Source organism: Tinamus guttatus, unplaced genomic scaffold (genome assembly GCF_059628265.1).
Source record: "Tinamus guttatus ecotype Peru unplaced genomic scaffold, ASM5962826v1 Tinamus_guttatus_pri_ptg000150l, whole genome shotgun sequence".
Taxonomy (NCBI): Eukaryota; Metazoa; Chordata; class Aves; order Tinamiformes; family Tinamidae; genus Tinamus; species Tinamus guttatus.
Window position 1 is genome coordinate 8,260,597 of NW_028288684.1, and position 267,501 is coordinate 8,528,097.

The window sequence follows — 267,501 nt, forward strand, 5'->3', positions numbered from 1 at the left end:
TTAAATTTTGGTCTGTCTTCTATAACAGCTTTTGACATCCTATGCATAAGCAAGCTGTCATGGCCAGCAACACCAGATGTTTATCATATTTGTGCCTGTCATTTGTTCTTCTTATTTTGCCTCCCTGTTCTAAGTTCTGATTCTTCAGTTAGTCCCTGTGAACTGCCTAGAGATTCACTTGTGCCCTGGAGGATTATCTGAATTCCAGATTCTCATAAATTTTCAATCCACAATGCAGAGCATGTTGTTTTTGTTACTTCCTCCCAGCTCTATGATCTAAGTCAATGTTTATACAGCAACACCATGGATGAGGACTCTGGTGAGTGATTATTAGGACTTAGCCCTTATAATAATCTTTACCAAGAGCTTGATAAAAACAGAAAAAAAATGTTCCATTAACTTCAGCAAACATTTTGTCTGTCTCAGAAGGCTTAAAATGGTAAAAGCCCAACCTTCCATGAGAAGACTGCAATGAAGGAAGAACTTCCTCCCTCCTTTTCGCTGGGACTCTGGGCTTAAGTCAAACGTGGTGGAGTTGTAGCTGTGCCCTTATATTCTCATATAGTTAATCTCCTTTGTATTGATTGCAGCAGAGCTTTCATCTAAAATTAATATAACTAATAATTTGGGATACAGTAATAAGTGAATTAAAATTATTGTGTATGAGAAATATGAGGTCTCATAATTCATTATAAATTATTAATTTTTGTCAGTTAGGTTTTGAAAATGATCTTGGAATATGTAAATCTACTACTAAGAAATCTGTTGGCATTTTAAGAGATGAATGTAATATTGCATTAAAAATTCTCTTTGTGATTATTCACAGAATAACCCCGAGAAATGTAGTACAAAAATCCATTTTTCTTGGAATTAAAGTCCTCTTGCAGAGTTATGACACAGATTACACAATTACTCTCCACATTCTGCTATCCTGATAGGAAAAAAAAAGAATGCAGCAGTGAAGCTGGAAGCTGCTATTTCTTCTGGGAAGAGGGGAAGACCAAACCATGTTCATGACTTTGTCTCCTATCTACATAGGAGGGAGGTGTGCAGTCCCTGCTGACACTGAAGAGCATAAAGCAGGAGCAGTCTCTGTTCTGTGTGCGATGCCAAACACAGCTTAAATGGGGATGCCCAGGATCGTGTAACTGCTGCATCTGGACACCAAGGAGAAAAAGCAGGGAAACACAGGCCCTATCTCCTTGGCAGGTGCGAAACTGCCTGCTTCTCCTCACTGTACTGTTCTGCCCCGTGGTAATTCAGCGCGGTGCTGCCAGTGCCGTTTGCACACAGAGTTACTTTCCTGTGGTGCTTTGCAGCCTTCAAAGCCAAAATTTAACCTTTTGGCCTGTGTCACTCATTGCAGTATGTGACCAGGTATGATTTTGGCATTTAAATCTGCTGCTGACAGACGCAAATACTAGAGCCGCAAGGTGAATTTTTAAGGTTTCTTGTTTGCTCTTCTTTCAGTTTTTGCAGATGAGTATTTAGTACATGCCAGTTTTTGCTCTCCATTCTGTCCACGCTGTTAGATGCATCTTGCACCGGGAAGACTCCAGCCAGTGATAAGCCAACCACAGGCTGCACCATCTTTAACTGAAAGCCTCTGCTTGCAGCTTCAGGTTATTGGCTCCTCAACTGCTTCATTTTACACGCACCAGAACACTGCCCAAACTTCTGCTTTTCTGTGGTCAATATGTAAGAATTCTGCATATGCGACGTCCGAGCACAACGCGACGTTAGTGAAATGCCCGTGCCGATATGCTTCCTTGTTGTTACAGTTATTTTAAGTGTATGTTTAACTTGGTGATTTCACACACTGCTGTGTAGCCGTTTGTTATATATTAACTTGCGACGCAATCCTGCCAGGTGCTGAATGCTTTCGGATCGTTCTGAGTCCCTTTCACTCCCATTGGGCTTGAAGGGAACACAAGGCACTCAGCACCGGCAGAATCCAGCCCCGAATCCAGGCAACAAAAGGTTCTTTCAAAAACCAAACAGGTTTTCTGGAGCAAGGTTCATACTGTAACTGCAATATTTTGTGCAATGGATTTGCATACGGTTAGATTAAATCCTCTGCAGAGCAACAGATTTCTTAGTTAATGGCTGCTGGAAGACATAAACATTTTAGGTATGTACAGTCTTAACTGATTATATTTTGCAATTATGATTTTATTAGTTGTTCTGGTGCAAAACTGTTCGACTGCAACCAAAATTTGATCTCTGGAGGGTTGGTTCCCGCGTGCCTTGTCCCTGTGCGGAGGAGCAGGCGGCGCTGGCCGCGGCGGATGGTCTGTGCAGTTCAGCGCCCAGCGCTACCGCGGCGCTGCCCGGCGCTGCCCGCACTCGCCGCACAAAGAGCTGCTTTGTACAGGATGGGTGAAGTTGATTCCACTGGCTTTTAAACCAGGTAGGAGGAAGGTTCCCCGGAGTTAACCCTGCTTGCTGGAGGCATTTGCATGATGTTTTTTTGGCAGTCTGGTCACGAGAAGCCCATCTGGCTGATCTGCCCAGTTCCTGGGGCACTTAGCGGCGCTCGGTGGTTTGGTGCTTTCCCCTTGGTGCCCTGCGAGAAGCCGTGGGGAGGGCTCGGAGAGGAAGGCGCTACCCAAGGGCGCTCAGCTGGTCGGCTGCTTCCAGGCGAGGAAACTGGAATAAGCAAATACATCGTGGCAAAATGTACTTTAATGGGCTCAGGATGTTGCATGCCCTGTGCAAATTCCCATATTAATCATTAGTCTTTCTCTGAACCTTGCTTCAGGAGGAGAGCTTGGCAGTGGCCAAGTTATAAATGCAGGTGTATTCGATACAGTAGATGTGCTGGAATCCACTGTTCCCAGAATGCTATTCTCACTGTTTTATGTGGAGATGAAGTCCATAATCTTCCACTGCTTGCAGACTCCTTTAAGCAATGGGTTTTAATTCCACTTATAAGCAAGAAAATTCACTTCCAAAGAAGCTGTCCCTCTCTTATGTGTTAATGGGCACTGCCAAGACTTAGCCTGCACCGAGGCAGCCCCTGCCTTTGGCCTGGGATTACTTCCTAAGTGCTAGTTAGGAGCTAAAACCAAAATGCTACTGTCAGACTTAAGCTTGGCCAGAGGCAGAGGAATGGTTCTGCTCTGGGGGCTGCTGGTGGAACCTGCCCTTAGGCCGACCATATCTGTGTGTTAATAATTATAGCTTTCCAAAATACACTCTCATGCTCTTGGTCTTTGCCCTGCAAGTTAAATACCAATGGCATGAACACTTTTGAGTGGATTATCTCCTGAGAGAGGGGAGATGGCAGGCATGGAACCACGCTTGTAAAATGTGAGATTGCAGCCCCGTTTTTAGGCTTTACCTGAAATCAGCGTATGAAATAGGGATGCATGCGGATTGCTGGTGGAGCAGCCAGGTTTCCTGCAGGAAAGTTTTCCAGGCAGCCAGCCTGGCCGCTGTGTGAGCCTGGGAATGGCCAAAACCCAAAGCGCACGAGGGTTTAGGAGCCTTTCGTACCTTCCATGTAGCTCGAAGCACCAGTAGCTGAGAAGTTGAGAGTGGTTTTGCCCTCGCAGGAAAGTGGGGCACTAGGTGGAAGTGTATGTGAGCCGAGGGGGCTGCTGATGCCAATGTGGTATTTTCCAAACCTTTCTGTGTGGGATGAAGGCACCACATGACTCCTTTATAAGAATATCGCAGCAGAAAGCAGTCACAAGCAAGCAATATCCTCCCTGGGAAAACAGCCCCTGTATTAGGGTAAATGAAGCCGGGGCTGTTTGCTAATTCTCTTTCATTAGTCTGTGCTAACAAAGCTGTGCGCACGTTTAATACGTTCTGTAAACCCTGGATTTCCCTTTCCTCTCATTTAAGACCAGGTTAAATCTGGAATAATGAGCTCTGAAAAGCTTAGAGGTTCCAGTAAAATGAGATTTGCCTATAAATCGCCCGGTGGTTTCCAGTAGTAACACTGTTGTAGCACTGGTGCTCTAGGCAATGAGGAGCAAGGTCTGTAGGAGAAGAGAATATACTTTATTAGAATATCAAATGATAAAATAACATTTGCTACTTCTTATTACAAGCCTTATATAGAATTTCCTTCTCTGAAGAGTCTGAACTTCCTCTCTCCTGCTCTGTTAGACCTCAGATCTATGAAAAATTTAACAGTCGAATTCGAACTATTTCCAAGTGTTTCTATGACATATTTTAAGTGCTGGAAAGATGTAGAATATTGTGCATGGAGCATGGTAAGTTATTTAGAGGGTTTCGTAGGCAGAAATATCCATGATTTGGGAGGCTGAACACTGGAAATTGAATGGGAACAATTTATCAGTCGAACAACAACCAGCTTTCAGATACATTAGGCATCTCCTCTTGAGCTGGTGTGGTAATGTATAAGCATGACACAGCTGTCAGCTGAAACCAGCTCGTTAAAATGATGATTAAAATATATAAATATATATATATGACATGTATTTATCTATGGGTCTTGGGACTCCTGGGGTTAAAATTTTCCAATAAATCTTGCGTGCGCCAGGAAAATTACCCGCTGCTGACAGGGGGTGTCACCAGCGCCGCGGCGGAGCAGGTGCCGCACGCGGCCCGGCTGCGCTCGGGATGATAGAGACTTGGTTCCACACATTGTTCATCCTGCCGAAGCGGACAAGTTCCTGTTCAAGCATAGGATGAATACCCACTGAGATTTTCTCTGCATTAGGAAAAAAAAAAAAGAGAAGGAATTTTAGGTGGCTTCTTTACGGAGTTACATTATAAATGGTGCCTCCTGAGGCACAGCAATCCCAGTATCCTTGCAGTGGTGTCTTATGTCTGTTGGAGGCTGTTGAGACTGGAAACTGCAGACGCAGAGCCCCAGTTTCAAGACACGACACTCGTGCAACGCTCTGGGGCTCTTGCACATCCCAGCACCCTTCCCCTGCACAGCACCCGCTCCCTGAATGGATTTTCTTGCCCTGAATTTTAACCAGGCCTTCAGCAAAGGGACAGTGTGAGGGACAGGAGCCGGCGTGCTCCTTTTGCAGCTTGACGTGTTTAAGCCGAGACAAGCTCATCAACATAAATTAACTTTAATTAAAAAATATAATAAAGGGAAATATAATATTTTTGTTCAGAGCTACGTTGTGCTCTTACGAGGCATGAATTATTAGTCAGCTCTGCAGGCTCCAGTTTAGAAAATTAATAGACATTGGCAAAATAATAAAAAAGGCACTTGAGTCTTAAAACAGGCACTTTGGTCTGAACTCTTTTTGAAAGCTGAACTTCAGCCTTTGCCTGCTGCACGGATAATGGGTTATTTTTCCATTTGCAACCTTTTTACAGCTCTCATCACCCTAAGTATTGAGGTGCCAAAGGGGCACTGATGGATTCATCCTCATGGGCCTATAGGTTATAAAGCATTACTGCTATCTTCAGATTTTTTAACATGCATGGCACTTAAGCTGAGAAAAACATGCTCAACTGCAAAGGTCAGAGAGACACAGACTCCAGAATTCCTCCTTCCCAGCCTCCATCGTAAAGACAGCTTTCCTGCCTGACATGCGGGTTTCACTTTTTCAGCTAATTTAACATCACTTTGGGGGTTGCTGAAATCCAGAGTTGTTTAACCTCTAGTCAGGTTTTAGGGAGCATCAGCCAGGAGCCATAAAGACCCCTGTGTCACTGATTGCAGCCAACCCATATTCCAGGCATCATGTCACCCAGTACCCTGGATGCCCTGGATATACCTAACAAACTCCATCTTAGTGTACTTAAGTGAGCTTTTCTTTCAGGCTGTTATTACTGGAAGAGCATCATTTCATAATTCCAATGTTCTGGTCTTTAAAAATCTTCTTTGGATTTTCCAGCAAAAGCTCCAACGCTTGCACAGAGCTTCACTCATAGAGTGGATGAGTATTAACCATTTCCCTTCTCTTTCAGGCAGCTTGTCAGCTTTGTCACTTTGAAACAGGTCAAAAAAAAAAAAAAAAAGGACACTTACAGAAATGTACACACACATTGAAACTACCCATTGCTTTCTGTAGGAAATCTGTGGTGACACTTCTCTACAGGCTCCTGTAGCTGTATCATGCTTCCCACACCAGATTTTGAGCCCGTCAGGGGGAATCTCAGGCTCTTTGGCTTTTTAAGGACTCCAGTGATAAGGAATGAGCTGCGCCAATATTACCAACACCCTCCATTTACATCCTCAGTGTATCTGAATGACTAACTTGTGCAGCTGCAATACCTATAGACCTATAGTAATATTTGTACTGCTTCTTAGAAACACATTGTAATATCACAAGGAAGTTATCAGGCTGTAAGAAGAGATTTCCTTTGTTACTGCTGATAAGGTATCTAATGCAATATTATTGGCTATTTCTAATGGGACCAGTAAGGTGATCCAAAATTTGCAAATTTGAGCATAGCTGATTCCATGTCCAGACAACTAAATAATTTTTCTGATGTGTAGCATTGCGTATTTTTTGTATTTTCATTCCGTATTCTCATTGTGTATTTTTAAAATCACGTAGCTGCTTTCTTGCCAACATAAACAGATGTTTGCTAAAATGCAGTCATCAATGTTTTTTAAATTACTCTTCATTTTAGTGTTACTAATGTAGAAAGTAATTAGTTACTACAGCACCAGCAAGACAGAGCGGTGAGTATTAGCTAAAGTTTTCTCAAAGCTCTAAAATTTTCCAACAGGTTAAATTCAGAGCACATCTTTCATTGCAAAAGCCTCAACATTATTGTCGGAGATATTCCTAGCACATAAATGTTGTAGCACTTCATTCTTATCCCTTTATTCTAATTGCATGTTTTTGTCGCTTTTCCATTCTACAAGATTTTTTGATAAATTAGATTCCCACAGAAAGTGGAAGTTATTGACAAACCAGGGGTAGAATTAGCCAGAGGATTTTTTTTTTCTGAAGAAAGAGAAGCATGGCAGAAATGGTAATTCAATCTTTCAGCACAAGAAATGTGCCCATGAATGTTAATTTTAGTTTAGACTGTAACAAAGACAGCAAGGTTGCCATTGTACGAAGCGACTAAACAAAGAAAGGTATTGATGCTAACTGAGCACAACTGAGGGGTTCTTGAGGCATACGAATGAAGATGGCCTGGAAGCACAGAAGCCTCCACAAATTAACAACCCCCCCCAAACCAGCAAGAAAAAAACCCTTCTCCTCCCAGATGCCATCTGTTTCTTCTTTTCTTAATATTGCTTAATGTACTTCATGTAATAAGAATGTATTCTTAATATTTTTAATGTTATTCTTCATGGACGTATTGAAAGCTGTAATTTCCCAGAGCTTTTTGCCCTTGCCACCACGGCGCTGGCTAAGTAAACAGCCGCACCGCAACCTGTTGGGTATTGCTGTTGCGTCACCCCGCGCCGGTTAAGCTCCCGAGACCCTGTCATTTGGTGGTAATAAGCATCAGAAGCAACTTGCTCTTGTATAACTTTGTATAATCCTCACGCGTGCGTCATCATCCCGCTTGGAGCACACCTGCACTGCGAGGGGTGCTGCCGTCTTCTCCCATCTCCGGTAGACGTGGGACCTCCGCGGTGGTGGCACCTTCAGCTGGGCTGGATGGTCTGAGCAAGGGCCAAGCGTGGCAGGAACATGGAGTTCCCCCCTTAAGGTCAAATCTATTCTGGCATTTATCTATTTTGGCTTCTTGGGGAACCGAGCAAGGCACCTTCATTTCAATAATTCATTTCATTAATTTAGGAAGGCCTCAATTTTAAATAGCCAGGATGGGATAGTGAGGTAATTAAGTAGGTGGGAAGCAAAGCTGATGAGGAGCTCTCACTAGTCACTTCTGTATATGATTATATTAAAAAACAAAACAAAACAACAAAAACAGCTGCAGGGCAGGCAGCCATGGTGGTAAGGGGTGTGATATATGCAGGGGGAGCAGATACAGCAGAGATGAGAGAGAAGACAAACGGCTACAGAGAGGGACAATTTCCTCTCTCTTTCCAAGTTTGTACACTTTCCTCACAGTGAGTCTGGATTAATTTGATGTGCATCTAACAGAAATTCACATTTTTCTCCTTAAAAAAAAGAGATGCATATGGTATAGGAAACTTTAAATTTTTGACTAATCCCTTTTCCTTCCTAGTCCAGCTTTGCATCTCCGTGGCCATTCTCCTTCCCACTTCTTATGCTTGCTGAGACACAAAACAAAGGTGGGATTGGGCCTTCCTAATTACGAAGGGGAAGTCGTCTTTGTGCTCAGGCACAAAGATGTGTTTATTGAAAACTGCTCTTCTGTAGTACCAGCTGCCCCTCCGGGTCACGCTGTCCCCTCTCGAGGACGGGCAGAAATAATAGCAGCACCGTGCGGCGCCGGGGGGCCGTAAATCGCATTGTCCGGCCTCAAAGGCCGCGGCCGTCGTTAAGCCGCGTGCAGCTGGAGCGGGGTAGGTAGGTGGGGATCATGGCAACGTGGTACACGGCGAGGGTCATTTTTCACTCGGGGAGAGCGTCAGTCCGCCGGACTGTTGTGCTGTCCTGAAATCAGATCTCTGTGGGGCTGAGCAAGCGCAGGGAAACATCCACGTGAGGATGGGGAAGGAGTAGTTGGTCGCGTTGTGTTTTGCAAATCGGGATGCATTTTTGTCACTTTCCTCAGTAATGGCCCTTAGCTATTGCACCACTGAGTTGAGGTCACACAGTAAAGTGAATGCAACAGGAGCTGGCCTTTAGTGAAGACCTAGGAAGTAGCACAGCAAGTACCTACAAAGCTGACAGGGATGACTTGCATTGGTCAGGTAAATAAGTTAATCCAGCATTTTAAACCAAGCTCTTCTTTGCACATTTTACTAGAAACATGATTCATTGTTTCTTCTGTAATGGATTCTTTTTCAGTGCCAGAATGCCAAAGTTCTTGAATTTGGAATATCCCTTCCAATTTATTATTATTCCTTTGGTTACAAATGCATACAGATGGAAAAATCTTCCATGAATTTGGTTTATATATTAAAAACAGCAACAACAAAAAACAGATTAAAATAATTAGCAGCATATGTTAAACTTGGATACACAAACATACTACTTTTCCTTAAATTCTGCACTGTATAAATTAAGAGCTTGATCCCCCTGCCATTGAAGCCAGCGGGGGAGATGCCTTTAACTTCACTAGATATATGACTCAGCTTAATTCCCCCAGAGGGGCCTGTCCGTGTGTAAAGATTCCCGGGAGGTTAATTGCTTGCAGGGTGAGAGTCTTTGCCCGCCATGGAAAAGGAGCATGCGAATTGCAAAACTGCAGCATTAACCGAATACCGGAAAGCCGCCCAGAAAGGACATTGCTATCCAAAGCAAAAGGATCTCTTATGGCAGTAATTCTGCATCTTCAGAATTAACTACTGTTGCTATCTACCTTAGAGTGTTTTTTGCAAATTGCCCTCCCCTGTCATCTTACCCAATAGCTTGTAAAATATGCCAAATGTTTCTGTCATGTGTTCCTGAGATTTTTTTCCTTGTGATTTTTTCTTTCTTCCTTTCTTCCTATCCACTGGAGAGTGTATTTTTAAAACCACTATTTGAAAATAGACATTTTAAAACTATTTACTGGAGCACCACAAAATAAAAAAGAGAGTTGTGGAGTGGAAGAGTTTTTCAGACTTCTAAGATTTAAGGGAATGATTTTCTTATTACATGTTAACTCCTAAAATGTACCAATTAATATTCTAAGAAAGCTAAAAAGAGATCCCAATTAAAACTCCGGCTTTTTATTCCTTCTGCAGCAAAACTCTTTATATTTTTTCTCCCATATCGCAGTTGTTATAATCCTTTCCCACCTATATTACACTTTGAATAATCCTTCTCATTCCTTGTCACATGCGCATTAAACCTCTTTTACATCACAGATCCAAAGCTTCTAAAAGACACATTTTGTTTTTGCTGTTGGGAGGGTGGGGACCCTTGTTAGGCAGTTCTTACTACTCTAATGCATATCCCAATCTACAATTTATTCTTAGAGCTCTTCTGTTCATAAACTGGTGTACTTCCTCAACCATAATTTATAAACCTGGCACAGACCCAGAATCAATGACATCCCTCTTACACATCTGGAGTTAAACAGTTAAACTATTAACTGTGAAATAACAGGGGATAATTTAAGTTTTTCTTTTCTTTTACTTCTAACTTTTCAAGCAATGGCACATAATGTCAATCCTCTCAAGAAAGGAAAAAAAAAGTGGGAAAAATGGCCAGTTTTCCATCTACATCTTGTTTTTCTTGAAAAATGTAAGAAACAGAAAAGTGATTCAAATTTACACCCAGAAGTTATCTGCCTTCTTTCCCATGGCAGCCCTGTAAGTAAATTTAGCTTTGCAACGTTTTAGTGAACCTTGGTGTAACTACACTTGAGCACTGCATGCAATTCTAGCTCTCAGCCTTTAAAACACATATTCGGATTTAGAAAAGAGCCACTTAATGATTCGTGCCCGTGACAGGTCCATGACAGGATGCAGCACTCGAGGCTTCTCCTGCACAGGGAAGGGCAGGTTTGGATTCAGTAAAGCTGCCAGAGCAGGAGGTGGGTTTTAGCATGGCCAGCAGTAGAATAGCTACCACATACAGGTCTGGAAGATGCAAACAGTCACATCTACTTCTAGAAACTATACTACATACAGCTATGGTTGGCTGAGTGAAGGGGAGACCTGGATTAGTGATCCAGCTCAGTGCAAGCTCCATAGTTTTTTTCTGCTTTGTCTGCTTTGCAGACAGAGGACACGGCAGCACCCGGGGGTTCCCTACTCCGAGGGAGTTAAAGGAGGATATTCAAAATGAATGTGGTGGGTAGAGCCAAGATGATTACAGAGAGGAGGGTCTGGTGGAAATCAGGTTTGATTTAAGGATGTTAGAAAATTTTTAAGTGACCCTAAAGATACAGATGTTCAGGTAAGGAATGTGTAAAAGAAGTTTGCAAAAGCAAAAGTGCTTTTACAGCAGACTTCTGATTTACATTTTATCTCATATAAATGAATGATATCTCCCTTATTGGTGCTGCTAAACTCGTTCTCTTGGCCATTTCACTAGTCTCCCTGGAGACTTCCTTCTGTCCCAGACCGAAGCAGATACTTCTTGTGTGCACTCCCCCAGGGTGTCCCCCACTGCCACACATCCCGGGGCCGGGTTCCCCACCGACCTTCTCCCCACTGTATCAGCATTTCCAGCCTTCCTCTCCATTTCCTCTCTTAACGGTTGCATCTCCGTGGAGAGACCGCGCTGGCAGCCCTGGATCCTTCCTGATGGGAGCTCCTGGCCGCACACCGAATTGCCCTGTTTTCATTGCACCTCTGACCGCGCTGTGCTAAGCGCGGCTTAGTTATGTCCACAGCCCCGGTGCAGAAATGCTCCATGAAATAGCGCCTCCAAAGCGCCCTGTTAGGCAAGGTCCACCAGTTGCTACGTGTCTTTGCCGGGAATCAGGACACGGCGCATGCGAGAAGGTCTCACAGGCGTTTTTCTGTGCCGTACGAGCACTACATAAAAACGCTAAATAAAGCGCTGCTCTCCGCGCTCGCCCCGCGGGCCGGGGACAAACGCGGACGCCCCGGCAGGCTCCTTTAACGGCGCCGCCGCCTCGGAGCTGGACGCGGCGGGTCCGGGGGGCGGCCCGGCCGCGGCGAGCGCAGCCCGGGCCGCCCCGCTCCGCCCCCCGGCGCTGCGCGGCGGCTCCGCGGCGGCTCCGCGGCGGGGCGGCCCGCGGCTCCCCCAGGTAAGGGCGCTGCGCACCGGCGGGCGGCCCCGCGCGAGCCCTCATTCCTGCCATCTCCTCTGGATATTCTCTTTTTCTTTCTTTTATTTTTTCTCCCCCCCCCCCATTTTCTCCTTCTTTTTCCTTCCTTTTTTTTTTTCTCTCTTTTTCTTCCTTTTTTCTTCCTTTCTGCTCCCTTCCGCCGCCTTCCCCCTTTCCCCATCCCCTCCGCCGGCGCGGCGGCGGTCTCGCCAAACGCCGCTTTTTTCCAGCAACTTTTGTTTTTCCCTCCCCGTCGTCGCCTTGTGCCGCCCCCCTCCCCGCGCGGCCGCTGCCCGCGGAGCGGCGCGGAGGGAGCGGGAGGCGGCGGCGGCCGCGCGGAGCCCCGCGCTGCGGGGGCCGCTCCGGCCGGGGCTCTCAATGAGGGGGATTAAGAACTGGCTGCGGACATTGGAGGCGCCTCATTGACACGCACCGGAATCCTTTCATCGCAGGAGGAGAAGAAGCTTCTCACCCCTTGCGAAAAAAAACCCCAAAAACTAATTTTCAAGCAAATCCAGAAGAAGGGACCAGGCTCACTCCAAACGGGATCAGGCTTCCAAATTCCGAGGGCTTAGTGACTCTGTGGTATTTGGTGCTTGCTTCGCGTGTGCCGCCGCGTGCTGTCTGCTGCGTGGGGCCTTGTTACCTGCAGCTTGTGGCCACGGAAGCCCCTCATGGGCTCGCGCATCGCCGTGTGTCGCAGGAGAACAGGATAACGGCTCCGGGAGCAGGCAGCCCCCTGGCCCTCCCTGCCACCACTGCGCTACCTTCTCTCCCAACTTTTACAGCGCATCCCCGGCACAGATGCTCCATGTCATCCTCCTGAGTTCAAGTTTTGCATCACGCGATCACCATGGGATAGGTCATCCTCTAGCATCTCATGTTTTTGTTGTCTTCGGCTGGGGAAAAACACTTTGCTGTGCCCATAACTCTGAGGCTTACCTGCTGGGAGGGCACCCGGGAGAGCTGTGGTCATGCTGCTTTCAGCAGCAACAAGTTACGGGAAAATGAATATACATGTATCCTTCTGCCTCCCCTGTGAGGATTTGGTGGCACTTGATGGGCATGCGCCGTTGGTGGGACATAGACTTGTTCTGTTGTGCATCTTGGGGGTCAGTGTTTGAGGAAGCCTGTGCTGGGGGTTGCTAGTGTGCTTTTATCTCCAAAATAATGTGGCTGGGGATTTTATTTAGTATTCTAATGTAGATGTGGCAATAGCAGCACTGAATTTAATAGCTTATTAGGCATTAGAAAAACAAGTACGTATTGAAATCAGGCTGGTCTCCTAAAATGCTAATGAATGCCATTAGACTTGGAGAGAGTTATTAATGTCTTCTCTTCATCACCGTGTCATGCCTTTGTTTGGCTAAAAAGACATTCTTGATTTTGTGGATGTATTTATTTCTGCCAGTGGACCCCAAGCTTCTCGTAGTTGGGGCCTTTTAAGGCAATTTCTCTCATGCTGCCTTTGCTTTCTTGATGCAGGCGGTGCAGTCTGAGGAGCTCGGTGCTGCTGGTCAATGCGAGAGCAAGCCAGAACACGGGGAAGCCCATGAAGGGCAGGCACCGAGGTCTGCCGACGCCGAAGGAGACAGCAATGGAGATCTGAGCTGTCACAGCCTCCGCCTGCATGCGTACAGCATCGAGAGCATGACCACGGCGCAGAATGGCTGTGGAAACGGCACCACCCTGACTTGCATAGTTATGGATAAGAAAGAGCCCCAAAATCTCACTACCGCTGTTAGTCTTAATGGGGGATACAGCACCAGCAGTAGCCATGAGGAGGAGGTACAAGGTGATAAGCTCAGCCCTTCAAAACTCATGCGCTTCTTCTCAACCCCTAGGAAACGGGCTAATTCCAACTCGGAGAGGCCTCGTTCTCTGATTTTGATGGGCAGTTCTTCCACGTGGAATGCTTTGTCTTCCATTAGAAAAATGGGATCTTTCAAGAAGTTAAGATCTTCAGTTCTCCAAGGAATTCAAACTAGGGAATGTCCAGATATCTTAAATGAGAACAGCACAGGAAAACATGACTCAAATGGGGCAGTGGTGAGAGTACAGACTAACAGGTATTCCTATTCGGGGCCTTTACATGATTTCCAGGATGCAGTGGATGGTTTAGCTTCTGATTGCTCCGATGCCGAGGAAGGTGATGATTCTTTCCTGAGGAATACTCACCGCTCACGCAGCATCAGGCGGGCTTATGGTGTTGGCCGCATAAATTTGTTAGACACTGATAAAGCTCAGAGCAATCACAAATGTACTAGGCCAACATCTCCTGCCGTCTCAGAGCCAAAGATCTGTGAGATTTTAGTGAAAGATTCTGAAAATAACAGGATCATCTATCGGAGAAGCAAAAGTTCAGACAATTTAAACTTCCTGAAAAAAAGCTCTTTCAAACGAAAGTCCACCTCAAACCTCACTGACCTCAAGGCAGCAAATGAAAAGCAAATGCCCCAAAGGACAGTAAGTGCTACTTCCGCTGACTCGGACAAAGCCAGTGGAAACGCTGAGAGACGGTCCAAGCGATGGAAGAGCCCTATCAGGGCAAAGGATTTTGACCGAGTTTTGAAGCTTGTAAGCAACGTTACGGATGTGGCATGGAAGAAGGATGGCCCTAAGAGCACAGGTCCTTCTCCCAGCGACCAGTCCCAGAGAACCAGGCCAAACAGCAGGCTGCACGATGACTATTCGCGTAGGGTTTCCAGCAGCACGGATCACGACAGGAAGAGGTGCACCTCCCCAGCACCGAGCCCCGACTCCACCTCGCCTGGGACACCTTCCCTGCAAAGCCCCACAGTTCCTGCCGGTACCCAGGCTGCAGTGAACGTGGCTGCCGCTGAAGACAGAAGTATCAGCGTATCATCAGGGATCCTAGATTCACCTTCTCCAATTGACATCGGTCCTCTCCCTAATGAAGTGTTCTATACGGACTCAGATGAACTGAAAGCTACTTCCCAGTTTGCATATGAAGCTGAAAATCCTCACGTTCCTGCCAGGCCAACTGCTCCTAAACCACAAAGCCCCAGTGCAGAGAAGGTCAAGTGCAATATGAATTTCCAGTGCCCAAACCACCACAGTACTTTGTCTCTGAGCTCGATGGAAAGCGAGGAGAGGATGGAGGTGCCTGGGCCAAAGCTGGGGAGGAATCCTGTTTGCTTCCAGGACTCTGTGCAGACCGTGTACTATGACGATGGAAATGAAGACAGTGGCATAAGCAGCCACTCTCAACTGAGCCTCAACTTAGCCTCTGGTGCTGAAGAAAAGAAGGAAGAGGTAAGAAAGCGAGCGACCTCCTTTAGAAGTTATATGTATATGTATCGGGTTTTGTCTTTATTAATGCAGAACAATGCAAAACAACCTGGGAGCTGATGGATATTGCAGCTCGTTATTGCTAAAATATGCTGACAGCAATTATTTCTTTTAATATATTCTCTCTGGAAGCTAATGTCAAATTATTTTCCTTTGTGCATTAATATCAAAGCAAGTTTTGGCAGCAAAGCTACTCATGTACGTTTTCAAGGGCAGTTTATAACCCCCTGCAGTTACACCATCTTGTCATGTGGTCTTGACAGATTTTACCAGCCTAAGCAAGGTCTAGCTGTATTTCTTCTAGGCTGAAAGATCTCTAAAGAATCTGCGGATGCTAAAAGTGGTGTTGATCCAGCATATAATACATCTTCTGTAGAATCCTTGCAGGATGTGGTAATATTTGTAGAGCAGCACGGTGTGCAAGATACAGAATAAATCAACTACTGGGCTGTTAGCGGTGTTATCCCTGTGCCCTGATGGCCATGCTGGGTCTAAGCCATTTGGATGCTTGCCTGCATATTTCAAAAAGCAGTGCTCTACATGATGGGCTTAATATGTTGCCACTGACAAGCTGGAGAAAATGCCAGCTTTTCACTGTGCCTCATTTCCAGTTTCACGCTGTGAGTAGATGCTAGATGTACTGCAGCATCTTGGGGGCAAGTTCAGGGAATGAACCTGAATCTTCCTCTAAAAACACTGGGGAAAAAGCAGGTGGGTTGGCCCTGCAGAAGGTGCAATGATTTGTCAGTGCCAGTGAAGAACTGTCACTAGTGTCCTGCATGAGTTTAAGCGACCACGGCTCGCCTCAGGTTAGCTAAATGTATCTCATATTCCAGGTAAAATGAGAAAAAAAGGCTATTATTACTCCTGTTGTTCAAACTTCAGCCTTTCATGCTGTGTAGTCTTACAATGTTTGTGAAGCCATCTTACCTTTTAAAGCTTGGTGTAGTTTTTACAAACAAAATGCAAACAGTTATAGAATTTATAAATATTGTCATTCTGCTGGAGAAAACCAAGTTTATTTACTAGGATGCCTGCAACTACAGTAAAATTTGAAAAATATACCAAAATATTCATCTGGGTTTGAGTTCTGCGATTACTCCTCATCTGGGGTCTCACAGTTGCCACAGCTATCTGTCTTTCTTTAAAAACTTACTTGAAGAGTATATGCAAGAAGATGCTTTTACATTGCCAGGGGAGCCCTAGTGTGCCAATTGGATTTCTCAGCAATAAAATGGGGAAATAGTTCCCTGGTAGAATTAATGCTACTCACCTACCATCTAGTGGTGATCTGTGTTCATGACACAATCAAGCAACATCCAGCTTGTCCCTCCCCTGCTCTCCCAATAAATCAGCGCTGCCTTTCAGAAGTTTTTAAGTGGTTGCCTACACTGGTTGAAGGAAAATTTCCACGGTTTTAGCTTAGCACTGCATTCTTTTATTAGCCAGCATGGACTTTAACTCTCTCTTTCTATTACATTTTGGTCGAATTGTCAGGACATTGTATCAGTGCATCTCTGAGCTGCGGCCCTCAGGGGTATGGACTGGAGAGCGCTTTCTCCTTTCATTTCCTCAGAAGGTCTCCTTGTTCCAGGACTCTTCCCTGCATCTCTAAGCACGGGGGTACCTTTGTACCAATGATTCCATCTCCTTATGCCCGGGTATTTTTCTTTTCACGGAAGTTTATTCAACTGCAGGCACTTCTGTGAATGCCGCATATTCATATAATGAGGTCACTGGGGTTTAAATGTTTGAGAATGACTTGTTTTTAGCTCTATCTCACACTCGCATGCTACAGAACTGTTTGCATCCAGAAAATTGTTTTTGCGACAGTCATTCTGGGCAACCGTTTGAATGGTAATACTGAGGAATGCAAATCCAAAACTTAAGACCTTATTGGAACCTGAAATACATGATGTTCATGAACAAATCTTCAGTTTCCACATTTCACGCATCATGTTTCATATGTATTCTCTGTAAAAACAGCCTGTAGTGCAGCGCAGCTACTGAAAGCTCTGTGGCTCGGAGACCTGGTTTAGTGCAAAGGTTCCAGTGTTCCAGTCAGGCTCAAACCTGCTCTCCTTTAAGGACTGGCTGCAGCTGGAAGCAAAACTGGTGAATTCCTTTGCCCATTTATTTAGTAGATTAGTTGGCAAATGAAGTTTTGAGACTTTGCTAATATCTGTATATTCCCAAATGTGGAAACTGTTTCCATATTGCATTCCTTCACCAACAGTGTAAAGCCGCTTTTGCAGTATTCACGCATATATATCCATTTGCCTGAATTGCTGCTTTTTTTTTTCCCAATGTAATTTGGGCTTGAGATCCAATCCCCGCTGTTATTTCGTTGGCTTGTTTTGTTGGAATACAAGATGTACCGAAGCAGCGTTGGTGCTCATCCATCCCAGGCGCTGGGCTGCTGGAGGTCGCTTCCCAGCCAAGAGCCAACTGAAGGCCGCAAGGGTCCCTGCCCCAGCTCTCCTCAACATGAGCTCTCCGGTGCCATGAGTCACCACGGGCTGCCACGGTCCATGTCTTCTCCAGCTTTGCTTCATGCCACATGCAACATGTTGGTTTTAAATCACACCAATTAAGTGCAATTTTTGTGTTTAGACAGTTTTTCCGTTGCCTTTGCTTTCTCAAAGAAGAGCCCCATATTTCTGTGAATCATGAAAACTTAAAGCCTCTGCTTTGGCCTGGCATGTGCCAGATGCTAACGTGACCTAAACAAACCACTCTGCTGAATGTGTTACAGAAAAGATAACCAGATTTTTTGATATATTGCTTAGATTGTCACAAGCTCTTAGAGCACCTGACATTTAAGTTGCCTTGTTGGCATCTGGCTTCATGGTACACCAGACTTTTTATAACTTTAATGCAGCACTGTATCTGCAAATGATAAATTTAAATTATAGTGGTAATTTAAGAGGTAACTGCTGTAATTAGAGTTGAGTCATATTTTGCTTGCAGACTGTATATTACGTCCTGTGAGATCTACCTGCTGACTTATTTATTATGTTCATGATATTTGAAAATCAGTAGCCCCAGTTAACCCATGTAGTGCCATCGCTGAAGCTCAGCAGTTTCCTGGCTGTCCCAACGCCCTGTCCCAACACACTGCTGGGCTCCGGCTGCTGCTCTGCTCATTCCCATGCAGGTCTCCAGGCTGGAGTGCAAATGGGTTAACTGAGGGAGAACTTGTGAAGGAAAGGAGGAAGAAAAGCTGTATGGATGGCATTTATGGAGATGATTCATCCCTATCCTCACTACTTATCCTCCCTACTTGCTTTGAAATATGTCCTCACAGTGAAGGGGAAGAGTGGAGAAGGCTGGGCATGATCATGTTAAATGCACACAGCATTTAACACACAGCAGCCAGGAGCTGAGAATGGGCATGCTTGGTGCATGATGCAAGCTCCCAAGCGCTCCAGGACTAGGCATGAGCAGATTTGCTGATGTTTAGCAGTTTTCACCTCTTAGAACTGTCTCTTTTTGGATGTGTTCATCTCCAGGTTGAGATCCTTTCCTTTCTCTGCCTTTCATCCAAAGGTGGATCCATCCACCTTTCTTGAATTAAAATAGGTGACAGGCATATAAAAATACAGGAGAACACTTCATTTTAGGAATATGGAGCCCATAATACATACAAAAAACCTTTGGAGTAGTTTTGGGATTGCCCAACTTCATCTGAATTTGTATAACTGAAAATGTGATAAACTGTGAAGGGTGATCGGGAAAAGTAAGTCAGAGTGAGATCTTCCAAAACTGAATTTCCTACTTGTAATTTCGAATAGCATCACTTAGGGCTGCCCTAGTTAGTGTTTGCAAGCCAGGGTCTGGGAAGGGAGCAGAGGAACACCGTGATCTGCTCTCAGCACCTTCCCTGAGGGCCAGTGAACATTTCATTCAGACTGAGTGACACCAGATTCACACTCAACCCTGAGCTACTCTGTACCAACCAGGGTGCTCTCACACCATTGCTACTTCTTACAGTGGCTCAAAGAAATACTTCCAAGAGAACTTGCCCACAGCAAAACGAGAAACCGCTGGGTATTGCTGCAAACCCAAACAACGGGACTGATCACTGAGATGATGCAGAACAGAGCCCTCAAAGGACACATTTATCTTCCTTCTGTCCCAGCAAAATAACTCTTCCAACCAGAATGCAATCTCCCATTCAGTACAGCCTGTGCTAGGGAAAAGAAAAGCCCGAAGGCAGTGGTGACAACTATCTGAATTTCAGATGAACTTGAATTTTAGACCCGTGAATGTGCAGTGCTGAATGAAATTGGCCATTGCTGAGCAGCAGGAGAGTGAGACAGGGCTACTGCCATCCCTGCAAAGCATCTGTGGATGCTAAAAGGGGATATTCAGAAAGATGCCTTTGCAGTTTGCTCTGAGAAAGCTACTTCCTTTACTCATTACCTTCACGCTCCTCTGCCTTTCCAAAGAGCATCTGATATTTGATTCTGCTGTAGCTCCCCGCCGACATGTCAGTAATACCCAAGTGCCGCTCGCCCTGTGATCCTGCGTGGCGGTGCCTGGGGCTTCTGGCTAACGCGTAGAGCAGGGTGTTGAACTGTCTGTACCCAAAATCCCTCTCAACTTTCAGAGGTTGCAATGTCCAAATGGAGCATCGGCAGCTTTACTGCTCTCCTCTACTGCATCTGGAGGCAGCTGAGCTACTTCAGAGCAGGGTGTTGTGCCATGCTGGAAGAGTGGCCAAACGCTGGGAGTGGATGGAGCACAGCAGGCTCAAATCTTCCTAATCCCGCCCCAACCACAGCAGCCTCACCCTTACACCATAGTGTAGGAAGCCATAGTTTGTAGATATAAAAGCCCAAGGCAACTCCACCCCGAGCACGTGGACCTGCTGGTGCCTGGGCTTGGGCTGGGATGAGGAGGCCGTGCTCTAGTGGATAACGAGAGGGGGAATCAGAGGACCTTGGCATTGGAGACACACTCAGACGTGGTGTTTTGTGTGTGCTTTTTTATACATAAAGCTCCATTTTCAGCCTGTAGTTATCATCTGGCTTTTGAGGTTGCCCAGCGGATGTTAGAAAGACAGCTGGCAGCCTGGAAAAAATAAAATGTTTTACTAAATGAAAAAAAAAGGAAAAACATTTTTTTTAGTAGTGTTACATGATTAGGGATATTATGAGTCTTTTTTAAAACTTATTTAGGGATTATTAATGCCTGTACATCTTCTAAAAAGAGGTGGTGCTACTTCACTCAAAACAGGCATTACTACTTCACTATGTACATACTTGTTGTTCTAATTTAGGTATCACAGAAAGAAGAAACAGGGCCAGGGCATCATCTAGCAATCCTCAAGTTTTAGCAGGATTGCATTTCCACGTGACTGACGAGACTTTCTGCAGAGCAAATCTATGTCAGAAGTATGTCTCCCATAGGTCAGAAATATTTCTTAGCTACACTTGTTTGGGGAAGAGAGTTAAATAACAGAAGCGAGGATGAAGGAAATCCTTGAGGTTCAAGAACAGATTTGAGAGTCATGAGATCCATGTGTCATTTCCAGTTCAGCTATATGCTTCCTGTGTGACTTAAGTTGCTTAACTGCTTTGTGTCTGCTCCTTATCTGTGAAATGAGAATATTATGAAGGTGAACTCGTTAATCTTTGTAAAGCACATTGCTCGGATGGAAGGCATTATGCTTGTTGATTGAGATAAGCATGCTTTCAAGGATCAGGTTAAATGAAGCAAAGCTGCATTAAAATTGCCTTAGAGATCCAGTACCAAATTTTGTTTGTGCTTGTATCCATATAATGCTATTTTTTAAATGATGTTTTATAGGTCTGTTGTTAGTTAAATCACTGCAATTGTTTTTATGTCAACAAATCCCAAGGGTAGAATTAGGTGTATTTTTTTTTTCTAAGTGAGGGCAACTTTTAAAATGTGTTTTTTACAAGAGTAACACGTTTTGCTAATGAGAACTGATTTTACTATATTGCGAGCATACTTTTTCCTGCATCATATGGCATACATAAATACTTATGCCATAGGTCATCAATAAATGTATTTAGTGTATTCTCAAAGGCTAATAAAAATAGAAGTTGTTGATGATAGAGGAGACACAGGAATGGGAAGAAGAAGACATAGTGTAAATTGCATTCAGATAGAAAGGAATGGATGACGAATTTTCTTCCTGTAAGTGGACTGATTTAATAATTCTGGTTAGCTTGTGACAGGAGATGCAAACACTGACTGGATGGCTGCATTTCTATACCATCATTTCTACAGTAACAGTTGTTTAGATGATATCACTATTGAAAATTGTCAGTCTTAGTGGATCAGCAGGGAAATACCAGGCTAAAATGACAACACTTTAGGATGTTTTTATGAAATCTAAAAGGAAAGCAATAAATATTTGTTCTCTAAAAGAGAACAAATTGACTGTATTGTAGCCAGAGTTTGCTAATCTCTGTATCTGTCACAGTACTGTGTGCAAATAAAAATATTGATCGTGTTCATGAAACATATAACAACCTTCTGACCTCTGTTAGTGGTGATGATAAATGAGCTTCAACTCATGTTCCCCCACTGCTGTTTGGCAACAAGAAAAAGTGCAAAGGTTACCTTTTTATCATGTAACTGGGTGGAGACATGTTCCCTGAACTTTTACTGCCTTAAGTGAAGGTGATAAAATTATTTATGACCACTAGGTTCACAATCATTTACTTGGTCCTTTACATTTTTGCTAACTTATATGAGTTGAAAAATCAATGATATTCCTACTGATTGTCTAATGCTTATCCATTCCTGTTTTATACAGAAACATCAGTTATTTAATAGTCCCAAGTTACAATACTGGTGTGTATTTGTCATTGCTAGCATAGTTAATTCGTATGTTTTTACATAGATTCCTGAATGCACACACAAAAATGTGTATACATGTTATCAAGTACGGAAATATCTACATGAAATAGCACAAATACTGTTTCTTTCTTTTCCTATTAGTACTACAGTTTCTGTTTTTAAGTCTTGTCATTTTTGGAAGAACGTGACTTGATTATCCATCGTAAGTTTTCACTGAAAATATGTAGTAATCAAGGCTCTAACTTCTCAGTCTACTCTTACTTTTTTGAATTTTCTATTTAATTTGTAACACCTTTTTATAGATTGCATTAGGAAACTATAATGAGATTGTTGTTATCTCTTCTTTGAATTAGAAAAGGGCTGCTGTACTTAATGAGGGGAAATACACAAAAGAAGCAGCAAATACAGCTTATTATGGAGCTTAAGGGCATGGGGCGAAAGCAGAAGCTCTAGTGAGCAACGGCTTCAAAATGTCCTTGAGCAGCAGTTGCACAGCCCCTGCTTTGTGGGCACCTGCCTGCCAATTGCTAGCAGATGGCCAGGTAGAAACTTTGAAATTCAAGCAATAACCTGTGTACTGTGAGAGTCAAAGATAAATGGCTCTATAAGAAAATCAACTTTTTGAAGTAGGATAATGAATAAGCCTGAGGAACTGCCAATAGCTGTGGCATAGACAAAAAAGGCCCCGTTGCATTTACCTATGCATCAAGGAAAAAGACTTTCTGAAGAGATTAATGTGTCCCTTCATACTGCAAGACTTATAAGTTGTAAATGTTAATTGTCTTAGTGCAGTTAGAACAAGAGAGAGGAATAAAATTAAAAAAAAAGAAGACAAATGAGTAGTGGTAGAAGTGGTAGAAATGCAGATTTTATTGGGTGTGGAGCCTCAGTAATGTGAACCAGCATGAGCACATTTATAGAGCTGTAATTTTATTTTCATTAGGGAGTTTATTGGCATAACTACATTAGCAAAAGGTCGCACAAGTATCATTAGCTGCCAGCATAATGATGGCACCAATACATCAGCCCTCGCAAACAGCAGTTGGAGCAGCGGTAGTCTGTGTGCAGGCTCAGATTTAGGGCTTGGGCTTTTTCTGCAGTAGAGCTTTTCAGGTGCGTGAAGAAATATCATTCACGTTGATATAGCTCCATCAACAGACGTTCCCCCATGCACTTTCAGGTACCTTCAGGTACTTTCAGCTGCTTTAGAAGACAATTTTTGGTGCAAATTTATAAGATACACAGTATAATCTAAGAAATAATTGCAGAACTTGGCTCTCATCTGGCTATAAAAGCTGAACTAAGAGTTCAGTGTTTAAATACCTACTGATCTTGCTTACATTGGTATTAATGAGTAACAGGGTATGAGAGCAGCAGTAATACTCCATTAAATGCAACAGAGTTGTATCAGTGCCAGATCAAACTGAGTGGGATCCTAATGAAGTCCTTGAAGCTGCTGTATCTTGGTTGTGAAATCAGCCTGGGTTCAGAAAAGGGGAGATTGGGTCCAGCTGGTTTGGAGTCCCACTGATGTCACTGGCTACTGGTGAGCTACCAATGAAATCTCCTACCTCACCCATAAAGATGTAGGCACTGAGCCAGTTTTTAATGCCAATTATAATGAACCTTTGGAGATTTCAACTCTCCTCCAGCTGCTACTCTAGAAACCTTGGGGCTTCCTGGGGGCCATGGGAGTGTTTTGACAACCCAAGACATCACAGGTAGCAGCTGAAGGGAGCTTGAATCAGCAGCATCACTGGGGCCTGAAGAGCATACCCTAAACTGCCTACCTAAAAGTGGCACCTGGAACTGAATTCAGGCTGCTGGAGATGTGGAGTACATTAAACAGCCACGCAGAGTTGGTAAGTATGGTATGAGACTGGTGGGAAACACCCACCTTGCTGGAGTGGCTGACGACGCCAAGCAGGATTCCCTTCAGAGCCTGGAGAACACTTTGGCAACTGATTCCTACTGATTCCTGAATTGCTCTGTAGACTCTACTGATCCCCAAAATGGGAGGTTCAGTTCAGTTTTGTGATCATAGGTACCTGGTGCTATTTGGGATACCCTGGGATACCCCTCATCTGCAGATGCTGCTGCAGAAGGGCTCGAGGCTCCTGTAGGGCCTGCATCATATTTGCGTAATATATGATATGTGTAGATATTTTAGATCCCCTAGATCATTTGAAATGGTACCAGGTACCTATGTTGATATAACCTTGATGCAACCTGATTTTCTCAGCCTGATTTTCCACTGACTGCAAAGACTTAGTGTCAGTAGCTAGTGTATAGAAACCTGTATTGTAGACATTGAAATTCAGGTGCCCGAATCAGGAGCTGAATCTCATCCTAAATGTTAACAGTGAATTATTACATAGGAATAATAGCAAATGGAAGTGTAGTGTGGATCTAGGTAAATCTTCATTTAAATTGATTGTGTTTGTAGATAAGTGCTGTCATGAAAAGAAAGCTGTTGAAATACAACACTTTAACCAATACATTATTTTAGGAATGTATATGTCCAAATAATATTTATACATCTGCATATAGAGCCTGTAAGTAGAGCTGTCTGTGTTTGCAGTCTCATAAGAATCTTAAATAGGTGCAACTGGAATGAATAATTTCAGTTTTCAGCATAGCTGTACTATACATAGCTGTAGAGCATCAACAGATGCTGTGCTGTTGCTAGACTAGGAAGTGTGAATTTCAGAAAATTCAGTGTGGACCCAAATTAGACCTTTACTTGTCAAGACTAAAGAAATTCCTTGAAAATTTTGATCAGCGGTTTCAATGCATGGGTCAGGGCACATTTTTGATTTCATCTCGCATAGAGTGTCATGTCCATCTCAACACATGTCTGTAGATGTTACCAGTAATAACTGTAGAACATAAACTTCATTACACTTATAACGGATTCCTCAAGAGGAGGTTACTTGAGGTCAGTGGAACTGCCCCAGTATGATAAGGGAAAATATAATGATGTATGCAAAGATTCCCAATATTATTTGTTTGTCCGACTTTTTTCCAGTGATTTTAAGAATCACACCTATGTTTGTTTAAGTGTTTGCAATGTTGGAGCCTGTGAGTTCAATGCTGGATTTATTCCGGTTAGTAACTTGAGCAGGTCCTCCTGCTTGAGGAGGTAGGTGGTCACTTGTAGGAATGTGAGGTTATCGGTGTGTTTTCCTTCATTTTTTTCCTTGCGAGGATTATATTCCCTGCTTTATTAGTATTTTTTAAGGCAAACTAAATATCTAAGCTTAAAAATAGAGTCCTTCAGACCTGTTTATTAGAAAACAGATGGATCTCTCTGTCATTTGGATCAGCCAGTGTAGGTGGAGTGCTGCAGACGGAGAACAGTCCTCTCTTTGCAAATGTTATTGCTCAAGATAAGGGTGTAAAAAGCAGATTAGGCGATGACATGTGACGTGTCCTTTCCTCAGTCTAAAAGTACAAGATCATGGGATGAACTTTGTCTGACTGGTTATACAGAAAGTGCGTTCGCATTTGTAGTTCCTGAAGAAAAGACTTTCCAAAACAAAAATATAAAATGACTCTAGTGAACTCCATTCTTAGCCACTGTGTGTGTGGAGATCCTTTACCTGTGTCTGATTCTGAGGTAAGAACCTTATGTAATGTGCGATTTGCTGCTCGGATTCTTGAGGAACTGTTTTTAGAGGCTGATTCTGGTGGAGCTGTGTTAGTGAACCAGCTAGACAGTTATTCTAATGAATTGCTTTAGCTATTAAAAACAGCCATGAGCTAAAACCTGCACAGGGGCTGAAGTGTTACTGGGTGACAGGTGTATGCAATAGAGTCCAGGATTTATGCAGTTGTTCTATTTAGAATAAATTTTGTGTTGTAAGTAGAAGAACTTAATGTAGAATAGTGCACAACTGATAATTTTTCATAATTTTTCATATCTTAATTTCAGTAAATATATTAAAATGCTGAATATTTAATAACTCTGCCTATTAAAGTAGTGCATACAGTGCATTTTGTCCTATGCTGTCAGGCAAAAAACACCCCTGCAAAATCAGCCCACTGTGAGATGTCTTTCTAAAAAAAGCTAATCAGAGTTAACTAGCCTTGCTGAAAGTGGCATGCACAGAAGAAGGTGACAGAAGAGAAAGCATCTTTTTACAGGCTTCCTTGCAAAAGGCTGATTCTAGGCTATGACACTGCTGAACGTGCAGTGCTTGAAATGCCTTCATCTGGTCTAAAACAGGCGAACAAAGTGTAGCCAAGCAGCAATCAAAATGATGCCTCTATTTCTGGAATATATCCTGGCTTTGATGACATTATCATAAATGCACTTGTGCAGTCTGAAGATACCATAATAAAGAACAAGCTTGTTTTGTTTTATTTTTTAATACAGAATAAGTTCATTCACAAATGCAATGTACATTCAGAATGCAATGAGAATTTTATGAGAATATCAATCTGTACGAGACATTACAGCAGGGTTCGCTTGCTCAACAGTGCCTTGGAGTTTGTCACTCATTCCATCAGGCATTCATGCAAGCTGCCACCCAGCCCAGAAACACCCATCTTCCTCTTTCTGTTTGCTTTCTGCCCTTAATAGAGGAGCCAGGAAAAAAAAAAAAAGTGAAGGAAACACTGAGATTTTGGAAATTTGAGGGAAAATTGAATGTAAGCTTTTCTGTAGAATAATTTTCTCAATAAAAAAATGAAGGAATGTTGCTACAAAAAGTTTTAAATTAGATTAACCCAGTGCACTGAAATCCTTCAAAATATTCTCACTGACAAGTATTTCAGCTGTGGTTACTTTACTAGCCCAGTTAGGACACCTATGGGTATTAAACCTCCTCAGGCCAGATTTGCAGTTAGATAGAAATGACATCCTAATTTTCAAGGAATGCTGTCTAAAAACACTAGCTTTTCCCTGTGTTTCTTTTATAATATTATGGCCCTATTCTACTCGGTATGGCCGAAACTTCCCTCTCCAGAGCAGCTCCGCTCGCTCGCCCGTCCCACCCCTGGCCACACGCGCTCCGGATGCATCCCGGGAGCGCATGCGCTGGGAAATGGGACGGCCTCTTTTGGCACCAGCTCAGGGTTACGCAGGATCGTCAAACAAGCAGCTCAGGCTGCAGCCGTGCGTCTCTGCGGTGCTACTGATTCTCCTCGCCAAGCAGAGCTAAAGCAGAGGAACACATGGTGGTTGAATCTATTAAAGATGTTACACTATTCCTTGCACACATGAACAAAGTCTATGTGTACCGGAAGAGTCATTACACATACATTATGCAATGAATTCAGTGTTTATTATAGGGCTAGTGGCTCCTGCATAGGTTCATGATAGTCTTGTTAATTAGTGGTGCTGTTTGCCTAGGACATGTTAATGAGCAGGTGTTAACCTTAGCACAAACTGCATGTCTGTCCCTTGCAGAGCTACTTGCCTCCTGAATTGTCATTTGTTGTATTTAATGAAACTTTCCTTCTAGCAATGTTAAATTGAGCTACCATATCAAAAACTCACAAATGCTTAAGTGTCAGAAAAAATCTGTGGCTTATTTGACTTGTTCACGTTTAAAAAGGTTGTTTCTGATGACCACTGGAAGAGGTCCCCAAGCCAGGAGGAAGAAAAGAGGGACACCCAAAAGGTCACCCCCAGGAGATGGGGCTCTGGAAAAAGATCTCGGCCCAGACCTCTCTCAGACTATGGCCAAATGTCAATCAGAAGTTTCTCTATACCAGAAGATGCGGTGGCCATGGAGTCTCAGAAGACAGACTGCACGGATGCAGAAAATCAGCCAGGACTGGCCTCTGTGGGGTCTGTGGTGCAAAGCAAAACTCTCGGCTACCACAGAGGACGAAAAAGAAGACCCATCTCGGTGATAGGTGGGGTGAATTTCTATGGAAGCAGTCCTGCAGAGGAAATAGAAGGTCTGCTGACACAAGTAAGATAAGAGATGTGCTCTCTGCAAACTGCTCAAGACCCTTTCACTTCCTTGTCTCTGTCTTCAACGTAGAAAATAGAATGGATGATTCCTTTTCTCTCTTCCCTGCTGCCAAGCTGCCGTCATGTACTTACACTTCTGCTTTCCTTGTCACTAATTACTTTGTCTTGTTGAAAAACCAAACAGCATGGAATAAAACTGATACTGACTTTGGGATAATCTTCTTTGGATTGTAAATTAACCTTATTTCTTTCTTGGAATGCTCATTATTTCTAGTTTCAATTCATAAGAACTTGTTTGTTTATAGTGAAGCTGTGTTTAGCCATCCTACAGTGTGTAGGTCCTGAGGAACATATGACTACAAACAATGTGATAAATATGAAATCTGATTATTTAAAATGCTCCAAAAATAGGCCTGATCAAAATCTATGCTGTTAGCTGTGGTATTCAGAATGTTGACTCAGCATATCAAGCACACTTAAAATTAATGCAGAATATGCTTGAGAAAATTAGTGATATGAAATTAAGAAATTAATGAAATAAAGAATATAAGAAAACTGGTAATATAACAAATAAATGGAGTCTTTCCAGGACTGATGTTGCTTGTTCAGATGTGCTTGTTCGTATACCCCTAAACTGAGTTTATCTATGGAACACAGATAGTCTGTAAGAAAATAATTAGTGGTTCAATTTGTAATTGATGGGTGCCTGTATACCTACTTTCCATCTCTGTTGCCTTTGCTAAGAGACCAAAATCTAAAAACTTCAAATCAGGATAAAAATAGCTCTCTTTATTTACTTTTTTTTTCCTGGAGTCTGGAGGCAGCCCTGGGCTGGTAAACAGTGTGTAGAGAAGCCTCCCTCTCTGCTGTGGCTAGGGATGGACATGGTTTGTCCACAGAGCTTTGGTCTCAAGGGCTTGGTAAAGGTGCCGTGCTCAGAAGTTCTCCACTTTACTGACAGGCTGGAGGGCTCCTACCTAAGCAACTATTAAGTTGATTAAACAAGCAAGAAAAAAACAGTATTTACATCCTAAAAGATTGTGAAGTTGTCTGATTCCAGTGGTTCCTAATGGAATTTGAATCCTCTTAATCTTCCTCATGCTGCTTGGCCTCCTGCTGGGATCATTCATGGTACAATATTCCCCTGACTGAAATCAAATGGTGACACAATGAGAGGGTTTATAATCTCCTTTGGAGAGTTTTTATTTTTTAACATGAACATTTTTCTTGTGATATTGCACATTTTTCTTTATACTACCTTGATAAAAAATGGATCCTGAAGTCTATACCACTGAAACTCTCAACTCAAACCAATGAAAGTTTTATTACTAAGTAAGAGGCCGTCTCAATCAGAAATAATATATGGGTTTCAAGGGAAGGTTCTTCTGAGATTGCTAGAGCAGTCAACCAACTGTGAAAACCCAGGGGAATATTTAAAAAGTGTAATGTTATTTCTTTCTTTATTATGTTTTGTTACAGTCTAGCATCTTAGCTGTGAACAAGTTTTCAAACAATACTAAATCACTGGTTTCATAACAGAGCATCCATGTATGGTTCATAAAAAGAAAAACCTGATGTTTCAGGTTATTTCCTTGAAGGGCCTATGGCAACTGAAAGACTAACGGAATATCCGAAGAAGATTTTCTCTGCATTATATGAAGAGCTTTTGATATTTAATGTGGAATATTTTGCAAGATTATTAAATCTGGCTAATAAGAGAGTAGTTCAAAGAAAATGTAAAATTAGACTCAGCTTGCAAATTCCAGTGGCAGGTTCTCTAATCAAAATTAAACAAATGAAGGGTTTAACTAAAGAAAATGGCTTCCAGATAAAGTTATGAGTAAATTTAATAGCATCTTTTCAATGAGACTCCTGGGATCTTCCGAGCAGAGGACCATTTAAACTAGTTTTGGCTTTCTTGTAAAATATACTTATTTTGCTTAAAAGCAAGGCATTTATTTGAAAAAAGAAAGCATCCCAGGAAATTAACACAATTTCCTGCTATAGAATTTTGGTCATTCGTATGCAGTTTTTGGTTATTTTTTTCATTTTGGAGTTTCCCGCCAGTTGCAAATTTATAACATTGCTGTGCTTTGTGAAAACCGTTCTGGAAGCAGTTAGATCCCAGCGCAGTTAGGCATGGATTATTACAAGCTGAAAACTATTGGAATGTGTCCAATCATAGCAGAAGGCTGGGGAGATTTATTAAGACAGAGAACAGTAATGTTATTTCATTGCACTGCAGGGATGATGGATGTGCTGCACAGTGCTTAAGCAATGCTACAAGTGCTTCAGATAAGGATGTTTCCTGCCTCTGTAATTAGCTGAAGCAACCTCGCTTCCCAGCGGCGTCTTGCCCAGCTGGGCTTGCCCGCAGTATTGGTTATTAATGCTGGCTTTTGCGTTTTCTCTGCAGCCGGCCGCGCGGCCGCCTGTGCCGGCGCACCAGGTGCCCCCGTACAAGGCGGTTTCGGCCAGGTTCCGCCCGCTCACCTTCTCGCAGAGCACCCCCATCGGCCTCGACCGAGTTGGGCGACGGCGGCAGATGAGAGCGTCTACTGGTAAGATGTGCAAGGCTCCATACCCTTCTAGAACTCAACTTTGCAAGCCAGCTTGGTGAGGAAATCCATTGCACGGCCATGTAGTACACCATTTAGTTGCCTTTTCTCTATAGCTTTCTTATTGGTAAGTTTTTCATGTAAAATCCATTTATCGCATCCACTGATTGACAAATTTGTGTGGGTTATTCTATACAGTTTGCAGGCCTTTCCCACTTTCTGTTTTTATAGACTTGCCTTTAGATAGTTATAGAATATATAAGACCTAAAACACTTTAGTTCATACCCAAGCAATGCACATTTTACCACTACAAGGAAGTACGCTCACACCACACAAGTTATTTTTTCTTTTCGTTCATTCAGCTTAATTTCTTCGATAGGAAAGTATTAAATAATCAAAGCGTTTGCTCCAGAGAATTGTATGCAGTTGCAGGTGCTTACTGAGGGTGAATATGGCCCAGCCAGGTTGCTAGTACATGAAAGATGGATTCTTGGGAAAGATTGCCTCTTTGGAAGCAGTACTTTTCATCTGACCCTCCGATACAGCCTGTGTATTTTTTCTTTTATTCTACTTACTGTTAGGAAGCCATGGTATATGAGTCAATAGAAAGGCATACCTAGTATTGGTGGAACATTTCTTGGCAGATGATACCAGAAAAAGCTACGTTAATTCGATTTGTCTTCTTCTGGACCACAGCAGGCATCATCTGAAGACTTACTAATGTTTCACTGACAAGGGCCAAAAATAAAAGCTAAATTTTCCTTTGAGATCCTTCACTGTAAATAGTGAACACAAGACTAATGGAAACCTTCAGTTTGCTTCTCTGTGCACAGAATCAGCAGGGAAGTCTTCAGTTGCCATTACTGAAGGGAGAAACTTAACGAATAGTATTTTCAGTGTTTCTTTACTTAAATTAAACAGTTAAATTTACTAAAATTGCTAGTTAATAAAATTATTAGATCAGGCTTATAAGCCAAGTTTTAGAGGTAAAGATATCCATATTCTTCTGAAAACATCCCTCAATTGCAAATGAACTGACATTAGTTAACCTAGAGAACTGCCTGAGACTAATTTATTTCCTAATATTTAGCTTTAAAGCGACTAGTTTCCTAAATGTAGGCGTTACAGATAAAGAAAGCAAGATTTCTGATACTTTTCAAGGCAATACCATCAAAGCAATATTGATTATACTAGATGTGACTTTTGTAACTCATAATAAATGCAGAAGTGGAGTAAGAAAAAGTTTCTTGAATCAGAGCCCTGAGAGCAAGTGGAGAATAACATGGACTTCATAGTCTAATGGCAGTTACAAAGAACTTCTGAATAACTCCAGTGAAAAATAATATATTAAGTGACTAGTGCCACACATTCTGGTCTCTTTCCTTTTTCTTTCCCTTAAATTCATGAGGCATTTCCTTGTCTTTTAACATGTGTGAGCTTTTTGTTTGCTCGTTTACAGAGAAATTTGATAACACAAAAGCTATTTATTATAGAAAGAAACTCTAAACTCTAGCATTGAAAACTAGAAATATCTTACTTCAGTTGCTTGCTAAAGCCTAGTGCAGATGTTATCTGTCTACTTTTATAACAACAGGAGGTAGAATTTGAGATCTAAATTGTTAGAAAAATGGCTATTAGAAGACAGTAAATCATAATACTGCAGAAGACAGAGTAACAGCCAGCCAAGGCCTGAGGGGAACTTCTTCTGAGACTAATGATGCTACTGCTGTGCTTGAAGGATTACAAGTTCTCAATATCCAGTGTCAGACAGAGAGTTTATCAGTAGAGCAAACTTTTATATGTTCCTTAAAAAGTAACCCATTTTTTTCATGGTGCAAACTTAAATTTGGTGAAAATCTTTGGTGAACTCCTGTAGATTGGCTCAGCTCCAAGTGAATAGGTTGGAATTCAGCTCAAATTTAAGCCACCTAAAATTAGTCTAAGTGTAGGTGTCCACATATGAGCTGAACGTTTGAACAGCCACTACAGGCAGTGGAGGGCTAGAGCTAGACTCAGTTACCTGACCCAGGTATCTAAAGCTGTGGATAATGTCTGAGATATTTACATGGAGCTTGCCCATGTATGAGGAGGTGTGAGATCCATTTCTTTATTGAGTGGCAGCTGGAGGATGGTGGACTACCCAAAATAGTTAAAATGGTGCAGAATATCATGTTTAAATGACTGATGTGTGCCCCGTCCATGAAGCTTAGAGTAGGTGTCTGCTTTAGGATGAGATGAGATGAATTGCTCTCTCAGCTGCTTTGACTATGGCAAATCTCTGTTGACCATAATGAGTTTAGATGCGTAGTTCAAATGTGGATTCTAGCATTTAGATTAATTCATAAAATTAAATTTCTTTAATTCAAGCAGTGTCCTTTCCTGGATGTGTGCCTGTTCTGTTAAACTACTGCCCAAATTTTCCCAATTTATCTAGGCTGGGACCCAGAGTAGACATCAGCTTGTGCTGATCACAGCTCGGAAACTGAGCAGCAAAAAAAATGGCTGTCGTGGATAGTTAGCTCTCAGGTTCTCCATCTTTGTCACTGACCAAAACAATGACAACACATAGATAGGTTATTAGCCATGGAAATGAATAAACAAAAGTTATTAATTGCTCCTCTAAAGAAAATAGTTCCCTGTCCTTGCTCCCCCTACCCAAAAGAGAGTGGATGAAAGTAGGACAAAATGCAGGAAATGCTATTTCCACTTTATTGCACTGAGTATGGTATTTATGATTGCCAGCAGTTGGGTGGCCAAGGTGGTTTCTGAAGAGCTCAGGAGACAGAAAGACTCATCGACAGGAACTTAAAGGACATCAGAAAATCCACTAGCAGAGGCTAAGGCATTACAGGATTGCCGAGGATGAGAAAAGTCTCTGCCAGACGATGGCCACATTATCCCATAGGAGGCATGGTAGTGATGGGTTTACGGTTTCACTTGATGAACTTGAAGGCCTTTTCCAATCATAATGATCCTATTGCTCTATGGTTCTATGATCTCTGCAGGGATAGGAGTCTCAGCTGATAGGGAGGGAACAACTCTTGTGGTGGGTAATGTGGTTGCTGAGTTGTGTCGCTAGCATGGCCAGGCCGGTGGAGCAGACAGGACCGAGCAGCCGGGGCATCACAGAGATGAGCGCTGGAGGCAGAACTGAAGCAGTTGGGTGAAGCCTAAATACCAGGAGCTCCATGGCAGTCTGAATTGCTCCCCATATAGTGTGTGGTGTCAAACAGAGACCTTCAGGCACAGTTAAGAAAGTTGTGCAAATAAGGAGATTTAGATTGGTTATGAATTGGGAAATGTTTGATATAAAAAGATCCTTCATTTAATAAAGGGTGTTTTCTAAACCAAAACAAAGCAGGTTGCTGACATGGACATTGAGATTATAGTATAATTTCTAAGCAAAAAAAAAAGAAGCTGGCAAGGTGAAATAATATACCGTTTGGGACAGTGCCTCCTTTACGGACAATGTTGATAAATCCTGCATCCTCAAATAAAGAAAGAGGCAGAAGTGACAAAACTCACAGCACAAATAGTCTGTAGCAGTTGTGCAAACCCTGTTTAAAGGGGATGTAGAAAAATAGGTGACTCTGCCAATCATAGTAGAAATTTAAAAGGCAAAATGGAAAAATATACCTATTTTTAAAGAAGCTAGTTGACATAACGCATATATCAGAAACTTAATGGAAGGAAGATAACCAGCGTACTACCATTGTGCAAGCCTAATAACAAAAAGGTTGTACCAGTGAAAGAGTGCCTGTTATATTTTAAAGAAAAAATACGAGTCGGAAGAGATAAGTAAGGTGACTGTATCAGCAAGTGTCACAGGATCCATGGACTGGAATTCCATGCTTACACGGGGAAAGTAGAGTATTAGGATTAAATTACAAACCACCTCAGATCACCAGGTTGGTGTTAGCAAATGTGGCATACTCAGGAAACCACAGAGGTTGCAAAGACAGCAAGCACAGTCATAAAAGGAGACTTAAATTGCCTTTGTTTGTACCAAGTCATCGAGCTGTATGCTTGTAGACATATTAGATACTTAGAGCAAATTCATTCCTATCATCTATCAAAAAAGACTTTGGAAACACCAAAAAGGATTCTGTCATTAAACAGCAAGGATTCTGTCATTAAACAGCAGGGGAAAGGAAACTATCGGAAGAAAATAAAAAGACCTCCCTTGGATTGTTGATTTGTATCCAAATAGAAAAAATCATAAATTCTAGCAAAGTAAAAATGCAGGAAGGTAGATAGAATTTACTAAAGGTATAAAAATGTATGTCCTTTCTTCAGAAATGTTAGAAGTAGGTAGACTGTCATGCAGGGAAAATAAGAGCATAGTCATGTTATATAGTCTGTCTACAAATGAAATATCAGCTGAAGCTTTAGAATATTAAATTAGACTAGAAACAATTTGCTAGAACAAGACTTCTAAAGGGATTTAAGAATGAAATTGCTTAGCTACTGTCTCTAGCATGGAATTTATTCTTTAAAATTGCATCAGTGCAAGAAAACATGAGGGCAGCAGTGTGATGACCAGTTCTGAAGCATTGGGAGGAATCTGGTGAGCCTGACCTATCAGTACATAGACTGTATAAAAATATATATAGGACTTATCAACTGTAACAGAGAATAACATCAACAGATTGATGGGTCCTTATAGAATCTTAGAATCATTATGGTTAGAAAAGGCCTTCAAGATCATGAAGTCCAACCGTAAGTCCCTCAACACCCTGCCTGTTAAACCATGTCCCTGAGTGCCTCGTCTACATGTTTCTTGAACACTGCCAGGGCCCGTGACTCCACCTGGGCAGCCTGTTCCAATGCTTGACTACTCTTTCCATGTATCATAAAAAGGAGTCAATATGCTCTTTGTAGAGGAAAGTTGTGCCCCACAGATCTATTAGGTTTCCTGGAAAAGTCACTGAGGATGTGATTGGGATGATTCAGTAGTGTACTTGGATTTTCAAAAGACCTTTGACAAGATTTCTTACAAATGCGTTTTAATAGGGGCTGGGAGGGGAGATCTTCTCATGCACTAACAAATGTTAAGCACTAAGAAACAAGAAGGAGGAAAGTGCCAGTTTTCTGGAGTCCTATGAGAGACTGTTGCTCTTCAGGTGTTTGATGTTTTCACAAATGATGTGGGGGAAAGAGAGGTATAGAATGAAATTATAAATTTTGCTTATGTGATAAATTATTGAGTGTAGTAAAATCACAAGCTGAGAGTCGCAGAGTATTTTGCAGTGCCAAGAAGGAGTGCAGTATGGTGACAGGTGAAAATATGTGTTGATAAATGGAAAGCAGTTTATGAGGGGAAAAAACGTGGCTAGTATGCTTACAGAGGATTTTGAACGAGATTCTGCCACTGAGGAAAAAAAAGAGATCTTGAAATTCTACTGTGTCATTAAAATGTCACTTTGATGCTCAGTAAATAGAATGGCAGGAATTTTGAGGAAGGGGATAGAGAACAAAACAGCCTGATTGTACCACTGTCATTCCATGGTGTGCTAAGCAGGGAGCATCTCCCCAGTCCTTTCTATATAGATAGGCTTTAGTAGCACAGAAAAAGATACAGAGAAGAGCAAAAAGAGTAAGGGAAATGGCTCAACACTTCTGTGTGAGAAATGACTAACCAGGCTAGGGCTCTTCAGCTAAGAAAAAAAGGCAGTGGGGGAGAAACACCTATAAACTGATGACATAGGAAAAAATGAGCAGCTAATAGTTATTCAATGTTACCAATAGTGTAGGAAATAACTGAAGTGGTCAGATAGCAGGTTCCAAACAAAAGATAGGTTTCATATGCTGTAAAACTAAATTAAGAAGCTAATTGCTACACAAGATATTTCCGATACCAAAATTTTACAGAAATTCAGAATGTGATTTGAAAAATTCCACTCATTAAACATAAAGATATCACCTCTGCCCCAGGAAGCATGTGAATCGGATCCGTGAGCAGATGGAATTTGGAAAAGTATATCAGAAAAATACCATTTACATGCCTCACCTATTTTTATGCTCTTTCCCTGGCATCTGCTACTGGCCGCTGTCAGCGAGTGCTGGTTTGGAGGGACCTGGTCTGCCCATGCGTGGAGGATCCTGCGTTACTTTCTTCTGTGAAGTCCCGTTAAGATATTGAGGAAAGGAATAAAATAGGATTTATTGTACATTCAGACTATACTTACTGCAGTCTTAAGTGGTTTGAAGAAAACAAAAACTATTCAGGCTTTCCCTGTGTTTGGTTGTCAAAGCCACTAGAGAGATATCTAGAATGAGATTGTGTTGAAGTGGTAAACTAGCTTTTAGCGTTGCTATTTTAGTGTCTGCAGCCTTTCCGAGTGTCCTCCAGGCTGGATAAGCCAGCTCAGCAGGCGTTTGGACGCTGTGACTGCGGACTCCCACTACAAAGGACAGTCTGCGCTTCCTCCTGTCCCTGGCTGATCCAGCAAGGGAACAAACTCGCCACCAACTTGCCCAAAATAAGCACTTTTTGCAATGGTTCGGCTTATGGCTGCACAATTGCTGGATGTGACCGTGCAGAGGAGGGAGAGCAGCTCTCCCCATAGCCCACAGATAGACGGCATTAGTCATCGTGCAAAAGCACACATTCCCTGCTGGGCTGCAAAAAGACACAAAACAACTGCTTTTCAGAAATTATTTTTAATGTCTCTTCTATAAGAATGATATGGGGTTTGATCTAGACATCCTTTTGCAATACAGCTATTTTTTCCCCTGCAAGTAGGAATTTGCCATGGCAGGGAGCAGACTGAAAGGGTGAGCCACAGAATCAGGAGCAGCTATGTCCCCCATGAGGAGAATCTTTTCCTTAGCAGGTTTATGTTTGCTGGGGTTGCTTTTACTGCTTTGTGCCTCAGAGAGTAGGTTCTTCTCTGTGTATAAACTTCTCGTAATATAATATAAACTTCTCATAATACGCAGTCACTTATTTTTCCCATGCTACCCAACGAGTCTCTGTGCAGCAAGAAATAATAGGGAAGTTTGGGGCTTTAGGACAGAGCTCCTATGGGTCTGCTCTCAAGCACAGCAGAGACTGGATGTTAGTGGCAAGAAGGCATTAATATTGCAACGTGATGGCTGGCATTTCATTTGCCTCCTGCGGCAGCACTCCGGGAAGCCGTGTGATATCAGTGGGTGGCGGGAGGCTGCTGCATGCAAAATGCCTCAAGGGTTTCGTGATCGTCTTGCTGGAGGAGGCAGTTCCCAGTTAAAGGGCAGGCCAAGTTGGGCAGCACAATTTGCAGGTAAAGAGTGATCTATAAAGGCTCTCCTAGTCCTAAGTGCAGAGCTGTGCTTGGAAGCAGATGTGGCTCTGCCTCCAGGAGCAGCTCCTGCATCTGCTTCCAGTATGTGGACAGAAGCGGTTTCCCAGCAAAACACTGAGGGATTCAAAGGTGCTCTGTGCTGAGCTCAGGTGAATGATTGAGCCAGACTGGGTCATTTCTGGTGTATGGGTGAAGGCTGAACTATTTGGATACTCCTCTAATTTGTTCCCTGTTTTCTGGTTCTGGTTTAAATTAATAACTTGAATGAGAAATTAACTCCATCCTCTCTCATTCCCCTCAAGGGATCTGTTGCAGCCTTAACATTTAGGCTGCTGGTGTCCTTAGTAAGGAGATTACATTTTTTGCATATAACTATGTAAAAAAAAAAAAAAAAAAAAAAAGCTTAATCTTTTATTTCCCCTGGCATTTTTATTGCTACAATCTAGCAAGGCTGGGCTGCTATTCACAGTGGTGTTGCAAAACAAGTAGCTCCCGGTTTCTTCCCCTGCAAACTGCAGTGATTTGAATATAGATCGAGATCGCATTAAGGTGCTTTAATGAGCAGCAAATGCACTCGCTGGCGTCCCGCGCCCGTGACACGTAGGTGCTCTTGCTCTGTGCAGGCTGCGCCTCCGCGCAGGGCTCGGTTCTTTTCCACCGCTTCCTCCCCGAGGGCCCCCCATGATGTCAGCGCGGCGCCGCGCGCCCGGCCAGCCCCAGCGCGCGCCGCTCGCCCTGCCCGCGCCAGCAGCCCCGGCGCCCACAAGCGCCTCCCGCCCGCGCCGACGCTCGGGGCCCCGGGATCCTCCGCGAGCCGCGGGACGAGGCTGCGCGGGGCTGCGGAGCCGGCAGCATGGTGGCCCGCGGGGCCATGGCGCGGTTCTGGAGCCTGGAGAGCCTTCAGATGGGTACGTGCGCGCAGACCCTGCGCTCTTTTTTTTTCCCCTTTGCAGCCTTTCCAGCTTGAAGTGATAAATCGTGGCGGTGGGGAGGGCGGTGATCGTAATGGCATTTCTATTCCGGACCCACCGGGGAGTTTCGCTGGTGACAGAAGTGCCAGCGGAGCAGCGTCGCTCCCACGCCGTCCTTTAAGTTTTTGCATGCCATTAGCACACCCAGGAAAGTCCCGATCCACCTATTCCTGGGCGTAAACAGCAGGCGAAAGGAGGCAGAGTGCCCGGTACAGGTTTCGCTCGAGTCTGGTTACACAGGCAGTGCAAGCTGGTTGCTTTGGGAAAGAATCATGAGCAGCCATCAGTGCCGAAATGAGGGTCACTTTTCACTGTTAGCTAAATGACTTAGGGAATCCTGGTGTGCTGTCGTTACCACAACCGACCCACAGACAGTGCTGACATTGCAGTGGGGTCGTAAAAAAGATCCCCAAGATGATTTTTTTTACTGGTTCTTAAGCTAAAAATTGGTTTAATGAATTGTTTCTTCACAGATTTTAATTAAAGGATTTTCAGTAAGTTTTACAGAAGCATTTTTAAAGTATATCAGTGTTCTGATTTAAAAGCATTTGTGGGAAAAACTTTATTTTTTTTAAAATAGAAATTAATCATCTTTTCTGGTTAGATTATGCCATTCACGTGAGTGTATATTAAAATGCTGAGGAACAGAATAGGAATGTGTAATAACCATGTCCTTTTCTATCAAGAACAGAAGATTCTTCTGAAGAATAGAAAATTCTTTTGGTATTCTAGTTAATCTGTGCTGCAGACAGCTTGGATTTCTTTTAAAGCTTAATACCTAAAATGAGTAAAGATGCTAGCTATGGTATGAGCACCCACAGGGAGGGGGTCAAAATGTTTCTCCCTATATGGTAAATAACTGGTAGGCCGCAGTGTGTGTAGGCACCTGCGCTGGGAGCTGCGTGGAGTAGAGCAAGGAGTCATCTCTCTGCAACCTGCTTAAAATGCGCTGAAAAAGAGGCAGGCCCTGCTGCTGTGCCTTGTGCTGAGTGGGAGTGGGAGGTTGAGGAACTCAGCTTAAAGATCCCTTCCCGTCACTCGGGACGCTGTTGTCCCTCCCACAGGCTGCGTGGGGACTCAGTCTGGGGCACGGGAACCATTAAAAAAGGAGTTTGGTGCCAGTGGCTTGTTGAGAATCTTGTTCGTAATTGGATTCAACATAATCAAAAATATTTTTGAGCGCTGTGTGTTCTCAAACTGTTTGATATTGATAGCGTGGGCTGGCTGTATGAATATGTTTTTTGGGATGCATAAAGGAGGAGCAGGGAGTGACCTGCAGCTCTGCACGGCTGGCCATGGACGTCTCCGGGTTCTGAGCTCATCGGCAGCTCTGTTTGGGAGCCCTGCAGCCAGCTGTCCAAGGCAAGGCTGCTACAGCAGGGGCTAGCTGAGCAGTTGGGCTGTGTTATTTGGCCTGGCCCTGCTCTGTGTTGGCCAGTGCAAGGATAGCCAAAAGTGAGCTGCATCCAGGGACGTAGTCCCTCATGTTTCATACAGTGACTCTGGGTTTGCGTAGGGCTGTGCACTTGAATCACTTGGTCTGTGTGGATGCATAAATAAAATGAAACTCATCTTGGCTCTGGCCTGTGTTTCTTTACAAAGCTATTTTTGCAGTTGGAAAATGTTCAGTTGTCAAACCAGTATTTTTTTTGTGGTTGGTGTAATTAGAACAATTTGGGGTTTTTTTCAGAAAGTTCTGTCATGTTCAGCCTGCCCTACCTGTTCCCTCTCTCCATCTTGTCTCTAAGTGATTTCATAGAATCAAAGAATCCTAAAATCCTAGAATCATTATGATTGGAAAAGACCTTCAAGCTCATGAAGCCCAGTTGTAAACCCATCACCACCATATCCTTTAAACCGTGTCCCTAAGTGCCTCTTCTACACATTTCTTGAACACTGCCAGGGATGGTGACTCCATCACTACCCTGGGCAGCCTGTTCCAATGCTTGACAACTCTTTCCACGTGGAAATTCTTCCTAATAACTAACCTGAACTAACCTGGTGCAAGTTGAGACCATTTCTTCTTATCCTATCAGTAGATTTCAAAGTCTTCCCAGCACACAGGAGCCCTGGAAGAACCTGAACTGGGGCAGTGATGCTGCTTGGGCAGCTCCTTTGATGGTCACCTGCATCCAGGGGCCAGTTGCAGTTGGGCCTGAGGAGGAGGTGTCGAAAACGTCACAGCAGCACCCGGGGACAAACCACAGCCCATTTGGGTGCTGGGGCCTGTTATAGCTCCCACATTTGCAACGTGGGAAACTGCATTAACACCTCTGTTCTCATGCAGATTATTTTAGGCGGGGGCGGAAAAAATGGTTGTAGTGTTTTTCACACACAACAAGAGAAGACTGTGTCAGTTTTGTCATATACTAAATGCGGATTTTACAAAGAAGCATAAAAATATATATATCAGATGTGAAAAGTGATTTTCCTAAGAGCTCTGTTCTCACACACACTTGCTGCTATGTTCATAAGAAGAAAAGCAATTCCTAAGTGATTCCTATTCTACTGTCTTTATGAATGTGCCCTGGTATAAAAATGATTATTCAAACAACGGTCCCACCTCTCTTCTAGCTGCTGCAGATGGTGGGACTGAATCTTCAGCTTTGGTGGATGACAACGGCAGCGAGGAAGATTACAGTTATGAGGAGCTCTGCCAAGCCAATCCAAGATACCTGCAACCTGGAGGTGAACAGCTAGCAATTAATGAGGTAAATCCTGGGTGACAATCTGGTGTGGTGAATCTGTGCAGTTCTATAGTGATGGTTTTTGGCTGGTGTGAGGACTTGTGTTAACAAAAAGCGTGGTGACTGTGGCCATCATAACTAAGAACCCATCAGCCACAGCATCCCGGCTCTAAGAGGGCCCAAGAGCAGATAGATGCCAAGAGATAGGTGCATAACAATACAGTTTCACATCTCGACTGGGACTAATCTGGGGGTTTAGCTCAGCTAATGGGCATAGTGTAGGACTCTAATTGTTCTCAGACTAATAAATATATACAAAAATTTCTGAAAATCCAGAATTTTGGTTTTATCCTGTAATGGGATTAATCTTCGATTTTGAGTGATACATTTTGATCTACTAAGTAGTTTGTAAGTAGCGTGTTGTTTATCCTTTGCTCATCACAAACAACTCTTTTATTTTCCATCTCAGCTGATAAGTGATGGCAGCATCGTCTATGCAGAAGCTCTCTGGGACCATGTGACTATGGATGATCAAGAATTGGGCTTCAAAGCTGGAGATGTCATTAGAGTCCTAGAAGCTTCCAACAAAGACTGGTGGTGGGGAAGAAATGAGGACAAGGAAGCCTGGTTTCCAGCTAGCTTTGTCAGGGTTAGTAGTTCTGTGCTCTTTTGCACCAGTGTCACACTAGATTCCTAGCAGAAATAATGCAGCAATAACTGTAGCATTACACTTAAATGAAGGGCCTGATCCACAACATCTTTGCCTCTGAATATCAGTGCTCCTAATGGCTTCACAGAGGAAAATGCAGGAAAGAATCAGAGCCCAAGCTCCTCTGTCACATCCTTCTTTGTCCTTCTTTCTTTGTGTAGTCCTTCTGTAACCAAAGGGATTTCATAAGAAACAAGGGTAGAAGAAAACTCAGCCAAGAGAAATCAATGTACACAAAAGGGACATAACAACTTTCATAAGAGAGTGGGAAAGGCTATGCTGCAGGCTATTCCATTCTTATATTGCAGTTTTCTTGGTAAAATAATGTTTAACCTTTTATCTCAACTTTCTGTAGGAATCTGGTTCACAGTGAACTCTTTAGCAAGACTTCAGTCAGATTATCATGCCAATATAACGCTTGAGGGGTCTAAAATTGAACTGTATTTTATAAGTTAACTTAAAGTACTTTTTGAGATCCTAGTGAAACTTAGGTTTTGCTATATTAAGCACACAAAATGCACAAAATTCTAGAAGCGGTTCCTGCCCTTATCCTGCATAAATTTCCAAACAAAATTGGCAATCAGTCAAAAATGGAAAAAGGATTTGCTGTTATCCACATTGTACAGATAAGGATCTGAGGCAGAGGGAAAATATTTAAAACTATCTGAATGACTTGGCAACATGGAAATTTTTGCCTGTAAGCTGACTTGCACAAAACTACATATACACTATTAGGGTGAGAAATAAGCATAGGTCTGCAAAAATACAGGCAACACAACATGGTGTCTCTGAGATGCTGTCAGTAGAAAGCCATGCTTTGATCAGCTAGACAGAAATCTCAAGACTTTATTTGAATAGCAAAGGCCAGCAAGATCAACCTTGTTGTGGACCCCTCTCGATAAAGTAGGAGTGGGAACATTTCTCTAGCCCGTCCTGTGGGAAGTTCGCATCAGCACTCCCATGTTTTGTGACTGTTGGTGATCCGCTCTAGTTTGCCTTGTTTGTTCTGACTGCAGCTGCGAGTTAATCAGGAAGAACTGCCAGAAAACTGTGGTAGCATCCAGGATGAAGAACAAGACGCAGACATGAGCAAGCATCGCCAGAAGATGGCAGAAAACAAAGATCAGATGAGGACCAATGTTATACAGGAAATTATGAACACAGAACGAGTCTATATCAAACATCTCAAGGACATTTGTGAGGTATGTGCTTTAACCTGGGGCAGTCTACTGATCTAATGGGAACAAAACTTCCCATATCAGTTGAGAGCCAAAGTGTTTTCTCTTATCAAAATAATCCCAATTCCATATGTGAGGCTGCCAGTGAGAACCATCCTGGGTGCTGTTCTGACTCTCTTTTCTGTAGATCGACACAGGGCATCGCTTGCTTTTTAAAAAACAATCCACTTCTCACTTGGAAAAAGTGCTTTGCTTATCTGACCACTATTTCCTTAGACAAAAGATAGAGGAAGTCCAGTTTATTTAGTACATTTTACCACATGGTTTTGATAACATTTTTTACCACATGATTTTGATAAAGAAAATCAGTATGTTTAGTAGATTCTCTTACACTTCAGAGATAAAACATTTGGAAAGTAACCTGGAAGGAGAATTTTTGGGGTAGGGATTTTTTGTGTGCTTAGTACCTATGAAGAAGTCTTTAATCCCTTTCCTTGTTTGAACTATAAGATATCAAGAACACAGTGTTTTTCTTCTGTTCTTTTCTCAGTTTTTCCTGGAGGATCACCCTAGGGCCAGGAGCTTCTTAAAACTTTCTCTGAAGTTTGCTGCTTCTGAAAGGGACTGTGATGCAACTGGGCTGTCTTGAGGCTGGTTTTGTGATTTATAAAAGTCCAAGGAAGGGTGCTAACCAGCCTGTCAAAATATTCCTTCAACTCTCATTTTGCTGAGGATATTTTTGATGTTGTCATCTTTTGTCCACCCTTCATCATAAGATTTTTAATGGAAAACAAAGTAGACAAAAGGTGAACTTCTTATACCAGAGGACAAAAGTTTTTTTTTTTTTTTTTTTTTTTTTTTTTAAGATCAGAGCTTTTCTAAGGGATCTTGAAGGAATAGAAAGGGAAAACAAATGAAAGGACAACATTTGTTGTTAACTTGTGGGCTATTCCTTAAAAATTGTAAATGTGAATTTTGTCATTTGGATGCACTCTTCTGCTAGAGTAAGTTTAGAATAAGTTTTCTCAAATATCTGAAAGATCACAGAGGAATTTGTACATACAGGTGTGTCTCCGTCATGGTTATCTGGGTTCTAGGACATGACTTTCATCTTCTACTGAACTGCTAATTCTTAACTGGTATTAATTATTAAACTTGTCTAGTATATTTATTCTATAACTCTTTTTAAAAGCTGATATCCCTCTGAGTTTAGTAAATCGGAGCTAACACATCTTTCCAAGTGGAGACATGATGTTCCACATTTAACTTGTGGGCAGAGAAGGAATGGCTCTCTGCAGCATGGAAGCAGGATGAAAAGCAGGATGGAAGGCTGAAAATACACTGAAGAAAGACTGAGTCAGAAAAGATATTCCAGATGCTAATGCAAATTTGCAAGCTCTGCACCAGAATGAATCACTAGGGCTGGTGCTGTCAGGATCATAAACCTGGAAGGATATGCAGATAAAGATTTGAAGTTCAAAAAATTACCTGCAGTCCACATTTACAGGAGCTGCACAGATCATTTTCCATGTTGGTGTCTTCCTCCTAAACAGTAGTAAACTCACTAGTTAGGTTGTGTACAGTGTGGTGGCTCTCAAAGCAGATGCTTGGGGAGAAGACAGGCTTTTCTTTCCTGCAGTCTGCACTGGAAGGGCTGTGGGAGAAGCTTGTCTGAGAGCCGCCCCACGGAGGAGCCTGGCAGATAACCCGGTGCACCAACCTTTGCACCAGCTGCTACACGAGAACACGAGCAGAGCTGATGCTCCTCGACCTGCAGCTCCTGCACCTCTGCTCTTGGCTCCAGCGACAAGGATTAAGGACTCGGGGCTGCATGTGGTGGCTGCTGCTGAGGACCTGAGCCCCTTAGAGCCCCTTAGAGCCCTTTATCTTTCCTTAGCCCCATAGCTGTGTAAATGCTGATATGATCTAATGTGGAGTACCGAATGCAGAGCAGGATTTGCCCGAGGGCGTTTTAAAAGTGGAGCACTTGACCAGGTAGCTTCTGAAGGCTGGTTGCAAATGAAATGAGCTGGACCCATGTGATGTCCTTACAAGCAGAGCTAAAAAAGTAGAGAATCTGATCTTTTTTTTCCATGCAGTCATGCCAGTATTATTAACTCCTGATGATGTGATAAGGTTTTTACCCAACAGTAGCAAGTTGTATGTGTTGTAGCATGTTTTTAATTTTGCTTGCTTACATACCACTAAGGAATCAGCGCATTAGCCTTGGCAGAGCTGTTTCTACGTTAACTGTTTAGGATTTGTTCTTACTCCCATAAGGAAAAATTATTAGAGCACAAGTGTATTAGAAAGCAAAGCACAGCAGCTAACCTAGAGCTACACAGGGGACTCATGCCAGGCCTCCCCCATTCATAACAGGAAGATGCCAAGGAGCTGTATATATTTTGAAGGTACCATGGTTCTCTGCATCATACAGTGAAACAGAGGTGCCATTAGCAAAAACAGCTGTGTACGATTTGAAGCTGAAATCTCTCGTCCAGGTTTGTGTGCAGGGTTGGGAACCAGAGTCCTGCCCTGAGACTACAGCCCCCAACTCCTGCCAAGCTAAAGGGGCTTGTTCGGAGCAGGACCCGCGTGTGTATCCTCAGACTCGATAAAAAAGGAGGTGCTCTCCTTTCATTTCCAGGGTTATATTCGGCAGTGTCGCAAACATACAGGAATGTTCACCACGGCGCAGTTAAGCACCATTTTTGGGAACATTGAAGATATTTACAAATTCCAGAGGAAGTTTCTGAAGGACCTTGAGAAGCAGTACAACAAGGAGGAACCTCATCTAAGTGAAATAGGATCGTGCTTTCTTCAACATGTATGTTGCAAACATTTGTTTTATTTATGACATGAACAAAATACGATAAGAAAAACCTAAGTTACCAGATAAGGAGATGATTTTACTAACTTATCAAATATTAAACTATGCATGGAGAGTATTTTAGAATTCAGAGTGTTTACAATTAAAGAATTACTTACATGTTTTAGATTTCTCCTCACTCCTTAGTAAGAATGTTTCTCTGTACACATTTAAGTTTCCTTTTCAGAAATAATCACAGATCAGCTGGACCATGTCCAGTGCTCTCAAATTGTTTAAATAGACATGCAAAAATGGCATAAAAAGAAGAAAACAAACAAGGAAAGGAAGTGCAAGGGAAAGGCTCTGTGAGTCCATGAGAGACACTTACTGAAGTCATAGCCATCAAGGTTTTCTAATTTCCAAGATTCCCCAAAGAAAAGGACTTTTTAAAGTGACTTTGATTATCCTCAGTGGAACCTCCATTTTTGTGTTCATACAAAGAAGGTACATAGTTTTAACGGTTGCAAAGCAGATTTTTACATAGTTTTAAACATGACTTTTTCTTCATTTTGGAAACAGTGTAGGAAATGAATTAATATAACTGCATAAAAATAAACGTTATAAAGCATCGCACAATTTTTATATGCAAATAAGTTTAAGCTTTGACTTTTTTTTTGTAGCAAGAAGGCTTTGCTATCTATTCAGAGTATTGTAACAATCATCCCAGTGCCTGCATTGAACTTTCCAAGCTAATGAAACAAGGCAAATACCGTCACTTCTTTGAGGCCTGTCGCTTGCTGCAGCAGATGATCGACATTGCCATTGATGGTTTTCTTCTCACGCCTGTTCAGAAAATCTGCAAATACCCTCTGCAGCTTGCTGAGTTGCTCAAATACACCACTCAGGAGCACAGGTGAGAGGATTAAAAAGATTGATCCTAAACAGTCATAACACCGAATTACTCAAGATTTCAGACAGAAATAGGCAGCCCTGAACCACACTGAGTCTTTTCAGATCAGGAACAAAACTCCACCTCACTGCTATAGAGAAACCTGCCTCTTGGAGCCATAAAAATATTAACAAAAATAGTATCTGAAGTGTAGCACAGGGGAACTGGGAAGGTGCCAGAGAAGGAGGAATAAACAAAGTGGGAGGAAGGAAAAGGGCGCTGAGAAAGAACTGGAGAGAGGAATATACAGAAGAAAGGGAGAGGCTGCATGATCTCATGGACACAAGAAAAGGTGAAGAGGGTCTTAGAACCAAAACACAATCTGAGTGAATTTGAAACTTTTTTTTTCTTTGAAATTTTAAAGCAATGAAAGCTGCAGGAGAAAAACAATGTCACAGGAAATGAATTTCTTAACTCCAGTAAAAAGATAGCTAGAAAACGTGGGAATGTAGGGAGAATGAAGAGGGGAGAAAGCTAAGAGAGCTATCAATAAGGGGAGAGAGAAAGTAACTGAAAGTAATTTTTGTAAGAAAACATTAGCAAACTGTTCAGATACCAGGGTATTTATATCTTCTTATCTTCTAATGAAAAATACCTCTTAACAATACAGACATTGTCCAGCAAAACTCCCAGTAACTTCATGACAAGTACTCATCCCCCTTTTCCCAAAATACAGAGTACAGAGTATTTTGGGATCATCTGACTTTGACTCTAGTCGTGATCCATATGGATAATCAGCCATATCCAGGATTTACATTGTTACCACATTCCTGCTTAGTTCTTTCCCTGTGGATGCTTTCCTAGGGTTGTACTGAGGTCCCTTCCCCTCCTGTTTTACCCCATAATTTCATGAGGATCACCACAAAAAATTCCATGAGAATCCTTGTTATCACTTCCTTGCAGACCTCTTTCTATCTGAGCCACTTGTCAAGTTCGTATGAAGGTCCCAGCCCCTCAAAACTCAACGTTCATCTCACCAGGACAAAGCACAATGTTCCATTTTATCTCTAAGTTGCGTCTTTATCACTGATTGTAAATTATGAAAATCAGAAAATACAATAAATCTAGGTGGAGTAGGTGGAGACCAGAGCAGAATAGGGAAAAAAAAAAGTGCTTCTCAGTAAAGACAAACTATTGATTTAAAAATTCTTCCTTCTAAGTGATTAGTACACGGACTTCTGTTTACGCAGTTAATATATATAGCACATATACTGTTTTCAGGTATTAAAAGTTAAGTAAATATTACCATAGACCAGAAAACAGCATAGACCAGGAAAACATTATTCTGAGTGTGTGTGAGACACTGTTACCATAACACCTAAAATTCAGAATTTGATTTTGATGGGACTTTTTGTTAATTTAAGAAACTAATGAGTTCCACTCCATGTAATTGTAAAAACAACCCAGAACCAGCCGAAGCTGAGCTGAAATTCAAGTGACCAGTTTTATTATGAAAATATGTTTTTGTTTTGTGTCTGCTAGAAAGCTTGGCATGCTGGAAGATAAAGGGAAACTTAGTTTTCTTCTTTTGCTCCAAAATACTTTTTTGCAACAAAGCCCAGATTTTCAGCTGGGATAAAATTGAATTGCTCCACTGAAGTTACAGGTTCTTAGCCTTTCTGGTATACCCGTGGGCTGATTCGCGCTTTGAATAAATTAAGATTTTATCTCTAAATGACTGTCTTTTACCTTGCACGACTGCAAGAAAAATGTTCCACTGTGACCCCAGCCATGCTCAAAGTCCAGATGCTGCCTGAAGCAAAGTTTCACGGGCCAAAGTCTGCACTTTTTTAATCTTGAGAAAGCTCCCCTTGGTAACAGTGTTTTCTCTCCCTTTTTTTTTTTTTTTTTTTTTTTTTGCTAGGGGCTGTGGTTTAGGGCATGAAATACTGGTATTCAGGAGCGTAATGCCTCCATTCAGTTCTGCAGCTGACAGGGTCCAGCAACAAGTACTGACATTAGTGGTTGTTCCACTGCTCGTTGTTTTAGGAAGATTATGCAGCGAGCTGCTAAGATAGATAGTGACAGCAATGTCTGACCACCCCGTGCTGCTTGGTTCTGCCTTTGGTGGCACTATGCACGGAGATGCCTTCAAAAACACACAGCTGGCCTTGGTAGAGCTCCAGACAGCTTGTTTTGGAATATCTTTTCTTTTGTTTTCATACTGTGATTAAAGACTCAACGTGCACTGCCTGCCGTGAAGGCCACGGGTCATGCAACAAGTGAGGGCTTATGCACCCACCAGCAAAGAAGGAACTGAGATAAGGAAGGGCGAGAGTGACCACGTTAATATCATGCAGTTGCACTGTGGGACATCTCCCTGACATCAGGAGGATCCTGTTATTGTTAATCTCACTTTTTGTATACAGCGCCACCGAAAAGAGTTTCCAGAGATATAAATAAAAAGAGAGTAACACTCAGGGGAGAAGGGAAGTGCATCCATCAGCAGCAGCAGATGAAAATAGGAACTGAGACAGGAGTAGATAAAAAGGCCAGTGAGGCTGACCCTCTGCACAGGATTTATTTCTAGCTCATGCTATTTTCTCTCCGGCTCCATTCCTGATAAAGGAGGGGGCTGCAATGCTGGGACTCTTAAGGCCAAAAATAAGTCTGTTTCCTTCCCAGTTTTCTGTTCACATTCATGGACTCAGGCTTCAGGAATGAGAAAATACAGGTGTAAAACACAATTAAAGTGAGAACCTTTCCAATAAATTTCCTCTAAAATCTTCCTTATAGATGAGTTCCTTTGGTGAAATGCATGTGTCACTGAGGTTGGTGAGATTTTTACCAGGGTCAGTGTTTCAATTCATAAATCTACCTCCCTGCACTGGTTTAGTGATTTGCTCCTGGACAAAGCGTAGCAGTATAGTAGCACTGAGTTGTACAGACTACTATATGTGCTTCAAGTTCAAGTATATGTCCTCCTTGACAGTAAGGGTGCCAGAGCCCTGGAACAGGCTGCCCAGAGAGGCTGTGGAGTGTCCTTCTCTGGAGATCTCCAAAACCCACTTGGATGCCACCCTGTGCCACGTGCTCTAGGTGTCCCTGTGTGTGCAGGGGGGGGTTGGACTGGATGATCTCTAAAGGTCCTTTCCAACCTGAAGGATTCTATGATTCTAAGTTAGCTGAGAATCAACTATCTTATTGAAGAAGAGGCATCATTGGGTAGTAGAGGCAAATATACTCTTAGTTACTTGCATCATATCCACTGCATAAGTGGTGTTTGACATGTGTCTGTGCTTCACAGGGATTATAACAACATTAAAGCTGCCTATGAGGCTATGAAGAATGTAGCTTGCCTGATCAATGAGCGAAAGCGGAGACTGGAAAGCATAGACAAGATCGCGCGATGGCAAGTGTCTATAGTAGACTGGGAGGTAAGCGTCACTTGTCCCTTTGGTGGGCAAAGGTCCTGTGCACGGTACCTCCTGTGCTCTGGAGGACGTGCCTTGCTGTGCAGGGAGTTTATAGTGCCCACATTTTAACTGGTTATTGCTCAGTTAAAAGTCCTGTTGCCTGATTTGCAGTGACTGCGTTACTGATTACCTCGTTCTGTACTCAGGAAGAGCAGCAGATATTGTATGTACACATGCACTTGAGATAACATGGGCATGTAGAAAATGGACTTTTTTATCTTACATCTGTAGACTCTTGTTTTGACTTCTAGAAGTTTTATCAGAATTAGAATGTGCATCACTGACTTTATAATTAGAGTTTCCTCTTGATTTATGCAGAGATAAAGAACAGAATCATGCTCGCTGAGTTTGTCTGTGTAAGATTATCTCTCTCAGACACTTTCAAATCTTACAATAATAATATAAGAAAATTGAATGAACATAAGACTAATTAGTAAAGTGAGAACGGTAAGATCTTAACATATTATTTACTTACTATTATATAAAAATATGTATTTTTTTCTAGGGACCAGATGTGTTAGCCAGAAGCTCAGAACTGATCCATTCAGGAGAACTGACTAAAATTTCAAAGCAAGGCAAAAGCCAGCAGAGAACTTTCTTCCTTTTTGACCATCAGCTTGTGTTCTGTAAGAAGGACCTGCTGCGAAGGGACATCTTGTATTACAAAGATCGTATGGACATGGATGAGATGGAACTTGTGGACACTGAAGATGGCAAAGACAAAGACTTCAACATTAACGTGAAGAATGCTTTTAAGATTGTAAACAGAGCAACAGATGAGATTCATTTGTTCTGTGCAAAAAAACAGGAGGATAAGAAGAGATGGATGGAGGCATGTGAAAATGAGAGGAGGAGAGTTCGGGAAGACAAAGAAATGGGTGAGTGCAAAGTTTCCTCTCAAAGGCTTCCTTTTAGTATGGTCAATTTCCCAGTGAAACAAGTTTTCACTGGGAAACACACATAATAAGAATAATAGTAATAATAGTAAAAATAGTAAATAGTACTTTTACTATTATTACCATTTTTTGCTTTTCAAAAGCAAGTTTGTGTGCATGTCTCTCTGCTGGCTTGTGCACAAGAACTTCTCCTTTTTATAACATTACCTATATGAGGAAGAGAATAGCAGAATTCATAAGTAACACTTTTCAGGCTTTAGCTGGCAGCAGGTTAAAGTCTTTAGTGCTCTGAACTGGATGACATAACTGAGAAATTATTAACATTTTAAAAAGTTGGCAATCTCACATTCCATGTTCATTCAAAACATCTGTTCATAAGAAAGAAGACAGGAATAACCCTTAGGCAGCAACTGCTGATTTTAGTGGCTGGGTATTATTAGTTCCTAGCTCCGAAGTTATATTTCTTTCAGTTCATAAGGATAAACATTATGATCAAGCCATCATTCAAAACTCCAAGAATAATAATGGGAATGCTTTCAGATTATACCAAGTCATGCTCTAAAGCCAGTCTAAAACCCTTCCCATTGCACAAAGTGTTGCAGTTAATCCCTGTGAACTTGTGTCCAGAGTAAACAGTGAAGCAGCCACACTTAACCTTTCCCCAGGCTTGTTAAAACAGCCCTTCCTCCTGTGCTGGACGTGCCCCTGCGGCAGTAGGAGCCGGTGGGGCACAACCCTGATGGCTTTTCCTGTGTGCTCGCTGCTCAGGGCAGTGTGTGCTGGCTGCCTTCCCCAGTTAGCCTAGACAGAACCCTAAAAAGTGGCTGCTGCAAAAGGGTGATGGTGATTGGAAGGCAATAAAGCAATTTATTTCATAGGATCCAGTGATCCAGCTATCTCACTTGTCATAACAAAGCTACTAAAAGCCGCAGCTCCAGTGGAGAACAGTGGGTCAGTTACACCGAAGGGCAGGAGGCCCTGGCTGTACAAAGTGCAGTGTTCCTCCTCCTGTCCTATTCCTCCTCTGCCATCTCCCCAGCTCCGTGGCTCACACCTATCTTTCAAATAATGCATACACACTTTTTTTGAATGTGGCTGAGCAGAAGAAGTGCAATCATTTTCCACTACTGATACCTTGTGAGGAGCTCTCCTGAGTTCTACAACTCTGTTGCTCTCCACCTTCCTCTGCCGCAGCTCCTCTCTAGAGCACTGGGAGAGTTGGGTTACCCAAGTGTTGGGCTACCTGCTCATGGTAGCAACAGGTCTGTCAGGTACAGGCAGTGCTGTGTGACCATTCAGGTGATTCTCCCCAGAAAGCTCCACGTATGAGGAAGCTACAAAGGTGTAACAGCTACAACCTTAAATATAAATATTATATAATTTTACAGGGAGGTCATGAAATCAGGATAGTCACCCCAACTGAGACCACCCTCAGAAGGGGTGGCGGTTGCACAGTGCAGTAGTAAGAGATCAGTAACTAACCCTTATTTAAGGCTAGGTCACAAATTTCCGTGATGGTGAGTGCAAAGATTGCGAGGGAGGTCCTCAGTGCTTTCTCTTCTTACGGCAGTTTGTGATATAATGGAGTAAATCACTGCACGCTGACAAAAAGTGTTTCTTATAATGTCACATATGCACATGCAGCTGTTTGTGTCCCTGAATGCCTGTGCAAAATCTTGTGGAAACTGTTGCTTTTCATGTGTTGCAACTGATTATTCAGATTTAAGATTCTCACATCAGTATCTTGAACCAGAGAAAAGATAATTGAGTTGTAATAGCAAATGTCTGTCTGGTCTTGCAAGACCCAGTGAGTGGCTTCGATGTTTTCCCCATTACCCAGCAGACCCAGATTTGATTTTTTGGCATAGCTGAACATTTCTGTTAGCCAAAACCAGTGGAAAGGTGCCAGTATTCTCAACCTCAGGTTTAAATTTATCTCACTGGTTCTGTAAGCGATCTTGCTGGAATTCACAGGAAACCTCTAACCATCAAAGAACAACTCTTCAAAACTCAGAATTGCAAACAGCTTTTTGCTTCTATTTTTAAAGATGCTTTGGTGCAGGCCATTGTCTTCCAAACCATATCAAGCTTTTCTTAGCTTCTATGAATGTAAGTGAAAAAAGGCCATAGCTAAAAAATCACTCCCAAACCACTAATGGTAAGCCTAAGAAAATGGCCTGAACTTTGTTGATGAAATTGCTTTTTCCTTTTTTGTTTTTTTTTTAAATTTTGGCTATGTTCTTATTCCTATGAAGGAAAAAAGATGCAGAATAAAAGAGAATCAACTTCTGCAACCCTGAAATTACAGCTAAACACTGTTGTATTATATGATTTTGCTGATTTGTAATATCTTGTTTGTAAGTCCAGGCTAAAGAAGAAAAAATAAATAGAATTTTGAAAGTATAGATAAGTGGAGGAAAATGCAAAATGGATCTCAACCAGCAGCTTTGTTCTTACGACTTTGCACAGCAATTTCTGTGCTGCTCTATTTGCTGCTTCTCCTAGCACATCCCCAAATCACGTGTGCTGTGCACATGAACTCATTAAACACAGAGCGTGTAAGCAGTGAAAATGGGGAAGGAAAATAGGAAGTTTCTTCTTACTGAGCAAGATGAAGGTTGCAATAAGATTGGGTATTTCAAACATGAAGATATCAAGAGTCTAGTTTCTTTTATACCAAATTTGCACTACTGCAGTGCCAGTGACTTCAGTTTGTTAATGCAAGTTAGAGCAGAGTAAATGAAAAGAATCTGCATTTTTTTATCTAATACTTGATGGCATGTAACTTTTAGAAGTGTTAATTTATTTTTTTTCTATTTATCTGGATTTATCTATAAAAGAACATTATCACTAGTTAGCTCCCCAATGATCACCACTTCTTGGAACAGGAAAACAAACTTTACCCACTAATCAATTGGCAAGTTAACGTTTCTACCATTATTCCAGTGAAAAAGTTTGAATCTTCAAATTTATTTGACAAAGCAAAACATGCTTTTGAAAAGTACACTGCTAGTAAGATTTTCTTAAAATTAGTTAAAATAGTTTATTTACCAGTTTTAATTGAATGTAATCAAATAATAGATACAGTGTTTTTTATACTGGTGCCCTTATTTTCTCTTTGATGTAGGAATGGAAATCTCAGAAAATCAGAAGAAACAAGCCATGCAGAATGCCCGAAAATCAAGGCATGGAAAAATTAAAGGTGAGTATTTAAGAATTGTTTTACATTCTTAATGTACTCTACCCTCTATTATGTTAGGAAGTAAAACAATCGGACTATGGTTGAGTCTTTTTATTTTTTTTTAAAAATCATTGGTTTAAATAGAATTCAAATCTCCCTTAGCCTATGTTTCAATTTCAAATACCTTTATAAACTATCCACTGTTGGCTTGCCAATCTCCTTCAAGTAGGCAAGTCAATATTATCTCTGTCAAGGAAGAAACTTAACAGATAGGGTAAGTGGTTTATTTAAGGATATAAGGAACTGTATGCAAACTTTAAATTAGAAATTAGAGTTACTCTTTCCTTGCACTGCTCTTAGTTTGACATCTTGCTCTTCTTTAGTGTACTGTAGCGGTCTTTCTGGGAGACACATGTCGCTGCATTGGTAATAGCACACTCTACACGACTTCTTTTTTATCCTCCTTCCAATTTGCTTAACATGCACAGAAATGTTAAGAGAGTAATTGACTAGAGAAAAATGGGGGAAAAAAACCTTTTAATTCCTTTTCTGTCTTAGAAAGTATGATGATTTTGTCCTTTTCAGTTTTTAAAGTCAAATTTGCCAAGATGTCTAGTGTATTGAGGGAATAAATTGAGAAACTTATTTCTCATAACATTGAAACAGAAGCAGAACATCGAAACAGAAGACTCTGTTCTTAAATTAAGTCTGAATTTAGGAAAAAAAAAGTTGGTATTAGGTAGTTCTCTGCTTCTGTTTCAATGTTATTAAAGCAATAATTCTTCTTCTCTTTATTGGTCACTAGATGCCCATAAAAAAATAGTGGATTATGAACCTGTCTGGATTGTTGAGGCTGGAAATAGAGATCAGGATGTGCAAAGGCCAAAGTCTGAGAATGTTATGCTGGAAAAGTATTCTCCAAATTGAAGGAGGGCATTTTTATTGTTAGAAACATTTTGCCCAGGCTTACCCAAAATTTGACTACAATGGCAGCATGTATTTTCAGTGTCTTTCATTTGAATTAACAAAACTAACCTGTACAAACAATATTGCTAGGCTTTGTGAAACAGCTGCTTATCTTTCTGATAGTTCTGTAACGTTATTTGCACTGGTATAATTCTATCTTCTTCTCGAGCCAACTTCAAGCAACAACAAAAAGGTCTGAAATTAGAAAGGGTAACATCTAGTACTGCTTCCACTCAATATTATGATGGATTTTGCACTGACTTTACTGACCATTGGATTTGTCCTGCTATCGTGATTATTTTTTCCCGGTTACTTTGCCAGGTGTCTCATAGGTGCCTGTAAACTGTTCCTTCCGCAGGTGTAAGCTATAACGGGTGCCCGATGCCTCCTCCACACCAAAGCCTGCATCCCATCCACCAGCGCCACATCACCGTGCCCACCAGCATCCCGCAGCAGCAGGTTTTTGCCCTGGCAGAGCCCAAGCGGAAGCCGTCCCTCTTCTGGCACACCTTCAACAAGCTCACCCCGTTCAAGAAGTGAGAGGCCAAGGACACCAGCGTGGGGGAAGAGTTATTCCAGAGAAGACCTTGGAGCTTGGTTAAGCTTATTTGCGCTCAGTGAATCCTCAGGTTTAGAGGGAAAAAACTTAGGCTCCCTTGAGCCAGAAATACCACCTTTGTCTGGAAGAAGAGTGAGGTTCATCACCACTGTTTGGAAGCAATGTTGGCGGCATCCATGAGCATTGCTGATGAAGAGCAGAGTTCCTCCTGACAAAGAGAAGCTGCTGTTGTTCTAAAGCGGCGGTATTTCATCTCTGTTTCCTTGTTATCTTCAAATAATGATGGAATTATTCAGGTCATTGTAACATTTCATTTTTCTTGATCTTATACTAACGGCCAAATTTAGGTTAAGGAGGAATTTTTCCCTAAAGTTGTATCAGCAGGGAATCTTAGGGGAGTTTTCTCCTTTTTGGAGCACTGAGCAGGGACCACATATTAAAATCAGGTGGAGAGATCCCATACGATTGAAGTACTGATGCAGAATTTGACAGGCCTTAATCCTTCCTGTCTTTTTCTATTAAGTTGCCAAATGGCAGGAGAAAGTCCCGCAAGGCCTTACCATATTCCAGATTGGAACAGGGAAATTTTGTTCTGTCATATAGAATCATGAACAGAGTGCAAAATGGACTATATAAAGATTTGTGCATTTATTGCATACAAGTCAAAACAAGAGGAGCCCACGACATCTCTGAATACTTTCAGTCATAGCAATATACAGCATGCATGTACGCTCTTCAGTATAGAGCTTTTATATCATTTTCTGTGCACTTCTTTGCCTGGGAGATGCTTCTTTATACTTCGGATACGCTTATTTCTCAGTGTAAAAAGTTTTTTATTTTTTAATGGAGATAATGTGAATGTACAAATTTAGAGGTGACCAAGTATGAGCAACTGCTGGCACTATAGTTGGTGTTAAATAGTTCTCGCTCTTTGTACTTCCTTCTCATACAGCTTCACTTAAAAATGAATGAATGGTAATATAAATCTCCATTAAGTTCCTGGAGAGGTTTGAATCTGTGCTACTTACACGCTGTCAGCTGACAAGAGGGTTTGACCAGTTGTTTCCTCACAAAGAAAGAGAAATCCTTACTGGAATGGACCGAGAAACTGTGTGGATCAGAAACGGATTTTTGTGTGTAAGAAAGACCGTCATTTTGTATTGGGAGGGGAAGGACCTGTCTTGACTGAGGTCATCTCTGTCCAGCGTCTGCAATATCTAATTTGCCTATAACATGAAGTTGATTTGGGAGAATAACTTTTAAAAAGCCACCAGGAGGAAAGAGGATCTTGACTTATGGAGCACAGATAATTTCTGTTTGATAATTCAAATTAAGGATGGCAAGACTGTTGTTAATATGGAAGGAAAGAAAGACTGCAGTTTCAAAACTGATTTGTTATGAACGTCTTTCAAATATCATATGCTGCTGATTAGGGGCATTATCTGATGATAACGATTGACCCAAGAGTATTCTTTGACAATGGACACAATCAGCTTTGTCATGAACATGTAATATATGAAGAACAAAAAGGGGCTAGAGGCCAAGCATCTTACTAACAATGTTAAAAAGAAAGCCTTATTTTAAACATGTATTTGTTTCTACTACTGTTGTTACCTCTGTATTTTTATTTATCAGCAGTGTTGTGGACCCACTAGTCTGAAGATTTTGTGGTTTGATAACTCAGTGGCAACTTCTGCAAAGCCTGGGTTTATAGTTTTAATTTTAATGACACCCGACAACCGTACATTTCAAATGCCTTGTGTATATAGCTAGCTCCGCAGTGATGCGAAGTCTGGTGATGCTCAGTTGCGTTGGTCACTGTGAAGTGAACTCATTTGCTTGTGCTTTTCCGTTGTGATGGAAGATGACCTGAAACAGTTAAGAATTGGAATATACATTTACATTTCCAATAACCCAATTGAAAGAAAGTACACAAGCAAGTGAAACAGCTGGCTGGGTTGTGTGCTCCTTTTGATGTTTAAAACAAGCCATCTCTCTTCAGAGTTTTTGAAAGATAGTTCCAAATGTTCAATTTAAACACAATGAATGGACTTCCAAATGAGGGCAGGGATGCATGTTCCTCCTCTTACATGACCAACCCTTTTTTATGTGTTTCTTGCATACCCATTTTTCTGGGTAGTTGCCATGTTCAGGTCTGCAAACCAAAGCGGTGCACATACCATGGAAGGGGAGAATATTTCATAATCACATTTTGAAAGATTTGTTCTAGATTTGTAAAAAGCTCTGAAGTTGTTCTGCAGTGCCCAGCCGGCAGCTTTCCCAGCTGGTCGGGTTTCCCCGCCCCGCTAAGCGGGCCTGACTCCACACTTACACACGCACTTATCTTTGATAAAACCTTCTCCATTTCAGGGCTGGGTCCTGTGAGATTCTTGGAGAAAACACAGATTTTTGGCATGTATCTTCTAACATGTCAGTGCCCACAAAGGCTCTTTCCATATAGTAGTGCTGGTGCCTTAGCCCTAAAAATGAACATAAATGTTTGCATGTGGTTTCAGATGGATCGGGTTTATTCCGAAGAAAACGTAATTTCAGAGAGATGAAAAGCAAGTGTTTCATTGTGCAGATTACTCAGGAAAGTTCGACATACAATATCCCACATGTAGATGTGGTTGTTTATAATATTCTCAGTGTCTTTATTTGCAGTGTGATTTTGCAACAGGTTAAGAAGAGACCAATACAATGTGCATTTTCAGTGAATGTGCTGGCTAAGCAGGGAAGGCTGAGAAAATATAACAAGACAGGACAAATTTAGACTACGCCATAATCTTTTGAACAAATAGCACCTAAATGAAAACACTCAATTCCATTAACCAGAAATTAAAGAAGATAATTACTGGTAGGTTCAGCCTAATTTTAGAGTCTGTGGAGAAAACAGTTGCAAATAAAACATAAAGATTTGTGTTTAGCAACTGCTCCCTTCAGCAAAACTCAAAAGTCTTCATCCTACTTCTGATGACAAAATTTCATATCGACAAACAAAGCGTGAATGCAACAGCTGTCCTTTTCCTCTTATTTTCACAAGCTTTAAGTGGCTAAAGTTGCTGTCAACTGTTCTAGGGCAACTACTAAGCACAGTTGTGCCTCATGTAGATAATGCACAGCCAGAGCCTTCCTGATGGCCTGCTGAGCAGATAACCTCAGACTTTAAGCATGGGATGCAGTAAAACATAATTGTCCTCAAATGTGTCCTACTGGGTTAGGATAATGCCAAACCATAATTGCATCTAACTCAGAGCATCTGATGTACAAAATAATAAGATTGTTTTACAAGTGGCTCTTGCCATGCTAAATTTCACATTGAGTTTTAGTGGTCAGTGTAATAAAGGAGTTCAAAGACAGACTACTCGAATGTTCTGCATTTTAGTTGTTTTTTGAAAATAATCATTACAGAGTTTTGGAGCCAAAGGTCTTTAGCCATAACTAATACAATACCTTTCTTTGACTGCCTTTCTCCTTTGTTTTTTCTAAACATGTGGCATTTGTATGTAGGAGATGCCTCCTGAATGTGCTCTAATTTAAAACTATTTGTTGTAAATACTAGGGACGAACTGCATATCTATTTTATTTTGACTAGTGTTTTGTAACATTTTATCTCGTGTACATTGCTTTGTGCATCTTGCCATCTGTGTGCTGTTACACATGTTGTGAATCAAGTGCTACGGCTACAGAGCAGACGAATTGGCTGTTGACAGCTGATGTACATGTATAGGACTGCAGTAACTTGATGTGCATTTGTTCTGAATTGCATTACAAGGTTTATTTACTCTTGGAACATTGTCAAATGAATCTATTTTCTGGAAATACGTACAAACTCACATTCCCATTACTTTTACTGTACATGCTTTAATTAAATAATATACAAAGCTGGAGTTCCTCAGCTGTGTTTTATAAAATTTTATTGTGTAGTTTTAATTTTTTTAAATTAATGTCCACAAAATCTCTTCCGTGAGGCAAAATTATATCTAATGTCATATTTATTTTATTATTTTGAAGCAAAAAAATCGCACTTTTTTTTTTTCAGTAACAGCTACAGTACTTCCCAGCACTAACTCATTTTAATAAACTACTTAACCTGCTTCTGGGGTTGAACTGTTCATCCATCATTCAGGCAAAAATCACCCTTGTTAGTGTCCCAGGCACAGCCATCTATCATTATTGTGCTTGTCCGCTTCCTGGCAGGCAGCTCCTAAGGACCTCCTCGCAAATAAATGTACATGCAGCTTCTTGTATTAATAAAAGTATTGCTAAACTGAGGATGGTGATTTAAGTTCCATGATTTAAGTAAGGAGGTTTGAATTTTATTTTCTTTGAAACAAAAGCAAAACCTTTCAGAGGGTTCACCCAAATGGCTGGAGATTCAACTTGCTGCTCCTGAGTAAGAAAAAAAGTTGATTTCGGATCATTCTGACAGAGCAGGGGACCTGACTTGCTGCATCTGAAAAGTATCCATGTGTCCTTCCCGCCAAAATTGTGTTAGAAAATGTGTGTTTAAAACAAGTTAGCTTTAGCAAAATGGCATTTTTTGCTAAATTCTTTTTATCAAAAGTATTTTGGCAAGTTCAAAAGTATTTTGGCAGGCTAGCTGGGCTTGCACATTCTTTCAGCTTCCTTTCAATAGCTAAGCTTTTACTTCCATTTTTTGGTTCACCCCACAGTTCAGAGTTTCCCAGGCCTCCCAACTGCCATGGCTGGAGCAAGGTTTGTGTTAAGTGCTCTGATATCACGGGCACACTGCGAACACCCGAGCAGACTGGATGGCTGAAAATTAGGTGTTGAGAGAACACTGGAGTAGGATGTGGTAGTGAGCACATTTTCTAAGCAGGCTGAAATTCATCTGGCCATGATGAGCTTGTTCAGGCATTTTATCCCATATTCTGAAATTCAGGCTCAATCCTGCAGACTGCTTGATATTGTCAAATTCTTGTTGACTTATTGTCAAAGAAGGAGACTTGGGAATCCTTCTTTGGAGATTTTCAAAGCCCACCTAGATGCTACCCTGTGCCATGTGCTCTAGGTGTCCCTGCTGGAGCAGGGGAGTTGGACTAGATGATCTCTAGAGGTCCCTTCCAACCTCAGCCATTCTGGGATTCTGTGATTCCACGCTCCGTAAGAGCAGATCTTCTGTAAGATCAAGCAGCTGGGGCTTCTCATTAATGCAGACATACACAGCACTGGTTGGGTTGGGTTTTATTTTAGAGCCTGTATGATTGTCTGTGGTGGGTTACACAGACAAGGATTCAGCCCTTTTTATGTCACAATATCAAAGTTAAATGAAAAAGAGATGAAAAATGGCATAGTATGTGATCTGTAAGGAAAACAGGTATTGTGTTTCTGAATGTTTTCCCAAATTTAGTTATTCTCTCCTGACTAGCTGAAGAATCTATAGTGAGAATGATGAGAACATGTCAGAACTGTACCAACTGGCAGCACAACCAGGTATTTTTTTAAATCATAGATCAGCGTAACGTTTATATATATATATACATATATATATATATATACATATACATTATATATATATATATATATACACATATATATATATACATAGATACCATTTATATCAGCATGGCACCCCCGAATATGACTATGCTGGCACTTTAGTGATAACTTGATCCGTACAGACTCTCACCCTCCCTGTGTTTATGCTACATCTTCTATTTCAATTGTGAATCTTGCTATGGAAGTCCTAGGCAATGTTCTTCCTGAATCACGCTAATCTTTCAGGCATATTCAGAGGGGAGATACCTACCCATGAAGGACAGAAGAACGGTCTAGAAGATGCTCTGCTAGCAATGTTGGGCACATCTTCTCAGCCTCATGGTCCTTACTATCCTTTCAGCTCCTCCCAAAGGTGATCAGCACAGGAGTCAATGTAAGTAAAAAAAAAAAATGTTGCACTTTCAGTCACTCAGATGCAATGGTTTAGGAGCAAATGATGACCTCCTGCTACTGCGTAGTTATTTCCAAGATACTCTTCTGTGAGGACACCACTGTTTGTCTTCAAGGCACACAGTTCCCACAACACAGGTTTCCTGATTCCCTGCTAAAAGTCATCATACTGGCCTAACTTCAGACAAAGAGTCCATCAAGATAGATGTTATGAATGATTTATATCATCGAGTCCTCAAAAAAGCCAAGAAGGAGGACCCAGGCAACTACAGGCCAGTCAGCCCCACCTCCGTCCCTGGAAAAGTGATGGAACGGCTCATACTGGCTGTTGTCTCCAGGCACATGGAGGACAAGAAGGTGCTCAAGAGTAGTCAGCATGGATTCACCAAGGGGAAATCTTGCTCGGCTAACCTGATAGCCTTCTATGACGGAATGACCAGCTGGATAGATGAAGGGAAAGCAGTGGATGTCATCTATCTTGACTTCACCAACGTTTTTGACACTGTCCCTCACAACATCCTCCTGGGCAAGCTCCGGAAGTGTGGGATAGATGAGTGCACAGTGAGGTGGATTAGGAACTGGCTGGATGGCAGAGACCAGAGGGTGGTGATCAGCAGTGCAGAGTCTAGTTGGAGGTCTGTAGCTAGCGGGGTCCCCCAGGGTTCAGTGCTTGATCCAGTCCTGTTCAATCTATTCATCAATGACCTGGATGAAGGCACAGAGTGCTCCCTCAGCAAGTTTGCTGATGATACCAAACTGGGAAGAGTAGCTGATACCCCAGAGGGCTACGCTGCCATCCAGAGGGACCTGGACAGACTGGACAACTGGGCGGTGAAAAACCTCATGCAGTTCAACAAGGCCAAGTGCAAGGTCCTGCACCTGGGGAGGAATAACCCCAGACACCAGTACAGGCTGGGGACCGAGCTTGTGGAGAGCAGCTCTGCAGAGAAAGACCTGGGTGTCATGGTGGACGACAAGTTGACCATGAGGCAGCAGTGTGCCCTCGTGGCCAAGAAGGCCAATGGGATCCTGGGGTGCGTTAAGAAGAGCGTCTCCAGTAGGTCGAGGGAGGTGATCCTGCCCCTCTACTCAGCCCTGGTGAGGCCACATCTGGAGTATTGTGTCCAGTTCTGGGCTCCACAGTACAAGAGGGATGTGGAGCTGCTGGAGAGAGTCCAGCGCAGGGCTACAAGGATGATCAGGGGCCTGGAACATCTGCCCTATGAGGAGAGGCTGAGGGAGCTGAGCCTGTTCAGCCTGGAGAAGAGAAGGCTGAGAGGGGATCTAATCAGTGTCTCTAAGTACCTCAAGGGAGGGAGTGAGGAGGATGGTGCTGGCCTCTTTTCAGTGGTGGCCACCAACAGAACTAGAGGAAACGGCAGAAACTGAAGCATCAAAAGTTCCACAGGAACTTAAGGAAAAATTTCTTAACAGTGAGAGTGACAGAGCCCTGGAACAGGTTGCCCAGAGAGGTTGTGGAGTCTCCTTCTCAGGAGATCTTCAAAACCTGCCTGGATGCCACCCTGTGCCACGTGTTCTAGGTGACCCTGCGTGTTCAGGGGGGTTGGACTAGATGACCTCTAGAGGTCCCGTCCAGCCTGAAGCATTCTATGATTCTATCCTTGTCTCTGCGGGATAGACTACGGTTGTCTGCAAAATTCACTGCCTTTTTTTGGGCCTATTTGCATGCATCGCTGAGACCAGAGCACTAAGCTGCAGGAATAGGATATTTTAATGACTCAGCTTTTAAAGTGTGAACAGAGACAGAGGATTAACAACCACACAACATTTCAGATGATCCCTATCCAATAGATAAAGAGAAAAGGGGTATCAGTCATTGGCTCCCAAATCTTCTTATTAGCAAAGTAGTTAGACTAATTTGCCTAGAGAAGTTCTCCCAAGGAGAGCAGCCTATGGCTGCACATTGTGCATCTCTTCCTCGGTGCACAGTACATATAATATTCCAGGTACAATCCAGGGCACCATAAAGCCTGCAATATTTTTTATTACCACAGGGTGGTGGTGAAGACCTTGGTGAAACTACTCACTGCTCAATCCTAACCTAGTTTTTCTTAGTAGTTTTATACTACTGAAAATTACATTGCCTGATATACAGGTCATACTTGTCCTGTCCCTGCAGTGTGGGGCTCTCCTTGGACATGGCACTTCCAGGAACGTCCACCGACCGGGTGAATTAAGGCCACTTCTTGTAACACATTAATTCCTGTTTTATCCGCCTGCTTTAACCATTAATGTTCATGATCAGCATTTATGGAGCTGCTGTGCCTTACTTCTACTGCCCCTTAGAGACCAGCAATTGCATTAATTTCAAGAAGATACAATTGAGAATCATTTTATGGCTTCCTTGAATTTAGTCATCAATAAAATATTTAGTAGCATGACAGCTTTAGCCGCTGCATGAATGGCTAGGTGAGTATCCTTAGAAATAGGCACTAAAAGCTCTTTGTCATTCAGTTCTCTTACTTCAGTTCAGGGTTGTTTCTTTTTTGGAGTCTAATATTTGCAATGGTATTTTTATATCATTTTAGTGTTTTTAATTTCTTTAGCCTCTTTGTCAGGTCTCCCTCAGCTTCCACTGTAAACTGCATTTTAACTTTTTTCTGATTTTTGAAGCACAGTATTGGCATGATACTTCTTTCTGTCCTATAGACGTATATAAGTCAAAAGCTAACATTTGTGCAATGTATGTATGTAACTAAACAAGCAACTCAAGCCTTGTTAATCCATTTTAACAATTTTCTTCTACCTACCAGTGGCAAAATCCAAAGTGCAGAGCGCTTCAGCATAGTACTGGAATAAATAGAAAGATTCTTGTTTAAACCTCTATTTTAATTATTGAACAGCTCACAAAATTAAATCACTGACCTTTGAGAATTTAGTGACCAAACAAGTGCGTGTCCAGACAGCGCAGTTGGTGCCTGCATTCCTTTACATGAAAGTTTCCACCCTGGAGAAAGATGCCGAAGAATAGCACAAGTACAAAGTAAATGAGGTAAGACCAAATATCCTATATATGATGATGATAATGATGATGATGATGTCATCTTGTGAGTATGAGGACCAAATGTCTATTCCTTAGGTAAAAACCACTCCCTTAGACGACTGGGAATGGATTTTTCTGTCAGGAGATGGTAGCACACTTTTCCATAGGGCATATCACACCCTAACCACTTTCTACAAAGCACTTTTCCTTCCTTTTGCACTCCTACACTCCTCTAGAGTCTTTTGACTAAGGTAGCAAATATTTACATAGCACAGAAGTAGTAAGAAATTGTTTGACCTATTTTCAACTTCCTTCTTTGCAAATTAGCATTAACAAAAAGGGATTTCGCTGATACATGATCAAGTATCTCTTTGTAGACCACTGGAAAAGTCACCATAAATAACATTTCCAATAATTGTTGTAAAATTGGGAATGTTTTTGGAAACAGAATGGAATATTAAGGAAAGTGTCCCAAAGTTGAGAGCTATTTTGTATAAATCAAATTTAAAAAATACTGAGGTTGAATATTCCTAACAGAGTTATTTTTATTGAGAACATACAAAGGTATCTCTCTTTTTCCATGGTATCCTGTCTTCTTTGTTCTGTAAACCTGAGAAATGATGGTGAACAGACTAAACAGAAGACAAAATTTGCTTAGTCAGTACTCATTAGTATTTCAAAAGAAACATTGATCTTACTATTTATTTCAAATTAATGACAGAGCTGATTTAAGCCAATTATGTGAAATTTACTCATTCTGACCATCACTTTTACTAGTGTGAATAAGTACTTAATCTACATCGTCTGAGCTGAACATTTGAGATGTTTATGCATATTAACTCCAAATAAAATAGGCACTCATTTTGCTTCTACTTGATTTTTGTCTCTGAATCTAATCTTTTCCCATTAGTTGCTCTTATATAAAGTGTCATAGAAAAGCCCAGAAGTATTAATGTACTTCAGTGGGCCTCTATTAAAGGCTATTAAATATGACAGAATATCTAATGAAAAAATAAATCTAAGCTGGCTTTATGCTGTTACATGTGAGCCAGCCTTTTACCAAAAAGCTCCTTTTCTTGATTCCTCACATCTTTCCGCTCATCTCACTCTACTCAGGGTCTGACCCTCTTTGAGGCCACGCAACTTATTAACCCAGAAGACTATTTTGACAAAAAAAATAAAAAAAAAGGACTGTGACTTTTTTTGCGCTGAATTGGTGAGTGGACTCACCTTAGCTCACCTCCTGTAGGCACAAGAGCCAGCTCCTGAGGGAGCAGCAGTGCAGTGTAGCCCTGAGCTGGGAGAAACGTGCATGGAGCAGTTGGCATTAGGACCTCAGCTTCTTCATGGTCATGAGCTGTTGGGATGCCTCCATTATCTGACCTTATTTTATTCTTAAAGAGCTGTCAGATGCATGGTTCTGAAAGGAGGCACTGGCTGTGAAGCAGCTTTTCTTTGGGTGCAGGTCTGGCTGGAGGAGTCCATAAAGAGATTCCTGAGGAAGGAGAATGTCTGAACATTATACAAGTTAAACTGCAACTCAGAGAGACAGGACCTGTACAGAAACCTTTTGTATGAGTAAAGCATCACTGAGTCACCTCAAAGAGCTGACATTTTAACTGTCAATGCGGGTTTAGAACAGCAGTAACTTGTTGCTAGCACTCTTTGGTATACACTTGCCGAGATAGGGTTTTCAGGATATTGGTCAATGTAAATCAGATCCTTAAAAGTTCTTTGCCAGATATCTGGTGCAGCTATAAATTCCTTGCTTTAATTGCTGAAAACAAAACTGATGATCATTTTTGTTTAAGTTGCCATTCTCTTCTGCTCTTTATGTTTGGACTGGGTTCAGCAAAATCTATGAAATCTGGACTTCATCAATCCACTTCTGGTTTAGATAGAAGACAGTAAAACTCTGTGGAATATGCCAAGCTTTGCTGACTAGATCCCGTGGATACCAAGGGTCACTCTAATCCTCCCCAAAGCTTGCATGGCTTCTAACTCCTCACCATTTATCCATGTACAAATTCTGTTTCTTTGCAGTTACTTTCACAAGTCACACTACGTAAGAAAATATGAAGCAGAACTTGATCCTCCCAATTAAGAAATGTTTTAAATGTAATTTTTTACATTTAAATGTAAACGTAACATGTTTTAAATGTAAAGCATTTGAAATGTAAATGTAAAATGTAAAGCTGAGTTAAAGTCTCAAGAGTCTGATGAAACTGTGATTGATATTCCTATTAAAATAATATCTCAAATAGCACTCAGCAGTCTCCAGGATTGTATCTAACACTATAAACAGACCTATAAAAAGGGGGGGACGGACGGACGGACAATCCATTTCCTTCCCCCTACCCTGCATCCCCTTCCTGAATTCACAAGCTCACAGGCTAAATATAGGAACAGAGACAATGAGGTAGATACAGGCAGACCTACTTTTCCTTTCTTAAATCTTTCAGCCAAAATTACACAATTATCTAAAGAATGAAAAGCTGGATCATACTGCTGGCTATTGTAGTCAGCACGGAAGAAACACAAAAGCAGGACATGTGTACCCGAGGGTATCCTGGCATCCCTGGCAATCCTGGCCACAATGGCATACCTGGACGGGATGGACGTGACGGCTCAAAAGGCGACAAGGGGGATCCAGGTACTGTGTTCAACATAAACAATTTAATGTGTGAAATTGGGCGCCTTTAGTTGCTGAAGCTGCCTGTAGTCACAGCCCGTTAACAGGATTATTCTGCCCAGCCTTCAGAGCACTTTTCACACAATCCTCTGTTTCCTTGTTTGAAGAAGGAAATGTAAGACAAGACTTGAGAAAGAGAGCAAGACAGCAAATACTATTGAGAGGTCAAGTGGAGGAGACAAGAATAACTTAAGAAAGAATTTATCTTCTATTTTGGGGATATTTTCAGATCTGTCTGAGAATTTTGAAGTCTTCAAAGTTGCTATTACATTTGCAAGACTGCAAATGCAATGATCTTTCAGTAAAGCACCTTTGCAACAAACTTCACATTCATAAAACACCCCCCCCCCCAAAAAAAAAAAAAAAACCACCAAACAACTGATTTCTTCTTTGGTATAATAGGAAGGGGTTTTCTGTTTCTCTTTCTCACCTAAGGATTCCTTTGTCTCCAAAAGCCCTGGTCTCAATACTCTTTCCATGCTCTCTATTTCCCTGTAAGATGTAAGTTTCAGTAGTGGCATCCAGTAACTCTTCTTCACATCACTGTTAACCAAGGCTTGCAGATGAAGGATCACAGCAAAAATTAAACCCCAGTTCTGCAGCAATGTAATTGTTTAACGAAGATCTGTTTTTCTCTTTTTTACTAGGTGAAATGGGAATTCCTGGATCTCCAGGGAAAGATGGTGCAAATGGAGAGAAAGGAGAACGAGGTGAGAGAGAGTTTCAATTTACTAGTTAGCTTCACACGGGGCCTCAGTAAAGAATCTCACCTGTTCTTAGTTTCTTGCTGCTGTTAAACACTCTCAGTAACTTCAAGAAGGTCAGAAGTAATGTAAATAGTGTAATGCAAATTTTTACTGCCTAAATCTGGGAGTTTTATGAAAGAATTATCAGATGCTTTTGCTGAATGATAACAATAGAGTATGTGAACATTATAGTAGCTTCTGACAGACAAGTCTATCTCCTGCTAATTGCCCTTCCCATTGTAAGACCTTCACCTGGGAATCTCCACAGTTATCAGTGGCTTTTCAAGGGTTCTGGACTCAGGTGCAAGAGTGAGTGAAGCATAAATGGAGCATGTTGAAGAAAAAAAAAAAGGACAAAACCCCTTTAGCTACACTTTGGTAGTATGTAGGTATCTCAAGCTAAGCCCCACTGTGTAGAAACTGCATAGAAGCAAGTGCTGGGTGTCACCTTGTGGGCCAGATGCCTTCCCCTTCCATCTACTAGGCTGTGAACCAGCTACTTTGTAGACCGAAAGCTGAAAGCAGTGTCTGGATACACAACATTTCACATAATCTGAGCTTTCAGGGTTATTATCAGCCTGCAGACAAAGCGGGTAGCCACCCATTCCTGTCTCTTGCTGTTCCTGGGAGCTGCTTTTTAAGGCCATAGCAGACTCATTAGACGCTATGTTTATGCTACACTTATAGGTATGGGGTACTGCATATGCAGGAGTAGGCAGTGATGACACATATTTACACACCTATTTTTTTTTGCTGAAATGCATGTTTTGCTTCACTATGCTGGTGGAAGATCACAATACAGTGTCTTCTTTTTTTCATTTAGGAGCCAATGGGACTGTTGAAGAAAAAGGGAACAAAGGAGATAAGGGAGAAAGAGGAAGACCTGGGAAACTTGGACCAAAAGGAGTTATAGGATCAGTGGGTTACAAAGGTCAGAAGGGAGAGCTGGGACTGCAGGGGCAAAAGGGATTAAAAGGAGACATTGGGCCCATAGGTCCAAAAGGGACCAAGGGTGAGATTGGCCATCCTGGAAGAATTGGTTTGCCAGGGCCTATTGGTCCAACTGGTTATCCAGGTCCTAAAGGAAGTGCTGGTGACTTGGGGCCACAGGGTAATCCAGGAGTTCAGGGGGAAAGAGGCTTGAAAGGAGACAGAGGAGATAAAGGGAACGTCGGTGCCACTGCAGTCCTGCCAAGAAGTGCTTTCAGTGTAGGCCTCACAGTCTCCACCAAATTTCCCCCTTCCAACCGTCCCATCAAGTTTGACAAGGTCCTCTACAACGGCCTAAATGATTACAACCCAACCACTGGCAAGTTCACCTGCAAGCATCCTGGCGTCTACTATTTCACCTACCACATCACCATCTACTCCCGGAACGTCAGAGTTGCCCTCGTGAAGAACGGGATCAAGCTGCTGCACACTGTGGACATGTACCAGGGCGCTGAGGACCAGGCCTCCGGAGCCACCATCCTTGAACTCCAGAGCGGAGACGAGGTCTGGCTGCAGGCGCACCCTGGAGAAGCCTTCAACGGGCTGTTTGCCGACGCAGACGACGACACAACCTTTACCGGATTCCTACTATTTAGTAACTCCGACATGCTGGAGGCACCACTACCTGCAGCGTAAACCCACGTTCTATTATTCTTTGACCTGTTGTTTGGTTCCTACCGAGCTAGGTTTTGGGATGATATAAGCCACAAAGGTGCTGCACTATAAGCTACACCGCTTTACATCTTGAGAATGCTTCCCGGTCTTGAACTTCCGAATAGTAATTCCTGTTTGCATTTTGAGCGTTTTTTTCCTAAGGAAACAAGACCTATCCACGAATGCTGTATGTCTCTGTCCCCTAGTTCTCCCTTATAGAATTTTAATTTCCTGGCCAGTTTCAACTGAGTTCAATAGACAACAGAAAACACACAGGGCACTACAGCAAAGGCTAAAATGGAGAGCAAGGAGCGCTCGCCTTTTTCTGTCCAAGGCTTTGAGCAAGGTTGGGAGCAGGTAGAGATTTCCCTATAAGTTTAGTAAAACACTGCAGTTTGGGAAAGAAAGCATGTCACAAAATATATGATTATTTATAAACTGTTCTAATCTGCGGTTGTCAAAATTCTTTTTTAAAAGATCTAAAATAAATGGGCTTGTACTTTTTTTTTTCCTGCAGTGCCAGAACAATCAATTTAATGAACAGCTTATGCGTAATTAAGTGCAACTCTTGTGTCCACAGCACTGGGCTTGATGCATTACTGGTTTGGTAGCCTACTATGAGCATTGACCAGTGATACATACACTAGTTCTGAAGGACCAAATTTTCTCATGCTTATCAAAATATTATGGTACCTTTTAAATATATTTTACTACCCATATCTGAACTTATGAATGCGAGTCTTCTTTAGATTCTTTGTCTTTGACTTTAATTGGATTTCATGCACCACAAAAAAATCTCCTTTCATATGTCCTTGTCTAGGACAATTTTTACTCTTCTGGCAGCATCAGCTGTTCAGAAATCATTATTCACCCTCTAAGCGAACTTGGATTCAGATGTTCAGATGTACATATTTTTTTTTAGAATACCAGTATTTCACATTTCCAAACTTCTAAATTTCTGCACTTTTCTAATTCCAGCAGCTGGAATTAAAGAAAAACACTCTTGCAAGACCTGTGATAAAATTGCACGTGCTGGCAATTAACAAGTCTGTACATTATGCAGTACTTATTTCCAAGCGTCGTGGTACCAGTTTTTATCTTTCCAGTTGGTACGTGTTGAAAGTAGGGTGGTTTGAATCATCTCAAAACACGTTTTAAACTCGGACTTTAGAGGAGTTTGACACCTCGACACAAGTGGCCTTTTGGGCCACGGATCAGTTTTATTGCAGCGGCTCTGAATTTTTAAACGAAGCTTTTAAACACGGTTGTCTGGGCTCTGCTTAGCTGGAGGTCTGAACCGGAGCAAAAGGGGGGCACAGAAGGAAAATCCGCGGCACGGGCACCGCGGGGGCGGCACCTCCGCGCGCGGCGGCCGCCGAGCCCCGCGCGGCTCCGCCCCTCGCGCCGGCAGCCGCGGCCCTCCCCGGAACTGCGCTCGGAGGCCGCGCAGCGCCGCGGCCGCCTCTGTCGCGCTCTCCCCGGCTCGTTCCGCCATGCTGGCCGGCTGCAGGCGGGCGCTGCCGGCGGCGCTGGGCCGCGCGCTGCGGGGCCGGGCGGCAGCGGCTGGCGGAGGCGGCCGCCGGGCCGTCAGCACCAGCTGGTGCCCCGTGGGGGCCGCCTTCGACGCCAAGCGGCAGCGCGGCCGCGCCGCGGGCAGCGACACGGTGAGCGCGCGGGCGGGGCGGGGCCGCGCGCGCGGGGCGGCCGTTGGGCGGGCGGCGGGGCGGGGCCGCGCGCGCGGGGCGGCCGTTGGCGGCCGTTGAACGGCCGCGCGCCCTGTCACGGGCAGGGGGAGGGGCGCCCTGGGCTGCCGGCAAGGTCGCGCTTTGCTTTTTGCCTGTGAGATTTTATTTATTTATTTATTTTTCTTTATTTTCCCATATTTGCGCCTCGGTAGGTCGTGTCCGCTGTGCCCTGCTCATTCACCGGGCAGCGGCCTGTGTTTAGAGGCTTGCGGTTGTCCAGGTGATTCTTTCTTTAGCAAGTAATAAACTTACTGTTTTCGAAGCACTTCTGCCATGTCACATCCTTAAAAGATATATAGTGCCTGAGGGGTGAGCTGTGCAGAGATGGACTTTGCTGATAAATTGGCGTTGGTTTTGATTTTTGGAATCATGCACGATTATTAGTAACTAGCCAGGCTATATAGTCTCATGGTCCCCAAGGAGTTTTTTACTCCTTTATTCTGACCGCTAACCTTGTGGGAAAGGAGGGAGCCCAGAGGAAACATGACCGCTTGTCACTGCACGCGGTAACTTTAAAACCAGGCATCTCAAATGCAGCCTTGTAGCAGTTCTGTGTGTGAGAGGATCTTACTGGGAATTAAGGGCAAGGGGAGCAGAGAAATGTGGTCATTTTTGCCATTAAGTCTTTTAGAGTAATTGTTTTCTGACAAGCACTTCTGAAAGACATTACATGGTGGATGCTCTACGACTGGTAAAGTTGGCACTGTGAAGCTTTACCAGCAAACCCCATTTTCCATCCTGCCCCTGACTGTTTTCTGAGCCCTGTCAGTAAAACCAAATCGCTGCTGGTCAATCTGGACAAGTCCTTTAAGATACACTTTCCTTGCATGGCGCGAAGCTCACAAATAAGATGTGTACTTACAACACCGGTATGATCCTGAGTACCTCCTCTGACGGTTGTTCCTGCCATGGTGTCCAGACTGGCCACACTTGACCTCTGGGACTAAGGGGTTCAGTGCCTACAGATGTGACCCCTGTTTACAATCCACCCATTTGTTGGGATATTATTTTCATGCGCTCACACTTTTGTGACAATACTGACAGGGGTCTTATTCCAGGAGGGGAAAAAAAAAAAAAAGGGATAAATACTGTGTGTTTGCTTGGTCTGGGGCATATATCCCATGTTTGCCTGGTCTCAGGGTGTAAATGTTGATGCCAAGCACAGAGAGGAACGCTGTGCAGCAAGTTAAAGAACAGCTAAAGCCAGTTAAAGAACACAGAGAACTGCACTGGACTTCTTTTAGTTTTAATGACAAACCTAGTAGCTATGGAGGAGGAAGTCCATGACTGATTAACCTCCAAGAAGAGAAGTTTCCTGATCAGAGAACTGTGTGCCAAGGAGGAGCTTGCTTGGGAGGGCAAATGATGGTGCGGGGCAGCAGGAAAGCCGGGAGCTCTGAGGTCATTCGGAACCAAGATCCTCAGCTGGATGAAGGAAAGGCCTGAATGCTTTAAATAGCTAGCATTAACGAAGGCAATATGATATATGTATAAACGTGTGTGTGATCACAATAACTTACATATATATATGCTTATATATATATACACATGCACGCATAAATATATGCACACACATATATAAAATTTTTTACTCTGTTTTCATTTCAGTTTACTTCCTGTCCCCACATAACAAATGAATGAGAAATGCAAGCCAAGGACCTTAGGGTAGCCAGCTTATATTAAGAGCATTAGATAAGACTGGTAATTGTTGCAACACTGACAGAAAGAGAACGGGGAAAAATCAACACAGTTCATCCCAGATACTATTTTTTTGTTTGTTTGATGCTTTTGCTTCAGAATGCATAATTTTGGAGATAAGCTGTCAGTTTACAGCTTTTCAATTTATCTGGATAAACACTTGCAATTTACATGCCAATAACTAACCAGTAACTTAACACCTATAATACAAAAATATTGCAGAAGTTGCATTCTAAAATAACATATATGCAGCTTTTCAAGTCCAGATTGTGATTTTTAGATGCTGTTTCTGTACTGCAGGGTCTGTTCGGTGTCCCAGAACTGAGCTGCCCAGAAGGATTTCAAGAAGCACAGGACAAAGCATTGCAGGAATCGGAGCAGCTGGTGCAGAAGGCATGTTCAACACCGCCTGGGCCTGAGATTGTAATGATATTTGATCAGCTTTCAGATGCTTTATGCAGGGTAGCTGACTTGGTAAGTAGTTTTTTTGTTACCTGAAGCATTCTCTCTTTTTTAACTGGCTTATTTTAATAGTTTATGCCATGTTGTTCTGTTTTATGATTTTTCTGCACTGCCATAAATTGTGGATCAGCTCTGTGGAATTATATATTAAGGCAGAAAATTAAAAAGGCCTTCCTAACTGAATGGATGTTAGTTACAGAGGCTGAATGATCAATAAAGAATTCAGGATTAAAAGCAGGTAAGTTAAATAGAATAATCTTTTATAAATACAGAAAACAATTCATTTGCATCTCCTAGGCTTACTGAATTAGGACACGTGGTCTGACATTCTGTGTATCACAAGACATTCAGTTTTATCAAGTATTGCTCTATAGAAACTGTTTGTCCTAAGCACATATTTTTAAAAGCATCACTCTTCGTTTGAAGAGAACAGTCCCAGCCTTCACCTCAATTGTTAATAGTCCTTTGAACATTTTGTCTTTTTTGTTCTACTTCTGTATTTCTCTGTATGATTTTCATTTTCAAATACTGTTTCTTATCCTTTGCTAAACTGCAGATCCAGGCACTTTTTCCATATGAAAATATTTGTACACTCTGTCAAGTCACCCTTTCTCTCTTACTATATTTTTTTATATGGACTACAATTAATTCCTCATTTTAATCTGTCAATCTCTTAACTAAAACAAAGTTTTTATACTGTGTTTTCAGAGACTTCTAAAAATCAGTATCAACAGGAGTGAAGCAAAAAACTTATTCCAAATCCAAAAGAACTTCTGTATTTTCTTTTTAAACATATTTCTTTATACTGAGTAATGATCTCAAAGCCTAACGACCTTTTTTACATAATTTACACGCATTTGGTGTTGTGCTTTCATTTTAACAACTAAACCTCACAGTTCAAATATTTTATAACAATATTTAAGGACATCAGAGCATTTCTGTGTTGGAAGGATCATTTCTGTAAGATACACATTTAGTAAAATAGTTTCACAGAATGTATAAAATTTATTTTAGAAAAAACCATAAAACATTCACCACCACATTTGTAAGTTGTCAGCATAGTTTCCCAATAAACTTAATTTCTGAGAAAGAAGTCGTGCCTATAGATTACACAAAACTGTAGGAAAAAGCGTCAACGTAAGTGGAATAATTTTAAACTCCACTTTATAAGACAAGGTATTAAATTTATCTTTTTACCTCACAGTCCTATTCTTCCTTTTGCCATGTTAGGCTGATTTTGTGAAAATCGCCCATCCTGACTGTGCATTCAGAGAGGCTGCTGAAGAAGCTTGCAGGAACATTGGTACCATGGTAGAGAAGTATGTTTTCTTCTTTATTTCGCAATTACCATGTACAACAATTATAAATTGCTGTTTTATTCATATATGATAGTAGCAGTCAAAAAAGAAAAAAAGGAATTATTGGCATGTGAAAACAAAATATTACTCTAGTTACTATGTGTATTTAAAGATTAAGCTTCATTACAGAATTTCATAAAAGATGATTTTATTTTGGTTTCAATTTATATTTTGAAGAGAATTTAAGTTACCAGCTAAGCCTATGTTGCCGAATCCCATCAAAGACTCAGGGTTACGTTTTTTAAGACACGAGAGTTAATTTGCTGCTGTAAAGGACATATATTGCTAAATTGTTTTTACGATTGAAGTCTTTATAAATCACAAAGCTTTTTCTTCCTGGTGTACTGACCTCTTGAATTCCAGCTCATTAGCAGCATATGTGAAAGAAGAAAAGGACAGTCTCCCACTAAATAGCATTTCTAATGTGTTATCTAATAGTGTTTCTATTCCTGTTTCTGAATAGTTTATATGTAAGACTCTGATAGATGGCTGAGCTACCCTAGCATGTGTGTGTGCTCTTTTAAAACTCCGTTTCATAGAAGATGTTCTTGAAATTCGGAACGTTTTTTTTTAATCTCAAAATCTCTTCCTGAAAGTTACCTCTGATACTCTTGATCAGTGACTTGAATTACCTCCCTTCTCCTCTTGATTGCAGAGAAGGTGGAAAGAGATGATCCTTACTCTTTCAATAATGTGTCCTTTCAGAATTTCAGTACCTTCCCTTTTCAGGGCATTCAGGAATAGCCTTCTTCAGTAAAAACTTTGCCAAGCAGCAGTGTTTGAAGGTGACCCAGACTGCTGCTTCTCTCAGGGTTTCTAATAAGAGAAGAGGGAATGACTGGTCCAGCTGTCCCAAAATAAGTTGCAGAGACAGTGAAGCCTTCCCCCGTCTATGGGGGACAGCAGTAGACCAGTTTGTCTGGTAAGCTTTGTGACTAAAATGACTGGCTAAGAAAGGAAGAATTCTAATACTAAGAGTTGCTTTGGTTTAACTCACACATTTGGAAGCCTTTCACTTGGATTTTTCAAGACTTTAAGGTTGAACGTGTCGTCTGCAGCAGAATGAACTTAATATTTGAATGCTGCTTCAGATAAACAATTTGTTGAAAGAAGAAAAATATTCAGAAATTCAGTCTGATTTTTTGAGACTTATAAATTGCTAAATGTGTACAGAACTAGATGTTGCTGAATGTTCCTTTTCATGGGCTAATGGTATCCCTCAGGAATTATTCTTGTTTAATAGTAAGACTTTTTGGCATTTTGCAGAAGAGATGACTAGGAATAATATAAGAAATCTGTAGAATCATGAGTAGATCTGATGAAGGGGAATAGTGTTCAGTTGTATATTGCATCTTCCCAGGAAAGAAATGAAGGAATGCAGACTGAGAGCAAAGAAAAGAGGTGCTTTGTCATACACAGTCTCATGAAACCGTGAGACTTCTTGGAAGTGTTGTATATGCTACATTTTTCTTTTTCTAGTCTGAGTTAAAAGGAAAACCAGGGACATTTCTTGGAAGAGTGGCTGGTTGAAGATTACTAAATACACGATGTCCCTGAGTCATAAATTGAGGGAGAATTAAAATTTTTTGAGACAATATTATGTATGTTTACCTGGGTTTACTCACTTCAGTGAGCATCTTGACACTTCTTGACAGGATGCTGGATCAGGGGGACATTTAATGTGACCTAGTATGCTTTTTGTTCATATGTTCTTAATTACCCCCTCGCGTACAGGGCATTTTCTTTTGCATGATCTGATGCCTCCATTCTGTCTCTGAACTGTATATTAGTAGCAGCTGAGCACATTTCACAAAGGGGGATGCAGAAGCTTCCTGCTCCCCATCTGATTTAAGAAATTAGTGCTCAGAGCTGCCAAGCTGGGGGATGCTGTCCCCCAAATCTGCTGGTGTATGTGCAAGTGTGTAGTTCCTTACCCTGGATGAGACCAAATAATCCAGGCCAAAATAGGTGTCTGTAAGAAATGTGAAAGGAAATGTGATGGAAGTAGTATTCTCTGGTCAGGGGGAAGTGATGAACAGCTGGAAGTGTTCTGGAGAGGGTACAGTCTTACTCTGCTTCTGCTCTTTCCTTTAATGGAATTGGAATTCCCTCACAGTAAGGATTAGAAAACAGTTCTCCCACCCCTGCGCACTAACCATGATTTTCATTGTACATGAAAAATATTGCTCATATTTTCACAAAATTCTGTCCAGAAGTATTTTGCTACTCAAGACCTGCTTCCATTCTAGTTTGTCTGCACATCCTTTGTATATTATTTTTGTAGTTTAAGTGTGATTTTGAGCTATAAATCATTTTTAAAATACTATTCTTAGTTTAGAATATTGTTTCAATAAATATCAAGCTCTGCCTTTGAGCTAGTAATACCAAGGGACAGAAATAGTAATGTTTGATGCAAATGCTTGATTCTTTTTTTTCTGTATCTTTCCAGATTAAATACAGATGTTGAACTGTGCAAGAGTTTGAGACAGCTCCTGGCTGACAAAGTTGTTATGGATTCCCTAGACCCAGAAACCAGGTACTTAGTAATGCTATGCTATGATGTTTATGCTTCAGATGTTTAGTTAATTCAAATCACTCCTTATTGCATTTTTGCTTGTGTTTTGTTAAATTGGTTAATAAAACTGCATAACATACTGGGTGTCTGTTACTGATTTAACTTAGTCACTACAAAATTACCTGTATAAGAGTTAGGAAGTTCATGGTTTTGCAATCTTGGAAGATGTGTCTCTGACTGTAGAGCATGATGTAAGTTTAAGATACATTACTGAGATCTGCAAAAATAAAAAATGACTGTCAAATTTTCTGTAATGAACACCAGCTTGATAAAATTAGTTATACTCTGGTATATATATCAAAGTAAATATTTAACAAGAAAAATAGGAAATAGACTATATAATTTGATTTCTATTTATGCAAACTGAAAGGAGAGGGCTTTTTTATTCATTCTGAGAATACCAGGTGTAACTCCTGATTTAGTCTAGAATGTACTAGAAAATTTCATAATCACCATTACTACAGAAAAAAAATTATTTATTTGTTCTTCTTGTGAGATCTTGCAAGGTGAATTTTCATCTTCTGAAATCAGCGTATTCATTTAAATCTTTGTTTATGGTTCCAGTAGAACATTTTAGTTGCTACTTATTCAGTTAGAGATTTGAATAATTTATTTCCTGACATGGTAAGACTAGATTAATGCCTAATGTTTGCCTGTGTTATGAGTAAATTACTTCCTTCTTCCTCCTTTAACCACAATCAAAGATGTTAGAACTGAAGGGCTTTTTTTTCTGATCTGTTAGAATAAATGATGCATCAAACTAAAATTGTAATATGCATAAATTAGTTAAACATATACGCTAATGTGGCAGAATTATTTTCAAGGTTATTTTCAATGCAGATAACAAAGGAAAAATCCTATTTCACTGAGTTATCTTGTGACAGAGTAAAACATAGAAAGGCTATGTCCATCCTGAATATACTGATAGAAAGGTTGGAATAAGTAATTGTCTCAAGCCAAGGTATAGAGTGTAAAAAAGATGTCTAACCTAAGTAAGTGCTAAAGGCAAAAACTGTTAAGAAAGTGTTTGCTATGAAATGAGGCTGTTTTAACGGGGATTTACTATATTTTTAGGCGAGTGGCGGAACTTTTTATGTTTGATTTTGAGATCAGTGGCATTCATTTGGATGAAGAAAAGGTAATTTTTGACTACAATATGTGAATAGACGTTTGCCTTATTATGAAAGACCAGATAATGAGATATCTGGTCTTTCATAATGACATGAATCATATGACTCTGTGCCCATTCATCCTCTGAAATTCTCATTGACTCAGTAAAATTCCATCTTCTCAAAATATGGTTAATTTTGTCTATTTAAATTGCTTATGTACTTTTTGCTATTATCTTAGATATTAATTGTCAGTTAGTTTCCCAGTTTGGCTTCAAAACTCCTTTCATTGTTCAGGAAAGTTATTAGCTAACCTGGGAACCCACTTCTTTTGGCTCGTGTCTGGCTCAGATATTTTAAATAAATGCATAGCTGTCTGAACAACTTTTTACAGAGAGGGTAATGTTGCACCCCATGCACAGTGATGACAGTCTACTCAAGTATTTTACAAAAGGACCAGTATATGTCCAGACTATGCCTTTGGTGCTTATATAACTAGAAGTTACAAATTTCAGCCACCTTTGAATGTCTGGGCATGGTTTGAAACCTCCTTTACAGTCCTTGACTCCTTTTTGTGATAGTTAGTGATGGATTAGCCAAAATCAGTAGCTTTCATTTTGGTTTGTGGTATTGGTGCTATGTGGATTGCTGTTCATAACACGTTGTCTGCATAGGGCAAATATTTTATTTAACCCAACAAGATCTGTACAAAAGCTCTTTTACCATACTAGATTTAGGTGATAAAGTCACTCTGAAGAGCACTGCTGTGACGCAGCCTGCAGGTTTGCAACCTGGAGAATGCTTCTAGAATGCTTTTTCTTACAATTGCTTTGTACAAATAGCACAAAATTTGGACTTCAGACTTTATTTCTGATTCATCACTTTTTTCCTGTTTCTATTAGCTCTATGCTACTTCCTCCCCTCCCAATTACAGGTTCTCTTCCCCTTATATCTTGCATGTTTCCTTCTTCCTTCCCTGCCTATTTTTTTCATTTTCTCTTGCTTGCCACTCAATGTTTCTTTTTTTTTTTCTCATTCCAGACTGCAGAATCTCATCACTATCTCAATTGAAACTTTCTTTCTCTGTTATAAAAAATTGCTTAATTGCTTTCTCTATTATAACGTTTTGCTTTTTATAATAAAACCAAAAATGTGCTCAAGTGATAAGAGTGGGAGAGACTGAGATTTGCAGTTTTTGTCATTCTCTTCACTTGCAAGCTGTACGTTGTTTCTGTTACGACAGCCTTTTCTTTTGAGCTATCAGACTACAGAAGGTGGAGAATATACTTAACTGACATGAGCAAGCCCACTGAATTAAATGAGGAATTTACAGTAAGCTTAAACATCTGAAATACTGGCGTGATGGAAATAAGATCCTAAATTAACAAATTTTCAGGGAAAGGTTAAAATATTTTAAGTGCATTACTGTTTTCAGAAAATAGGACAATACAACAGTAACAAGAATGTTGTAATTCTGTATCTGCTTAAATTTATTTAGGGTATTAGTAGGATTTATCCAGCTTGAGGATGATCTTTTTTTCTCCTCAATATTTTACAAGACAATCAGATTAAGTTATAGTTTTATAAGTTTTATACTTACTGAGTAGATAGCCATTTGTGCGTATTTCTTACTGTAGAAATATAGACATTTTCTTTCAAAATTAAATCCCCTATGAAATTACGTATATCCACGTGCGTCTGATTTTTCTCCTGTTGACTTCAGCCCTCCATTAGGATTTTGTTGATGCTGCAGGTCTAGTCATAAATGTACTACTTTGTGCACCACTTCTGCCAAAAATTTTTCAAGATTTTACAAGGTATGAGGCCTAATTATGCTATGTCTGAAAATATTAGATGTATTGTGCTTTGTTTTTCTTACAGCGTAAAAAGGCAGTCAACCTCAACATCCGAATATTGGATTTATGCAATGAATTTCTGGCAGGAGCTCACCTTCCCAACAAGATTGACCAACATGTTTTGCCAGAGCACATTCGGTATAATTTTACAACTGATGGCAATTACTTACAGGTTGCTGGTCTACATGCTGATTGTCCTGATGATCTGGTGTGTATTCCCTGATTCTCGTGTGTGCTCTATAGTAAAGGTGCAAATCAGTTATTTTAATTGCTATTGAGGCAAATGCTTATGATTTATGATGTTTTGACAAGCGAGGCAGATCCGTTTGAGACATGATAATCAATGGCAGTTTTGGCTCTGGCAACTCTGAAATAGTGAAATTGAGGGTCCCAAAGGGAATCAAGAAGAGGAATAGCTAGTTACAGACCCTGAACTTCAGGCAATCAAATTTCAACTTATTCAGGAAACTGTGGTAGGTTGGATCCTATGAGAGGCAGCTCTGGAGTGTAAAGGGGCTCAAGAAAACTGGCAGGTCTTTAAAGACAGCATTTTCCAAGCACAAGAATATTCCCTCCTGATACTCAGGAGAAATGGATGGTGTCAGGAAAAAGTTCATCTGCGTTTGAGACTTGCAAAGAAAGTCAGCAACAAGAGCTTTTACTGCTGCACTAGTAGTAAAAGACTGAAAAATGAAAATGTGGCTTCAGTGCTGAGCAGAGTGGGCATCATAATGACTGCAGACACACAGGAGCTTCACTGACAAGATATTTCAGGCCTCTCCTCTTAGTGAAAGAGTTAAAGGAGAAGAAGAATGACCAGCAATAAATGAGGATCTGGTCATAGATTAGTCAAGAGAACTCAACCCTCACGAGTCCATGTGATCAAATGGGTTGCAGCCAGGTCTGTTGAGGGAACTGCCTGATGTCCTTCCAAGACTGTCCTATATCACCTTTGATAGGTTGCACAGATCAGAGGAGAGCCCTGATGACTGGAAGAACTAATGTGTTTCATTGATCTTCAGAAGGGCTAATAAACAATCTGGGGAAATTCAGTCTATCTTGACTTTACTCTGTGGGAAATTCATGGAGCGAAACCTCTTGGAAGACACTCTTGGGCACATGAAGTAAAAGATGGTGATTGGGAGCAGTCATCATGGTTTTGCCAAGGGCAAATCTTGCCTGATCAATCTGAATGCTTCTATGATAATGTGATTGGGTATGTGTGCAAGAGGACAGGGAGCAGAGAATGTCATTTACTACTTCAGGAAGACTAGATAAGTTAAAGAAATGGATGGTCAGGTTAGAGGATAGTGATTAATGCATCATACACTATCTGAAGGCTGAATTGCAGGATGTCTATCCTGGGACCTGTTCTGTAATGGTCTAGAGGAGGTAACAAGAGAATACCAGAATGGGAGAACAGTGATACACTGAAGGACAGGGATGATATTTGGAATAGTGTAGGCACGTAAGAGGAATGGTCCATCGAGAATTTTATGAAATTCAAGATGGACATGTGCAAAGTCCTGCACCTGGGAAAGAACCCCTGACAGTAGAGGCTGGGAACTGCCTGGCTAAGGAGCAGCTCTACAGAAAAGTCCCTGGAGATTTGGTAGATAGTAAGAGATGAGTAGGAACCAGCAGGGTGTCTTGGCATCAAAGGCCAATAGCATCCTGAGCTATATGAGCCAGAGCATAACTAATAAATATGGGGAAGTAATCATCCCCATGTACTCAGCACTCATTGGCACAGCACAGTTAATGCTGAGCCCAGTACCTATACTCTAGTTCATAGAGCTCAATAGGCTGTTGGCCCTTGCTGCAAAGACACACTTCTGAATTTTGTTCAAGGAAGAGGAGTGGATATCTCTACCTCACTTACTGTATGTGCTTTTATTTTTATCTCAAAACCCAGTTGCAGAGAACAGGTAGGAAATGACAATGATTTCTTTTTTTAAACCCAGGACTTGCATTCCTCTTGAGTATACGATCCAGGAGGAACACTTGCTGCAAAGATAGCAAATTTAAGTTGTTGCTTGATTTCTTAAGCCTATTCAGAGTGTAAAAAATAAAGATTATTTTTGACTGATTTGCAAAATACATATACTGCAAAAAACAATTTGACTTTCTTCTGTATTTATTTTGTAATCTTAGTGAGTTAAAGCAGCACTAGAATGGTCTGGGAACCACAGATGTTGGCACAAGGATAGTGGCAGGTATCAGAGAGATGCGGTGCAGACAGGAGGAGGGAGTAGGCCCCTTGGGTAGTCTGGAATGGTTAGGTTGTCTCGCTGCATTTCCTCACTCCCTTTGTAATGGAAAAGAAAGTGATAATTGGCAGGCGGTAATAATTAGCATTCTTAAGAAACGTTTTAGCCATTTTCTTAACAATATCAGTGAAATACAGCTGTAATGTGAGATATTTTATTGATGCTTTATTCCTGTGTGAATTAGCTGTAGTAATGTGATCTTTCTATTTTTTCCTTTAGGTGCGAGAAGCTGCTTACAAGATTTTTCTTTACCCAAATGCTGATCAGTTGAGTCGTTTAGAAGAACTACTTGCTAGTCGAAACAGTCTGGCACAGCTGGTTGGATACAGCACCTTTGCCCACAGGGCTCTTCAAGGAACAATGGCCAAAAATCCAGGTAGATGCCGTGTGGTGGGATATGCTGAGAAATGAAATGCCCTCTGCTAGGCATGGGGGTAGTAAGTCTTAGTCTGTTCTACCAAATTTACAGAATGTCATTCTTCTGGTGAAATATCTTATTGCTAGTTATGTTTTGCTACAAAAATAATTGTGTTTTCTGTAAACAGCAGTACTAGCTGGGTAGAGGCTAAGCTCTTTTTATCCAGAATCAATGTTCAATCCTTACACTATGAAATTGCTGTTATCCGAACATCTGTCAAAGTACTTGCATATTCTCTTGTGTGATAGCACAGTGGTCAACAGATCAGTTAATATCTCTTGTTCTAAGAGATCTCGATTTGCTGGGGATGTTTTATGTAAACTAACACCTTTTGAAGAAAGGAATCACTTTTTTTTTTTTCCTTTCCATTTTATTTCTAGAGACAGTAACACAGTTTCTGGAGAAGCTTTCTGACCAATTGTCTCAAAGGTGTGTCTTTTCCACTAAATAATTTTTCTAAATACACTTTTTTTTTTTCAAAAATGGACTTGTTCACTAATAAGTAAGTCAGAACTGCATATTATGTTCTCTGATGGAAAGCAGAGCTAAAAAGTAAGACTGAGTTTTGAGAGGAACTATCAGTCAAAAATAAAATTGGTGGTTATGAGCAGAGAACACCTGAGAATGAAGTCAACAAGTGATATATAAAGAAATGCTGGTGACAGCAAAGAGGAAAACTTTAAGTTCTAATGCACCTTTCCAGGTCATATCCCATATGCATACTTCCATATATTTCACATCTATGAAAAAATTTCCTGCTTCTCCCATTTGCTTCCCTTCATTCTACACAGCACAAAGAGTTTCGTTGCTGAATATGGCTGGGTGTATTGCAAGAAAAAGTGCTTTGGAAGTGCATGACGAATGTAAGTGGGGCTTGATTTGGAGGCACCTGAATGAGAGAAGCTGAATAGAAAGTGCTTTTATTGTGATCTATGAGCCTGTTCAAACTATTCTCTTCTGATTCTTACTTTCATATGAGAGAGCATTCTTGCATGCCATACTCCATTGCTCAAAAAAACTTTAATGAACACTTTCATCATAAAAATATTTTGCAGAACACAAAAAGATTTCGAAATGATGACGAAGATGAAAATGAAGCTTAAACCCCAAAATTCTGTAAGTTAAGTGTTCATGTGTGGTTTTCTGGCTTTTTTTTTTATATATAAAGTGTAAGTTAGCAATGGTATACATGAAAAATAACTCAACTTTAATATACAACATATAGTATAATAACAGAGAGAAACTTTCCATCTTCTGTCTTCAAATGCTTTTTGATTTCTAAGGTTGTATTAGCATTAAAGCGAAACACTGAGTGTGAGATAGCTGATACTGTGCTAGCCAAAACCTAAAGTGGTGAAAGTGAATGTTACTTTGATTTGAATTAATTGATGGACTCACTGAAAAATGAAGGAGGTACTAAATAGGTGTATGTCTAGTTTGCATGCCATCTTGCATACATCTTAATGCCATTTGTAATTATGCTTGTCTCTTTATTTTGATTGTGTATTTCTTGAAATCTGATATGTTGTCCCATATGTATTTGAATAGGAAAGGCCATCTTCAAATAAACATTAAAACAGAGGATTAAAGTTGTGGCATGTGATGCTATTTCTGATGATGATGTATTTAGCACTGAATGTTTCCTATTAGGTCTTCAAGTTCTGCAGCTTGTATAAGCTTCAATATATGCTAAGAAAAAATGTTTGCTTCGTTTGCTTCGGGTTCACTTGCTGTCTGTTACTGCAATTGTAAAATGGAATTCTCTTTCAGAAACTGATGCCGTGGGATCACCCTTATTACAGTGGTGTCCTGCGAGCTGAGAGGTAAGCTCCTTATGTTGGTTATTGTAATGTAAATGAGCGTCTTTATTTCATCTCTCACAATAAGGATAATGAAAGTCCTCAATGTAAACAGTTTTTCCTTCTCTAAAGATGTATTTCAATGAAGAAAAAATAAAAGAATATCTGGAGGGGCACTAGTGTGTAACATTTCTTAGTCACTGCTGGAATGCTTGTAAAAGTTTTTGGTTCTTCTGTTTTACACTGAAACAGTGTGTCCTCTTTGAAGATATAAGAGGATGAAACAGTTTCAGAATAGCTACAAAATCTTCATTCTAATTTTGCTTTTAGCTCTTAGCTGAACTGCAGTAATGTTTAGAAATAAATCTTCGTTACTTGAATACAGTCCAGCTCCTCTTATTACTCTATGTTGCTTCTTACTGAACTTTCATTCCCTGTCGCAAACTTGAAAGGGAAACTTCTTGAGTAGACTTTCCTTGTTTCACTGGGTGGAATACATTCCCATCTGTTCTGCAAAGGCTGGGGGTAGAGCCACAACAACACAGACTTCGACAGTGCTCAAGAATGTTGCACATAATGAGATACCAACTGTGAGAGTCATGAGCCCTGCGTGTTGCCTTTATTAGATCAGCAGTGGTGACCTTTTTGGTCTGGATTGTAAAAGATACTTTAAAACTGTTTTTTTCTCACAAGAGGTTGGGGAATCTTGCCTTCACTGCAGATTTGTAGCTTTTTGTTTTTTAAACAAACCTAGACTGGAAGTGTCTGATTAAAGAAGTTTGCCTTGCATCAGAAATGTATAAAGGTATAAGCATGGTATTATGGAAGCCATGCCAGCAGTTGGCCTGGCCGTTTCACTGCTTTCTTGTGCATTGACACTGAGACAATGGTTTTAGGAGCAGCCTCTCTCATGCTGGGTTTCTCTTAAGATGCTGCATGCCAGGATAGCAGTTGATCTATGTGTGTGTAGCACCATTCGTGTGCTGGGAGCATAGCAGGGATCTGATCAGTGCATATAAATTTCTGAAGGGAGGATGTAAAGAGGATGGGGACAGACTCTTTTCAGTGCTGCCTAGTGACAGCATGGGAGGCAATGGGCACAAACAGAAACACAGAAGCTCCATCTGAACATAAGGAAAAACATTTTTCCTGTGGGGGTGACAGAGCACCGGAACAGGTTGCCCAGAGAGGAGTCTCCATCCTTGGAGATACTCAAAGCCCACCTGGGCAGGGTCCTGACAACAACCTTGGCCATTCTGTGATTCTGTGACCTGTGGAGGTCATCTAGTCCACTCTGCTGCTTAAGCCGGATCAGGTAGACCTGGTTGCCCAGGGCCATGTCTAGTCAGATTCTGAATATCTCCAAGGATGGAGACCCCACCATCTCCCTGGACAACCTGTTGCCAGCATTTGACAACTCCCAAAATAAAAAAAAAAAATCTTTTTTATTTTGTTTACTTGGAATTACTGGTCTATAAGGCTAGGGGAGGTGGGAAACAGTAAAAATGATCTATTTTGTTTTTGTAAGATCCACCCCACCTCACCTGCTCTTTTCCAGGTTAAACAAACACACCTCTGTCATCCTCTCCTCATATGTCAGGTGCTCCTTAATCATCTTCATGGGCCTTCAGTGGACTTGCTCCAGTGTATCTGTTTTTTTTTTTTCCCCTGATAATTCTTTCAACCTAGTTCATGTTGTTTATTAATGTTGTTAGTTTTGAGTGTGAATACTGCATCCGTATTGCTATATAGGAGAGGAACAGGGAGGTGCTCTGGTATTGGACTGCTGGTCATCTGCAGTGTTTAATTATTAATTTGATCCTGATAGTTTCTTGTACTCCCCACCGAAGAAAACCCTGACATCCAAGACATCCTGCCAGGCACAGTTTTGGAAGTAGCATGCACCAGGGACTAACACCAGGAGTCTGTATGAGATGGTATCACGACACCGCCACTGACCAGCAGCACAGCCCTTGTTATGGCAGGCTTTTGGAACGGAAAAAATGACCAAAGAAACGGGTGCTGCCTTGGGACATGGAGCAGACATAGGACAGTGTACAGTGTTGCTGCTTGTCCTCAGGGCTGGAGAAAGGTCTCTGGATGTAGGTTGAGCAGCATAGAACGCTGTTGTCTTGATTGGGCTAGTTACCTGTGAGCTGCACTGGTTCAGTCCTGTGTATCCCTAAGCTTTGTATGAAAAAGTTTTTTTGAGGATTGTGTTTAAATGTTCCAGCATACAGAGAATTGCCTTTTTACCCTTTCCACATTTTTGCCTTACTACTTACACACTATATCAGTGAGGAACTTAGTGTTTATTTTGCCCTTTTGAAAACATAAGCAAGCATTAGATAAAATAATCCTGGTGTGATATTTTTACTTCTTTCTTCACTCTCCGGATTTTGATCACTTGCATTATTTTGTCTCAAGCAGAACTGAAACTCATGGCTTATTCTGTAGAATTACATCTTGTCAAACTTAAGTATTTATTCTGTACTAGAACAGTATTAAGGCAAGATGCTTTTGTCAAATAACTTAAGATTAGTTTTAAGAGATGAAGTTCTGAATATATATTCAGATAATTTGAGGAATATGGAGCGTTCGCATCTATTTGGACTGTTGAATTCCAAGGACATTTCATGTCAAATCAGTTGTCTGTTTTCACTGTTTCTGCAGCCGTCTGCGGACATTAGTTCAGTTTTGTGGCTTGAACAGCAGGAGGAGCTCCAGACTCAGTTCACAGAGTATGTTTTTCTTTCAACAAACTCATTCACAATAATTTTATTTTTTGTCAGTTTTCAGCAAGTTTTTTTCCCTGGAAACTTGATCCCACTTAAAAAACAGAAGTCTCCTATTCATGGTAGCAAGACAGTTTACTTCAAAAAAAATTTTTTAAATTATATTAAATAACCTCTCTGGCTTTAAAGCCCCATTTTTGAAAGCTTAATGTTTTTGTAGCTATAGTTTAAGTGGCAGAGAAACCGACATCAGTATAAATGCACACTTAGAAGAAACCAGAGAAAGAAAGTCTGAAATGCATGATTGTACTATCTTATAAGAAGATAGAGTAATTAGGAGAACCTCAAGAATTTTGGCAGGCTGTGGGTAGTAAAGCAGAGAGTGCTAGAACATGCTTAGCTTCTAACAAGTAAGAAGATGTCTAATATGTATATTATAAAAAAATGATAATACTCCTGAGTTTCAGTGCAAGCAAGCACCATAGTATTAATTAAAATCTGTTACTTCTCAGGGAGTATTGCTGCAGATGCAAAAAATTCTCAAGGCCCTGATTCTGCAAAGATGTAATGGCTTTGCTCAACTATTCTGAGTTGAAAAAAAATGCTGGAAGAGACCTTGGCAGATCAACTATATGTCTTGAAGGTGGGATTGACTCTACCTGAACTGCTTCTGGCTGTTAGAGACACATCACCGTTCTTGAGAACTGCCAGTGATGAGGTAGCCTCACTGATGCTGACTCCTGTGTTCCTAACCTTTGTTGCTCCTGAGCCCGGGCTGGCCTCTCTGGCTATAACTCACTGTTGGGATTTTTGCCAAACTGTCAAAGATTTTATCCAAGTGGTGATGGGGATATTCTTGTAGCACTCTGTGCTGGTCAGTCTCTTTGGGGCTGCAGAACTAAATGAAACTGGCCTTAGGGATGAGCAAATCAATGGAAAATAAGCCCTGTTCCTGCTGTATAGCAGAAAGAAGCCACCAGAGCAACTAGGCATTTTGGATCCTGGACGGAAATTAGGGAATAATTCATTGACTTTCTTGTGGATAGGCTTTAGATAGGTCTTTGACTTTTGGGGGAAACACAGGACTTTAGTGTTTTTTTGTAGGGGTGGGGGCAATACACTTCTAGCTCTGGGGATATTTTAAAGACAGCTATGCTAATCTACATCTAATAATTTGAGGTATGTAATTTACCTGTAAATAAATCAGTTTACAGCTGTTTTTTGTTAAATTATGTGTTGGCTTGGGAAGGGATGTTCTCTCTTGAAAAGACGATGTGGAAAAAATGGCCCAGACTTTTTGTGGAATATGTGAGAAAAACATTGCTTTGGTCCAAATTGAGAACTGAAATAGAAAAATTGCAAGACTTAAAAGATGAGGGTATCTTTCAATCATGATGGAAGGAAAATATCCTAGAGAGATATCCTGTAGAGAAGGAAAATATCCTATAGCATTTGTTTATAAGCAAGGAGAGACATATCTTTTACTAATCAACTTATATATATACACAAACACACACACACACACACATATATATGTATATGTATGTTTATATATATATATATATAAAAACCCAAAAAACACACATAGCAGTCATAAAGCTAGTGGGCTGAGTTTTTTGCAGAGAAACCTGGAAGGGCTTGCTGGATTTCTGGAGAGAGAATGGTTGTCTAATAAATATGAGCTGTGCTTGTGAGAAAGATTTAGAAGTATGAGTCTTTTTTGTATTCAAACTTGTGCTGTTTACATAGAAGATACTGCTAATAGTTGATGATATATATAAAATGTTTTAAACTACCATAGTAATGCAATTTCACAAATAATGTCTTAACTTTTTTCTTCCTAGTGTTACTCAGTACTTAGTTTAGTATTTTCTGGTTAAGTAGAACAGCCAGAGCATAATATATATTAAAACATTGTAACAAGTCTTAAAATCAGTAAGTATTGTTCCTGGGTTTTAGATATTTTGCTTTCCTGGCGAGTAGTTCAAAGCAAAAATTAAGTTTCAAGGATCATCTGTTTATGAATGTGGGAATATTTTAAAAAATGTTGATTTGAAACAAAGTTAGATCTAAAAGTTCCATAAAACTTTGATAGCAAACCACTCATCTGAATTACCCCTGACCCTCCTCCAAAAAATTCTATGAAGTACAATTAAAAAGAAAAAAGTAAAGTAAGAAACAGGTGCTAATTTATGGCTGATGAGAGTACAAAGGTTTTCTATTATTATTATTATTATTGAGAAATCCAGTCCTCTATAAATCATGGCTAAGAGTCTCCCTTCAGGTAAAGACTTTAAATTTCATAGTCTGGCATGTAGTGAAAATTGGAAGGGGTTTTCCTCTCTATGATCTCTTGAGGTTAACCCGAGGGGTTCATCTTGCTTTTATCTTACATTAATGAGTTTTTCTTTTCAAGTCTCTTTGAAAGTTTTGAGAGAGTCTATTTGATTACATATAGTTAATAGAGATATTCTGTATTTTTATGGATGTCTACAGGAAAACAATTTTCCTCAAAAAAGAATTGAGATTGTCAGGACCTACATTTAATAGCCACCAATAAGAATTCTTGCTAAGCACCTAATTTGCAGTTGTTAAGAATCTGCGTGCTTATGCTTTAAAGAACAATGATCCTTACTCAAATATCACTAATGTCCAAGTTTATTAAGAGCATTCTTAATAGAACAGATGAAAGTCATGATACACAGAAGAGTCTTAGTTTCTTTACAAACACACAGCTTAAATGAAAGTGATTTTAGAAGTCTGCATTTTGTTTAGACTCGGTGAAGTCATACAAGCCTAGAAATAATTATTTCTAATGACATATTACACCTTTGTTCTTCACTGGAACACAGCTTTTTTGTTTGAAGCCCACTGTTCTTGAAGAATAATCAATCTTCATTGTCTCAGTTAACTTCTGTTTTTAAATTAGTTTGCCTACATCACTTCTTTTTAAAATAGTGTCGAACTGCATACTCTGAGTAAGGTGTCTGGATTTTTTTAATGTTGTTTCTCCTTTAATATAATACAGGAATTTACATAAAAGACATTATTGCTTTCTTTGGCATTTTACTTTCTTTAAGAGAACACTGAGATTTCTCTTTGTGAATTTTCTGAGTTCACGTTTTGACATAAAGTAAATATGAAAATTTTCATTTGTTTGTGGAGTTTGTTATAAATGCTTTGGCTGTTGAAATCAGACATTCAGAGTGAATAACACACTGGAACATATTTTAAGATGTAATGAAAGTAAACCAAGCTCCTTTTGTTCATTTTTTTGATTCTTTGTTATTTAGAATTTTGGAAATTCTGAGCATGCCCTGTGTTAAGATATTCTACAAGAACAACAGAATAATTTAAGGTTTGCTATTGCCATAAAAGGGATTGATTTTAACTCTTAGATTTAAAAAAAAAAACTTTTAGTTAAAAAGTGATAGTTGGCATAGAGAAAAATACTATTTTTCCCCAGCAATTAAGTCTTTATACAGTAATTGATGATGCTTGTAATATGTTTAGATGCTCTGTGCCCTTTATTTTTTTTTTGCATAGATGAAACCTGATATTTTCCTTCATCTAAATTAAAAGCAATCAATTTTTAATATATAATTCTGTAAAAAAAATCCTTCTTAATTTCAGGAAGTTGTATTTTGTTTTCTGGTGGGTTTATCTGTAATAAATAGAAAAGTGTGGAGGGGTTTTTGTTTTGGGGTTTTTTTTCCTTCTTCCTGGTCTTCTAAAAGGGCATTCCGCTCCTTCTACACAAAGTTTTTAAGTTCTACATAAAGACTTAAGAAAAAGGGCGTGCTCAGATTCTAGGGTGGTTCAGAATTCTTTTTCCAGCACTGTGGGTTCCAAAAACCAATCAGAATGTGAATTTTAGTACCTTGTAGTGTACAGAAACTCCCAGGATCAGAAGTCTTAGAGTGGGGCTGTATAGCACTGCAGAGTTTTCTTGTGTTTCATTGTGCCACTATTGCCTGGATTTTCAAAGGCATCTGCCTTTCACAGGAAAGGCTCTCACCTTCATCCTCTTGGGATTTGGGTCTGTGCCATGCAGTCCAGTCAGGGAAGCAGAAGTTCCAGAGAGAAGCAAGAGCACAGACATCGCCAAGCTTGACCTTCTGCTCTGAGCACTGTGCTACACATGCAGGTTACATGGTACCAGCACCTGCGTTTCCCCAGGGACATGCACGCCCGTGGTGCCTGTTTTAGCTCTCTGAATAACCTTACTGGGTTTAAGAGCTCACCCTCTTGGTGATGTGACATGCAAACAGGGCGGTTGATTCTTGCTCCTGCTTGCTGGACTGATCTGGTTCCTTTCTCTTTCTTGCTTAGGAAGTACTGCAACTGCTTCCATGGATTTGGGAGCTTTACACCCGCCTGTTATCTGTTCTGATGTTAGTGATCCGTACACACCGAGCTCCCCACTGAATTCGGCCTGTCTTTTCAGCTGGTGTAAACAAGCTGCAAATTACAGCATATAAGGAAACGCAAGGCAGTTGACTATGGTTTTGCTGCCAAATGGCACTCAAATTGTTTGCTGCTTTCCAACATAGATTTTAGCTGTCTGTCTTCAGACCATTAACCTTTCTTGCTAGTAGCAATAACCCTTAGCAGAAACTTTACTGCTAGCAAAATGCCTGTTAGTTTAGTTCACTTTTGGCCCTGATAACTTTCGTTCTGATTTCTTTCCCAAAATGCTTGGATGCATTTCCTGCTGGAGATAAAAAAAAAAAAAATGTAGCTTGGCTGAATAAATCTAGAGGCAGCTTGCCAAAGAGTGACCAGAAAGAATGTGTTTATATTAAAGCATCTGCTTCTTGCAGTTTTTTTCAAATTTTACATTAACTACTTGTTTTAAGTACAAGGAACAAAGCTAGACCATTGAGTCCACAGCTGATAACAGCTTGAAAATTTTGCATAAAATGATTCTCAGAGTGGTGACTTTCAGAATGCTCTTTTAACATCTGATATAGAAAGATGCTCAGCAGGGTCATCAGCAGTTACTGATATGTAGATTATGAAAATTGCCTTGCTATGATGAGTGAATAGTTGTTGTGCAATCTAAACTGAAATACTTTTGCAACTGTGTTCTATCTTATGCAGGATTTTGCTCTGTGTCAGTATTCATTACTATTTTTATGTTCTTTCATCCTCTCAAGAAATATGTGCAGTGGAATGCCTTGTTCTGGTGGAGTTTTGTTGGCAGGCTTTTGTGTGCATTTTCAAAAACACTTGGTTTCATATTTGAAACAAAATAATCAAAGACGTGCCATATACCCAAGATAGACCGCGATGAACTTTGTGTTTCCCTTTTAGCTTCGGGAGAAACTTATTTTACGGCCTTGGATTGGTCCTCAAAAAGGCTCCGCATTCTACACAGACAAGCTCTATCTTTGTTACAGAGCATTTTAAAGTGCTGAAAGGGTGTATTGATAAAAGGCTTTGTAATGAGTTTTATGTGTTCCGTTAGAAAACCTGGGCTTGGTCACAGAGCATTTTTGAGATAAAATCTGAGACTCTTGAGCTGGGTTAGAAATTTCATTCAGAGCCTCTGAGGGAAGAGAAGTTTGGCCTGCTATCGCGGTCTCTTTGCCTTGCTGCCAAGTAGTTGTGCTGCAGTGTTCTAGGTCAGCAGGAATTTAAACGCTGCAACAATGTGCCTGGGATATGCCGTGTTCTTGCTTAGGTGACGACGCTGTGAATCACTGAGCTTAGGTAGTCGTTTGTTAGCAAACAGATGGTTTTCCTGTCATCTGGAAGTGTTGCAGCTGCTACTGTCCTGCCTGGAATCAAGAAAGGACCTTAAATAAGGGAGCATGTAGTGGGTCCACAAGCTCTTCCAAATACTTTTCTGCCCACACCCTCCAGCCAAACTGCAGTTTTGCAGAAGTCTGAGGAAGATTGTGAGGTCGTCTGTTTTGCTCATTGAATATCCTTTTGTGGAAGGATTCCAGTCTTTTAAATAAATTTCTTCTCTTTTTTCCCATTGTCCTCCAAAATTATTTAGTGCTACGTTGTTCATTCTATAGTCAGTAGCATTCGATTTTGAGGGTAGGGGCTCAGAAAAGGGTAAGTCAAATACTTGGTCTTCCCGCTGAAAGGCAAGATCATCTATTAATGCCACTATAATTATTCAGGGAAATAAATTTCTGGTTATATGATATCAGTTGCAGATAGCTGAGGCTTTGGCTAATTTCTATTTCAGAATAAGCTCAAAGCAAAAGTTTTCCTGGAATCAATGCAAGTTTGGGGTAAGGCTTTCTTCAGTTATAGCTGATCTTACTCAATTAAGTAAGAGAGATTTCATATATGAAACAGAACTGAATGAATAAGTTTTGGATTAAAACTCTGTTTTGGTGTCTAAAAGGGTTAATGGTTGATACAGGTGGGTGTTGAAAGCAGATTTTTGAAGAGATCCAGTTCCTAGCACAGTAGATTTGTTTCAGCACTCAATACTCATTTTAAAGTACCTTAGCAATTATTACTGTCTTAATGCACGGCACAGTAATGTCTTAGCCACTTTTTGCCCGACACCTATGACATTGCAATGGCAAAATAATTAAATAAATAAATAAAGCTTTTGATGCCAGATAGCCCAGCTGCTGTCAGGGTAGCTGACTGCTCTCAGGGTTGTCCAGAAGTAATTTAAATATCAGACTGGTGTCCCTAATACTGTTTGAGGATTTTCAGCATCCACATCTTTGATCGTTGTTTACTGATTGATTCGTACAGAAATAAGTGAGACCAGGATCAGAAATTGTTGTGTATGTTGTGTTCTCTACCTAAAATGTTGTTTCTCAGAAGCTTTGGCAGTTTTGGTGGCAAGAGGGTTATTAACATGAATCTTTCATTAGATATGCAAGAAGTTTGTTCTACCAGACGTGACTGACATTAATTCTGTGTTGGTATTAAGGAGTTTTTTAACCAAGACCTCTTTATACTCTAAATGATAGATTGTGACATCTAAAACATTAGCTGTAGCAGGGGCTCTTTCTCCTAGGGAGTCTGCTTCAGACCAGTGTAGACTCTTCTGTTACAGTTATTTCCATCTGTTACAGCTATTTTCATGTATGGGTGGATAAGGATTCTGTTTTTCCAAAAGACAGAACTATGACAGACTGATTTTTCTCCCAAATTGGAGAGCTAGAGTTTATTACAAAGTACTGACAGCAAAGCCTTTTCCTCACCCTCTTTGTAAATGGGTAAGTTCACTGGGACAATTCACACCTTCAGAAGTGCTGGAAATGTGGAAAATAGTGGCATTTATTTATCTCTCTATAATATTCCAGCTGTTCTTTCCTATGAAGAAATGCCTCTAGAAGAAATGTCTCCTGCTGGCATGTATCTGCTGTTGGGTATTACCTAGAATTGCTTTAACAGAAATAAGGTGAAACATAAAGTAGTCTGAGTCTCTTCTTCCCTCCGCTGGCAAATATGTTAATGCAATATTTCAGTTGCATGTGGGAATCCTTTGCAGTTAGGATGGAACGCACTGTTCTCCTCTGATATAGCTGAAATATCTCATGTCGCAGTTACGCGGTCTTGGTCCTGGCTCCGTGTCACCTCTCAGAAAATTCGGAGCAGTCTAGTCTCTCATGATATTGCCATTCTCTCTCGAGTTTTTCTTGGTTCCTGCTTAATTTCATGCATTCTTTCCAAGGGTGCTGTTCTTGATTTTCTTACCATATTCATGCCGTAGTTTCCCGCTCTGGCAGCTGAAATCACTGGTAGGAATTACACGTTTTAATTTCCTGGAGCTGTGGAAATGGGAGGTCTGCTGTGCCTGCGAGCTGCCGGCAGAGCTGTGGTTTGCCCTGCTCAAGTGCGTGTTTGTAGGAGGGTGCCAGATGGCATCTTTCTCACCATATCTAATACAGCAGCTCTCTTCCCCCAGCCCACAGGGAGGAAGTGGCAGGAGAGAGGAGGCTGGAATATTTTACGTGGTGGAAACCCTTGGTGATAGGGGTTGTTTGCGGGAGGGGGATCTGAAGACGCCAGATGGACCTTGCACGGCATCGGTCCAGTTCCATCTGGGTTGATTAAACCAGTCTCTACAAAGAGCCCTTGAGGAGGCAGATCTGCTCCCCATGGAACCCCTCGAGTACATCCGTGTTGCTTCCCTAGGTCTGGATGGGGCTTGAGCTTGCACGTGTTGTATGATGCAAATGCAGAGCCGGGCCTGGCCTTGGGCTGCACCCCAGAGCTCAGATCCCCAGAGCTCATAGAGCAGAACTGAGTCACTGCACCGGAACCAGCAGGGACCAACAGGGCTGAAACAGAGCAGGGCACACAAATCCTTGCCATCTGAAATGGCTCTGTGGAGATTCAGCTCAGTACCGTATTATCATATAATTTTTGCCATAATTTAATTTGAAATAAATACTGTGTCTTTTTTTTTATGCAAGGATAAGCACCTTGGAGGTGTGTGCATACTGTAATCTTTTGTTCAGGTAGTACTTCTATAGTGAGTTTTTAATTTATGGTCAATCTTTAGTTAAAGAAGCAATTATTCAAATTATAAATGGGAGACTTGGCCTAATATTCATAGTAGCATGTGAGATAGTAGTTTAAGATTTTAAAATTATGTGGAAAAATCAGTCATGAACTATTATGGAGGTTCTTACAATGACTTGTCACTGGAAGATGGGATTTTCTTATTTTATTGAGAGAATAATTTTAACAGACCTTACAGTCTGTAACCAGGAAAGCAGGGAGACTGCAGTCAGTTTGATAAGCAGGAGGAGTGAAGCACTTAGAGGTGTTTTTATATTTTCATAGAAACTTTCTGAAGAGGATTTGGCTGTAAATACTGAGATTCATTTGCTACAATTTGCGACAATGCTGCTGCTGGAGGAGCAGCACTGCCTGGGAATTCCTGACTTAAACATCTCAGGATATTCAGCACATACTCTGTAATTTTGTACTTCTAGGGGGCTGTGCATGTAGAGAGACACCAGTATCCTTTGTACTCAAAATTTCTATGGCTTATTACAGGAAAATTAACTCTTGTATTCTGCTTTCTTTAAGAGTTTTGTTTGCAGTCTTTTTATGTAATATAGTTTAAAATGACTTTTAGCATGTTTAGTTTTGTTCTTCTGGTTGGGTAAGGAAGAAAATAAGTTTTATTGCAGTGTGCAGAGTACAAATTCGAGTGTCGCAACTCATCTTGAAGAAATATTGATAGTAATGTCAGTATGGTAGAGTCAGAGAGTGGTTTGTTTTTTGCGTTCAGATAAAATGAAAAATAGAATTCATTTAATCAATCTCTGGCTTCTTGCATCTGTGCTGTGAAAATATGCAAGATGCTGGAGCTGAACATACCTGCAGTTTTCAACCAACGTTGACATAGCAGTTGCAGGAGGCTGGCAGTGCATACACTGGAAATGGGATGAAGGGTAATAGAAAAATAAAGCAAAATACAATGAAATGTTCAAGAACAGGTGCAGTGGCTTAGGGAACTAATCCTACCCTGCTGTGCATCACAGTTTAGTGAAGTTGTGTGGTGAATTGTAACTGCGTTTGTAAGCAGTGTTTTGCCAAAATGCAGAATTCCAAGTCGACTTAGTTTGGGGGCCTTTCCTTTTGTGCACGGGGGTGGAAAGGCAGGAAGGATGGGGGAGAAAGTGTCGAGGGACTCGCCAGCTCTTTCACAACTTGTCTCGAAGCCTTTTGATCACAGGCCTTAAAATAGTGAGGTTCTAGTGTTTGATGTTCAGCCGTTGTAGTTTAGCTCATGCGTGTTTAAATGTCAGTGAGTAGTTACTCTGCCATTAAAAAGCAAAGCACAAGAGTATGAAGGAGGAAGGGAAAACAGCAGGGGCTGTCATCTCCGACAATTAGGAGAACAGTTTTATGCTGAACCCCCACAAAACCTAACACTCCTTTTCAAAGTTTGTATGGGAACTAAGAGAGCAAGATCATTTTTGTCATTTGGGGTACATGCACAAAGTACAAGCAGATTGTGCTTCGGGTTTTGCCAGTTGCCACAGAATTGCAAAGCCATGGCCAGCTTGGGTATGCACAGACTTTCCCCAGCATTTATCTGTTTGGCACTCTTGTCGTGTTTGATTTTTCAGGACAGTCTCAGGAAGCTTAAGCCTGAGTAGAGGCCGCATACATGCCTGAATTACTTTTGTAATTGCCTTTTTTTTTTTTTAAACTCATTTCTTGTGTGTGCATGTAAGTATGTGATGTCCTCCTCCTGATATGCATTATCTGTGCTATGCTGGCTTGAAAACATTTCGCTGTTTCATGTTATGCTCAGAAGCTTGGTCACCTTTGAACTATGAGTCACATACTAAAATCTTAGCCTGGCTTAAAGCCAGGATACTGTGTATATGGTTCAGAAAGTCCCAGGAGCTTGAGGCATGATCCGTGAGGTGATAGTGTCTCCCCGGTAGTCCTATTGCCCCAGTGAAGGACAAGACTGCAAGGTCAGCAGCTACCAGGGGCTGGTTGCCTCCCCTAACTTGGGACTTGATTTACAAAGCAGCCAAAGCAGACACGTGTTTTTATTTCAGTCATGTGGCATAGCCATGTAACGGGCAGTTGAGGGTCAGTGGCCTCCTGTGGGTCAGCAGCTACAGCTTGGCCACCCACACTGCTCCTGGGTTGAGCTGCGCGCTCTACATTCTCCATGTTCTCTGAAAATTAGTCACCATCTTCTGAATTTGGCATCTAAAAATAAAAAAGTAACTGTTATTTGGTGCAGGGCCATACCTGGACTACAAATTAGTTTCGCTATTTGAAAAACAAAGGCCTCAATAAGGCCTTGAGAGGATCTTCAGGGCTTTTTTGCCACATCTTACCACTTGGTAGTGGTGAATACAAACAGTCCATAGAGATGTAATTTGTGCCTATACATAGCTAAACTGACTGGTTTGGGATTCTTTTATTTTCTTAGGTATAACATTGATCCTGGTTTGTATTGTCCCTTCTTCTCCCTTGGGGCGTGCATGGAAGGTTTGAACGCCTTGTTCAGTCGGCTCCTCGGAATCTCCCTTTATGCCGAGCAAACCCGGGCAGGAGAGGTTTGGTCTGAAGATGTTCGCAAGCTGGTAAGCGTTCCTGCTCCCGGCGTCAGAAGTGGCAAAGGGAAGGTTGGGCACGTTTGTTTGCCCCCTCTAAGAGCTGTGAGTCGGATTTTGCTTTTAAATTATTTGAGCACCTATGCCTGGGATTTCAAAATGCACACTAGTTGTCTCATTTTAGTTGAAGTGAGGCCTCAAGGGCTTCATACTCTTAAAGTCCCTTTATATGTTTGGCATTTAATGGCGTTTAAAATATGGCTCTGTTTAAAGGATGTGTAAATCGGGATCAGTTTATTTTGAGAGATTATTGTTGTGCTTTTCACCTGGCTTTTCTGAATCAGCCCTTTTAGTTCTAACTTGTAATGGCTATAGATGACTGGAATATTATAGGTATGTATCTTAACTGTGATCTATCTTTTCTTTCTTTGCTATTCTATGTGTCATCTTTACCACTGATTATTTTTTGCTTATTTTCTGCCCTCTTTTTAGGGGAGGGTAGAAAAAGAAAAAGGCAATTATTTACTCATCAGTTCCCAGATTCATCTCTTGTCTTCCCTCTTTGTATTCTCCACCATTGTCTCCAGTGAAAGCTACTATTCTTTATGTCCTACGGGCCAATACATAGTTACTGCTTACTTTTCTTATTTTTTAATTCTATGGTAAATTAACTGTTGTCACTCTTGACTTTTGAGAAGTTATTTAGGGACTATGGACAGTGTTTATTTTACTAGTCTTTGACAGTAGTCAGTTTTGTATGAGATGTAGGAATGGCTGCAGTTTGAAGGACAGGATCTGAGTCCTGTGTATTTATTTTTTCAACTAAAATAAGCAACAGATTTTACATTAGAATCATTTCTGGATTATTTGTCATATACGTGTTATAAATCTTTGAATTTGAATAACATTCCTAGTTACAAATCAGTGCTTTTACTGTGGAAAAAATATCCTTTTTTCAGGCTGTTGTTCATGAAAATGAAGGTCTATTAGGGTACATCTATTGTGACTTCTTTCAACGACCTGATAAGCCACATCAGGTAATATCTGTGATCTGTTTTCAGAGTTGTACATGAATAATGACTGCAGTGTTAGGGCTGTATGTATTCAGCATAAGTTTAGGAGATGTCTAGGTATAATTTAAACAATTTTAGATATGAAAAGACTGTAACTTCAAATGTAATTTTAGGTAAATGGTTTTTGTGAATAACTCTTCATTTTGAAAGCATCACCTGGTAGGCTGAACTCAAACTGTTTGTATTACAAAATGGTAGACACTGTGAAATCTCATATAGTTTTGTTTAGAGAAGTGTTAAGTTTATAAACTAATTTTCTGGCCTGCCACCTAGGAGTAAAAACAATTTGATACTTAATGCCCTCCAGCTTCAGGTGAAAACTCCATGTGAAAACTAGGTCTTATTCAAAATTATTCTCAAACCATAGATGTTTCCAACTGTTTATGCTCACTCTCTTGCTCACTCCTTTCCCCCACTCACTCACTTTAATGCCAATATATCAACTGTATAATGCAATACAACAGACCCTTCTCTCTGGAAATATATGCAAATTACTACTAGTAACTATTGGTACTAGAATTTTAGAAACTCTATTTTAGAAAAATGGAGTTTTGATACTTGTAAAAATCTCTAAACTTAATTTTCTAAAAGAAGCAGTCTTTTTGTGATGGATTGTGCCACATGCTGTAGGTGTCCCTGTGTGTGCAGGGAGGTTGGACTAGATGATCTCTAAAGGTCCCTTCCAACCTTAATGATTCTATGATTCTATGATTAAAGTAGTTTGCTTACAAATATGAAACAAGTAATAGAGTTGAAGAAAAATTATAAAGATTTTAATTCAAGCTTCTCTTTTGCTATTGAACATTACTGTTAACTGAATTAACTTGTGTAACTGAGTATCTATTTAGGTTTGATTTAATACTGTCACCATTGCTTTGGTGTTGTGCATATAGTGATGTGGGTCACCCATCTGTTTGCTTTCTACCTTCAAAAGGATTGTCACTTCACAGTTCGAGGAGGCAGGCTGAGGGAAGATGGAGAATACCAGCTGCCTGTAGTTGTTCTCATGCTTAGTCTGCCCCATTCAACGAGGAATGCACCAACACTGCTCAGTCCTGGCATGATGGAGAATCTCTTCCATGAAATGGGACACGCTATGCATTCTATGCTGGGCCGAACCCGGTACCAACATGTCACTGGTAAGGACCTTAGAATACTGATTTTCTTTGTTGTTTTAGTTAAACTTTTAATTTATGAAAGGAGGAGACATTTTTAAAAATTATTAACCAGACATGATAGAGTCATGATGATAATTCTACATCTTTACTGACTTGGAAAATTACAGTATCAGATTCCCAAATACTACCTAAAAAACAAAAAAGCAGCATTTGACTATCTTCCTCCCCTGATAAAAAATTGGCTTTTGTATTTCTTCTTTCTGCACAACTAATCTTTTTATCTAGTCATGTTAAATACTATCTTGTAAGTTTAGTACATGGCAGTTTATAATAATGGAATAATGGAAGGGCTGAAAATAAATTGAGCTAAATTTGTACCCAGCGTAAAACCACAGTGAATCCTGGGTTGGAAATGATTTTAAAAATCTAACTAAGAAAAGTTAATAAATTCATTTTCTTAAAGGGTGCACCTGGGCAGTACTCAGGCTCTGTAACACCAGGCCTTTCTAGCTGATTCTGATTAAAACAAGCTCATAAATTAGGCATTTACTTTATCTGCAAGTATGATTAACTGGTGGACCTTCTTGTCATAGGCAGGTGAACATGGACGAATATGCAGTCAGAGCTAGGCAGAGGCACACAAAAACAAGGCTGTCATTTTTCATTTCATCATTCTTCTGGGGACTGGAGCATCTATCATATGAGTAAAGACTAAGCAAGCTGGGCCTGTTCAGCCTGGAGACGAGAAGACTGAGAGGATCTGATCAATATGTATAAGTACCTGAGGGGAGAATGTAGGGAGGATGGGGCCAAAGTCTTCTCAGTGATGGCCAGTAACAGGACAAGGGGTAATGGGTACAGTTTGCAACCCAGGAAGTTCCATCTCCATGTGAAGAAGAACTTCTTTCCTGCGAGCGTGACAGAGCCCCAGAGAGGCTGTGGAGTCTCCTTCTCTGGAGATCTTGCAAAGCCGCCTGGATGCCACCCTGTGCCACGTGCTCTAGGTGTCCCTGCTGGAGCAGGGGGTTGGACTAGGTGATCTCTAGAGGTCCCTTCCAACCTCAGCCGTCCTGGGATTCTCAAGCAATGGCAATCTATGTATTGGTGAGCAGGCTGCCCTGGCCTTGTTCTGCGTTAATGTGCCAAATGGGTCAGAGCTGTGTCCAGCTTAAAGCTTCTTTGCAGGCTACTTTTCTTAGACAGCATGGCATGTCTTCTTATGTGGTTGTGAGCTCAAAATGAAATGATCAGAAAAGGAATTTATTTACTTATTTATTAACAAAATTTTTTAAAAAAACCCTCAAATGAAATAATAACTCCCTTGTGTGAGGGACGGCTTTTTGTTATGCCCCTTTTGCACTGCACTGATGGTAATAAGGAGGATCCATGTTAGAGAGACTTGTTACCAATAGATACATTGCACACAAAAAACCCACCAAAGAATATTTCTTAAGTCTTCCACTTAATATTAAAATAAGCCTATTTCTGTATATATGTGTTACTACTGGACATTCTTAAATCAAATAAACACTGTATATGCTCTTTCAGTGCAAGATCTGAGTTAGGACTCAGACCTTGAGCTATTTAACTGCTCCCTCCCAGCCCTTTCTCACATATGGCCTCCCTCCTCTTGATCTCCAGGGCATTCTTGGTACTTATATCCCCAAAGTAACTGCTTTAGTGGGGGTTCTGCTGGTGTGGTGAGAGTATCGTATGCGTATGCGTGCCAGAAGGTTTTGAAGGGGGAGGAAATTGCTGATTTTGAGGCTCAGACATTCCAGGAGCCCTTATGTATGGTTTCAGCATTGCCTTAACTGCAGGCTGCCTTGCTTCCTAGGGGATTTCAGTCCTGATCTAGTGTTGCAAAAGCAGCATCAGAGGCCAGTCGTGTGTTTCTCCAAAGAACATTTTTTTTTTTTACAGTTTGGAATGTGTGATAATCAAACGGCTCATCCCAGACATGTCTGTTAGCGGCCATCTGCTCTCCTTAGGCACTAGCATAGCAAAGTGTGGAAATCAGGTGATTACAGGCTATTGTGAGACAAAAAAAATGTTAAATTCCAGTTGTGAGGAACTGAATGTTTGACAAACTCCTTGCTCTTCTGCCCTCCCCCCATTTCTTTTGATTCCATGCAGGAATATTCAGGAATCAATTATGCTAACACTAGGCAAAACTAGGATGATAGTGGATATAGGAAATTTATGAAATTTATATGCATCTTCTTCTGCTAATCTTTCATTTTATTATACAAATATATTGTTTTCTTACTGAATTCCTATGTAAAGAAAAAAAGATTCTTAGGCTTGTTTTTTCTTTTTGGCCTGGGTTCAGTTTTAATTTACAGTACAATAGAGGATAGCTACGTTTGTTTTACAGGAGGAATAGCTTATCCCAGGTAACTGTCTGAACTTTTACCTTTCTGATTTTAAGGCAGGATAGTTTTCAGAAGTCTTTCTAATGGTTGATAAAAGATTTTTTTTATTAATATAGTATTTTATTTATTACTTTTTATTATTCTCCTTTAATAAGGGCAACTGGGAAAGTATCATGGCTAGAGAGGTACCAGTGAGGCACTGCAGGCGTGCCTCTTGGGACCAGCGTTGATTTAGGTTTTCATTAACATTTTTCCATCAAAAGAGAAAAATGCACTAATGAAATGTAAAGGCATGGTTGTACAAGAAGAATCGGATGGCTGAATACTGAAGTGTTAGAAAAAAAAATGCGACTCAGAATTGCATAATGCAGATGATGCAGCCAAGGAACACACAATTCCTGCTGTCAAATGAAGCTCATCATTTAGTAGTGGTGGAAGAACAGAAAAAGTTTTGTGTGTTAATGCAAAGGTATAAATAGCTGATCTTTGGTGACTGTGAAAGAAGGGAAGATCTGAGACCGAATCAGAGGTATTTTTATTAGGGATAATAAGTATTAGTATGGTTAAGAAAGATGCTGCTGAAACCGTTTGTATTTCTGGGCTCAAGGTGAATTCCACCTGAAGCAGGTGCATAGAAGACCTACAGGACAACAAACAGGCTTTGGGACTTTATTTTGCTTTTCTTTTGATCTATTATTTTACCTTAGGAAATGATGTTCGAGAGAGAAAAGGATTTTTCCCATTTTAGGAGATAAATAATTGGGAAGGTGGTGTTAATACTACAGTGTAGCATTGGTTTGAAAAATTGATTACAAATAGATTATGAAATAAGATTAAAAATTAAGAGAAAGATTTTTAAATTCAAAGAAATGATTTTCACAAATAGTAGAAGCAAAAAACATAATTTCATTTAAAACAGTTTTTAAATGTTGATGTTGTCTCCTGTCTAGTTCTAGAAAGGAGCAGAGGTGACAATCCAATAGATCTCTGTTATTAAAACGACAGCTTTGTTCATCCTTAAACTTATATAGAAATTAGAAATGCAGCTTAGATTTGGTCATGGGTTACCTAATGAAAGTTACTGAGACATGGAAAGTGCTGGTCAAGAAAAGAATAAAGGTTTTTGAGAGTGCTTTTTTGAAAATACTGTCTGCAAAATGCTACTTCATTGCACTTAGAACTTCTCTTGAGTCTGCAGGAGTTTTCTTTGGATGACTGACTTTGTATTGTAAAGTGATGTTAATATGAAGCATAAGTAAGCTCTGCAAACAGATGGAAGGTAAAAATGGTTATTGTGAATGGCATTAAGGCAGAGTTTTATTTACATTGCAGTTTGATTTAGATTTAGGACAGCTAAAGAGATTTGGTGTTTCATGTAGGGCCAGTTTGGCCACAGTCTGGTTTAGTTTAAAAAAGGGTGTGATCCGGAGCTTTATAAGGTGCTTCACCCAGCTGTTCAAATACTTTGTTTTACTTTGTGATTTATAATAAAATGTGTAGGATTATAATGAAGCTTTTCTGGCAATATGTACAATAATGCTATGGAAATAAAATATTGACTTAATAAATGAAAGAACATTACAGTTCACCAAAAGTCCAAACTGAAAGTTGCAAAACCCTTTGGGAAGAGTTAACTATTTCTCTTAATGGAAATATGACTATATGTTAATATGTTCAATTATCCTACCTTTAGGAACCAGATGTCCAACTGATTTTGCTGAAGTTCCCTCAATTCTAATGGAGTACTTTGCAAATGACTATCGAGTAGTTAACCAGTTTGCAAGGCATTATAAAACTGGTCAGGTAAGGAGTATTAAGATGTAAAGTATTGAAAATAGTATTAAAGTTATTCAAGAAAAAAATCTAATTTTCATGTGTTAATTGTTGGTAATGCTTGAAGTTAGGGATATACGTAATTTTAATTATTCAGAAAAAATGTTACTACTGTCATTGCAGAAAAGATAAACATAATCTGTAAAAGAATATCTGCTCCTTAAAATATGAAGTTCTGAGTTTCAACATTTCTTTCTTCGTCAACCAAAATTTAGTCCAGTAGGTGAACAACTGTTCTGTAAATTATGTCATGTGAAATGTTTAACTAAATAGACAAAAACTGACAAAGATAGTAATTCAGTGTCAAACTATGCAAAAAATGTCCTAAAGCAAAGCATAGGCACCAAATCATGGATGATATGTTTGATAATGATCTGCAATGTTTAAAAAAAAAGAGGCACATTTCAAAGTGCTCAGATCTTGCAGTGACTGAAGAACAGACTGCAGATCAATGTGAGAACAAGAAAGCTCTTTCTTTAAACGAGAAAGTTCTTTAAAATGCATAATCTTACACTTCCTGTAAGCCTTTTATCCAGTACTAAACATTCATCATATTTTAATACTATGAAAGTGGAATTATGTTTGTCTCTGCTGTAACTGTCCAGTTAGTTAGAAAAATCATTTGCATAACTTCTACTTTTATAGATGTTATTGGAGAAATTTGCCCTATAGAGCTGCTTTCTTGCAGAGCAATCAATCTTGCAGAGCAGTAGGAAAGTCTGCTGGAAAACTGGGAGTTACAAATACTCAGTTCGGGAGTGTTCATCATTTCTAATTTTGAACCTGTGCATTAAAATACTTTCTGTATTTTCTATAAAGTTCATACAGTGTTTAAACGTTAAACTGCTTGCATATGAATTCAAAGAACGAGCTTGAGTAAAACATCTGAAAAAGATTTGTGCAACATTATTTATGGCTTTGTGTCTTCAAAGTGGCTTAACAAATCTAAACTATGTTTTGTTACAGTGCAAAACCTAAGAACCAGGCACTGTGTCCCATTTGGCACTTTTAAAAAATTTCTTTTGTTTATTGGTGGTGAAATCTTGGCTTTTTATTGAATGAGCTTTAGTGTAGAAATTCAATCTTGAAGAGGGACAAGAATGGATTATGCTGGAAGATTAGGAAGAGAGCCTGAAACTACTGTGTGGCGCTTGAGGGTTTTAGACTGTTTCCTTTTAATTCCCTTTTTTTTTCCCCTAAGAATTTATAGTGTATTTTTAAATCATTATCTAGCATGTATAAATCCACTTTTGCTTATGTTGATTGATCTAAGCCAGTTTTAAGAATTTCTGTATCTGCGATCTAAGTGCAAGTAGATTTAAGCCTTCTTTTCTGTTTATGAAATTTTTATTGTTACATCAATTACTTTCATTCATTGTGTGTAGAGGTATTTAGGTTGTAAAGTACTTGGAATAGTAAATTCCAACTTAATTACCTTTAAGACTTCGCAAAAATCCATTTGGGGCTTATGTTTTCAGTTTGTTCCCTGAATCATTTTTTGGTATGCATATAGAAAGTGTAAACAACGTTTTCTTCTCCAGTTTTTAGCGCTTTTGAAAGGAAAAATAAGTTCCTTTGTCCTCTTAAAGGAGCAGTAAGGAAGCTGGGTGAAAAATGGTTAAAATGTGAAATTTGGAAGACATTTAATCAAAATTTTATTCCATATGAGAGCTTCTACTAAGTTTCCTCTTATGAATAAAGACACTGAGTTTTTCTGTGCAAGAGGAATCTTTCCTGCAATAACCATACTAACAGAGATTTGCTAGAGGTAGACAGAAAGAGTTACTTTTTTATTGACCTAACTTCTTGTTGAGGAGGCAGCCCAGGTAGTTTGAAAAAGTATTTTTTTGGCATTATTACATCTGCTGTGGTTTTTGCATGGAAGTGTTAAGTTAGGTGGTGTGATTTTAACACGCCTACTAAACATAATTATGTCAGTAAAACTTTGGGGAGTAGTCTCAGTTTCCGATGGCTGATGCCATAAAAGTCAATTGTACAAGAACTGGCCCTGAGCTACAGCCCTGGCTTTTGTTTATGGGAAGAGGACGGGGAAAGGGGTGATGTTTGTGTTTGCTGAAACATATGAACTGTTAAAAACTTGGAGCAACATTGCAGGGAAGAAAAGAAGAAGATGCTATGGGCAGGTTTTCCAGGATGGGAATGTATTATGCATATAGGTGTGGATGATAAGGGTCTGAATCAAAAATGTTGAAGCTGATAGAACGTCTATCCCTGCTTTCTGTTCTGCTGTGAGTACTGAGGAACTCAAGAGCTTTCAAGGTCATCTGCCCAAAGGAACAGGTCTGGTAAATTTAATTCAGAAAGCTAGTCAGCAAAAGAGGATTTTGTTCCAAGAAAGGAGCAAGCCTGTTTTTTCATTTCATCATAACCCAAAACAGAAAATCCATGAGCTAAAAAGAATCAGAGAGGACTGTGTTAATTAGTTACTCAAGTTAAATTGCTCAGGTAAGCTCATGAAGTCGAGACATACCAAAATGAGCTTGTAACAATGTTAAGCAGACAGTGTGGTGGATGTGAGCCGTTCCAGCACAGTGTTTGTTTGCTTAATTCTGTTTGTTAAAATGCTTGGGTATGTGGGAGATCTGGTGAGTTAAGTCATTTTAAGCTGGAGTGTCTTTTGAAGGCTCCCTTGAACAAAGGCCAGTAATTCAGCTGTTCAAATTTGAACTTACTTCATTTTTCACAGAGATGGAATTACAAAGGCAGCATTGTATTATCGTGATTATAAGAATAAACCCACAGATAGTGAACAGCATTATTGCTGCACAGCCGTAAAGAGTTAAGCATGCCTTGGGAATCTGGAACACAGGGAATTCTGTTCTTTTAGCCACCGTGGCAAACATGCTGAAATATTCACGCCAAGATCTTAGAGTTACTTAACATGAAAGGAGGGAAAAGAAGAATCCAAACTAAAGAATGCAGTATTTAAATTTAACAAAATGGAATGGTTATTCAATTAAAGTCATTTTAGCAAAAGCATTATAAAGTCTTTCTATAGGAAAGAAGATGACGGTTTGATTCTGGTTTTATCAGATAATTCATCCTTCAGGATTAAAAAAAAAAAAAACTGCGTTTTTTCCTCCATTAGGCTGCTTATTAAGAATCTACATTAGATACTAACAGAGTTCAAGAAATGGTCTCTGTTCCCTGAAAGATTACCCCTTCCACAGTACATTCAAGACCTTAGTTTGTCTCTGTGTCAGGCATACAGATACAAACTTTGTTGAGTGTCAGTCTTTGAAAAGACCCTCCACAGTCTTATTTTTTGTTCCCTGAAGTCTTCAGTTTTAAAATCCTGAAAGTTCTCTGGGAAGTGATCTCCTCTTCGTCATTCTTTCATCTGAAACTAATATTTGGCGTTGTTTCTCTGGTGTCAAATTCTGGTTTGTAAATTGAGATCACAGCATGATTTGTGATCCAAATCATTAACCCTGTTTGATTTATACAAATGCAACATTTATATCCTTCTCCTGTGCTTTTCTTTGCCGATAGATATTGTCATAGGAGTAATTTCCTGTCGGTTTTTATCTGCTCAAACAATAGGGTTTGATCTTCAAGGCAACTACAACTAACCTGGTGCAGTACAGGGACTAATCTGTGCAACTAATCTGTGAGTACAGGGATTAGAGCAGTAGCAATTTGCTGTTGCCACCTTTGACTTGGCATTTATGTGAGGAGCTTGTGTCATTAATGAGCGTGTTCTCTGCTGTGAGTGGCTTGTGCTGCCGCCACACCTCGTGTGGAGAGTATGGGCAGAGTAGGTCTGTGTTACTTGTTCGGTATTCATAGGACTACAAAAAAGATACGAATTTTCTTCATGGCTTTTGGTATTATCTACATTTTAATTGGTCTCTAGAAAGTGATGCTAGGCTATCTCCTGTGCAAAGAGAACTGGGCATCTGTGCACATTCTCTTTTGTTAATATAGCAGCATAGTTAATGATCATTTCTGGTTTCCCCTTAGGAATTCAGTTTAGAATATGATAAACACTAATAGCAGAAGGTGAGGAGATGGTTGAATGCCGGGGCTGCTTTTCCAGTCCTCTTCCCCAACTACGTGCAGCACAGGCAAAAGAAGGCTCAGTAAAAACGTTCTCTTGAGAGGAGGGTCTGTAGGGAATGGTTTGCTCCAGACTGAGCCTTAGACCTGCTTTGGGAGCTCCTTGAGCTGCGTGGGATGGACGCCCTTGGGTGGCTGTGCAGAGTCCGTCCCCATCGCAGAGTCTTTCTGCTCTGCGTGCCCAGGACCTGGGCACTTGGGTTTCCCAGCTCGGAGAGGATCTGTGGTGTTGTCATCTACCAAAATGCTCATTAGCAAAGACTCGACTGGTTTTTGTTCTGTTTATTTGTTGTACCAATTAAAAGCCTGTGCACTTAACTCCTCTTGCTGTTCCTTAATATAGCTGAACTATAAAATTGCAGGGTCATTATGCTGAAAGAACTGGTTTGACCTTAGTGATGGAAATGCTCTTGTCTGCATAAAACACATTTGCTGTTGCCAAGGTGTTGGATGTTCAGTATTTTTAACCGTGAAAAGTTACAATTTAAAAATTCCCATTCAGTATCCAAAATACAAAGCCAGAAGGCACCACTTTGCTGGGTAATGAAAACTTAAGCGTCAATGTTTTCTGATAGGTTTGGTGCTTACAACAAAATATGTTCAAAATTTTATAGGTTTTGTTGCACAAAAAAGGGGTTTTCCCATGACAACTAAAACTGTGTTATGGCAAACCAACATGCTCTTTATTTCCAGGATGAAATGAAAAGTCATTGAATTACGTGTTTCCTATGGCATATGTAAGGGGATAAGACACAACATGTTCATAGAACCAGGAAAAGAGCTGCCCAGCAAAATACATTTTAACATTTGCAAATCTTGCTGTCTTACTGCTTGCCTTAACAACCTTTCTTCATAATTAACCACTGTTTTAAATACTACTAAATCCAGTATGGAACCTCAAAGTAGTCAAGTGGTAACATCTGTATTCCAGTGAATAATTACCCATTTACTCTACGCTAGTGGTCCCAAATCATCATGTAACTTGACACAGAATTTTTGTTTTTGGGAAGGATAAGTACTGACATGACAAGAACACACTGTAGGCCAGACTGTATGTTCACTGGTTCAGTTTTTGGTGAAATTTAACAACTGTGCACATCTGTGAAAGGCAAAATGGTGGGTGTTGTTTTCTCCTATTCTCAGCTGACCTTTATCTTGGAAACGAGGTAACAAACTTGGCAAGTTACTACATAAAGCAGCTGTGCAAGGTGAGAGTTTTTTCTTATCTCTGCTTCAGCTTCCAGATTCCAGAGAGTTATTTGATAACAGTTTTCTCACTTACATATAACTTTTGCAGTTAGTCTTTTATTATGTGAACATGAGATGGTATGTCTTGAAGTTGTATCATTTGCATGGAATCTAAACATATGGCTCTGCCATCAGAATCTGTAAACTTTGTATTATTTCTTAAACATTTCAACACACTATAAAAGTGTAGGTATGCTGTTGGAGTTCTATGTAATACCAAGCATCTGTATTACATTGAACAACCTGCAATTTCTTTTTTAATATTTCAGCAAGAACCCAGTCATTTTAATGAAATTTAATATGCTGGGTTAATAAAACAGCTGGCAAAAAGGAATATGCTTACAAGGAAAAACATTTATTGAAAGGCTTCAGGAAGCACTGGCAAGAAATAAAAGGTCAAGCGTCATATGCAGGTATTCTTAAAAATCTGGAATTAAGCAGTCTTTGGATGTATTTCTACAGATCTGGAGAGAATGTTAAAAGGAGTTTGCTTAATGAATTGATCATTTTCGGCCTGTGGTGGCATGGATATTTGGAATGTGGAAAATGTGCAATAAATTCAACTTTGTTAGAAATTTCAGAAGGTCAATATTTTTTTAGTTGGTCTCCACATTTTTATGTGGATAAGGTCAGAAGGTCTGATTCTGTCACAGCCGAAGTTACAAACCCTGCTGGCCTCAGTGGGAGGTGTATGGAGATCCGTGGAAGTCTTATTAACCTATGCTGAAAGACCATCAGGAAAAATTACTGTAGGATCTGCTTTTGAAAATAGATGGGATGATCTAGGAAAACTTTGGTAGCCCCATTGGTTGTTCTTTATCTCTAAAAAACATTCATAAGAGTTTTAATGGGTATGCAGGGGAGCAGAAAATCTTTCTATAGAAGTGACACTGAGATGCAATGATATCTGGATTGTTATGTAAGCTATTGCCAACAGCTTAACATTCAATATTTTGTGCAGCAGATGAAATTGCCTTCCACCTTGTTAATTCCTCAGTGCAAAGCACTTAAAAGTCAAATACATTTTAACTATGACACTGAGACTTAGTAGTAAGCATGCTATTTGCAAACCTTGTAAGTATTCTAAATATGTTTGTTCTTTTGTTTGTTTTTTATTCAAGCCACTACCAAAAAACATGGTGTCAAGACTGTGTGAGTCCAAAAAAGTGTGTGCTGCAGCTGATATGCAACTCCAGGTATGGTCTATGGTATTCTAGTCTCTACTCATATCCAAAACTTAGAGAAAATAATTTTATTTCTTATAATTTTCCAGAAAAAATATTTTAATATAAGCATGTGTTATCTAAATACAAATTACGGAAAGTGAATTCTCTTTGACATTCATTTTCATGTGTAATTTGCTTGACATAGTCTGTCCTGTTTGAAGCTAAATACCTAAATGTACATGAAAATATCTACCTTGAAAAACGCACCTCTTGAAAATGACTGGATTATCAGAATTCCCAAATGTAGTTGAAGTTTGAGTTCTTAAATTCACAGACTTAAATTATTAAAATCACAGACTCTTTTAAGAATAATTCATTGCAGTAGTGTAAATATTATGCACCTTTACATTATTCGGTATAGCAGAGATAAGAGTTGCAGGGCACCTTAAAAGCAAACTAACTGGTTTACTTACTAGAATGTTGTTTGAGATCATTGTCTTCTGCAGCTCTGGAACAAAAACCATAGGCTGTTAATAAAAGAGTGTTGTCAAAAGCAGAGACTGGCCTATAAGACTGAACAGTTGATGCACTTTAATTGCTGCTTTATTTTAACTACTGCATACAATTCAAATAAATGGTTAATTCTTGTTCTTAGTTTGAAGTTAGTATATGCTTCCAAACCTTTAGTATCTCAGTTTGTTTTAAAAGGAAAAAAAAATCTTATTCTGATAAATTTAAAATGATTATAAAAATAAATGTAACAAAAATATCCAAAATCAGACATATTCATTTTGAACACAGTGCTTTTAATATGAATTTGTTGAGAAGCAGATCTATCCTTGTGCTTCTCTTTTTAACTCAGGTGATTCAGGCTTATCTTTCACAGTGTAATGAGCGGTAAAGCCTCTTTTTTTGTGGAGAAATGTGATTGATCTGTGATTCCCATAGATAAGCTACTAGCTTTGCTTTTCTTCAAAAGAAGTAAGAGGAATTTCAGTGCTGTCTAAAATGGGGATTTATTTTAAGGCATGCTGCAGGAATTCTCCAATGTGAACAGTAAACTTAGCATTCAGTCATGTTTTTTACAGTGGGAGTTTGGCTGTGTTTAGCATACTACAAGCTTCTGCTGTGTGATTTTTGTGATTTCTTTTCTTCTTTGTTTTCCCTTAAGCCAGAAACATTTAAATTTTCTTACTACAATTGGCATCATGTTTAGATGAGAAAACTCTATTACCTCTGTAAAGGTAGTCATTATTTTTGAGATGTGGAAATAGAAAATTTTAAAGATAAAGTGTTTGCAGTTTTCCTCTTTGAAAGGTGCCTAAAAGATTGTAACCCTGTCTACAAACATGAGTTGCACTGGTTAACTAAAGTTGATTTAAAAACAGCTTAGTTAAATGTATGCTGCGTGCAATAATTTTTATGATTTAAACCTCATCAGAGCACTTGAGCATAGCCCTGTAAGAGTATATGTCACTTCCATTAACTAAAAACAGTTACACTGTTTTGAGCATTTGCACGGATTTTTCATTGGTTTGACTTAATGGATTTTTAAATCATGCTTTGAGTGCAGCACTTGTCATTGGCCAGTGTTGGTTGTGCAAGCAGTGTGAACCAGAGATATAACCAGAGTGTTATATCTCTGGTTATACCTCTGTGACATGGAAATAATTGAATCCTCTCTGCAAGTCTGATTTTGAAATGCACATTCCTGTGTCCAGAAGTTTCTCCTGTAGACATAGATGAAAATCTCTATCATTCAGAAAGAATGTAGGCAAGAATATGATTAATTTAGGTATAGTTTTTTTGGGGAACAGGATTTATGGATCAAAATAAAATTTTATACTAAGAATGCTTAGCTCTGAATGTCTATTCAGGAGGCCAACTAATTTAGAGTAATTTGCCAATGTACAGATTAGTAGCTGCTGAAATGATGATTGAGTGTTTTTATGTGCATCAAATTCATTTATTCTGTGTCTGTATCAATCTGACAGATTTAGCATTTAGTAAATATTTGCTGTGTGCCTGTCGCAGTTTGTGTCCTCGTTGTCAGTGTGGAGACTGCATGGCCTTAGATACCAAAGAGGCTTTTAGTCACGGATCTGCTTAATGTGTCTCTTCCCGGCCGCGGCGGGAGGGACAGCGCGGAGCAGGAGGAAGCCGGGGTCTCTCCCTGAGCAACCCTGGACCCCTTAGTTATAGGGCTGATGAGAAAATACTCCCTTGTCCTCCTAGGAATCCCACAGCATCTTGTCTCTGCTGGTGGTACTCGCAGGCTGCCCCCCGGGGGGGTTCCTCACGCTTTGGCAGCTCTGCAGCCATCAGCAGGCTGCTTACCCTCAAATTACCCTCCTGTAATTAAAGTTCAACCGGGCTCAACCCACGACAAGTTACCACAGTGCTGCACTCAACAGTATTATCCGTTTCCTATTTGTAACGGAATGGTTTTGGAGATTGCAGTGCTAATGCCTGCAGAAGCATACACTCATTCCCAAAGAGAACGAGTGGCAAAATAATTGCTTATTAATACAGCAAAAATGTCCCAGAGAGGTTGATTGCCTCGTAAAGTGCACGCATTCCATCATGGGAGTGTGTATTGTTGTGTATGCTGATTTGAAAGTAGAATAATTCATTGAAGATAAATAGGTATTTTTACCTGCAGATGCCCACGTACACATACATACATACCAAGTACTAGTGTACTAATAAATCCTATCTGAAAAACCACCATGCATGCAAATTTGCGAAAGAATACGTGCAGGTGTTGATACTCAAAGACTCTAATACTTCATCTTCAAACTTACAAAACAGTGTATCCCTTATGGAGGATTAGGTGCTAAGTGTGCAGTATATGACCTTTAAAAGAAAATAAAATGCTTATGAATTTTCTGACAATGGAGAAAGCAGCTAAAGACTTTTTATGAATCTGTTAAGAAAGTAAATCTGTGAGCACATGAAAATATGAAATGACATTGTTTTTTCATCACAGCTATAGGATCTTTGCCTCTTCTTCCTGTTCATGTAAATCAGTTAATAAGGAGGAAAGCTACAAGAATCCATATTTTTCTTTTTAAAGCTTTTGCCATGTAAAATACATCCCAAAGTCTTGAAGCCACAGTAAATTCACTGTTGACATTTAATACTTATAAGCATACAAGGAGTTAGAAAGAACCGGAATCAAAATAATACCGATGTCAGTGTCAAATGGAAAGTCAGGATAAAGACAGATAACCGCTTAATGACCTTTCTAGATTTTAACTCTTTTTGGGGAAATGTGCTATATCGAAAGTAGAAATTATCTTCTGTCTACAGTATAATATCAAGTGTTAGCATGTTCCTGAGCTCCTAAACTCCTCTGACCCTGGGATGTATCTCCTTTTCCCATTTCAAAGGCCTTGTGTAAACACACAGAACTGTGGTTCGTAGGTGGGAATGCTTATGGATATAAAGTTATCCGAGTTTATTTTCGGGGATGGATTTTTTCACTGCGCTCTCCAGGTGGCCTGGCTCCTAACTTTCTTCCCACGCTTTCCGTGTGCCAGGATGGGGGGAAGCTTAGAGCCGGCCCCAGTGACTCATTTCCCCTGCTCTCTATTAGCACATTGTTCTTCGGGCAGCCCGGCTCACTGGCCCTCAGTTCTCCCTTCCCCACTTCCTGGCCAGGAGCTGGGCTGCTGCTCCAGTTCTCTGGCCGCAGAACTACCCGACTCCAAATTTCACTGCAGAGAAGCTCCCTGCTCCATCTTTGAGGAGCACCGGAGAGCAAGGCAACTTCAAAGAGGTCCTAGCACAACAGGGAGACAGGAGAAAAAAGGATCAAGGTTTGGCTGAAAGAGGATGTAAGATTTTGTGAGCAGATGCTGAAGTTCCTGGTGTTTGGTTTGAGGTTTTGGAGAAGTGAAGAAAATCTCTGTGAAATAACTCCAGCAGAGCCACAGAGGCCTATGCTCAGAGAAGAAAGTGAGCAAACCAGGGCTATTGCTTCAGGTAGTTTTCAGACCTACTTGTGGTGCTTCTGTTGGTCACATTCTCAGTCCCCCTTGCTATCATAAAGGCTACAGGAATTTTGTTAAGTTTGGCTCTGTCTCCCATGCATTCTTATTTTATATCTGCTGTTCAAGTGTCATATAGTCTCCTTTGCTGTCACTGCCTGAAAAGTCTGCTCATTAGTGCTGCTTTCACAGTCTCTAAACTCATTAGACATTTAGTCTACTTCTGTATTCTGCTCTGAGAGTTCATGTCATAGGTTACATGCTTCAGCACAAAAAGTGCCTGCAAAACAGCTCTTACCTCTACAGCAAGCCATGGTGCTGGTGCAGTTTAAGAGCACACTAAGTTTACACTGCAGTAACTTACTCCCCTGTTGTGGGAGCTAAGGCAAGGGAGGCATCAGTAGCTCCACGTGCATCTTCTCATGTCCGCTGCCAGGGCAGTCTCTCACCTCTGCAGATGTGTCGTGTTCTCAGGGCCATGTGGAAGGCCTTTTGGAGTGGCTTATTTCGTCTTCACCTAAATGACTTTCAGTATTTTTACTAATTCCATGAGTTTCTGTACTAATTTATTTTAAAAACTTTTTAAAGGGGAGTACTAGGAGGCTTAGATTTTTCAACTTTACTTGAAAATGCAGGAGATTTAGCATTACTGGTATTCTCAGGGATCTAAACGTGTTTATGCTAGGTCATGTTGATAGGACTTGGTTTACTCCAGCAACCTGCTTCTCTCCTTCCATGTTATACTAAAAATAAAAGATTTACAAAACCTTAAATATTTAAACTTTTCCCTTTCCCTTTCTTCCCTTTCCCTTTCTTCCTTATCTGTCTTTCTTGGTTATCAAAGGACATGTGCTATAGGAAAATAAGTATTTTATCTCTTTAGGTCTTTTATGCTGTCTTGGATCAAATCTACCATGGGAAGCATCCTCTGAAAAGATCAACCACGGAAATTTTAAAGGAAACCCAGGAAAAGTTTTATGGATTGCCATATGTACCTAATACAGTGAGTAGAAACCTAGCACTTATATAAGCTGTGTTTTTTTTTTTTTCTTTTTTTCTTTTTTTCAATACATTGTGCCACCTCTTCTCTCCCTGTATACTCATATCCTTACTGCTGTATTGTAATCTTGAAAACAGGGATTTCTTTTTTATCAGCCATTTTCTCTAGAGAATTGACGTTCTTCAGATAAAACTCAAAAAGTTACTTGCTATATATTTTTATGTAAATGTATTTTTTGTCATGCAGAACTAAATTGTTTTGGAAAAATACATTGGAAATAGGATTTATTTTAGCTTTTCAAGGGCATGTTTTACTGTAAAAGATAACAAATGAGTGTGCTGTGTATTTTTGTGTAGTGTGTGTTTATATTTTGGAATATCAATATGTGAAAGCTGAGATGAAGCAGGATTTGAAAGTGAGTTTTTCCCAGGGTGCTGCTGTGACTTTTGGTAAGTCACTTATTCTGTCATATCCGTCTGTAACATGGGCTCAAATGCTCCTTAAAAAAGTCTTGAGTTCTCTCTGAGCTATGTGATTTTGATCTGCATTATGCATTTATTTTTCTAGAGTTTATGTGAGCATCTGAAGATGCAGCTTGTATAGGTTATGGCCAAGATATTTGCTGTTCTAGCTGGGGCTGACTTCTCAGCCAGAGCACCACTTCAGTAACGATCTTACCCTTTGGTCAGAGTTCTCTGGACTTCTTCTGCACTTTCTTTTCAAGAAATGTCCACCTCTCTAAATCAGAAATGAGGTTCTGATTCCCTAAAATGGGTATGAGCATATCCAAACTTCAGCTCTTTCTTCGCTACAGCTGTACTGCATCTCCTGGCCTGGCAAATGCCGTAGCCAGGGAAGTAGAAGCAGGATGTCTGCAGGGAATGAAACCTGACTTCACAGCACTTTCATAAGCGGCTTTACACTGTTCCCCTGCAGGTGTTAGTTATCCAGTGAACAGAATAGTTTCTTCCTTTCAAAGGTAGGCTGTATTTTTCATTCCATTTAAAATATTTTTTATTTAGTTGTTGCCTTCAAAGGAATGTAACATCTTGTAATGAACATAGCCTCATATCCAGAAGTATAGCAAGTTTTGGCCTCGAACTTTTAGATTGGCAGAAATTATATGTTTTTCAAATTTACTGAATTTAAATTAGTATTTCTAGGCAAGAACTGTAATACGATTTACATCTCAGTAAAACTTAGCAAGGGATGGCATTACAATAACTGCTAGTACTTTATGTAGAATAATTCTTCTTTGTGATTTGGCTTGCTATCCTTTGTAGCTCTAAGTACCAAACCTGAGATCTGTTTTCAGTTTCATTTGTAATCTAGAAAAGAAGATAAATAGCATCTTGAAAGTAAAGGCCTTTTTTAAGTGAATAGAATATATTCTTTATATTCTTCTTTTTATTTCAGAGCTAGTGTTTAAAAAAGGGTGAGAGACCATTTCTGTGGGGGGTTTTGAGTGTGTGTGTGTGTGTATTTTTTTTCCCTACTGTTTGCTAACTGCATATATGTCTGGTAGAGGAAATAAAATATTCTGATTCACATTTTACCTGCTTTCTGTAGGTCTAGATTCGACTGTATCTTACTCTGTCAGGTTTGTATGTTGTAAGTTAATAGCACTGACAGAGAATAACTGTTTCCTAGCGAAGCTTTCACTGCATTAACATGACTATTCTGAAATAGCAATGTCAGGGCTGCACAAGGGTCCTTTATTATCTCCTCCTTCTTTGGGATTGTATAAAGAAAGAAATAGTGGTAAAGCCTCTGGAATTCCTGCTTGCTGCTCTTGACAGCTAAGCAAACTTGGCAAATATCCTGCCTAATGTGCTGAATTTCAATCTCATTTAGAAGACCCATTTTCTGAAGTGAGGCTGTAGCAGTTACCTTTCTGTATTCCAGAGGCACACATCAGGATCCTTTTAATAGAACACTTTCACGTGCGTCCTTTTAATAGAAAACTTTCAGAAAGAATAATGTAGATAATATCTGAGTAGTTTCTGCCTCACCTCTGGATTGGTACCTATTTAAAGGTAATGCAAATCATCATGCACAGCAAGTGTCCTGCCTCACATCCATCAATAGGGGAGAAACTGGGAAGAAAATCCTGTCACACTCCCTGCTTGGCACTCAGGTAGGTTATACAGGCACTGGGGCAGTTGGCTCAGCAGGTAGTTATATTTACCCTGGCTCCAGTGCCGCTGTCACAGGAGCTGGTGCCACATGCAGATGCTGTGTGAGAAGGATGGATAGAGCACAGCCTGTGCCGAGCCTCTGAAGCACAGAGAAAACAGCATTCCACAGGACTCGGTTTTCCTGAAGAATGTGGCTCTCAGCTTCTGGCTGCTCACTGCTTATCTGCCCAAAAATGCAGCGAGCTGCCGCTGGCTCCTGGAGGATGAAATTCCAGCGGGGTTTCTTGGCTTGATTATGGAATCCAAAAGCTGACGACCGCCAGGCAGGGGGCGAGGGAAGCTGTGCTTGCCTCCTTTTGTAGTGTCTCCAGGGTTCGTTGCCAGAACTGGTCTGTGTTACTGGCTTTGGAATAGAGATAGGAATTTTACACAAGCTGGATTCTTGATTTCTTGTGGTGTCTTTAAAAAACTATGAACTTCATTTTGACTCTCTTAAGAAATGAAGAAAAAAAAACATAGTAATCACCGTACCTTTTTCTGCCATTCTGCTACCTGAATGTGCTCGGTAATGAAATCTGGATTCTGGGAAATTCAGTACTGTGCTTTTGCTCAAAACTTTTCTTCAAATCATGACTTATTTTCCATCTCTTGTAAAGCAAATTTCCACTGTCCTGCAATTGAAAACGCTATCTGCTTTTAGAGTATCTTCCTGGTTTCTTATACTTTTGTCTCCAAAATGCCCAAAGAGGCTTTCTTTAAAAGTATCAGGTGACCCTTTGATCAACCTGAGACTTGATCAAAGTTTCTCCCCAGGATCTGCAACTTAGTCCCCCTCTTGTCCCCCAAGTGCAGACTTGAAAACTACTTTTCTTTGAGACAGTCATCAAAACGCAATGACACACCTTTGTTAATCCTAAGCCAAGCGTAATAATTTCCTATCTCCTGCCATGGGCTTTAGTTCTGTATGGAAACAAAAAATGAGACACAACTTAAACAGGCTCTGCATCGATACGGGAGATTGCAGCCTCCTGCAGCTACAGGAAAGAGTTCCCAATATTGAAGTACGTAGTTTTACAATAAACACCAACTGCCCAAATCATCATGCTTGACTTTCTGTGTGAAAATGTGCTTTTCAATTTTCAAAAAATGTATTGTGGGATTTCCTAGCAGTGGCCTGTCCTTTCTAACTACCTTTCTTCATTCCAGTCTGGAAGCTTGGTACAGAATGAAAGTTTGGCCTGTCATTGTGGGGCAAAGTAGACTTGAAAACTGAGGCACAAGGAATCTGGATTCCTTTTTAGATAACTGCCAAATAGTTCATTTTCCAGTTTTAAATTATGTTATCTTATGGTAAGCTTGTCTTCCTGAAACATACATGCATCTTTTAATGTAGTATTTGAATATAAAAAGCAATGTTATAGTTAATCCATACAAATCGTTATGTTTACATGTTATAGGAGGGAACATGTTACTGTGTAGTGAAGCTTTTGACATTTTTTGGAACACTGAATAATTTGCTTAAATACCTATTTGTTTCAGCTTGTTAAGTACGTATTAGTACAGAAAGGACCACTTAAACCCATGGCCTAAAATTTCCCTTCCGTAACAGGTTTAATTATTCTTATATACTTCTGTCAAGAGTGCAATTTTGTTTGGCAGTGTGAAAAGTTTTTAATGGCCTGTGGTTGCTAGTGATTGAAGACCAAAACATCTGTAAGACCAGGTATCTTACCCAGCCATATTTGCCAACAGAGAACAAGGCAGGTATTGTTAGAGATAGCTTAGAGGGAAGAAGTCATTGGAAAATGGTGCATTAGTCTTTATTCTTGCAGCTGGGGGAAATTTGCCCAAACAGGGACTGATCTTGGAAGGGTACACCTAGGTTTTGTCTTAACTTGCTGGGATTGTGCCCAGCATGTTCCTGGCAAAGGAAATCAATGCATGAGATGCAACCTAGTATTTGGAGTGCTTGCTCGTGAGGGCTGTCGGGCACAGCAGGAAGATGCAGCTTGCCAGTGAGTTTTGGACCACAAGGATTTCATTGACAGGATGCCTGTAAAGGTGTCTGGGAAGTGGGCAAGCTAAACTGGCAGCAGTTGGTGCTAGGTTGGTGCTGAATAGAAAGAAGTAGCTCCTCTGCAGGGAGGAGGCAGGTTCAAGCCTCTTCCTGCAGCACACCATGCCCTCTTGCGCCCAAGTCTCCTTTAAATTGTGTTGGGGACCTGAGGGCAGAGGAGGAGCCGTATCCTTCTGGCCTTCCCCTAGGGTCTGAGGGTGACCTGACCTCATGCTTAGTTATGTAAGACAAGACAGAGGGCAAAGTGGTTTCCAGATTTCTGCATCACAGTCTTGTACTGGTGGTGATCATTGTCTCTAGTGGTGTTGCAGTGAAGGACATCAGTAATGCACTTACTTCTGTCATCTATATTGTCATGCCATCCGCTGTCCTACAATCTGTTGTTAGGTCCTTGGAGTGACTAAGCAGTGTGTAGACAGAACTGCTCTTCTACATAACATTTTGTTTGAACATCAGTAACACTATGTAAAGAAAACAGGTTGGGCAAATGATGAATCAGCTGCCCTAAAATAAATAGTGGTAATCATTAATTAACCTCTGAAGGCGAAAGTGGTTTTAATTCTGAAACAGGAGTCTTGAAATTATTGGTGAGGAAGGCTAAGATGTATCTGGCTATTAAATTTAAACTGTGATTGCCCTTTCTATTTGTTTTATCTAAAACCTTTTTTTTTTCTATTTTTGTCTTAGATTTGTTAAGTAAAAGTAATATGCTTTTAGAACCAAAGCAAAACTGAGCAAAAACTGAGCTACATTGAAGGGCATAAAGATGAATGACTAAGAGGCAGAACTGTTGTTGTAGCAAAGATTTTTAGAAGGGACTGAGATCCTTGAGGGATGAGGGAATAAAATTTTTGGTGCCAATTAAAAAGATTCTGAAAAGAACTGAGGGTGGAAAAAGCCTTTATGTTTGGATAGCAGAGGAAAAGGAGGTTATTAGAAAACTAGAAGCCATGTAAAAGTTAGAAAAATATGGAAGAGAGAACAAGCTTTAATGCGCCAAATGTAAAACTACAGAAGTTTTGAGCAACTTGTAAAGCAGAAAGGTCAAAAATGATTTACCAAAATGTATCGGGAAGTGGAAGCTTGTCACATTATCGATGAAGTAAGAAAATAGCTAAGTATGATGATGAAGATGTTGAAGAGATTGAATCAAAGACACAAATTATTCTGATAAAAAGATTTGGGAAAAAAGAAAGTAGAAAGGAAAAGGGGATTTAATTTACAGCAAATGTAATTATGGTTAGTGGTGGATCTTTCTGACTCCTTGCTGAAGAGGGAAAGCGATACCCGGTGGTTCTACAATCTCCTTTGTGGGGAGTTTTGAAGAAATCACTGTTCCAGGCAGAGATATGTATTTCATAATAGAGGTACAGAGCCTTCAAACTAGATTGCTCTACTGCTTTCTCTCTTGACCAACTACTTGAAGAAACATTGATGTTGTTCAGATTCAACTCCTTGGAGTGTTTTGAAGAGAGATGAAGTCACAAGTCATTGCGCAACCTCTTGAAGTTTGTGTAACCCCTTCAAAGTAATTTTTCACTTTGCTATGTTGGAAATCAAAGTTGTTTACACAAAGTGCAAATCCCTGGATTATTTTTTGTATGGACCTTCTTCAAAGTATGTTATAAAATCAAGTTGAAGAGTCTGGGTTAGAGGAAAAGATTAATAAAGGTAAATGCAATGAACTCTGGGGAAGCGATATTTCTGTAATTAATTAATTGCTAAAAGCCTTTTCAAAAAGATTCTTGCCGTGCTGAGTGCTAAAGTAGATGCTGCAACTTTCAAAAGCTTTTCCAGTCACCCTTCAAGGTTTGTTTAGATTTCTGTCTTTCTGGAGCTGAGTTCACTTGAAGATAAAGAAAATACTGATAGTGAATATTGTGAAGGCTTTCTTTTTCTAGTGGTTAAATGACACTATTCATTGGGCAGCTATCTATAGCAGCAGGGTGTTTACAGATACCATAAGATATAAAGCACTTCTAAGGAAATTCTTTTTACAAATGTTAGCCCTGTAAAACTCAAACATACCTTACTGATAATATTTACATATAGAAGAGCATTTTAAGCAACAGTGTAAAAAGTATTTGAATACATCTCTTAGTAACATTTTAAAATATCTAGATGTTCTGTAGATTTACCTTAAATATATATATGTGTGTGTATATATATATATCTATATATGACAGTTTTAGTTGTTTGTATTTCTGTCCTAACATTTCAAACTTCTGTATTTTTAGGCATCACAGCGCTGGAGCTGTATGTATTTGATGTTTATATATATATATATATATATATATATATATCATAAAATATCATTTATATAAATGCAGGCTGGAAGACCTCAAGTGAGATGTCTCCAAACATAATGGGAGATGATTCTTTCTGTGAACAGCTTGCAGTCGACACAGAACAGTGAGAGAGAGGAAGCAGTGCCAGCCTCGCTTAGCAGCTAGCCTGAAAAAGAAAGTTTTTCTTTTCAGGGAAAAAGAAAGTTGAGTATAGTTTGGGTCAGATTCAGGATTCGAACTGTGGTCCCTTACAGCCCTGTCTTGTAAGACCGGGTGTTCTGGCAAAAGATAGTAAATGAACATTATTGTAAAATTGTAGCTATCTCATCTTCCATTGTAGATGCTTTGAATTATTAAATTGGGTTAGCTAAAATATATCTTGCCGTTATAGCTTCAGTTAGACTTTTTTTTCTAATTTTTGTAGGAACTTATCTTAAGCAGCATTCATGGTGTTTATTTTAAAATAATAAATCAATACTTAAAATCTGATTCAATTGTAATGGAGAAACACTGGGCTTCAACCTGGAACTCTACACAAAGGAAGCCTTGATGACCTGACTGTAACTTTCTGGGGCTTTTGAATCTTTAAAACTTAGGCTGTAGTAATAATTGTTCATTGCCACATGTGTGTCTTGCATGTGTACGTGGGTATATAGAGTTGCCTGTCAGAACATGAAGGACTCTTAGAAATTCTCTAATTGCATTGAATTCTCTAATGTTGTTAGTATTTTACTGCTAAAACTAGTCATAATGTTTGTAAATAACACTGTCTCTGTACAAATTAGGTCAGCCATAGGACAGAATATAACATCAATTTTCATATCTCTGTTTTTCAATCCAAACTTTAAGGATTTTGGAACAACGCAAGTGTAGCTTTCTGAAGGTGGTGTTTCTGTGGTCCTCTTCCCTGCCGTCTCTTGGTGGGAAGGAGAGGAGAGCACAAAAGTAAATAGTTTTAAATGGATTTGCTATAGCAGCAGCTCAAATGCATTAATAGATTAGAAGTAAAGATGAAATATTTTTCTTTAATTTATATAATTCAAAGACCATATGGTACATATCTAGGATCACCTAAGTGGTTAATTGCATGTTGAATTCCTTTCCTCTTCTCCAGTGTAAACAACTGCAAAAATATTTACAATTCCTGCCCTGCTAGATTTATTTTTCATTTTATAATAAAAACACAAAAAGTGTTATAAATTGAAATCTTAATCTCTTGTTTGACTCGCTTTCTGAAATGGCAGTGATGTCTCTGAGCTGGTTTACTTTGCAGTCTCCCACTGCTAACTAGAAGTGCATGATGCTGGTAAAACTCTGAAGAATAATAATGTCAAGCAAGCTAGAGGGGCAGCAGAAGTTGTAGTTTCTTGAAATTAACTTTCTGTGATTCTAAACAAGATGAGAAACTCTGCAGCTTGGGAAATGGCTTTAAAAGTCTTCATTGGCCTCAATAAGGAAAAAAGGAATCTGTGATTTGTTTCTGAAAAAAAAAGAGAATTCTAAAAGCTGTATTGCTTATATACATATAATGATCCTTTTCTCATTTTGTAAATTAAATGAGAGGTTTAAATAGAAAAGTGGACAAATAAATTCTGTTCTGTGACAATTTGGCCTCCCCAAAATACACACAGGAACAGAACTTTTATTTTGGATACTGGCAGCCCCACAGCACAGACTTCTGCTAGCAACACTGCTTCTCTCCTCCCAGCTACTGGGATTGACAGGAAAGAAACAGCCCTATCTGACTCCCATTTTTGTGGGAGGAGCAGCTTCACAGAAGGGCAATCTGTCTCATGTATTCTGGGATTCACTGTAGGGAAAGGATGAGACTTAAATGTTTTGTACTTGATGTTGTTGTTCCATGCAGTGAAACATCTTGACTATCTTCCATGGAACTGGAGAGAAGTGATACTGAACTATCCTCTGGATAGGATATATGAAGGGTATGAAGGATATGAACATGCAGAGAGAAGTCAAAGGGAAAAAGTGGGACTAGTTTTCCTGGTGGCCAGAGTGAAAAAGAAACACTACTTTTCCTTTCCAATATTTGAATGCCCTCCCAGCTAGGACAGTGAAACAGGAAATTCACTAGGCAAAATAGCATCTGGTCACATCTGCACAACGCAAGAAATTTCTCATTTTTCTATGTTGAAAAGTGATCTCAGAGCCCTAGATCTGTAAGTTCCAGTTCTTTGTGTTCCACCTCCAACTGGCTATGTGACTGACACAGAGCCACAAAAATGCTGCCAGTGCTAACTTAGAACATGTTTATTTGTGTGCTGGAAGCAATATTGTCCTCAAGTTTTGTGCTAAAGATACCTTGCTCTTCAGCAGAGGTGAACAGCCTGTACAGATTGCCCTGCTAGTTGGGTCCTTCCCTTCAAGCTCCCCAGTTACCTGAGGCAGGAGCTTCTTCATGACTCTCAAGGAGTTTCGGACTCATGTTGATAGCCAAATTCAAGGGCCTTAGGAGCACCACTGTCAAATTGGTGCCAGACCATGGAGTTCTCCACCCAGTATCCCCTGAAGGAGATAAACTGGCTGCTTTTCCATTGAATTTCCTGCCAGGATAAGAATTTAATTAAGAAGGGGGAAGGCTGGGACACCAAATATCATCTCCATCAAATATTCTTCCTCATGGAAACTGTTCAACAGCTTGCTCAGTGGAGTAATTGCTGCAGCACACATTTTGTAATTAGAAGACTTAAATGATGTAAATACTTTTCTTAATTTAGTGTTGGATCTTTTCAGGTTCTCACTTGTGATTTTTGTCTTAAGATGCAAAGCAAAATGGAGACACTTAAATATACTTCTAAATAGCTAGCGATTAATGGAGACTAAGTCAAAGCATGGAGTTTTGAAGAGCATTTTGAAAAGTCTTCATGCCAGAAATACTTGAGTAGTTTTTGCTCACTTTTCTATAGTTTCTTTCTTTTCCTTCTTAAAGGATGTAGTGGGATTTGTAGGACTAATTCTGTGTAATTAGTGGAATTCCATGGAGCAGTGATTACCTACAATCGAATAAAAACCAGGTTAGTATGTAGTAAGTTACCTAACACTGTCCTAGAGGGATTTTTTTTTCTTTCTTTAGTCTTTATAAGACCATGTCTAAATTTGTGTTGATTTTTGTAATAATCTTAATACTTTTATTTCCAGAATTCAGATAATTGAATCCTTTGTTAAAGTTTGTCTTCAAACCAGTCTAGTTTCACTGATCCTGCCGTACTGGATTCCATTCATTAAAGAATGATTTTATTTCATTCATTAAAACGCATAAAATGGCTTAACTTTTAAATAACAGAGAAGACTCGTAGTAAATTATTTTAATTTATCCTAGGGCAGTAGTCTTGTTCTCTGTAAAGATAAGCAGGGTGAATCTTCTGTCCCTTCACTATGGAGGATGCTTACAAGACTAGTTTGAACAAGGCACCTTTTTTGGTAGCTAAAGTGAAATGAACTGAATCCTTTGCTAAGAATGTAACCTACAAGTACTTTATTAAAATTCCTGAGAAGATAAATAATACAAACACAGTAGTGAGTTGTATTTGTTTGCTATTGGAAAGGATGGAAAAGCAATGCACATAGAATTTTGGAAATATTCCAGGCATAGTTGTAAGGGAAGATTGATAATGTTGATGGAAAAAAAAGGCCCCTGTAATACCTGTGGTGGATCAGGTACACACCTTTATTTCACTCTGTTGTGTTGTGCTGTATAAAAAAAACAGGTATGAACATGACCTGCGGATGGCTTATAACCCATGGGCGATGCTGTAAAATACACTGTTTTATAAACTCCTGGAATTGGTTCATGGAACTTTTTGAAGTAGGTGATTACTCAGAGTCTTCATTAACTTTATAGCTGCTTACCAAAAAAGATCTTTATTAAGGAGAGTGCCGTAGTTGAACATGGTCTAGTGTCTACCCTTTCCAAAGAGGAAACTGAAATGTCAGATTTTTTTTTTTCTGGATATGAAGAGATCAGTCCGTAATGGAAATAAAACGCTTAAAAAATGAAGATAGTTTGCTTCTACAGATAGTTTTATTAAAATAGAATTTTATGCTGAAAAGCAAACTGTTTAGTTTGAAATAGTTTTATAATTATTTGATGTAGGATGTGGATTGATTATAGAACTTCTTGTGGGGCTGTAAGCCTTAGGTCTGTATATTTGGTCCTTGGGACTTTTTTATTGTCTATATAATAATCTTATCTGTATAAAGTAGGATCAGCTTCATAATGGAAGAAGGGAACTTCTTTTGAATTAAGATGATGCATCTTAATGTTTAAGTGTTTGTTTGCAGGGAGCAAACTCCTGTTTCGCAAAATAATTGCTAGAACAGCATAGAGTTGGAAAACACTTGGGTAATGGTGGAATATTGAAGATATAGGATGAAGGAATTAGGAATTCCTGATCAGCAACTTGACCCAGGCCCAGTACTGACTCCCGCGGGACACCACTGGCCACAGGCCTCATCTATCACCACCCTCTGGGCTCTGCCATCCTGCCAGTCCTCAGTCCACTGCACTGGCCCGCACTTCCTTGGATGAATGATCAGCACTTTCTCAAATGAAGAAACATAGTTTATTTGAACTTTCAAAAATAAGGAGAATGTTACTTGGTGTGTATAGAAGATAGGGTCAAAGATGAATAGTTCTGGAAAACTGCTCATACCCTCTCACTCTTCTATTTGTCTGCTTCCACATTTCAGCCATCAGGTTTAAGATAAGGAAACAAGTATCTGATAACATGTGGATTTAAGTTTAAAGCATCTGTTAAGTTACTTTATTGTCTGTCTTCCAGTTCCTCTTTAAAATTATAGTCTGCAGTACCTACAAAAATCTTGACAACAGTCGTATTACTGGAATATTAAGATCTTTGACTTTGGAGAATATTCAAGATCCCTGGCTTGATGCCTCCCTCATTTACTCAGAGCCAATAGGGCAGAATAAGTTTCCCATGCTTTCTCCTGTAGATTCATCCACCTTCATTTCAAAGCTTATTTAATTTATATATATAAATCTGTAGAGAAAAGTTATATTTTCAGTTTAGATCCACTCCCCTTTTATGTTCTATCAGAGAGGTACTTAAATCTTAATTCTTGGCGATGCTATAGCTTTACTGCACAGGGTCCTGAGCAACCTGTTTCAAGTTGACTCCTCTTTGAGCGTGAGTTGGGATAGATAACGTCCAGAGGTTCCTTACCACCTAAATTACTTTGTTGCAGTCAGAGAAGAAAAAAAGCTTGTTTCATTTTTGTGAAAGTAAGGCATATATTTCAATTTTCCCTGCTGAAAAGAAAACAGTGAACGGCAAACATCATTCAGAAAAGGAGTCCACCAGCACTGAAATGAGTCATAAAGCCAAGTAACTTTTCATAAAAGAATAACATAATTACAAATGGTAATTGCTATGTATATAAATTTTGAAATGTGCAAACAAAACTGTGAACAATGACACTGCATGTGAATGTAAATCATCTACCTGTCCGTGGTGTATGGGCAGCTGTGTTTTATATGATATCAAGTCGCTGTTACATCTCACAGACATTTTGTTTGTGAGAAGCATGGACTGAATGTTTCCACTGCGATTATCCACATGGAAAACAAAGTATAGTGTTACTTGTTGTACGTTAATTGTGGCTTTCTTTCAGCAGCAGCAGAAAAATATAGTTATTAAATATGACTACATTCTCTACTGACTTTCTCTCCTTCTGAACCTATTTATTTGTAATTTCAATTATCAGTATAGTGGATATACAGTATTTAGTTAGAAAAATGCATTTTACAATAAAGATGTGCTCATTCTGGAATTTGTGTTCTTTGTTTGTTTTCTTTTTTGATCGTTTCTTATTAATAAAACCAGATTTCTTCCATCCTGCTTTAGAAGATGCAGAACAGTTTGAAGGCCTTAAAAGATGTGACCTCTTTTCTGGTTTTTGTTTATTTTCTCCTTGCAGGCCTGGCAGCTGAGATTCAGCCATCTGGTGGGCTACGGTGCAAAATACTACTCCTACCTCATGTCTAGGGCTGTCGCCTCTATGGTGTGGAAACAGTGTTTTGCTCAAGACCCATTTGATAGGTAAAAACAGATAATAAATTAAGTAGAATGAAATGGCATGGTACTTGCTTCAGGAAATAGGAAACAAATGTTATACCTGGGCCAAAGTAGGATTTTTTTTTTTGAATGACATAATTTTAAGACTTTAACAAAACAAAATATTGCCACAAATATAAAGTAGAGTTTGGAACATGCTCATTGATAAAAAGAATTCATGTCAATGTTTTAAAATAGAGAAGCACTGAAATCCAAATTTATACATAATTAAGGAGCTTGTTTTTCAGTAGTGCTTAATTATTTGTAATTTTCTGTGGCAATCAAAAGCAACTGCAAGTATTAAACAAGCTTAATGTCACCAGCTTCCAAGTTACATATAGGTATCATAATCATTTTGTTTTGTGAAAATAGGAAGGACTTTGTGAGATCAAAAATTGAAACCTTATCTGAGTATTCTGAACATTGTAACAGAGTAACCTTTCCTCTTAGAGCAATGAAGGCTAAAATGTTGTTTGCAATTTAACTTCCATGTATACCAAAACATCTGTATAAAATGTATCTATTTCAGTGAATCATGGTATAATTTTGAATGTCATCTGAATTTGAGGAGTTGACATGGAATCAAGGCAATCTTTGTGTCAAGGTGGAAGGTTTCCTTCCCTCTCTGCCTCTTGAGTTCTATAGAGAGCCTAGAAGCAAATATAACTGCAAGTTGATGGTTTTGCTTGTGATTGACTCTAGCATCTGTGTTTCTCCAGGGCAATGGGGGAGCGTTATCGCAGAGAGATGCTGGCACACGGCGGTGGAAAAGAGCCTATTCTTATGGTTCAAGGTAGAAAAAATAGGGCTGTTTAATTTCCTTTATTTAAGTGTATTTTCCAATTCGGACTTCTAAATTAATCATGGTTTTCATAGGATTTATGCAAGAAAGCATGCTGATTTATTTAATTAAAGGTTAAGAGCTTTGTTTTGCATGTTGGTAAGAGTCTTTGTGATTCATGGAGTGGTGAAGTTTTGGAAAGGGTTGTGTTATAAAGCATTCTAGAGAATTCAAAAGAAGCATGTTACATATCTGAAGGAGAATAGATGACCCAGCATAGATTTAAAAAAAAAAAAAAAAGAATAACTTTTACATGCATAAAATTGATAATAGATGCATTTATTTTGCATGGAAACATTTGGGTTTTTTTTTGGACATGTCATTTTGACATCATAGCTTGTGTTATATCAGTACTTTGAACACACATTCTGAGGAAGTGGGAGACTGAAGAATCTAATAAAGAAACATGGTTCATTATTCCTTCTTATCCTTTGAATCTGGAAAAAAAGCTTTTTTTTAATTGCTCATAGCATTAAAAATACTATTCCTCATATATTAAAAAGGTAGGTCAGGAGAATGATGTGTCTGTATTCCATCGTGAGCTCCTCTCAGTTTCGTAACTAGATCATTCAGTTCTTCGACTCATCAGTTTGTATTTGAGGCCATCTCTGCTTAGAATATATATAGTGCCTAGACAGTCAGATAGTGACTGGATTGTCATACAGTGGCTAGGTTAGTCTGTTTTTATGTCTAGTATATGGGTCAACTTTTCCTTCAGCATGACTTTTCAAATTTAAATTTACCTTTTTTGTCCTACTCCTGAAGAATCTGTGTTTGTAACCTAACTTCAAAAGCTGCAGCCCAAGGTTATGGTTTCAGGAATTGCAAGAAAGGTGCATAAACCTTTACAAGCAAAGCCAGTTATATTGTAAGTACATATGATAGAGGAAGAAAGAATGTTTTTGAACACCAATTATGTTCATCGTCTTTTATTTCTGGGATCTATTTTTAATTCGGTGAGCATTGAGTCTTACTGGAATGCCCAAGAGGTTATGCTGAAGTTATAGGCTGAGAACTTACCTGAATCAAATATTATTTGAATAGTATTTGCAAAATTCATCTGAGGGTGAAGTTGTATCAGATCCGTGGAACTATGCGTGGCTTTTCTGTTGGCTGCAAAATAACAAAATAGAATTGTAATCAAATGAGACTTGAGAATATGCATCCATAGTTTTGGATAAGACTTATTATTGGAATTTATTGAGAAAAGTAACATCCAGGAAATTATTTTAAATTTAATGGAAGTTTTTTATAAACTTAACGGAAGTACGAAAAGGATATGAAATGAAATATGCTAAAGTATAAAAAGATACAGTGAAAGCACACAAAGATGTTTGACTGTGTCTTGTAATGCAGTAATCAGATGTTTTAGGCATTTCAGTATTTGTTCTCCTTATTATTATTCTCCTTACTAGAGGAAATGGCTGGAAACTGAAGCATCAAAAGTTCCACAGGAACTTAAGGAACAATTTCTTACCAGTGAGGGTGACAGTGCTGGAACAGGCTGCCCAGAGAGGTTGTGGAGTCTCCTTCTCTGGAGATCTTCAAAACCCACCTGGATGCCACCCTGTGCCACGTGCTCTAGGTGACCCTGCGTGTGCAGGGGGGTTGGACTAGATGATCTCTAGAGGTCCCATCCAGCCTGAAGCATTCTATGATTCTGTGATCCTCTTAGTCCACAATTTATGTGGTAGTACAGCTTGAAGAAGAGAGCAAGCTGTGTTAAAGCCAAGTACGGTGTTAATTGTAAAATAGTAGGATCTCTTATAGTGTGACCAGAACAGCCGTGTACATAAGCGACTCAGTTTGATTATTTTTTTCGTTAAATAATTGAATGAAATAAATTCTTAAGTCACGAAACAGAACTGTGTGTCCCTTGGAGGTTGGTAACTGTAGTGCGCCTGCTCGCCTGTTTGCATGAGAGGAGAACCAGGTGGCAGTAACTCCCCCATCACCATCAGCGTGAGTGATACATGTGATAAGAATATAGACTATCCAACTACAGAAGGCAGCAGAAGTTTACAAGCTGTTTTCACTTTTATATTCTGAATTTCCTTAATATGATTTCAAAAAGAAATTCAAAAAGATATTAAAGATCATAAAAATTATTAGAAAAAATGCCTTTCTGGATCTGCTTTGCTGATCTTGTGGACAGTGCAAAATGCAGCACAAACATACTGGAGTGATTGACCATGAAAAATGAGATTCAAGTGACTCAGATCCTTGACATTTAATAATTCAGTTGTTTACTTTGGATTATTTGTGATCAAATCATTGACACATATGATGTAAAATCTTATTATATATTTATACTGTATCACTCCACATTTACTACAAAAATCAAGAACTTAAGCAGGAAAAAAAGGCAGTTATTCCTCCTTTAATTTTTTAGGTTACTGTTTTGCTCAGCTTCTTATTTTTCTTGCTTCAGTTTTCCTTCTTCACTAAGGGTATTCCACAGTACCTGAATTCTATCTGTGGTTTGTTTTCATCAGTTACAAGCCATGCTCCCACTGCAGATCACCAAGCAGATTCCTGTCTACAGACAGATTTCACCAGACTTTAAAGCTTGTCTTCTTCAGGGAAAAAGCTGAGAGTCTGTGGCAGTAAGTGCCATATTTCCAAAACCTTACATTCTGTAGGCTGTTGTTTTAGGAATTTTATTTATAAAGAAATGTGCTTCTACAAGTCTGACTTCCGGATATATGTATTAACCTCATCTTTCAAGAGCTTCCATATCTCATCATGAGGTTAGCCACATTCATTGACTGTTTGTAAAAAGATAAGTTCGCAAGCACGTTCAACTTACTCAGTTTCTTTGTCATGATTTTCTTCTCAGAAGCTACCTATTGTCTTTCTTTTGTGTTTGGATGTGACCCTAGCTTTTCATCTTGTTCCCACATGATTCCTTAGATTTGCTGATTAGGAAAGATAAAAGATCTGACCTGCCTTGCAGTGGAGTCAGTGACAAGGTTCCTGCTTGGACTAGTCTTTGACTGGAAAGCACAGTGTACATTCTTTTGTTTGGATTTGATTCTCTTGGGGTTTTTTCTCCATTAAAAAAAATGACACCATTTAATTTTTTTTTAAGTGACCTTTTTATCTTACCCCTTTCGTAACTTACAAAATTCAAAAATAGTCACAATCACAATAGAACTACCAATAAAATAATGAGTGGATAGTGCTTAGTCCAAGAAGTTTCCATTTGTTGTTTCTAAGAGAGAAAAGAGCTTGGCATGCACCTGATATCCCTGTCGTTGTGGGATGGCCACGTGGCTCTCTCGGACCACCTCCTGCACAAGGAGTTAGGAATTCGAAACCCCCTTAAGAGCAGGTAACCCAGGTGTCCCTTCCAGGTCCAGCTGCACGTGACAGGTCAGAACAAGATCCACGTGTGACCCATGCCTCCTGCTTGGCTCTCCTGTACTGGGAGGAAACCCAGGTCCACGGGAGGGTGCGAAGTGAACTGCAGGGTAGCAAGGAGCCAGGCTGGATGATGTGGGCACTGAGAGCGCATCCCGGAGCACACGTGTCCTGCAGCTCTGATCCAGTCTCTGAAGACTGCCCTCTAGATAAGAGATTGCAGAAACCCAAGTGCAAAATGCACGTGCAATTGGGGTTTTGATTCATTAATACTGCAGTCATATTCAGTTGGGTGCGTTCGTGGTAATCCAACCAACTGGATATGTAAGTAGGCATTTGCTCAGATGCGTTTGGAAGATTTGTTTTTCCTTGCCTAAAGTGCACTTGGTGGAATAATTAGGATGTGAAGGAGCTGTAAAGATATTCAGATAATGGTTGTGTGTCTCTCTGAAAGTGTAAGAAACATGCGTAAGTCCTAAAAGGTGATGTGAATGGCAATATATGTTAACTCAAACTACACGAACCCAAAATAATTAGTGTTCCAAAGGGGCAGAGGCCAAATTTTGCCACAGGCTTTATTCTCTCATTTTCCAGTGATTGTAGGTTACAGCTAACCAGCTCTCACAGGGTGTGGTTAACCACAGTGCTGTAATGTGAGAGAGAACTTCAAAGCAGAGAAGATAAACTATGCAGTTGCCTTAGGCTTGGGAGAGACTGATCTGAAATAGAGTTGGGCTGAACATATCAAATACACTCCTAGATTTTAAAACTGCAACCATCAAACATCGTGAACATCTCACTAAATCATTCAGACTGAAGTGCTGAGTACATACTGATCCCACCTTGATATATTGTAGTGGATTCTGAAGAGAGACATGACCATTCTTAACGTGGCTGATTACAGTAATGGGTTAAAATACGGAAATCGCGTTGTTCACTGTCTCTTTTGGAGTCATCTAAAATCTGTAGTTATTTCTTTCATAAGAACATGCTTTTTTATTGCAGTACTGCTCCAGGGGTGACAGCAGGTATTCTTTCAAAGGCAGCATCTGCTTATGTCTCCTTGGGATAGAGGAAATGACAGTGCATTAGAAAGCAGCTTTCTAAGGCAAGAAATCTGAAATCTGTTATCAAAACTTGGAACTATTTGGTAGGGGGGCATTTCACATCACTATTGCAGGGAAGATTTTCAATTCTCTTGCATATTTGAAATAATATGTAGTATTTGAAATAAATCATACGAAATCTAAGTAAATGCAATTTATGGCAAGTTTGAGTGAGATGTGGTAAGACTATACTCAGCTTCTCTAAAGTGAATCAAAGTATATAACAGTTGCTTATGTTTCCTTTATTCATTTTGTAATATCCAGGGATTGAATTTTCCTTATGATAATTTGCCATTTCTATTCAAGAGGGAAATTAAATCTAATTAAAGATAATCTGAGGATCAGTCTGTTCTCTTCCTCCCACCCACAAATTAATTATTGTACTGTTAGCTTTTCTTCTTTTGCAGCACACTGATAGTCACGCTTTTAAGAATTGTCTGCAGCAAAATATAATTTAGAGTGTCATTAGAATCAAATTAACATTTTCTGGACAGGCTGATTTTTATAAATTCAGTATTGGGAAGGATTTTATATATTCATATATATCTTTTGGGTTTCCTTTGTTTTCTATCATAGCTGATTTTATACGTTAGTGAAAACACTGTCTTGACAGAAATAAGTCATCCATCCCTGTTGATAAATGATAGAAAAAGGGATATTCGCTATCTTTATGGAGCCACATTGTACAGATTAGTGGGAAGAGATTATTTCACCTAACTTTGGCTGTGCAAACCTGAGCTAGTCATCTAGGCTTCCTGTCAGGGCTATGGGGGAAAACAAACACTACTTAGGCACAGGCCATCTCCTGATAAACTAGACCCGTGAAAGCTCCTCCTTGTGTCCAACCTCTGGAAACAGAGCCAGTTAGTTCAGATGTGAAGTCTGTTGTGAGTGACTAAGGAAGGGCAGAAAGAATTGCCCTGCTGCGACTCGCCTGCTCCTTGTCAGGCAAAAAGCAAAGCTCCGGTGGCCATGCCTGACAGCAGCATCTTCCAGAGAGCTGCCACCACGGTCCCCTTCTTCAAGGACTGTCTCCATTTCTTGGAAAACTGCAGCCGAAGCAGCCAGGAACGAGCGGGTTGTTGGGGGAGCCAGACTTGGACAGCTCGTGGGTCTTGTTAGGGGGTGGCGTCAGGACGCGTCTGATCCTCAGCCCTGCGTGTGGCCGGCCATTTTTCATTGAGGATTAGAAGGAATTCCACTCCAGATTTACTAAGAATACATCACAAGTTTGCCAAGTAGTTTAAGTACTCTATTCTCTTTCATTTTGAAAATAACTTAATGCGGGCTTCACTTAACACAGCATTTCAGCCAACCTATATATAATATGAGGTTTATTTTCCTTTCAATCTTTAATATTAATCTACTGTGTCAAGGCAATTTGAACATATGTTTAGCTCAGATGAAAATGGGGGTCTTAGCAAGAAACTCTTCTAGCTGTTCACACAAAATTACCCCATTTTTTTTTTGAATCATTGTGTTATAGTAGGAGATTCTGTTTTTCAGAAGAGTACAATTATAAGTTTCACTGAGAGCAAATATTGTTGAGGATGTGAAAGAATATAAAATCATGTGTAGTAGGTGTGCCTATTAGAAAGGGTAGAATGGGGTTATATTTACATTGGCAGTTGTCAGAAAGAACAGATCACTTCAAAGAAGTACAAAGATTAAATTCTACATTATTTGGCAACTGTAGTTTTTTTCTCATACAAGCAAAGCACTAAATCTTTCTTTGTATAATCATGAAAATATTAGTTCCAGTGAAAAGACCAACAGTAATGTAATGTTCAGTCCAAAAAAATCTGAAAGTAATTTCCAGATTATATTCTCATACTTTCAAGAGAAGTTGTGTTTTGGAGGAGGAGGAAGTGAGACTTGGTTTGTCTTCTTATAGAAGCACATGACATAATATGTGAGCCTCATTCTTTATTATTTTGATTTACCTGTCTGTTATCCTGTATCTATGTGATACAACTAACATACATAGAAATTATGGGTCTTTTAAAAACACTAGACCTTGTCCTGTAACAAAAACAAATCTAAAACTGCAGCGTATAGAAAATACATTTTTAGGTAACACTTTGTGTGTTTTTTTCGGCTCTGGCTGCAGTGTGTTGTTTTGTCTGGCTCTGTCAGGCCTGAGACTTAGCAGATAAGGACTTAAATCCCTGCTCAATCATTGATTTTTTTTTCCAATTATTTGGAAATGACTGAGTCTGTCCTCTCTTGGTTGCATTACTTTAAAATGGACGTAATTCCCAGCCGAAGCAATACTGCAAGGATAAAGATCTGTTCGCAAGCATGAAACCTGTCAATTTTGAGCTGATGTGTAATGAATGGCTAGAAAAAAATAAATATTCTTTACATGGTAGAATTGCATTTATTTCTTGCCAAGGAAATATAGTAGCTGTTGCTGTCATATGAACCATAATATTAAAAATTAGTAAGATTTATTGTTAGCAAAACTTTCCAGCTAATGGTGTTCTCGCTTAGAATCTTTTGTTTTTTTTCTTGTTTTCTGTAGGTATGCTTCAGAAATCTCCTTCAGTTGAAGACTTTGTGGATGCCCTTGTTTCTGACTTAGACCAGGACTTTGAAACATTTATCATGGACTCATGAAAAAAATGGAATGGAAGTGAATGTTTTTATTGAGGGTTGCATACATCTTAATAATTGCAGATACAGTGTTGTTATGGGTTTTTTTCTTGGTGAACACTTGCAAGTGTTTGAATATTCATGATGGTAGAATAATAATAAATAATTTTAGTAGAACACCTGGTTGCATTCCGAAGAATGATGACTTTCAGTTTCACATGGGTTTAAGCATAGAATACTAGAGAACAAATACGGTGACATGTACTGTTTATAAATTTGAGCTTGATCATTTGATCATGACCAAGAATTCTTTGCACAGTCCATTCTCACGTGCCCTACATGAATATTCTGCTAAATGTGTTTAAACCTAATCCTTGCAGGAGTTGCAATTTCAGAAGAGCAAAGTGTGTTTCCTACAGAGGAGGAAAATAGAAAGAAGGTAGGAATGAAAAAGTAAAAGTAGTATATGAGCTTAGGTGATTCATACAGATACATGAGGATATGGAGAAAAAAAAACCACTTTGCAATGATTTCCCCATATATTTTTCCCAATGTAAATTAGTCATGCCTTTTGCAGCTGTGATGATCCAGTGTGTGGATACATGTGTGGCAAAAGGAAAGATAATACTTTTTGTTAGACAAAGCTTTTCAGATTCAGAGTGGACATCCTGTCAGGAGCACAGAAAGCTTGGGAGGGAGAATAGAGTTGGTAAGGTGTCATAAAACTGGTATTGCCGTTGAATTTTTTTTAAAATATCCAACAGGCCTAAGATTTTAGCTTCTAGGATCATCTTCTACAGACCTTTCTCCCTATCAGCAGTCCTATATCAGGTATAGATAGAGCCTGCGTTTAGTGAGAAGTGTTCTCCTGTTGAGCTGGCTGCTTTGGCCTGGCGTTATCTGGCGTTTGGAGCTGGCGTTATCTGTTATCCAGAGTGTTTGTTTTATTGGGTAGCAGGTCTTTAGTGTCCCTGCATTTCCACGAGGGAAGTGGTGCACTCGTGAAACCTCTCAGGCTTTGGTGGGCATGGGCTTAGGGGCACTTTGAGGGTTCTGTCGCAGAGAACAATCACTGTGGAAATAAGTTGGCAAACTTTGCTTATTTAGATACAGCCTGTGTCTGTTTCCTGTATCTTTATTCACAGCAAACTTCCTTTCAGGGTGTTTTTAAGGTACAGAAGGGCACGATCAGGGAGCAAAGAAGTCATTCAGAACAAAGATGTTCCTCTGGGAACAGTTGAAGGTTGCAAGCATGGTGGGTGATAACCAAAGAAGACATGATTACTGAGGGTTTCTTTTTATCTTGAAGTAATGAAATGCCCTTTGAGTGTTCTTGAAAAAAAATGTGATCAGCTTTTCTCTAGGGAAGAGGCCTCCTGTATAAAAGATCTCCTGTAGATTGTTGCAATGAGTGCCCTGCTTGGGTTAAGTGTGGTGCAAGTGTGACCCTGCAACTGAAGAACCAACAGATGGAAGAGAAGGCTGAGAAATGAAGGCAAATGGCTGGAAGAGAAGCAAAAGTGGAGGTTCTTGACCCAAAAAAAAATGTTTGATGTGTGCAAAGGGATCAGTAAAGGAGAGAGCTGATGGAGTGGGATAGCAGGGAGTTAAGTGAAGGACAATTGAAGAGGGCAAAAAAGGGTAGAGCCATGAATTTATTCTTGTTTTCTGGTTAGTAACTTGCTTTTTAACAGGATTTGTGCTATCAGGTTTCATTTGGTACCTACCCTACCCTCTCACTTTGGTTATGCGTGGTAACTGTTCAGGGAATTTGTCTTGTGTGAATAGTCCTGTTGTTTTATCAGAACTGATTTGAGCCCTTTTTTAGATATGAAATGTGTTTCAGGGAAAAATAGCAGGCAGATTTTTAGGCATGTACCACAAGCAGCTTTCTTCTGCTTGATATTTGACTACATTTTGTCTGCAGTTGGTCACTAAAAGGAAAGATAATGGCTTCTCTCAACAAAGTAGGTGGGTATTTTGCTACAAAATTTAAAAAAAAAAAGGCTTAAATTTGTCTGTAAGTAAAGATACTGTGAAGACGGAAAGTTCTCAGAAGGATACAATAACTCATGAGGATAAAGTTGACAGCCTCTTATAGAATAATAGAAATATGTGTCAAAAGGATGTTGGCAAAGGAGGCTTTTGTTGTTTTTTGCATGTTTTCTGTACTGGAACAAACTACCGCTAATCTGGACTTGGCACATGTTGAAAGACTCACCACGACAAAAAGAACTTAGCAAAAGGAAATCCTTATCCTGACATGGGCCTTGGAGCATTACTGTAAAGAAAATAAAGCATCTTAGTTGGTGGAATAATCAGCGTATTTAAACTTAAGAGATCTCCCACAGATTTTGCTTTGAAAGAAATTGAAGTGACATTGCTTCCAGAGTTCAGATACACTTTGCCAAAACATATATGCGAGTCCTTGCTTTATGCCCATGACTGCTGTTACTTCCTTAACTCACTGTCTCTTTTGATCCTTCTGTAAGCAACAGTCCTTTTTTATCAGAGTGGCATCAAACAGCTTCTTCCTAGTACTAAAATCAGATATAGAAAAAGAAAGGGGAAAAATTCTCATATTTTACCACAGCAAAATGGATTTAAGCTTGTAGTTGCAGAGACATAGCCCATGGGACATTTGAGAAAGACAAGGGCTGGTAGTAAAATAAATATAACTCAGTGACAGCTTTTTTTAGTGAAGAAAGCTGTTGACTGCAGTGATTTTTGTTTTATGAAATACCTTTGAGGACTGAACAGTAGACAAGATTCAGTCTCTTGAGAACATATTATATCACCACTATGATGCTTACTGCAGAAAAGGAAATATTATTTTAAATGATTTTTTTTCTCTTTCTTGGTCGTTCTAAAAATGCTTCCAGCTGTCCAAATGTCTGATGCTTTTTCCTTATTTTTTTTCTCTTTGAAAGACTTTTATTTTCCAGAAAATATGTGTACTTTTCAGTAATGTGAGATCTCCCTTGTGACCACCATTGTAACTCGCCTTGAATGTAAAAACCACTGCAATCCTTCTCCAGCATTCCATATTTTCACACTGGGACTGCTGAATGAGTTATCAAAAAGTTGGGTTTGTAATACTGTACAGTCTCCTAATTCTAATCTGAAAATTAGAAGATTTACGGAACTGGAGGATTGTTTTGAATGTTAGCTGCTATAGAAAGTCAACACTGAACATCTTTAGAAGAAATAATACTGCTTTTTAATACTGAAATAATAACATATAGTTAAACAGCAAAAAAAGTGGCCAACGTTCAGTAGTCTGAGAGGTCAGCTAAGATTTTGTGGCTTGTTTGATCAGATTATTATTCTGGTTCACCTCAGATGGACAAAAATATTGTTTAGTAATTGCTTTCCAGTGAAATAAGCTCAACTGGTGCTTGATAGAATTCTAAATGAAAATTAAAATTGAATGATGAATTTTCTAAATGAAATTTCTACATTACCTAAATGATAATATGAACAAGTGGCAACGTCTTAGGTGAGGAGGTGAATATAATCTGTGAAGGAAGAATTGAATATAAAATAGAAACCAGACAAGGAAAAATACTGGTAACAGAAGGAAAATGGCCTGTGGGGCAGAAACTTTAGGAGACTAATATAGTTTTTTTTTTTCCTTTGTGTTTTTACAAAGAAAGATGTGTAAAATGGAAATAACAGAAAAGTGAGACGTGTTCAAAAATGTTTCTATATTGTTTTCAGTGAAAAGCCAGATGGAAGAATTATTATCAGATGTTGATAAAATACTTTCCTTCCCACTGCTAAAGCTGTTAAAAGCGGCTTTTGCAGTGGGTCAGGCTTGAACGAGTGTGTGAAGATTTAAAATTGAATGTATATTGAAATAAGGGAGCTCCTGGCAGTGCTTGCATAGTCGGAGGGTTTGTGATGTTAATCAGAATGTGTTTCTAGAAAATCAGTCTTGCCATAAATTCTTTTGGAAAAATAATGATGTTCATATCATTTCCTGTGAGAAACAAATTATTTAACGGTGCTCAGAACTTGAATAAGAAACGAGGTTTGTAGGTGATGCTAAGGTGGAGCAATGAGAAGTAACGAGGAGGACAGATCGTTGCTTCCCAGCCACATTAACACCGCAGAAGATCCAGGCTCAGAAATCTGCATTTCAGTTAATTTGACAGCAGGAACAACTGAGCGTTGGAGACACGTGAAGGCCTCTGCTGTGGATGACTGATCTTCGCTAGAAATGTAAATCAAAATCGGATGGTTTTCTGAAGATCAGGTTAGTTCAGAGAGCTCCCACAGCCTTCAGAACGCAGGACGATGACCATCTTTTACAGTCTTACAAGCTCTGAATGAACAGAATATTTTTGAAAAGTTCTGCCCCAAAGGCAGCGAGTCTGCGCTCCTGGGGGAGCCTCCTGCTTTGGGCGTGCTGGAAGGAAAGGACGCCTGAGCGGAGAGCTGGGAAGGCAACGGGATCCAAGGAGCCCCCTTGCTTGTTGCACACGTGGGAGGCCCTGCATGTCTGGCAGTTCAGAGCGCTCCTGGGAAAAGCATTGGGGAGCTTATTTTCCCAGAGCCAGGGATTTATTTACATGGTGTTGGGAACGAGTTCAGGAAAGTACTTCTGCCCTGGCAGATTTACAGTATCCCAAAGAGAATACTGCAATAAAATCAGAACTCGAGAATAGAAACAAAATTATTGCAGAACGAAAACACGTAGGTTTCCCCGTGAGAATCACCGTGGGAGAATGAGCAGTGTGCTGAGGGAGGAGAGGGAAGGAGATAACCGATAAGGAAATACAAATCAGCACCAGCAGGTCTGCGGGGCGGCCCCTCTGATCTTCCCTGTTTACCTTTCAAGTCTGCTGCTGCGGCTGCTCTTCCGCGCGCGGCTCCGTAAAAGGAGCGCCGGGGCGCTCGCCGCGCTGCCCGGGGAGGAAGCCCTTGCGGCTTCTTACTCAGAGGAAGTAGCCAAATAATCTGTTAAAAGAGAAAACGCTGAAACCAGAAGCAAAAGCGCTGATAAAGATCAGACAGAATAAATGGTGGTTGCCCTGCTGGCGTGAGTTGTGGAAATGCTGATGAAATTGCGAGGTGTCTCCTGCCCCTTTTGGCCTAGGAGGCAACTTGCAGATCGCTGCATCCTGCCCTTGCAGCCTGGCTTTCAGCCCGATGAAAGAAGCAGGCATCTCCTGAAAGGGATAAATCCTACCTGCTTTGGGCTGGGACAGTGCCTTTCTGGCAGATAGTTTTTTCTTGTCCTGATAACTATAGAGAAAACAGAGATTCTTTAAAATATAGATCACTAAACTTATTATTGTTTATTTCCCTCATTTTTCAGCTGTCAGATGCCACCGTTGTTTGCTTTTTCTGGCTGTCGTATATGACTGAGTTGATGCAGCTACCCAAAGTTGATGCAATTCCCCAAGAGCAGTGTTTTAACACTGTACTACACAATACTGCTTTCCGTGTATAGGGTGAAATGCCTTTAGCTAATCTGAGGACATTCAGAGTTGGAGGAAGTGCCTCGTGGTTCCTCGCAGTCCTGTCACCGCAGCGGCTGCCACAGCCACGCGGCTCCTCGAGCCGGGGTGCACGTGGGGCCGCCGCTCCGACCCGCGCACTGGGCTTGTGCCAGAGAAGCAGCCAAATGCCAGAAGGATCCGCTCTGCGCTCCCAGCCCGCGGCCGCGATTGGCCTGTCCCCATACCCATTGGCAGGTCCCCCCGGTGACCCTGTGCCATGTGCTCTAGGTGTCCCTGCTGGAGCAGGGGGTTGGACTCAATGATCCCTAGAGGTCCCGTCCAACCTCAACCATGCTGTGATTCTGTGATATCCAGCGATTCTCCCCACTTCCCTGAGCAGTGGGAGGCGCATGCCAGGGCGATCCGCTGCCCACGCCAAGCAGCGCCAACACGTTGCCAGCTGGAGCGGCCAAGCCCCCTGCTCTGGGCACCATGGGACAGCAGCAGCACTACTGCATTATCGCCATTTACTGGCTACGTGTATGAGTATTAGCAACCTTTACCTATAACCAGAGCCTTTGTTTGGTGCCTGTTTGCAGCAGCCTTTGGTATAAGGACTGGGCAAGCTCATTGACCTCTTTTAGTAGAGTCACAATAGGTTAATGGGGCAGGTTTTAAAAAATAAATTATGTTCACTAAACTACCCTTTAAAAACAGCTACAAGGACTCAATGGATACTTCATAGCTACTTTCTGTGATCAAAATGGGTTTAAAAAAATATTTGTAAACTCAGAGGTATTTCTTGGTATGCAGAAGCTCACGAGCTGTATTCACGCTTGCTTTCCCCCTACAGGAGCCAGAGTCTGGTCAACTCGTTTTGCTGAACTCAGGATGGAGCCACATCCTTACCCAGCATAAATTTCCATAGCTCAGATGGAGTTATTAAAGATCTATATTTACACCTGGTAAGGATTTTCCCTCAAGGTTATTTGAAAGAGATGCCAGCCCTGGTTGCTGAGTTGTAGAATCTGCTCTTGATGGTAATGAGCTGCACAGCGGCAGTTTAGGGACTGTAGGGGAGGAAAAGATCTTCCAGCTCTGAGCAGTGGGAGTGCTGGAACTCCAAAGTGATCTCATTTCTTCAAAGAGATTTTAGAAATGGAAAATGCAACAAAATTGATTTGAATGTCTTGTCTTCAGAAGCTTCTCAGGTAGAGATGAGTCTACATCTTCATTCTAGAAGAATAGAGCTGTAACAGAATAATAAGAAAGCCCTGGGGGAACATAGGTGATACAGCAACTTTTATAACATACTAGAGCTTCTATAAAACTAGTTACGTGTGTTATCAGAATGATGTGTGTTAGCCGGAGTAAACCCTAATCGTTACAAATTAGAGTTTAAGTTGCAATTCACTGTCTTTGGAGAGCTGCACAAACACCATGTGCTGCAGCTAAGAGGTTGAAAAGGCAATCTGTCACCTTTTAAATTTGTAAAGAATTTGAGATGTATTTTCGTGCTTCAAGCAAGAGGCAGCACTGTTAGGATCTGCCATATAATTCCACTTGGTTAAAAGAAGACACAATTACCCCATGCTAATCACAACAGCAGAGCTGCACACAATACTCCAGCTGTGGCCTCATCAGTAGAGGGGCAGGATCCCCTCCCTTGACCTGCTGGCAACGCTCCTCCTGATGCAGGCCAGGATCCCATTGGCCTTCCTGGCCACGAGGGCACATTGCTGCCTCATGGTTAACTTGTTGTCCACCAGAATTCCAGGTCCTTCCCTGCGGAACTGCCTTGCAGCAGGTCAGCCCCTAATCTGTGCCAGTGCCTGGGGTTATTCCTCCCTAGGGACAAGATCCTCAAGATCCTGCACTTGCCTTTGTTGAACCTCATGAGGTTCCGTTTGTCCAACTCTCCATCCTGTCCAGGTCCCTCTCTGGGGTATTAGTCATGCCTCCCTATTCTTGTATCGTTGGCAAACTTGTTGAGTGTGAACTCTGTCCCCTCATCCGGATCATTGGTGAAGAAATTGAACACAACTGGACTCAGGCCCTCTGGGGGACACCACTAACTACAGGCCTTCAGATTTTGCTGCAGATCACAACCGTCTGAGCTCTGCCATTCAGCCACTTCTCAATCCACCTCACTGTCTGCTCATCGAGCTTGCACTTCCTGAGCTTGCCAAAGAGGGTGTTATGGGAGACGGTGTCAAATACCTGCAGGAGTCAAGGCAGACAACATCCGCTGCTCTCCCCTCATCCATCCAGCCAGCCAGCCCATCGTAGAAGGCCGTCGGGTTGGCTAAGCATAGTTTCCCCTTGGTGTATCCATGCTGACTACTGATCACCTTCATTTCCTCCACATGCTTAGAGATGGCACCCAGGACAAGCTGCTCCATCACCTGTCTGGGAGTGGAGGTGTGCCAAGACAAAGTAGTTTTAGCAGTTTTCGTTTGTAATGTCAGATCCTCTGGAGCATTTCCTTATTTTGCCTGCAAGCTTTTCTAAGCCTTTCCCTTGGTCTGACAGAAGGGTATGAGTATTAGCTGTTCTGAAATACTGGGGAGCTGAGATCAATGAACCTCAATGCTTTTGTTTACAGACTTTCATTTTCTTTCTCTGCTTTATGTTTGTTTCTCAACCTGTCTTGCCTCTCCAGCTTTGTTTTTTTCATTTGGCAAAAAGTACCTCTCAGTTTTTTTTTCTGCCTTTCACAAATTCAAGTGGTCAGTAAAAGCTAGACTCTTTTTTACATCTTTCTCTGCCTCCGAGGACCCTGTGTTCCAGCTGAGAGCATTTCAGATTCCAGTCACCACACTCCAGATAACAGGCTCAGAAACAGAAGACATGTTCAAATAAAAACAGCTTTTCAGGTTCTCTCCTACCTTTTTTCTGATTCACGCAGGTGGTCAGCTGCTTTGCAAAGGCAGCAAGGAGTAGCACCACTCTTGAACGTGCACTGTCTCCATTTCCTCCATGGACTTTTGAACCCATCCAGTCAAATCTGATGAAGAGATGGAAGTCTCATCTCAAAGACGCTGATGGCCCTGAGGGATGTATGGAAACAAATACAGAGGACGAGGTGACTCTACCTACTCCTACGAATGTCCTGATGGAGTGAATTTGTGGTGGAGCTCCTGGTTTTCTGTGCTGGAGGCCCCAGGGGAGTAAGAGCTCCTGGTGTCCCAGCCAGCAGAGGAGTCTCAGGCAGGACTCTCAGTCCAAAAAAGGCCCTTGTGTCCATGCAAAATGCAGCTCTGCTAGCGCTGGTGCTGGGAGTCAGTGTTTAGGGCCAGAGCTGGGTTTCGTGATTTCTGGAGAGGCTTTGCCAATAGTGGGAGCTGCACGTATAGCGTGTTTATATCAGGACCTGAAACAGTGATAACAATATGTACAGGGAGAGAGCAGACATATAAAGTTGGAGTTGGTGGCTTGGCTGAAGTCCCAGAGTTTTATTTCAACTCCTCCTAAGAGTTTTTATTTTAACTCCTCCTAACTAGAAGCAAAATGATAGCGTAGGCAAAATATTTTGTATTTCTGCCTGTATATTGGGAAAAAGTCCATTTTCTGCCAAATCATCTGAATTAGCTATGGGCCCTCCCTTTTATACTGTTGCTGCTTTTTACCACCTTCTCCTTCCACTGAACTGAAGCCTATATTTTATTAATCTTTAAGATTTGTTTTGAATGTGTTTTCTTTGCTCTCTTTTACATCCATTCAGAAAAGGATTTGACTTCTCCCCACCCAGGAACACCCAGGGCTTCCTTGATGGTAGCAAATCCCCCACATAATTAGTTCTGTTTGCACTGACTTACCCTAAAGGAGAATCCCATCTGGAAAGCCATCACTGCTGCCACTGCTGGTGTAAGTGATATATGTTTGGGCCCTCGTATCTTTGGATGCATGGCTGTGCTACAAGCCAAATTTCTGGATGCTGGTGGAGGGTGATGGGTGAAAGTGCTGAGCTGCAAAACTGGGTTTCTGACTGTGCCGCAGCTGCGCTGGGAGCCACAGACAAGCTCCTGAGGGACCTTCCTGGCCACTGGTGGCACCAGCAGCCAGCTGGGCTCAAGTCAGGCGTGGAGACATCCCCACAGCAGGGCAGTTCATTCCCGCTCTCTCCAACACTGGCTGGAAAACCAGCTCTCTGGACACACTCCACTCACCCTCTCCCTTCCCCTTGACTGTAGGGATGAACCCTGGTGTCCTGCAGCCAGGCAGTAGGAGCAACACTGTGCTCCTATTGTGGCCTATGAGATGGATTTTAATTTTCTCTCGTCTTTTACTTGCTTTTTCTACCTACCCCGTAACTCCTGCACCCCGCATTGCTGTGCTGGTTGTACAAGCACCGACACAGAGCGGGGCCAGGCTGGGGACGTGCAGCCGCCTGCAGCCTCCCTCCCGCCTTGCCAGCGCCCTGCTAATGCTGCAAGTGCTATTAAAATGTTAAACAAACACTGTTCAGAATATCAAAGAAACTTCAGCTAGCAACCCAATTTGCAGAAACGCTGGCGGCGTTGTTTTCAAAGGAAAACCCCAAAACCAGGCAGGTGGTTTAAGTACGAGACTTCTGAGAGCCCTGGCTTTCCAGCTAAAATGCTTGGAGTCCAATATTGAGGAAGCTGTAGTGATTCCGAAGATACTGTAGATGCTGGTGTGTGATGGCTCTTTCACTTGCGTGGAGGCCTGTGGTTGCTGGAGCAGGATGCAGTCCCATTCCAACAGATGCATGTGGGACTGCACGTGCTAAAATTCCCCTTCAGGGGATGTGTCTGTACGTGCGTAGAAACATTTGCAGCCCACAACAGTGAGGATCGGTGGCATCATTTCCACCTGAATACGGCGAAAGGTTCTGTAATAGCAGTGTTTGTACTTCATTAAAGTATTACCAGATTTCTGTAAAATGGCATTTTTAATACCTATCTGTTTGTTAACAATGGATCGGTTGATTTTTTTAGTTTGATCCTTTCTGACAGGCATTCTACCTCCTTGGTGGCTTTTAGCACTTTCTTCTGGTTTCTTTTTGCAGCCAAAGCCCACCAGAAAGGGTCACCGCAGCACTGATAACTCAGTGGCATCAGGATGACCTCGCACCTGCTGCAGGTTAGATGTCACCTCCACCCGCTTATGGCTTCTCGTTGCCAGGTCTGGAAGAAGGGAGCGGCACCAGGTGGAGACGTCCTGCAAGCGGCTGGGGCTGCTGGGTATTGCCGCGTTATCTGTATGGAGGAGCTGCTGGAGCAGAGAGCCCCAAGCACGGGGCCCTGGTGATGCTGCTGGGGAGCAGCACGAGGCCGCTCGGAGGCTCTGCCGTGGCTGCGCGGCTCCCTCGGGCAGAGGCCGGGAGCCCGCGGCCGCTCGCGCACGCTGAGGTGACAGTGGCTGGTGCTGAGGTGACAGCGGCCGGCGCTGAGGCGGCAGTGGCTGTTGCTCCAGGCCGGCTCCGCGACCCTGGGGCGCTTCATCGCGGAACCGTCTGTCCAGCGGCGCAGGGCCCAGCGCAGAAGCTGCACGTCAGGGCACGCAGTTTAAGACTCCCTGAGCGTTTCTCCTGCCCCCATTCCTGGCCCAGGGAGGCTGCTCGGCTGCCTCTTTGTAGGGAGCTTTGAATTGCAGGGCTTTGAAGTCAGTCTCATATTTCGCACTCTTCAGCTTCAGGAAGTCCCTCGGGGTCTGTCCGTCCCCCCAGGAGCTGCAGCTGGCGCGGGGCAGCCCCGGGGCACCGCGTGGAGCCTCTGCCTGGCATTTCTTGTCTAAGAAGAGGCTGCTTTCGCAGAGCTGCCCTTCTGCCATGAGCATGTTTCTACAGGGATACTCATTTAATTAACAGCCGAACACTCCTGCAAGGGTGCCTGAGCCGTGGAGGAATTAATCCCTGCTGGGATTTGAACTAGGAACCTCTGGATTCGGCAGCACCCTTTGGTCATCGGAGTTCCAGGAGAATTAACGTCCAAACATCGGAGCCGCCATGGAGAGACTCTGCTAAGTAAACTGCCGTAAAATGGGGATAACCGAGCAGCGGGATTTATTTGAACTCACTGAAGATTTCTTTTTAACTGAAAATCTTTTATTTCAGCGTGCGCTTCTAGGGAATTCCCTTCTTGCATTCCACGAAGCTTTCACAAGTGCCTCGGTGACTTGGGAGCAAAAACGGTTCCTAAGGCTTGAGTCACTCCCAACATGGGACTTGGACACTTTCAGAAATGACCCCCCCAGGTGATGAGTATGAATCTGGGAGTCAAGATATATAATCATTTTCTCCTTGGGACTCAGTCATTATAGCTACAACTGCCATTACACCCTTATTTACACCATTTTGCTCCTGTAGCTTCTGCCTGCAACCTGTTGGCAGTCCCCAAGGATTCCTAAGCTCAAAGCTTGCTTTGATATTTGCTTGTTCTTCCCACCCTCAGACTGAATGTTATGTACACACGACTCTCCTAAATATAGAACAGAATGCAAAGAATAAAGGCTCCCAGATAAACTCTGCTACTGCAGCCTCTGCGAGCTGCTCAACTGGTTCTGCACATTATAAACATGTTGTGGCCCCATGTTTAGCTGCCAGACCATCCTGGAAAGGGCTGGAAATGTAAAATGTTAGATCTACACACACAGGTGGGTCAGCACAGAGGCATTCAGTGCACATATTTTGTAGTGGCAACACGCTTGGATGGTTGGACCAGGCGGTAGGTCCAAGCTGCCCTTTCCTGCATCCTCGAGGCAGAGGCACTTTGCTGCAGATGTGCACGTAGCCTGGGTACGTGGCTCATCCAAGGCCACACTGTCTGCACGCGGTTGTGGCCTCAGAAGCAGCTGACAAATTGCTGTCTGCAGATGAACCTTGGAGCAATTGAAAAGTGAACCAACCAGCAAGGCACGGGAGGAGGCCCTGGCTCCAGCTGTGACCGCTGTCGGAAAGGAGTCAGTGTTTGCATGCCTGGGCACTGCCTGGGGCAACTGAGAGCCCAGCTCTGCCTGTGCCACTGGGTGCCACTCGTCGTGCCAAGCTACCAGATTGCACCGCCTTGGCTTGGTTCTCTCCCAGCCGGTGGCCTTCGGCCGTAAGGGTCCTCCTCGTGCTCTGTTTGGCTTGAGCGGTGGGTGCTGGTGCAGGGAGCGGGGTGGTACCCATCTCGGCCTTCAGAAAAGCCGCTGTGCTCTGCTCTGACACCTGAACCCACCCCCTTCTGCATGGCCTGGGAGACGTTCAAAAGCTGCACAAAGACACGGCGGGAAACGGAAGATTAACTTGGCTTCTTTGCTAGGAAAGGAGATGTCTTGTGTGATCACTTGGCTCTTGCCTCTGCAGACTTGCTCCTGGTCCCGCTGATGACGCTCATCAGTGTCCAGCACTAACACGCCAGGCACATGTGTATCTGCCAGGGATTTTCCCTGTCCCTCTGACCAGTGACCGTGACAGAGGACTTCATCTGCTGCATCCTCAGGAGTCGCCTAGGGGGGTCCTCTAAACATGTGCTGGTACCACCCTGTCGCTGGGATGTGTGCATGTGCTTTCTGTGTCCACATCACTAGGGAATTAACCAGGAAGCCAGGAGGACACCGAAGGGACCTTCCTGCTGCTCCTGGTGCGCTGCAGTGCTGCATGAAGGGCCTAGGTACCAGACGTCCTAGGTCTGGAGGAGAGTTTCATGCTCTCCACGCAGCACCCTACACTCCATGTAGCTGAAACATAGCTCTTGTTTGCACCATGTTTGCTGAAAGTTTGATTGAAATAAGTATGTAAAGAGACATGAGAAAGGGACTTGGGGAAGTATCCTCTGGTGATGTGGGAAAAATATGGCAGAATAAAACAAAAGGCTGAAAGGAACAAAGACACAGAGGACAGAGCAATGAAACCTGGCATGGGAGGTCAGTGACTGCTGGCAGCTGGGGGCGATAGGGCAGTGATGTGACCAGTGCTGTACGAAAAGCTCTGGACACTGGGAGCGTGAGATGAGCTGCCGTCAGAAATTGGGAAAACACACGGGCATTTTTGGACCAAATAGGAAAAGAGAGGTAATGGTTTGGGTTTGCAGATGAGAGATGCAAAGAGCTTCAAGTGTATGTGCCAGGGAGGAGGCTGTGGCTCGCAGTGAAGACAGGAAAGGAAAAGGGAGGGCATGGGATGCTCCTGTCATGAAATGCTCTGGAAATGGTGTCACAAAGTGAGGGGAGCAAAGGCATGAAAGTGGAGAACTAGAAAGGTGGAGCAAGTGGTGGAAATGAAAACATGCATGAAAGGGCAAAGATTTGCAGGTCTTCTAAGAATTAAAAGTAACTGTTGAAACAGTTTTTGACTGGATGAAGGGAGGCTGCAGCACTGCACAGCAGTGCTGGGGGGCTGACACTTTCTTCTGTCTCACAGCTTAATGCCATAAATGTCACATCTGCTGCAGGACAGTGTTCAGCAAAGTGCATATATTTAAGCACAACTACATTTTTCTCTTGGATAAAGCACCTTTAAGTAGCTCAAGGGCCTCAGAACAGCTGTCCTGGGTCAGATTGGGCCCATCTTCCTTCTACCTCATAAAGGTCCCCCAAAGTGCCTACAAGCAGATGTCTAAGGAGGAAAAGAGAGTGGGGGCACCATACAGTGACTTCTCACTAACCTTCCAGACCTTCGCGCCTAGCTTCAGTAGTAATGCTTCATTTTCTAACAAAAAGATATTCCATATTTACGTGCATGAAGGTGAACCAAAGAAACATTAAAAAAAATCAATAAATTATGGTTAATCTTAAGTAAAGGCTATCATGATGCTTTAAAATATGGGAACACTTCGTTAATCACCAAATAACTGTAGGTTTTTCTTGAGCAGGATTAAAGGCTGAACTGCAATTGTAAACTGCAACTTTCCCAGTTGGGTGAATTCAAAGCAAAGGCTGTAGGTGTTTGGGAGTGTTTTGTGTCGCGGTTTCATTATCTTCCAGGTGAATCTGTGAAAATGCTTCTGTGAAGACCTGTGCAAAGTTCGGGTGATTCTCTCACTTAAAAGGGAAAGGGGAACTGTTAGAAAGCTGTTTCCCTAAAAGAAGCATCTCTTTTGGTGTTTTTTGCAGTTTTCTGGAAATGCTCCTGAGCTGGTCAACAGCACAAGGAAGGGACCCAAACATTTCTAATAGATTGAGGGGCTACCCCCTAGATACCCCTAGGTTAGATACTAGAGAAAAATTCTACACAGAAAGAGTGCACTGAGAGCATTAGAACAGGCTACCCAGGGGAGCGGTGGAGTCACCGTCCCTGGCAGCGTTCAAGAAATATGTAGATGAGGCGCTTCGGGACGTGGTTTAGCAGGCGGGTGGGGATGAGTTTACAGTTGGACTCGATGATCTTGAAGGTCTTTTCCAGGCGTAATGATCCTATGATCCTGTGTGTCAGCGACTCCTGGGCTCACTGGTGACCTGCAGTCCTGCAGCCACAGTGATGCTGGAACATCCCGCCAAGGTCCACAGCACCACGCAGCACAGGGGCTGCTGTCCAGGTGGGAATGGTTCCCACGCAGATTCACCCATCTGTATTCTGCCCCGGAGGTCAAAATTAGCAGTAGCTCTAAAGTTTCACCTCCGCCAAGGAATCTACCCTGGTGCACCTCATGCCCTGTGTCACTCGGGTCCTGGGATCCTTCCACGTCACATCTCAGCACATTCTGATTTCTTGCTCTTTGGCGATGCAGTAGTTTAACAGCACAGCCCACGCCAGCCTGCTGGCTCCTCGCCGCCTCCACGGCGCGCTCGGCCTGTGAGGATGAGGCGCTGCGCAGGCCCAGGGCGCGAGCGCCCGGCCTTGCAGGGGTGGGCAGGGCCGCAGGCTCATGGTGCCTGTGGGCCCTGCCACCGAGCAGCCCTTTCAGATCACATACGGCTCCGTCTGAAGCAGCAGCAGCAGCAGACACCACTGTCGGGGCTCCCTCCCAGGCCTCCTCCAGCAGCAGCTTGGTGGTTCGGGGCATGAGGATTTATTTACAGGCAGAGCTTGCTGATATACGCAGCTCCTTACACCTTGTGAATACCAGGAATAGTTGGGCGAGTTTACAAAAATTACAGGAAATTTTATTGTGATTTCTGCAAAAAAACTTAGTGTCTATGAATTTCTCTAGAAGGGAGAAAGCCGGCTCTTCCAGAGACTCAAGTGAAGGGAAACACGTGCTGGGCAGTCACAGAAGGGTCGAACGGTTGGCTGTCTCACAGCAAGACATCACCAGCACAAAACAGCAGCCTAACATTTAATTTTACCACTCTAAAAACACCCTCTAATACACAAACGGGAATTTTACTGAACACTGTTCCAGTATAATTCTTTAAGGAGCTTTTTCAGTTACCTTATCCCGTCTCCAGCTGTCTGCTTTCTTGTAGTTAAACTACTCATAAACCATGATTCAGTGACAGATTTTTTTTTTAAAGAATGGTTTGATGATGTGAGCTTGGCTCAGGGAGTTATTTTGATTGCTCTGAGCCAAACTGCATGCGAGGAGTTAAAGTACCAAAGAGAGACTTTGGTAACAGAGCATGAATCAGCATTCAACTGCCTGGCTTTTCTGGGTGGCATTTGAATAACTGCATTTCTGGTCCATGAGAAAATGAAATTGGAGTGTTATTATGGGCAGCTTGTGTGCAACGTAACTTATGTAAAATTTATCTTTTTTTAATCTCCGAAAATTTATGTAATTGGGAAGAAAACAGATTTTTGTCAGGAATTTAAACCCTCTTTCAGGTTTTGCAGCATAAAAACAGGCCAAACTGAAAGGCAACTTCTACTTCTTAAGATCAGGAAAGAATTGCAGGGAAATCCTCAAGGCTGTAAGCCTTTGCCTGTATGCAGACTGTGCATATCCAAGCCATCGAATTCAAAGGTTCCTCTCCTCTCCTCTCCTCTCCTCTCCTCTCCTCTCCTCTCCTCTCCTCTCCTCTCCTCTCCTCTCCTCTCCTCTCCTCTCCTCTCCTCTCCTCTCCTCTCCTCTCCTCTCCTCTCCTCTCCTCTCCTCTCCTCTCCTCTCCTCTCCCTCTCCCTCTCCCTCTCGCTCTCCCTCTCGCTCTCCCTCTCCCTCTCCCTCTCGCTCTCCCTCTCCCTCTCCTCGTTTAATGCTGCAGTTTGGGGGATATTCAGGCTTCCAAGGACATTCTCAGCTATCTCTGCCCAGCTGGGAGGCTTGGAGCCGCGAGAGGGATGGGAGGTCACCAGCTGTAGCGCACGGGACACGTCAGGCCCTCACTTGGCTCCCGTCTGCCTTCCTTGGGCATTACCACTCCCCTCTCCTCCCTCAGTCCACCTACTGCCCAAAGGAAACAAAAAGGCTTCTTTTGTTTTCTAGGAAAATAAATCCTCCCGTTGTGAGTGCAGGGAGACCTCATCAATGACATTCTGTGTGTCAGGAAACATCATCTGGCAGACAGATATATGCAGGAATCTCTATCACAGCACTTGCCAACATCTTTGAATCAACTCAAACACTATCTATTTGTTGTTGAAAGCCACAGGATGTCTAATTTATGGCATTCTTGGGCTCTTCCCTGCAGATCTATGGGATCCTTTGAACCAAAGATAGTAGGTGGAATGCACAGGTTTATTTTTCTCTTAACCTATCAATGAAATAGGTACCAAACCATCTAAAACATAAGCAGTTTCTTCTGCCTGAGACCGTCACTCCTGTTAGTTAAAAGTGAAAACTTTTTCATAAATAAGCTGTTAATAAATAATTTTCAGAAATAAAGGTGGGGGTGGTTCTTGTCCACAGGACAGGCTATTGCCTTCTGAAGTTTAAAATAATTTTAAAGATACAATTTTAATTAATGTGGAAGGTTTTAAATCATTTTTTCTTTTTTTTTCATCTTTTTAAGAAAATAGGAGCGTTCAAAAAATACATCCTTCCTAAAAGGCTAGGATTTCTGTGGGTACGTCATGGAGGTTCATATGAGCATCACCAGTACCAGAATAGACACTTGTGTAAACTGTGCCAGGGTAACAGGTGCCTTCTTCCTCATCTTGCATTATAGTAACCATCAGTTAGTGACGTTCGTTCTTTAACCCAAGTGGTTTCCTGGCAGAACCAACCAAGACCCATCTGACACACATTTTTCCATAAGCATGATCCTAGCTTTCCTGAATTATTTTTACAAGCTAAGAGAATTATCTAAAATTCACTTTAGCTGAAGCCTGCTTAAGATACTAGCTATTCCTATACTAAATATTTTTAATGAGGCTACTCCTTTTAGCTCAACCCACAGATGCCTACATTTTTGGTACAAATGCAAGAATCTAACAAAGCACTACAAATGCTTTGCCATGAATATGGTGGGCTGAGGTCAGATCCCTGCCCTGTTACAGTACATTTCATATGCATTTGGTATTTATGTGCACATATACATTTATCGGGAAATTCCAAAGGCTTTTTAAAAATGCCTCTTTCACTATTGAATATAGATCTTGAGCAAAGAAAGACGACTTATTGATTTACAATGATTTATTTTCTTCTAAGTTAATTCGGTGCTCTCCCTTAAACTGTTGATTACTTGAAGGATTTCAGATTTATTTCATATACATGGGGAAAATTTTGCATATTCAGCATGTTGCTTGTCCATCTGTAAACTGAAACGGGGGTGAAGAAATAGCTTCACAGAGACTCAGGCTCACAGTAAGCACTTTTTCAAAGCTGTAGTCTTTTTTTCATTTTTTTTTTCTCTCTTTTTTTTTTGCCTACTTTTCCACCAATGCTTTAGAAGAATGTCATTTATAAACTTTTGACCATTCCAAAACTCCCTTTGTCATATCAAGGAAAAAAAAAATCCAACGGTGTTAAGGAAGAATTTATGAAATCAAATGATGGGACAATGGAAATGGTGCCAAAATGACCCTACTGTTGAAGCTGTGTCACTTGCTTGACGCTGTAGTAGCCCCTCACTCCACCACCCTCTCTGCCTGTGGACTATTAGAAAACATTTCCACTAATCCCCCCATTCAGGGCTGCTGTGAAACCCAGCAGGATCACTAGCAAATCCCCCCACTCTTATTCCAGCCTATTGAAGTCACCAACCTATTGGACATCATCAAAGAGGCTCCTATGCAACGACGACCACGCGGGTTTTACCAACGCTCATGCTGAAAGCCAGGACACGTTAAACGGCGCCGCGCGGGCACCGCGCGCGGCTTTGCGGCCCAGCGCACCCCCGTCCGGCGCCGCGTCTGCCCTCCCCGGGGCAGGGCCCTGCTTTCTGCAACACCAACCAGAGCAGCGGCGTCCGAGCGGGCGTCCTCAAAGCCCGCAAGGGGATTCATGTCATGCATGAGGGTTGTTGCTTGGAGGGACTGCCCAGGAATGCAAAAGCAGCGCCCTCCAAGAGCCCACCACAAAAGGGAAAGCCACGCTATGGGAAACGTGTGCTAGGAGGAGGAGTGTTAGAGTCAGAGCACGGGCTACCGTGCAGAAAAGGCAGGAGACATCAGGCTCCTGAGAAACGGAAGCAGGAAAACAGCCTTTTGCGGGGACATTTTTTTTCTGCAGACTTCGCTTAGAAAGTCAGTCAAACAACAACAAAAAATGCAGTCTTGCTAATGGCTTTGTGGTTATATCTGATATGGCCAAAGTCTATTAAAATCTTAGAATCGCATATGTTCTTGCTGTTTGTTTTGCATTGTGTTTTTTTTGTCTACTTTTTTTGTCTCCAAATAAAATAATAAAAATGCCTGCTTTTTCCATTCCTTTTGGTCACAAAGCTCTCTTTGGCAATATGAGCAGATAAAAATGAACTGAAGCAACACGAACTGCTCTGCAGGTTCACAAGCCGCACGAGGCCTTTGGGCGAGCTCAGCCCCTCCATCAAGCCACCCTCCCGGCCCAACTACTGACCTGCTGTCGTGACTGTGCGTCACTCTGTGCGTGTGGTCATAACCCCCTTGGGTGCTCAAGAGCCCACGGAGGCAGCCTGTTCGGCTCCTCAGGATCTTACAGGCCCTTGCGCTGCGGCTAAGTTTATAGCCAGCAGTTGTTGGTGTTGGCTTTAATACCATCCACTGCAGGTTTTAGACATTCTCCAGCCGTCTCTAGGTTATGTCTTCTTCAGGGTGCCACCTGACAAATAAAAATGTGCACACTTGAGACAGCTCAGCCTCCTGCGCCACTGCGTTAGTTCAGATTAACAAGTCCTTATGGGAGGGTTGAGCTGTCGTAGATGACGGCGCTCACAACCTTTATTCAGAGTAAATGCAAAGTCAAACACTAACTTAAGCCTCTGTCACTTAAGTTTTGCTAACAGTTTTTTAAAGTTTATCATGGCTACAAACCCAGCAAACTTGTCGGTGCTTTGCACGTTACATGATCGGACTATTTTGTTGCATAGTCGCTAATCAGTTTTCTGTAGGTAAGGAAAGAATTGAAATCTATTTGAACATGTTTGAAAACATGAGTTGGTTGGTGTTCACATACAGCTGAAGTGCCTGTAACTTCTGCTTATTTTTATCTATTTTTGCTTGTGTGGGTCTCAGTATTGCAGTGTCTTTTCTTTCGTTCTTTCTTTTTTTTTTTTTTTCTTTAAGGATAAATCCAGGACCCCTTCCTGTTGCAGGTAAGCTCTAAATTACCTATATAAAAGACTGGGGAAAGTGACACATGGAAAAGAACTAACCTAAATGCGCTAGCATAAAGTAGGCCCTGCCAAGAGATGGGGCATCTTTCAATTTTATTTGAGATTTCCCATCGAAAAAAAGCTATAAATTTTCTCCCACAGACAAGCTGTTTTTGTATTACCTAACACCATCCCCTGGATCCAGCTCCCAGGCACTGCGCTTATGTCTTTGCCATAAGGAATCACTGACTCACATGCACTCATCAAATCCTGAGTTTCTCTTTCTTCTCAGTGCTCTGTCAGTTAAACCATGTCAATCCCTTCTTAATAATCCCTATTTGTGTTGCCTCGTGCTCCATTTCTTGAAATCAACAAACCAAGAGAGATTCATTTAACATTTTATTCGCAAGTAGAAAAAGTATTACAAAATGATTTATACATGACTTTAATTTAGATTCTTTAAAGGAGCATTTGTAACAGCACTGTAAGCCCCTGGAAGTGACATGCAGACAGTGTAAATGTGGTGGTAGCCTATGTTTTCTATTGGCATATACAACATTGCTTGCCACAGGCAATATAAAAAAGACCAATTTGGTTAAATTAAGAAAAAAAAGTATATACACAATATACATACATATTTAAAAAGCACTCTTCATTTTTCCTCCCAGTCTGCTTTCAAGCTGTGTGTCACTCATTTAAAGAATGAATGTTTTATCTAGAGCTGCTGGTCAAAAAAAAGTTAGACAAAGTGTAAATTCCAATGGGAAAACATACTGACTGTGGCAGGTGCTGGCAAAGTGTTTGAACACAGTATTTTAAATAACTGTTATTAATGAAAAGTTTAATCTCCACATGTTCTAAAAAGATCTTGCCCTATACTGAAATGCACATTGGATTTTTCCTATTTACAGGTTATATACAAAGCACACATGACAAATGTCAAAGCACACATCTCTTCATGCAAATGTAGTGAAAATAGTATTTTGTTATTTCTAAAATGTATGAAAGTATCCACAGAAACTACTGAAAACTAATTTTATTCGTATATATCCTTTAAGGTATGTAGAGTTGAATAATTGTACAGCTGCATATTTTTTCTGCTACATCAGTAATCAAAAGGCAGTGTTTACCACATAAAAATATCATTTTTATAATTTATTCACTTATTTGATTCAGATGTGGTGATTGCTATTCATGATTTTTGCACATACAAATCACATATTTGTGATAAGATTTGCACATCCTATCAATTGCACTGCTATGCAAGCCATGGTTGGAAGGTGTGCAGTATTGCTTGTAAACTTGCATTTGCTCTGCTGATTGCTTTGCTTTTATCAAGGCACCTTGGGAGCTTTCCACAATATTTGGCAGAGTTCACTGACAGACTTGAGCCTCTTGAATGCAACGTTCAGTAGAGGTTACAGATTTACTCACAGAAGTGAACACTATTTTAATCAAAAAAAAGTCTGCAGAACAAAAGACTATGGAGAATACGGTGTGACAAACTGCAGTTAAAAAAATGTGAACGACAATTAGGGCAGAAAACTAATAATTTCCTAGTCATGTGCCTAAGCTGAGGATTCAGTTCAGAGGCATTCTGAAAAAAGTTACAAAACTTTTTGTATTTTGTGTGGAAAAAGCAGATTTATGGAAAATACGACAGTGAGGAAGAGAGAGTGAAATGAATGAGAAAAGGCCTGTTGAGTGAAAGGATTAGGTCAACATGAAGCTTGACCCTTGAAAAGAATCCATTACTATAAAAAATCGTAACAGCTCTCATTTTATGCATACTTCCATGTTTGCCATTTTGGTGTGACATGATTATCACTCCAGCTTCCAAAGAATACATGCTATAACAACAAGAGCTGTCTTCCAATACTGAGCCTATCAATTAAACAAAAAAATCATTAAACTAAATCTAATTTCAAGCTAATCTCCTGCTATATTAAATAAAACAATGTCCCCTCCCACAAGTTTAATAATTGGCCAGAGGGGACTTCAACCATATATATTGTAACATGCAAATTCTTTTACTCCCCAAACTAGCTTATTGACTATAATGTAATACATAACAAAGGCTTCAGTTTCTCAACAGATGATCCTTGCCTAAATAGAAATGTTTCATTTCTCACTCCTTCAATAGGAGGAAGCTGAGTTAAAATCAGAACCAGCCCAAAAAATCCTAATGCATGCAGACATTTGCAAGCAAGAAACTGGCAGTCTTGTCCCCCGCGTGCTGACATCTGCAGCCACATCTAAGTCACCCATCCAAACATACTCAGATTTGCTCATTGCGTGCTGTATTTACACATCCTTTTGAATTCATTCCAGTAGGCTTTGTGAGAATCAGAAGGAACAGAAGCTTCTTCTTGCAATAGAGATGGCAGAGATCACGGATCCCTGCGCGGGATTCTCCCAGGACGCTCCCTGCAGTGTCCCCTGGCAGCGGTTGCGGCTCGGATGCAGCCGCTCGGAAGGCGGGAAACGCTGCCGATTTTTCCATCTCATTGTGGAACCATGGAAGGTTGAGGCCCGGAGCACGTTGGATGAGAGCTGGCAGAGGAGCATTAGGGAAGCAATCGGTTTTCGTGGCGAGAGAAATGGCTTTTCTTCCTGACAGAAAACAACAGTCATGGTTACACAAACTCATAAAAAACCAGTGTGTACTTCTACACTTGACTAAATGCTAAAAAAAATAAGTACTTATTTATTCCTTGTTTACTGCATCATGATTTTCTGCATCAAAAATGCATATAAAATGATGCAGTGTAGATTTTGAGTATGAAGACACTGCACAAAATGAATCAATGAAGCCCATGAAGAAGAAAAAAATGAAGAAAAACTTGCTTACTCAGACTCCTCTCTCAATAGTAATACATCATGACACAGAAACATCAAGAAATGAACATTGAAGTCTCAAATTAAAAATGATATCTACATATTTATACTTACATGAATCAGAAGAAAAAAATATACAGCATAACAAATACAGCGAGATCTAAATTATTTTTTAGTAATATTTTTAATTTCTGTGGTTCTGTTCATTTGTTAAAATTCTAAATGGTAATAATCACATATCTCTTAAGGTATTATTCAGTTTAACTGGCAAAACAATCCACACTTTTTTGTCATGTTAATATGGAAATAGATTCCCTTAAAACATCAGGAGAGCATTCAAATTGATTGAGAAACTCTCAAGAGGAGGGCGATAGGAGTGCAGAGGGCTGCAGTCATTCTCATGGCACTTAGGCTTTTGGTTTATACCTAGAGAATATCCCCTAATATGGTAACTGGAAGGTACCAAAATGAAACTATGAGAACTGCTTATAGACCAGATGGACACTCATTGATAGACATTAATGACCATTCGTCATCCATCATCTTTCAGACAAAAACAATACATCAGCTTTCCAAACTTTAAAATAAAAGATAAATAATATATTTGGAAAGCTGTTATGTGACTTGGGTAAGATCGATATTTCTAGCAATAGGAGTAGATTATAAGGGTGACACTATTGAAATCTATGGTGAAAGAATTCTTGATGTTGTACTGTTCACCTTCCTTTTCTCCCCTTGCAAATGTCACCACAAGAGCTAAGGCTTGATTTACCCAGAATTAAGCTATGGCGTTACATGTTGTGAGCACATTCAGATTTTTGTTAGATACTAATTACTTTCTACTTCTTATTTAAGAACAGCAAGAAAGGGGCATTAAAACTAAATGGAAGAGGATCAAAGGAAGGTTTTTTTATTTCCGCAGGTGACCTGAAATGTTCATAATTACAGATAGAATAATTTGCTTAATTAAATTTGGTGGATTATTAGCACTAATAGCAGCTGCTTCTGTTCCTGTGCCTGTGTACATGCATAGGAGATTATTTGCCCTCTACATTAGCACTCAGTAATAAGGAGTGCATGTAACATACACTGGGATCCTCTCACAGCTTAGCTACTTGTTGCTCCAAGTTACTTCAGCAGTAGGAAATTCCATTTTTAAAATACAGGCCACAACTAATGTCCAAAAAAGTAATGATCGCACAGTGGCAGAGGGACTTTTTATGACATTTACATTGTTATTGTGGTGATAGTTGTTTTTTCCCTCTCATTTTACTCGCGACCTGAGTTTACTCTTAAAATTATAAAACAGCTTTTTTTTTTTTTCCTTAAATTACATCTACATTTTATGGGCAAACTATGGACAAATTCACAGAATGACAAGGATTATTTAATGCCAATATGGATGGCATTAAAAGGCATTTGATTATCTCTTCTGTTTTTCTTTCTTCTGTAGAAACCGCACGGAGGAGCCTCATGCATATTTTGAGGTGATCCCTTCCATGTCTCATATTTTTCCTTTAAGTTGCACACAGTCAATTCTTCATCTGTTCCCTCATAAACACAAACTAGCCTTTCACAGTAGTTTAGGCATAAGGCTATTCTACTGATTGTTTGCAGTGAAATTTAATGGAAAAAAAAAAGCTCATAAAAACTAATTACTGTACAGGCTCATCCCTGTGTTCTCGTTTATATTACCTCAAAATTACAGTTTGAATAATTACATCTTTTACATATAGTAAATGAAATTAATATGTGAAAATGTTGAATCTCTTGTAAGGATGCAATTTACTCTAGCAATTGTTATGTGCAACCTGTGGAAGAACATAATTCTAGCATTTTATATATATATATATATATATATATATATATATATATGTATGTGTGTGTGTGTTTTTTAGCATTTTACCTAGCTCTGTATTCCTGGAGGGCTTCTACATTCTCACTTGTTGTTTGTAGTTGTGTTTCTTACCTCTTCATTAGTCTGTGGAGTTGTTTGTTGCTCCATTGTGCTTTGTCTTTGGCGACTTTTCAGCAGCCACTGAATTCTGAAGAGATGAAAACTCTATATATGTTCTATGTTTGGAGATTTCAAAGGACTTTACAATGTTTCCATCGTGAGACTTAGCTGCAATAAGTACATCACTTAGTTCCTGGTCATTATCCGAATCAACAGTGCCTGCATTTTCAGTCTCAGGACTGCAGGAACATGGGGCTCCTCCAGCCAGTTCTGAATATGATTCACAGAAAGAGATGCTGTCACAGCAAGCTGAATTTTGCATAAGGGGCCAAGCATCTGAAATGTCTCCACAGGTAGAGTGTGAAAGAGAACCAAGGAAGGCAGGAATCATTTCTCCAACAGAATCAGAAGCTCTGTAAAAAATAAAAGACACAGGGTTTCAAAAGCGTTCTAGAAAATATTACCAATACTGTAATTTCTGTCATTAGTAATGACAGGTATATCAAGATGATAAAATGAGGTATATGGAACCAATACTCTAGAAGCAGCATGTACAAAAATTACTTTGAAAGGAAAGACAGTTGTCCCTTAGCTCTGTCCAGAGCAGACAGCTCTGGAGAACACTGGGAAAGGTAGAGAGGAAGACTGGAGTACTTTGCATTGTGAATTCAGGGCTCTTGTAAATATGAACTACACTTGGCATTGTTTACCCTAAAGAAAAGAAAAAAAAAGGCATGGAAAAATACCCCAGTACAAAAATACCGCTGCAAAGAAGAAGAGATTTATTTGTTCTCCAATGCACGTGTTGGCGTTGGGGGCTAAGGCAAGATGTAACAGGCTTAAATTGCAGCTACAAAGACGTTTGGGAAGACTATGGAATCTCCAATACCAGCCTTTGTGAAAACAGGCTAGATAAATATCTAACAAGAATAAAAGAAGTAAAGAGGATCCAAACTGGGAGAAGGGAATAGACTACATGACTGCTTGAGATCCCTTCCACCTGCATAATTTCACTTTGAATGCCCATTCATCTCAGGTTTTTCACTTCCATCTGTTTTGCTCCAATTCTCTTTCATGTAGTAAGGTCATAACATTAAAGAATTGCAAGAATTTTTAATTCTTAGAAGGGTTATTTTTATTTTACACAAAACAGAAGAAAGTGAAAGTAGGAACCCAACAGTCCAACTCAAGTGTATTTAAGGCTCATGGTGATCCCGACGTGTCCGAGTGCACTGTGCACACCTGCCTCCACTGAAACTTCAGGAAAGGTTTTTAAAGCAGTTAATTAAGAATTGTTCTCAAAAAAATTAAGAACATAAAAATGTTACACTAGTATGTTCTATTTCCAAAAACAGTTAAATCACAGTAAAACCATAAAGTCCATTTTTAAAATCTGATATACTGTAATGATTTGTGTGCCCAAAACTCATTCCGCATTAATAGTACTTATAACCGTGTTTAAGTAGCCTTTTGCACTTCTAAAACATGATGCTTCGTTAGCTTTGATATATACAGAAAGTATTTTTATAGATGAGGCCAACAGTCAGGACACTGAACCACAATGGAAGGAAATACATTATTTTGGCAAAGGAAATTGGAGCATTTCTACTGGAAGGAACTATGAGATCTTTGATGTCTGCATAACATGTGTATGACATTTATTTTTAAAGACCTAACCAGAAGACCACTCACAAATTGCACAACTCTCAGTTGGTTAGTCTGGGTGGTACAGAGGGATGACTTAACTTTGCTGGCATTTAAACAATTTATTATAAAAAAAAAAAAAGGGATATTTTGCGTCTTATACTTAAGTCACTAAATATACAAGGCCACCTTGCATAAGCAAGGTCTATTAAGAAGCTGCATCTATATTTTTAGTTATATGTGGCCACAAGAACGGAACAGCTAGAGACCAGTTTAAATCTTATATGGAAAACAAGTCTAGTTAAAAGAAATAAATACATCCTGTGCTAACCACTGTATCCAGGAAACTCTGGATGAGACCATTGATTTTATACATTTAACTCATGGAACTGATTAAATAACTATTTACATTCAGCTGATTAGGAGCAAACAATTGTTACACTCTGACAGAAATTTCAGGGTTACTATATGTACTTCAAATCTCACAGTCATTAAGGGTTTCTAAAAAATAAAAGTTTCAGAATACTCATAAAGTGTACCATAATCCTGCCATATTCATGTGATCATACAGCATTTTGCTACACTCTGCATCCTGCTCTGTCAGAAGAGGGTTCACCAAAACCTCTAAAGTAGCATGGAGTAATATCAAGTCACTTCCTAAGAGAAACTAACTTAGCTTCTCAGAACTTATTAAATAACACTGGAACAATACATATTTTTTCCTCATTAATGCAAGATTTTTCACCATAAACTTAGGGATATGATGGCTATTCCTCTAAATCCTTCGCTCAGCTCCAAACATTTACTGTACCCCATCTAAATACTAATTTCATATAGCTAATCTTTAATTAAACTAAGGTACCTTTCATTAAGCGTAGTCTGAGAGTGGAAAGCACAACTGTGACTGCTGGGTTCCATGCTGCAGGTCTCATCACAGCACAATGACGGAATCAAGTGAACTGGTCCTAAAGAATAAAACTCAATTTAATAATGTAAAATTCACTAAAAGCTTTGTGCAAATATAGTTTCTCTAAACTCTTGAAAATGTATTATTTTACCAGTTACATTATATTATAAAATTACAAGATTTTTCTTATAGTAAAAAAGAGTTATTTCATTTATTACTTTAAAATGGAGTTACCTAAAAAAGGCAAGTCTTTAACTTAAGAATAATACAGATGGCAGTCATGATAATTTAAATATCTACTTCCTAATTTATTTGTCATTTAAGTACATAGGAAGTACCACACTTTGAAGGTTAATGCAGCAGGATGATATTTCAACCCGTGCCCTTGTGTTAAAGTATATGTTAGTCAATGTCATAAATGCGTCTGTTCTGATATGCAAGTTGTTCTGGTTTTCAGTGAGTTTTGGGGATATTATTCCATTTTGAGATAGTCTGGCAGACGGTTCATCTCGATTTAGGGCTGCGGGGCCGCGTACCGCACGTCGGGGAGGCGCCTCGCTGGCACCCGCAGCACGCGGGCCGCTCGTACTCGTTCAGCCGCGCTCCGTCGAAACACGACAACTCGGAACCATTGTAGTGAACATCGTGTGATCTCAGAGACCCTTTGGACAAAACGAATTACAATATATGTTAGTGAATGACATCTTTTTGCTTGTTCGGAGTCTTGTATATTCATACAACACACGCAAATGCACGGTGTCCTCTGTCATGATGTGTTGCTTGACAGAAAGCAAACCAGAGATTTTGTAGCAAACCCTAGAACAACTGGTTCATCTGCTCTTATCTTGATGATGATTTGAAAGTTCTTACATTTTCTCAGTACTTGAAGCTTCTGAAAATTCCATTTTGAAACTTTCTACATGGAGCTTTCAGCCCCTGAGATTTTGTACATGTTACCTTAAAGAGCTTTGTACTAACAGCAGACTTCCTTCAATCTATATAATTGTAGGTCAAAACATATTAGCTACTGAGTTTCTTTAAGTGAAGACTGAAGAAATTTAGTAAAAATTTCTTAAAACTTACATTGTAAAGCATCTCCTACATTAGGCACAATACTTTTATGAATCTTGGTATTTTCGCTTGTACTGCAAGTAATGATAACAGCAATTTCTCCATGTTGATACTCTTCTTTGACATCCAGGATTTGTTAAATATTATCAAATTTTTTTAAAAAAGATTTTAAAATGATGAATAGGAACTAGACTGCTTTTCAGGTTTTTACTTTTTAATTTAAAACGAAGACCTGAAGTATTGTTTATTTAAAACAATATGTAAATTACATTGAGAAGGTGGCTTTTTTTGTTTTTCACTTTACAACTGCAACTGGAGTAGATTGGATTAATGATGGACCTATCTCCTTGGACCACATTCATCATCTCATTGAGATAATCTACATTTTGCAATGGAACGTGAGGCAGAGATCCGCCAAATTGGCATGTTCACATATGCTTTGCAGTTCTGTGCTATTCCAGCTTAGATCCCAAACGGCCCAAACATTACCTGTCAGCAGGCTCTAAGAGCGTGTGGGGCAGAATCAATGCAGCTGGACTATATTGGGACATCTGCAAAGAGGTTTCTCAGTAGAAGCTGGAACATCCACACTGAGCTGCCATATGGATTTATATAGTCTTAGGCTTGTGCTAGCTAGCTCATATCAATGTTAAATTCCCTGAATGCTGTACATATATTGATCCTCCACTTCATTCATTCATTTACAAAAAGATTTGCCAAACTAATACTGGGAAGCAATTATTACAAAGAAACAGTAGTAGTTGGAAACTTACAGCTTGGTTTCTTCTCCATAAACTGCCTCTTGCAGTAAATAACACAAAGAATAAGAAGAGCTAAGAGCACTGTGGCAAGTGCACTGCAGATAACAGCTGCTAGAGCCGTGTCTCGAGGACTGGAAGCTGTTGATGGGATCTTCACAAGGTTTACTTTGGTGGAACCTGAAATAAAATTATACAATAACTAAGACAGGATGTAAAAGTCTTAGCAATGGATAAGGCTAGAAAATACAATTAGGTTCTTAGCATAGGAAAAAAGGATGTTCCATTTACTAAGCTATAGACATGAGTTGTGCATATATGTATTTATATATAGATTTTTATCAGCAAATGTATTATGAAAAGGTCTTTTTAAAAAAATGGATCACTAAATGAATGCTTAATAAGCAAAGATGCATGCAAGAGCACTCTGACCGTCTATGAAGAATCAGCTCTTCACCATGAAAACAGAGATCTCTCAGGTTTTAATTGATGATTTTTAACATTGAGAACACATCCCGCTGCAGAGCTGAGAAGCTATCCACAAGAGGGAGTCACAATTACATGAACTTTGCTTAAAAAAGATGCTTTCTAAGAACCAAGAGGCCCACAGATGCTATCAAAGGTACCATTTTCATAGACTGTGATAGAACGCTTAAGGTTGGAAGGGACCTCTAGAGGTCACCTAGTCCAACCTCCTGCACATGCAGGGTCACCTAGAGCACGTGGCATGGGACTTTTGCTTTGTTGCCTATGTTACGGCACCATGGTAATTTTTCACATGAAATCTAGGATTTCCACTGAGAATACAAATAACGTCTGCAGCTTTGAAAAACATTGTTTCAAGTGTAAAAGATACGAGTAGTATAGACATCAGAAATCTAACTGCACCTATTGAAGCTAGATAAAATTATGAATAGTGTTTTTTTTTTTTAAGATAATTTCCTAATCCTGATAGGTCATCTTCTATGATCTGTTTCAATCTAAACTGAATGAGATTAATTCTACATTAATGAGAAAAAGGACAAAAATATGGGTATTTCCATTGCAGCAAGTTTTTTTAAAAAAACACAATCTACATTTTATTAACTTATGAAAATAATTTAAATGTGCCTTCTTCCCCCAGAATATCCTTGATTAAAACCTGAGAAATTATCTGTGCTGTCATAACTTAATATTATCTGCTCTAATATTTCTATTTACCTTTGTTTTGTAGTACTATGTTCTACTGTAAGATCAAAGCTGTAGAATGCAAAGTTAGAGCAGGTTTTCCACATTGTTGTAACTTGCCAAATGGGATTAGGTTATTAAAATATAGCATCAAAATTCAAGTCAGTAAAGAAGCTAGAGTTCCTACATGAACTGGAACTGCATTTTGAAACTCTTCATATTGCTTTAGCATTTTCATATTACGGCAGATGATCTATCTATCTATTATTTGTATTTCAAATAAGGATATAAATGCTCTTCCTACTTCCAATTCACAGTTAGAGGTACTTTTCCTTGTTAGTTTAGAGAATTATTGCCTCTCTTACCCATGACGTTTTTCCTTAATATCTATTATTCATGGAGCTAAGTACTCTGATCTGCTTCCCAAATCATCAATGTTGTTATTAAATAAATAAATAAACAAACAAACACCGCCACACCACCAGCACTGTAATCTTTTCTGCATTATTGAAACCCTCTCTCGGCAGGGTCATTACAATCCTCCACAGATAAACACTTTTCAATCAGTTTCTAGAATTCTTGTAGCAGTAGTTTCAGGTTTTAATGGACTGCAGCACTTTCTGCCTGATCTGTAAAGTTCCAGGATATAATTCTGTGAAAAGTAGCAAAACTATATATATATAAAAAGCTATCTATACAGTAACATTTGCTAGCTTGTGTATGAGAATCAGGGAGTCTATTTTGCTGTCAGGTTGCCAATTTTGTTCACTACCCTGATCTTGTCTTTAGAAGGTTAAGGACAGCATAGACAAATCCTTACAAATGAGTCAATAAAAAACACTAATGATATTAACGGATCATTAATTGATCAGAATGTCTTCAAATATTTCTCATGTCGATATACCTACCTGTGTCAGTGCACCTCCTAAAAGCCCTAATGAATTTTTAGAACTGAAGTCTGCATAATGAGTAGAACAAAATTATTGTTAATTTTGAAAGCAAAAATAGAATAAGATCACCAAAGGTTGGACTATTTTACTTGTGTTTTTTCATTTGCCCTCATATGCATCTATCTACAAATGAAACTACATACTGTGTTTAATTCTCAGAAACTACAAATAATATTTATTTCTCATGGTGCTCATTAGCAACAGTCAAACCCTCCAGAAATACAGCAATTTCCTTTTAAATATTCTGAGGAAAAAAAAATGAAAGTAGTTTAGCCATTTGGCTATTTAAGATTTATTTTATTTGGTTGAATTATTTCTTAAAGCTTGAGAAAGCAACCTTCTATTCCTGAGAATGTCTACCACTCATCTTCACCTTCAAAGACCTTTTGAGAAAAGGTACTAGGAGCAGCCCAATGTGCTGCAGTTCTAATTACAGTGATAGTGATCTTCCCTGCAGAGAGCAACATTTCAGTAGTGGATTGCTATTGTAATAGTGGCCCGCTGGGCATCACTGAACTCTGCCTTCAATGTTATTCAGATATTTATCCATTTTCAAAAAGTCTCTCCAGACTCACAGACTTAATGTCCCATTTCATAAGCAAGGATGTGTTAAACTTTAAACCAGCATTTACATCTACGGGGCTCAGGCACATGATTAAATTTAAATTTTTAACTAAATGGTTTATAAACTGGAAGTGATACGTTAAGAAAGGAGGGAGGAGGTGCCTGCTGTTTTATGATCTTTGAAAGCATCTGCGTACTAGGCATTTCAAAAATAATGCAACATTTCATTTTCTCAGATTTCATTTTCTAAGTCTTAAGTTTCAACATATTTCGGAATTGTGCTAAATGTTAAAGAATTACCCAAAATATCAGACTGCCTCTTGCATAACTTTGAAGTATAAGCCTAAATATACATTCTTTCCTTGACTAACCAATAGTCCATGCTAATCTCAGTTTATGCAAAAGTGTGCTTCTTAAAAGCAAAGTTTTTGTTAATCCTAGATGGTTAAATAGGAATAACACTGGAAAGACAGAACATGTGAATCCCAGCTGTATCACTATAAGGTCTGCCAATAAAGGGAATAGCTGAATTTTCATCCAATTATACCAAACAACCAGAGACTGGACAAAATGTAAAAAGACATCCTTTATCGTTTCCTTCATGTTTATTTTCTTAGTATTTTTTCTTAGAACCATGATTAGTTACAGTCACTACTGGAATCACTGTGACTAAAAGAAAATTTTCTCTGGTAGATTAACCATCTGAAAACAGAACAAGCAATGTTTTATGTTCCTTCCATGGATACAATAAATACTTACCAAAGATAAGGAGGAAAAATGCAGAATTCTATGTTTGGGCTTTCTGTGAAAACTACTGTTATCACATCAATTCAGAGTTAACCCACAAGGGGTTTATCCAATAAGAAGAGAGTTAATAAAAACTACACTTAAGTAGTAATAATGTGGCAATATTGGACAAAACCACCTGTTAAAATCAGGACTGAAAATAGGATCCAAAAGTAAACCAAATGTTGTGCTTTAACTCCTGAATATGGCTACTACTGGTGAAGAGAGGGAAAAAAGTATTTCCCTATATAAAAAGGTTCTTGCCCATTACCTTTATGCTTTCTTATGGGTTCAAGTCAATCTTAGCTTGAGAAGAATAAGGGCACAGACATATCCTCAGGCCACAATAATTTAACAAGTTATTGCCTGTCAACTGAACTGCAGTAGCTATCTGTATGTATGCTCCTGATCCCTGGGAAATGCATGGCAATGGGGCTTACCTTGAAACTCCTTCGTTTTGAAAGAAGTTTGAAAGATATTTATGTTCACTTAGAAGTAAAAAGCTAATAGCTCTATCTAATATTTCACTTTTCTTCTCAACAAGCAATGTATTAAGTGAAATTATGACACCTATATATAATATACATGAATTGTATATGTATATTTGTATACGTATATCTATAAAAAACATGTGTTATATATACTCCTGAGGGTTAACATCAAGGGAAAATAAGTTGCCTTGAGTACATATGTGAGCTTTCACACAGAGGAGGAAGATTGCTTCCCTTCTCCTGATCCTCCAAGAGGTAAGAAACTTTATTAAACATTTCTACTGGAAACTGTGGTAAACACTGGAGAGAGAGTCTCCCAACATCTGTGTAATACAGTCATTTGCGTGCATGGCCTCCATCCAAAAGTTCATTGTGTCAAAACACATTTTTCAAATGTGCTCCAAACTGCTGACTTTAAAGCGTTTAGTTTCCCAGTTAGTGCCCAACAAGTTTTCTCTCTCTCTTTTTTTTTTTTTCTTCCCTTCTCTCATATTGTTGCTTTTGTAATTCTTTTAATAAATGCAGTGAGAACCCTTAGGGGAGAAAATAAGACTGTTCAAGTATTTATCCTTTGTTTGGAAATCCTTACAAATGTGCTTATAAATTGAAAGCTTTGGAATTCGATTTATTCATTTCCAAGTCCATTTCTCTTGCACTGCATATTTTTACAGAACTCCAAATGTTGACAGCCTTTTATATTTAAAATGGTCAAACAATTATACTGTGTGTGTGAATTTAAAATATGCAAGAAGTGCACAGTACTGGATATACTTAGCTATATCTGTAAGGCATAATCAACCTCTTTTCATTTGAGATTTGAATTGTTGGTCCTATCATGTCATCTAGACTGGCACATGGGCACAAAAACATAATTGTTCCAAGTAAAAAACTTTGAACTCAGAGAATTATGTCACCATTTAAAAACACTAGTACATGAGAATGAATACACAAATCACTTGTACCCTCAAATAACCTTAAAAAGAAATCTGAGGGCAAGAAAAAAAAAAAAAAGAGGAAGTGATAAAGAGCAGAGTAGTGATGGAAGCGAAAGAGTTAGAGATAAAAATCTCTATCTCTGCTGAACTACTATTTTTTCTTCCTCCTGAACTGGATGTAATTAATGGGAGATGAGGGTATGTCTCTCCTCCATAAACTGAAAACACTCTGCATAATCTGATGCCACAGGAATGTATTACTGCTAATATGACTGTCTTGTTGCCAGTAGTTTCTTATCTGGCTTTTACTTTTAGCAACTCATTTTGCACCTCTAACAGTTAAAGATGTTTAATATCCATTTTGCAGAGAAAACAATTTCTCACTTTTCAGGAGTGTTCTCATGCCTGAAAACAGTATCTGATACTGTGTTTTTGTCAGAAACGGAGACTGACAGAGTAGAAAAGCTTTTTTTTTTTTTTTTTTTTTTTTTTTTTTTTTTTTATTACATGTACAATTTGAAGTCTTTTCCAAATGCTTTTCCAGAGATGTTTCGGGATCAGGAATACAGAATTTTAGGATATTTACCTGTTCAAATCCAACTATACTCACAGTGCAAATACATACACTTATCTTTATCTTCCCTCATATACAGCTATAGTATTTATCAAATCTCAGTATCAAAAACTTCTCTCTCCAACCATGACATGGCAAATTGATGCCTCCATATTCTGGTATGAAATTCAAAGAAAAGACTTGATCTTTTTGATACAGCTAATGAGTACATAAAGTCTAAGCCCTGAAATATGCAATTCTGTAGAAGGCTCTAAGCATTTTTCTTCCTGCAAGTGATGTAAGAGTGGCAGAGACTTCTATCTTAAAGACTCTATCTTTTCCCAACTCAAAGTCCTTAAAATTCTACTGAAAACTGAAATGCTACTGAAAGTCTACAATCTTAATTTAAGACTAAAATAAGGGAAAAAGTCACAAGTACGGTTTATAATTCTTTCAAAATGCCACTCTCGAAACAGAAGGTAGTGATGAGATTTCTCCCTTCCGTAAAAGTCTGGTTCTTAACAGCCATTAGTCATGAAGCAGAAGACCAAGGTTCATTTACCTTCTCTGCCACCTTTATGGAGAATGCCCCTTTTTCAGTTGAAGTTACCTGGTTGGAAGCTTCAGTACAGTAAGTTACAACAGCTAGGCAACACCCACATGAAATATTTGTGAAATACGATAAAATTAAATGAAGGTTAAAACCATAAAGTAAGGGTAAATGAAGTTATTTTCCACTGTTATCTTTTTTTGCTGTTTAGAATTATGAGAATTATTGGAAACAGCATTAATTTTGGTTACGTTCTGCAGACAAGGCAAATATTTCTAAATATTAAATAGCTTAAATATTAAATAAATTAAATATTAAATAAAAATAAATTAAAAATAAAAATATTAAATAAATATAATAAAATAAGTATTAAATATATAAATTAAAAATATTAAATAACTTTATAGACATTTCTACACTTTGAGGGAAAACATATTTGTACAGTGAAAAATATATGTGTTTATATGATTAAAGATTGTTTTTATATAATTAAAGACTGTTTCATAATACTTAGCTGAATTACGAGTTTGAATTCAGGTTGAAGGTGCATAAACAGCCTCGCTGGTACTTTCTAACTTTTTAAATGTTCGATTTTGCAACCTCAGCATTTTTAAAGATGACTTTTTGATGCAATATGAAATATATGAGATAAAGTTTTTATACTTTTACAACATACAATGATAGCTTTTAAGGCTGAACATTTATCACTACTGTATTCTAATGAAATTTGTTTTGATATATGCAGTATTGTTTACTGCAAATAAAGTTATCTACTACATAACAGCAAACACAAATCTGAAAAAGTACAGAATAGATGAAAAAGCTGTAGCTTGGAAGTCAGAAATAATAATAGTTTATTAAAAAAAATACAGTTTTTAATTTACCCCTCAAAGCTTTGTGGGTGAAGTCATATAGAAAAGCTGCTGTGTGCAAGATCCTTTCCTTCTTATTTCACCTAATCTGAGACATAACAGAAATTCATAGAAACTATTCCCAGAACACAAAGAACACACTCTGAGATGACATTTTCTTTGAAAGTGAAGCTCTATTGGTAAGATTCATCTGACTGGAGCAAACATCTGCACTTGAGCTTTCCCTACAGAGTGGAAAAAGAAATAGGCTCTTTCAGAGTGTAGTTCATAGAATCATAGAATGCTTAAGGTTAGAAGGGACCTCTAGAGGTCATCTAGTCCAACCCCCCTGCACACGCAGGGTCACCTAGAGCACGCGGCACAGGACTGTGTCCAAGCGCGTTTGGAAGATCTCCAGAGAAGGAGACTCCACAACCTCTCTGGGCAGCCTGTTCCAGCGCTCTGTCACCCTCACTGTTAAAAAATTTCTCCTTAGGTTCCTGTGGATGGTGCTTCAGTTTGTGGCCATTTCCTCTAGTTCTGTTGGTGGCCACCACTGAAAAGAGGCCAGCACCATCCTCCTCACTGCCTCCCTTGAGGTACTTATAGACACTGATTAGATCCCCTCTCAGCCTTCTCTTCTCCAGGCTGAACAGGCCCAGCTCCCTCAGCCTCTCCTCATACAGCAGATGTTCCAGGCCCCTGATCATCCTTGTAGCCCTGCGCTGGACTCTCCCTAGCAGCTCCACATCCCTCTTATACTGTGGAGCCCAGAACTGGACACAATACTCCAGATGTGGCCTCACCAGGGCTGAGTAGAGGGGCAGGATCACCTCCCTCCACCTGCTGGAGACGCTCTTCTTAACGCACCCCAGGATCCCATTGGCCTTCTTGGCCATGAGGGCACACTGCTGCCTCATGGTCAACTTGTCATCCACCATGACGCCCAGGTCTTTCTCTGCAGAGCTGCTCTCCAGAAGGTCGGTCCCCAGCCTGTACTGGTGTCTGGGGTTATTCCTCCCCAGGTACAGGAGGATCATTCATCTGATCTGTGTTAAAAACTTGATCATTTCTTTCCACTGAATAGAAAGGATGCCAGTTTACAGATGCAGGCATCAGAAATAACCAGCCAAGGAAGTTTGTCAAGTGAGGGCTCAAGAGTTGAACATAGCTTTGAGTATTCTGACACTTTTCTCTGCATTTCTGTTCATTAACTGTAAAATATATTATACCATGTTACATTATCATGCTCCAGTGAAGATAAATTCCATAACTGAGATATTCATAATAACTGCTTTACAGAGGAAGAACTACAGAAAAGTAATTAGGAACTCAAATTCTGCATGGAGCATAAAAGAGTGTACCGTAAATAAAGCCACATATAGAATTAAGGGTTTTGCCTATCCTATGCTTTAAATGAACAAAGGCCCAGTGGGAAATAGCATATGCAATACTGTATATTGTATATACAGTATGTGTATATATATATATATAACCTATATGCAAAGGTACCTAATTAAGGCAGCAAGTCTTAATCATCCTGGCATATTTTAAACTTTCCAAAGTTTAATTTTCATGGAGTGGGGACTTTGGTTTGTAAGAAATATTTCAAGAAAGAATCAGAAAAATATTTTCCTTAATTTTTTTTTAAAATTTAATCAGAATGAATTAAAAAAAAATCTGCTATTTCTTTATTCCTTAATAATGAATAAAATCCCGATATGATAAAAATCAGGTATTAGGAAAAGGAGTTAAGTCTTTCGGTGTCAAATTTGCAGTTTTCGTTTAACCTGATATTGGTAACTAGATAAAACATAGTCTAATTTTTGAAGTCTAAAGGGTAGACATGAAGTCAGAGCTAGTCACCTTAGGATCCTTTTGTCAAGACACAGACAGACATAGGAATCTCCAGTGAAGTGATTTGTCTGAAATAGCCTGAAAAACTACTTGGGATTAAGTAAATTACCCAAACCTACCTTATCTGGCTTGCCTGAACTCCTGAAGTGTCTAATTCTCTCTACTGATGATAAACAGCAGTTTGCTCACACAACTTCAGAGCTCAGCATTAACTTTTATATGCTTAAATTAGGGTGCATGAATTCCATCTACTGCACTTAAATGAAATATTATCAAAATTGGTTGAGGCAACCCTATATTTAAGGGAGTATCCACCAACACAATGTAGAGTAATAATGAAAAAGTGCTACCACGCTTTGGCTAAAGGATTTTATGCTCTCATTGCAATGATTGTTTGGACATTCTGTGTGCAAAACTCTCAGCAACCAGCACTTGTTTATATGGTAGGCACCCAAACACCCAAAGTACTCTTAATGTGGTATTAATGCAAGCGTTTCCACAGCATAAGCTGTGTCATTGTGTAACATAAATTGAAACTAATCCTTTAAGCTCCAAAATAGTTCAAAAGCACGGCATTAATATATTGCAACTAATCACATCTTTCTGAAATCAGAAAAAGTCAAAAAATACGGAACAAAAATTTATTGCAAACCTGTAAATACCACTTATATTTTCAGATTAGTCCCAAACCCAACGAAGTTTGGGCAGAATTTAAGCCAAAAAATGTTTTTCAGCTTTAATGCAATGTATGCAACATTGCAATACTTTTGATCAAGCTGAAGGCCAAGTTAAATAAGAACTTTGCAAACTCAGTCTCTACAATGAACAGAAAATTACTTTAGCCACTGTGAGATTGAACGAAAGGGCTAGCCACATTAGTAAGCACACATAAGGAAAAAACCCATACTTATTCAGTACTTATTCAGTACAGGTCAACGATTACCCCTTCTCTGTAACTCAGGAATTTCAAGTTCACTTTAATCTAGTGTAATTGAGCTAACCAGCTTTTACATTAAAAAGTAATGATTAAGTTAAATTTCTTACAGACATTCTGTACCTAAAACAAACACTCAGTATGCCTCTGGCAAAGAAGGATACTAATTATAGGATTGACTCATAAGATGAAAGGTTGCACAAGTTACTACTAGAAACAAAAGTATGGCAAACTGGTTTGAAAAAAAATACTGAAATTCTCATACTCCGCAGTTAAGAGGAGAATTTCATTTTGTAACTTCACTGAACTGTTTCAAGAAACAAACCCCAAAATGCTTGCAAACTACTTGTCCATATGTCATATGATCAAATTAGAGTTGTATACTGCAATTACAAATATCACAGGTCTATACATTCAAGAATTTCTTAACCTAATAAGGGAATGGGCTCTCTCCAATGAAGAGATTTCACTTGAAAGAAACCAATGAAATCGAAAAAACCACCAGAGAGATGTTTTTCTCCTCCCTGCTTTTCTTGCTTGTTTTTGATACATGCTGACTTTTGCTAAAATTTGCAAAGCCTCTGCAGAGCCTTACCAGCAGACCTACTCAATGGTCTTAGTGTAACCAGTAGGATAAAAGTAGTGAGAAGCAAAACAGAAAATTGCCCACTATTTGCAATTACAGGGCAGAAAAAATGAAATAGAAAGTCTAACCCAGTCACCTGTACTTCACATAAACAGACAAAGCAGAAGCAGGAACAATTGGTTGAATAAAAGCTTGACCAATCTGTCAGATAATCATTTAAATGCAGGCTCATCATTCTGTACAGCTTAAGCTTTACTTTAAAAGCACAACTGAAGTTCTTAACTCAATTTGAATGTATTTCCATTCAATTTAAGAACAGTCTCTTGGTGGCACAATTTTACTAGCAAATTCAATCAGCAAGAACAGGTGATGTATTTTTTTTCCCCTTCTTTATGAAGAGATACAAGTATTAGATTGGATTTTATTATTTAACTATCACTTGCAATAAGGATGAGAGAAAATCAACACTGGCATTAGGTTAAGAAGTTATCTTAGAACAATTGTGCTATATTAAGACTATTAATTTAATACAGTATGAAACTAGGATTGTAAGAGGCAAAGTCCTGCACTGTTGAGTACTGCATCATCCAGACTAGGTGCCCAATGCTGGGAACATACTCATGAGGTAGGAATCAGAGAGGACAAGAATCAAATATCCAATTAGTTGACATGATAAGAAAAGAATTCCGGACTTCTTCTGGAATCAAAGGTGTTACCAAGAAAAGGATTCTCAGGCAATATCCCATCCTGATTTGCTAAATTTTGCATCAAAAGACACAGTAGATCAAATTCCGCAGAAATGGGTGATGGACTAATTCATTTATAGATCCTGCTGGCTTAAATGCCAGCTGGGCACCCAGCTGCTCAAAGCCATAAATTTTGGGATGACCACCAAGGTATACAGAATTTTATATTCCCGTTCCACTCTCTCTTGGACAGACTGATGCAGATTGGTGGTCATCTGCTCCAGCTGGGCATCTATTAGAGCACCCTGTCTGAGCCATGCACCGGATTTCCTTTCTGTGGAAGGTGGAGAAAAGCCAGTGAACAACAGCTCGTGCTACCTATGCTAAGGATATAGGAACTGCAAAAGCATTTACTGCTGCCTTAGCTCTTTTAGCCTGGTGCTTTGAACTGGGTGTTAAATTACTTGGAGAAATACAATTTCAGTGGGCAAAAAAAAAGTACGTAAATTAGAGGTGAAGTAGCAAGTACAGAATAAAGTGACCCTGCTGCTTGTTATAAAAGTTTTAATGTGAACCAGAAATTTTCAAGTACTCATTAGAATTGCTGAATTTAGTTTTAGTTTGGTCTAAAGTTTACCCTTTAGATTCAAATGACAAAACAAAATCTTTCATAACACAGCAGAAATGACATACTGAGTGCTTCAGTTTTACAGTACTACTAGTAAAGTGAAATGACAGTTTTGCAGAGCTGAGCTATACTATAGATGACTAGAAATTTTTCTGATTAAACTCATCTTCCCCTTTTCTATTGTAAAAAAGCAAACCCAACGAAACAAAATGTTCAAGGGTAAAGAGCAAGCAAAAAAACAAGTTGTGATGCTTTCTTGAATGTTTTAAAAATACTACATCATTTCAACATTGTTCAACTAAATTTTGTTCTGTGGAAAATGTATTCTTCCAGTGTGTTTTGGTGCACTTTCCTCTCTCTCTCTCTCTCTCTCTCTCTCTCTCTCTCTCTCTCCCCTTTTTTTTTTTTTCCCCCCTCCTAGGGAAACAAGGGAGTGGCAGATAGAAATAAGAAAAATTATTATTTCTGCCCAGTTCCATTTACTAACTGTAATGCATATTATACATATAATGCATATTATACTAACTATAATGCAGCTATATAAACAAAGTACTGCTGTAGTCATAGGCACAGAAATTAGAGGTACACATAACACTAGATAGTGAAAATATGCTGGGAACGTGTATCACAAAAAGAAAAACAACAACAACAACAACAAACTACTCTCTGATCTAGGCAGGAAGAAACTTCTGGAAAGCTGTAAAACTATGAAGTGAATCTCAATTTCCTCTTCATAAAGTAATCTTCCAAAACTATCATAACACATCACAGTGGTCACGCCAGCATTACTACATGAAGGAAAAAATCTGTTCCCTCTTAGTTTGCAACATTTTGTTTTAGAAAGGGAACCCAGGATATAAAAATAGTTCAGAATAGGGAGGAAAGGGGCTGTTTGCTTTACGTTACGCATGAACCTTTCCCCAGTGGGTCAGAAGCATCAGCTATCATCAAGAGCAAGAAAATGAAAACATTTAGATTTTCTAGGTTAAGCCTCTTTGATCAATGATGAGTGAAAAGAATAAAAATGTCGCAAAACTTTACAAGACATGAACAGTAATTCTCATGTCTCTGAAACACCTCATCAAATTTGGTTCAGACTTCCTGAAGATAAGCTGCTCTACCATTAGGTCACATATGGAAATTATCAGATGGACTGATTTCATATTTACAAAAGTGTTTCAGTAATGAGATGATGGAAAGCTACTGTCTCTGTAATAAAATGTACTTATATTTATAAGCTAGTGATGGCTATTAGCTCTATTTAGTTTTAGTTATCAGTCTTTAAGAATTTTCTAAAAGGTTTATACAACATTCCAGCTGCTTTCTATCACCGTCTCCAGTCGTCTCCATGACAAAGAAGGAGAAATTATGCTGTAATCCCAAACCAGAAAAAATACTGAAATAAAAAGGACACACATACTGAAATAGAACTAAAAAAATTAAGATGGGTTTCACTCACCAACTTTCAGTTGCCAGTGGCCTAATAAGCACATAACGCCTACTTCTAAAGGCTGCTTTACATTAGTAATATAAAGGTTACTGTTTAAAGTAACCAAACAAAAACTACAGAATACCTCGATAGCTGGCAAAACATAATCTGCCAGCATTTAAAACACAAATCTCTGTAAGCAGAAAAGAGAAAAATGAGACTAGAATATGAAAATTCCTTTATGCAAACAGAGGAACTAGAGTGGAATTGAATGTCATCCAAGAACTACCCTTAAGTTAAAATGCCACAGAAAGCTTTAATAAAATAATGAAGAACAAAAATGAAGATGAAAAAAGTGGGAATTTCCCTTTTTTACCACCAGGAAAAAAAAGTATTTTCCAGAACACATACGTAGACAGCAGGACCCATGCTCCTCCAACAAGATGACTTTTATCATGTATTTTGTCACCCTAAAGTATTTCCTTACAGAATGTAGCTTCTACCTTTTTACCTGCTCCGCTGTTGCCTGAGCTGACTTTGTTGAGAAGATATATTCACTGTACACACCACGAACACCCATTACACTCTCACAAAAGTTTACAAAAAATTGTAGATTCTAATCCTGTCAATACAGACACCTCACACCAAAATGTAATGTATTCGCTATAATATACGTGTTTTGTCTGCAACAAGTAGTGATCTCTACTTTTATTCCTTACCTACAGGAAAAAAAAAGAAGTTTTCTACTTTGAAATTTGTATTAGTTTGAGATATTTTTTATAGCTAAAAACACTATAATGAAATCAGTATTTCAAAAAAAAGGCCCATCTGTCACACTTTCAGACACGAGTGCAGGTTTACTTTGAAGGAACACAACGTTACACTTTTAAACTGCGGATATTTCCACCACTGTGACTTATTCAACAAAACATTTCTGCTTCACTGAAGCAAAGAATGTAGTTATTTCCTGGAACATGTAGGGGCTGGTTTCCCAAGCTTCATTCAGAATGGTATCTCCCCCCTTCCTGCCCTGGCTTCCCAGGCTCCTTGTTTGATGCCATGGGGAGCAGTAGAGTCCTGCAAAAGGAAAATGACTTTGGTTGGGCATACCTGCTTCTTTAATATAACGGTGCAGAAAACTGCAGGAAAAAAAAAGGACAGGGCTACTACTTCTCTGGTGGTAGGTTTGCTATAAAATCCTCAAGCATTTTTTCCCCCCAAACCTCTGAACTCATTCAAATTTAACATGGTCAAATTTTTGAACAAATTTGTCTACAGAGGAAGACCAGTTATGGTAAATTGGCCAAGAAAGGCCAATTAATGCGGAAGAACAAACTACATGGGAACTATATTTTAAACACAGCTTTAAAAAATTTGAAGTTAGGGCTCACCAGAAAGCCTATTCAGATAATAATGATGCAGATTCGGATCTACCTTTGGAATTGAAAAATACAACCAGAATTGTATTTCCTCACAAGAACAGCTGATATGACCAACTACTTTATTAAGGTTATATTTTTAATGTCATTCACAATCTAATTTACTGAGCAGTTTAATGAGCATTTTCAGCATAAGCAGCACAGTATTGCCCCACGTAGGCAAAGGAAAGTGAACTCTCAAGCCAAAAATGTTGCTAAAAGGATCATCAAACCACATCTAAGTCACTATTTTTCCACGGAAGAGATATGAGTTTGGGACAATCTGCACTACCTTCTATTTCACAAACGCCATCTTTGACGGTGCTTCCAGTTCAAAGGAGGGATAACTTCTTTTCAATCATTCTGCTCAAACTGAATGTCTTCAGGACTCATGAAAACAACGGCTTCAGTTTGGAAAGTGAACATAAACAGCCATTTTAGAACCCAGCTTTCTAATATTTAGATGCTGCATAAATATAAGGGAGTGGTATTTATGGCTTATTTACTTGAACTCAGGATATTAAAATATATCACTGTGTACTTAATTTTCTAATATCCAAAACCACACATAAGTCATTGTCTCCCCTTTAAAGTTTACACAGGGGTGATAACACTTCTCTTGGCCTCTTTACTTGTTCATTATAGAATCCTTTCAACTTTGCCTTTAGCAATTCACAAACTCATTTTTTTTACAAGTAAATATTTAAACCAGATCTGTTTTAAAATGTCTACAAAAGAAAGAAGATAAAAGCAAGTATTTAGATTTATAGCTAACTGGGTAATAATCAACTGCTACGAGTGCTGAGAGGACTTCATCCATGTCCCAGCTTTAACATGAACCTTTAGTCCAGGTAGGGGGCTGTGAACTTTTGTGCCCCTAAGGTAGTGTTCTTAGGCAAATAAAAACTTGCCATGCACCTCCCAAGACAATTCATTCTTTGCAACAGGACATTTAAACTTTTCCTTTTCATCTCTAATACAAGAGTTTGCTATGTTAATATTTATCTTTCTATTTCAAACTAGAACAAAAAAGGCATAAGAGAGGCAGAGAGTTAGATCTCAGCCCTCTGATCTTTCAGAGCTTGCCCCACACTCTGTGGTACATCTTTAGACTTCTATTATGGGCATGCTAAATATCTCAAATATTAAGCATATTATTTATTAAAGAGCAAGCATTTTAATCATTGAGTGGGAAAAAAGAGTTTGTTTTCATACACATTTATTCTTCCACATAGAAACTTCCCCCCCCGCCTACTTATTCTTAAAAGTGAGAATGTATGAAGATAAATGAAACTTTCATAAACAGAAACATAAGCAGCTCCGAGGATGGCAGATAAACTTTCCTGAATGGAGACAGCTTATGTTAGAGACGCTGCAGAAACAATATACAGATCCCTAATGAGATTCTTCTGAAAACCACAGTGGCATCTTCTATTTCATGGTAGGATTTAAGTTAAGACTTTAATGGTTGAATCATGTGTAAATAAAGAGCATTTTAATGATTTCAAACTTCTTTTTATTATTACTTCTGTAAGAACTACAAGCACTCACCTGCCAGTTCTTATAACTTGCCACCAGAAATATGAAAAACAGTAACTGCTGGCATTTCTCCTGTTATTTAGTCAAAGGCTTTGACAAAGCCATGAGAAAAAAAAAGAATCTCTAATTAAAATATGGATTTACCATTGCAGTTTATGCCAAAGAAAATGCTCTTTTCTATGGCGAGTCTGTTGCCCACTTAAGTTAGTATGAGCTTAATGTGTTTAATTTGGATTAAGTTTAGATTTAATTAAAAAGGCCAAAGCACTATAAACAGTGCAGATCTGGTCACCATTCTTTCAAAATTTGAGATTACTTGTGAACTTCACTCTAGATCAAGCTACCACATTTTCAATTTGATCTTTTACCTGAAGGCTTGATTTTGACTGTTGTGAGTGCTGAGTGACTCTAAACCAACAACAGAAACATGTATATGAGTCACTAAGTGCAGTCAGGGCTGAGAGAAAGGAGAGGGACGTTCTTATTCTTATCTGCTTAGATTACTCCAGAGAGTAGAATTCATGTTTGAATAACGTGCTTTCATGCAAGAACAGAGCAACCAGGAAGAAAGTGAAAGTTGCATAAAATTAATTTATGAGTTAGAGATCCTAGATCAGAAACACACTACTGCGCATTTCATTTCAATACTCAGTATTTTGTTTCTGTAGAAAAAAAATATAATAAATGCAAAAGAAAGGAGTAAATATTCAATTTGATCATTTAGGTAAATTAAAATAAACGTACAGATGAAAATGCTTGTTGAGGATCAAATTCTGACCCAACTGCTTTCTGCAACTTCACTGAATTTGAAGCGAGTTGCTCCAGTGAACTAAGATCAACATTTCATTCTTTGCATCAAAACTCATAGGGTTTGTTACAAAGAATATAGTTTCTCTAAACATCTTAATGTATCAAATTGCTTACACTACAGAATTAGTTGAAAAGTTTCCAATTTACTTTCCAGATCTACATCACATCTAAGCAGCAGTTACTACTGCAAATACATAACTTACTTGGTTTATTCTTTTTTATATATATAAATCTGACTTACTACTTTTCAATCTTTAACAAAAAATAAATCCTCCTGATTCAGAGAGATGTAATGAAAAAATCTCTCAAACCATAGAAGAAATACACAGAAAGCCACATTTATTATAACTTTTAAATATATTCTGTAAGAACCTGTTTTTCTCAGATTAATTTCCCCACCCTCAACAAAAGCCACTAAAACTAGAACTGAAGCTGAATGAGATTCATTGAAAAATGACCATCTAATATACAAAATGCTGCAGAACTGAATTTAATCCAAAATGATTTAAAGTATGATTGGTTTTAATGTACAACTGCAAATATTAAGTCATATGCTGATTATGCATAATTAAAAAAAGAAAGAATGTTTAAAATAAATTGTGCTTTCATTATTTAAGTAGCATGAAACAGTTTAGACTCTGATTGGTTCATTTTACCATAAACAGTTTTTCCATCTGTTTGGGAGAGAGGAAAAAACCTCCCTAAAGCATAGTTTTATAGCTACAGAAAGAGGCAAACAAACCCTACTATATGGGTTTTCCAAAACATTATGTGGATTCAGTTTTATTTTTCATACTGTAAACCACACAGCAATAAAAGCGACAAGAACAATTTATTCATTTTATTCAGTGAAAAATGTGATTGAACATAGACAATGAACAGTCTTGAAAAAAGTATAGCAGGACTTTTGTTGAGGAACCAAAAGAACTCTCCTTTCTCTTACCTTCTCACTGGCCAAAGAGCAAGAGAGGAACTGACTGCCAATTTCCATTTTAAAATATATAGCACTGCTAATATATTTATTTATATTGTTCTCTCTCTCTTTGTAGCCTTATCATAGAAGTTGATTTTAAAGGCATTGACAAATAACACACCTTGGATACCTGGAAGGAATTTATATTAACTGGGGCAAATCAACAGAGTCTAGTAAAACTAACTTTCTGTTGGCATTAAAGGAAATTGGAAATTTAGATCAGTGAGAGGATCAGAATTGGCCTCAAGACTTCTTAATCATGTGATATGACAGAGGCTAGCTTATCCTGAAGTGACTGACCATAGGAGGGAACTTTGTAATGACAGTGCTCAAAGGCATTAAGAAAATAACTTACTAACATGAAAATGTTCCTTTAAAAGCCTCATTCAATTACGTTAATGTCATTTTTTGCCAATTTGTCAAGTTAAAACAGAAAATATTTTAATTTAAAAAGTTAAACCCTTGTCAATAGAAAGTAAAGAACACTTACAGTGAGGTTCATAGGGAGGGGGAGGATCACCACAAGGAACACACTCCATATCTTGGAAGCCTCCAAGCTTTGTTTTCCTATAAAATCTAGAAGATAAGGAAATACTTTGTAATGACAAAGCTGTCACATACAGAATGTATGAAAAAGTATGGTGAATTTATATTATGCAAGCTTATTTGCATGTCTTAAACTGCCCTGGAATAAAAATATTACAAAGTAATTATCAACCCCGTCAGTACATACTAGACCAGATGTCAACAATATCTGGTTAAAATAGTCAAAACATCCTGCTGCTCACAGAAGAAAAATGACTCATAATGGTTAATTCCTTTAAGCATAGACAACAGAGAGAGTAAGGCTTTAACAGGATGTGTGACAAAAATCTTCAGATTCTTTGCTCCGTTTTGTAGTAGAAGAGCAAAACTAGATAAATGGAGAGATGTTTTAACCATCCAAAAGCCTTCTCCAGTTCTTCCCTCTTCTTCCTCCCCAAAACACCCCACAAAATTACACCATGCATGGATCGCAAATGTGAATTAACAAAATCACCTTATAAGCCTTGTTCCATGTTATCCAATACCTTGCTACTTACAAGTGAAATATATAAATTCTGGATAGTGAGTATTTCGAGGTATGAAAAAAAAATTACCCTCAATTTCTTTTTTATTCTTGTTTCTTTTTCCCTTCCTCTCTGCTCTTTCAAAGTATGGCTTATTTAAGCCATGAGAAGAAAACTTTCACATAACAGGACTGGGATGACAGGATGACAAATTAAACATGGGATTCAATTTACCAGGTAGCAGTTTCAGTGTGTCTTGATATTGTTATAATTTGTTCCTTCAGATCCAGGACCATTCTCTACCAATCTATCGACTATGTGAGAGAAATTCAGAAGCATAAACCACAGCCATTACTCCTGACCCAAAAGCATATGTAAATGAGAATTATCCAAGACAGGCATTGACCTAAAGAAGTGGGAGAAGACCAAGCAAATATTGTTACCAGTTGGTAGGAAGGTAACTGTGTGTTACCAGATACGATATTTTAGTACCAAGTACTGGGTGCAGTAAAAGAAATCTGTAAATTGGAAGTCGTAAGTCATAGGATCTTCACACTGGAAAGACAAGACAGATTTTAACTTTCTGGATTGAATACTTTCCTCAAGTTGCAAGCAGTAAAGTTGAGCATGTGCATAAGTCTGTAGACTGTAGTCTGTATCAAGGCTTGAATGATAATATTCTGAGTTGCTATTCAATTATCTGTAGTTAAAACTCACTCTAGACATTGCCCCAAGCTGTACTACAGTAAGGAAAAAAAACAGGCATAAACAAGGCTTGTAAGTAATTATAACTTTTGCTAAAGTCACTGAACTCACCAAGACTCCAGCTAGCTTCAGGGTGATCAAACTATAAAAGTGCAACTCTGACACTCACTAGCATAGCCCGTGATTCCTTCATTTTCACAACAACACTGAACTATACCTAATGCAGATGATGATGTAATGTGATGAGACACACTATAGATGCATCCAGCATTCAAGAGATACTCAGTGAAGTTTTACTTCTGCTTTGGGCAAGATTTTTAAAGAGGTCTTTTGTCAAGCGAATTTACTGTAACCATTTTCCAGTCTGTTCATGAGATTCTGTGTCCCCATCCCTTTCCTAGTGATGATCCATTTTAGCTCAAGTGAAACTGGAGAGAAACTCTCTATTCCTCTCTCAGGAAAAAAAAAAAGACTATTTGTTTATGAAGGTTGTGGAAGTGAGCAGCAGGAGTATGAACTTTTTGTTAGGAGAAAAAAAAAAAAATCTTTTTTTTTTCCTCCCTTCATTTATATTAGCCAGCTTGGATATTAAAATGTACTGTGAAAGACATCAACTTGATTACAGGCTTTGTTTGACTAAAGTAAGCTTCAAATTTGCACAACTCGCTCAGTCAAAGAATATAGTAGCTATGTAACTTAGTTTTGTATTATCCAAACTTACAACATTACAAACTTGATAATTACACCCACTTAAAATTTTTCATATATGAAAAACACATAAATGTATTTCACTGTGATAATAAAAATGTTAAATATTAGGCTGGGAAAGCAAGCTAAGCCAAAAGTTCAAAAATACTCTGACAATAGTACTCTCACAAGAGTACACCTACAATGGCCTGGAAAAACAAAAGCAAAAAGTTGAAAAACGTTGAGCTGAAATTTATTTGCAATTTAGAAATATCCAGTTAGGTATCCAACTCTTTATAACAATTAAGCAACCTTGCAATACTGAGTAATAATCAATATTTGAAATTATTTACTTGGGAATTGTATAAACAAACTATCACAGGTCAGGTAGATAAGTAAACAACATTTTTATAAATGAGATGACTAAGAGAATCTGCACTCAAATCGTACAGTAGGTGTCTGGCAAAGCCAGTATTAAAACACAGGATCTTCAAACATACTCTTAATGATCCAGTCATTTATCCAGAAAACACTAGCAGTAAATGTAAATGTTAATGCAAACTAGTTTGGGATTTGATCTCAAAGTTTCACCTTCAGAAATGGACTTACCCTGGTAAACAGTCTCCACACAGGGCATTGCTCGTGGCAGAACAGTTGGCCTTCTGAAACCGGTTGACTAGTGCGCAATCCAGACAAGGTTTGCACTTCTGAAAGCCCCAGTCTTCTTTGAATCTGTTTGACCTGCATGTCATGCACTGTGCATCCTCCCCATATCCAAAGCCGCATTCCTGGAGGGATTAACAAGCAAGAGCAAACCATTCAAACACTGAAAGCGTGAAGAGGGAGAGAATGCTGGGATAAAATGAAGACCTAGTGTAATTATTACGGAGAGTAGTTCTTTCTAGAGACAAAAGCCATCCTTTCAGCAAGTTCAAATGTGTCTTCCACTGCTAATAATCTCCCTTACTTCTATAAGTAACACTTAGTCATCCACTTTATTCGAGAAACCACTGTGTATTTGAATGATAAAGGGCTTCAAGGACTCCCACAGTTTCATTATTACTAGCTTATGGTAGAATTATTGAGCTGTCTGTTTTTTAATTAGGCCAGTCATGTGAAAGTGCAGAAACTGGGACAAGTGCAGTATAAAGGCACTTACTCAGTTACAAAAACAGCAAAGAAGCACTTTGATATTTAGGTTCATAGCTAAGGTGAACAAAGTTAATTGCTGAGCAGCAAAGTTAATTTGCTGATCTTCAAAGGCTTAGAACCTCTGTTACCAAATAAAACAGAGCTGGGTAATGACCATCAGCAAGGCATGAAATACTGCCTCAGCCCTGAAAATTTTAGAACTGGAATTAGTTGTGTTTCTAAGAGTTTAAGAACTGCTATAAATGCTTAACAGCTCAGTGGATCATGGGGGGTGCTATATTTTACTATGCAAGAAATATTGTTAGGGCTGCCTATTTATCCCAAATGTACTTGTTCAAATAAATTCTTTCCATTCTTTTGCAGAGGGACACTTAACCAAGAGGCAGGAAACACCAGATGGTTTGGGAACTGAATTCTATAAACTGATTATCGAGAACCATCGATCTGTGTGGGTTTCCTGATTTTTTTTCCCTGCAGTGCTAAGAGGGGCTATTTCTTTTTCTCACTTGAAAATCCTACTTTTTTTTTTCTTCCCTTTTTTTTTTTTTTTTTGTATTCTGAAATCAGACTCATGACATTACTAACACACCACATAACAGCCAAAGGAATACCACAAACTAGCCAAGAGAATTTGATGGGAAGGGAGCAAGTAGGAAACAGAGACAGGATGGGATCCACTTCTCCGGCAGGTAGTCCTAGTGGAAGTAGTTTCCCAAAAGGAAAAAATGTAAGAAGCTTTGGACTTTAGAAATGCACACAGGACTCAAGTTTTTTCCCAGAAAACATATATGAAAGAGGATCCAAGTTGGTTAATTAGTTTTTTAGTGCCCCATATTTGCAATGATTTGATCAAGCTCCTGAAGTAAACAGCTCCTTAGCTGCATTTTATTGGTCACTAAAAATTTTCCATTTTTCTCTATGTAAAAAAAATCTTTGCTATTCTCTGGAGGAGAAAAAGTACTCAAATGCACATATAATGAGCAATTCTAACAAAGCCACTACAAATAGACATTAAAATATTCCTCTTTCTCCATCTCTAAACACACGAACATACTCCTACATTTAAGGAGAACTTAGAAAGAATTTATTTATTTTATTAAATGAAAATATGGTTTCTTACTATTGACTATTATTCAGACTAAGGAGTAAACAGAAAAATCATTGCGGTTAGTAATCAAAAGTAGCACAGTCTCATATATTCTAGGGCATGCTCCTCCTGCAATAATATACTGCCTATGTTAAAAATGGCAGACAAATGTGCATAGAAAAACAAACAAAACAAAAAACCAAACAATTCTTTATTGATATCAGTCACAGGATGTTTTCTATCAATTTACTTCAAAGCTACTTGTTTCTTCCAGAAATCAAATGCCCAAACCAAGGAAGGTTCTAGCAGTTCTATTTTATGCTGTCCACAATATCTCACCCAGATCAGTTTTATAGTCAATCACATTTATGAAACTGCAAGAAAATATACAAAATTATATGATTACCATTTAAAAAAGGAAGGAGACTAACTTCGGTAATGAAATTTTGCTTTTCCTATGTTTAAATGATCTTTTTTCACTGAATTTAATTACTCCCCAATACATTCTTCCTAAATAACTACTCTATACTCTGTGTTTAGATCCTTCAAATAGCAGTAGAGCTCTAAGGGATTATATTATATAGCTCAGTCAAACCATATATATGCGGATCTTCAGATAAATCACTCAAAATCAGTCCCTCCCAAGTCCTACGAAATTTTCAACTATGAGGCTTAAACAAACTTAATTATAACTCTCACTCTCCAGACAACCTTTGAAGTTTGCAATTAGAAACAAGCAAATACAATGAAACAAAGTTAGAATTAAATGTCTAACTCATTGACCCAAACTACTCAAGCTTCAGCAAGTTGTTTCTAGCTCTATCAGCTGTGCTTGCTATGCTACGGCTGTATATAGGGGCATATCTCAGTGGCATTTTGTAATGTGGGATGGTTATTATTATAAAGACGTGTTAAAAATGGTGGCTACAATATAAAGAAAGCTTCTGCCCAAGGGATTTACAGCCTACAATGTTTCCATACATGGTTTCTAATTGTTTGCCAGAAGTTTTGCAGAAATAATCCACAGCAGCTATAACTTTATGTAGGTGCTTTCCTATATTCACAGATATTTGACATTGTTAACTGCCTGGCAGGTACAAATAAGTATTTAAGCTTGTAAACCAGGCAGAACTTCAAGTAGATCTGTACTCAGATTTAATGCATCCCAAAAGTGAAGGATCTGATTTAGATGATGGAATCAAATCCTTTGAAGTCTTGAGCTTTATAAATTCATTGGCCCAGCAAACATATAAACAGATGACTGTTCATCTTACATTAGTGCTGGTACAAATCCAATGTGCACCGTGTTGCTTAGTGCTCCACATACAATAACAGAGTTTTCAAATTATTCAGCTGATAATACCGAATATTTCCCACTTCATCCTCCCTGCCTCTCCCCACCCATATTCTGAAGAGAGGGCTTATGTCTTTTGGTAGCTCATTTCAGGAACGCAAAAGAGAGAAATAATTCTTGTAATCTCCATTATCTGAGTTTCTAGTATATACGTGAAAAAAAGAAAAAAAAAGAAAAAGCAAGTATGTAGTATATTTATTTCGCCTATCACAAAGCATGCTACAAAGAACACTTAGCCCATTTTTCCCTTTCTGCTTCCTGTTTTCAGAGCTACCATAGCAGTAGGGATGTTAAATTTGCCTTCACAATTTTGTCCCATATATACAGAGCCCCAGCCTAAAAACAAACAAACAAAACCCTAATTAAAAATATTCATTAAAATTCATTTAAAAAATACAAAATGCAAATGTACTTCCACTTGCTGGATATTTATTCAGCTTTCACTATTGCTGTACAGTGATATTTCATTACGCGCAGCATACTTATCCCCAGAAACACTCTGTTTCACTAAGGTACCAAATAAGTGATGACTGGTCAAGGTCACCTAGGAATCCATAGCAAACTAAGTAACTAAACTCACAATTTAGTCAAAAATATTAAAAGGCATGCAATAGTAAAAAAAATTTTTAAAGTGCTGCATTGACAGTTTTAAACATTTTCTTTCAGTATATACTATGCAAACACTGATCCACAGAAAGGAACTGGAAGTAAAGGAGACTATAAAGGGTATTGGAGTGTTATCGTTCGTCCCTAAAAGTTGAATGAAACATAGAAAGTAAATGAACAAAAGTGAATTATATTTTAAGTAATCTTTCAGCTAAAATAAACTCAAATTTAATTAAAAAAAAAGGCTTTCAGGCATTATTTAGATCATAGTTTGTAAGGACATTTAAGAGATCGTTTTGAGTTCAACTGATTATACGACTTATGTAAATCTCAGACTGCAAAGCACTGGGAAGTTCCACTTAGGTCATCATGAGTATAAGAACATTTGACTAGTCTCAAGAAAAAAGAAGCCTAGATTTTGTCAGTAGATCATGTGTGAGAAGTACAAAAGTTTTGAGTTGCAGTCCAAACTCGATGAGGGTATGAGATATGTACTGCGTTTTCACACATAAGTTAAAACAAAACAAGACACAAGGCAGCTTGAGAAAGTTGTAGATAGTGGTTATAAGCAAGTGATGGTGAATGGCCTGGAAGGACTCAAGTCTCTTACCTCTACAAGGGAAGCTTTTCAGGAAACAGTGGGGCCCTTGATTAACTCAAACTACCCTAGTTCATTTTTGATTGTGTTAATTGTAATACATATACACATCTGAATCATAAAGTTAAATTTATACAGAAACACATTATTGGTAAGATAAGATAAACAAGGTTCTTGTTTATCATCTGAGCCACACCAACAGCTACTCAGGCACAGAAAATTTGAAGCCATGTAAAGAATGCTTAACTGTAATATTATCAAGTTCATGTTGTTGTAAGTTAAACTACATTACCATGTCTAAGAAAAAACGCTACATAGATGTCTTTAAATGAACAAAAGGAAGCAAAAAAACAGGAAGAGATGCAAAAATGATGCTTTTATTCCCTTCCCCATCAATTCCAAATTGCTGGTAAAATTCCAAAACTGACTTTTTATGACTTAAAAATCATGAAAATACTGCATTAAAAATACAAGGAATAAAACTAATAATAAGTTGAAGTGCTATTAATAAAAGATTTCTAGTGGTGGTGGGAATCTGAAGGAAGAAGTTAGTGGGTACTGCTATTAATTTACTTATTTAAGGAACAAAGAATTACTCAGCATTCCTGAAGAGGCTCCTATTCCATTTGGATGGAAATGGATGAGAAGAAGAGTCTGGCTGTAAAGAAACTTATCTCAATAAAAACTTAGATTAGGAGCTAGTTACATGAAATGTGCTATTTTTTCCACTTCTCCATGCTACAAAGTATGTCTGAAGTTGCTTATCTAAACAGGCAGGAAGGTCAATCCAACAGATTCAGCACTAGTTTTCAATGAAAATTAAATACCCTGTTCCACCAAAAGCTTCCTGCATTACCTTGGGCAAGCTGATAACTGTGCCAGTGTACTGTGAATAAATTAAGAGAAAGTAACAGCATTTCTCTAACTTAAAAAGGTATATGATATGCTTATGTTCTATTAGCAACATAGGTCATATAAATAACTCAGGTTGGTAGCTGTAAAAATACAAGTGTGTGTGTGTGTGTATTCATATATATATATATAAATAACTGGCTTATTTAGACTAAGAGAATAGATAGTAGAAAAAAAAACCACACACACACACACACACATTTTTCTCTGCACAAAGCACACCTTAAAATAGAGCACAAGATTAGAACAGACTTTGGAATATTATTTAAAAAGTTTGGGCCTATGAAAAGCACTTTGATTTTGAACCAGTTCTGCCCCAGAAAACAACCTCAGCGTAAACTCTTGTTGAATAGCGCAGGGAAAGCGCAGAAGGCAGCGGTGGCCCTGTGCAGAGGGGCCTTTGCCCTGCACACCTGCTCCCTCTGCTGAAGCAGGTCGCACCGGGGGCACCTGGTGATCTAGTAACAGGCTGCACTGTTGCACAAAGCCTGACGTGAATGGGTTTCACAGAATCCCAGAATGGCTGAGGTTGGAAGGGACCTCTAGAGATCACCTAGTCCAACCCCCTGCTCCAGCCGGGACACCCAGAGCACGTGGCACAGGGTGGCATCCAGGCGGGTTTGGAAGATCTCCAGAGAAGGAGACTCCACAGCCTCTCTGGGCAGCCTGTTCCAGGGCTCTGTCACTCTCATAGGAAAGAAGTTCTTCCTCACATGGAGATGGAACTTCCTGGGTTTCAACTTGTACCCCTTGCCCCTTGTCCTGTCATTGGCCACCACCGAGAAGAGTTTGGCCCCATCCTCCCTACATTCTTCCCTCAGGCACTTGAACATGTTGATCAGATCTTCTCTCAGTCTTCTCTTCTCCACACTAAACAGGCCCAGCTCGCTTAGTCTTTCCTTGTATGATAGATGCTCCAGTCCCTTAATCATCTTAACTCACTCTACACTGGACCATCTCTAGAAGCTCCATGTCCCTCTTGACCTGGGGAGCCCAGAACTGCACCCAAAACTCCAAGTGCGGCCAGAGCTGAGGAGAGTTCAGCTTTACCTTCAATCATCTGTGCAGCTTGCAATATGCAAGATTAGCAAGTCTGGTCTTTAAATGTCACTGTCTTCCCTTAAGTGCAGGGGTAACTCACTACTGACTTAACTAGGCTTTATAAACCTGCAATAAAAGTACTGTTTTTTTTTTTTTTTTTTTTTAAATGGTCAGAAAGCATAATGTGCCAATCAATTCAGCAAGAATTTGTAAATCATAGTATTTGTCTGTACCATAGTTTTTACCTTCATTTTAATTGAGAACTCTGCTTTCTTCTTCCCTGTGTTTACTATCTCTACTATCAGCTTTTCAAAGAAACATAGCTCCTATTTTGTATACATGGTATTACTAAGAAAGAATTAAATTTATAGATTTAAATTTTAACTAAGAGAAAGTTGTTTCTCATTAGTAAATCTAAAGAGAGGGTCATTGTGCTTGACAATACTTAGCAGCATAAGCTCTGTCTGAATTGAATGGAGAAGGAAATAGTCTGTTGGAATACAGTTAAATTCCTTACAATTTTTTGAAAGATTTGAGCTACCATCATGAACATATATTATGCATCAGTTCTTTGCATGAAACACTGCTACGTGGACCAGTAGCTAAGGTTTTTGGATCTAACGGTAACAGACTGGGTTGTTTTGTAAGTAACATAAGAAATGTATCCAGCCAATTGTTTAAAATAAACACTTTTAAAACAAAGACCACATTGTATTTTACTATATTCTTAAATGTATGACTATGCTCACATGAGAAATCAACGTTTAAAAAGAAAATAGATTGTTCGTGATAATTTCCAAGAAACTTATTTAACTATACTTTAATTATAATAATTTCTCATTAATTAATAAAAAACAAAACTGTGTTGTAAATGGCTTCATATGCATCATTAAATCATTTTTCCTTCACATTCTGAACTTTGACAACATACTATGTTCCTTCAAGGTGTAGTTCTTCAAGGCTACCTCTTCAGTTGCATTTCATTAACAATTACAGTATTATATCCTTAGCTAAGACTCACAGGAAAACGTACTTGTATTTACAAAGGACCTTCTCCTTCCACTCATATTCAGGCTTGAGCAAAGTCTGTTTAGTGATCTTGGTTCTAATGCAGTGGCAAAAAATAACAGTAGAAAGCATATTGATGACTGGAGGAAGTAATATCTTACATGTTCAAACTGGATTATCCATTCTAACTTAAGAACCAGGATGATCATCAGATGCAAAAGATAAAAATCATTTAGATAACAAAAAATATAAGTTGATTAGCATACTACTGCAAATTTTGACCTCCTAATTTTATTTTAGCATTTCTTCCTTAAATTGAAAGTAAACTATAAATAATTACTGAAGAGATTTGTTTTTATGTTTTTCCTTTTATTTTGCCAACTAGAAGAGTATGTTGCAGCCATGCATACAGTATTGCTTTAGTAGGATCACTGTTATAATGTGCCATACTTATAAATGTCTCTACAAAACATACCTCCTCCCCAATCTCTCATTGTTTGAATTAAAGATCAATCTGAAGAAAAAACAAAACAAAACAGAAACAAAAAGCAAAACAGAAAAACAAGCCCCACACATCGTATCATTAGTCTCCTTAAAAATCTCTGCTTGAACAGCCTTGTTCCAGGACTACTCCCTAACTAATGCTGCCTAACAAAAACAAACCTTAACAAAGTGCAACAACATTTTTGATAATATACTAAGAACGAGCAGCAGAGGGTAGAAACAAAGGAATATACACCACATGATTTCATGAAACTGCCGCCCTCTGCTAACTCTTACATTTAAGCATTTCTTTAAGTAAAACTCTTCAAACCACCCACAAACCACAATGCTTCTCTTGTGTTTTTTTTTTAAAGAGCTGAATATAGTAAGAAATATAAAGCCACAAAGTTGAAAGCTTCTTCTTCTGTTGTTTAAACACATGTTCACAGACTTTTCACTGTTTCATGTTAAAAAAATTAAGATTCCATAACACCCCTTAGATCTATAATAACATGCTTGCCTACAAAAGCAACCTTGAAAATTAAATTTCTCTCCTTGTAAATCATACACTAAATGCTGCCTTTATCAACCTTCAAATGCCATCAATGAAACTAGAGAATAGGCTATGGTCTTCTGTATCCAAAGAGAAACAGGCATTGAGCACTGCAACTGTTTCTTTCTTGCTTTATGATCCTACCTATCATATATATTAACTACTTACCTTTGACAGTTCCATTCCAGGTCCACACTGTTTGCAGAGGACACAATTCCCAGCATGGTCCTTAAATTCTTGCTCTCTGCAGTCTCCAGTCTCACAAATTACCCTACTTAGCTTTAGGAAAAAAGAAAAGTAAAATATATTTTATGTAAACTTTGAGCAAGTGTATCTTCTCTAAATCAGATTTAAATTCATGCTGTTTCTTAAAAATAATTCCCTACTATATCAAAAAATTTTAATTAGCAACAGAAATTAATATGCCCATTGTCAAATGTGGGCAAAAGGCCTGAATTTTAAAAATTCTAAATACTCAATGACTTATTTTTTTTAGAAGACCTGCTCAATACCTAGAATTTGTAGAATTTCAGGTCACTTAAATGTTGAAGAAGAATTTAAATTCCTTATCTTATGCAATCTTATGAAAGACACACAATCATTTTCTTAAGTTCCAATTTTTTGATATTAAAGTATGTAACATGACATTATATTGCTTGTTTCATCTATTTGCGATTTCTTTGTGTGTGTGTGCACGTGTACTAGGATATTACAGTGTAAATATTTAAGAGATTTTAAAGATCACTCAAACCTTCTGGATACTTAACAAACAGACTAGCCAGTCCCAAGCCTGTATGAATGCTATTTATCCAAAATTTCACTATCACTTTGTATTTAATGGACCAAATGAGAAACAAACCAAATTTATGGTTTCAAAGACATTTCAGTATATTATCTGACCAAATCAGAAACTAATGTTGTGAGAAATACAAAAGTAATATGAACCATTCAAGAAATCTCAGTATAATCAGTGGAATCCTACCCAGTAACCTTATCAAACATTGAACTCTCTGTGGAATTTTAAATTAAATGACTATAGGCTTCTATCACAGAAACTGCTCTCCACTACTGCTACTAAATACTACTCGGCATATTATTCTTTTCAGAAAGACCAAAACCTTTCTGATAGCTAAGAAGACCTAATTACCTTTAGTTCTAGGATCTGTCTCTGCAAGTCAGTGTTGAAATACGCTTAGGAGGTAATATAATTGTGTACTACATTTTGTTAAGTGGATAAATCAAAAAACTTCAAACTCTTAAATTACGTATACCATGCTGTACTAAGGGATTGTCCCTGTATATTGCACATGAATCCTGTCATCTCCATAGCACTATACTCATTTATATTTTCTGTCCAGTCACTGTTATAAAAAGAGATGAACCACCCCACAAAACAGATTTCTTTTAACTGCTGCTGCTTTTAATTGTAATTGTCAACATTTATAAAGTAGCAAAAATGATACACATAATTTGACCAAAGTCACTATTAAACTGATAAAATGCATACATAATAATCTGTGCAGATCAGCTTAAGACTTTCACTATTGCCAGCAAACTAGAAAACACCACACTTCCATGTCACATACAAGAACTTTTCAACATACATTTTGAGGAAAATAAATTGTTACTTATTTACTTACCGAATATGCTAGTAAAATAATAACCGTCTTCAGTTTTTTATCTTCTCCAGGTAATCCTTTAGCATCCATTTCTTCCAACTAAACTTTTCTCCCTTCAGAAGAATTAAGATACAAAAGTACATAACTATTATTGTAATACTTATAGGTTACAAAGTTTTTTATATCTTAAAGTCGTATGTCCACAGTGCTTTATATATTCCAGCATGCCAAAATATGTTCTTGTTAACAGCATTAAAATACATCAGATATATGCTTGCTATTTAGCTTCCAGGAATCTATTTTAGAAATTTTGTTCTTTTTTAGGAGGCAAGACAAAATAGACTAAGTTTCTACAGTTTTAATTTCCATCAAATAATTTTTAATAAACTCCGCTCTCAAGATCACTCTGCTAGCAGCCTATATTGCAAAACCTCAACATTTGTAGATGCAGCACTCTCTAACATTCAATGTTGAAGCCTAACATTCCTTGCTTGCTTGTTAGAAGCCATCTGATCCAAAAGTAACAGACACATTACAGGTAACACATCAGTTTGCAGCTTTACTCTAAGTCTAGTGAAATTAGTACTAGTCCTACGAGGAGGTTTTGATCAGGTTTTAAGTGAAAACAAGGGTCGATTTGGCAATTTCTTCAAATACGCAGCTTGTCCTGTGGATGCTCCTTCTGTGTCACAGTGTGGAGTAGGATAGGTTGTGCCTAGTGGTTCAGGCAGGTTTTTTACTGTACCACAAGGAACTGGAAGCACCCACAAGATTTGTTTAACTGCCTTAGCTCACAGATTTTAACTTCTTAAAGTGTGCTAATATGATTGCTTAGGATCAGGTAGGCAATCATAGGCTGTTCAATATTGAAGGTAGGCACTTCAAATAGCATAATCAAATTCCATTCTGCCTCAGAAATTTTCATCATCCTCAGAAAAGAAAGGGGAAAAAAGTTCTTAAAGCCATGCTCAGAATGTTAAAAAACAAATGATGAAACAAACTCAAAGGGGAACAATTTGAATCTGTCATGGAAAGACAAAGCCAACTTGGAATTACATTTTTTAGATTAACAAAAGCATAGTCATCATTAAAAATACTATGCTTGGCCAACAAAACTTCTCTTCTGTTAAGCTTCCTTTGATTTATCTGAGCCTTAACGTGTTTTTCCCCCCTCCCCCCTCTCATTCTTTGGTTTTGTTATCTGACAATACAAATGTAACTTTTTGTACAGTAACAACAACAAATGAAGTAAATCCAGTTTCTATAAAGGGCTATTTTGATTACAAGAGAGCAATAATTTGATCCTAATTTGCCTACATTATATGACAGTAATATAATGCCATTCTTTTCAGCTACATGATGCGAAAAATAATGCTTAGACCACTTTTAGCCTACTACAGAGCTTAAGTACTTGATGTTCAATAAGAATAACTTAAAACTGAAGATTAGCCATTTATAACATTTAGGAGTGAAGAGACTGACAAAAGTATAAAAAAGTGATTAAGGACAGCTGCAAGATATTTTACAAGAAGCAATAACAAGCATAGTAAACTACAAAAATATAATAATCAGAAAGAGCAGAAACAGTAATTAAAGCATGAATTCCGGTTTTATTGCATGGACACTCTAGTTAATGAATTCTAATTGATAAAACTACTACACGAGTGGCACTATTGGTGTCTTTTCAGACATAATACTCTTTGAAGTGTAAAACTAGCTAGTTAAAATCTGCCCAGAAAGGAAAGAACAGAGGAGATAGAAAAAAAAAAAAAAAAAAAAAGGTGTGTAAGGCCAAGAAAAGTGACAGTAATTTTGTACGGTTATTTCTTATTAATGATGGTAATTGTCAACAGGCCAATGAAATCAGGTTATATGCATGTCAGGATGGGCAACAGGAGAGATACTATTAGTAACACAAGTACACACAGATATAAAGAGGATACATTTTCAAAGCTAAGGAATAAACAGAAAAATGTGAGCTCAGAAATCTCATAAAGAATTTTGGATGACCTAAATAACAGTTTGATGTAAAAAGTGCTATAAAACAAACAGAAATTGAAAAAGGAGTATCAACATACTTTAAAGTCAGTAAGCCCACAGAGTTGGTATGAGACGCTGCCAGGACTACTGCAACAGGGAAAATTAAAAATACCTTGGAACAAAACAATTCTAGCCATAGCATAGATCAAACAGTGGACAGAAATAGTAAGATTACTTTTAAAGAAACACAACTGTTTAACTAAGTGTCTGTGATCTATGTTTAGAAATAACAAGATGGACAAAATACACGATATAAATATAAGGCATCCTTCACCTGATTAGTGAGGATCTGCTAAGTTAAATTAGATCAGACCTAAAGCAAATTGTAGACTTTGCACTTCAGTAGCCTTGAAGAGGCAGTGGGAAAAGCTGAAGCCTGTTGTTGTTCATTTTTTATACATTTAGAAATGCTAGAGAAATTCCAGTATGATAATGTTTTAAAATATTTTAAAATGATACTTGAAGAATAGAAACGTAATAAGTATATTTTGGCACAATATTATGGGAAAAAAGAAAAATATGTTTTTTGATTTAAAAAGGCTCAATGGCAAAGCAAAGATTCTGGGGGAAGAGCAGCAATAATGACGTAAACTAAATATTAATTCAAAGCATCATACTAAGACCAAAGAGATTTGGGAGATGATCCCTACTGATTTCTTGAAACTATATTATGGTGGTCCTGTGGAACAAAATAAGTGCTTCATATCTTTTCTTACTTGCCATAGAAAGCAAAATATTACATAAGTGTGAAGTTGAAAAAGAGATGCAAACGTAACTTAGAGCTGCTTAGAATAGACACTTGGCATTTAGTTCTAAGTTGTATGAATTTATATTGATCATATACATTAATAATATTCTTGAGATGCAAAATATAAGTTCTAATTTATGTCCACATATGCATGACGCTATCAACAATTCAAAAAGAGAAGTATTTATATGGTTAAAATTAGAAACACAACAAGTTTATATTTTTATTTCCAGTTTTATAATAAATTATTAATAAAAATGATTTTATTGAGTTGTATTAAGCCTCATGAACTGCAATATTGCACCGTGGCATAATCTAAACAGTCTGCGCATTTTTTTGAGCAAGTCATTTAAGGTATGGAAAAATAAAGAAAATTAAGAAAAGCCTGATTTATCAGCCAGCAACAGCAGTATTTGACATATTATTGCAGTAAAACAACATTAACTTATGAAAAAAAGTCTCATTCAGCCAATCCATTTTCCAATATGCAATAACCTGAAACTTTAGTATTTTAGGTAACATATAAGCAATTTATTAAAATCAGTATTGAAATGAAGTTAATGATACATTTCTTTTTTTTTTGTAATATTTTGTAGTCATAAGTGGATTTAAAAAAAATGTCAATTCTTAACAGTAGCTAGTAAAGAATGGAAAGGCAAATTAAAATGTTCCTGGTCAAGCTGACAGTAACTTATATTTCTGTTCAACAGATTTTGATTTGCTGTATCTGTTATAAGGTGATCTCACAGCCTGTACCTCAACGATCTGTAGAATGTAGCATACGGAGAAGCAACTGTCCTGGAACAACACATTTCTGTTGACTTAGGTGTGAAAATTTATTGCAACTGTGCAATATTTTATTTTGAAAAGAAATTCTACTGCCTTTATAACACTACTGCCAAATCCAACACCTTCAAATTTGAGGAGTTCCAAAATACCCAGAGATTTCTAAAATCAAGTGTTTTGGAATTGGCATCAAACTATCATGGGCTTTTCCAAGGTATCTTGGAATCATCCAAGTCATTTTACTAGGCTGATTTATCATTACACCTATGATGCAATCTCACAGCTTTAAGACTATGATAAATTATCTGGAAGATATGAGGTGTCTTTTAAAATTCATGTTCAGATCTTTTAAATCCCTAGGCCTCAGTGCGCTTGAGTAGGTTTAGTAGCTCCAAAAGGCATTCAGATCTTTTTGGGAGATATAAATGATTGTGTGGTACTGTAAGATGCAATTGCCCTTATTATTCTAGTTCCTATAAAGGAAAAACAAGGGTGATATACTGTCTGTTACATATGAAGAAAGACAAAGGGGGAAGAAAAAAAAGTACAAGATCTCTCTTAAAATACAAAATAGTAAAATGCTGCTTCCATAATAACATTTTGATAAAAATAATACAAGAAGCTAAGGTATATTAATAACTCATCGTACTGGAAGCAAGTCCCTTAGGAGGCATAATTGTGCCAATTGCTTGCTTCCTGTTTCTGTCTTTGGTTTGGTTAAAAGCTCTGCTTAAAAAGCAGACATTGCAGCATTTAATAATAGGTTGCCATAGGGCAAATTTGTTCGTTCTTGATATCAAGTGGCATTATGTTCATGTCAGTTGGACACAAGCCATTTTCTTATATGTATTCAAGTAAGAAGTAACTATAGGGTTTTTTGCCTCTAGAATGCCTGCCCCTAAACTCAAGTCCCATGCATGTAAAGGTTATTTCTTCCCGCTCAAATGCTGATATTCATAACACTAAGTTCAGATATTTTATTTTATTTAAATGAAATAAAGCTGTGGACATGTGTTTTGAGGTCAGTAATCCATTCCACATGCGTCCTTTCGGTTTAACAGTCACAAGGTAGCCCAAAATACATCAAGAAAAACAAGTAAAGGTCACACACTCAAAATACAGTTCTCCCATCCTGAAATATGGTTGCATAGTTTTAAGATTGTGCATGGGCTGCTACACGTGCACACATACAAGGAAGGCAATACAAAGAATAAATCAAAAATATGTAATAAATGTATAATGGAAGTAAAGCCCATCCAGCCTTCCTAGTTCCTATAATCTACTATCATTCAAAATTACTTCTTGCATTTACTTACTAGCCTAAGCAATAGCCATAATTCTATTTCTCAGTCAACCTGTCAGAGAAATATTTCTTTCTTCTTGCATAAAAGTAAAATTTTGCCATGAAAGACACATCATCTCATGATTCAACAGACATGAACAGTCAGACCTTAACGAAACTATGGCCTAATGGCTATATTCTCATGCATGGAAACATCAAAACTTTGAAGCCAGCATCAAAAGTCTTGCAAGGAAAGCTACAGAACTGGTGAAGGGTTCCGACTTCCAGTCAGCTCCACACTCCTAGATCTTACAAATGTCCCACATCTGAATTGACACTCATACTTGATGGCCACTTTTCCTGCTCCCCATAACACTGAGGAAGGGTGGGCTGTGAGGTTCCAGACGAAAATTACAGAGGTCTGGAAACACAGCAACCTCATCTTGCCAAGAGAGATCTCTGGTATCCATTGAATAGGAGAATCTCTGTTCCCTTCCAAGGACTCTCTTTCCCACCTGCAGCTGCCAAGTGCATGCAATGAAACGACAATGAGAGCCAGGTGGCTTCAGCAGCACCAGTGCCCCATGGGCAAGAAGTGCGGGAAGGGAATGTACTTAGCACAGCTGGGATGACTGGGATGAGAACTGGAACATCACAGGATATACAAATTTTTTTTTTTCCCTCTATTTTACATGCTGGAGAAGGAGAAAGGAGGTTTCCACATAACCAGGGAACATTTGTGATCCATATGAGTAATATATGCTTTAACTCATATCAACTGAACTACCTACTGTACAGGAGTAACAATAATTTAATCCCCTACTTCAAGACATCTCCAAACTGCCCTCACTATCGTATACTGTATTTACAGAAATTATAATAGTCCAGTGTGAACAAAAGGGTATAATCAGCAAAATCTGAGAACAACTTCCATAGTTCATCCTTGGTTTTCCTACCTGCAAGTGATATTTTACCAGTATGGACTCACTATCATCCATGTTCTTCCACATATCCTGACAAACACTGGTGACAGAAGTGACAGTGCAATGCACTAACAGAGGTGCTCTGCGGTGATATCTTTCCTACATCAAGACTTTTTGCAGCACGACAGCCTTGTGCAACTTGTAACTCACACAAGGACTCCTAATCCCACCCAAATTGATGAGGCTACCCAGACAAAAAAATGAACAATTTTATGCTTCAAGATCAGAAGCATCATATGTAGTGTTGCTCCTTTTGCTTAATGCAGTTTGCATAACAGTTTGTATATAAACATATTTATATTTAAATGAGTGAAAAATTAAGTATTCACAGTCCACAACTGAGATATTCATATTCCATTTTATAGCAACACATACTGTTAGTTCTTTTCTAAAAGAGCTTTTAAAGATAGTAAATTATAAAACACCGAGTTAGTTAATATAGTAACTGTTGCAATGCTAATGTGCTACATTTAGACAAGTCATCCTTTAGCCATTTCAGAAGCTATGTAGGCTTTTAAAAGGCACAGATACAAGTTACTTTCACCAGCATTCTCTCTTATTAGGATCACAACTGCAAATACCAAATGTGGAAACTGCATAAAAGTAGCTTATTATCTCCTTAACTGTCAATGTAAACATCTTACTGCTGAACCAGTCAAGTCAATAGTAGCGTAAGTATGAAATATTGCTAATTACTGTAAAAAAAAATCAGATTATTTCTGCACTAAAAAGCTTTGCCTATGCAGCAAAGAGCTTCCAGTTAATGTATCCAACATGTCTTAAAAGTGATGGTGAAAGTGTGCTTGAAAGAGATTATGTAGCATTTAACAAACCTGCTCGCAGACTGCAGCACTCTGCCACTTTTGCTCAAAGCTACCAGACTCCCTGGTTAATTACACAAAAATACTCACATAAAGTAACATTATGTGTGAAAACAGTAGAGAGGCATTAACTACAAAGAGCTTCCACGACTATCAAGTGAAATAAAGCCCCCAGCCGAAGGGCAGATTAATGGGGCCAGACATCACGAAAGGAAGTTAAACAGTCAAAAGATTTTTCTCCCCCCACAGAAGAGCCGTAACTGGAGCTTTTCGGCCACGAGGAAAGCGAGCTGCTTCTCTCTCCTCTGTCACAACAGCCTCGCGCTGCTGGAGGCAAAGGGCAGCCCGGAGCCCCCGGGACGCTCGGGAGCGAGGGCAGAGGCCGCCCCAGTGCATCCCGCACACGCGGGACCCGCCGCCTCCTCCCTGCCCGCCAGCCACAGAGCCGCGCGGAGTCCCGCGCCGCGGACGGGCCCCGGAGGTCTCTCCCGCACCCACCTGCCGCTACCACCACCGCTGCCGCTGCTGCTGCTGCTGCTGCTGCTGCTGCTGCTGCCCCGGCCGCTGCCGCCGCCTCTCAGTCGCGCTCCCGCCGTCGCCTCGGCAACGCCGCGCCGCTCCCGCCCTCGCCGCGGGGCCCGCCTCACGTGACCGGAGGCCGCCAATCGGCAGCCGCCGGCCCACGTGCCCGGCGGGAGGGCGGTGCCGCGCGCGCGAGGCGCGGCCGTTGGGCGGCGGCCGCCTGCGGGGCCCGGAGGGAGCCCCGCGTGGGGCGGGCGGCCACGGAGGAGCCTCCCGCGGGCCCGGTTGTGGCTGGCGCGGCCCAGCGGGAGCCCCGCGTGGGGCGGGCGGCCACGGAGGAGCCTCCCGCGGGCCCGGTTGTGGCTGGCGCGGCCCAGCGGGAGCCCCGCATGGGGCTGTGCGCTGCTGCTGCGGCGTTTGGGCCAAGCTCTTGGGCTGCTCTTCACGTGGAAGGCAGGAGGTGACCTGTAGCTCACCACCAAAGTCCCCAACCCTTCTCCCACCTGCAGGCAGCCATGGAAGAGCCCTCTGAACCTGGCCCGAGAAGCTGTCTGCTTCCCAGGGTTGCTGAGCAGCCTTTTTTTTCCATGCCAGCTTGAAGTCTGAAATCTTTCAAAGTCTGAAATCGTATCTTTTGAGATCTGTAGATAACAGAGTAGCCCAGCAGGAGGCACCCTGCCAATGCCAACTGCAAGTTCAGAAATCTGGGCCTCCCTAGGTAATACATCATTTTCAGTAGCTGGAAAGAGTGGAGTTTATTGGCATTAACTGTAAGGTAAATGAAATGCTCTGTTGGGTCAGTGGTGACCCAATGCCAGTAAAACCAGTCTGAGAGAACTTGGTCAAAAATTACTACTGCAGGGATTTTAGGTTAGTAGTTTTATTTCTAATGAAGGAGGTCATGATACCAGTGCAGTGTAAGAGTTTGTGTGAATACATTAGGAATTGGTTTAGGTTCTGGAGAGGGTAAACTCTTGGTTCTATGAGACAGAAAAGCATTTTGAAATAAATGGAAATTTAGGGTGTTTCACACAGATAAAAATTTGAAGTTTGTGTGTTACATAGCCTTCATAAGCAATGCTTATTGAAACAAAAGTAGTTATCTTTCTTTGCAGAGGTAAGTAGTTGCAAAAAAAGAATTGCTTAAAAGTTTTGTTTTTAAGTAATTCAGAATTTCTTTCTTTCTAGGGCTTGCAAAGAAGAATTTTTTTCAGTACGCTTGCCAGAAGGAGCTCTGTCAGAGCCTGGAATTTCGATGAGGAATGACACCCACCAGTACAAAGGCAGTGGTGCATCTGTTGTGAACGGCAGCTGTTGCACAGCACTGAGAATGCTACATCCTCTTGCTATTTACAGACAACTGTTTCATATGTTATCCCTTTTGTACGGACACCTGTAAAATATACTAAATGTTTTTTTCTTCGTGGAGTCACCATGTGTGTTTCGGATACTATTTTTTAAATAGTCTAGCTAGACAAACATAGTAAAATGTCCCAGAGTTCTTCAAAGTCTTGACTGAGCACTGAAGATCACCATATAAAGAAACATAAGGGCTTCCTCATCCCTCACAGGGGCTTACTGTGCCTATGGATTAATAGCAGTGTGTAGTCTGTAACACTGAAACTTCTTCAAGCCCCTGTTGTAGCATGCTTGGCTTTTCCACTAAATGTAAAATGAATGAGTTAGTTAATTCCATTCATCATTAAAAGAGGTTGTAAATTGCAGGGGGTCTTTTGTTTTAAGTTATGGTATTTCTCCTACAGAAATGGAAGACAGTATAATGTTAGAACAACTAATAGGGATGAAAGTAGAGAAGTTCCCACTACAGGACAGAAAGCAGAAAAGAAATAATTTGGAAAGTGTCTTCAGCTGACCCCTTTGATAAGACTAAGATGCGTGACATATCTGATGTGGAAGCAGAAATTGTACAGCAATAGGAAGTTGTTATCTTCATATCTCAAATGCTAACACAGTTCCCCCAGTCAACTATGAGATAGATCTACTCTTGTTATGACAGCTGTTGGAAACTGATGTCAGTAGAACTGTACAGTGTCTTTTGATAGTTTAAACTATTACAAATGTTAAAATATGTTTATGATGTTATCTAAGACATGATGTTTGGAGATGGCTCTATTTATAACCAAGAATTGCTTGAGCTATTTTAATAAATAAATGATATTTATACTTGTGAGTTTCCTGGTCAGATTTGCTTGAAAAAGCATTGCGAACGCTTTCTGAAGACTTAAGCCGGAGGATTAATTAATGTTTATACAGCACTTTGCAAAAGTGAAGTCGTAAGTGCCAAGAGTTCTTATTATTTAATCTCTAAAAGTCAGATCAATGAAAGGCTAAGCTGTCACAGTACTGCTTTTTAAAATAACAGAATTGCTGAAAATGTTCCACCCCCTACTTGAGTAGGTCCAACTACGGTTTCACTTTAGTCTCACTTTCCTATAGACATGCAAAGATTTTTTTCAGTATAAATGAGTTAAGGTGCATCTGTGCTTAAGTATGTGGGAAAATTACATAAAATCCTGGGATCTATTTGCATATTAAATATCTTTTATTTCCTAAATGAAGTTTTAGGGCCTGAATCTTGCAAATACCTGCATATCACTGCAATCCTACTGATGACCGCAATCTATCTGATCTTCCAGCTTTACTTCTATGAGCAGCTGTAGTCATTCGTGTGATCGTCAGGTCAGATCCTTACAGCGATTACAGTAGTTGTTTCTGACTCAGAAAGCTCAATGTACCCATCTTGACTCTTGATGAAAACTAAAACAATCCTTGCACGACTACTAAAATTTGCTTCTCTTTCCACTTCATAAATGGGCATGTTATAAAATTAGCAACAAGCAGGAGAGGATGGAAGAGTGAAGGAGCTGACTGGTGAAGTATAGATTTTGTTAATAGAATTAAATATAAAATCTTTTCCAGAAATCTGCTGTAGTACATCACTGTCTTTTAAGGAAAAATACTGGATTTTGTTTTAGCTGCAATTTCAGCAATGTCCTTCCTTGACAGCTAGCTATGCACACCTTATTCATGCAGTGCTAATTACTTTCCTTATAGCGTAATTGACTTGTTAAGTCAGAATATGAATTAATTGGTGGTATAGAAAATTAAATGATATTAAGTCAGGCTTAGTTGATCTGCGACTGGCATATTATCTCTTGATATTCAGTAAATTTTAAATTTATATATATACAAATATATCTGTAATTAGAATGAAAAAAAAAAGTTTCCAGGCTGACTAATGAAAAGTGACTGCATTTGTCTGGAAGTGCTGATAGCTTAATCTTATTCAGATGTAAGCAGGCTGTTAAAATTTGATTTTGCATGTTGCAGTGCAGAATACTGAAGTATGAACATATTGGGGGTTCTGTTGATTGATAAGCTTCCTAGAGAATAGATTTTTTTAACAGTCCTTAGCAGCTGTAAATTAGGCTAACTTTTAGCTGCATCTTTTTAATGCACATATACTTAAAATGTGCATACCCTCAAATTCAGATTTAAGATATTTGAAGTTGATATTCTAAAAAACTCATCATCCACCATTAAGACTAGTTTTTCAAAGAGCTCAGTGTCTGAAAAGCTGAACTTCTGTGCAAATCTGCTCCCAGTTATGGTCTTTAGGCTCTTCTGAATACCTAAATTACATTTAAATACATAAAGAGGTTTTCAGTCTTTTAAGAGTCTGGCTCCAACTTGCAGGCACAGAACACTCACAGGTTTAGCTAAAGCTCATCCTAAAATCTGGTCCTTTTAAAATAGGATCACAAATGTATAGTGAATAATTTCACTCTTCTAATGACTCTTCCTTAAATGCAGTATGTATTCATAAACATGAATTTGAGGAAAAGAATATAAAATGCTGGGGTGGAGATTGTTTCACTGAAATGGGAACTCCATGGAGTTCAGTAAAACCAGGTGTTTGCTCTACATAAGCTTAAGCTTTCTTTAAAATCTTTATTAAAATGTCTTAAAGCAAGTTTCTATCAACAGCTTAAAATGTTGCTTTCATTATTAGATTTTTTCATATTTGATAGCTGAACTATCATTTCCTTAATATTGAAGTAAAAACTTTTCTCTTTTGTATACAAGAATGTTATTTATAAACTTAGTTCAAATAACTTGTGGCAGAGGAGACTCATTATCTCAAGTATGCAACTATTAAAGTTAAAAGTGTTGCTTGAAGAAGGCAGAGTTTATTAAAAACACCAAAAGCAAATAAAGTGTATACACTAGGTTGGAAATGACTGATCTTTTCTTAGAAAATATTCCTCTAAATCCTGAGATACTTATATTAAATTATGACTTTACAAAACTATAGACAGTTGCAATGAGCAGTGGAGAGCAAAATATTATATACCCCCCAAATATTGCTTCAGTTTTCATTTGCTTATATATTCCATATAGCCTATTCTCAATAAAGTTTTGTACAACAGTTGCAAATTGAAATGCTGTATAGCTAACATTGTTATATAATCTTCAAAGTGTGCACAGTGATGTGTACTTTCACTGTTTATGAAAAGCTTTGTAATTAATTAAAATCTAGCAACACAGAACTGCAAAAAAATACAAAATCCAGTACCTGTTATCTGATGAAGTTTTCCAGTGCCCAGGCTTTCTGCAACTTAATTTCACACTGCCAGAGCTTCTGTGTTAAATGCTTTTAGCTCCTTAGAAAAAAAAAAAAAGTATGTCAGCACAAGCCCAGACGAAACTCCAAATCCGGGAAAATAAAATTAACCATGCAGATCAAAGGCAGACGAGCACTGAGACCAAATGCCTGTAATCTGATCACTGATCAGTTGCCATACATCAAAGGCGGTGCTTTGGAGGGGAAAAAAGAGCTTTTGCAGCAGGTACTTGCACTCTTAAATCCCGCCTTTCAGTGCTCTAGTTCTTTTGTTAAAAATCGATCACTAACTTTTTCCCCCCCCTTTCCTTTCTTGTGCTGGGAGAATGCACATGATTCTTAAACACTTCGGGTTGAGTGGCTGGATCCGTAGCTTTTGAGTTCCCAAGCTGTGTTGTGGATTGTGTGTTGGAAGCGTTCCCCAGTGCCAGCGGGTTCCGCTTTATCCCTTTCATCTCGCTGAGCTGCAGATCCCATGACATCATTCAATGCTGTGGGACTGGTTAGAGAGCTCCAATACAGCCTGTGGGGGAATACAGCTACAGAGCAACAGGAGTTTGCATGATTTCTAATCAGGTTAGTCCATTGTAACAAACCCCGGCTCACTTCAAAGTCTCCATTACATTAAAGGTACCTCCTAAGAAGGGAGAATAACATAGCTAAAAGGTTTTCTTTGTACCCCCCAAAAAAGAGAGACAGAGAGAAAAAAAAAAAAAAAGAAGAAGAGGCTGCATAATTGGCTGTATAATTTTATCTACAACAGGAAGTTAGGATTTTCTGTGAAGTTCTGGAAGTCGGACGTGCGGGTCCGTTTGTTAGGCAGCTGCAACTAATGACAGAAATCTACTTGTGCTTGTCTTTTTAGTGAGCTCTGGAGCAGAGCAAAGGGTGTATTTTGTACATCGGAGCTGGCTTTTTGCAGTGGCAAAACCTAAGCACAATAGGGCATGGTCTAGTCTTTAGTTTGTGTCCTCCCTGCTCTTTACTGCATGGCCTTTTGCAAATCATTTTATTTGGGCCTGATTCATCTGTGGCTCATAATTCCTGTATGTAAATGAGCCGTAAAGCTGCCATAAGTAACCCTCAGAAGCCTTTTAGAATAAGGGAACTTTCAAAACGGGAGAGATTCAAAGTGCTCACATTATCCTGTCAGCAGAAGGAGGTTTAGGGGGGGAATAAAAGGGTATTGACAGACATTTTCTGTGTCTGTGCTGTTTATAGCCCTAAGAATGGTTGAAGGACTCCATGGAGAGTGGGATAATTCTCAAGATTGCTACGACTTGTGCTGTTTCAGTACAGAGAAAATGCAGAAGCAATATACAACTGGGCTTCATTTTCCTGATAATAGGCAAGGTTAGCTGTGACATATAGATTAATTCCATCTTATGTACTTCAGCTGCTAGTAAAACACACAAATACCAAGCAGGATGACTTCTAGGGTGATGACCATAAAGTAGATATTGCAGAAGTTCACATAGATGTATCCTCCAGTCTTTGGCACACCCCATGTGCAGATGAAAGCATGTCAGCCCTTGGTAGAGTCCTGCAAATATTTCCGCGCTGAGTAACCCAAGAATTCATTAAAAGACAAAAGTAAATAGAGCAAATGTGCTAGTCACGGCTGCCTCGAGCATTAAAAACAAAAGTAAACAAGCAGCACGTAGTGTTTATTGGGTAGGAGTGATAGAGCGGTGTCTTGCTGAGATCCCTCCTTGTGTGCAGCCTGGAACTGCCTTCCTCTCGCCACTGGGCCCCTGGGTTTGCCCAAGTCCTGTTTTTGGTGGGCTCTGGTGCCTCTCCTGATGGTGCATTCCCCACCGCCCCAGCGCTCCCTTGCCCTGGGCCGCTCTCCTTTCAGTGGCTTTTGCTGCACTTGGTAGATTAGGGAGCCTTCTGCTGGCTGGATGATGTATGGTGGCCAGCACCAGGGCTAACAACTGATTATCATCTCCAAAAAGCATTCAAATCCTTCTAAGGGATGCTGTGCAGTGTAAAAAAAGCTGGTAGCTGGGCACAGCTGAAATAGTGTTTTGGATTATCTACCCAGGCAGGGGGATGCTCAGGTAATTGAGATGGAGGAGATGTGTCGCAGGTACAGAGGAGTATTGTGCAGGAAGCAAATCCACTCTCAGGAATATGCTGCTGGAAAAATATGTAAGCAAACCATACATTTCTGTCCTTCTCTAATTCCCAACCATTATAAATAAAATTATTCAAGATGATTACTTCTATTTTAACATTAATTTGCACCCTCCTGATGTACGACTTCCCCGTACTCACTAGGAGATTACTTGCTAACAGTCCATTTGTTGTTTTCATGGTAAAACTGGAAGTGCTTAAGCTGAAGTTAATTTTCGGGCAAAATAAATTCTACAGGTGATCTATACAGAACTGAAACAACCCTTTCCTGTTCATTTTAAAGGTGCTTTCCTTTAAGAACAACATCATTTGGAAAAAAAACCCCACCTTTTAGTTCTTTGTGTTTTAAGTAAAAGCAAATCCTAAAGGGCTGTTAGAGGTCTTTGATCTTTCTTTTGTACATATCAAAAAGAGAAGTAAAGTTAATTATTACCTTTTTAACCCCCTAAAGCGTAAGTATTGCATTTTGCATTTATAACACTGTCTTTGAGGAGCCCAGTTGCCTGAACAATCTGCCATTTCTTACTCTACTGCTGCCTCAAAATTTGACCAAAGTCTGTAATAATAACAACAGTAGTTGATATAATGCAGTATTTTTCTAAAGGGTGACAATCAACTTTTCTGTTTGCATAAAACGAAGTTAATATATATGTGTGGTGATTTATAGCAGAGATACAACAGCCTAGTGCCAGAGCTAGAAAGAGGACCTATGTAACATAACACTCACTTCTATGCTCTGATCATCAGCTCATACTTCCTCTTGTAGTCACTAATCTAGCAAAAATCCATGTTCAAGGAAAAGCGGCCTGATTAAAATCCATTAGACTATTCAGTAGAGGTTTGATTCCAATCACTGAAATTGGTGAGGTAGAATCTGATCCGAAATTACCGAAATTTGGTATCCAGCTTGTATTTATTTTTAACTGTCTAAAATGTTGCTCTAAGATAAACACCTTTTTCCTGTACGAAACCAGAGAGAGGGAGGCAGGAGGAAAGGGAGGGAGGGAGGTATTTCTGAAGTCCTGCAGAGGGAGATGCTGTCTTCCTGATTCATCACTTAAACTTTTCTAAACTTAGAAAGGACTTACTTAGTAGTTTAACCTTATTTAGTAGTTTTGTCTTTCTCTTTTTACTATGAAATCACCCCAAGAAGGTTGTCTAATTATTCTCCTAGAAGTTAGACGAAAGTTAGGCCCATAAATTACACAGGTTAGATCCCGCTATAGAGAAAAAAGAACCAAGTCCAAGGCTGCTACTCAAGCTTGCAGTGCAGCTAGCTATAAAATAGAGCTAGCTGATGGAAATGGCAGCTCTGAGGAGATAATTCTTAAATAAACCTAAAACATAAGAAAAATTATTTGTACGTGTAATCATTGTTTTTGAAAAAAATACGCTATCTTAGTTACATAGTATCACCTTGAAATGTGCAGTAGTTTTCCCTGAATGTCTTGGGTCACCTGATTTCTGAAAACATATAGAATTTTTCCTGGAGTATCATGTGCTCCTATCCAACAACTGCAATGATTATGCAAACCCCTGCCACGTGCTCTTCTGGTATTCATGCTGTGCCTAACACATTTGTGTCTTATACATCATATGATTTACCGTGTTGCTTTATATACAAGCTCTCTGCATTCATAGTGACAAGAGATTGCATCTCTTGTGTCCCCCTTCCTCTAGATCGATCTATAGGAGCTCCAAAATGCTTCAGGGGAGAGGTCAGGAATCATGGCCACAGAGGATGCAGTGACACCATTAATGCAAACTCACTGCAACCATCTTTCATGATACCTATAGGCTTTTGAAGTGCGGCATAAATACTGTATGCACTGTTACAAATGTCAAACTGGCACCTGCACATTTGCAAGCTTTCATTATGCACAATCTCCTGCGGTGACTCCATGGGCTACAAGGCTACTTTCCTAGATTTCTGTGATAAGTCACAAAACAGCCCAAAACAGTTGTGAGAAGTGCTGATCTTCGCCTCCCTAAAGAATTAGGGGGATACCACTCCATGAGACTGTACATTCCCATGCTCTGGAGAGATGCATTAGAAAACACAGAGCTATCCTCCTGAATGATCTGCATTGCCATCTTGATATAATCTAACACCCTGTGCCTGCCACATCATACAGATATTGTTAGTCCAGGTACTGCTGATACCCACTCCCACTCTCTACTACACTGCTTGCAATCTGCTTGATAGTCATTACTTATAATTTTACTGCTTACGATCTCCTTGATAGTCATAAAGTTCTTAAGAACTCAATTACAGAACCTTGAGGCAGAAAAATCAAGACCCTTTGGCACTTCCTGAAAGACTCGCTCCCTGTTATCACGAAGTGTGTCATCAGACTCGCTGCAACCTGCAACACTCTGCACAGTCACTGCAGAGTGGTTGGTTCTAGTCTAACACCAAGTTTGGATGTAGCCCAAGTAACTTCTGATTTTCAGGGAAGAAGTTCTATCTACTACTTTTATGTGCTGCAACAATAGCTCTTTGACCATGTGAGTTACGGGAAGAAAACAGTTCGGGTCTACCTCTCTTACAGTCTACCTGATTTTTTTTTTTTTTTCTGTGTCTCTTCATAGGACCCAACTTTGATTTGATCCCTTGTGTTTGTAAGATAAAAGTGAAATGGATATTTTTGTTCCTTGACTAACCAGAAGAATCACTCGAAGGGAACCCTCAAGGGCATTCCCTTGATTAGACAAGGTGAAACATTGGGAATTTGGCTTTGAGGTTGTCCTCAAGGATACTGTAGATGTACCTTGTAAGAAATACTAGTTATTTCACCTGTTATTGGGAATCAGAAGCTGTGGTTTTATTCCTAACTCTATCACATGGTATGACTTGAGGCAAATCACTTTTTCTCAGTGGATTAGATCCTCTATTGTGTAAGCAGTAGCTAATATGAATCAAAAGAGCAATTACAATTTCTATTTCTTTAAATATAATGTAGATGTCTATTTGTAACAATGTCCTTCTGTATGAATTACAAATCTAGCTCTGAAGCTTCAAAGGTTTCTACATTTAAAGAATTCTTGAAGAATAATCTACATCCCTGGGGCACTAGTACACTTCTCACTTCATTGTTCACTGAAGTTTCACAGCCCTCGTCTGTTCCTGCACACATCTTGGCAGCCGAAGGAGTCGCGTCTTTGTGATTGTTCCTTGTTTTATTAAATGAAAAATAAAATTTCTTCCCCCTTTCACACTGGGCTTTTCACTTGTACAGAAATGATCCACTGTGATTTTCTACCTGCTACAGTTACAGCAGCAGCATGCAAACTTGAATAACAACATGTTCTTTTCAGAGGTGATGGTAGAGTTGTATCAATGAGATTCCCCATGGTTTCTCTTGGAGCTAGGTCAGCAATGCCGTTAAATTAGCTAAACCAGGAGAATTTGATAGACCTATGATTTTGAAATTTGTATTTCAGAAGGCAATTGATGTTTTTGAAGCACTGTCTTTCAGGCTACTTGAAATAATTCATCCACATAGCAGCATGCTAAGTTCTCTTCAAAACTCTTTCTTATCCAGTGTTTAATCTTATATGGCTTATTAAGCTCTCGACCATCTTATACCATGTTTTTCTAGATGCTGCAAAAAAAAAAGTATCAAAAAACAAAGCTCCTCAAAGAAACGCAAACCAAATTCCCTGATCCCAAGAGTATTCTCTAGAAGGGAGAGGAGGAAGCAGAGTAGTTGGGATGGAAGGGAACAGAGAAACAAATCTGATATGTGCAACTAACTGATCAGCAGTAGAGATCATAGCTGGCCACCTGCTCGGTTGTTATCAAAACATGTGTTTAGAAGTATTCCCTTAAGGTGACTCCGGCAAACAATTTCTAAAAGATCATGAAGTTCATTTCAACTATAAAGAATGTTCTTATTTTAGGCAAGGTGATGTTTATAAATAGCTATGTCTCATCATAGAGAGGCTACAATCACATGATCGTTTCTGTCTTCAAACATTTGTTCAGTTTTGGCCTTTGTCAAACTTCACTTTGAAGTTCAGGATTTTCTCCACTTAAATAAAACTCCCTCAGTCTATTTCACAGATCTTGTATCATTTCTCCCTCCCCTTTCCCTTTCTTCTGACAGTCTTAGCCAGAAATAGCCCTCTTTCCCAGGCTTTTTTTCTTCTTATAATCAAGAACAAACTAAGAACAAGTTTACCTACTTTTTAATTAATGCTTCATTTTCAAATGTTTTCTAAAATTTCTAAAAATATTTCTAAAAATAAATTTTTTCTACTGTTCAACTTTGACTCAATGTCCATTTAGTTAGAGCATAAACCTGTAGAAATGTAGTAGCGAGGAACTCCAGCTAAGATACACAGTTTTAGTGGAGTTGTCTCAGTGCAGACCTGCTAAGGATGCAAATCTACCTTCCCTGACTTTTCTTTCCTCCAAGCCCAGGGAGTTCATGTGAAATTCCATAACGCCTATAGCAAAATCTCTACTCCCAAATATATATATTGCAATAAAAAAATCCTACACTGAGCAATACCAATTACTTTTCAAACTTCCATGAACACTTAGTACCTCTGCAGTAGGTCTGCATATCTGAAGCACCTGAATTTATTCAGTCAGAAGTTTTGATCTGTTTGCAAAGTACAAAAGGGGAGAGAATTGAGGCCTCTGTTAAGAAAGCAGTGGAGGAAACCTTTGTAACAAAGTTACAGAGTGCTTTTATGGCCTTACCTTTAAGAAAAGGACAGTCAGTAGAACTTAAGTATATGCATATTTCTGAATTGGAACCTAGCTTGTATATCATTTGTGGAGATTCAAGAATAAAGGGAACTGGTCTTTCCTCAGAAGGTGATGTAGTAACTAACCTGTACAGTAGCATTAGTAGAATGTTTGGATGACTTTTTCCTTTTAGAAAAAGAGAAAGGTAGGTTTATTTAAATAAAATAAACAAAACAAGATGTACGCATACATATACTGCTCTTAAAGATAGCTTTGATAAACAGTGCTAACATATTAAGCAGCTATCTGACCAGGGTCAATATCTTAGAAGAAACAGTAACTAGATCTAATCCTGACCAGCTCTATGCAGCCCCAGTTGCAATATATATTTTTCATGTTTTATTTTCAAAGAGTTGAAAAGAGACAGATTTGATTTTTTCTCCTGACTATAGACAATAAATTATATTTTCCCTTCTCGTTCTGTTAGAAGATACAGTCCACTGTCTGTAAGAAATCTTGCAAGTTAGCCACATCCATAAAAATGCCAAAAGAATAAGGAAGCAGATAAACAAAAGAGCATAAGTTATAAAAGGGATCATGCTCAGCAGATACTTACTGCCAGCTTTTAAAGCAGATGTTTTTCTTTTGACATTCATCTGTTTTTAGTCTAGGGTACTGTATCTGGTTTGACACATATTTCCTAGTTCATCATATGTAATTTTTTCATATGTTTTCCCCAGATATATTGTTACACTTTTCATCACCCTAAATCTCTTTCTTATGTTCTTCCAGAAAACAAATATATGAAAAGTTAAAAACAGTAAAGCACAAATGACTGAAAACACTAAATGAAGATGACTCAGGAAACACTATGGTAGGTTCTAATACTATCTTCAAGGTAATAATATAAATAATAAAAGGACAGCCCAAAAAGTTTGTAGGAGAAGGAGCAATGGTATGAAGCTAACCCAGAAAATATTCATCAGGAAAATAAATATTTCCTATCATGATAGCTATTTATGATAGAAAAGGTAACAAAAAAATACCTGTAGTCAAGGTTGCTATCACCTAGTGCACATGAATTCCTTAGAGAAATTCCAAAGAAATATCACTTCCTAAAAAACATTCGTTTTGTGAAACACAGCCTTGCTTAACAAAGTGCTTTTACTTATTTATTTTTTGTGATGCACTTACTTTCTATTGCAGTGACAAGCTCTTTGAGTATGGATCCATTATTATTTGGTATATTCCAGTGTCTGACCTATGTACTTCAGCATGAAATGCATACTTTTATCAAGGAATGAACTAAATGTTAGAGAAAGGCCAATAACAGCAGAAACGTGATAAAGGCCCTATTGTTCTCAACTGAGCTCCCCATGGAGGGAAACAATACTCCCTTTTATTTATTCTGGACCTGGTACTTTCTCATTTCATTTGATACCCATGAGTTCTTGTAATAAAAAGGAGCAGAAATAGTTGTTCTGTACCAACATGTGAGAATTTATTTAAGATTTTAAAGAATCTTTGTTTTTCCACCCTAGAAAACATAGAAACTGCTGCCTCATTTGGCACTTGCATTGAGGGCCACCATCTTCTTGGTTCCCTCAGTAAATGTTTGGACTAAACCTTATGCCTTGTAGGACTCCTGGCCTAGCTGCATGCTCCCGCAACAATGAATTGATTTCAAAGAAAATAATCTCGCAGCAACTGTTGTAGATAGTCGTTGAAAATGGAGATACCAACTTTAATAAAAGGCATCAGGTTCAAAGAGAACCAGAGATCAGAAGCGTGTGGGGATGAAGGTTACAGGAAGATAGTAGTAGCTGCAGGATGAGGATCTGTGGGTTAATAAGGGGTTATATACTGAGATCACACTCGTACCTTAATAGAAAATGTTAGCAGAAGTTTCAGGCTCCCATATTCAGCAGTAATCACAAGTCTGGTGATCAGCTCCTCCTGCCCCGCACGTGCCCCGCAGCCCAGGGCAAGGGCCTCCCTGCTCCAGCAGCAGAAGGGTCAGAGACTGGTTGCTGTCTTTCTTCTCTGTCCTTCCTCTCTTCCCCCTCCCCAAAGCTGACCAGAGTTTGTACCCTGTGGGAAATCTGTATGTCCGAGCAGGGGAGGGGATGATGAAAGCGGGGTGCTTGGGGACAGGAGAGCCAAAAGAAATGGAGGTAAAGGAGCCAAGAGAAATGGAGGTAAAGGAGGTTTCAGTGCTCAGGGAATCAGGGTGCTTTGCAGCATCTGCCATGGGGCGCTATTTTGAAGGAGGGGGTCTGGTTCCTCAGTGAAACCAAAGTGGTTGGAACTGCGCTGACCATTTATACAACAAATATAATAACATGGAAACACTTATGACTACATGATACTTACCAAGTATCACTGAAGTGATCTCTGACACTGGTCTGGTCTTATTTCCTACTGGTCCACCTGAGCCGACTTAAGAAATAGCTTCACTTCTTTTTTAAAAATTAAAGCAGTTTTACTACATTTATTTGCTTAAAGTGCAGAGCCTTTGCTTCATCGGTTTCTGTATGTCTGCCTCCACTGCTGTGTTTGTTCAGATAGGAAAAACAAAATGAGTCCAACCTGCTGCCTGGCTACACTGTAGTCAGGTTGTGTTAAACTGCAACTTCACTTTTGCAGCTTTTGTAGCCCAGGGTATGTACTACACTTCCTGCAGCCAGGAAAGTTGTGACACTATTCAAATTACTTCACAGAGCCCATGGAAGGACCTGTTTGACCTTCCTTTCCATGTGTGCAGATGTGACTGTACCATGCCACCCTGGTTAGCTGAATAAAGCACGGAGGGCTATGCCCAGTCTTACTTCTGTCCATGACCTGAGTTACGTTCATTGCCAAAAAAAGTATAGTGCTTCCACTGCTTCTTCCACTGCTTCTTTTATCAGGATTTTTAAAGTGATTTTAACAAATCAGTGGAGAGAACTATGGTTTCCCCTGCTGAGAATGCAGTGGCTGGCAGGTGGGAGAGCACGCAGATTGCGTATGAAGGCAGGGTATTGACACCAGGTGCTGATTTTAATACCTTTGTAATCTCCTGTGCTAAACAGTAATTGGAAGAAGATTTACTTGCACCAAGGTGTCAGGCTGCATGCAAATGGCATGCACTTCTCTCATGCAGAACAGGCCTGGCCAGCACTGCCTACAGAAATTCTCAATAGAGAATCAGAATTCTCTAAAGTGTTGCTGGGCATTTCTGAAGCAATTATTACTGTGATTTATCCAACTTGCCTCTCCATTCATCTGACTGAAGACAATGGCTTCTGAACAGCTGGAACACTCAACAGCTCACATGTGCCCTTTGTTTCCCTCTCTACCTTTACTTGCTATGTAGAGACCACCAAGACCATCTATATACATGAATAAATAAGAATGCTTGCTCTTCCTTTTGATACATCTTCATCAGCCATAGCACTAATGAACACTGCTGAGGATCTACAGGATACATGATATTCCTGAGACTCGTGTATCTGACAGAAGGACAAGAGGGAATCTTACTCTCTTCAGGTAAATATAGGGGACAACTAAGCTCATTGTGAGTTTAGAGATCCCAAAACTATTTCGTGGTGCCTTGACTCCTACATTTGCATGCAGAGCAGAAGTCTGCAGAAGACTTAATTGCCCAAAGACTTATTGCTTGGTAGGCAATGCTAGAATTTTGACTGATTGAAACGAAGGTGGTTGGTATCCTGCGAACCTGCTCACGTAGTGATGTGTTCAGTACTATCCATGCTGTTGAAAAGAGCTTTATGCACAAGCAGGCTCGAGATAAACCAGATGACCAAATTGACTGCAGGAACCTCAGTACAACACTGCTCTGTAGGAGCAGAAGGACCCTTTGCATGAGGAAATATGGGAGATGAGATGAGATGCATTTGTCAAATGACTGCCTGTACCACACACATTGATGTATTAGTAACTTGAGGCATTTTCATATGATCTCAAGAAAAAAAAGAAAAAAAAAAAAACCTTTCCTCTTTTGTTTCCTAGACTCTTTATGTTGATGGGAGGGTACAGACACAGGCCAAGTTTCACTACACAGAAGGCTTAGTTTAATGAGAGGGATCTTTTCTAGATGATCGCTATCATGTTATTTTAAGAACTGGTATCAATGGAAGATGTTAAATCACACAGAAAACTTCTAGCACACAGAAAGTCAGTAGACAAAATAGCAGGTAAGTTCAAATCAGCAAGTGTCAAAATATGTATGAAGATGCTAATAAATCAGATCTTATCCCGCATTGCCACTGCAAGGAACTGAAGCTCTTTCAAAACAGAACTTGAGTTTTCTTACTTAAAGCTCCTTCTGAATACTCCAGCTGGATGGTGGAGAGCATACAAACTTAGCTCAGAGTTTTTGCATACAGACACAAGGAAAACCTGGGCAAAAAGACTGGATATGCACATCCACGTTAACTCTGCAGCTGGGATGCACAGTGCCATGCTTATTAGAGAATTACAAAGAAGTGCTAGGTGTTCATGCAATATTGGCAGCAGAGTAATCTTCAGAAATATCCACAAGACCTTATACGGTCGGACAGTCTTTCAAAGAGAACTATGAATGATAAGTTGTCTTCTGCGACATACAGTGAAAGCTTCTAATGCTTCATGAATCCCTTAGGTTTCAAAGTGCTATAATTTACAAGTGTGCCAACAACATACACTGTATTTACTCCATAATTTCGTATTTATGTTTTAGGCAACTATAGCAAAGTGACTTCATTTTCAGCAATTCTACACTGTAATAACACAGCCTCTAGATCAGCTCTGTGCAGCCCTGGCAGCTCATTGCATTGGAGTAAGGCTATATGGAGGAGGAAAATATAAACTTACCATTCTGGGAGTTGGTGAGTTCTCCATTTTGAAAGACTTTGATAACCAACTTTTAATTAAGGATCCACAAACAGCAATTTTCAGGCCTATTTCACAAAAAAATATGGTTCTGTTCAAAGATGTCCTTTTATGGCATGGTATGATTACTTCAAATAGTCTTTTCAACTAAGCCCTTTCTCTGCTGCGCCTTTTTCGTTTTTTTTTTTTTTTTTGAAACTGAGTAGATACTTATTTTAAAAGGAAAGATCTTGTGGAAATGATTCACTTTTGCCTTTCATTATGCCTATTTCATCTTCATCTTTTGTGAATAGCATTTTGTACTTCCAATAAGTGATGCAACTTAACCACTGCCTTCCGTGGAAGCTCTGAATTAAACTCTAAATGTTATTTACTTCCCTTTAATTATAAAAATACATCAGGTTAGTTTGTAATTAAAGATAATGATAATGTTGTTTGATACCTTGTGGGAAGAGGCTTAAATATTCCATGACCAAGGAGCTGCAGGAAGGAGGATACCAAAGATAGCATAAGCTTCTTTTCTCAGTCTCTCCTGTGGAATGGAGAACAATGATCAAAAGAGGAAAAAAAATATCAGGAAAAAACAACGGATTCTGCATGTGTATCAAAAAGCAGGCAGATGGTAGCAGCAGTAGATCCACTGCATGTGAGGGATGAAGTGATCTCCTGCAGATCTCAAGGGGTTATGGCTGAAGTCCTCACCCAGCTACACTTGTCCTCCCAGTGTAGGCAGCCAAAAAGGGACCAGGGTTCCCACCCACGTCTACCAGTTCATTTAAGCCACACATAGAAACAGATTACTCCAAGCTGCCAGATGTAGCACCAAGGTGGCCAAGGCTTTGGGACAGCTCCAAAGGACTCTACCAATGCAGGAGCTTCTTTCCAAGGGGTGCAACAGGCACCTGGAGCATCTTGTATTTTAAGCCGCCACAGTAAGATATATAAGAACTGCTTTGTCAGCCCTCACAAGCAGAGGAGGCCACTGCAGATAAGCTGAATGAATCCTTTGCATTCTTATGAGTGAAGTTAATATCTACTAGAGACAAATATTTGTGGGGGATTGTTAATAAATTGAAGTTTTGTCAAGTTTGGGCATCTCCTAAAGAGATTGCATTATGTCTGATATTCAGGTTTAACCAAACTTTCCTGTATCTCTGCTGTCTAATTATGTTTTCTCAGAAGGGGAACACAGCGAATGAAAGTAGTGATAGTAATACTCATTTCCAGGCAACAGTTAATATACTCAAAAGTCAGTATATTCCCTAATGTATACAATAGCATGCACCTCAAACAATACTATTGTTTCCAGTCTTCAGAACTCGGCAGTGTCCTTAACTTGTAGATCCCTCAAGCAGGTTTCAAAAGCACTGTGAGCAAGGATGACTTTCGTCCTTTATCTAGCTAGAGAAGGATAAAATTTAAATAGCATTTTGAAGTTGGCTGCAATTTCATCTCCGTCCTGTGTTCATATCCATTAGTAATAGTCTCAAGCAGGAGTTAATCCATCCCTATGGGGTTCTTTTTACATTTGAAGTATACCGACATTTTTGGGAGACAATGCAAAAATGAAAGGAAGGTCTTTTACAGAGTTGTAAAGTGTCAATGACAGTCTTCTTACCTTTATAGGTTAATTATTTCTTTTGCTCAACTCATAGGATATATTGAAGACTGGCAAACTATTTTGTTGAGTTTGAGAGACTATGCATTTATTTTGTGGGAATATTGTTTATGAGTCATATTGCAGATCTGCAAAAAAAAAGGTCTGCTATGACATTGTTTTAGCTGCAGACGTTAGCTGTTTTAGAAGATAATAAAGTTTATAGCTGAGATCACATTTAAACTCTTATTTGTAATATTCTCCATCTTGTCTTTTAAATGTTTTTGACAGAGGTGTGGCTGGTCCTGTGTGAATACTTTTGGATAGAGGGAAGTTGTATGAAGATACTTGTTCTTTCTGTGTCCATAGGGCTATTAGTCATAACTACTTGCACTCCTTATGCTCCCTGCCTAGCAAGAGAAAGAAAAATAGAACTGAGCACTGACTCAGGAGAGGTTTAAGGGGGCAAAGGAGCTCAAATACCGCCTTATCTAAAGATGGCAGAGCTCTCCTTTGATGTGTGTTTGTCCCAGGAGGATGAGCTGGAACGCTTTGGGGATCCCTGCTAGGCTACGCCTCAGCTCCACCGCCTGCCATGCAGGAAACCTGCGCTGTAGGTAATAACCACCTGTGGACAGTCCCTTTGTACAGTAAAAGTAGCTTTAATAATAGAACAAGTAAGGTTATGCGTATGTTGCAACTGGGAGGTATGGTTGCAGTACGTGTAAGCATCTTGAGATAGCTTTCATCTAGTTAATGAGCTCAGGTGGCTGTATTGGAGCATTTTTAGCATTTCTGGCTTTACAACAGGCTATATGAAGATTCATGAGGTTACTTGGCTGACTAGATTTTGCTGAAGTCGGTGTTGCCACACCTTTTCTGATCTTGCTCCCCAAAGTAGAGAAGTAAAAGTGGTCCAGGCTTTGTCTGTATAGGTGTGATTGCACCTTGGAAGCATGCTCAATACTGCGAAAATAATGAACTGAAGTTTTAAAAAGGTGGGGAAGTAAATAATCTTCATTCCATTTGCAGAATAACCACAAAAAAAAAATTAAAATGTCTGTGATGGTCTTAGTGCTGGTCTTCAAGGTTACCCGTCAGAAGAATTGAACACAGTACCACTCATCTCTTCTTCTGGCACCTGCAAGGAGCCTCCCTGATTTCTCCATGAAGTGCTGCAATAGATGGAGATGCCTTGGAAAAATATAGGCGACAAGGTCCACAAAAGTGCTCCACATTGATGTAGGAGAGCGGGAGTACCAGATTCATCCTTGTATATCCAGCTAACCATTCTCTCCAGCAGAGAGGAGTCTGCTGCAGGAGATGCAGAGATCCATTTCTTCTTTTTGACGGACAGAGGACAGGACTGACTAGCTTTTACTGCCACAAGGTCTCCTGTGTAGAGTGACAATATTTGCATATAATGCTTGGGGTATGTCCGTCTAGAAATCACAGGTTACTTCAGTTGTTAACTATATTTAATATGCAAAATGTGCTGTCACCAGTACTGTTTTATTTAACTGTCATTGCAATATGGCACTAATACAAACTATCCAAATCTATCTGAAGCCAATAGCTTGGACATTTCAAGTTATTGCATTATTAGTTGATCCAGAATAATATTCCCTGTGCACACTCCCAGATATGGCAACCGTGAGGTATTGTCAAGTAACATTTTGTTTTGTTAAGTTTGCATTTACAATGGATGTGAACCGCTACTGCATCTTATCTGAGGCTCAGCAACTTCCTCAACGAGTTTTTTTAGGATTACTTTGTAAGGTTTCCTTATTGCCCCCTTGATTTTACTCACTTGGTAAAAAAACACTCTGATAATCTTAAATTCCAGCTATATGCATAAATAAATACAAGCACTGAAAAGTCTGGAATGGCTTCATTTTGCTGGAGGACTTGTTTTTTCTACATGTCTCAGTAAGTGATACTGTGATACTTCTCTCTTCACTTGCAGCGATAGGGCTAGAGTTTTGTCCAGAGTTCTCTTCTCTGATTTCTAATCAATCGCTGAATGTGAACAGGCAATAACTAACACAACTCCTTACCCCAAATTCCTAGTAGTTTGACCCTTCCTTTCTCACTGTATCAGTTTTCTCATGCCTCAGCTCCTTCAAGAACGTGCACAGCGGGTCCAACGACAGTGGCAAGGCCACTGCCTCCTGTGTGACATTAGATTGTGGGGTTTTGTTCTTGTTGTTGTTCGTTCTTTTTTTTCAAAAGAAAACATGAAACCTCTTAACAGTTCATTGTAGAAAAAAAGCAGTGCCTGAAAGTCCTCACATAAATTACTGCAAGCTAAAAGTTGACCTGCGCTTGACATCCTAACAGTTTTATAATTCACAAATCCTGTTTAATGTAGAACTCCTGGATATTTTCATTAACAGCAGGGGTTACATTTGAGTTGGACTAGATGATCTCCAGAGATCTTCCAGTCGCAGCCATTCTGTGACTCCATATTCTGGGCTTCTTTTAAAGAAGTCCCACTGGCGAAACATAAGAGACAGCGTGTTGTAAGAACCAAGTTAATTTTCATCACTCAGTTTAATTTTCTTTTTTTCTTCCCCACCAAATGTAATAAAAGTAGCAATTCATACTTGGGCTGTATGCTTCTTTTCCATGCTTTTGTTTGCAATTCGGCATTCTGTTGCAATGGTGGTAAACGAGAACCAGTGATGGGTGCAGACTGAAAACAAAGAGAAATGAAAGTGCTTATGCTTCTTACTTAGGCTGGGCGAAATGTTAACAGTGAACAAACATCACAAATGCTGGAAAATAAAAGAGTTATTAAAACTGTTCTAAATTCAGTGAATTAAGAAATCTTAAAGAACAAAAGCTGGAGACGGTATAAAATGCACAGAATTTTTTATTTTTGATTTTTTTTGTTTCCTCCTATGTTAAAGTAAATAAAACAATGTTAATTTTGCTAGAAAAAAAATGCTTTAAATTGTAGATTTCATAATGTAAAGTCTCACTTCGAGTACTATATACAGTCTACTAAAGCATGTTTTCACTTGTTTCCCAGAAAGTATCTGCTCCACTCAGTAGGAGGGCAAGATATCAGATACTGTAGAATTAGAGGGTTCTTCAATTAGTATGAAAAATCAGTCTTGTTCCCATATTTTAAGTCTTGTACTTCCTGTACTTCCTTTGTTTTGTTCTGTTTACCCATACAGCAGCATGAGCTATTGCTAGTTAGAATTTCTGAATATTACAATAGATTTTTGTAATTTATGTCCTCTAAGTGCTGCTGTCTCTTAGCTGTCATCTGTCTGCAAGGAATTTGCTGTCACTTGTCATGGTGTGAGTAGAGTTTTCTACAGTATCTTATGCTATCCAGCCTTATCTAAGCTAAAGATGTGTCATGATTCCATGTTTTATCTCTGTATTTTAATTTACTATTTCAAGTCTCGTGCCAAGATAATTTCCTGAAACATATGTCTATCTTTATGCAGACAATTGTAGTTTTCTCTTTTACATATAGACTCCCTCTTTTGCATGCATATATATATTCTTAAGAGGTGGAAGTGTGTATGATCTGATGTGTATAATCCACACTCCTACGTTTTGAAATTTTATATGCACACACAGATGCCCTAAGTGCTCATAAGTTGCAAGCAGGTTTTTCTGGATTATCAAAATTCCCTGGGTTTCTCATTCCCATGGTAAAACTTCCATGAGATTCTCTTGGTCAGAAAGTGTGTGTGAAAAATTTCTTTAAAAATCAATGAAGGTGAGCAGTACTTGGTTTCAAGCTCAGATGCTCCCTCCCTGTCAGGTTGGAGGGCTCTCCTGTGTCCTCTTTGCTTCGCTGGGAATCTCCTGAGTCCCTAGCATTCGTGGTGGTGTGGAGTCTGACCTAACGCTGATGTGCAGCAGGGGCAGAAATGAGGCAGCTAGCTCCTGCCATGGGAAGATGCAGAAGAAGCAACCGGGAGCTCAGTGTGGGAAGCAGGATATATCCACCTGGATGAGCTCTGTGTTGCCATGGCTTTACTGCAACTGTGTCCAAAGATGCTCTCTGTAAGCAAGAGGGGTGACCTTCCCTTTACAGCCCAATGCTATCTGCTTGCCTAAGTGGATGCCCAGTGTCTGTGCAAAGAGGCTGATGACTCACAGCTCTGCTGCATCTTTTTCAGGGATGCTTCCTGGCCTGCCGGGCACATTGCCTAAGCCCTGATGCCCCATAACTCAGTCCCAAGTCTTGCAGAACTTTCTGATGGGGCTGCCTGGGAAAGGGATTAGGGGCACAGTTCTCCTCAAACATTTCCTTCCAAAGGAGGCAGCAAATGGTAAGGAGGAGGAGGGACAGGGGCCGCATGTGAGGAGATCCCCTGGGGCAATGAGGTGGGTCAATGTTTTAGCATTGTAAAAGATCATATTCATTTAATGAGACCTTGGTTAGTTTGATATTCATAGTGGTTTCATTTTTCCTTTCCTTTCCCACCCTACCAAGGAGTGGTGATTAAGGACTACATTTTCATTTGATTGCTTTTTAATTTTACTGCTTTAAGTGGTAACACTAGATAACATATAGGAAATTACACAGCTCGCACATTAGGGCTACTCAGTGCTTTAGAGCTGTACTAAAGTCAAAAAGATTGGGGCAAGGAGTGACATCTGCACTTGGAAATTAGATTTGTTTAAACATTTCTATATATTTATTGAGTTGGAAATGAAAAAGCTTGTAGCTTTTCCACTGACCATGACTGGCAAGCAATTGAGATGCTGTTTTTGTGCCAAGACTATAATGCATGGCTGCCAGCTGCATTGTGGTGTGGGGCAGCAAGACAAGGTGGAGATGAGCAAGCGGGAGCTGGGGTTCTTCACACCACTAGGAATCTTCACACCAAGTTACATACTTAGCACTGCCCCAAAATACAGCAGAATAGGTGAATTTTCATTGCACTATTATCAGCTTCTTTCACTGAATGATTTCTGGAGCTTCCCCTGCTCTCGAGACTGCAGGCTACGTGGCATGTGTCATGTGGCTCTTGACACTGCAAAGTTTTTAAATTCTTTCAGAAGAAATTTACCCATCCTGATGACAATCCTTTAAAATATATTTACATAAGGGAATACAAAAATGCCTCACACTCTTCTTTAGATGTACTACCAACATTTTTTTCCTGTTGGTCATATTTTAATAGCATCAAGTTTCAATTGTTTCACTGCTATAAGTGATTTCCTCTGTAAATGATTTTCATTTTGCCCAATGGTTGAATGAAATATCAGCTCAGCTCAGTTATCCTTGAGACATTCTGGGCCTGCACAGCTTCCTTGAAACTTTCATTTGTGACCATGGAACTGGAAAATGTAAAAAAAATCCATGTGTACGTCAGCAAATGCACGTGTGCACATAGAAACATCTGCATGCTTGCAAATAAATATGTCATATGGCAGAATATTGCTACCATTTATTTTGCTGAATACATGTCATATTATTCTATTGTATATAAGTTTATGCCAATTTCCGAAAGGAAAAAGCTGTGCCTGATTTTTCTTTTTATTTTTTTGATCAATGAAAAGACTTAGAAAAACATCAAGAATAAGAGCGGAAATTAATGTTATGATAGGTGAGCACACTGGGTTTAATATGCTGCCAGTTCATAGAAGAGAGGTAAACTGTTTCCAAAGTAATAGAAATGCTGAAAAGCAAAATAAATATTATACTACAAGAGTATGTGAACTTATTGATACAAGAAAAGCTAAGAAAGCCAGTTTGTTCTGTTACTGGCATGAAAACAACAAACAGAACTTCCTAGTTAAATATGAAAATAATTATGATAATAACACTTTGGATTAGCAGATCTATCTAGACAAGGATTTTCAAATAGTTTTACAAAGGAATAGTTCAGAATTATTGTCATAAGAACAAAAGAGGACAAAAAAACCCCCAAACTTCGTTAAAAAATCTCCATTTAAATTCTGCTGGCAGATACTAAAAACAAGACCAGATGTGTAGACACAGAGAAACTGCTGTATCTTTGGTGTGGTGGTAATTTATGGACAGAATTTGTTGTGGAATTCACCCTTTGCTATGGAATTGTTTTCTCCATTTCAAGGGTGTGTCTATACTTGTGAAGTTACTGGAATTTGTTGAAACAATTAGTCAAGAATCATTTGGTGAATTTCCAGGTACAAAGAAGCTTGCAGCCCTACTTTTAAAGTGTTTCTGGCTCTCGTATTTGAGAAAATATGTGGCTTTGTTTGCCTGGTTGTATGGAAATATAGCTGCCTTCCTGAGGTCACAGAGAGAGCCAGAAATAATAATTTTGAGAGGTGTGATTTGCCCTGTACAAGGCCTGTTTAAACTTAAAAAGGCAAGTCCATTGCATAGTGAAGATGAAATGCAGGCTGAAAAAAATGAAATATAAACAATTCATTATCAGATAGCACAGAAGCAGCATTCTTGAACAGAGACTTCATTATCATATTAAAACAGAAACCTGAAATACAGGGCTCTATGAAGTTACAGATTTCTGGCAACATACACTCATGTACCATCAAATTTTGCATCCTCCTTGGAACAACTATATCCAGCTCTGTGCAGAGTTCCTGAAAGCTGCAACTGAGGCAACACATTATGATTTGCACTTCTTAGGGCCTCATCAAAAAGATTATTACTTAGTCATCAGAAATATTAATAATATCTCTTCCACTTCAATGAAATTAACTGATTTTAAACATATGTACATATGGAAGAAGTAGAAAAAACACTTAGTGCATTGAGATGAGCAATAGTGATTTACAAGCAGAATGGTTGCAGATCTATGGGATGGTGAATCTGAATTCCATAAATTGTATCCAACTTGTCTTTCTTACACTATATCCTCTTTTATAAATTATTTTATGTTCACTCTACTTGTCTCTCTTTTCTTTAATGTCTTTTTAAATATACTTCATTTAGCATTTTTAATCCTCTCTCAAGCATTTCTCCCTGATCCATGTCTTTTCTTATGTAGATAAATAAAATGTAATCCACTGCTCAAACATCATGTATATCATTGTTTTATGTTAGAGGTTTTTATTATAGTCTTAAAAAAAATTTAAATCAGTGCTAAATCTGTTAGTGTTTAACTTTTTTAATATATTGAGCAAAAATGTGTCCAACATTATCACAAAATCCCCCCTTTTTTTTCAGAAATTTGGAATTGAAGTCACATTAAAATATATGGATACTCAAAAAGATTTTTTTTTCCAAATGCATTAGTTTGTGTGTATGTACCTGGCAGAAATACTGTTTGCTAACCTACTGCCTGTTGTCTACCTTCAAATAGCCTCTTTTCAAAGTCGGGGTAACAAATTCTTTGTAGGATCCATCTCATCTAATTTCAGCTATCTAAATGTTGGAGCCTAAACTGGGTGATTAAACTTCTTCAGCAGACTGAGGACACAAATAAAAGTCTTCAGGCATGTTTCATCCTTCTTAACACAGTTTCCAAGATGGGGGTGACACATTCTGCAGTAGCATTGACCTTTTCCACTGTCTGCAGAGCATTGGAATGTCAGCTTGGAGATCAATGGTACTAACTCCTATGAGAAAGGAATATGGTCCTGATAGACCTATCTAACAGCTGTGTGCCCACAATGCACTAAATAGTATAGTTCTTAGCAAAGAACAGTGGGATCCTGCCTGCTGGAAATCATCTTTTTCACTTTTTCTTTTTCTTCTTCTTCTTTTTTTTTTTTCCTGAAAATGTGTAGTGCATTTTCCAGAAGTTCTGCTTTTTTTGTGGGAGAATAATACATACCTCAGACACCCTTTACACCTTTAAAAGCCTTTGTACTTGGAAATAAGTCTTGGATAACACCAGATCAACCTATTATAAAACACAAAGAAGAAAGAAGTATTGTGCCTGAAGGGCTACCACCAGGAAAGCTAACATTCTGGAGCAAATTTTCTAAGTAGTGCTACACTGCTTACAGATAACCTAGCAATAAGCTGGGTACATCCAGGAGCTGTTCTGATTTTACTCTTTCCCAATTTCAAAAGAGCTTTTAAATTCTGTATTTATTGTTTAGATGACAGGTGCTAAGCAAACTCATTGGCCCCTACTGTGCATGTGCACATGCATAGTTGAATGTACTGTGTGAACAGCTAAGAATAATGGCTGGATTCTGCTCATAACATCAGCCTAATGCATCGAAAGTGTCATAGCGGACATCACTTGTGGACTGTGTCTCCCTGTTTGGTCCCCTTCTCCAGGAAGATAATCAAGTAGGGTGATGTGATGAAAGGCCACTTTTTCATCACAACAGGGGATACAGACTAGAATTTGGCTAGGATTATGACTGTGGTGATAGACGTTCCTGGAACTCGTATAAATAAATATGCCAGGGTCTCTCACCTACATTTCAGGAAGGTGAAGAGCACTCAGAGAAGGGATATAGGGAATGACCAGAGTATTAAAACATGCCTTAGGGCAATAGAGTCAAAGAACAGGTAAGTACCTATATCAAAACCAGAAATTTGCTGTGAAAAGGCTTTTTGAGCTCTAAACTAGGCTTTAATAACATCCAGTTGGTGCAAGATGAAGCGGATAAATGTAAATCGCAAATAAAGCACACGTTTTTAATAGACATGCTAATTAAATGCTGAAACAATTTCTCATGGGGCGGGTAGTGGATTTACCATCACTGGAATCATTTAAATCAAGATCACATGTGTTTCTAGAGGTCTCCTCTAGTTGAAAGGGGAGTTAATTCAAGGCAGTCCCGTGGTCATTATTATTCACAAAGTTAGATTAGACAACCTCAGTAGTTTCTGGCCTGGTAAAATATTAATCTAACAAAAAACTACTTTGTCCATATAGAATGAGAAGGATTAGGTATAATCAGAAACAAATAACACATCACAAACCATTTTAAATGAAAGTCACCTCCAAGAAGGAGCAGGGGATGGAAAAGATGGCTAAGGAGCTTGTAAGACAAACAAAGGATGTGAAAGTAAAGGAAGTAAAAGAGATGCAAGATAGCGGTAAGATAATCAATTAAATGGCATGAAAATGGAAAGCAATGGAAACACTTATCTTCTGGGAACATCATTTATGGTACACTCAAAAGGAATCTTTGGAAAGAAGAGGGGAAATGAGCATGCAAGACACATAACTATGCCATGGTTGGAGATTTCTTACGATGTGTGACAATGCGAAAGAAAATCAGCATATTAATAACCAAGATCATACTCCTATCTGAGTAAGTGGGAAAAAAAAGTGAAAATTATTTGCACTAGCAGTGGAAAACAGTTATTTTCTGGCAAACATACAGAGTCTAAATCACAAATCTTTGGGCAGCTGTGATCTTTTGCTGAGCACAAGTCACTGATGTGCATAAACTATTGTAAATGGTATTTACAGAAGGATAAAAGTAACAGTAGCATGTTCCAGAAAGCTGAAGAAATTGCTGAATAATTCCTTAGCTGATCAGCATATTCAAGCTGATAAAGCATATATTTTTACTGGATATATATTTGGTTAAAATATAAGATTATGCAAAATTTGAAATATGTGTAACATTCTTTTATTTCTAATACCAGCTTTTGTTGGGATAAATTCTAATAGATTTTCTTCTATCAATAGGTATGACGTGGCAATGTGATTATTCGCATTGGGCAGATTGTTCTCCAGTGACTTCCATTATCGTAGGAGTTATCAATCAAAAGGGTTTATAGAGCTGGCACAGCGATGAAACAGGACAGTCTAATCTGTTCTTAAAGTGTCTGTAATCAGTGAGATTATAAAAATACCCCAAAACAGCACTTCAAAGCCACGCCAAGGATCAAACGTGCAGCACAATTGGTTAATTGCGGTGTTCTGTACAAGAGCTTCTGAGGAGCCTGGGCTATATTTGATATTCATGAAGGTGGGATTAGCACATCCTGCTCATTGCGGGCGCCTGCGCCGGAGCGCCTGTGTGGCCAGGCCTGCCCCTCTGCATGGGGTCAGCTCACAGGAATCGTTTTCAGCCTATATCCCTGCATTAGCATCCCAAAGCAAATCACTAATGAAATCCCTCTGAAGCAAAAGCCGCTGTTAATTTGAGGGCTGTAAAAGGATCCTATTTTGGCCCCAACCTCTGTGGAAGGAGGTCGCAGCAACACAGTTCCCCTGGAACTGGGGATTTCTCTCTTTAAGATAATCATTGAATCCTTGTATTGACTCCAAGGAAAGTTTTGAGTGTAGCAATACTTAGCAAATCTTCAAAGTTGGCTTTTAATCCAGGCTTTGGATCAAAAGCACTTCTGCTTTGCAAAGGAGAGCAAACTGAAGTGGCAGGAAGGGGGACCCCAGGAGATGACCAGGAATGGGCTGCCTTTTTAGGGGCATTTCTGTAGCGGGAAGAAAGACCTACTGGAGCAGGGACCCACATACATGGTGCAGTGGTGACACTTCTGGTTTCCCTGCCATGGTGTGGGGTTAGGGCTGCCTCAAAGCTGCTGTCTGGGCAGACCCAGGGCTGATTTGGCCACCAGCAGGTGAATGAAGAGGTGGCCAATACCCATCTTCTACACCCATGTCTCTAAAATGTGCCGTGTTCTCCAAAACGGAGCTCACTGCAGTAATTTATCCCATAGCCTAGTAGAGGCATACACTGTCATCTGCAAACTCTATTTTTGCAAATGTTATAATGTTATGGGCACATCTGACAGGACCCACTTTTTGTGTGCTTAGGGGTGCCTACGTGTAGTAAATACCCTGATATATATATTTTTTCTTCCAAAGACTTCGTCTTTGGACATAGGCATGCCAAAGACTTAGTGATCACAACTGAACTTGGTTATTCTGGGACAGCAGAGCAAGCACTAGTGAAAACCATGCAAAACGAAAGCACAAAGATTTCATTTGGTAGTTGCCTGAGGAGAGGAAAAAAGTGCTTACCTCCACAGCATAGCCTGGGGATAGCCTTGCCTCCAGGTAGGGCAAGTACACAAGAACTGCTGAATACTTTTAAAAATGTAGCTTAAAGTTGACATCCAAAGGGTTAAGTATCATACAGTTGATTAGCTTTTTCACTATTGCAGCTGCCTGTGTAAAGTCTGCCAGAGGAAAAAAATGTAATAAAGGATTCATTTTAAAACCTGTTTTCTTTATCCTTTGCCTTTGTGCTAGTTTTCAGGGCATAATATGGCTATCCTTTAAAGTCTGAGGTTTTAAAATTAAGTAATTTTAAAAATCATAAGTACAAAAAGTCAGACACTTCAAAACATGTGAAACCAGATGACATTTTTATTTGCATCTAACTCATATAGAAAGAGTTTGATGGTTTTCCACCAGGTGGGGCTGGGAAAAAATCTTTAAAGAGCTTTTCTCCATTCTGGCAATAAAGAGGCTGTGGGATAGAGAGTGCATGAGGAGAAAAGAGTTGAAAGAAGAAAGAAAAGCTGAAAAGCTGAAAGAAAGAAACCTCATTTCAGCATAAACTTGCATTCAATGTACGTTAGTGTAGATGCCAAGTTTCTTCCAACTTCAAGGCCTCAGGACTGAGTCTTTTATAGATACACGGATTTATTTTTCATACCACCTTACACTTCTCTCATCACACTTCACAGATCCTTTATGACTTCTACCTTTTCTTTTGTTAGGAGTTTTTAATACACACTGACAGGACATGCCTCTGTGGAGCTCTCTAAGACAAATCTACCTTCTTCAGCCAATCTGAGCCCCAAATAACAGATCTTGGGTCAATGTCCTAAACAGAAGACTAAATAGAAGAAGAGGTCAGATTAAGAAGAAACTAACACAAAGTTAGGTATGAGAATGCTAGTAAAATTTGTGAAGAATTCCACATACTCCAGATGTGTGACACTTCAGATGTGTGACAATGTGTCCCAGTCGGTGGCTGCTGATGCTGTGCCCTGTCCCCACTGCTGCCTGCAGACATCCCCCTGTAGCAGGAGGGCAGAAAGATGTGGAAATGTTTGGTGAAATGTGAAGAACAGGCTTGGTAAATAAAAGGTAAAATCTGAGGGCTTCATGCAATGCACTCTGCTGCAAATGACCCATTTTCTGCAAAAAGCAAACCTCTAGAGGCTGTATAAAGTCATAACTGATTTCCCTTTGGAAACTTACAGAGAAAAAATCTATGCTGAGACCGCAGTAGCTTATTCTTCTGAGCTAAGTTTTCTCTGACTCTCTCCTAGTTTGTTTTACAATATTCTCTCTACTATAATAATAGTAACCATAAAATTATCCAGAAATCTTAATGCTGACAATTGTCAGGCTAATTTTGGTTGAAATAATTTATGCATGAATTTTGCACCACCTACTGGCTAATGAGCTTGTTTCCCTACATCAAATAAGGCTGTTTTGCCCAGTGAGATGAAATGTGTCCTTAAAATGATCAAGATAGCCATCTTTATGAAAACATGTTACTACCATTCTGGGAAAATAGTCAGCTCCCTGTCACCACCTTGTTAACAAGTTATGAATGGTTCTGAGTGATAGCAGTACATAACAGGTTGAAGAGTGTCATATAACAGGGAGAAATAGCCATGTATCTGAGACGAAGATCGAATTCAGCTCCCAAGAATTTTTGCCTCAGTATCTGCTCTAGTTCTAGTGAAGAAATCAAAACAAGGGTTGAAATTGGTCTTTGTGTTGTTCGTGTTTGGTATTTCTTGCTTTAAAGGGTCCTAAAGCCTGCTAGAAGCTTTGTGGTCTGAACTGCAGTGTCTTGTGCTAGGATGGTACCTGAGTCCTCAGGTGCAAAATTGCACTTTTATTTCTGAATTTTTTCATCTGAATATTCACGGGCACCTGGAGGTGCAATTACAGTATGTGTGAAGTAGGAAATAAGGAAAAGTTCAAGAAAATACATATTCTCTAGGCTTAGCTCCTACTGCTAGTTGTGAGGCATATACATTTTCTCCATTTTTTCAAGTAATGTTAAGGCACAATTTTAAGCTCTGTCCTCAGGAAATCCTGTGAAGCTATGATTCCCATTGAATTCCATTTATAATTTAGGGCTTTCCTGCGTGGAAGAGGCCCAAGAGGCAAACTTCTACTGCCTCACCTTCACTGACCCTGAGGTAGAAATTACACCTCTACATGTGCCCCAGGGGGTTCATCTGAGACCTTCCTGCCTTCCCGCCCTCCTGCTCTCTGGGTGAGTGGAGCAGCAGTATGTGGTGAAAGCTCCTTCACATCCCTCCATCCGACTGCGGGTGGGGAGCGGGCCAGGCCTCTCTCCTTCCCGCCACCCCACTCATGCCAGCCCTGTCCCTGTCTGGGCTAGTCTTCGTTCCTGGTGAAGAAGGAGTGGGGTTAAAATCAGCCAAGGACCATCAGCCAAATTTTGAAGCTTTTGAAATCCCATGTAGTTGTAGGTGAATGACATACTTTTCTGCTTCTCTGTCTGTTTTGTGGCTACAATAATGTGACTTGCACGTATTCCTGGGGCAAGGAGAGGAGGGGGAAGTGACTCTCAGCTTTGCTCTGTGTTTCACCTCGTCGTGCAAGTAATTGCAGACCCCAGGGCTGAGTGTGGTCCTGATAGGGAGATAATCCTAGTGGGTGTGGAAACACGAATTCCCCCAGAAGGAGGCAGGGGTAAGATGTTGGGGTATACATTTTTGGGGAGGTCTGTCAGAAAAAGTTGTTAAGGCTGTGGTCTACATAAGCATGCTTGAGGTTCACCTGGGAGATGGTGGGTGGCTGCCCAGGACCTCCCTAGGCACGTCTGATGTCAGGAGGAGAATCAGAGAACTTTCCTAGTTTCCCAGTGTCTTTTTCGCTCTGCGTCACTGATCATATGCAAAGCAGAGAGCCTGGCCCTCTATCTGTTCCACCTTCTAATCCTTTTGCTTGAAAGACATGACATCAAATCTGCCATTTCCTTATGAAATTCAAAAGATTCGAGAGCTGCGAGCATCAATGCTCTCCAGGAGATTCAGTTATGCTTTCCTTAGAGAAGATTTATATATTCTCCACGCCAAAATCCAGCCCTGCTGTGAGACAGGGGAGAGAGATATTTTTAAGTAAGAGCAGACAGAAAAAGGAACTGAAACAGCTCTGACACTTCCTGGAGGAATGCTCCGATGTGCTGCTGCTGCTGCTGTTTGGAAAGTGTCTTTTGGGGATTTTGGAGTGAGAGGGAGTTGTGTCTCGACATATTTTAGAGGGCAGATGAAGAAGAGATGGGAGGCTCTGCTGGCACCACCAGGTCTCAGCTGCAGGAACGGCCCCCAGGCCAGGGCTAACCCTGGCCCGGGGGGAATGTGGCTCATATCCTCTTGTCGCATTCCCCTCTGGCCGATATATTTGGCTACACAGTTGGTGTTTTGCTGTATAAAGATTCCATTCGTAGTTGCTTAGCACTCCACCATATAGCGTAGACACTTTGGCATCTAATTTGGGCCCATGATTTCGTGGCCAAGCACCTAATTGGCCTATGTGGGATTGTTACACAGAGGTGCTGGAAACCTTAAGCTCTTCTTCGAAGCTTGAAATTCACAGGTATTAAGGTTGCACTGCTGTGACAGAAGTGCTGATCACCCCAATGCGGTATATTACAAACACTCTGCTGTAGTTGAGCTAATCTCCTTCCCAATATGTCTTTTCATTTAAGTTATTTATGAATATTACTTATGTTGGGCAAATGTTCTTCTCAGAGCTGTGGGCTTCTTGTTCCTCAAGTGCAAGGGCTGTGTATTAAGCACAGTAATAATACCATAAACTGATAAATCTAATAGCACCATTAGATCTACTGTATTTGACTTTATATTTTACTTTTCAAAGGAACTCTATTTACAATTTTTTGAAGCCTCAGGGCTGAATCACAATATGGAGTAGCTAGTTGCATGCACCAGATAAGGGCTTAGAAAAGATTAAAATCAATTATGCTTTTGTAAAGTTTTAAAGTTCAAAGGGTTTAAGATCTGTAAAAAAATGTTTAGATATAATCTTAAGGTAAAGAATTAAGCACTCATGGCTTGATTTGGAAATGTGCTCGACAATCACAAGGCATTTCATTCTCTCTGTTAATTTTAGCTTGCTACTCTGTACTGTAGTGCATTAATGATGGAAAATTGATTGACAATGGTGTGCAGGGTTGTCTAATATGGATTTGATAAAATTTCTTAGCGCCGAATTGTGGAAGCCTTATGTCTAAAGTGGCTTTGCAGCAAACACCCCTTTAACGTGCATTATTTAACCTAATCCACATGAGATATTATTTCAAAAAAGCCCCTGATATATGGGATTTTGAGACCCTTCTCTTAAGTCTGTGAACTTTTCTAAGCACATGAATAAGATCCTGCATATCCTTTTCCTGGAGTCTTTTCATCTAGTATGATGTAGTTGCCATCTGTGCCAAATCTGCGTTTTAACCATAAGGACTAGAGTAGGATATAATGGTTTGCAGGTTTATATACATATTCATTAGTAGAGAATTTGTTTTGCGAAAACAAGAAAAAGACTAAGGCTTTATCTTTGAGTTATGTTAAATTCATTGGGAAAAAAGTGTTTCTAAGAGATTGTGCAAGACTATATCTACAAATATATGTTTCAGATGGAAAACTACAGACCTTCATGCTATATCTGTATGGGTAATCATAGGCACTTGCAACTCTGAACTTGCAAGACAAGGGGCAGCTCAGAAATAACATCCATGCAACCATGCAAGGGCGGCATGAGCTACTTAATACTACCCAATAGTATTTTTTACCTTTTTTTCTTAAACTCAGGGTTCTGTTAATAAGACTTCACGGATGGCTATTTAAGGCAGGTGTGGTATTTCCAGGGAGCTGGGCAAGGCAGGTGTGCATCTGCCTGTGCCCAAGTCCATAGTGGTGCCCATGAGATTCTCTTGGCTCAGGCTCTTCTGAATCTTCTTCATGGCTACATTTTTTGTACTTCATCCACTTCCTATATTTCCACTTGACTCCCAGGCCCCATATTAGCTGAATTCCTGGTCCCTGGCAAGCATCGTGGCCCATGGCACCTTGAGGAGCCTGTCACAAGCAGGTTCCATTCACCCTGGGGGGACTTCAGGCCAAGGCTGACTGAAGCCTCCTCCCTTTTCACCTTGCCTTCCACAGATGTAGCTGGAGTCATGAAGTCATGAGAAATAAAGTTTAATCTGAGAATGAAGACAAGACTATAAAAAAATGCATGTAAAATGAAACAGTAAACTTCTAGTTTCACTTATAAGCCTTCTTAAAACCCACTCGCTCCAGCAGCCTTTACTCCCTTCCAATATTTTTAACTGCACACTCTCGCTTCCCCCAGCAGTCACCTGATTTCTTGTCTTGCTTGTGTTCTCTGATTTGGGGTATATGAAGTGCTTGTGCTGTTCTTTTTCCGAGGCTCATGGTGTTAGGATGTGAACTTGTTGGGATGTACGCAGGCATTGCTTGTTCATATGAGTACACTTCGCTTCTGTGTTTGAAGCGTAGCACTTAAGAGAGGCTGTAATTAATAACAGTAAATTATTCTACATTTTGGTATCAGATAATATGAAATCAAGTAGCTGTCAAGACATGTTGGGGAGATATCTACAAAAACAATGATATCTAAGGATCCACAACAAAAAGGAAAAATTTGGAAGGCCTTCAGTCAGCTTCCAGCAGCTGCAAATTTTGCTTTAGATGAAAATAATGAACTCATCTAAGGGTCTGTACGAAAACAGTCTCATCAAGTTGTACTTGTCAGAAGTTGTATTTGGCTATTTTCTTTGACATATTCCAGAAAAGGAATTGGAACAAGCATCTAACATTGGTTAAGTCACAAGTCATTTATGTGCATTTAGGGTCTACAAGTAATATACAAATAGTGGCTCTACATACAGCTGATTTCCAGAAATAAGACACTTGAGATGCTGTTGAAGTTGCTTTAGTATTAAATACTTAATTCACTCTCTCATTATTTATATTCAAATTTTACCATATATAATATGATGTGCAAGATAAACCTCTGTTATAAAATCAGGCAATGCCCTTAGGGCCATGATACATGCTCTTCTATTTGCTTAGTATTTGATTAACTATTATATTCCTCTTGTTTCACAATTCAAATTTCTGTAATGAAAATGCGTGGCTGTGCTGGCAGTTAACTGTACAGAAGCTAGTGAGGAAAAGGAGAGTTACTGCAGTTGTACAACACAGTGAAACAGAGACAACTTATTAGCACAAAATGTCTTATATTTGCCATTTGTATTCCTGTTCTTTGTTTATTTGGGGATATTTTCAGGAAAACAGAATTAATGTTTTCTGCACAAATGCAATTATTAAAAGAAAATACACATTTAATTATATAAAGATGGATTTGTGACAACTATTATTTTGATTTTTAATTTAAAATATGATTTTTTGGTGTCCAAAATCATATAAGTTACTATTTACTTGTAAATTGTAACCCTTTGTTGAACCTTTGGTGAAAAAATAGTTACATAGTGATGTTGCAAAGGCGATAGTCTGTGGTTTCAGTGTTCTACTCTGTTTTTTGAATGGAATTGCTTTTAATTTTGTGAATGTTTTAATTGTGTATTTATTTACTTTTTTTTTTCCGGACTTACTGGTTGAAAACATACTCATCAGCCACTCTTAGGGAATTCAGCACAGTACAGGTGCAATATGTTAGCTGAAGGAAATTGCTATGGGCCATTCACAGGAAGGAATGGAAAAAGACATAGAAGAAAAAAAATACTTCCTTTAAAAAAAAATATGCCTCATTGCATTAGTTGTAATAAGGATTTGCTTAAGGCAGAGCCAAAGAGACTTGCTAGGACAGCAAGCCAGGAGTTTCCCAAAGTTAAAGACTGTGGTGTGGAATGTCTTAGGCCATACAAGGAAACTGTCATTTCTCTTTGTGAAAGGAACTAATGCCTTGTGCTCACATGCATGGAGTGATCCAGGAGGTCCCATCCAGTCCTGTCTCACACATATTTTAGTTCTTGGTTGAGTATATATAAAGCGACCAACCAAATAAGAGAATTTACAAGCTCACTTATTTACCATATTAAGAATCACCATAATTTTTTTCTTTATCTTACTGGCCTGTTAGGAGTTTCGAAAGTGCTATTCTCATCCTGACAGTGGAGGCTTCTCTCCATCTGAACAGTCAGGGTTCCCGCGTTCAAACCCGTGCCGAGATGTGTTGTCTAAACCAATAAATGTCAGTTCACATTGTGGAATGGGTGGCAGGACAAGTTAATCAATAATTTAATTAGCAGTGACCCATTTTGCTTACTTCTGGTTGAAAGAGAATTTCTGCATTCTTGCATAAGTTATCATTTATCCAGCTTCTCCCAGATGGTTTTAGATGATCCTTTTCCTGCCTTGAGGATGAGATGAACCTAATCCAACATTATAAATGAAAAACAGGTGTTTAGATACACATTCTTTTCCTCATAGCTTGCATCGCATTTACTTACCTAAAATAATTCATAACTCAAAGATTTTGTGCCAGAAGTTTGATTTACCTTCTTTAAATTAAATTAAAGTGAGTGTTTTTGCGGATGTGAAAGCTGTAGCAGCAAGAGCAAATGACTGTTAGCATCGCTTTTGTAAGGCTGCAGGTCCTTTTGAGAAGGCCAATGTTCACATGTTGTAGTTATTATTATTATTCATTTCCATTGGGAAGGCAGCTGGTTGTAACTCCAGAAATAGAGCAGGTTTAAAGCAAAGTCGAAAGTCTCACTTGTCTCTAAAAATAGGTCATCTTCCAGTATGGAATCTGGGACTGCTAGTTTTATGCCTTTGAATTCCCAATGTTGTTTCTGTTGGATTTTTCTTTATGCAACTTTAATAAGGAGTCTTTAAAATTGGACTCTGGATGAAATGTTTCTTTGGCTTGAAAACCTGTATTTCAGTGGTGGTTGTTTTAGTTAAAAAAAAAAAAAGGATGAGAACAGGTGGTACAACACATATTTTTAATAATCATTTTGCATTTACATGGTATATAGCATGCCATAGTCAGGTGTGTAGCAGGGAAGCATGTCTTACATTTTGTTGAGAGACTAAACTTTTATTTTACCTCCTCTTGTGATTTCTGATTGTGTGATATGATCAATATAGATGCCCTAATATTTTGCAACAATTTCTTGTGGGTTTTTTAATTATAACACTGGCCAGAGGTCTAAATAGAAATCAGGATATTTGTGACTTAATTCTAAACAAGGAAGTCAAGGGACAGTCCTTGCTCCAAAGTGAGAACAACCAACACAGACAAGCAGAAAGGTAGCATTTATATTGCCACTACGTAGATGAGAAACAGAAATGCAGGAAAACGTAAATTATTGGCCCAGAACCACTAAGCCTATGTCTAGACACCATAACCTGGGAACACCTGGGAGCTCCTCAGTCAACATGTGCTCAAAGGCCACGTCCTGCTCCCATTTTGGGGTGAAACGCACGTGCACCCCAGCCATCCTCCTGGCTTGGCAGGCAAGCTGGGGCTGAGCTCATGCTGCCCTGAGCTTGGACCCCTCAGTGCTCAGGCTGCACCATTCGGGAGCCAGAGGCAGCGAAGGGAGCCCCACAGCAGTGAAAAGCACTTAATATAGAGTCAAAAAAAAAAAAAAAAAAAAAAAAGAGAGAGAGAGAAAAGGCCAAACTTTACAACACTTAAGCCCATGCTTAGGCACAAAGCTGTCCTTCCCTCACACTTAACAGGATTAAAATGTTCCAATGGTTTTCACTTCACTGCAACAGCTTTTGAACACAACCACGGGCAAATCCCTGGAATAGTTCCACTATTGTCCTGAGACATTTGCTGGTCCCTGGGAGCAGCACTTCTGTACAGCCTTCCCTTTTTCAATATGCAGAGACACAGAGGAATTGGAATATATTGGAATATACTGGAGGAAATTATGTATATATAGGAAATGTCCAATATACATTTTTTACAAACCCAAGACACTCTTACACTATGATTGCCAAAAAACTACCAAACTGCTAAATGTTTTAAATCTTCTTGAGTGTATTAAAGCAAAAAACTAATGGAAAATTTGTATTCAAAATGCTGCCTCTGAGTACTCTTTCTTTACACAGTGACATGATACCTGCATGAGTAGCAGTGATCATCTAAGGATAGAAGGATGATAAAATTTTATGGGTAGAGGTTATATGGTCTGTATTATTATATGGTCTGTATTACCCGAATATGGTCTTTATTACTTCTTCCCACAATTATTGTCTTTACATATATATTTTATATATTTATGAGCTGTACCATTTCTAGTATAATGACATGGAGCTTTTCTTAAAAGCTTTTATGATAATGCTACTGCCTTATGTAATATATGTATGTAATATGTATATTCTATGAAAAATCTTGCAAGAATTTGAAGCCAAAGTCTTATAGTTATTTGCACCTCAAACTTCAATGTAACTGTAAGGTTTATACCTACACAAGTAACCATCTCTTCAGGGAGTATATTACTTTCCTTCAGAATTGTACCTTGAAATGTGCAAGTTCACAGATGTTAATGATTACATGCATGTCCCTTTGTTGCTACAAAGCCAGCAAAGGCTGAATTCTGCAATAATTTGTACCCCATTAATGACATCTGGATTAGCATCAATGAAATGAAAGACCATATTGAGTGTCTTGTTGTTTGTTGCAGCTATTCAGATATTTCTAGATACATCTGTTTTGGAGAAAAAAGGAATCCTTCAGACCACAGAGCAGCAGAAGCGCCACTCTGAAATTACATTCCCAAGGCAAAAATGTGCAGAGTGTCAAGAAGATGAGGGAGAACACTGGGCGCCTTCAGTTCCCCATGGCAAAAATCTGTCTGTGCGGAGGAGGATCACTGTCTACCTGATATGGAAGAGAGAGGAAAAAAAAGCAAATGAAGCCATGGGTGGAAAAGCATTGGTATTCAAGCCCAGCAGCAGTGGAGATGTATGTGCACTGTACACATCCTTATACCAAGACTTTAGCCATTCACTCTGTATCTCTTTAACATTTCATACGTTTCCATGTATGAATATGAGCTGTGTAATTTTCCCATTTCAATAGTAATTGTTGTATCAACTATGAGCCAAGATGCTGAAATATGAAAAAAAACCCTGCATATAAATATGCTTGATATAAATAATTCCTTATCTTGTAGAAATGCTTGCCCTACGAAGAAAATTTTCCTATGTTTCCCTTTCTTTGAAGCTGATGTCAACGTATGTTTCTTCTGGTTCTTTCTACAGGATGGCCAAAGAGGAAAAGTTGTGTTTAATCCCCAATTTGTGGTTGTAAACAAGCCCTACCTTGCACCTTCCATTTACATCAGAAGTACCAACTAGATAGTAAGGATTTTCAAAACTTAATAGTGTATCTAAGTATAGCTGCAGCAGCCAGAGTGAAGGCATCTGCTTCTGCAATTTTTGGTCTAATCTCTTCAATAGTCCAGCTCTATTTAAGGAGTAGCTTCTATTTGCTAAGAAGCGAAGTATTTTAAGTGGAATTTAATGTGTGTATGAATACACACCCGCATAGGAAAGACACAGATATTCTTCTTGTCTATTTGACATCAAAACAAAACCCTGGCGTCATGGTAAAGGAGTTGCTGGTGAGCATCAAGCTGACACCTTGCGTAGCTTATAGCTCACTGTATGACTAGGCTGCAAGCGAGGGGGCAGGGACCCAGCGTGTTGTTTCCTTTTGGTAAGGACACTCCTCACACACTCCTCCACGGTGACAGCTACGCTGGCAACATGACTCTTGGCTCTCTACCCAGCAGTTTTGCAATGGTGGCCACTATCCAAATGCCTGATATACTTAGCATCAAAAAGTAATTCAAATTCTTTCAGTTCGTGTCTTTGGTCTGTAAATTTATTCTCCTGTTTAATGAGAGGATAAAATTTTTGCCTTCTAATCTGCCACTTACAAGCTGACTTCACTTTCCCCCTAGGTCACCTAGTGCTAAAGCATAAGCATTTACGACTAGCTGCATGCAAATACATGCACTCTATTTTGTGCATTACAGTACCTCACTGAAGTATGTAACTAACTGAAGTATCATTCTGACCACTCATATCCAGGCTGATTCGGCAATTTCGCTTGGTAACAAAACTATATGTTTAAAGATCATATTCTATCTGGGAATTATGCAGTAATTTTAGGAAACTCACAAAATCAACCTTCGAGTCAACATCCATATCTACCGGAATATATTTCTTGTAGTCATTCTAAGCAAATATCACTTAAAGTTTTTTTGAGGCTCCAAGTAGATAGGTTATTTTCCCAAGATTAAGCACTATGTAAGTTTTAACTAGGCTAAAGTTGTTCTACTGAAGCAGCAATCATTTTGAATTGCAAGACTAAAGTTGTTCTGTCTCAGTCTGAGACTCAGTTCAATGGGTGAAGAATATAACAGGAGCCCTCATTCATCAATGCAGTGAGTGCAGACAGATGGGAAGAGACTTTGGTAGGACTATCTGTGGCTTTGCAGTTTGCCTAAGTGGAGCTCACCATAGGACTGGAACCCAAAATATGTTCCTTGACTTATTTCTCATATCATGCAATATCACTACAGGCAAAGGAAGTTAAGAAAAAAGATTTCCAGATGCTACAAGGGTAGCCTTATGTGAACAGTCTGAGGATTCTGCAGGGAGAAGCCCAATTCTGCATGGCATTTTTGCAGATACATAATTTAAAGCATGAGAATAACCATACTGATGTCAGTGAATTTCTCATGAGCTTAAAATTAAACACATGCCTTGCTGCATTAAGGCTAGAGTACAGCCTTGCCAAATTTAGCTCCTGATTCTTTCTAACTGTGCAACTAAGCCAACCTATTCCTTGCCTTTCCTTCTGCAGCAATGATTAATGTGCAGTGTGTTGGTGTCCTATAAGACTTCAAAATAAATAAATAAATAAATAAATAAATAAATAAATAAAGGCCTGCAAGAACCACTGAGATATAGCAATTGAGAAGAAGTAACAGGGAGGCTAATATACTGTCACCTGCGTCATCCTTTTATGTCGATGAATATTGTACAGATAATGTGTCACTTTCACTGCCGTGAATTCAAACTAATTTAGCTGTAGCACACCCATGCCTGAAGGCATCTGGATACCTAGCAAAATGTAGCTCAGAATATGCTTCAGTAAATTATATGGTAAGCACTACATGAAAAGAAGTCATGATGCAGATCCGTTCGCTCGGGGCCCTGGCTGGCACTAAGAAATTTTCACTTCCATTGTCACCTTGAAAGTAACTTTGGAGGGATGTGACAATAACAGAGTTTATATGAGATCTCCTAAAGAGCAGGATATTTTGCATGATTATTTCAATAAAATGAAACATACAGTCAAGGACATTTTATCTAGTTCAAGCATCAAAAGTTCCACAGGAACTTAAGGAAAAATTTCTTAACAGTGAGGGTGACAGAGCCCTGGAACAGGCTGCCCAGAGAGGTTGTGGAGTCTCCTTCTCTGGAGATCTTCAAAACCCGCTTGGACGCAGTCCTGTGCCACGTGCTCTAGGTGACCCTGCGTGTGCAGGGGGGTTGGACTAGATGATCTCTAGAGGTCCCTTCCAACCTTAAGCGTTCTATGATTCTATGATTCTAATTCTTGGATTATTTCAGTTGATTTGTGCACTTTCAACTTATTACTCTGTTAAAAGAACAACATAAATAACTTCAGTCTTGCACACACAGGTACATTTAAGTGAGACTACTACTACCTTCAAATACAATTATTCACCATGGTGGATAAGTTACAAGCAGGCTCTGGTTTATGTCATCCTGCAGCCCATTCTTATTCCTGGTGGAAATGCATTCATTTAGGAAAAAAATCAAGTTTTATATTTAGATGCTTAATTTTAGACACCGAAGCTTGCCTAAATGGCGTAGTTAAGATCACACAAACCTCTGTGACTGAAGTCTTGCCAGAATCAAAGTACAGCCCTCCCTCGCCATCTGCGGCTTCATTAAAAGAAACCATGTACCTCGCAAAAACCCTTCACAGCCCCGCAGCAAAACTGCAGCCCAGCCCAGCGGCCACCGGCTTCATGATGCTCTGAGGACATCTCGTGGTGGAAACCTAAGGAACTCTAATCTCTGCTATGCACAACCCCCCGACCCGCGGTGTTTTTAACACCACTGAAGCCGGATGTAAACCAAAAAGTGAATACAAGTACACATTTTTTTAAGAAGAAATTAAACAATGCTATGGCATTTGCTTGCTCTCAATGGTAATATACAACTCGGTTATATTTTACAGACACATTGTATGGAAATTCACACTTTTCTGAGCTCCTAGATTCATTTACAGTCCTATTCATTGCACACAGTTCTAACAGAAGAGATTTTTCGTTATCCACGGCAGTCTGAGGGAAGGAATTTTGGAATTTTTCTAATACTAGTTTGAGGGAGTTAAGAAATACTTGTGGGCTTATGAATCTGTAGTTTAATATTTCTTGGGTTCTTCACTGCATTCTGGACTCTTTTTTGAAAATACTTAAGTTATGACTCTGAAATACAGCATGTGAAGTACTTGATTCTTCTGATTTTCATTTTAATTATTATGAACTATGCATTTGGTCTGGGAATAAAACTCTTCAGCCATGGCCAGAACTATCCTTGAGGCAATCTGAGAATAATATCACATACATTCATCTACTAGTCATAGAATTTTGATCACCTTCTAGGACTGTTTATGGGAATATCACTACATTTGGCACTTCAAGGCAGATATCCCAGATTCCCAGTTAAGTTGCCTAATGGAAAGATTGGGGCACAACAGTTGCTCTCATTCATTTCTCACATGTTGAAGCGGATGTAAAGTAAAGCTGTAGTGAGGTTTATTAATTGAAAACAACTCATAAATAGGAATTAGCAGCTCCTTTCACAATGCTTCCAAAGAAATGTATCACAGTCTCTTGCACAAAGCACAGAGAACACGGAGGTTGGATCCCAGCCAGATACAAAGTACAGCAAGAATTGGCTTTACATGCAATGGGAGAGAGAAGTGGAACAATTGCTGCAGTGCTAGAAGTTCAACAGACCAGAGTGATGTATCTTCAGGAGGATGGACATAGAGGATCATGTCATCACAGGATCACAGGATGATAATTCATGTTAGAAGGGGCCTTAGGAGGTGTCTGGTTCAACCTCCTGCTCATACCAGAGTCAGCTCTGAGGTCAAATCAGGTTGCTCAGGGTTTGATCCAGTCAGGTATGGAAAATCCCCAAGAACAGAGAACACAAGGCACAATACGGGGCAGGAAACTTCTATCCAGTCCTCACGTCTCTTGCTTCATCCAATGAGCAATGTTTCTCATCATCCTGCTCTGCATCACTGTGACTTCTTTTCCTTGATGACCTCCCCGTAGGCACTGGTGGCTGCTGTCAGGTGCCCTCAAAGCTGCCTCTACTTCAGGCTGGATAATCCCAGCTCCTCCTGCCTCTCCTCACAGGGCACATGTTCCAGCCATGACCATCTCAGTGGTCTCCCACAAAACTCCCTCCATTTTATTGATGCCTGTGTTATATTTGGGAGCCCAAAACTGGTTGCAGGATTTAAAGGTGGTCTAGCAAGTTCAGATTAAAAGAGGATAACCAGGTCCCTCTGCTTCTGGTTCTACCTCTGTCCATAGAGCTCAAGATGCTGTTGGCCTTTTTAGCTGCCAGCACACACTGCTGGTTCATGGTCACCTTGCTGCCCACCAGCCCCAGAATCCTTTCCATAGGGCTGCTCCCCTGTCAGGCTGCCCCAGTCTGTGCTGGAGCTGGGGATTCTTCCTTCCTAGGAGCAGAACTTTGCATTTGTCCTTCTTGAATTCCATAAGGTTCCTGTTAGTTCCTTCCTCCACCCTGTCTATGTCCCTCTGAGGTCAGCTCTGCCCTCAAAAGTATTCACTAATCCTCCACTTTGGTGTCATCTGCAAAATTTAATTAGAAATAGACCCACTCCTGTAGGCAATGGATATGTCTACATAACTTTTTGCAGATCAACATGAGCTCACTCTTTCTCTGCTCCAAGTTTTTATACGGCATCCAGCCTAAGCTAATATACTTTGCCTCTCAGCAGAACTTAATAGCTTAGCATCAGCATTGTACTAATCACAGCTGAACAGCTCTTGGTTCAGAGCACAGGAAAGTTGAACTATGTCTGCTCCAACATCCCATGTGAGTGCAATATGTGAGTCCACCAAAATTCATGTTCCATTAACTCTGGTAGTGCTACTGAAAAAGGACCTGGCAAGCCTACAAAGAAGCAACATTGCAACTAAGTGGGTCCGGACTTAGTGATAATGAGAAAACAGAAAATGAGAATATTAATCAATCTAAAGTCACTTACAAGAAGGGTAAAAAAAATCACTACCACTAAAACCAAGGACATGTTATCCTGATTATCTCATACAAGAGCATTATTGTTTGTGATTTCTGGAATGATTTCTAATCTATTGAATAATATGCCTCCCAGCCACTTACGTACAATTCACCTTTTTTGGCAGATACTGTGCTATGTGAAAGTGGGCATCAGTGAATTCCATGTGACACTGGTTCCAAGTGTGCTGGAGCTGGAGCTGATAGCAGTCTTGCTTCAGGAAGGGCTGCATCAAGAAAAGGCATGTCAGACTCCTGATATCAACCCGTGATAAAGAGTTTTTGGAAGTGCAGTACTAGTCAGGACTGAAACTTAGGCAAATGCGCAGCCCCTGACAACTAGACCTGGAAAAGAAGAGGGACTAACAAAATGCCTGAAAATGAAGAAAATCCATATATTTGTAGGAGTGAAGAGGTTGTCTGCATAACTTCTGCTCAACCTTATCAAACAACCACTGCAGCTGTTTACACATAGTAATAAAGAGTTGAATTGATCAGAAATCCAGTGGCAGATACTGTCAATAATCAAAAAACTCAACAAATAATGCAAGTGCGAGACTGAACTTTTATATTCACTTGGAGTGGCTAGAAATGCAGCATGTTTTCTCTAGAGGAGGTCTAGGAGCAATGCTGACACAAACCCAGCAGGCAGTCACTGCCTGGGAGACATGGGAATGAGAAGCGACAGGAGTAGCTCTCTGTGAGAGAACTGGCACCCTGAGGATTTTCTTGGACACCTGTCTTGGATAACTAACAGAAATGAAGCTATTTGGTCTGCCCTTTGTAATGGGGTGGATCTTTGGCTCACTTTGGGTTTAATCATATCTCATTAGGAAATTAGGATAGAGGTACTGCTATACCCAACTTTATCACATTTTCTTTGAGTATTCTGTATGACTTCTAACCCCTTAAGGTAAGCTACACAGGCTGATAAATAAAAATACTCTTTGTGGAAGAGAAGGAATCAGATAAGAGCACTATAAGATTATCATATAAAATTGCTCATGGATCAGAATCCTCCCATTCAATTTGTGATGTAGCTCTGTTCTGAGAGAAGTAGTATTGTGATCAGGTTGAACAGGGCTGTGTACCTTCCTGGCAGAGCTCAGCACTAGTTCAGGAGTCTCTCTGCATCGTTCACTATGGCCATCAACTTTTTCTTTCTGGCTTGGTCTAGCCTGACTGAAAGACAGTCTACATGGTCTGTGTTTTTGTTCTGTCCTTATGTTCTCTGCATCCCACTTCATCAGGGTGGAGAGTAGAGTAAATATTCCAGATAGCTCTCAACCAAATCCTGCAGTGGCACCAGTAATCTCCCATTTTGTATCCCCTGATAGATCACATTTTCCTTCTTCATGGCTGAACTGCAGCAGCAGAAAATAATTATCACTCATGTGACTGCAGGGTGGAGGCTGATGGCTGGCTTGTTGACACTGCACATGCCTGTCGTCAAAACACAATTTTGAAAACGTAAGAGCACGTACAACTGAAAAAGAGGAGGGTCTCCAAAAATGTTTTCCACTGTTTTACTTCTGGCTCTGTATGTGCCAATTATTACAGTTTCCATCTTTTTCTCCCAAGTATATTTTTTTGGCATGTTATCCATGGTAAATAACGTTAAACACAACTCTGCACTGACTGTGGGACCTGACGATTAATGCGAGCTCCTTTCGGTCTTATACTCTGGGTGATGTCACCCAGAGCTGAATGCTGAAGAAGCCATTAGCTATCACTACTTATAGGAAACATTTTCTCATGCAAGAAAATCTCTTTACAAGAAGAAGCCATGACTGGATCTGACACAACTCTGGAACACTTTGGAACCAGAAAGCTATAGAGTAACTGACAAGACATCATTTTTCAGAAAGGGTCCCAAGAGAGATCTGAGGAACTACAAACTGATATATTCAATATCTGTTCAGGACATTTTCTCAGGATTTAATTTTTTTAATAAAAAATATAAAAATAAATAATGTGATTAGAGGGCATTGGATAATTATGCCATATTGAAGAAAAGTCAAAATGAATTTCATAAATGTAAAGCATACCTCACATACTCATCTTGATTGTTTGAGAGGGCAAATGTAGGGGTATATTTACTCTACTTAGGATCCTCTATTTAGATTTTCAGAGGCATTTTAATTCCTCACCAAAGGCTTTTAAGGAATCTTAAGCTGTCACAGAATATGAGGGGGGCCCTTGCATGGATAATTGTGTAATTAGTGAAAAGATGGGAAATAAAAAGTAGCAAAGAGTCAATATATACTGAGCGTATGAAATTATATGTATATGAGCCCCCTAAGCAGCAGTCTAGATGCAATTTTTAGTTTTACATTCACACTCTGATCTCTACAGCCCCAATATTGCTTGTAACATGAGTGCTACATCACCTCAGGTCCTTCCCATCTTCACCTTCCCACTGCCAGGGCTCTTGGCATGGAGTTCTGACAAAGTCAGCATCCTGCTCTTGAACACCTCTCTTCAGACCTGGTTCTTCAAAGCAGTTGTTCCCCATCTGCTTCAAGGAAGCAGTGAGGGCCGTGGAACATTTCAGTAGTTAATCAGTGCCCCCTGTAAAGATGGCCAGCCAGTCTGTGTGGCCCTTGCTGGGCTGAATGCCATAGACCCACAGGGCTGGCATTTGCATTTTAGTTCCATGGTGAATACATGATCGTTGTTTTAATTTCACTGCGTGGAATTCTTATTCAATAATGGAGTCTTTTTGTGACTCCCCCTACACGGTTGATAAGTTAAAATTTCTACTATCACAGATGTGCAAATACATCAAAACACCTTTTTCTTATGATTCCACAAAAGTTTGTAGAATGCGTATATACATATTTCAAAGCTGAGAGTGTATTTAATGAGAAAGCAGCATGTCAAGCTAATCCAAGTCTAAAGTAAGTTCTCAAAGGACTATACTATTCCACAGCACTGGTGGTACTAACATCAATAACATCCTCTGGCAACATACTAATGACCCTGACTATTGAAGACTTGGCTGGTATTTTAATCACCCAAACACTGGCCTGGCCTGCCTGGCATTATAATTGTTATGGTAATAATAGCCTGGGCAAGATGGCATTTTAATCATCCTGGATCACAGCCTAGAACTGTTAATTTTTGATATTTCTGTCTTTTAACAAGGTTAATGAGAAGTCTGTCTTAGAGTTATACAGAAATCACTGTCTTTTAATTTCAAAAAGGATCAGCCTTGGGAGTCTTTGCACTCACCATGCTGAATACTTTTCCATTCAATATCCATTTTGCTCTTTCCCATCGTTATTCTTTTTTTCCTACTTTTTTCCCTCATTGCCTTTTTAAACCAGATGTGAGTTGCTTCCAACATAGGGAGCTCACTGTGCTAAAATGTTTGTTAATCTAAATATTACTGTATTGTTGTATGATCTTACTACAATGTAGAGGTAATAAAATCCTAGATACATCACTCCATAAAGTAAAAAAAGCTATAGATTGCTCATATTTTAAGAAATTATCAATTCTATTTATCTTTAAATGTCACTAATATTAGTTATTTCTTGAAAGTTCATCCACTTCAAAGAACCCACTAAATCTGATATAGTTCATGTCACTAGCAGAATGATTTTTCAGGAAGGCTTTGCATTCAAGCCTTATTTTTATCCTTTTTAATTGGAGGCTGGGAATGTATGGGGCTGGGAAGATTGATTAAACAGGAATTTGCCAGGTTTACTCAGACAGCTGAGGACTTGAGCAATCTTGCATTGCCTGGAAAATCTTAATCAAATTGTTTATGAATTACAGCTCTTTCTGCACAAATTAACTGTGGTTAAGATTTTGAATTTCGTTTCATATTTCTCATGACAGCTGGGCCACCTCTTCTCCAGGGATTTTCCACAAAGTTAAAGCACCCTCATAACTCGTGGACTGGGTCTATTATGTAAATGAAGCATATTGCAATTTAAGCAATTTAAGCAATGCAATTTAAGCTCCTGTTACTCTGGCAATCTGCAGGGTCTGTGAGCTGCCTGGGGCCTGTGAGGTGATTTCTGTGGCCTGCTCATGAGCTGTGGCAATGGGAAGGCCACATTTTGGGTCGCCCAGCTCTGCAGTACCTTGCAGGACTCCAGCACTTGTCCTCCACCAGCTTGGGTGGCCACAAGCATCTCGGAGGCAACAGACATTCTCCTTTGGGGTCTCCACACCAAACTCCTGGGCTGACTTCAAGCTAGATCCTGTTACTCTGCCTGGCTGAGTTTTCAGCTCCAGGAAGGAGGCTCCAGAGCCTTTCGGGGCAACCTAGGCCAAGTACCACACAGCAGCCAGGGTGCACCTGATGTTCACTAACTGTGGTGTGGAAGTGTTCACCCTCAGGGCAGGAGCTGATTTAGGGAGGTGCGTGACCCTTAAAAGGTCCATAGCCTTCTGAAGACGAGCTGAAGCTGAGGGTGATCTGGTTCAGCTTTTGTCATCTGAATAGCTGGCTGCACTGAATTTCTATCAATCAGCCCTTATTCTAGTTACTCCAAACTCAGAAGCATCAACAAACCTCTTATTGCCACAACCGGGATGGTGAATTCATCAATCAAAAGATTATTTTTGTCTGTGTTTTAAAATTTCCCCGGGGAGAAATTCCCTCTTCACCTGCTTCCTCCGGAAGCCCAGCTGCTCTTTTGGTGTAGACAAAAGACAACCCTCAGCTCCCATTCTTCTACAAGAAGACTGGCAATAATGCTAATAGCTGCCCGTCTATGTTTCACCTTAGGAAGTGAATTTCAAAGGAGGACTTTTCACCCTGCTGCTTAAAAAGGATTTGGGAGAGAATATGTCTTAAGCACTCTCTTTTCAATGCCCTGCCCCTACCGCCTCCTTGCAAGGTTTCCTGTGTCCTCCTTAGGCTGCTTCCCACTCCCTGTATGGATTTCTTCTGCTTTCAGGCTGGCATTGGCAGGCAGGGTTGATGACATCCTACTGACCCAGCAGCCCTGCATGGCCCTGGGCAGGGTCAGCCCGTGCATGGGCCAGGCCAGCAAGCCGTTCCTCTCAGCTTTCCTCTGCATTAAAGCCGCTGCTTCAAACAGCTAAACTTAGGAGCAGCGCGACAGCTGCGTGAGATCATCTCATCGTGCTGCAGGAGCTTGTGCAGCGGGGCAGAGTTTTGGAGGTTGGCACTGTGTGTTTTCGTGGCTAAACAGTCCGGTCTGCCTGGTTACAAGGCCCTTTTGTTTACTTGAACTCATAGGGGATTTCTTACTGCGGCAGGCATGAACTTTGGTAAAGCTGAGATGTGTTTTCCCTGATCTCTGTGCTACAAAAGGCAATACTGTAGAGCCAGTTTTGTTGCTTACTTACTCTCTGTGCCTCGTGACCTTTTGTAAACAGGATTCTGAATAACATAACACAAATAATTCCAGTTATTATTGGACATACTTTTACAATGAAACATTAAGGATTCTGTTCTTTGGAAGAGTAATATCCTTGTGCACAATTCTTTGTTCACTCCTTAGTGTTTTCAGCTTCACTTTAAAAATCAACATGAAAAAAGTCTCAGTCCCTTGGCAGGGAAGCAGACTTTTTTTAACCAAAAGCAGCAGAGTCATAATGAAGAGCAGGAGTCCTCTGTCAGTATGAAGCTGTAATAGCACTCAGTTTTTTTCTGGTCGGTCCTTGTTTTCTGCACCTTTGAGGCGTTACCCTGCAGATAAAGTAATTCCGGTGCATCTTCAGTGCAGCCAAGGACTGCAGAGGGGAAAGGGAGCTTCAGACTCTCTAGAAATCCCTAATTTCAGACTTTTGGCTGGTGCTGATGCTCTTGCGAAGTGCTATATTAGGATGCTATTTCAAATGCTAGCTGATCAAGGCACGAAGGACGCGTTTGTGGGGGCAGGCTGCTGAGCCGTGGGCATGGACAGCACTCGGCATCGCTGCAGGAATTCAAAACAGCCGGACCAGAAAGACCCTCAAAGGAGAGTATTTCTTGCAGGAAAATCCTACAAGTTAACATGGGCTGCTAACAGGCGAAAGGATGAAAATATCTTAGCAATGCCCTAAATGCTCCAAGCTTTGGTTCCATCCAGGCTGGTATCCAAGTTCCCCCGTTTGTTATGTGGTCTGCTCTATGCACAGGTGATCACGGGGATGGAAATATGAATGTCAAGTACATCATGAACTAATTATGACAACATGTGTTAACAGCTACCTATGCCAACTTGGGAGTGAGAGACCATGCTCAGGATGCTCCTGGCAGTACTCACACTTCTGAGCCATGATGTAATCTGCATCCACAAAATTGATCTAAGGAAGAGCTTGAGCATTGCACATGATTTGTTAGTAAGAGCTGAAGAAGGAGAGCAGTGAGTGCAGCTACTAAAACTGCTCTGCAGACAGATTTTCGGGAGGAACTTTTTCAAGCCATGAGCATTTTTCATGTAAACATTCTCAGACCTGGCAGGATTGTTCAAGCATGACAAAAATAGGTAGAAAACATGACAGTGTTTTGCGTAACTTGAAAGAAATTCTAAAAAGTGAAGAAATAATGCAGCAAAATGGCAGAAAGAAAACTTCCCCAAAAAAAAAAAAAAAAAAAAAAGGCAAAAAATAAAAGCACAAAACCTAATCTGTTACAGAAGGAGGTATTTTGCTTCAAATACAAGTTGTCCCTTGACTCGCATCTCTTCAAAACATATTAATTTTGGCCTTTTGGCTTGGTATTCTTCTATACTTAACAAAAATGAACGAAATAGCCTGTGCCTGCAGTTTGCCTTGTGCTTCTGAAGCCTAAGATTAGTCAGGACCATATCCCTTTAAAAAAAAAAAAAAAAAGGAAAGAAAGAAAAACCCAGGCTGGAAAGGGGGAGCCAAAGCCTCTGCTGCATTGGGCTTGTTTGGATACACGGAGGCTGCAGCAGTGGCCGCGCATCCCTCCGCAGGCTGCTGATTTTGCAAAAGAGAGGAAAAGGGATCGTTTTGCAGGCCAGATGCTGGCAAACGCAGGCAACCAATGGAAGAAATGGCACAATGAGCAGACAAGCATGTGGAAGCAGTTTATGAAGAAATAGTTAAATCCAGGGCTTTGTCCTGGCTGACGCTGTAAGTACAAGCGCACTAGCAGATCCCGTGGTCACTGTTGTTCGTGGGAAACGTTTTCTGGGCATCCTGAAGCTTTTAGGGCTCACAGTTGGAGAAAGCATCGGCTGCGGCACGTTTAGCAGCGTATGTCGCCAAATAACTGCGCTGTGTGTGTCTCTGCAGGGTTTTGGGTGACTCACGAGCTGCAGGGCGCTGCGGGTGGCTTGCACACCAGCCTGCTTCTCCTCCACTAATGGCATCTCGGGGGTCCCCGCGACAGACGTGCTAGCGAATTGCTGCAGCACCCGCCCTGTGCAAAGACCTTTCCCTGAATTTCTGCCCTGCCTTCAAGCACTTCAAGCTTCACAGTACACTTTCCCACACCACAATGGCTGGTTTCGTTTTAAAAGATCCCAGTTATTTGTTATACAAACTTACTTAAGGCCAAGCGCTTGATTCCTGATTTTCCCTGTGTGTGCAGATGCAGAAAGCTTATGAAATGCCATTAGCCTTGTGTGTTACCTCTGGGAGGCTTGTTCTTAACACAGGTCCTCCCAAAAGACATCCCAGAAGGATTTATTAGGTAAAGGAATGAACAGTTTCATATCTTTGTTTTTCTGTTCCTGGTTTAAGTAGATATATGCATTCTAAATATAAATATTTGTTCTTACGAGAATACTTGATCTTGCTCCTTGGCAGATGATTTTGTGCTTTTTATTCTCTTTATGTTGCAATGATATAGCATCAACTTAATAACAATTTTAAAAGCACAGCTAGAGGGAATTTATTTCACTGTTTTTCTGGGCAAGTTGTTCAGTGATAAAGGAAATGCTTTTATTATAGATAAAACAATGCATGCCAATAGAGTGAAAAACTAAGTAATGCGTATTTTCCTTGTTATTTCATGACATACTGATTTCACTGTTACATATCTAAGCAGCGCACGAGCCCGTAGCGCTCCGCAGTGAAGCGAGGAAGCTTGGTGGCCCCTGCAGTTGTGCGGTGGTGCTTCCTGCTGCTGCAGGCGCCGCTGGACACCTCGCTCTGGGGACAGGGCAGGTAACTGCAGGGCTGCCGGGGATGCGGGCGAAGGAGGAGGAGGAGGAGGAGGAGTGGATGATGCAAAAAGGCTTCTGGTGTGCATCCCTTCTGGGACCTGGCAGGACCGCAGTTCCTGGCGCTGGTGCTCGCTCCTGGCTCTCCCGCACTGTTCACCTCTGTGGGGACATGGGACAGAGCCTGCCCTGCTCTGAGAAGCCCACGAGGACATTTTTCCAACTTTGAACCTGGGGATGCCCACGCCTGGTATCGTCAGAGATACTGCAGCTCAGTCAGCTGCTCATTTGCAAAACTTCTCATCGCTGTCTAGCAAAGACCATATTACAAGGGACCCAGTTTAGCCCTTAATGGGCTTATAACAAAATACCGTCACCTTAGGAGCACTCCAGCAGTGAATGTGACTGCTGAGCAGTGCTGGCGTCTTCCTGCATGTCCCTTCCTCCTGCCTCTACGCTTGCCTCCCGCCAACACCATGCAGCATCTCAGGTGGAAACTCTGTTTCCAAAGATTAATGAGTAATCACTTGCTTGGTCACATTAGGGTTATGAGACTACAAAAAGAATAAAGAGCGAATACAAAAGCCCAATCCCACATCAGGAATTTCCATTCCTGTCTTGCAAATGTGCAGAACCACAACTTAATTAGATAACACTGTTTTCCAGGCTGCTTACTGCTGCATGAAGACATGGGGCAAAGTTCAGCTCTTGTGTCTTTTCCTTGTTTTCAGCAGAATTGTATCAGAGTAAATTTGGCATTTTAGGAACCATTTGGAAAACTTTCTTTCTTTTAATCTCTCCCTCTCTCTTGTTTTCTGTTTTGGCATGAAATTTTACGGCATCCTAGGCAACAGACCCTGATTAATACCAAATAATACGAAGCATCTAAGATCCATGGGTTAGGACCATGATTGCCTGAGGCTCCCAATCAACGCAATGGAGACACTGGGGCACTTGCAGGAAAACTGATATGCCGCATGCCTAAAATTAAATTAGTAGCCATTGTACTTCAAATCCTTGGGGGCTTCTTGGACTATATTCTCAAAGGTTCATTTTCTAAAATATTGGATGCATTTTTAAGTTAAAATATACAAAAAAAAAAACTTTTTTTTTTTTTTTTTTTTTTTTTGTAATTCAAAAGAGCATTTTGCTGAAGAGTTTAAACAGCAAGTGCCTGGCTCCCCAGTTTGTACATATCCTCATTCATGGAGTTGACTCGTACATGAAAAAATGCATGTCTGATTTCTAGAAAGATCAAATTTTCTAAAAGAGCAAATAGTTCAAAATCTGTGTCAATTAGTTCAGCAATATTTTTGTTATACATAATTATTCAGCAATTATTTATGCCTCAGCTAAGAAATACAAGTTGCACATTAATTTGCTGTGCTCACTTTTCTCTGTAGATCATATTCAAATTTGGCTTGCCAGGGGATTGTAATGGTTATGTTCCTACGTGGGAAGCCTTAAACTACATCTTTGAACACAGGTGATCTAGGTAATTTCCATTTTTCTACTTCTTTTTGACCATCTCGTTTGAAGGCGGACGTCGTTTGGCATTAGCTTAGCAGGGATACTGTTGGCCAGAATGGAGGGATCACAGCCGAGCTCTGGGAGGAACTTCCACCTTGCTTGTAAAGCAAGCAACATTCATGGTTTGCTTTGGGGATCTGCAGTGACACATGTATGTATGCACACAAAAATGTACTACCACCGAGGTCGGACTAGAAATAAATAAGGCGTAGGTACTTCCCCCAACTTATCTGCAGGAATTGTCTCCATCCAGGCAAAACCAAAATGAGGCAGTGTTTGCGGTGGGTGATGCTTATACTCAGGATGACATAGGTGTTTTGTGCTCATCGGGTGACCTCTCTGGAGGGCAGGAATATTCCCTCAGGTTCCCCATAACTTTGAAGTTTGGCTTATTTTTTTTTTCTCACCAAGGAATGATTCCATAATTAGTTGTATATCCTAATCACCGCTCTTTGAAATGACAGATAACTTGCAGAAAATACCGAAGGTGTGAGCTTTATCTCTCTGCTCTTCCATGAAGACAGAAATAATAATGTTAGTATTTAAATATTGTGGTAGAGTTTCCCTGAAACAAAGAGAGTATTTGGTACCTCACAGAATTGCCTTAGGACAGGCTGATTTAACCTGTCTCCCTCTTCATTTGTTACGTTTGATACTGCTTTGAACCTTGCAGCATTAGCAGCAAAATTGCTTTCAGGGTTTAACTAATGTAAGCTGAGATCCTAGTGAACTTGAGAGCAGGTTCAGAGTGGGACTGATGTGTTTTACAAGCAGGTGCCAGCTGTCCCTGTGACCTCTTCCACCAGCTCGTTCTCACTATGGAAGCGATGGTGAACACAGGGAAATCTCTGGAAGCAAACTGGGAGAGAAGGGGGATTGCAGGGCCCTGCCTCGGGTCCTCCCCTACACGTATGTGTATGTCCACATAGACTGTGTGCCCACAGACTTCTCCTGAAGCATCAGAGCACTATGGGACACTCATTGCTGTGGGACATACGCGATTATATACAGTAAATTATCTGCTTGCATATGTTAGAGAGCACTTCCCCATTGCAGGAAATGGAATATTAGACCCAAAACAATGATTTCATTTTTTTCATTAGTTATGGCAAAGATGATGTCAGATGAATTGTGCATACTCTGTCTTATAAATAATAGATAAGAAGGACCATGTTTCCTCTCTGTCTAATGCATTAGTGTTATTACTGGGTGGAAAAGGCACTGGCCTGCTTTTCGGAATATAAGCGGAATTACTCAGTGTCAATTAAATGTATTGATCCCAGGGGCCCCCCTTCATCTTGATCTTTGCCATTCCTCTTACATTTTTTAGTGTCTTCATTAGAATAACAGAAATAACAATAGCATCTTGAAAGTTTTACAAAAAAAAATTAGCATAAGGTACATATTTCTTTTTGTCATTTGGAATTTTATAAGATAAAAATCTTTCGAATACCCTTTCAGTGGAGTCTCATTAACTCATTAACAATTTAGACACTCCAGTCTAAAATATTTTTTCTTACATAGTTCTTATTTATTCATTTATTTCTGTTGCAGTCTTTGCAGAGAGAGCTTTTTTGTTACAAGCTTCTCATTAATCATAATTTTCACTAATAGCATGCTGCTTAATCAAGTAGTTCAAAACACTCTGCAAACACTCATGAATGCAGCTTTGTGATACTGCTGTTGCTTAATATAGTTGTTATGGATAACATTATTGCTGTTTCATGTACTGAATGGTCTGTATTCGGTCCCTTGGTCCTTCTCCTGTAAGGGTTAGACCACCTTCAATTTTAATGAGAAAGAAACAGCATTGAAATTTATGCTTAGAAAGTACATCTAGAATTAGATATATTGTGAAGCATGGAAGGAAAGGAAAAGCTGGAAGGAAGAAGGAAAAGAATGTCATGGGCACCCCAAATCTTGACAGAGCATGCATGCAGTTGCTTTCATGAATGCCATCTCTTAAGCATGCCACATTTCAGTGCTTTCATACTTATCTGCAGCATCTGCAGAAGAGTTAAGTATGCTCAGCTTTGAAAATATTTTTTCCCTGCTATCTGGGGCATACTGTGTGCAATCAAGTCTCTATGTTAATCTCCTTTCTTCTGCAATATTTTGCATACCTAGAGCTAAATTTTCAGCATGGCATGTCCCAGTTTAGGGATAAGCCCTCTTACATACACAGGAGAAATTCATGTAGATAAATTCCCTGCTTAAAAGCATACTGATCATGGAGAGAAAATGCCATACCATTTGTCTTCAATTTTGGCTGACAAATGGTATAGAGAATGCTTTTGTTCATGTCTGTCAAACTCTATCCCTATTTTTTTTAATAAATAAGCATATAGTGACCTTCAGAGACTCTTTTCTTCTGCTTTTATATGAAAGTGAGCTTCAAGAAACAGGAAAGAAGAAAGTTTACTTACTTATGATTACTATCAGGAGCTGAAAATACAATTTGGACTTGCAACAAGCACTTCACAAGTATTTGTCAGTTGGTCAGCACCAGCTGGTGGAGAAACAGCACTCTCTGGAGCTCTTTTTGCTGTAGGGTTTGTTTCTCAAACAACTCATTTCACTTTGCAACAAAATTCAACTGGCTGCTATCAGTCAGGGATTTGTAAAATCATTTTGCAAAGAGAAGACAGTCTGTAAGTTAACCCATTTCTTATGGACCTACCAGTTACTGAGACACACAGGATTAAGTCAATGATAATGACAGCAGTAGTTCTTAGCTAATGCTTTGCTAGGTTCATTTAGTTGCTCAGATAGCTTAGCTTTCTGATTTGATCACAGATCTTGGTCCTCTGATTATTCACCTCGCAAAAGTGCTGGTTCTAGAGCACGGCTGTCTAGAAATGGCTCCTCTAGAGCAACCACGTAGGTCCCTCCAGAAGGAGATGTGGGCCAAGCTCACAGGCCAAGGACTGCATCACACTCTCATGGACTTGAGCTGTGCCAAATGACTCCCTCTGCCTACAAAATCCCACTTGGCCCTGCAACATGAAGGCAACGTGAACTCTGCATCTCCTGAGGCTGTGTGTGCCCCAGGGCATCACTTTAATTATGATGCTATGAAAGCACCATTTTCACGTAACTTAAATAGGTTCTTCTGACATTTAAAACAAAAAACGAAAAAGCTATTCCTCCGTCAACACTCCCCCAACTGCACTAAGGCCACAAAGTGCAGTGGGGCCCAAAGAAGACCTGGGGCTGGGATATGCACTAGGTGTGTGGCCCAGTTCTGCTGGTTCTCACCTTGCGCATTTGCAAGTCATTCTGCCCTGTTTGCACCGCTGACCAAGTCCCACCATGGGGCCAGGTGGCTGCAGCAGTGTGGGCACTGTCAGTAAGTGTTACATATGCTTCCAAGATGGAAAGAAAGTATCCAGATGGCTTAAAGGATATGTACATTTTTTGTAAATGTTAATAGTCTTTTATGGGCAGGAAATTAACTCCTCTTAACTCTTCTACCTCTTTTCCTCCAAGTTATCTTTTCTTGTTTGAGAAAGTGAATTTTTTCTCTGTCCTGGATCTTAAATATTAAGGCACTTTTCTGTGCCTTTGCAGTCTCAGTCTGGTCCTGCTCATGCTGACCTAGATGATGCTGTGCAAATGACTTTTCTAACTTGCCACTAGAGCTGGACTGCCTGAAACCACATCACATAATGTGGCCGTATGTCCCGACTCATGGGAAAGAAGGGAATCGTAGTTGCCCATCTCTTGCCCCCACTCCCTCAATGACATTCTTCTTCAAAAATATTTTACGGAGTTCTAATTGTAATGGAATATTAAAAATGGTCAGTCTTTAAATATGATTAGTTGACCCTGATGACCATAGATTTTGAGTTAGTCTCAAGGGCTGAGATAGCCAAACTTGCCTTCTCCAAGTCCATTGGGCATTGCTGGTGTTTCTGGACACTTACATAGGTCAGCACTAGTCTGGTTGAATCCAGTACTTCTTGTTTTCATAGGTCTGATCTACTTATTCACGTGGGCGTTACCTACCTGAATGAGTTGTTACTTAATGTGATTACTTCTAATAGCTGCAGACTGGGGTACCTTTATCTTAGTTTCACTATTTTAATGTGACTATACCAAGCACACAGATATTATAAAATACTTTGCTTCCTCGTCTACATTAGGCAGACCCATGGTATGTCTGGGTGCAAGGCAGACAGGGTGTCTATCTTTTTTGACAGATTGCCTTAAATTGGGCAGCCTGATGGGATGCCTGCATGCAAGACAAATGGAGCAGGCTCAGAAGGAGACACTCCTGCTGCAGTGGTAGCAGCAGTGGACATGGCAAACCAGATTTTAGGCTCTCTGTGCATGTATCTTGGGCTGCCTACCACATGCTGAATTTACATGGCAATGTAAATACCAGTCAGTGTGGCACATTAGAAGCTGTTAGCACTCCACTAGTGCTGTTCCATGCCTACAAACTGACAAATTGTTGCACAGGAGATTACTTCTTTTTTATATATATATTCCCATCTAGCTGACTGAAAAAACTCATCTCTCTCTATTAGAATGCTAGATAATGCACTGAGCCTGCAATTTGTTCATATCATCATTCTCTAAAAGTCATAATACTATACAGAGTAATACAGAGTGAGTTTCTGTTTTAGGAGACTGCACTAAACTACCTTTTGATTTAATATATCCATTCATTTTCTGATTTACACTCTTACATCTAGCAAAACTGAGATGCATGAATAGGCTTTCTTTATAATAGAACTCTACTGATCCTATGCTGATAACACTAAAGTATTCCCCAAACTATTGGGGAATGGGGAAATTAGAAGTGAATATATTGATCTGGTAACATGTCCCCAGGGTCAGTGAACCCAGTTACTCTCAGATAAGAGGGCAGATGTGAATTTTAGAGTTGAAAGCTTTTCCCTGGCCTCCCAGCTGCCAGTTCCTAGCTCTATAAATTTAGATTGTCAGCCTGTATGTCCCAAGTGATTCCACGGCTTGGCTGGACTTGCAGGGGGGCTGGAAAGGGGATCTCCTGGAAGGGAGTAGTGCTCCGATGTCATCGGCTGTGAGATCCTTTTCTGGAAGAAAACTGATCAGTCTCCAAGGTAGCATTTTTCTGTGCTTGCTTCTCCTTTTGGAGAGCTGCCTGAGAACCTCATGCTTTTATAACTGAACTTTTTTTTTTTTCCCCAGGCTAACTTTATTCATGGCTAATATAAACTTAAATATTTTATAGCAATGTGATCAGTTTAGTAGGTTAAGTAGGACTTCTTCCTTTCCTGTGTTTATCCATAGGATGAATTGATAGGGCATATCCTGACCTCTGATATCTTCTCCTTTATTTTGCAAGTTGGGGTAAATCTTTCTAAGATGGGCTGTTGTATTCGTTGGTTGTTCTTGTGTTACCAAATGCAAGAACTCTGATCGTTTCTCATTACCATCTGCCATAGAGCTGGTTCTGAATCTATCACTGTTTTAACAATTTCCATCTTTCCCTGCTTACCTAATAGTTTTCAGAGTGTGTTCAGTGTTTCTGAACTTCAGAAGCTGAGATTCAAAGGAAGATATTAGGGTGCCTCCTTTGCCTTCATTGTATCTTAGCTCATTTCTCATCCACTTTCATGTCTTCAGTCTTTCCTTCAGCATGTTATTAAGCCTTGCTCACTACTGACATTGCACAAAGGATCTACAGATCTAGAGATCACATAGTACCAACCTCACCTTGATTTATTAAAAATACTTGTGATTTTGTGTTTCAGAATTCTTCTTCTTCCATTTTTTTTCCTATTAGCCTCGAACCCCTGTCAAGCACTGAGGAATGCCCCAAAAAAAGCTCCTACGTCCCACTGAAGTCCACCCTGTGCTTTGAAAAACAAGCTGGAGATTCGCTGTTCCAGTTAGTCTTTAACCTTCACGCGTCTCGGAGCTGCCAAAGGAGATGCTGTCATGACTTTGGCATGTGTGTGTTTTTCATCACCACCAGTGTCATTACCCAGCTAATTAGTCCATTCTGCACTCTTCTTTTGGCCACACAAAGGTAACCCAAAAATCATATGAAGCATCCAGACATGAAGAATCACAGCTCAATGTCCTCAGGGGCACTCTATATCAGGGGCAGGACACAGAGATAATTGTCTCACCTGGAGATGCCTGGGACCAGGACTGTCTCCACACCACATACCTCCTAAAGAAAAGCATGACCTGCCAGACTCCTGATGTTATCAAGATTATCTCATTATAAGGTTTCCAGTAATTTAACGTTGAAAAGGGTTCTTTGCAATTGAAAACATGATGAGAGAGGAAAGAAGCAAAAAAGAATACAGAATTCAGAATTAAGATTAGGTATTCAGAATTCAGAGCATAATTTACAGAAAATAAATATTTTTCCAAACTTATTTTTTTAAATAAATACATTTTCTGTTTCATCCTAAGTGCCTTTCTGCAAAGTTCACTTCAGAGGCACTCATAAAAACAAATACCTGTTATAATGTTCTTCTTTATGCAATTCTGTAAAGTGCCTTTCTGTAACCATAAGGGACATTTACTTTTCCTTGTATTTCAGTCAGTAGGAATTCTGTGAAGCATCAATCAAGATACGAGTTCTCTGGGTTACTCTGAGAAAAATGGCCAAGGGAGATCATTTGTAAAGCTAAAAGGATCATCTTATCAATTCAAACAAAATCTAATTGAAACAAAAACAAAGAGAGGGAAAACTGTAAAAATACTTATTCACCACTGGATGGATGTGTTTTCAGAATACCTGGCCAACCACTTTTCGTTCGCACCTTGCATAACTTGTAGAGATTGACTTTAACAAAAATAGCAGCTGGCTTAATTATTGAGGGCTTTTTTTTTTTTTTTTTGTATTTTCTGTGCATAGGCTTTGTTCCTGTCCTGTTCTTAATTTGATTTTTCATCGAAGACTCTTAACTGAGAGACTGGCTCTTTGCCGTTAGATAATTCACAAGCTCTTTTCTTGGCATGTCTGTGCAGGACAATGCCCTGCTATGGTGGATGGCACAAACTAGCTCAGATACAACAAATTATACAGTTGCATTTGAGACCCTGTTCAATCTGGACTTGGTGTACCCTGCTACAGAGCAGGGAGAGCTTATCATTGAGCTGGGGATCTCTATATGGCATTAGTGAAGGCAAAACCCCAATTTCTGCAGTTTTTCTTCTTGGATTAATAGTCCAATTGTTCATATATTTCATTTCTGTGTGAATGCAGAGCTCTTCAGATTTCTGTGTTATGGTCATGCACAACCTCAGCTTCCTGTTTAAGTGGAAAACCCATCAATAGGTCCAGAACTCTTGGCAGAGTCACTCTTCTGCTTGTCCTTCTGTCTGGCACCTATTGCTTTCAGATTCAGGAGAAACTGCTAAAATCTGGTGGGCTTTGTTTTAACTGCTTGGCTCAGTGATTTTATTTCTCTTTCCCTCAGTGATTTTATTTCTCTTAGCGATTTTTCTACAGTTACTATGCATTGTTCAGAAATTGCTGGGAGTGGTTTTCATTGGGTATCTGAGTCCACCTCATCAGAATTCAATAAAAGGATTCTTTAAACATAGTTCAACCACAAAGTCCCAGATGCCTACAGTAAGATCATTTGTATAGCACTGTTCCATGAGTCAAATTGTAAATTAGTCATATTATTGCAAGTCATGTTTAGAACTTTCATAGTCACGCAGATAACCATATTTTTTGAGTCTCCTTTTTCCATAAGCGCTGTACTGCAAAACTTGTGTTAGGCTCATTTCCTTGGTGAGACTTGTGTTTCCCTCCATCCTTTGAGGAAGATACAGATGAAACTGGTACAGAGGCTGTTGCTTGGTTTCAGTGCACTTATTCTCACCCTGCCGTGGTGCTGGTTTGTTCCTTCTCTGCTGCTGCTGCTTTGGGAGGTGCAGCATCTCCGATGATTGCTCAGACAGCACCGAGCTACTTCCCACTATGTGCTATAGACAAAGTCAGACCTTTAACTTTAACTTTATGGCCTGAATTTAATGTCTGCTGCTGGAGCCTGTAATCTCACTTTCAGCAGGAAGGAAAATGTTTTCAGAAATACAAAGTTTCTGTGCCTGTGACCAGCATAATATGGGGCAAGGAGCAAGGGGCTTCGTTCAGCCGTGAGTGAACTGTGTAACCTCGGTGCAGACCCAAGGCTTCGCCGCCGCTTTGACCTCGCTCGGGATGCTGCCGTGTGTTTTGATGAGCAATGTGTCTGTGCTCCACACTCCTACTGATCCCATTTTTTTCTCTTCTGAGTTTTTAATTTGACTAGATGCTAAGAACGCCTAGATGTAAACCAGATGCAATTAATTCCTAGAAGACCTTTCTAAGGCAATGATTTGTGAGTTTCTTAAGAAATCACTGAGGCAATGTGAGAACTGAACTAAATTGTTTCGGTTTTGTTTTGTGAGCAAGCTCTCCATAGCTGAGCTCTTTGCAAGAGATTTTTATCTTGGGTCATGCTTCCTCTTTTTGGCCAACAGTTCTTGGCATACTCTGCGTTTAGGCAGACATGAATAGAGACTTTCTGGGCCATAATCAGATAAGTGCCAGATTTACACATCCCAAACACTCTCAATATGTAGGGAGTAGAGCCTAACAAATTTCAGTAGTCTGAATCACTTACTGTGTCATGGGCACAGGCATCATTGCCATGATGCTATTTGAATTGCACACCCTCCACTTCCTACCTGCGATGTACAACACAGTTTCTAACTGTGTTTTTTTTTTAGCTTTAATATGAGGCTCTGAAGATAAATCATTACAGATAGGCAGGAAGTGGAGATACTTCGGTACTTTCGAAGTCATTAGTGCATCTCGGATACCTTGTTTGGGTATCTGGTTCATGCAGTCAGGGATAAATTGCTTGTCAGAGTTGTGCTCAGTTTGACATGCTCTCCTGAGATTTTTGTCCCCTGCCCTCCATGTGGGCATCACCTCAGAGTTCTTTGGAAATTTTATTTAAGTCCCTGCTATTCAGGGAACCTTTGGCAATTATAGAGTCGTTGGTTAGTGATTCAACTATGTGGTCCGAGAGGAATGACTTCTGTTCTCTCTGTATTGCTTGTCTGGCTTTGCGTGGAGTTGGCATGACTGTCAGTATTAGTGCCAGAAAAAGAAATTGCTACAAGATTTGCCCAAATCATCTGTTAAATTTTTATATCCTTTTGCATGTATTTTTCATGTTTCATCAAAAGAGAACAATCCTGCTATACTGAATGCATCAAACAAAATTATTACATTCTAAGAAATGAACCACTTTTTTTACGTCTACTATGAACCTGTTCTCTATATAAAATTC

The 267,501-nt window shown here is 39.8% G+C and overlaps 4 protein-coding genes across 6 annotated transcripts; 3 read left to right on the forward strand and 1 right to left on the reverse strand.

Moving 5' to 3' along the window:
* Positions 1-13,344: 13,344 nt before the first annotated feature.
* SPATA13 (spermatogenesis associated 13) lies at positions 13,345-56,751 on the forward strand. 3 transcript variants are annotated; one of them, XM_010225874.2, is made up of 12 exons: positions 13,345-15,012; positions 27,447-27,809; positions 30,228-30,372; positions 41,202-41,338; positions 41,784-41,963; positions 43,040-43,225; positions 45,849-46,028; positions 46,691-46,923; positions 50,207-50,336; positions 50,881-51,253; positions 54,399-54,473; positions 55,777-56,751. In XM_010225874.2, exons 1-12 carry the CDS (start codon positions 13,387-13,389, stop codon positions 55,956-55,958), a joined length of 3,810 nt encoding a protein of 1,269 aa, XP_010224176.2. In that variant the 5' UTR covers positions 13,345-13,386; the 3' UTR covers positions 55,959-56,751. The 3 variants fall into 3 exon arrangements, with proteins under 3 accessions (XP_010224176.2, XP_088378342.1, XP_088378343.1); XM_088522216.1 differs by lacking the exon at positions 27,447-27,809 and having other exon boundaries at positions 13,360-15,012; XM_088522217.1 differs by lacking the exons at positions 13,345-15,012; positions 27,447-27,809; positions 30,228-30,372 and adding an exon at positions 38,485-38,564.
* A 10,627-nt stretch (positions 56,752-67,378) lies between these two features.
* Positions 67,379-69,958, forward strand: LOC104578316 (uncharacterized). The gene is made up of 3 exons (XM_010225875.2): positions 67,379-67,547; positions 68,234-68,296; positions 69,156-69,958. Exons 1-3 carry the CDS (start codon positions 67,382-67,384, stop codon positions 69,956-69,958), a joined length of 1,032 nt encoding a protein of 343 aa, XP_010224177.2. The 5' UTR covers positions 67,379-67,381.
* Positions 69,959-71,469: 1,511 nt separating this feature from the next.
* MIPEP (mitochondrial intermediate peptidase) lies at positions 71,470-137,543 on the forward strand. The gene is made up of 19 exons (XM_088522250.1): positions 71,470-71,640; positions 73,720-73,893; positions 75,112-75,200; positions 77,689-77,775; positions 78,889-78,952; positions 80,805-80,987; positions 83,269-83,425; positions 83,848-83,896; positions 84,523-84,583; positions 85,238-85,290; positions 98,905-99,058; positions 99,988-100,065; positions 101,036-101,240; positions 105,288-105,397; positions 111,877-111,951; positions 116,797-116,916; positions 129,372-129,493; positions 130,228-130,301; positions 137,343-137,543. The coding sequence occupies exons 1-19, from the start codon at positions 71,470-71,472 to the stop codon at positions 137,435-137,437; spliced, it is 2,121 nt and encodes a 706-aa protein (XP_088378376.1). The 3' UTR covers positions 137,438-137,543.
* Positions 137,544-162,223: 24,680 nt separating this feature from the next.
* TNFRSF19 (TNF receptor superfamily member 19) lies at positions 162,224-197,242 on the reverse strand. The gene is made up of 8 exons (XM_088522302.1): positions 197,174-197,242; positions 195,702-195,812; positions 187,349-187,527; positions 184,789-184,874; positions 166,607-166,771; positions 165,299-165,424; positions 164,718-164,820; positions 162,224-162,624 (listed from the first exon to the last, which is right to left on the reverse strand). The coding sequence occupies exons 1-8, from the start codon at positions 197,240-197,242 to the stop codon at positions 162,231-162,233; spliced, it is 1,233 nt and encodes a 410-aa protein (XP_088378428.1). The 3' UTR covers positions 162,224-162,230.
* Positions 197,243-267,501: the final 70,259 nt, after the last annotated feature.

Coding starts and splice junctions, on each gene's coding strand:
- SPATA13 (XM_010225874.2), top strand. CDS start 13,387: ATGACCACGGCGCAGAATGGCTGTGGAAACGGCACCACCCTGACTTGC. Junction 27,810..30,227: donor TAGAAGGTCTGCTGACACAA/GTAAGATAAGAG, acceptor TTTTCTCTGCAG/CCGGCCGCGCGGCCGCCTGT. Junction 41,964..43,039: donor TTCCAGCTAGCTTTGTCAGG/GTTAGTAGTTCT, acceptor TTCTGACTGCAG/CTGCGAGTTAATCAGGAAGA.
- LOC104578316 (XM_010225875.2), top strand. CDS start 67,382: ATGAAAAGCTGGATCATACTGCTGGCTATTGTAGTCAGCACGGAAGAA. Junction 67,548..68,233: donor AGGCGACAAGGGGGATCCAG/GTACTGTGTTCA, acceptor CTTTTTTACTAG/GTGAAATGGGAATTCCTGGA. Junction 68,297..69,155: donor TGGAGAGAAAGGAGAACGAG/GTGAGAGAGAGT, acceptor TTTTTCATTTAG/GAGCCAATGGGACTGTTGAA.
- MIPEP (XM_088522250.1), top strand. CDS start 71,470: ATGCTGGCCGGCTGCAGGCGGGCGCTGCCGGCGGCGCTGGGCCGCGCG. Junction 83,426..83,847: donor AACAATGGCCAAAAATCCAG/GTAGATGCCGTG, acceptor TTTTATTTCTAG/AGACAGTAACACAGTTTCTG. Junction 130,302..137,342: donor GCCTATTCTTATGGTTCAAG/GTAGAAAAAATA, acceptor TGTTTTCTGTAG/GTATGCTTCAGAAATCTCCT.
- TNFRSF19 (XM_088522302.1), bottom strand. CDS start 197,242: ATGGATGCTAAAGGATTACCTGGAGAAGATAAAAAACTGAAGACGGTT. Junction 165,425..166,606: donor TATGGAGAAGAAACCAAGCT/GTAAGTTTCCAA, acceptor TTTTGTCCAAAG/GGTCTCTGAGATCACACGAT. Junction 162,625..164,717: donor CAGACTACGCTTAATGAAAG/GTACCTTAGTTT, acceptor TATTTTTTACAG/AGCTTCTGATTCTGTTGGAG.